General features: G+C 42.9%; 3 protein-coding genes across 13 annotated transcripts in view; 1 reads left to right on the forward strand and 2 right to left on the reverse strand.

Annotated features, from left to right (window-relative positions):
* The window catches only part of RINT1 (RAD50 interactor 1), a 14,835-nt gene extending 11,983 nt beyond the window's left edge, over positions 1 to 2,852 (reverse strand). Inside the window, exons 1-5 of one of the 2 annotated variants that reach the window (XM_073652232.1) lie at positions 2,698 to 2,852; positions 1,879 to 2,128; positions 1,538 to 1,779; positions 698 to 871; positions 433 to 585 (exon numbers count right to left, since the gene is read on the reverse strand). In XM_073652232.1, the coding sequence (XP_073508333.1) occupies positions 433 to 585; positions 698 to 871; positions 1,538 to 1,779; positions 1,879 to 2,100 (791 nt within the window). In that variant the 5' untranslated portion in view covers positions 2,101 to 2,128; positions 2,698 to 2,852. Of the gene's footprint in view, positions 1 to 432; positions 586 to 697; positions 872 to 1,537; positions 1,780 to 1,878; positions 2,129 to 2,686 lie in introns of both variants that reach the window. The other variant, XM_073652231.1, reaches the window with a different exon arrangement.
* Positions 2,853 to 16,291: 13,439 nt separating this feature from the next.
* On the reverse strand, positions 16,292 to 49,931 carry PUS7 (pseudouridine synthase 7). 3 transcript variants are annotated; one of them, XM_073652246.1, is made up of 17 exons: positions 49,727 to 49,931; positions 46,259 to 46,640; positions 41,101 to 41,185; positions 40,924 to 41,025; positions 39,425 to 39,569; positions 32,909 to 32,926; positions 32,519 to 32,630; positions 30,200 to 30,277; positions 28,517 to 28,645; positions 28,233 to 28,358; positions 24,852 to 24,913; positions 22,829 to 22,989; positions 21,452 to 21,578; positions 20,214 to 20,315; positions 18,306 to 18,435; positions 17,272 to 17,363; positions 16,292 to 16,934 (listed from the first exon to the last, which is right to left on the reverse strand). In XM_073652246.1, the coding sequence occupies exons 1-17, from the start codon at positions 49,821 to 49,823 to the stop codon at positions 16,798 to 16,800; spliced, it is 2,085 nt and encodes a 694-aa protein (XP_073508347.1). In that variant the 5' UTR covers positions 49,824 to 49,931; the 3' UTR covers positions 16,292 to 16,797. The 3 variants fall into 3 exon arrangements, with proteins under 3 accessions (XP_073508347.1, XP_073508346.1, XP_073508348.1); XM_073652245.1 differs by having other exon boundaries at positions 46,259 to 46,643; XM_073652247.1 differs by lacking the exon at positions 32,909 to 32,926 and having other exon boundaries at positions 16,293 to 16,934; positions 46,259 to 46,643; positions 49,727 to 49,930.
* On the forward strand, positions 49,923 to 222,374 carry SRPK2 (SRSF protein kinase 2). Of its 8 annotated transcripts, XM_073652236.1 has the most exons (18): positions 49,923 to 50,143; positions 50,248 to 50,308; positions 170,809 to 170,954; positions 180,913 to 181,021; positions 184,335 to 184,422; positions 184,910 to 184,997; positions 189,543 to 189,649; positions 192,603 to 192,768; positions 197,277 to 197,302; positions 197,950 to 197,967; positions 202,839 to 203,067; positions 204,004 to 204,507; positions 209,045 to 209,145; positions 209,230 to 209,337; positions 212,320 to 212,389; positions 214,983 to 215,075; positions 215,440 to 215,532; positions 221,440 to 222,374. In XM_073652236.1, exons 1-18 carry the CDS (start codon positions 50,053 to 50,055, stop codon positions 221,622 to 221,624), a joined length of 2,283 nt encoding a protein of 760 aa, XP_073508337.1. In that variant the 5' UTR covers positions 49,923 to 50,052; the 3' UTR covers positions 221,625 to 222,374. The 8 variants fall into 8 exon arrangements, with proteins under 8 accessions (XP_073508337.1, XP_073508339.1, XP_073508340.1 ...); XM_073652238.1 differs by lacking the exon at positions 215,440 to 215,532 and having other exon boundaries at positions 49,924 to 50,143; XM_073652239.1 differs by lacking the exon at positions 214,983 to 215,075 and having other exon boundaries at positions 49,924 to 50,143.
* Positions 222,375 to 288,358: the final 65,984 nt, after the last annotated feature.

The following is a 288,358-nucleotide window of genomic DNA, read 5'->3' on the forward strand; positions in this document are numbered from 1 at the left end:
TGCTTGACCACCACTCCATTGAAGCGGCTCCTCAGTGCAGTCATAGAGTGAGGAGTAATAAGCGACTAAGGACCCCCGTTCTAGTGATTGCCAGTGGGGCCCCTAGTATTCAGAAATTTATCACTCCTCATGCAGAAAGGTGATAAATGTCAATTATGGGGAAACCTCACTCTAAGGCCACATTCACACATTGAGTATTTTGGTCAGTATTTCACATCAGTATCTGTAAGCCAAAACCAGGAGAGGAACAGTCAGAGGAAAAGTAGAATAGAAACACGTCACCACTTCTGTATTTATCACCCACTCCTGGTTCTGGCTTAAAAATACTGATCAGATACTGAACATGTGCACGTGGCCTTGGTGAGCAACACTTTATTCTAAACCTATAAATTATAGTAACTCGGTATCTACATCACGTTCCATAAAGGATACGAAATCTGAAGCTTTAGGAGTTGAGTGAAGAGCATTTCCAAACTAGCGTAGATGTCTGTTACACTCCCAGACGTTGATGAAGAGACCGGTGTCGATGGCTGATGAGGACCAATAAAAGGCCAGCGTAACTGACTTAACACTTCTTCAAAGTCGCTGTGCCAAAAGGAAAACTGAACTATTAATTTAGTGAATTTACAATACTGATAACTGTATGATATATAATAAAACACCTGGACTACTGGGGTAAGTGGCCTCACACTTTTACCTGGTTAACTTGTCTTTCAGTATTTTGTGCCAGAACTGGACTGTAGATGTAATAAATTTCAGTAGATGAATGCAGGATGAATCCTGGAGCTTAATGGCCTGTTCCGTCATGGACACCAAGGTACTGGCAGCTTCTGCCACATTGTTAGTCATTAGATGTTGCTGAATGTTGTCACTGAAAAAAAATAAAGTTTGTGTTCAAAACATTTACAAGTTGTCTGATACTTAACTTCTCATTATTGGTAGCAGGGTGGTGAAAAACTACTCGCATGCAGTACTCGGGACTGTGCCCCCTGGCCGTCTCCTAGCTATGTCTTTCTGCGGGGACAGCACATGACAGCTGACTGGTTGTAGCTTTCACAGAAATTCGGAAGAAGCAGCAAGCGGGGTACACAGTGCGGAGTATGTAAGAGCCAGAGGTGAACATAGTTTTTTTTTTTCTTTTTCAATTTTTATTCTTTATCCATCCCCCCGGTGACTTGAAATAAGGTGTTGGAAAGTTATGGACATCCCCTTTAAGTCAGAAGTAAAAACATATTAAAATAATCAAAGAAAAGCAGATCCTAAAGCTTAGTGGGACTTCACTGTACTGGTTCCATTGCATTAACACCCAGTACTGCAGTCCAAGGCCACGGCCCCACTATCAGTATTCGGTCAGTATTTTTTCTCAGGAGTGGGAGCCAAAACCAGGAGTGGGTGATAAATGTAGAATAGGTGACTTGTTTCTATTATACCTTTTCTCTGATTGTTCCTCATCTGGTTTTGGCTCCCACTCCTGAGAATAAATACTGACCAAATACTGATAGAGGGGTCGTGGCCGTAGTCATAGCCTCTGGTTTACCTCAATTCTTCAATTTGTGAAATCCACTTTAAGTAAGATAGGTGACGCTCAACTTCATTGATCTGGTCCGTTAGCGCTCCTAAATCATCCATCCATGGGGCAGCATCTTCCAGATGTTTAGTGATCGATTCCCTAACAGTGCCTTCTCTTTTCACCAGAGCTGCGAGGGCGGACTGTGTACTTTCAGCATTATTTAGGGCAGCCTGAATTCGTTTTGGAGCCTCAGATGAGACGGTGAGAACCTGAGGAGGAAACATTTTTACTTGTAAAAATAAAGGAAAGAATACAAACATGCAGATACAACTCCCATCTTGTTCACTACAACAAACCCCTTGCCATACCTGCTCCTCCAGATGCTTCTTCTCTTCTGCTATTGTATCAATAAGACTGGAAACTTTCCACAAGGACTTGAAATCATTTCCAACCTCTTTCTCCACAAACTCACAGACATAAAATGGTAGATCAGATGTGTTTGGATCAGGAGTTACTGGGACCTCAGTTGGTTTCTCCAGGTCACGGTGGTCGGATTTGCTTAATGCTTCATCAGTTTCATAAGACGCCATCTTTGATTCTTGTCGATCCTGGAAACATCTAAAAAAGAAACATCCTAAAATGTCTGCACTCTAGCAAAATAAGTTTACTTAAAGGTAAAATATACAATACTTTAAGAAACATTTTCAATGGCTCCTGAGTGCTACAAAGATTTTTTTAGAAAATGGTCTCCTTTTAGAGGGCAATATCACGTGATGTCTCCAGACAATCAGCATCCGCTGATTAGGTGCAGCCAAGACATTTGATCCAAGGCAGAAGAATCAGCTGGGGGACACTGAAAAAGTTTTTTCCCATAATTGTGAACAACCCCTTTAAAATAAAAGTAAAAATCCAAATATTGTCAGCTCTCAATGGAAAGAGGCAACAGTACTGGAAGCTAAAGCAAAGGGCTGCAGAGCTGAGAGGGTGCAGGGAAGGGGCAGTACATTATATAGTAAGGTAACCAAGGACAGAGAGGGAAAGGAGCAGTGGCCGGTCCTGATGGGGAACACTATGGGAGACGCCAATAGCCCCGGCCGGTCCTAAGCCCCTACACATTACTGCAGCATATGGCACCAGAGAAACGCACAGGACCCAGCTCCCGGCCATTAGTAGTACCTGTGTCTGACCTGCGGGGGGCACTCTGCGGCAGCCCTATGGGCCCGCCACCCGGCCGAGCAGTCACAGTGCAGGTGCCGGATCACCGGCTGCAGGGCACTGATGACAACTCACAGACTGACACATTGCCAGCCGCGCGCAGCACACGTCACTTCCGGTTTTTTTTTTTTTTTTTTTTGAATAAACTTTATACAGTACGCCAAGTGCGGGGCAGATTACTGGTTGTGCTGGCGACGATTATCGCCCGATCTGTGATCGGCTGGTTCATCTGGAGAGTGGCGGAGATGTACTGGCCGCTCTGTCATATGGACTCGGCACATTCTCCGCCTCAATAGACAGGATAAACGTGCAATGATGTCCCTACATGTCTGCTGCTCTACTAAAAGAGGGTGTCTGGCCTCTGATCGGCTGCAGCGTCAGGAGATTGCTGGGCACAGTGCTTAGAGCCAGTCCAGGGGGGGAAGGATGCTTATTTTTTAGTTATATTGGGGTGGTGTCAGAATGAGATGTCCAGTCGGTGACATCCCCTTTATACAATCACAGTTGGTTTATATTGCTGTAGTATTATGGTCCTGTGTAGTGAAGCTCATCCCTCCCAGATCGGGGCCAGCGCAGGCTCCAGGTTTTCGTGGGCCCAGGACGAAAGAGTCTCAGTGGGCCCTTTTATCACATACCACGATTCATGATGCACAGATACCGCAGAGAAATATACACAGTACAGACCAAAAGTTTGGACACACCTTCTCATTTAAAGATTTTTCTGTATTTTCATAACTTTGAAAATTGTACATTCACACTGAAGGCATCAAAACTATGAATTAACACATGTGGAATTATATACTTAACAGTGTGAAAGTGTGAAACAACTGAAAATATGTCTTATATTCTAGGTTCTTCAAAGTAGCCACCTTTTGCTTTGATGACTGCTTTGCACACTCTTGGCATTCTCTTGATGAGCTTCAAGAGGTAGTCACCGGAAATGGTTTTCACTTCACAGGTGTGCTCTGTCAGGTTTAATAAGTGGGATTTCTTGCCTTATAAATGGGGTTGGGACCATCAGTTGTGTTTTTATTGTGCAGAAGTCTGGTGGATACACAGCTGACAGTCCTACTGAATAGACTGTTAGAATTTGTATTATGGCAAGAAAAAAGCAGCTAAGTAAAGAAAAACGAGTGTCCATCATCACTTTAAGAAATGAAGGTCAGTCAGTGCGAAAAATTGGGCAAACTTTGAAAGTGTCCCCAAGTGCAGTTGCAAAAACCATGAAGCGCTACAAAGAAACTGGCTCACATGAGGACCGCCCCAGGAAAGGAAGACCAAGAGTCACCTCTCCTTCTGAGGATAAGTTTATCCGAGTCACCAGCCTCAGAAATCGCAGGTTAACAGCAGCTCAGATTAGAGACCAGGTCATTGCCACATAGAGTTCTAGCAGCAGACACATCTCTTCAACAACTGTTAAGAGGAGACTTTGTGCAGCAGGCCTTCATGGTAAAATAGCTGCTAGGAAACCACTGCTAAGGACAGGCAACAAGCAGAAGAGACTTGATTGGGCTAAAGAACACAAGGAATGGACATTAGACCAGTGGAAATCTGCTTTGGTCTGATGAGTCCAAATTTGAGATCTTTGGTTCCAACCACCGTGTCTTTGTGCGACGCAGAAAAAGTGAACGGATGGACTCTACATTCCTGGTTCCCACCGTGAAGCATGGAGGAGGAGGTGTGATGGTGTGGGGGTGCTTTGCTGGTGACTCTGTTGGGGATTTATTCAAAATTGAAGGCATACTGAACCAGCATGGCTACCACAGCATCTTGCAGCGGCATGCTATTCAATCCGGTTTGCGTTTAGTTGGACCATCATTTATTTTTCAACAGGGCAATGACCCCAAACACACCTCCAGGCTGTGTAAGGGCTATTTGACCAAGAATGAGAGTGATGGGGTGCTACGCCAGATGACCTGGCCTCCACAGTCACCAGACCTGAACCCATTCGAGATGGTTTGGGGTGAGCTGGACCGCAGAGTGAAGGCAAAAGGGCCAACAAATGATAAGCATCTCTGGGAACTCCTTCAAGATTGTTGGAAGACCATTTCCGGTGACTACCTCTTGAAGCTCATCAAGAGAATGCCAAGAGTGTGCAAAGCAGTCATCAAAGCAAAAGGTGGCTACTTTGAAGAACCTAGAATATAAGACATATTTTCAGTTGTTTCACACTTTTTTGTTAAGTTTATAATTCCACATGTGTTAATTCATAGTTTTGATGCCTTCAGTGTGAATGTACAATTTTCATAGTCATGAAAATACAGAAAAATCTTTAAATGAGGAGGTGTGTCCAAACTTTTGGTCTGTACTGTATATATATATATATATATATATATATATATATAGTACAATGCCAGAGATTTCACTTCTTACATTACATGACCGATATCTATTGTAAATTCTACAATAGCTCAGAAACTGGCGAATCCTCACAGCGCACAGTGCAGACTGGACAGTATAGTCCTCCATACAGTGTTATGGCACCAAATAGTCCTCCATACAGTATTATGGGCACCATATTGTCCTCCATACAGTATAATGCACTCCCCATAGTCCTCCATACAGTATTATGGGCCCCACATTGTCCTCCATACAGTATTATGGGCCCTACATAGTGCTCCATATGGTATAATGGGCCCCTCATAGTGCTCCATACAGTATTCTGGGCACCAAATAGTCCTCCATACAGTATTATAGGCCCCATATAATGCTCCATACAGAATAATGGACCCCATATAATGCTCCATACAGAATAATGGACCCCATATAATGCTCCATGCAGAATACTGGCCCCCATATAACGCTCCATACAGAATACTGGCCTCCATGTAATGCTCCATACAGGATACTGGCCCCCATATAATGCTCCATACAGAATATTGGCCCCATTGTAATGCTCTATACCAGGGGTCTCAAACTCGGCTGGGTATATGGGCCACATACGGAAACATTTTTAATTTGGGGGGCTGCATTCTTTGCAGGACAAAGTGACATTTTTAGTGATACCATTTTTTTTCTATACACCTTTTGAACATTTTTGCTGTTTTATTTTTCATAGCTTGGGTTGTTATGGATGTGGCGATAATAAAACATGCACTTTTTTTGTTTACTTTAGTTTAGATATAAAGCAGCATTTTTAGTGGCAAAATATTTTTTCATGCTTTATTTTGAAGTTTTTCTGCCAAAATCTTGTAGTAATGTCCCCCATCTTTGTCCACATCTTGTCGTAATATTCCATACTGGGCCACATATTGTCGTAATGTTACATACCGGTCCCCATATTGTAGATATGTCCTCATCTTGTAGTAATGCCCCATCCTGGTCCCCATCTTGTTGTAATGTCCCCATCTTCTAGGAATGTCCCCATCCTGGTCCCCCTCTTGTAGTAATGTCCCCAGCTTGGTCCCCATGTTTTAAGACTGTCCCCAGCCTGGTCCCCATGTTTTGGACTGTCCCCAGCCTGGTCCCCATGTTTTAGGACTGTGCCCAGCCTGGTCCCCATGTTTTAGGACTGTCCCCAGTCTGGTCCCCATCTTGGAGGACTGTCCCTTGTGCCGTTCTACACATACAAGAGAAAAAAAAAGATTCTTCTCACCTGTCCTCCGTTGCCTCGGCGTCCTTTCTGCTCCTGTGGCCCGCAGGCACCATAGCCCCCGATCGCGGCCCGGTCCAGGAGCTGCCGGCAGCTGCGCTTTAGTTCACTGTATTGCCGCGCAGAGACTGGCTCTCTGCACAGCAATACCAGTGGCAGCCGCCGGCCTATCAGAGGCCAGCAGCTGACATCTGCGCGTGTCAGTGACGTCATACGCTGCTGCGCTGGGACGCAGATGTCAGCTGCTGGCCTCTGATAGGCCGGCTTCTGCCACGGGTATTGCTGTGCAGAGAGCCGGTCTCTGTGCGGCAATACACTGAACTGAAGCGCAGCTGTCGGCAGCTCCTGGACCGGGCCGTGATCGGGGTCTATGGTGCCTGCGGGCCGCATGAAGCAGCCTGAAGGACCCCTGCTCTATACATAATACTGGCCCCTATATAATGCCCCATGCAGAATACTGGCCCCCATATAATGCCCCATGCAGGCTATGCCTCCATATAATGCCCTAAGCAGATGCCCCCATATAATGCCTCCTGCTGGGCCCCCCATATAATGCCCCATGCAGGTGCCCCGATATATAATGCCTCATGCTGGGCCCCTATTTAATGCCCCATGCAGATGCCCCCATATAATGCCTCCTGCTGGGCCCCCATATAATGCCCATGCAGATGCCCCCATATAATGCTCCATGCAGGATATCACCCCCCCATGCCTCCATACATGAAAAAAAAAATCAAATACTCACGTCACTTCTCCTCACCTGCTGCCGCTGCTCCGGACTCCTCAGCTGCGTCGCCGGCGTCTTCCTGCTCTGTGCTGTGACTGCTCAGTATAGGGCGCGGTGGAAAGACGTCACCGCACACTCTGACCTGAGATGTCACAGTGCAGCAGCCGCGGAAGAGACAGGACCTGCAGCGGAGGCACGGGGAGAGGTAAGTATTGTGCCGGCTGCCGGGGCCCTGAGTAAGCGCGGGGCAGGGGGGGGGGCGCTGGCACCGCTCTCCTCCGCTCACGGGTCCCATAGCGCTGCGGGGTGCCCAACGGCGAGTTGGCCCCCCCGCCTGCTCAGTGCCTCTGCACTTGCTCGGGTGCTGACGCCGAGCCTGATCGGGGCCAACCCATAACTGGGAGTCCACTCTATTCATTTAGCACTATAAGGGCTCGTTCACACGAGTGTACAACATGGCCGATGTTTTATCGGTGAGCCCTAGCAATCATCTTATAGTATGGGGCAGTGCAGATCGGTTATTCTTTTCCCATAACAATTCAGCATGAGAAAACAATCTGAGCATCATGCTGCAAATGCATCCGAGTATTGGACCATGCGCACCCATACAAGTCTATGGTGCGTGTGAAACATCGGACTGGACTCGGATGTAATCCGAGCGCAGTCCGACATCTGTGGATAAAGACAATGGAGAAATTCTGTTCTCCCTCTTCGCCAAACCTATGATATGATTCTTTCATACGAGAGAATCAGATCACAGTGATATGACACTGACAGAGTTTGAGCCGAGTGTCATTTACAGAATCGATCCGATTCTCTCGTACGAGGGTCCAGCATATTGTGTGGAGGGTTGTGGGGTCCTCATACTATGTGGGAGGGGTCATCATACTGTGTGTGTGGGAACTGTGGGGTAATATACTTTGCAAGGGGGTACTGTGGGGTCATCATACTTTGCTTGTGGAGTGTACTAGAGGAATTCACTGTAATGGTATCCCAGTGTTTGGGGGGCACTTTCATTGGCATCAAAATGTATGTGGGCAGTGAAAGTAGTATCTCAGAGAGTGGAAACACTAAGGGGCTTAAATAAGAGCAAAGTTACATTGCAAGGTCTACAAAGTTGTGAGATATGCTCTTCTGTGATATTTTTTTTGTTGGGGGGGGGAGGCAATAAGGACTTCTGCTATGTGGCCCCATGATTGCTATTCATGCCCCTGGATGGTAGTACAATTCTGTATTAAAATTGCCAGGCTGCTCAGCTTATTTGTTGCATTTTCCAAGTGATATGATATAGTATATATTGTAGGAAGTGCGGCATTGATGACATAGGATTAAACTCCAATCAGACGGAACAAGAGGTTTTGGGCATTTTCCTGAAGCGTCATCTGCTTCAAAAACTCAGCGGGTACACCAACATCTGAAAGGCATCATATTCATATACTATTAAGAAAACTTCTTCCAGCTTTGCTCACATGACCTTTATGGGTGATATTCTCTTTTTGGTGTGAAAGGGAAACTTGAACATGTTAAAACATGGAAAACCTTCAGAAGACATTGAGCTAGTTCTATTAGAAGTCAGATGGGTCCCTATGAAAACACTTCTCTTTGGAGGCATATTGACATTGTCCCTGATTCATCAAAGTAGCATTCAAATAAAGGCGTTTTTATGCCAATCTCAGACTGCTCTGCCAACATAGGTTATGGCCACCTGTCAAATTCATGAAAAGTGGAGGCGTTTCTAACTGACCGGAGTAATATTTCTGGCGCAATTGCATGGAGATGCACACCACTGATAAGATGCCCTGAATTAACTAAGTAGCGTCCATTGCTCTTTGAATTCGGCATATCTGGCGTACAAAACGTAAGTCTAAATGGATAGGGGCCATTGTGTTTTTATATAGCTAACCTGGTTTTTCTACTTTAAGGCTACGTTCCCACTATGAGCTTTTGGTACATTTTTGATGTTGCAGAATTTCTGCACCATTATTTAAATTGGGTTACTTTTATTTTTATATTGCGTTTTTGTGTGTTTTTAACGTGTTTTTATCACGTTTTTGATGCTGCGGTTGTTGTCTCCTGTTGGTTTGTCACGTTTTAAATAAAGCTGCTTTGTTTTTCATACTTCCTGGTATTTGGTTTTGACAAAACTTTATTGACATACTTATGTGCGGATAACATGCAGTGTTGGTACGTTTCCGCTGTGGAAACAAGCTAAAAATGCATGAGCGTTTTCTACCTGCGGATTTTCCGCACCTAATGCAAGTCTATGGGGAAATTCCGCACAGAAAACTCAGCGTACCCACAAGAGAAATTGACATGCTGCGAATTTGAAACCCGCACCACAGGTGAGTTTACATAGTTAAAAGGAAGCACAGTGGGCAAGAGATTTCTATAAATCCCATCCACTTTTCTGGAACTATGAGACTAAAAGCTCACCCTGGGAACGTAGCCCAAAGAGAATCTTTTATCCTCTAGTGGCCAGGGGCGCTGACATTCGCACTGCTTCTACTTGAACTAGGAATTAGTGCGCTAGTCAGTTGCATAACAAATAGCCTCTGGTAACTGAGGGAGCTGACATGCGCACTAGATTTACCTGGGATGAACGTATGCAATGATTCTAATCCCCTTGGCTCCTAACAAACATGGCACGTCATCGCTCAGCAGGTACATAGGCTGGCACGCTGACATCAGGATGTCCCCGGGAACGTGAATTTTTGCTCCGATGGCCTGCTCCGAAAATTGAAAGGGGAAACACAATCAGGCTGCAGTAATGTATGTGTATCGGTAACTATGGGGTACATACCTCTGTGCAATATTAAGGTGATTGCTGATAGGTTCCTGTGAGGAGCTGCCCATTTGCTTAAGACTTTTCCAGCACGGAGCACCGATTTTAGTCAATCTTATTGTGGTGTTTTATTAGTCATTTCTTGCTGTGTTTTATTAATGTTCTGCTTGCTCGTCAGTATGTGCACTAATTTCACTTGTAAAGTGTCCAGCATTCCAGTAATCTCACTAGTATCTCAGGAGCCTCTAACCATTGTTCAAACAGCAACTAGGCCCAATGTTTGAGTGTTGAAAATAGATCCGGCGGAGCAGTCACCACAGGGAGTCTCACATGCAGACCCAGGTGATGGGTTCGACCTGGGAAAAATACCTCACTAATGCACACTTAGCTTTGGAGGGGGTGGGGGACGGGTGACAGCAGTTCTGCCCATTCAGGGGCCTGAGCCCAGTGAAGGAGAAACGAAGCCACATGTTTAGTGGGGAGTTGGTGGAATGATGTCGAAGGGGTAGGATCTAATCTGAGGACCTAATCTGAGGACCTAGACCATGGATGGATCGATGGCATATGGAGTTTTGGAGATCAGTACCGACTGGGATGGATGAACGTGCTACAGTTGTGGGATATGTTGTTGGGATTTAAACTTTCTGAAAGGACTGTTGCTAGTGGATACCTTTGCTTCCATCGTTTTATCGGACGTCTGAAGGATCGTGGACTGTGCCTACAGACTATACTGGTTGGAGATACGAAATCTGTGGGCCAACCAAAAGTTGGGGGAGAGCGAGTATCGCTTGGCACAAAGGAGTCGAACTACTGCCCCGGGGAGGGGATCTTGAGAACTGAGACCATTGCATTTTGGACATTTACCTGGAATTGCTGTATTACCATGGATGTAAGGAATAAAATATTGTTGCATTGTTAACCTGCCTAGGTGATTATTAAAACTCACAAATCTGAGATTTTCACAGTGCCAATGTGAGAGTTTGAACGTTATCCAACGTCTCATATGCTTTTTTTTCATTTATCAATTGCATTACCCCACTTAAGGGCTGTATATGGGATGTTCTCATGGTCTGCTATTTCTGCTTGCAGATGATTTTTAGAACTTATAGGGATTGTTTTTTCTCACAATTGCCTCTTGATTTGTACTAATATTTGAGGGAACGTGAGGTTCATCTAAAGTGAGACTACGTAAAGCGGGGGGACCAAATTTGCATTGCCTTATGGAGGGTGCCAACCTCTGCGGCTAGGCAGATATCTATCTACCTAGGGGCTTTGTAGGAACATCCTCATACATATAATCCTCTCCCGCTAGCTTTTGTTGCCTACCGTTTTATCCCCTTCTGGTGAGTATATACGATTATGTAGTTACACCAAGTTAAAAATACTGTATCTGTGATGCGTCATATTTATTGATCTATCTTTTTTTCTTTTTCGTTTTGTTATTGGACTTTTTAATGGAATAATAAATGTGATTTTAGGGGAGTCTTTTGTGCTAGCTAGAGTCACCCCCAAAATTCCAATTAAACCATTTATACATTCATATAGGGGACTTACTCATACTTGTGGTGTAGATTTTACTTATTGCGCTTTACATTAAAAAAAAAGTATGTAAGGGAGGGGACCTCCATGCACCTTTATGCCTCTCAATTACAATGCTCTGCACCTCCCTTTAGGTTGATTGACAATGCTCGCTTTGAAGTGCTGCCTAAATCGAATCCTCAACCCTGCACACACTCATTGTAAGAGCCTGTGAGCACTCAGTGTCAGTGTGTGCAGTTGCTTTCTCATCCCCCTCTCCTGTCTGCAGCAGCCATTCACTGTAAGAAGGATCACATAGTAGCGGGCGGCTGATGCGGGCAGGAGAGGAAGATTAGCTCGTGACTGACACTGTGTTTGCACTTGCTATGCTCTTGCCGTTTTAGTATGTGGGTTGAGGCGGAGGATTCAATATAGGCAATGCTACAAAGAAAAACGCTGTCAATCAACATAAGTACGTGGAGGATTGTAACCGAGTGAGCAAAACAGTTCACCAAGCTCTTGGCTACACCAAGTGTGTCCCTAATTTACATATCTACAAGACAATTTTTTTATATAAAAAGCAATTAATAAAATCTACAATACAAATATGATTTTTGGGGGCTGAGTCGCATACATGAATGTATAAACGGTTTAATATTGAGTTTTGGGGGCCACAGTCTCCCTTTAAATATAATACATGCATCTACTGTTTGTTAAATTACTAAAGACATTAATGGAGAGCTGGGGACATGTGCAATCCTTTCTCCACTGCTTTTATACCTCAATGGCAAACCTGACATGTGTCCTAGCATTGTATTGCTAATTTAAAGCCAAACTTTTTGCCAGTGATGACATATAATGCGTTTCAAAACCATTGTTGCACCATTCTGTTACAGAATAATACCCAAACACATTTATATTCACTCGATTTATTAATAAAATGACTTTATAAGATATCTAGAAACATAAAAGCATACATCAACAAAACAGTTTTCAGATTGCTTTACAACATTTTTTAAACTTAAACAGTATGTGTTCTTATTTTCTCTTGGAAAAAATAAGTTCTTATAAGATTATAAAACATAAAAGTCCAATGTTTCAACATAAAAAAACATTTTATACAATAAGGAAACAAAGAAAAAAAAACATTTCATAGGGATTGATGTATTCCAAGTCAGCAGTTTTACTTTGTTGGCCTTTCACATATTCTGGAGACCCACTCTCCAAAATCTTTTCCCGTTTTACTGGTGCAAGATATAAACGTCTTTTTCACCACAACGAGGTAAGCGTAAGTTGACCTCATGAATATTATGTGTAAAGAAGCCTAGGTAGAGGAGAGTCGTGCTTAGAAAAGGAAGGATTTTTAGAAAAGTTTCTTAAGAAAACATAAAACCCTGGATTAGTTAATGGGATAAGACAGAAAAAATAACAATTTCAGGAGATATGCAGAAACTGTTTTGTACACTATTAAAGAAGTTGTCCACTACTTTATATGAACCCCCTAATGTATCCCCCCGGGGCCAAGAAGTGTTTTTGTAAATACCTTGTGGTGCCTTTTCTGCCTCTGAGCGGCGCCATCGCTGGCCGCTCAGAGGAATCACGTGACCCGTCACTTATGTCACGTCAAGAGAGGCGTGACATCAGTGACGCGCTCTCCGCGGTGGATGCACCACGCGTTTTCCCAGTGAATTAGGAGAGGGAGAACGCGCGGTGGATGTCGGGTGTGACGTGCTGGGTAACCCTGCCCATAGCACAGCGTCCACCGTGGAACGCAGAAGTGAGTACCCCTTCTGCAGCCGGAACTTGACGTGACATCAGCGGATGTCAGAGCCGGCTGCAGCTGGGGGGTCACGTGATGCCTGTGAGCGGCGAGTGATAGTGCCGCTCACAGGCAGAAAAGGCACAACAAGGTATTTAGAGAAACACTTATGGGCCCTGGGGGAATACATTGGGGGATCATATAAAGTAGTAGTGGACAACCCGTTTAAAAGGAATCTGTCAGAAGGATTAATTCTCCAAAGCAGTCTACATGGGCAAGTAGATCATAGAATGTTGTATAAAATGATACCTTGATAACTGCCATCCAATGTCTTATTGCAAAGAAATCCATGTTTTTCTTAGAACACATATGTCTGAATGAGGCCGATCAGTTTTTTTTCACAGATAGAACACATACCCATTATAATCTATGGGGTTATTCACAAGTTCATGTTTTTTCTCGGTCCGGGTGTCCGTGCAAAACTCAAGAAGACATGTATGTTTTTTCTGGACAAAAAAAAGTGCCAATACAGGTCTATGAAAAACACGTACAGCACACGGGTGGCATCAGTGTGGTGTCCGCAGGCTGTGTGTAATTAACACTGCAAAGGATAGGAGAAACTTGAATTGATCCGTCCGTGAAAAACACTGATGACACACTGATCACATGGTACCATTTATTCACAAATGTATTCAAAACACAGAAGTGTGAATGAGGCCTTAATATATAAAGGAGTTTTCAAGCTGTCTAGGCTGGACATAGATCTCACTTGAGAATCTGCCTCCAGAGCTTATGGTAAATGAAAGGGAACGTTGCCAGTGTGATATGTAATGGCTGCTCTCCTGATTTCACTGCAGAGCTGTGTGTGACTAAAACTTACATTACAGCAGAGCTGAGCATTGTCTCAGTACAAACACATCTGCAGTAAGATGCTGTCTTTGGGATGGAAGTGGAGTAAGTATTAGTTGTAATCAGGCACAGCTGTACTGGTTTTCTGGGAGATCTGTGTCTCGCCTTGAGATATTAATTGCTCATTTACATATTAAGAAAAGCGTGGATTTCCCTGGAATAAGACATCGCATCAAAGATATTAATTTTCTAAGACATGCACGACCATGTAGACGGCTCAGGAGGGTTGATTTTACTGACAGGGATTTCCTTTAAGCTTATGACCTTAATTGCATACTCTTACAAAGGTTTACTAAGCATTATCAGCACAACATTTTCCCAGGCACTCCATAGAAACAGACTAACTGTTGCTTGTGTTAGGTTATACAACCCCTGGCAAAAATTATGGAATCACCGGGCTCGGAGGATGTTCATTCAGTTGTTTAATGTTGTTGAAAAAAAGCAGATCACAGACATGGCACAAAACTAAAGTAATTTCAAATGGCAACTTTATGGCTTTAAGAAACACAAGAAATCAAGATAAAAAATGTTGTACTCAGGAAGGGTAACTTTTTTCAGACCAAGCAGAGGGAAAAAATTATGGAATAACTAAATTCTGAGGAAAAAATTATGGAATCACACTATAAATTTTCATTTCCAAAACTAACACCTGCATCAAATTAGATCTGCTCGTTAGTCTGCATCTAAAAAGGAGTGATCACACATTGGAGAGCTGTTGCATCAAGTGGACTGACATGAATCATGGCTCCAACATGAGAGATGTCAATTGAAACAAAGGAGAGGATTATCAAACTCTTAAAAGAAGGTAAATCATCACGCAATGTTGAAAAGATGTTGGTTGTTCACAGTCAGCTGTGTCTAAAATCTGGACCAAATACAAACAACATGGGAAGGTTGTTAAAGTCAAACATACTGGTAGACCAAGGAAAACATCAAAGCATCAAGACTAGTGTTGAGCGAGTATGTTCTATTAACCCTTTCGCCGAGTATGCTTGGGCCGAGCTCTGAGTATTTATTTACAGCTGCTTGGTGATATGTTTGAATCACTCCCGTGTGCAGGATTTGCGACTGTTTGACAGTTTTACTACATGTGAGGAATGTCTATTTCTTACACATTCCTCCCATGTAATAAAGCTGTCAAACAGTTGCAAATCATGCACACGGGAGCGATTTAACCTCATCACCGAGCAGCTATAAATACTCGGTGCTCAGCCCGAGCATACTCGGACGGAAGATACTCGCTCAACCCTAAACAAGAATAGAAACTTAAAGTAATATGTATCCAAAACAGGAAATGCACAACAAAACTAATGAGGAACGAATGGGAGGAAACTGGAGTCAATGTCTGTGACCGAACTGTAAGAAACCGCCTAAAATAAATGGGATTTACATACAGAAAAGCTAAACATAAGCCATCATTAACACCTAAACAGAAAAAAACAAGGTTACAATGGGCTAAGGAAAAGCAATCGTGGACTGTGGATGACTGGATGAAAGTCATATTCAGTGATGAATCGCGAATCTGGATTGGGCAAGGTGATGATGCTGGAACTTTTTGTTTGGTGCCGTTCCAATGAGATTTATAAAGATGAATGCATGAAGAGAACATGCAAATTTCCACAGTCATTGATGATATGGGGCTGCATGTCAGGTAAAGGCACTGGGGAGATGGCTGTCATTACATCTTCAATAAATGCCCAAGTTTATATTGATATTTTGGACAGTTTTCTTATCCCATCAATTGAAAGGATGTTTGGGGATGATGACATCATTTTTCAAGATGATAATGCATCCTGCCATAGAGCAAAAACTGTGAAAACATTCCTTGAAAGAAGACACAATGTCAATGTCACGGCCTGCTAATAGTCCGGATCTCAATCCAATTGAAAATCTTTGGTGGAAGTTGAAGAAAATGGTCCATGACAAGGCTCCAACCTGCAAAGCTGATCTGACAACATCAATCAGAGAAAGTTGGAGCCAAATTGATGAAGAGTACTGTTTGTCCATGCCTCAGAGACTGCAAGCTGTTATTAAAGCCAGAGGTGGTGCAACAAAATACTAGTGATGTATTGGAGTGTTCTTTTGTGTGTTTGTTTTTCATGATTCCATAATTTTTTCCTCAGAATTGAGTGATTCCATAATTTTTTCCCTCTGCTTGGTCTGAAAAAAATTACCCTTACTGAGTACCACATTTTTAATCTTTATTTCTTTTACTGTTTCTTAAAGCCCTAAAGTTGCCATTTGAAGGGACTTTAGTTTTGTGCCATGTCTGTGATCTGCTTTTTTTCAACAATATTAAATAACTGAATGAACATCCTCCGAGTCCGGTGATTCCATAATTTTTGCCAGGGGTTGTACTATTACGAGGACGTGTTGTTAAAATCCCACTGATAAAATATAATATGCTATGCGGGAAATCTATGCAAAAGTTAACTTACTTTGCTATCTCAACACATTATTCAGCACTTTACTCCGAAATAGCATTGAGGGGTACTGTAATGGCAGGTGAAGTCTGTTACTAACCAATCTGGCTTTATCCACTCAGTGGACATGTCGAATTCAGTGATGACAAATCTCATTTCATCATTTACTTGATTGTTTTCACTGCACTTCAAAAGATTATGTTCTGCTTTGGCACTCATCACAGACACCGCAACACAAATTACTTTTCAAACAACTGAACAAAATGAGGATTTGCACTTTTTTTTTTTTTTAAATTACTTGTTTAACCAATGTCTTATTCAATCATGATAGAAAAAAAGCACAGAAACGTTACAGAACATGCTCAGCGCAACCACACAGTATTCAGCTGGGTCTGGTTCTTGATACTAGTGTCCATCTTAAGCACTTCTCTGATAGCCATTGTTGCATACGTAGATGGAGGCAGGGAGAACTCCATCTTCAATGCTCTGTATTTTCCTTCTATCAGAAAAAGCAAAGAGCTAGTCAATACACATATATACTATATATAATAACACATATACATACACGCTGCATCATCACACTGCGATTAATGAATACATGAACGCCAATATTGCTTGGGAAACTCTGTCTTCACTGAATACAGATTTTACCCCAGAATTTACCAGCAAGTGATATTACAGATTTGGGCAACAGTGGCAACATCAAATTTCCATTTTTTTTCCATTCAAGCAGTTGAACAGCGCATAGGGACTGATGTAGTGTGCCGACATCTATGCTTCTCTGTAACGTCTACCAAGTCTCTGAACAACGTCCCTCACAATCAAAATGGGCATACCTGTGTTGAAGACTGGCAATGGTTTTCCTTCCATCTTCTCTATATCAGTTCCAACTAGAGGAATCTTAGTATCATCATATACAATTACTTCCCTGACCGAATAAAATAAAAATAAATAACCATAATATATTGTAAGTAAACACAAGAACATAGAAGCTAATTCTAGAAATAGCACAAATTATATAAAATAGAATCCAAAATATCGTACATATGCTGTGTTTATTCTCTTCCTTGAGAAATCAGTGTTTTTCAAATCGGCAGTATGGCAATTCTTTCAGCATTTTTTGCAGCGTTTTTTTCAGCCATTCAAATGAATGCCTAAATAATGCAACTAAAATACGCAGAAAAAATGAAGCTAGAAACTAAAAAGAATGAAAAAAGCATGTAATGTAAGCAGCATTTTTCCTTCCAACACCGACGCTTTTCATGCAGGAAGAAAAAAATGCCGCAAATACACCCTGTGTGAACATACCGTAATAGTTTGCAAATTTCTGTGCGCGCAAATCCACACAGAAAATCTACAGCATTTCCATCTCGTGTGAACGTGCACAAAGTCACAATTTAGCTAACCTGAAATTCAGGACATTGAGGTTTGTGCTGCAGCGTTGTTTAACTCACAGGGCATTGCCTCACACAGAATGAATACTGTGTGTAGAAGTCTTAGGGTGCTTTCGCATAGTGTTCTGGCACCCGTCTACTACGACTGAGTGTCCGCCTCCAGTAGGCATACACGCACGAACATTATGCATGGCAAACCACACATTCGCTCTGCCGGCACCTTTATAGTCTATGGCCCCGTCGGCTCATATGTCCGAATCCCGTTTTGTGGGGGGGTTCAGACGCAAGCCCCGACAGGGACATCGAACAGGTGCCGGAACGCAATGTGAAAGCACCCTTAAGATGAGTGTTCTAGTTACAGAATGTATCCAATGAATGATCCTATTTACTAATGAAAATGATATTAGAAGGTAAATAACTTTACATAACTCTGGGAAAACGAGTGGAAAGAAATAAAACAGATAAGCACTACGTACCAGCTAACGTCTTGGGGTCGTATTAATATTTTTCTATATGCTCCAGCTAAGGAGTAATCTTTTACTCGGTGTCTCATGTTTTTTATATCCAGTTTGTCAGCAGCAAGAATTTCTTCATATGCTGTGGCAACTTTAGAAAATAACAAAAAAAAGGAAAAATAAAAATGCTCTGTTAATATTACTAGGCTAGAAAGAAAAAAGGACTATATTCAATTTTTAAAAGGACTTTAACTTAATGGACTTCTATCTAAGTGAAACATGAGGTTTACTCTTTTTACCCACTGCAGAATAGGAGATGAAGCTTATATGAGCTGCAAATGAGAATAGTGGCCAATATTATCTAGATTACGGCAGTCTTCTTAACTATGACTCTTTGTCTGCAGAAGATAACCCAAAATTGGTGCAACACTGAAGTTATGAGCCATCATATTTGTATCACTATGTCAATATGCCATTTTCAATCAGTGCTGACAGTGTAAGTTTCGAGTTATAGATGCACAATTTGAAAAAGGTGACCAGCCAACATAGTAAGCAATGAAAATCTGTTAGTAGGACCTAAGCAGTCTATATGGGCACGCAGGTCATAGAAAGTTGAATAAAGTGATTACTTGATATCTGCAATCCGAGGTCTTATTCCAGAGAAATCCACATTATCCTAATATGTAACTGAGCTGTTAAAATCTATGGGCTGGACAGATATCCCTAAGAATCTGCCTGCATAGCTTATTTTACATGTAAGGGGGAAATACCATGGTTAGGCATGTAATGACTGACACAAATCTACAGCAGCACAGAGGGAATATGAATGATCAGATTCATAAAAAATTGAAGTTTACTAAATACATTAATATATACATAAAATGCAGAAAAATAATGTCACATGGACACAAGAGAATAGTGGATGACAGAGTCTGAACCAGACTCAAAAGCACAGTACAGGAACTATTAGCCCTAAAGAATTAATTATGCCAGTAATGGATATCATGCAGCTTAAAGGGTATCTGTCACCCCCTGGGAGATATCAGACCTCTACTATGGGCATACAGTTTATTGAAAATTAAATCTATACATACTTATATGGCCCATAGTAGAGGTTTGATAGCAGCGAAATCTGTTTTTATAAACTCTGTTTTCCACAGGCTTGGTGTCTGGGGGACGCCAAGAAATCCCCGCCTATCTGTTTATTAATCCCCGCCTATGTGCTTAGTTACCATATTCCTCCCTCCACTGCATGTCACAGGGCTCTGTAATGTGCACTGTGCTCCCTGACTTCCCGAGTATGCGCAAAGCGCTGCTCACATAGAGAGCGCTTTGCTTCCTCCCAGACCCGTCTCTCTGTGCACTGCCCCGCAGGGTTCTATTGCGCAGGCGCCGGGAAGTGACAGTGACTCCCCAGCGCCTGCGCAATAGAACCCTGTGGCGCAGCGCACAGGCAGACGGGGCCGGGATGACGCAAAGCACGCTCTGTGTGATATTTATTTTTCTACATTTTATGTATATATTATTTCATGTATTTATTAAACTTCATTTTTTTTATGAATCTGATCAGTCATACTCCCTCTCTGCCGCTGTAGGTTTGGGTTCTAGCTAGGAGGGGATCACCCTTTACCACTGAGGAATTTTTTGGGCTGTGATGTAATGACGGACAGTCTGCGCTCTCGATTTACGGCTCACACTGGTAATGCGCCCTTTCATTTAAGATAAGCTCCGGAGATAGATTCTTGAGGAAATCTATGTTCACCCCATAGATCTTAACAGTTTATTTACATAGTAAGAAAAACATTGATTTCTCTGGAATAAGACGTCAGATAGCAGATATTAATGTATTATTTTATTCAATTTCCTATGGCTTAGGAGCGGCTGGGGATGTGTCACCATAATGGACAAACCCACTTATTTCTTACTCACGTTTGTGCTTCGGATATATGACATCAAAACCTGGCAGTGGCATCACTACATCATGAATGGTGTAACTGTGAATATTACTTTCATCAATTACAATTGCAGTCGCTGTAAGTGCAAAAATAGAAATTGAATAAATTATAACCATATTAGAAGAAAATCAATACATTTTGATTTTAGTAGTAGACATTAACAAACAGCATAGGACAGTAACAAATTAACAATGGCAAAGTGTAATGATCATTTCAGGTCTGTTTTTAGCTTATGTGTTCACAACAGTTTTGTTATTTCTACGCAAGAGAAAGTGGCCGACTCCTTTAATCGTTAGTGCAACTTTCGTTACAATATACCCAGCACTTCTGTCCATACAATGACTGCTGGTGAAGGAGCATGTGACCAGTAGTAAAACACATCACAGGGAAAAGCTGCTTTTCTATTGGAGGAGAATGATGCACTGGTCTGGTCGCATGCTCCTCCACCAGCAGCCATTGTATGGACAGAAGTGCTGGTCCAGTGTGAGGAAAGCTGCACTAATAAGAGAAAGTGGCACTTTCACACAACATTTTTTTCGTCTGAGAAAAAAAAAACACAACAACTCAGACCAATGTTAGCCTATGTGCTAGTGCAGAAGCGCTACTTTTCAAATGGACCTAGAATCTGTATGGTTAAAAAAAAAAACTAAAAACATAGCATACTTTAGTCTGGTTTTATTTTTGGACCAAACTGGTGAACATAAATAGCAGGCAGCTCCTGCACCCATCCGCTATGCAGATGGGCACAGAGAAATCTGGCAGTCTGATAAATTCTGCGACCATGTGAACTGAGCCTTTGGCAGAAGTTATTTACTTCTATACTGTATACGGATGCCTATACAGTTGCAGCCTGCTGCCATTCATTTCTATGGTAAAGACTATACATCTGGATAGTGTTTTTTTATTTGTGACAGAACAGAAAAGGGCAGTCTGCTATGTTTCGCTGTTCTGTCAAAAATAAAAAAACGGAACCAAGTAGTATTTTGTGAAATGAAAAAACAATATAAGTCAATGACAACAGGATCCGTCAGTACAGGCCTCCAGTCACACCCCAGTTGCTGGAAAAAAAACAAAACCCAAAACATATGCTTGAACTTTATGGCAAAAACGTGATATGAAAATAGCCATGTTGTGTGTGTACACAATTCAAATATAAATCTCTACATACACTTACAAGATGACATATCTAAAAAGAAAAACATTTTGTAATACCTCCTTTCAGCACAAGGTCCCCAGGAGCAATTTTAAGTCCATACGCCTCAATTCTCTTGCTTACCATATTGTTCCATACATAACTCTGATAGCTGTGTACATACATTAGCCGGTTGTTCCTAGGAATCTAATGGAAAATGGTAACAGATTTATTGTTCATTTCAAGTTTTAACAGCAAATGTCACAATTTAAAGCAACCACATCAACTGTAGGTTCTCTCCAAACTTTGGTCTCTCGGTAAGTTAATACACTTTTTTCCTGACCCCGCATTTTAAGTTGTGAAAAAGGTGATCCTCACAAAAGAATACTGCCCAACGTATGCAAAGAATATTCTTGTCACAACATATACAACAGGCATTAATGGGAACCTGTCAGGTCCGATAACACTGTTAACTTGCAGATATAGGGATAATCTGTAGATAAGTACCATTTTGCCCGGCACACCTGCATGTCTTAAAGAGGTTGTCCACTACTTTTACACTGATGGCCTATCCTTATGATAGGTCATCAATGTCTGATCGGTCGGGGTCTCACACCCGGCACCCCCGTTATTCAAATCAATAGGAGGCGGATGTGTAGTACCCTCCGGCAGCCACTACAAGTAGATGGCCAGCTCCACAAGTAAGTACTTCCGGACGGCGGCTGCAGCAGACACCAATAACAGCAGATCGGCGGGGGTGCAGAGTATCAGACCCCGGCCGATCACACATTGATGACCTATCCGAAGAATAGGTCATCAATGTAAAACTAGTGAACAACCTCTTTAAAACCAGCAGCTCCTGGGAGAAAAAGTTCATTTTCTCCCAGGAACCACACTATCAGTACAGTGGAGGGGCACCTTCATAACACTATTAACCTGCAGATTAACCAGGGCTGTGGAGTCGGTAAGCAAACCCTCCGACTCCTCAAATCTCCCTGACTTCCAACTCCATGACTCCACAGCCCTGGTACATAAAGTGCAGAATATATTCATCTCATCTAAAAGCAGAGATCCTTAGATCAGGAATAGATCAGCCATTTATAGGACACTTCATAACTTTCCCAAATTCTTCTGAAAACTTTTACAGCACATACTGCACCCAATTTATTATATATTTTAGGAGTCAGAGTCGGTCCATTTTATACCGACTCCACCAAAATGGACAAAGACTTCAACTCCAAAGCCCTAAGATTAACCCTACATCTGCAGTTGAATAACGTGATCAGACCCAACAGGTTCCCTTTACAGCACTTCAGTTACAACATGTATGGCAGGTAAAACCAAACATAAATTTATAATGACTTAACATCCAGAACCAATTATATGTTGTATAAAACACCTTCCAAGAACATGTAAATAGTTTATGTAACAATTAGTGTATATTCAAAAATACTCACTATGCCAAATGCTGTTACAATGTTTTTCATGCCATATTTAGAAAGCCCACGAAGCAGCTGACCTTCTACACAACGCTTAACAGGCAGTTTTTGCAGTGCAGCATCTGGGTCCTTTGTCTTTGCCCACTCTTCTCTGCACTGAACCAGATATCCCTTCTCAGCTATAAAAATAGAGCTCATAATGAGGAGAACTGTGATTTTCACACAGTTACAAGACATAAATGTAAAGCATTTAAAAAAAGTTGTGGAAGATAATACCCTGTAATAAAAATCCTTGCAAAAGAATAACCTGGCAAACAAAGCCCTGCAGAAGAATAACCTGGGAAAAAACTAATTTAAGACAGGGATGGGGATCATCTGTGATGACCAGCATGGAGATAGTCAACAGACCGCCGGCTGTCATAGCAACCCATCGTCACCCCAGGGTCGCATAGAATGAAGCACCCCCATGCCAGTGTGCTGTTAAAGGGAATCTGTCAGCTATTAAATCTGAAGACAGCATGAGGTAGAGGTTAAAACACAGATTTCAGGGATGCCGCTCATCAAGCTCTGTGCTTTTGTTTGCTTACAATGATTGTTTTAGCACCAGGAGATGATCATTGCTGTGACTAGATGGTCATGTGAGCCTTGGTCTCACACGCCCCCTCCTGTGATAGGCAGCTCACTGTCTATTGACTTTGTACATGGAGAGTCGGTGTGGGTGGGGTTAGCTTTCTCAGCTCTGCTTCATACTAAATCTAAAAGCTCTGATTGTATCAGAACTGCTGCACCCAGTAATCTAAGTGATACATCACTAGATTCAGCTTCTCTTTACCTACATCATGCTGCTCTCAGATGAGGTAGCAAAAACGTGCTGACAGATTCCCCTTAATGCCGCAGTCAAGAGTTTGACAGCGGTATTTAACAGTAATAGGCAGCGCTCCGCTCTGAGGCGGGTTCACCCCGTGAACTCACTTCATATAACCAATACTGGCTTTTGCCGTGCATGTATGGCGGAAGTCAGTAAAGGGTTAACCCAATCTGTAAATGTTATAAAGAGGTAAAAAAACTTGAAACACCAGAATTGCCATTTGTTGTTTGCCACAACACCGCTAAAACATGCAATAACAATCGATAAAATCTGGGACATCCCGAGACTCCTTTTGCTTCATTTGCTGCCCTGAAACGAAGCATCATCAGTGACACTCATTTCAGGAGATGGTCCCTGAGGGGTCTCCCTTGTGTAGTGTCTCAGATCTTAGATTTAGCATGAAGCAGAGCTGATAAAGCCAACTCCGCCCACACCAGGCTTTCTGTGTACAAAGTCCATAGACAGTGAGCTGCTTAGTTGCCAAGTCTGGCAATGTTAATCTGTTCGTGATAAATCCTTCACAGTTAGTAAACAACAGCACACACTTTGACAAGTGACACATCCCTGAATTCTGTGTTTCAGCCTCTATCTACTGCTGTCTTCGGATTACATAACAAAAACCTGCTGACAGATTCCCTTTAAGAGTTTAAAAAAAACAAAGGTCTAATTTACCTATACAGTTTTGTTTTATTGTAAATTGTATCAAAATGCAGCAAATTCTAGGCATGGTGTTTTTCATCACGGACTTCTCTATAGAACTTTAAAAACACATGTACATGTCACTAAACATTTACAGTATTTTATGGCTTTTTCAAATTGGGAGGGGGGACAAAAACAAAAAACTGTACCCACCCATCCCTTTTACTTCCATGGCTCCCTTCCCTCTTGCTATGGCAGTCTCTGTACAACCCAGCCTTCTGCTACATGGGGGCACATGAGATGTCATCACAGAAGAGAAGAATATACAGAGACTGGCAGAGGACCAAGTAAGGGAGCAATGGAAGCCCCAGGGGAGGCAAGTGTTGAATGGGGGTGGGAAGGAGGGGGGGGGGGAGAATTCTACATTACTTTTTGTGCCTCCCACTGGATGTTATGGTATCTGTCCAAGTTTTAGGATTGAAGACATTTGTCACAGTATGCTTATGATTTTTTTTTTCAGAATGGTCTATATACCTCCAGGCCTTGGTTTCAGGATCAGATCTATCATTTCATTCCAGTTACTCTGAAGAATAGCTCTTAAAAATAAAAAAAAATAAAAAAAAATCAACACAGCAATTTATTTTAAAAAAATATATAATATAATATATAATATAATATATATTATATACAGTACAGACCAAAAGTTTGGACACACCTTCTCATTTAAAGATTTTTCTGTATTTTCATGACTATGAAAATTGTACATTCAGACTGAAGGCATCAAAACTATGAATTACCACATGTGGCATTATATACTTAACAAAAAAGTGTGAAACAACTGAAAATATGTCTTATATTCTAGGTTCTTCAAAGTAGCCACCTTTTGCTTTGATGACTGCTTTGCACACTCTTGGCATTCTCTTGATCAGCTTCAAGAGGTAGTCACCGGAAATGGTTTTCCAACAATCTTGAAGGAGTTCTCAGAGATGCTTAGCACTTGTTGGCCCTTTTGCCTTCACTCTGCGGTCCAGCTCACCCCAAACCATCTCGATTGGGTTCAGGTCTGGTGACTGTGGAGGCCAGGTCATCTGGTGTAGCACCCCATCACTCTCCTTCTTGGTCAAATAGCCCTTACACAGCCTGGAGGTGTGTTTGGGGTCATTGTCCTGTTGAAAAATAAATGATGGTCCAACTAAACGCAAACCAGATGGAATAGCATGCCGCTGCAAGATGCTGTGGTAGCCATGCTGGTTCAGTATGCCTTCAATTTTGAATAAATCCCCAACAGTGTCACCAGCAAAGCACCCCCACACCATCACACCTCCTCCTCCCTGCTTCACGGTGGGAACCAGGAATGTAGAATCCATCCGTTCACCTTTTCTGCGTCGCACAAAGACACGGTGGTTGGAACCAAAGATCTCAAATTTGGACTCATCAGACCAAAGCACAGATTTCCACTGGTCTAATGTCCATTCTTTGTGTTCTTTAGCCCAAACAAGTCTCTTCTGCTTGTTGCCTGTCCTTAGCAGTGGTTTCCTAGCAGCTATTTTACCATGAAGGCCTGTTGCACAGTCTCCTCTTAACAGCTGTTGTAGATATGTGTCTGCTGCTAGAACTCTTTGTGGCATTGACCTGGTCTCTAATCTGAGCTGCTGTTAACCTGCGATTTCTGGGGCTGGTGACTCGGATAAACTTATCCTCAGAAGCAGAGGTGACTCTTGGTCTTCCTTTCCTGGGGCGGTCCTCATGTGAGCCAGTTTCTCTGTAGCGCTTGATGGTTTTTGTAACTGCACTTGGGGACACTTTCAAAGTTTGCCCAATTTTTCGCACTGACTGACCTTCATTTCTTAATGTAATGATGGCCACTCGTTTTTCTTTACTTAGCTGCTTTTTTCTTGCCATAATACAAATTCTAACAGTCTATTCAGTAGGACTATCAGCTGTGTATCCACCAGACTTCTGCACAACACAACTGATGGTCCCAACCCCATTTATAAGGCAAGAAATCCCACTTATTAAACCTGACAGGGCACACCTGTGAAGTGAAAACCATTTCAGGTGACTACCTCTTGAAGCTCATCAAGAGAATGCCAAGAGTGTGCAAAGCAGTCATCAAAGCAAAAGGTGGCTACTTTGAAGAACCTAGAATATAAGACATATTTTCAGTTGTTTCACACTTATTTTTGTTAAGTATCTAATTCCACATGTGTTAATTCATAGTTTTGATGCCTTCAGTGTGAATGTACAATTTTCATAGTCCTGAAAATACAGAAAAATCTTTAAATGAGAAGGTGTGTCCAAACTTTTGGTCTGTACTGTATATATAAAATACACTGCTCAAAAAAATAAAGGGAACACAAACAACAGAATATAACTCCAAGTAAATCAAACTTCTGTGAAATCAAACTGTCCACTTAGGAAGCAACACTGATTGACAATCAATTTCACATGCTGTTGTGCAAATGGAATAGACAATAGATGGAAATTATTGGCAATTATCAAGACACCCTCAATAAAGGAGTGGTTCTGCAAGTGGGGACCACAGACCACATCTCAGTACCAATGCTTTCTGGCTGATGTTTTGGTCACTTTTGAATGTTGGTTGTGCTTTCACACTCATGGTAGCATGAGACGGACTCTACAACCCACAGAAGTTGCTCAGGTAATGCAGCTCATCCAGGATGGCACATCAGTGCGAGCTGTGGCAAGAAGGTTTGTGTCCAGAGGCTGGAGGCGCTACCAGGAGACAGGCCAGTACACCAGGAGACGTGGAGGGGGCCGTAGGAGGGCAACAACCCAGCAGCAGGACCGCTACCTCCGCCTTTGTGCAAGGAGGAACAGGAGGAGCACTGCCAGAGCCCTGCAAAATGACCTCCAGCAGGCCACAAATGTGCATGTGTCTGCACAAACGGTTAGAAACCGACTCCATGAGGGTGGTATGAGTGCCCAACGTCCACAGATGGGGGTTGTGCTCACAGCCCAACACCGTGCAGGAAGCTTGGCATTTGCCACAGAACACCAGGATTGGCAAAGTCGCCACTGGCGCCCTGTGCTCTTCACAGATGAAAGCAGGTTCACACTGAGCACATGTGACAGAGTCTGGAGACGATGTGGAGAGCGATCTGCTGCCTGCAACATCCTTCAGCATGACCGGTTTGGCAGTGGGTCAGTAATGGTGTGGGGTGGCATTCCTTTGGAGGGCCGCACAGCCCTCCATGTGCTCGCCAGAGGTAGCCTGACTGCCATTAGGTACCAAGATAAGATCCTCAGACCCCTTGTGAGACCATATGCTGGCGCGGTTGGCCCTTTGTTCCTCCTAATGCAGGACAATGCCAGACCTCATGTGGCTGGAGTGTGTCAGCAGTTCCTGCAAGATGAAGGCATTGAAGCTATGGACTTGCCCGCCCGTTCCCCAGACCTGAATCTGATTGAGCACATCTGGGACATCATGTCTCGCTCCATCCACCAACGTCACGTTGCACCACAGACTGTCCAGGAGTCGGCAGATGCTTTAGTCCAGGTCTAGGAGGAGATCCCACAAGAGACCATCTGCAACCTCATCAGGAGCATGCCCAGGCGTTGTAGGGAGGTCATACAGGCACGTGGAGGCCACACACAATACTGAGCCTCATTTTGACTTGTTTTAAGGACATTACATCAAAGTTGGATCAGCCTGTAGTGTGTTTTTCCACTTTAATTTTGGGGGTGACTCCAAATCCAGGCCTCCATTGGTTAATAAATTTGATTTTGCATTGATGATTTTTGTGTGATTTTGTTGTCAGCACATTCAACTTTGTACAGAACAAAGTATTCAATGAGAATATTTCATTCATTCAGATCTAGGAGGTGTTATTTGAGTGTTCCCTTTATTTTTTTGAGCAGTGCATATATAATATATAAAATCTGACAACATACCTTCCCACCTGGTAGGTAGGAACAGCAGTCGTTCCAAATCTTTGCATGCCATAGTAATTTATGAATCCAATATCCCTGAGAGAGGTCATGGCTTGCTCGACTTGTTCATCTGTTCCGGTAATATTTCTGCCAAAAGACGTTCAATACGCATACATTTTACTTGTGTTTTAAATAGCAGATCCTTCCTCTTTTGCTAGGTTATATCTCCTTTTGTTAAGATGAGCAGAAAAGTATAACTATTTTATTTCTCTAGGTCTTTTGAAAGAGGTTATGAAATGTTTTACCTTAAAACAACTGTGAAATTATTTCCTTGGAGTTCACCCAATTTCAAAGGATTCTTCTGGTATGTAAAGTTTCCTAATTTGAAGTTCATTAAACACTTGTTTAAATGTGCGAGTCTTTGTGCGGTTATTCTGTAAGAGAAACAAATATTGCATGCACAATTCATTATCCTAACTGGTTAAAAAGGTCATTAGAAAAATAGTAATTAAAAAACAATTTTTCATAACTACAATATTTAATAAAAACAATCAGGTTTGTAGTGTTTTCTTTTGCCATTTCTTTTTAAAATATTCCAATAAGTAGGATTTTTACTTTCAAAAAGGAGTATTCAGATCACAAGTTGGAGGGGTTTCGATTGCACTTCGGTCCCCGGTTTGAATAGAGCATCAGTGCATATGCTCAACTGCTACTCCATTTATTCTCTATGGCAGTGGTGGGCAATTTATTTTTCCAAGGGGCTATATAATGTGGAGGACAGAACCAAATCGGCCAAAGTTAATTCCGCTTATTATTTTATATTAATTTATCACCTAATGTTGCACAAATATAAGTCTGTTATGATAGGGCTTATTGTGACATATATTCTTACCTGTAGTGGCTAATCAAAACCGTATAATTTACTGCTTTTTATAAAGTTTACAAAAAGCAGCTAATTATACTGCTACAGTGAATCAGCCTTAAAGGGAACCTGTCAACACAGAATGACTGTTCAAACGAAGTCCTGCTGCTCACCTTCTCATTTGCTTGTTTTCTCTCAATTTCCACCTCCCCTCTTATTTGATTGACAGCTCTGGCTTTATAGAGCCAGAGAAGGGAGGAGATGGAAGGAAACCAAGCAGGTGGGAAGGTGTATATAAATGATTGGCCCCGCCATGAAGCACGAAGCGCCTGTACTAGGTTTGAGCTGTCATTCTGTGCCGACAGGGTCCCATTAAGTATATTTAAGAATTAGAGATGTACCTTGATCAACAGCTCCCCCACACACAATATCATGTCCCCACAGTCCCTTACACGCAGTATGATACCCCCATACAAAGTATGATGATCCCACAGCCCCTCACAAAGTATGATGGACCCAGTCTCCCCTACCATCCCCCCACACATATCTTATGATATCCTCAAAGCCCTTCATGCAATATTATGACCCCCATATTAAAAAAAAAAAAACTCCTTAACTCACCTCGTTCCCTCTGATGCACTGCTCCACTCTGTAAACTCTGTGTACTGGATCTGGTGACGTTATTGCATCCTCTGGGCAGAGGCTCAATCACACAGGCTAAATGATTGAACAGGGAGCTGGCGGCTCCCTGTTCCATCACTGTATACACTGGTATCTGCATCCTGAGGACTCGTGGTATGAGATTGTCACAGTATCCAGCCCTTTGGACAGATTGGTTTTTCCTAAGGACCAGATGGGCCTGCGGGCCACACTTTGCCCACGTCTGCTCTATGGGAATGTCAGCAATAGCCGAGTATAGCATAATGCAAAGCAGCTTATTAAAGCATTAACAATATCATAAAAATTGTAAAAAATAATAATTTGGTGATATGAACACATTACACACGTGTGAAAACTAATGTGACTATTGCATTATAAAAAAAACTATTATTTAGAATTATGTAAATAATAAAATCAAACAAATTTTTGCAAAAAATTCTAGTTAGCCGATATAGAAATGACTTACTTGAGAACTGCAATTGCTTGAACAGTAATAGCCCTTTTGTCCTTGGTCCCCATGTAAGAAAATATGTTGGGTTTAACCCTGTCTCAAAATAAAACGTGACAAACAAATATTCAATCTTACTCTTTAGGTACATTCCATGTTGCAATAAATATGATCAAAACGTTTGCATATGAATTGGAAACTACCCTGTTGATGTTTCAGTCGATTGCAGAAAAGTATGACATTAAACATTCATTAACATCAAAAGTTATCAAGGTCAGCTCTATTGAAACCTTAATTGGGAATAGATTAGTAATTCTAATCATGCAAATGTGTCTCACTAGTCAGCATGCAAAGCTTTTAGAAAATAAAATACACTGGGAAGGGGTAAAAGGGAAGGCTGCCCCCTCGTCACCCCTCCTTTTTGCCCTGGCAATTGAACCATTGGCATGTAGGTTGAGGATTTCTGGTGAGATTACTGGCTTTAAATGTGGACCTATTGAAGAGCGTATCTCTTTTTATGTGGACGATATAATTTGGTTTTTGGGCGATATAAAATTTGCTCTTGAACCGGTTATAAATTTTGTTAGAAGTCTTTGGCAAATGGTCTAGCCTCCTAATAAATTTGGATACATCTGTCCTATTACCTCTGGACCCATTACCATCATCCCTCAATGTTGGGTTGATCCAATTACAAATTGTTACTAAATTTAAATACTTAGAGATCATGGTGAGTGCTATGGCACACAAATTCATAGATCTTAACTTGGTCCCACTTATGGGTAAATTTCGGAGTAAAATAGATACATGGATTACCCCTGTTGGTTATTGGCAGGGGTAATCCAATTAAAATAGTTCTCATGCCACAGTAATTATACTGTATGTATTGCATAAATCCCCAGTGTGGATTCACATGAGATACTTTAATAAAATACAGGCTCTTTTTAAGGAACTTCTATGGAAAAAAACCCGCTGAGAATCAAATTAGAGACACTTCGCTGGGATTAAGATATGGGAAGGTTGGCAATTCCAGACCCATGGATACATTACATTGCTGCTCAATTGCAACATATTCGCAAATTCACTCCAATCTGGACTAACCCCTTCTTACCTGAATTCTTTAAAATTAAAACACTTCACCCATTGGTGAAAAAAAAAGGGATCAGCAGACTTGAGCAGTTGTTTCAGAATAATGTCTTTAAAAGCTTTGAACAATTTCAATAAGAGTTTGGTCTATCCCATAAACTTTTCTATCAATACCTGTAATTAAGGAATGCCTTTAACTCTCGAAAATAGCAATAGTTTGTGAACACTCAGTCATTGACACTATCGCCTCCTCGGACTCCACTATGGGGCCAATTTCACATATCTATAAACAACTATTTTTTGTCTCTGGGAGATATTTCTTTGGAAAAATGGAGAGAGATCCTTGAACTAATCCCAAAATTAACTCCTTGTGAATCTCAAAGATCATCACAAATATATCTTGTCCACAGGGTGTATAGAACCCCAAGCTTCCTTTTCGAAATAGGTATTTGCCCAAATGCAAATTGACCTAGGTGTGGTAGCAAGAATGGTCACTTAATGCACATGAGGTGGGAATGCGTTTCCATAAAAGTCTTTTGGGCGAGACTATTAGATCTTGTGGAGAGAGTATTTGGGGTGAGACTGGAACCAGAGCCCAGAAGATGTAAACTGGATCTTTTGGGGGAAAATATATATACGTAGACCCTCCAATAGCTTTGGGCATCTTGAGGATTCTTTTCAGGCACTTAATTGCTGGCATATTATTGGCTAGATCCAAACCCTCCAACCTTACCAGAATTGAAGAATAAAATGAATAATAATATATTTATGGAAAGGGGAGTGGAGTGTATCAGAAGAGAAACGCTATAAGTAAATAAGAGTCAATGTGGGGACCCTGGTTAGATACTCCTGGCCTGCCTTCCAATATACTAATAAGAGATGGTGCGATCCTTTCTAGTCTCTGTCCTCTTACACTTAGGCCTTGAGAAAAAGGAGAAAGGAAGGAATAATCAAAATTAGAATCCTATGACAGAACAGTTAATGGGAATCAGCTCCTGGTTAGATGGATGGGCATGGTCTCTACTCAACAGCTAGTTAATACCAATTCCTGCTGCTTTATTGTTCTTGATTAATTGACTTCTATATATACAAATAATATGATTGCCTTAAACTAATCTGTAATTACTTTATGTCAATATCTTATTTTATTGTTTGGAAAAGAAAACCGAAAACGGTATGTAAAAGTGTATTTGTTTAATAAAAAATGATCTGATTCAGAAAATAAACTACACCAATCCTGAAAAAAGTACAGACCTTAGAAATTTGGAAAGCACATTAATGGCATCCATCGTGTCCTTGTTTTCTTTATACAGCACAAAATGGCAAAAGCTCCCCCTGGATTTTGGCCAAGAATGTTTACGTGGATCTTAAAATAGAGGGAAAAAAATAATGCAAGATAGTAAATAATCGTTATGTCAGAAACGTATATTGACCTTTAGTGAACAAATACCCAATGTACTGTAACGAAGACTTGGAAAAAAAAATATCAAATATAAAACAAAAGGACCTAATAAGTACACAAAACAATATACAGAACTTGTACAATTTGTTGACAAAGAAAAGGCATTGCTTTTAGATCACCAGTTAATGTGGGTTGGCATTTCCAGTTTTTATTCAGGGGCATGAAATGCCAGGTTTGCTTACCTGAAGGTGTTCTGACCTCTGTCCAAGTGTATAGCATTAAGAGCACAAGAAAGTAATGTTTAAATTCTACTTCTATTAAATGTTTTTTTTGGGGGGTGGACATGCAAAGAGAACTATGGTTGCATGGTCATTCCACTTTTTGGGGTACAATGGCATCCAGCAAATGCGTGGCAGGTCGCAATGGTCTTAGAAGCAGGAACAGGCTGTGAGAAAATGAACCCTTTCTAAAAGTATCTGGAATGTTGTTCTGAAGGCATCCTGTGCTTACAGTTATAAGATAACGCAATCATCTGTATTTTACCAAAACATATCTTTGCCTTATGAGATTAGAAATAAAGAAGCTGTTGTTTTCAGACTAGGACAAACATATTGATCTATTAAACCACATTTAAAAAGGGGTTGTTCAGTGAAAAAAGTTCATAGGATAGGTGATAACTTAATGATCAGTGGGCTTCCCACTGCCGGGACAGTCTCTGTTCGGCAGAACGAGTTTTTTTTTAAATCCCCGACGGGAAACTCCTATCCCAATTAAAATATGATGCGGCAGGTTGGACACCCAACCACCACTCCTTTCTTTTTCTATGGTACTGCTAGACAAAGCATAGAGAATTAATTTAGCACAGGTCAAGCATGTCGCTCCATTTTAATGGGGATAAAAGTTCCCCATTTTGCGAATTGGTGTGGGTGCCACCGATCATACTCCTACTGGTCAACAAGTTATCACCTATCCCTCGGATAGGTGATGACCTGTTTTCACTGGATAACCCCTTTAAGACAAGCAAAGTATCGCTTCTAGCAATTAAAAAAAGATGCATGCTGCATTCACAGCAGAGAATCCAAAATGATGTGACGTGAGCTGACAAGATGAATGCAAACAGTGCACCTTGCACAATGCAAATCTCCTAGTGAAGTTTCAACAGCTATATATTTTAGTGATGGTGCCATGCAGATAATAAAAAGGGGTTATTTTTCTAAGTGTTTAAAAGTTTTAACTGGGTGACAGAAAAAAAAATCTAAACTAAAAAGGACAAAACATCCTGGATGAGCAAAGGAAATTTTACCAAGCCTTAGAAGCTTAACTCCCAGAAGCTCATCTTTCACACTGAAATTTTAGGATACATAACCAATTACATAGAGTTGTTCCTTTATTATGTGACCTACACTAAAATGATCTAGATAGTAAAAGAGGTTGTCAGTACAAAATCTATGAAATAGAAGACATGCATATCACAAATGCAAGACTTCATTTCCCAAAGAATGATGGCAAATATATTTCTCAATGGAAGACACTGATGGAATTTAGAAAAAAAATGCACCACTACTTGTTGGCATGCAAAACACTTCATGCTTAAGGCGTGCAGTCATGTCATACAATCCTATGGTCTTGCTGATTGCAAATTCGGGTAATACGCAATAGCAGAACATTGAAAAGGCTGTACTGCCAAAGGAGCTCAAAAATGTCACAAAATAACACTTTATCACCAAATACATACAACAAATTCTTACTAAAATGCAGAAGCCTGTACATTGTAATAAAAACGAGGGAAATACAAAAACAGGTTTAAATGTACCAAGCACAGAGATGTAAAAGTGCTATTTTAGGTTTACAGGCCATGGGGGCCATGTGCCATAACAAAAGGGTGTGAACAAGTATTTTTTTTCTCCCTACTGCTCTAAAGCATCTAAAAATGAAAGAAAATGAACACATTTTTTAAACAGTCTTGACTATAAAATATCATACCATGCATGTAGAGTTCCTACGCTGATCTTTGTGTCTCCATTAAAAAGAGTGATATACATAGTTGTGGAAAAAAGATTACATACACAGGCTCATTCACCAGTGGTTGATTTTTCTCCTCATACTCAAAAAAATGGGCCGAGTTTCATCAATGTCTAATTTTCTATCAGAGTTTGGTCAGAGCTTCATCAGCTGTTCATGGATGAAAAAACAAAAAAAACAACAAAAACGATCGACAAAAACAAACAGACTTGCATTGGCGTGTTTGATTCACTCGGATCTAGATCGGACAAGTCTCCTTGTTTTTGTGCGGACCACTTGGTCCAAGGAAAAAAACTCGGACATGTGAATTACCCCATAGACTTATCATGGTTATGAGTGTTATCCGTGAAAAACCGGATAGCACTCGTACAAAAAAACAAAAAAAACAACTGACTTGTAAAGGAGCTTCCCCGTACAAGTGTGAGTGCTTTTTGACAGTTAGGGTGATCAATGAGTGGAGCAGGCTGCCACGAGAGGTGGTCAGTTCTCTTTTAATGGAAGTCTTCAAACAGAGGATGGACAGACATCTGTCTGAGATGGTTTAGAGACTCCTGTATTGAGCAGGGGGTTGGACACGATGACCCTGGAGGTCCCTTCCAACTCTAACATTCTTTGATCACATGGGCACAGGAACAGAACCAACATGATCACCATTAACAGAAAAGTACAGCAAGGTGTGCAAATCTCAGGCCCTTACTGCGTCATTACATCAAAGTACAGGTATGGATTAAAAGAGAGCTTGTCAGCTTTGAAATCTAAACAGTAAGGTGTACAGATACTCTCTAGCCAATGCTACAGCTTTACATTTTATGGATTACACTGTAGTGAGAATCTGAGCCCTGAATCTTTCTTACTGGATTTCTTTACACCCGGCATCCACCACGCGCTCTGCCTCTCCCCATTCATTGGGAAAGCGTGCGGTGGATGCCGGGTGTGACGCGGGGGGTAACCTCGCCTACAACCCAGCAGCCACCGCGGGGACCCCAGCACTGAGTCACGCCTCACCTGTCGTGACGTCGGCACTGGGGTCACGTGATGCCTGTGAGCGGCCACCGATAATGCCTGTGTGAGTGGCACTATCAGCAACACAAGGCATTTACAAAAAGTCTTAGGGACCTGGGGGAGGGGAGGGGGAATACATGGGGCGTAAGCTAAAGTACCGCACAACCCCTTTAATTTAGCTTTATAGCTGAAGAGATTTTAGGCCTTTGATCCCTCTATAACAATTTATAAACAGTAAAGCGGTAACCCCAAGCAATATGTAGAGAACTTGTACAACCCACTAGGTTTGTTTCACAAAGTAAAATATCTTGACATGATCTCCTAGTGTTAACATATTTTTACACGTAGCACGTCAGATGCAATTTAAAAGGGTGGTTCATTACTGGACAAATCATTCTGAATACCCTCAAGGTGCATTAAACAAACTCTACTATATTTACCACTATACTTTTTATGTCAAGTGACTGGTATGTGAAATGGCGCCGAGATTGGAGGGATGGCGCTGGTTCGGGAGATAAGTATAGCTTTTTCTTTAATGTACGAGGTACCTTGGATCTATTTAATAGGCTTATCCAGTTGTGGACAACCCCTTTAAGCAATTGTTATTTATGACCCACAAAGAAAATCTCCCATATATTCATGGGGATTCCACCAGTCAAAAGGAACAGAACAATATTAGTCCTTGGCAATGTCCGAATCAATAAAGGCACTATGATACTCAAAAAAGAAAAGGTGCTACAGGTCATTCACCAACATTACTGAATATTACAGTCACACTAGGTTTAGTTAACCGATTCTACAGCTGAGCTAAGTATGAGGTAATATTAACATTTCCTAATGCTATTTTTGAGAGCATTTCTCTCCTCTCATCATGGGATCTGCAGTTATTGTTATGCTACATTCACAATACGTTTAGATTGATGCCTTATATTTTGTGCCAATTTCCATCTTTATAGGAGCATTCCAGTAGTTATTTTTATTTTTTATTTCTCCCTTTGGTAGAAATGATGTGTTTTATGTGCAACGAGTGCAGCAACATACTCACTGTGCAGATCACCGGCTTCTACCGTTTTCAGACGTACTCCGGTCCGCTCCTGCAGTAAGCACGTGACTGCATTTGTGACAGGCTGAATCACACAGTGTGCTGTGTGGAGCAGAGGTCACATTTTTAATTTTCTCAATGTAAGTAGCCTTGTTCTGAGTTTCACAGACTTGCAATGAGAAAATGGAAAAAAGTGACCTCCGCGCCATACAGCAGAACACTGTGTGGTTCAGCAGGTGACAAATGTGGTAGCATGACACCAGAGCAGACCGGAGCGCCACTGAAAACGGTAGACAATGGCGACCACTGAGTATGTTACTACACACATCATTGCTACCAAAAATAGAAAAAAAAAAAAATCACTGGAGTGGCCCTTTAATAGGCAAACTGACGCACAAGTTAACTGATCTACCAAGCACAGTATTAAAAGGGTTGTCCACTACTCTGAGAACCCATTCTCAATCAGCATGTTGCACCAGTAAAATAACACTTCTAATTATCACCGGTACTGACGCCATTCCAACGGGGGTCGGCACTCGCACTCCCAGGGCCCGCGTGAGATTGTTATCTCACACAAGCCCTGAGACCCAGTCAGTGGTGGCTTCACTCTCCCTGCCTTTGGACAAATCAGACGTCAAGAAGAAATCAGAGCTGCAGCTGGTTGCTCACTTCCTCTTGATGTCAGATATGTCAGATGGAAGGGAAACTGAAGCCACCACTGATTGGACACATGGCTCAAGTGACAATCTCACGTGAACCCTGGGAAGAGCAAGTGCCAACATTGCAGGAAAGGCGCCGGCACTGGTGGTAAGTATAAGTGTTGTTATTTTACTAGTGCAAACATACTAATTGAGAAGGGGTTGTCATAGAAGTGGACAGGCCCTTTAAATGCTTTGCTCCACATTGTAAAATAAAATAAACACCGAGCTTCATTTGAGCAAGTGTGAGCGCCACCATCCATTAGAAGATGCTAACTATTGCGCAACATGAGTGCTGCAGCTAATGTCATGCGAGCACCAGGAGACCTGTTGCACCCATCACTAGAAAGGCAACAGTACGGGAGGTAATTTTTTTTATTTTACATGGGAGAATACAGTTTTTAAGAAGGAAGTTGGCTGAGTAGTGAACAGCCCCTTTAATGTTGCCCAATATAATCTTATTTGCAATTCCAAAACTAACACAGAACCTGTCACCTGCTCAAAAAAATTAAGTTAAAGGGAATGTCCAGGCTCTTTTCCTATTCTGTGGGTGTATCTAGGCTGCAGAATGCTGACAGTTTGTAATATACTCCCTTGTCAGTATTCTGCACCTTTGCAGAGATACCACACTTAGGCAATCTTTTTGACCAAGTGATGATGTCGTTAGTCCGAACTGTCAATGAAGCAGTAGCTCACTTCCATCTAAAATACAGAAAGTAGGTAGGCTGGGGAGCATTGTGCTCCTGCAGAAGATAATGACAACATCCCATTAAAAGCTTACACAATGTAACACAAGTTAATATTTAATAGTACAATAAGTCTACTTTCACAGCAAAACCATACACTCCCAACTTATTCCACGACTGAGAACAATCTTTCATAACTAGCTGACTTCATGAGGAAATGTTCCCTGCCTATTTTCTCGCAGGTCCCCAGATAAACTAATGGCATAAGAAGTAAGAATATGGTCATAGAGACCAAAACAGATGACATTTTATGTTTCACCAATAGGGTTATGTAGAAGGGCACTAAGCATTCTCATAATCTGCTCAGAACAAATCCATCTCATCATGGTCGCCATGATGAAGAGACAAAGGTTTCCGTAATGTTTTGGGCACCAATGATTTAGCACTTATTCTGTGGATAAATGTTTTTGGTGGGAAAACCTTTACGCATATACAAACACACTAAAACGCTAGTAACTATTTGTAGATGAGACAGAGGGTGTAAGAATATATGCCGCTAACATGACTGCATAAATGTAGAGCTTGTCCAAATGACAGGTATATTTAAATGGTTACTGTCATTTTAACAAACTGTGCATAAGTAAATAGAACAAGAAAATATAAGAAACCATATAAGAAATATGAACCTTTCTCCACTTCTAAGTCATTCCACCCACCACATGCCTACTGAGCTCACCATCCACTCCAAACAACAGTTCAAATCTGCCTTGATCAAACCAAGACAGACTGCTGGCACAGTGTGAGGTGTCAGATATAGGGGAGACTTAGTAAGGTGCAAAGAGAGGCACTGACACAAGAAGAAAAACAGATCTATGTTGCAGCTTCTCTACCAAGTAATCCATCTTATCCCCAAACTGGATTCACAGTTACACTGCTCAGTACTACTCAATCATGTCATCTATGCTGCTGCTTCTGAACATGTGCTACATAGAGATAGGAGAGCAGAAATCCCTCATGCAGCATATGAGAGACACTATTGTAGCTAGTCTCCACACATTGGATTGAGTATACAGAGGGGAAAACTGCTGAAAAAATCCAGTATACAATTGCCAAAAATAGAGATATTCATCATGTATACACACGGCTTATTCTGAAAAGTTACCTAAAATAGCACGTATGCTTTAAAGATTCCACAATCCAGCACTAGCTAACCGCATGACATTTCACACACACCAACAAATTCATAGTTGTACATTCACTGAGTGAACAGAAGGGGGAAGGTCTCACAAACATACTGAACAACCTTACTTGATAAAGCTTTTTTGCCAGCTGCATGGTAGGCTATGATATATTTCTTTCCATCTCGATCCTCAGTTTTTGTCTCCAATCCTGGAAATAAGCCTTTTACAGCTTGATGAATGATTGTCCTCTTCTCTTTGCTATCATCTACAACCTATAAATAAAGTTTTGCACAAAGATTAGTGAAACTGGAACAAAACTACCAAAAGAAATGTAAAATTTAGCTAAAGCTACACTACATGGTAATGGATACATAGGGAAAGCATTGAATCATATGTGCCATTGAACAACTCTGCAACACTAAGATGCACAAAAATGTCCAAAAGAGAAAGTTGTGACGTGGCATGGGTGTCCTAGCTAAGCCCAACATTCCAAATTAGCAAATTGAAATCAAAGAACAATGGTAGCCTTAGAGGCAGTCTGACATCTGCCAGAGGATACCGGGATGACTCACAAGCCAACCCAACCAAGCTGTGAGAGACAGATAAAGCTGCACAGCTCTGACTACATCAAATTGTGTAAGAACCTCTTTGGGAATTGAGAGGTGAAGTATCTAAGCAAAGGAGAGCAATCTCCTCATTAAGGTGAAATGCAGAACACACGATTTAAGAGAAAGGAGGGAGCCGAATGCATGACCACTCTGTTCTGGCAAAGGAGAGAGACAAGTCTGCTAATCAAACCCCTGTCTGCCGCCGAATGACACTAAGCTTAACTGAATAGCTGAGTGTCGGCTGCCCAGGTTTAGCTTGGGGTAGGAGTCAGCTTTTCTTTTTTTTTTTATATTCTTAATGAAGCAACCGAGAAAGTTTATTGTTTACTTAGTTAATACGGTTGAAAAATGAGAAGTCTCCATCAAGCTCAACCGAGGTATGGGAAAAAACAAAGGGAAGAGGCACATCCCATGCACAATCACAATGCAAGATCCAGTATGACCCAGAAGAGTTAAGGCCCCGTCACACTTAGCGACGCTGCAACGATCCCGACAACGATACGACCTGACCTGCGTAATGATATGCTCATGCTTCAGGGAGGCCTGTGGGGGGCGCTCTATCAGGTGCTCTGCTTACATATTCAGCTATATGCTCTTATGATAGCTCACTAATCGTTCACTGACCCGCCTCCTATTTTACATAATGCATCTAGTAGTGTGGGGCTATGTAAAATAGGAGGCAGGTCAGTGAAGGCACAGTGAGCTCTCATAAGAGCACACAGATGAATATGTAAGCAGAGCAACAGATAAAACGCCCCTCACAGACCGCCCCGAAGCACGAGCATATCATTATCTCCAAACTCAAAGTAAAGATTATAAAAAGAACCACATTACAGATTTCACCAACCAAGGTATCATATTAATCAGTGTAATGTCACCCACCTGACAGTGTATGTGGTTTACTGAGCACAATCCTGCTGACAGGTGCGCTTTAACCTTATCAATAAAAGGTCCAAATAACAAGGCCCGTGTCAGTGAGAAGAACCTCCCTGACAAAGCATACAAAAATACACATTACCTCTATCGCTACATTGGATTCCTTATTTTTAAACAGCTGAAGGTCTTCTAAACGTTTCTTTTCATCCTCTGATAAAACTGAATAAATATCTTCTGAAGGATCCTATGGAGACAGAAAATTAGCTTACTAAGCAAGACTTAAAACGTACTAAGCAACTATAAAAAGATTGAGATTTACCTCATTATCTGCCGGAACTGATAAATCATTCAAGTGAATGATCTTTCCATCTTTTCCTATTTCATGAACGACAAAATCAGAATATCTACAACAGAAAAAAATAATATGTAGCTATTGGGATAAAGAGGGGAAAAAAAACATTCAATATTGTACCTCTACCAACACCTCCAGAATCTGTAAATGGAAAGATTAATTCTATTTATCTAATATAGATTTCCTATATATCACATATATTTCCTCAGTTTTTTCTAGGTAACTGGTGAAATGGACAACTTTGCTCTAGAAACATATTTTGAGTTGTAGAGAATGTTTTCCTTCTCCTTTTTTGAGCAAAAAAAGTCCAATGCTGTCATGTAGCAGATCAAATACTGCATATGATGTGCAGGGCAAATAGTCACCATCCTTGAGCACGGAGCCTCACAATCACTTTTTGTCGTTATCTGATTAGTCATTTTTCTAATTCCCCTTCAATGATGAGATAGAAGTTAGCCAAACACAAGGTTGTACAAGAGTGTCTTGATTGTCCCCTTCCATTGGCTTTGAAAAAGAACGTGGGACAGCTTTCAAAAAGCGTTGCCTTTTCCATTGCTTCTCTGTTCACACATTTGGAATGGAATTGTAATCATTAATTACAAATAAAATTGGATTTTTTTACCAGAAGCCTGAACACCCAACCTGCAGTTTTCGTATATACACGCGTACAGTGAGTACGAGGTGCCGTGCAAACTGGAACTCATCTACCACCGTGAGCTGGCTTTTCTTTTTAGTACTTTGCTCGCTTCAAAAGATGGAGGGTGCATGTTGGATTTCTACTTGCCATTTCTCCTACAAAGGGTAAGGCTAGGGCTACACTGTAACGTGTTATGGAACACTGAAATCACAGTAATTCATAACAACAATGAATGTACAAGTTGCACAAATATTTTTGTTGCGCAACTTTTCAAACAACTGCTGCCACGCGACATGTGCATGTAGCCGCAGCCTTAACAAATGTCAGGGGTCCGGCAGAAGCTTATATCCCTCTCTCCACAAAGAGCAGGGGCCGCATGTACAATGGGCAGTTTACGAGGAATAGCAGTCAGTCAAACAAATGCAAATAGCCAGATTTTATGGCTGGGAGGTCTGACCTCATGATCCAAAGCTCTGCAATTCATTCACCTAACAAATTTATTTTATCTCTCAAAACCCAATTAACAGGCAATTTGCATCACTGGAGCTAGGATATAAAGGGATTGTGCAAAAACAAGACGTGTCCATTAAACTTTAATTTATGGAGGAACTTTTCCTCTAAAAATTTGATTTGGTTTGACGGCCTGTGGATCTGCAGCAGCGGAAAACCTACGTCTTAAAAACTGTTGTGTTAACACAACCATACCAGGATAGCATAACCTTTTAAAAATATGTTTTTTTATACCAGATAAAACCAAATTGCGCTTCTTTCGCTCCCCAGCTCTTGTACAATTATGTACATTTCATAAAACTAGCTCGGACTATGAATTATGGATAAAGCATATATTTTAGCAGCATGGTTTGGAGAATTGTTCATCCAGCAGCTATCTCTCCGACTTCTCCATACACAGGAGCATTCATTATCCTGCGCGCTCCTGTGTTCTCTACCAGAGAGACGCTACCAGACTCCTCTGGTAGCGGCGTCTTATCTCGCAGAGAATAAAAAGGATCAAAAGTTCAAAATCAGATATACTAGATCCTTATGTGCTCCAACATTATCTGTTGAGGAAATAGTCAGAAGGCCGCCATACACATTAGATTGTTAACTGAGCCCGCAAACACCGTTAGCCTAATGTGTATGGGGGCCTGACAGATTCCCTTAACAGGAAATGTTTATCAGGTTTTTGCTATGGAATCTGAGAGAAGGATGATGTAGGGAAAGAGGATGATTCCAGCAATGTGTCAGTTACTGGGTGCTTGATGAAGTTTTGATAGAATCCCTGTTTGCTCTGATGTAGATGTACAGTACAGACCAAAAGTTTGGACACACCTTCTCTTTTAAAGATTTTTCTGTATTTTCATGACTAAGAAAATTGTACATTCACACTGAAGGCATCAAAACTATGAATTAACACATGTGGAATTATATACTTAACAAAAAAGTGTGAAACAACTGAAAATATGTCTTATATTCTAGGTTCTTCAAAGTAGCCACCTTTTGCTTTGATGACTGCTTTGCACACTCTTGGCATTCTCTTGATGAGCTTCAAGAGGTAGTCACCGGAAACGGTTTTCACTTCACAGGTGTGCCCTGTCAGGTTTAATAAGTGGGATTTCTTGCCTTATAAATGGGGTTGGGACCATCAGTTGTGTTGTGCAGAAGTCAGGTGGATACACAGCTGATAGTCCTACTGAATAGACTGTTAGAATTTGTATTATGGCAAGAAAAAAGCAGCTAAGTAAAGAAAAACGAGTGGCCATCATTACTTTAAGAAATGAAGGTCAGTCAGTTTGAAAAATTGGGAAAACTTTGAAAGTGTCCCCAAGTGCAGTTGCAAAAACCATCAAGCGCTACAAAGAAACTGGCTCACATGAGGACCGCCCCAGGAAAGGAAGACCAAGAGTCACCTCTGCTTCAGAGGATAAGTTTATCCGAGTCACCAGCCTTAGAAATCGCGGGTTAACAGCAGCTCAGATTAGAGACCAGGTCAATGCCACACAGAGTTCTAGCAGCAGGCACATGAAATCAGAGAATTATCAAGAGATTTTAGAGCAAAATGTCCTACTCAGTGTAAGAAAACTTGGTTTGAGTTGAAGATCATGGGTCCTCCAGCAAGACAATGACCCAAAGCACACATCCAAAAGTACACAGAAATGATTGCAAAATCTGCCATTGGGATAAAGAACCCTGCAAACATTCAAGAGCTTGAACAAACTGCAAAGGAGGAGTAAAAGAAAATTCCAGTTGAGAAGTGCAAGAAGCTTATAGGTGGCTACAGGAAACGTTTTGAGACTGTCAGCAATGCCAAAGGGTGTGCAACCAAGTATTAATTAGGGGTGCCTTTATTGCTGCACATGCTGTTTATTCTGCTTCTTCTTAATACACTTATTAATGAACTTGAAGAGGGCATATAGAGTAGAATTTAAATATTGATGACACTAAGCTCTGAAAAGTGATCAACACAGGGGATGATAATGTAATATTACAGAGGAATTTGGGGGAGCTTGAGCTGAGAAATGGGAAATGAGTTTTAATGTAGATCAATATAAATTCATGCATTTGGACTGCGGAAACAAAATGTACAATTATGTACTAAATTGTAAAACACTAGGTAAAACAGTCAATGAAAAAGACTTGGGTGTATGGGTGAACAGCAAACTCAACTTTTGTGACACGTGCCAGGCTGGGCAGCCGCGGCCAAGGTAAATAAAATCATGGGATGCATTTAAAAAACAAAACACAGATGCTCATGACAAGAACATAGTTTTGCCTCTCTACAATTCACTAATGTGGCCAAATTTAGAATACTGTGCAGAGTTTGGGTTGCTAGTTTATAAGGACATAGCCCAACTATAGTGGGTGCAGAAACAAGGGGCTGAGGCTATTAAGGGAAGGGGTGGACTAAAACAGGTCATCAAACTTGTGGTTATTCCGTTTTTACAAATGAAGGCTTAGGGGTGATCTTATTCCAATTTACACATTTATGAGTTTACAGTACAGTGATCTTTCTATTGCTTTTTTTTAAAACACATACACCTGTAACAATGACAAGGAGTCATCCTCTACATCTAAAAGGAAAGAAGGTTTAATCATCATAGATGCAGATTCTTCACTATAAGAGCAGTGAGATTTTAGAATGCTCTGCCACAATATGTTGTAGTGGTCATTTTATTAAACAAGTTCAAGGAGGGGCTTGATGGCTTTCTCGAGGAATCTAATATTTATTACAGGTTATTGGCACTAGATTCGGTGATGGGCATTGATCCAGGGAACCAGTCCGATCGACATATATAGAGTTCGGAAAGAATTTATCCCTAATATGGAGCAATTAGCATCTGCCTTATGGGATTTTTGACGTCCTTTTGATCAGCATGTTAGGTCATAGGTTGAGCTTGATGGATGTGTCTTTTTTCAACCTAAGAAACTTTAAAAAAACTCTAAGGCTATGTGCCCACGATGCAGAAATGCTCCGGATTTTTCCTGAGCGTTTCTGCATCTCCCTGGCAGAAAAAACGCATGCGGATTGTACATGCGTTTTCCTGCCAGGAATTTCCGCATGCGGGTTGTCAAGCGCTTTCCAAGCGATTTTAGCATCACTTGGAAAGTGCTTGACAACTTGGTCACACTATATAAATCCATGCAACCGGCATGGATTTTATATAGTGTGACCAAGTTAGTAAAAAAAAAAGAATAAAAAATGTTAAAAAAAAAAAAACAAAAAAATATAATCACCTTCCGATGGCCCCCGGTCTCCTTATCTGATGCGTCCGGTCTCCCCGATATCTCGCGGTTGTGTAAAAGGACCTTCCATTACATCATTTAGTCGCGTGACCGTCACATGACTAAATGACGTCATGGCAGGTCATTTTAGACTATCGCGAGCTGTCAGGGAGACCGGACGCATCGTACAGGAGACTGGGGGCCATCAGAAGGTGAGTATAATGTATATTTTTTATTTTAATTCTTTTTTTTTTTTTTTTTACAGATACTATGGTACCCGGGTCTGGAGGAAAGTCTCCTCTTCTCCAGACCCGGTTACCATCCGCACATTGAATCTCTTAATATCCGCATGTGCACATGTAGTCATGCGGATATTAAGCGATTCAATGCAAGTCAATGGCGGCGAAAATGCCGCGATTATGCAAAATAATTGTTAGTGCTGTGGATTTTTCCACAATGATAATCCGCAGCGAAAATTTCCGCAGCATGTACACAGCACATGCAGATTATCATTGGGGAACATTGCAGACCTTCTACCAAGAGTTTATTTAAGTGTTTTTGCAGCAGAATTGCAGCTGCGGAAACGCTTAAAAAGCGCATAGTGGGCACACAGCCTAATGGTGCGCTAAAGACACAACAAAAACCATTTGGCATGAATAAGAGTAAAGAATGAGTGTAATGCTCACTGGAAGGGCAAATGGTAATTTACACTTCTATCCCAAATGCAACTTGTACATACTTCTTGCTTAAGTAAAGCAATGGCATTACCTTTCCTTCAAGATTCCAGAGAAACCTTCATGAGAGCTCACAAATTTGGTGATCCCAACATCAAGTTCAGTCAACCCATGTTTCATCATATCAGCAAAGCTCTCAGTGTCACCATCATCAGGCTCCCCCTCCAAGAGTTCCTCTTCTTCGCTTTCACCATTCTCTTCAGCAACAGGTTCTGTTAGTATGGCTTTTTTGGTTTGAACAACAGTTTCCTGAAGTCCTGTGACGGATTCATCAGTAAAATCATTTTCTGAAAGCTTTTGCCTCTTGGCTTCATCGATGGCAAGTTCTTCAGATGTAAGGTGGCGTTTTAGTGAAATGGTTGTCATTTCAACAGCCTCCATAGCTTGGAAGGCACTGTGGAACTTCTTAAATAAACCTGCTGGATAAAACAAAGAAATCTTTTTACAGAATAATAAATCTTTAAAAAAAATATTAAAGAGCCCAATTCATTATTGCAACTTTTCTTGTCTAGAATTTTGTTTAATGATTTTCGTTTGTGCCTTCTTCTTTTAATTTGAGCCGTTTTAAAGGCTGTTATATGAGTTTTCCTGATGTTTTTTAACGCCTTCACGACATATTGCGCCTGTTGTGTCTTTCCCTTGATGCGGGCTCCAGCGCGGCGCCTGCATCTTTCCTGGCACATGACAGCTGATCTGATCAGCTGTCATGTGCCCCTAAAAGCCGCGGGTGTAATCGCGATCCACCTACGGTTGTTAACATGTTAAACGCCACTGTCAAACTCTGACGGCGGAATTTAACATGGCCCATCGCTGATGGGTTGGCATGACAGCCTGGGGTCTGCAGCATATCATAGCCGATCTGCTAAGAGCGCCGCCCTCCTTGAAGCCCTGCTTTGTATAACACAGGTGATCAGAAGATCGCAGCTTTTATTCTCCCATGCAGACTATTGAAGCAAGTGAAAAGTAGAAAAAAAAAAGTTTAAAAAAATATTTAAAAAATGCAAAAAAATATAAAAGTTCAAAACATCCCCTTTCGCCCCTTTCAAAATAAAATAAATAAATTTTAAAAAATACACATATTTGGTATCGCCGACTTCAGAATCGCCCGATCAATATATAAAAAAAATTAATCCGATCAGTAAAGAACGTAATGAGAAAAAAAAAAAATCAAAAACGCCAGAATTAAGGTTTTTTTGGTTGCCGCAACATTGAAATAAAATGAAATAACAGGCCATCAAACATTGTATCTACTCCAAAATGGTATTAATAAAAACGTCAGAATGGCGCGCAAAAAATTAGCCCTCACCCAGCCTCAGATCACGAAAACTGGAAACGCTATGAGTCTTGGAAAATGGCGCCATTTTTTATTTTTTTTTTAACAAACTTTGGAATTTTTTTTCACCACTTGAATAAAAAAGAACCTATACATGTTTGTTATCTGCGAATTCGTAATGACCTGGAGAATCATAATGGCAGGTCAGTTTTAGCATTTAGTGAACATGGAAAAAAAAAATATTGTGTAAATTCCCACAAAAAACAAGCCCTCACATGGTTATATTGACCGAAAAATAAAAAAAAGTTATGGCTCTGGGAAGAAGGGGAGTAAAAAACGACAGCGGAAAAACGTAAAATGGTCGCAGCGTTCATGTTAGCAATTATGGGTTAGTGGTTTACAAATGTTTTCTGCCGCCAATTCATCATTGCGACTTTTCATGAAGTCTCAACATTTTTGTGCAAATGTACTTCCCTTTTTTATCTTTTTAAGTACCGGTATGTAATTTTTTATATTTTAAATCAAGAAGACACCACCAAAACCTTCTTCCCCACCAGGACAAACAAGGAAAATCTATTACTACAGAATACCAGTGATTGTCTGCTGTCTCTGACATCATGTTCTCCTTCTATCTGTAACTGAATCTTGAAAATTGTACTTCTTGTGCTTCGTCCCTCTACATTTCCATTTCTGTATGTGGTACTACAGCTGTCTTGGGGTTATATTTGACCAAAATATTTGCTTTACCTCCTGCATCTTTTGCAAGCTCTTGTCACTTGCACCTCAAAAACATTACCAGAATCATCACCATTATGTGATCCATCTGGGTTCTATCATGTGTCAGGTTTTAGAACAGAGAATAAAGGTTCAGCATGAGGTGGTTTTCCTTCTGTTATAATTAAAAAAAAAGGAGACCTAACAGAACCCAGACGGACTGCATAATAATCAACAGGACATTCTCTGGACCCAGCGATCATATGATCACTGGGTGTAGGGAGGAAGCCAAATCTACTGGGTCCTAGGAGACCCTGACAGCTCTATTATGCTGCCAGGAGACTGAATTTCCTCTGTAACTGAGGCTAATATACCAGCCCCATTTACAGGGGAGACCAGATAAAAAAAAAAAAAGTATATAGCGTAAATGTTGAAATGCCTTAACGAAGGACTTTTATAACCTATTTCAAAGGGCACAAGGTGTGAATAAAATAAATGAAAAATAAAAACCAAGGCCAATCCAAATCACTGTTACTAGACCAGCCCCAGTGGAAAAAAGTGTCCAATATATTAAAATAGTTGTTACGGAAAGGAGAACACAATCTAAAACCTATTTTTGTGATCCTTTGTGGTCATAAAAAAATGAGAGAAAGACAACTATTTCCTCCCCCCCACCCGATGACACACACACACACACACACACACACATATATGTACACACACACTTTTTTTTTATTTATTAAGAATGAAAATAACAAATATTAGGCCCCGTGTGTAACAGAAAAAAAATATATAAATAAATATTTTATTAGCCGAATGAGAAATAAACAGTACAGCTCTCTATACTGCATGTACGAAAATCAACCAAAAATGTGTCTGGTCAGTAACAGGGGTAAATAGCCCAATTCTAAACTGGTCTGAAGGGGTTGGCGGGGTAATGTAAAACTTTGACCAGGTGAATGATACGGAAAAATAGACTCAGCCTCACTCGCCTACTAGCACCCACCTGAGTGCAGCGGAGGCTGCTTTGTGATCTGCGCAGGGACAGACAGTAGCGGTCACTGTACAAGCAGTCGTGGGAAAACTGCAGCTTGTGATTGGCTGCGGAGATCAGGTGACACAGTTGTGTGACATCCCATGACGTGCTGTTCAAAGTCACCTGTCCTCTGCAGCCAATCACAGACCGCAGCGGTCCGGCAGCCGGTGGAACGGTGACATCACCACTTGCTGGCTCCTCATCCAGGTGCCTGTAATGGAGTGTGGCTGAGGTTATTATTTTTCCTAACTATCCCATCTCTTGGGTCAAGTGTTGTTTTGCCCAGACAACCCCTTTAATGCCTCAGACAACCCCTTTAATGCCTTATGCATAAGCTGCTCAGCCCTCCCATAGGAGCATACACAAGCCTTGGGAACAGGCACTAGTAGTCTTTCCCAGTTTACACAGCAGGAACCAGACGACAGTCCGCCATTGGCAGTACACCACAGCAGGCCGACGGCCGTCTACACAACACTGACCTGTTACCGGCCCTCTATGTGGCCCCGCCGCCCGGTGCTGGAAACGGATGTGTCTGCAGAGACTACAATAACGGAAGCGGACGGCACCAGCGAGCATCAGTCCCCTCACTACACTTGGAGCGCTGCCTTCTCACCCGCCGCCGCCACCACCTGACCTCCAGTCCTCCCAGCCACAAACAAGCGCAGAGCGAGGCAAGAGCGCCCCCTGCACGCTCGGCGCAGTCGTACAGAGGAGGCAGCGTTGCCTAGGAGAGGAGTCAGAGGAGGGAGCGGGTGACGCAGTGTGTAGAAAGCAGCGCGTTGTACGGCGCGATCTTACACGGCCCATGGAAGCGGAGGGTTGCGCCTGCGTGTACAGAGCCCCGGCCGGCACCGGCAGCGCCGCGCTCAGCAAGGAGGAGATGAGCTCGGGGAAGGGTAAGACGCTGCGCACACTTACTGCCCTACTTATTCCCCGGCGCCATTGTCTGCGCGACCGGCTCTGTCCTCCTACTAACGTGTCTTCCCTGCTTCTTCCCCAGTGCTGGCCATGCAGGCCCGGAAGAGGAGGCCGAAGGGAAAGAAGGAGAAGGCTCGGAAAAAGTGAGTAGCTGTCAGCAGAGGCTGGTGCTGAGGGATGGGCAGTGACTGGGAGCTGCTCCACAAGGCACCAGTGCAGACTGCTCATCCGGTACCGGGCTCTTCATGCTGTGTGGGATGGAGGAGCTCTGTAGCCTCATTGTTTACTCCTGACATGTAGTGTAGTGCTGTTGCCTCCATGGTGCTCCTTCTGTACAGGCGGTGGGTACGTGGTGCTGCTCCTGTACAGGCGGTGGGTACGTGGTGCTGCTCCTTCTGTACAGGCGGTGGGTACGTGGTGCTGCTCCTTCTGTACAGGCGGTGGGTACGTGGTGCTGCTCCTTCTGTACAGGCGGTGGGTACGTGGTGCTGCTCCTTCTGTACAGGCGGTGGGTACGTGGTGCTGCTCCTTCTGTACAGGCGGTGGGTACGTGGTGCTGCTCCTTCTGTACAGGCGGTGGGTACGTGGTGCTGCTCCTTCTGTACAGGCGGTGGGTACGTGGTGCTGCTCCTTCTGTACAGGCGGTGGGTACGTGGTGCTGCGCCTTCTGTACAGGCGGTGGGTACGTGGTGCTGCGCCTTCTGTACAGGCGGTGGGTACGTGGTGCTGCGCCTTCTGTACAGGCGGTGGGTACGTGGTGCTGCGCCTTCTGTACAGGCGGTGGGTACGTGGTGCTGCGCCTTCTGTACAGGCGGTGGGTACGTGGTGCTGCGCCTTCTGTACAGGCGGTGGGTACGTGGTGCTGCGCCTTCGGTACAGGCGGTGGGTACGTGGTGCTGCGCCTTCGGTACAGGCGGTGGGTACGTGGTGCTGCGCCTTCGGTACAGGCGGTGGGTACGTGGTGCTGCGCCTTCGGTACAGGCGGTGGGTACGTGGTGCTGCGCCTTCGGTACAGGCGGTGGGTACGTGGTGCTGCGCCTTCGGTACAGGCGGTGGGTACGTGGTGCTGCGCCTTTGGTACAGGCGCTGGGTACGAGGTACTGCATGCTTTACTGCTGCTTCTCTACAGGCGGTGGGTATGGGCGTTGTATGAGTTATTACAACTTCTCTAAAGGCGGGGGATATGTTCATTGGGTATGTTACCTACCGCCTGTATAGAAGGAGCAGTATGTGCATTGTATGTGTTACTGCTGCTTTTCTACAAGCGGGGGATATGTGCAGTGTGTGTGTTATTGCTCCTTAGCCTGGTCTAATGAGTCTTGTTTTTATTTACATTGTGTGGTTAGATGTCTGTGTGACACTTACCTGAGAAAGAGATGCGCTATGGGAAGAAGCCAAGCCAGCAGACGCAGTGTGTTGCCCTGGGCAATTTTCTGCTTGTAATCCTTGGTCTTGGAATTTATGTATTATAATTTAGTTTTCAAACTATCTCCTACCAAAACATTGTTTGAGACCAAGTACACCCCTTAAAGGGGTTTCTCAAGTTCCTAAAGGGAATCTGTCACGGTATCTGACCTATCTAAACTATTAATAAGGGCATACAGATTAAAGAATGCTGAGGAGTGTGATACCTTTATGCCTCATATCAGATGTCTTGTGGATAAATCATCTTTTATCACTTTATATAAATGACCTCTTCCGGGCTCTAGGGAGGATGCTGCCTGGAAGATAACTCTGCTTCCAGAGCTTGTATTACATGAAGGGGAGTTACCAGTGTGATGTGTAATGGGTTACCAGTGTGATGTGTAATGGGTTACCAGTGTGATGTGTAATGGGTTACCAGTGTGATGTGTAATGGGTTACCAGTGTGATGTGTAATGGGTTACCAGTGTGATGTGTAATGGGTTACCAGTGTGATGTGTAATGGGTTACCAGTGTGATGTGTAATGGGTTACCAGTGTGAGGTGTAATGGGTTACCAGTGTGAGGTGTAATGGGTTACCAGTGTGACGTGTAATGGGTTACCAGTGTGACGTGTAATGGGTTACCAGTGTGACGTGTAATGGGTTACCAGTGTGACGTGTAATGGGTTACCAGTGTGACGTGTAATGGGTTACCAGTGTGACGTGTAATGGGTTACCAGTGTGACGTGTAATGGGTTACCTGTGTGACGTGTAATGGGTTACCTGTGTGATGTGTAATGGGTTACCTGTGTGATGTGTAATGGGTTACCAGTGTGACGTGTAATGGGTTACCAGTGTGACGTGTAATGGGTTACCAGTGTGACGTGTAATGGGTTACCAGTGTGACGTGTAATGGGTTACCAGTGTGACGTGTAATGGGTTACCAGTGTGACGTGTAATGGGTTACCTGTGTGACGTGTAATGGGTTACCTGTGTGACGTGTAATGGGTTACCTGTGTGACGTGTAATGGGTTACCTGTGTGACGTGTAATGGGTTACCTGTGTGACGTGTAATGGGTTACCTGTGTGACGTGTAATGGGTTACCAGTGTGACGTGTAATGGGTTACCAGTGTGACGTGTAATGGGTTACCAGTGTGACGTGTAATGGGTTACCAGTGTGACGTGTAATGGGTTACCAGTGTGACGTGTAATGGGTTACCAGTGTGACGTGTAATGGGTTACCAGTGTGACGTGTAATGGGTTACCTGTGTGACGTGTAATGGGTTACCAGTGTGATGTGTAATGGGTTACCAGTGTGATGGCCGCTCTCTGCTCTCCTGATCTCACTGCAGAGCTGTGTGTGATTATACCTGACACATCTGCAGCTTTCTCTCAGCTTCCATCTCATGGGCAGACAGGGTTACAATATTGTTACAACATGCAGAGCGGAGAGAAACAAAAACTGATTTTGCAGAAGACAAATTTCATTTCTCCTGTTCTGTTAGTTCCTTGTCTCACACTAGTAACTCCCTCTTCATGTAAAATAATATCTGGAGGCAGAGTCATCTTCCAGGCAGCATTCCCCCATAACCTGGAAGAGGTCATTTACATAAAGTGATAAAAGATGATTTATCCACAACAAGTAACAAATAAAAGACATACAGGCATCACTCTCCTCAGCAGTCTAAAACCTGTATGCCCATATTAGTAGCATAAACATGTGGTGACAGATTCCCTTTTAAATGTATAAAGTTGTAAAGTGCTTGTAAAACTACTTTACAGCTTATTAAAGAAGAATTCCCATCAATGTTATTATCTTGTTAGTATACTGCAATCATCATATTATATGGCACTGTGTACTTACAATTGCTCATTTTGCCTTTCTACCCAACTAATTCTTCTTTTTTCTCTGCTCTATGTAGAAACAGGAAGTCTCTTGTCCCTGCATTTATCATCCCCCTCTTCAACTCCTGACCCAGCTGCTCCCTCCTCCCCCCTGCCAGGGACTTTTGCAGTGACTCACTAGTCATGTAGGGAAAATTGACCTCCTGTTTCTACATAGAGCTTGGAGGGATTCAGCTAGTCTGTTTTTAATCACATTATGTTATAGACCTAATGGAAAAGAGAAAAATTATCTGGGTAGAAAGGCAAAATTAGCAATTGTAAGTACACAGTGCTATATAATATGATGATTGCAATGATTGATATTCCCTTCACTGGACATGTCTTCTCAGTCTGGGCTGAGGACATGATGTAAGCCGTGCCAGAAGTGTCAATGACGCCAAGAGGAGTATGACTGCACTTACTGAGGTCAGACTAGTCTCTGTGAGTAAATGTCTCATCAGACTAGTCGTAAGTTAATTTTCACACAGCACCCAGCTCTAAATAACTTAATTTTGCACAGATATATGCATTTGTATAAAACAATAAAGACAAGATTTCAATGGTGTAATGGGGCCAGTTTAAATGCATTTGGGGAGCCGACTTGTTCCCATTTCTGGTAACAGTATTTCCTGATGGCAGTGACCTGGTGCAGTAGTACAATTCCCACACTGCAAAAAAATGGAATGGCTTGGTGGATATGATGAAGAGTTCAAGGTGCTGACCTGGCCCCTAGATTCCCTGGATGTCTATCTATTCCAGCAATTATGGGATATGCTGGTAACGGCCAAAACTGACAGGTTACTGGATGTAAAGAATCCGATGCTTTTCATGCAGGATGCCACAGGCCTTGAGGAGTCCATGTCTTTATGGATCAGCTGTTTAGGCAGCACAAGAGAATATTACATGGTGTTTGGCAGAACGGTGTATATTAAATTGATGTAATCAATTTGCATTACCAACACATTTATTTAATTTTGTTTTATCTTTTTTTAATAACCCCTTTAAGTTTTTGTAGAAAAGGATGTGCAGGTATATATGGTCATAATATTTATAGTATGCTCTTCCTAGGGTTCAGAGGTTCGTGGCTGATGTGGTTTTATCCAATAAGAACAGGAGCTCTTTTTATGCTATGGGGCTGGTCACGTGGCCATTTTTTATTTTTTTTTGAAGGGGGGGGATCAAAGGTTTACAGAAAAAGAAAGCTGAGATCAGCACAGATCAAACTCGTACATTCAGAGTACGGGTCCACAAGCACTCATAGCACATGGATGCCGTCCTTGTTACATCTTTGTTCTGTATATTTGGTTAGGAAACGCTTTGATTTTGTTTTTCCACATGAGAAAACTGATTTACGGTAAAAATGAATGAAAACTGGATCCAGCACCTGAAAAGCAGTCTGGTCGTCTGAATGGGTCTTTACAATTCTGCTTATTTGTTTTCCAACATATTCATGTCACGTTATATATTTTTTGCTACTCATTTACTATTGATTCTACTTCGTTAGTAGAAGTTTGTGTAAGCCTTTGTTCACATTTGCTTTATTTCTGTTCTAAGAGCAAGATTCAGAAAAACGCTATCTGAGCCAGACAGTGGTTGTCAGTGCCTGCCTTCTGGCTTGCTGTGCTACTTTATTCCGTATAATTAACCATATCTGTGCCGAATACAGTGGTGGTGCGGAGGCAAATCGCTAAAATGTGCTGTGCTGTCATATGCATTTATAATAATTATCATTATCTGGGTCTGAAGGAAAGTTCACTGGAACACACCCTCTGCTGTAAATGTTACAGTCAGCCCATGTTGTAGTGCAAACACTGAGGTCGGACTGTGTACCACAGCCTTTGTAGCAAAGGGTTTGTTCTCTTGGGATTGACTTTAAATTAATTATTTTTATTTGCAAGTCTGAACAGTCACTATTAAATGAGTTGAAGTGCTAGACCAGCATGGAAGGAGTTGGGGTGTTTTACCTTTACTGTTTTGTCCAGCTCATGGACTCTTTCTAAAAAAAAAAACAGGATTCTGCAACAGTAATGGAACAACTTGTCCTATCGTAGTCTCTGATCCTTTGTAACCTTTTATCCTTTAGAATAGATTTTAACACATGAATGTCACAAAAAAGCTGCTGTATAATGTGACAATGTAAAGTACGCTATACGCCAATACAATGCACTGTATACTCCCTTTTATATTCCTGGATATTTTTTTTTAAGAATTCATCCATGTATAAAAGACAAGTTCACATGTGCCAAATTCTGGCTGTTTTATTCCTGTGGATGAAGTTTGCAAAAAAAAAAAAAAAAATCTACGTGTTTGCTGTATAAAAAACTTTGATGTATAGGATCATGTTTTAGTTGCAGAATTTTCTGCAACGTATGAAAAACCAATGTATGAAATCTGCCGTGCACTGCAGGTGCAGGCGTCTGGATAACATTTTAACAAATCTCATCCACATGTTGCAAAATTATTTTTTTTTTGCACAGAAATTGACCCACTTCGGAGCATGTCAATTTCGTTTGTGGATTTTCACTGCGGATTTCAGCCTTTTTAATATTGAAGGGGTGAATTCTTCTTTGAATTTGCAATAAAAATCCATGTGACGTGCGATGGAAAAATGTGTCGCTTGTGGACCCTGTCTAATAATGAGGTTTGTAACTGCTATATTTTATTACTACAGACAGTATTAAGAATCTCTATGGAAAGCATTGAGAATACAGATTATTGCTATATAAACCTTTTAGGGTTTCTACTTTGTTTTGATTTTTTTCAAGAGGATTTTGCTTGGAAAAGTGCTGAAAAAAATGCCAGGAAGAATGAACGTCTGCACATCTATGTCAAAACAACTTGCTGTACATATGTCCTTTTTATAATTATTTTAACCGCTTCAGGCTTTGAAAGCGGTGAAGCAGCTAAAAGAAGTGTCTGGTCCATTCTTCAAGCGGCTTCTGATTGGAGATGCTCACTACTTTTATTTAAACAATTAAAAAAAAAGGTGCCGATAAGACGATCAGAGAGGCGCTAAAGAAGACTCTTGTGGAAGATAGCGGGTACAACCAGTGTCTAAAAGACATAGTGTGCATGTACCCTCAGGGGCTGATTTATTATTGGTTTTGTGCCTTTTTTTGTCTAGTTCTGTGTATTTTTTTTTGTCTGTTTTTCATTTGTGCCATATTCATCTTTTGATTTGCTATTTTTTTGTGTTCCTGTGTTCTTTTCTTATGTTTGCCACTGGCAGGGTTTAGGTTTTCCAGATATTACCAGATTCATCAGTTGTGACTTGTTGAAAAAATTTTGCGCAAATGTACTCCCACCTACCCACCTCCTCCCCCCAAGGTGTTGATTTTTTTTTTTGTACGTCGGAATTTTTTGCCTGTCGCAAAAAATAAAGTTAAAGACAAAAATTAAAAATGATTTTTTTACTTTTTGCAAAATTGATGAACTACATGCGCCATTTTGAAGAATGAAGCAAAAAAAAAAAAAAAAAGTCAAATAACCACAAGATAAAAAAGAAAACTGACTTAAAAAACACATTCTAATTCGGGCTTTTAGAGCTTGACTGATTTTCATCCTCCTGCTTTGAATGACAAACCACATCCTCTAAGACCTGTTTATTCTCACTTAAAGGGAATCTGTCAGCAGGGTTTTGCTACCTCAGCTGAGAGCAGCATGATGTAGGCAAAGAGACCCTGAATCCAACAATGTATCACTTAGATTACTGGGGGCAGCAGTTCAGACACAGAGTTTTCAGATTTAGCATGAATCAGAACTGAAAAAGCTAAAAACACACACACACACACACACACACACACACACACACACACACACACACACACACACACACACACACACACACACACACACACACACACACACACACAGTCTATAGACAGTGAGCTGCTTATCACAGAAGTGGGCGGAGTCGGACTTGCAAGGATGAGACCAGCTAGCCACGGCAATGTTAATCACAAGGTGATTAAACCTTCAGTGTAAGTAAACATCACACAGCCGGACATGTGACATATCGTTGAGTTCAGTGTCTTAACCCCTACTTCATGCTCTCCTCAGTTTACATAGCAAAAACCTGCTGACAAATTTCCTTTAAGATCCCAAAAGAGACTCCATGTTTATTGCTTGTCATTAGTGGGCTACCACTTTCATGTAATGTCTATTACTAAATTGAGAGCGGTTTCAGCTTCTGTTCAGTCGAGATGGGGTGGTCTTAGGATTTTTTGTTTTTGGTCTCTTCATGCTACTTTACAGGAGATTCCTTGATTTTATGTGGTGGTGATCTGTATACAGGGAGGATGAGTCTTTTGAGTTTTGTTTTGCTGTTTTTGTTTATCTTCAGTTTTGTTTGGAACAGAAATAAGGAAGTCACTTGATTAATCATTGAGGTAATCACTTGAATTAAGTATTTTAGATGACTTGACTCCTTCTGGGTAAAACAAACCCTTTTGCGTGTGTGAAGTTTATGGCACAGAAGACGTTGATACTTAACAAAGCAGAGCGTTTGTGTACACAGATAAGTGAGCAGGTGTATATGCCGCCTGTTACACAAGGTTTTCCTCCTTGCTCTGCAGTGTTGTTGGAGTCTTACAGTATGTCCTGGCAAATCTTACAGCCGCTGTGTTGGCTGCCGCATAGAGTAATGTATATATAAGACCTGCCATATGTTTTATGTGACAGGACATATGTTTCAGTTTGTTATGACCAATTCATAGGCTGCGCTCCACCTGTCATTTACCTTGATGACTGGAAGTCTTTGTGCAGTACAATTTCACTTCTTTCTAGACCATCCTGTTTTATTTAATGGGCAAGTATATAAACTTGTTTTATTATTTAAAGGCTGATCCTTTAATTATGAGTAGAATGATCAAGGTGTGACTAAGTTGTCATCATCCACCAATAAAGGTTATATTTTATACTGTGACCTACTTAACTGTTTCCTAGGGTAAGATCCGGCAAAATATGTTTGTAGCCTCACTTTTTAAAAGGATATTCCACCACTTTGATATTGGTGACCTTTAAGATAGGTAATGAATATCAGATCAGCACACCCACCAATCAGCTGCTACCCCTCCTCAGCAGAGGCGGCCCTGTCAACCTATGTAGTGGCAGCTGCCATGTACTGCAGCACAGCTCCGATTGTATAGGAGCTGACCTGCACTGCTGTCAGTGGTCACTAAACAGTGTATGGCACTGTAGTGTTCACTCCGTTTACATACAGCCAATTTCTGTGCTGCAAACAGCTAATTATTGGAGGTGTCTGGTGTTGGACCCCCATTGATCTTGAGCCTATTAAAGAAATTGAAAGCCCCTTAAAATAACTTCTTTTTTTTTTATGCCCTCTTTTGTGGAGGAGTTAAAAGGTTGTATATTGATTTTTGTTTTCTATAGAAAACTTTAAATATGCCCTCATACAAAGCATTTTGTTTGTGCTCTTTTTGGGTTCAGTGATGTAGCTTATTTACCAGGGTGCAGCATGCTATGGAATTTGTCACCAGGTTTTTGCTGCCTAGTCTTGAGTACCACATAATATAGAGGCAAAGATCCTGATTCCAGCTTTGTGTCACTTACTGGGCTGCTTGCTGTAGTTTTGATAAAATCCTTGTTTTGTCAGCAGGAGATCATCACTAGAAGACTATTAAACCTCCTTCCAACCAGTTTTCCATATTCATGGGCGCTATATAATCCTGCACCCACCACTGATTGGCAGCTTTCTGCCTATGCACAGTGTACACAGAAATCTGACAATCAATGATGTGGGCGGGGTTATGCAGAGCTCAGCATTCAGAGAACTGGTAGATCTGCAGCAGATAAAACAGGGATTTTATCAAATCTGCAGCAAACGGTCCAGTAAGTGATGCAAAATTGGTGACAGATTTCCTTTAAGACATAAGTAAAAGAATGGCATTTAAATGCTTGTACATAAAGGCACAATTTAGACAAAACCTTTAAAAATGTACGTTAAAAAAACACATAAGAAAAACATTGAACTGCAGTCATTTTTAACAGTATAAAACACTAAAAGAAGTGTTACAAATGGAAAGTTAGGTTCCCAATTTCCTGTATTTAAAAGCAAAACTAACAAGGTTGTTCTTGCAAGCGAGCAATGTCTCTTCCATATACTGCTCACTTCAGACAGCTGCCTATATGGCTCTCCAACAGTGGCTCAGTCTAAGATGAGAAGTCCTCTACATGAAAACAGATTACAGTAAGGATATATTCACATGCGGAAAAGCTGTTGCATAATTTCTGTGGCTGTCCTATTCATCTCTATGGAAATTGCTGAAATCTATGGACCTGATGGTGGAAAATTTTTTTTAGATTAAATATAACCTATTTTCTGCCATGTGTGATGACCACTATGTGTTTGAGGGCACGTGGCTGCCTTCAATGACTGCATTGTATACTGAATACATATTGTCCAGCCTGAGGAGAGCGGATACCCTGGTATAGTGCTTCCATGCTCACCTGTGATTCTACTGAATTGAGTTTAGATCACCAGCATATACGGTAATTCTTAAGTAAACCGTGACTAGTTGGATCACCAGTATATCCTCTCTAGAGTGGCTGGGGATTTAACAGGTAAGTAATGTTTGTATTTTAATTTTTTAACATTTCCCACAGTTTTTCATCATCTGTCCATCTAGTGAGGTCAGAAAGTACAGAAAGTGGTGAGATATTAGAACGAAGCTAACTTGAATCAGTAAGGCGAGTATTACGACTTTCATTATTTTATATCATTCAGAAAAAAATTGAGCCCTTTAACTACTTTTGTCTGTTTTCTCTAATTTTTTGAGTGACTAGAAAAGGCGCACAGTTTTCCGTACATTTTTGCATAAGCCGTTTTGTAATTGTACATCAGGGGCTTCAAAATAAGGACAGTGACTGTATTTTTCCTTTTGTTTTATGTCTAATGGAAGAGCTCTATAGAAGAAGAGAAAGTTACAGCATTGGTGATAGGCTGTGTTCATGTAGCTTTCTTCTGGCACAGGGCACAATACACAGTAGCCTGTCTGAGATGGAGAAGGGTACACTGTGTAATTTACTGCCGGTGGAGGCGAAACACAATGGAGGAGAGAACAAAGGGGATATCCAGCAGAAGGAAAATACTTTCCATTGTGTTTAAAATGTCATATAAAAGCACTTTTATCTTTCTTAAATGTGTTCCAATGTCCTATTTCAGGGCCACTCTTCTTCATGGCAGCTTCACCTCTCCTTTGGGCCCAATACAGGAGAGAGCTTCTTGTGTTGGCAAAATATCCGTGCTATGTATGAAGGGGCATAGCTCATTTCTGGAGCTAAGCCAGCGTCCTCCCCTGTGTCAGAATAATCTGTACTAGTGAAGGAAGCTGGCTGGCTCATTTCAAAAGCTAAATCAGCCAGCCCCCTTTATACTTTTTGTTGGCCATGTACCAGGGAGTTCTCTACTTTGTCTAATCCAATGTGGAAGTAGCTCTGTCTGGATCAGCGCTGAGTCTGACAGAAATTTAGTGGTATTTTTACAATAGGGTATATTAGGAAGTCCCTTTAAAACACTACATTAGAACACAATGAAACATACTTTTGTTCTGCTGGATAACCCCTTTTAATCATCATTTGCAGCACTACATTTTTCTTAGTCAAGGGGGTCAAATTTATGAAAATGTTCTATATGAGCACATTCACATGAATACATTTTCCTTTCCCTTTTTGCCATGGGGTTGGTTTTGATTTTTCCACCACACTTGGGTGAGGTTTGCTAAATTCTCATGTACCCTTCTGCTTCTGCGAATTCAGATTGAAAATCCCTTCTACGACTAGCACATGTGAACATACCCACATGCTCATTAGTTCACATAATGTTTTATTCCTAGTCTGTTCATAATTACCATAGAATTATAGTTATACCTAGTTGTTGTTTTTTTTTGGGGGGGGTTCTTAAAGTGAATCTGTCAGCTGGGTTTTGTTATGTAATCTGAGAGCAGCATAATATAGGGCAAGAGAGCCGGATGTGTATCACTTACTAGACTGCTTGGTTACTGTTTTTATAGCATCCCTGTTTTATCTTTTGTAGATGTAGCAGTGGTCAAAATGCTATGCGGTTTCCCCCACACCCCTGATTGACAGCTTCCTGTGTACATTGTCAGCAATTTGCAAATTAGTGGTGGGGGCGAGGTTACACAGATTAGCTGGACTGTCTACACATAAGACCTAGTCAGGAAGTGATAATCGCCTGCTGATAAAACACTGATTGTATTGAAGCTACAACACACAGCCTGATTCCAGGTATTTGTCACTTATTAGGCTATCTTGTTCTATAGTTTGCTGCTCTCAGATTAAATGGCAGACACCTGCTGACAGATTCCCTTTACATTTATTTTTCTTCACTTTATTAAAAAAAAAAGGTGCAAATGATAAAAATGTAACAGTTTACTGGGCAAGCTGTCACATTGCAGATGCTCTATTTTTCTAACACTAAGGCTGTGTGCCCACTATGCGTTTTTTAAGCATTTCCACAGCGGCAATTCCGCCACAGAAACGCTTAAAAAACGCTTGGTAGAAGGCCTGCCATGTTCCTAAATGATAATCCGCATGTGCTGTGCACATTCTGTGGAAATTTCCGCTGCGGATTATCATTGTGGAAAAATCCGCAGCACTACCAATTATTTTGCATAATCGCGGTGTTTTTGCCGCCATTGACTTGCGTTGAATCGCTTAATATCCGCATGACATGTGTCCGATTATCCACCACACCTGGATCCTTCAGACGGAAACTGAAAACCCATCTCTTCAAACGAGCTTACAGCCTGCCATGACCTTGCTTGCTGCCACCTCAACCACACCGGAGCTACTGCAACCCCCCAATCTACTGTCTCCCTCCCCGTCCTGTAGAATGTAAGCCCGCAAGGGCAGGGTCCTCTTCCCTCGGTACCAGTCTATCATTGTTAGTTTGTTTACTGTAAGTGATATCTGTATTTGGTATGTAACCCCTTATGTACAGCGCCATGGAATCAATGGCACTATATAAATTATTAATAATAATAATGTGCACATGCGGATATTAAGCAATTCAATGTGCGGATGGTACCCAGGTCTGGAGAAGAGGAGACTCTCCTCCGGACCCGGGTATCATAGTATCTGTAAAAAAAAAAAAAAAAAAAGAATTAAAAAAAACAAAACATTATACTTGCCTTCTGATGGCCCCCGGTCTCCTTAGTGATGCGTCCTGGCTCCCCGGCGGCTCGCGATGGTCTAAAAGGACCTGCCATGACTTCATTTAGTCATGTGACAGGTCACGCGACCGCTGACGTCGGCTGTTGCGTGACCTGTCACATGACTAAATGACGTCATGGAAGGTCTTTTTAGACCATCGCGAGCCGCCGGGGAGACCGGAGAAGGAGACCAGGGGGCATCAGAAGGAGAAGGTAAGTATAATGTGTTTTTTGTTTTTTTTTACCATTTTTATTTTTTTTAACTAACTTGGTCACACTATATAAAATCCATGCCGGTTGCATGGATTTATATAGTGTGACCAAGTTGTCAAGTACTTTCCAAGTGATTCTAAAATCAACCTGCATGTGAAGAACGCTTCACATCTGCTTGTACCTGGCAGGAAAACGCATGTACAATCCGCATGTACAATCCGCATGCGTTTTTTCTGCCAGGGAGATGCAGAAACGCTCAGGAAAAATCCGGAGCATTTCAGCATTGTGGGCACATGGCCTTAAAGAGCTATATTCTGGCTGCTGCAGTCAACTGCTCTCCTTTTTGTCTGCACTAGAGGGTTTTTCAGTCTGTGTTTGCCCATAAAATGCCACAAAATTACCCAGAATCTCTTTATTTATGCAGTGAGAAACCACATTTGCACACATTCACATTCTTTTAATTAGTATCTGTTTGCTTTATCACATTTCTGGCAAGTGAAAGCTGAATACATCAGACTGTAGCTACCAGACAGTTAAATGATCTTCAGCATAGAACATAATTCATTATGAATATAAATGGGAACAATGAGGTTAGCCATTTTCTTCTTTGCTCCCTCCTGGATGGAGCTAAACGGAGAACTACTTTCTTCTTTTTTTTCTCTTCTATATCCTTGTATGTCCTCACGGTCACAGTTACATTTGTTTGATGTGCTCAGCCCAGAATCTGTGTTGGGTCATTTAAAAAAAACAAAAAAAAAAAGCAAAACAAGTCTCATACCATCCCTAAAGTAACCCAACCATGCCTTCAGATCATTGGCTATTTTTGTACAACTTTTCCTTTTCCTCCATAATTGTATCTCTCTGATCTGCGTAAAGTGAACAGTCCTTTACTGCTGCCCTTGTGACTACTGAAAATTTGCCACAACCACGTGCTCTTCCCCATGCCCTACTAACATTAGGTAGTCCTCCACCTGTGCAATGATCTGCTAGTGGCAGAACTGACGGGCATTAAATTTCATTGTTATATTAATAAATCTATTTCTTATCCGCGCCTATCATCGTGTGTAAAGGAAGTATCTGTTAGGGTAGGGGTGCACAGCTTGCGGCCCTCATCTGTTTGGTTGTAGACATGCCTGACCATGTCAAGTGGCTGCTCCTATATTTTCTACATTAAAATGTAAAGGAGTGTCAGCACCATAAGGACTATATACCACTGTTAATGGTACACTATGTGGCCATATCTGTGACCAAAGTCTTCATCTAGGTAATGAGTAGATGAAGTCAAGAAGTGGCCATACATGAGTGCTGCTATATTATTTGTAGCTTATAGTAGGGAAGCACCCGACTACAATGGAGAAAGCTGAATCCATGGTCTCATTTATGGCCGGTGTGGGAGAGAAAATGACCTCTAACCTCCTGATAGTAGGGAATCCTAAAATGAAATCTGCAGCTATATTTTTGTTGAGATGTTGTATTGGGGCCCATGGAGTCGGCTCAATCTGACAATGTGGCCTACGGACCAAAAAGGGTTGAGCGTCCCTGCTTTATAGCTTCTATGAACATAAATGTTCATGCTTTTAGTTGTTGAGGTTTGGTTGGCAGGTCCTTCTGCATTTGCTCTGTTGCATCTATCACACATCTGAGCGGCATAGTTGGGCCGGGCTTTAGTCTGGTTTGCATTAAGATCCTGTGAGACACGCTTCTTTTTTAAAGATCATAGAAATAAACACTAAATAAAAGACCTGCATGTCTGGCATTGTTTGGCGGATTTAAAAGAAAAAAAAAAGTACACGAAATAAGAGCAAAAAGTGTCCACTTCTCACCTGATGACAGGTCTTCATTAAGCACACAGAAGGGTTCTGTTCTACCAAACAGCTTGTTGGTTACCCAGGCACTGACAAATATGGCACCAGCACTTCCCACTCTCCAATGCACTATGGCGTCATTCAGAATGAGAAAAGTGGACGGATTTTCTTGACTGTTTTGCATGTTTTCATCAGTGTTTGGTCAGTGTGTCTGTTTTTACCACTAGTACTTCATTGGTGATTTTCTCATGAGTTTAAAAAGATAAATAAAAATTTCAGAGCGTCTCCTGCTCTTTACAATGTTAAAAACGGACGGGATACCTATGGCATTGATTCCGACAGCTGTCCATGATTTCCATAGAACAATAGAGTTGTATGAGCAGATTGTGTTCCGTGACTTGGATCAATTACGGACCTACGCTGTAATGGGTATGTGTTCTATACGTGAAAGACAGATACAACACGTACTTGATAAACAGATATCTGAATGAGGCCTAAATCACATTTTTGCCTAGATTTTATACATTTATTTATCATCAAGAACATTTACCTTTCCTAAAGTGAGAGGCCTGCAAGTTTTGCGACCTGCTGGATGAGTTCTCTCTGTTAGCTTGGAGTCATTTTCATTGTTCGGCCCACTCCCGGAAAGTATAATTATTTTGTAGTTAGGTATCGTCCCAGGTTTAAAACTCTTTCTTTTCTGACTCGTATAGTTTAATGTAATGACATGATAAACGCATGATGACAGCTCTATGCTTTTTTCTTCAATGTGAGATCAAGGCATATACCCAACATGGGAACCATTTCCCATAATTATGGGACAAGCCATAAATGTATGATAGATGTGCGCCCTTCTTTTTGGACCTGCACCTATGTAGAGCACAGAAGCCCCCTGATCTACTCGGTGACACTGCAGTTGGTTGCTACAAAAAGGGGATAATTAATACATATCTAAAGTTATAAACCTCTTTAAAGTGAATCTGTCAGTAGGATCAACCCTCCTCTAAGCCATCTATGTGGGTATGTAAGTCATAGAAAGTTGGACAAAATTATGCCCTGATATCTTTGATCCAAAGTTTTATTCTTGAAAAATCAACATTTTTCTTAATATGTAAATTAGCTGTTAAGATTCATGGGCCTGACATGGATCTGACTGAGAATCTGTCTCCACCAGAGCTTATTTTAAAGGGAACCTGTCATGTCAAAAAACACTATTAACCTGCAGATATGGGGTTAATATGCAGGTAATGGCGTTCTAAAGCCATATATCTGCCGCCCTGAAAGCCCAGTTACTGGGAAGAAATTAACTTTATTACTCCCATCAGCCTCCGGCTTTCAGTCATTGAGGCATGGCTTCAATGATGGACAGTGGGTTCTACACTGATACACTACTGAGATGAATCTGGCCCATAGTCCTTAACAGCTCATTTTCATATTAAGAAAAATGTGGATTTCTTTTGAATAAGATATCATATCACAGATGTCAATGTATCATTTTATTCAACTTTCTATTACCTGTATGCCCATGTAGGCTGTGCCATGTTTGGAGACTGGGTGGCTGACTGGCTCATTTCAATGAATAAGATGTAATCCAAAAGTGGAATATGTCAGCACTGTTCATCCAACAACTTGAAGGGAGTCTGTCAGCAGGTTTTTGCTATGTAATCTGAGAACAGCATGACGTAGCAGCTGACAAACAGATTTAAGCGATGTGTCACTTATTAGGCTGTGTGCTGTTTTTTTTTTTTTTTGCTTTTTTTTTTTAAACTTACAATGAAGGTTTTATCACTAGGAGATTATCATTGCCCTGACCACAGTGCATGCGAGCACTGGTCTGACAACGCTCCCTTTTCTGGTAAGCAGCTCATTGTCAATAGAGTAGACAATGTACACAGACCGCCTGGTGTGGGGGGTCAGCTTTCTGAGCTCTGCTTCATGCTGCATCTAAGAGCTCTGAATGTGTCACAACTGCTGCACCCAGTAATCTAAGTAACATCTCTGGAATCAAGGTCTCTTTTTCCTACATCATGGTGCTTTCAGATGAGGTAGCAAAAGCCTGGTGACAGATTCCCTTTAACCTTGCCACCAGAGGTTAAAAAAAAAATCATAATAATTATCTTCAATGGTGCTCAACAATAATAGATCAGATTTAGAGATCACTTCAAAAAAAGAATTCAGTTGCATCCGTCTCATTTCAATAAGTAAGCTCTCCCCTTTCTATGTCACAGCTGATGCATAAACCGAGAAGGGGGCTGGCACTTTTGGAAATTAAAGTATATTAGCAAGCTGAGTCCATCACTGGGTTCATGTGAAAGAGCTGGCATTTCCAGAAAAACCAGCATGTCCTTTGGAGCTTGAATTTGTTCTTAAGCCTATTTATTGTGTCTTTGATTACCTGGACAGGTGCAAGCATAGTCTGGTTGTTAATCCTTTGTTATTGTAGCTGTTATGATTTCTGTCATTTAGGCCTCATTCAGATCTTTGATTTACAATGTGCTGAATCAGATTATCGTCAGTGTTTGCTATGCGTATCAGTTATTACCTTCAGGGATTCATCAGTTTTTTTGCAACAAAAAACTAATGGTAGTTTCTCAATCTTCTCCTAGCAAACAAACATGAAAAAACAGCACTAGGATGCCATCAGTGTGCTGCCTGCGTTTTTCACAGACCCATAGACTTGAATGTGCAATTTTGAACCAATACTCAGAGATCAAAATTGGATATCCCTTTGGTTTTTTTTGGGTCATTTTTTTCTTTCTTTTGTGGATGCTACGATGCAAAAAACCCCAGACATTTTAGAATGACCCAATAAACTATATAGTGTGGTAAAGCGACTTGCTCGGCTCTCCAGAGGCAGACACAAGACACACAGTTCAGGTAAGCTTCATGCGGGTTTATTGTGTGGCATAAACTCCAACAGTGTCCCATAAAAATAAACAGTCCCTCTCGGGGTTAACGGGAAAACAAAAGATAACGTATAACAGAGTCCTTTAGCCAGCGAGGCCCTGCCTGCTGCAGGTAGCACAGTGAAGTCTCAGCAACACCAGTCCTCCGGTGTTGCTCTCTGGCTTCAGCCCAACACAGCCTGGAGACTTCCCTCTCCAGACCACACACTACAGCCAGGAAACAAAAATAACTGAGCATTTAAACCTTGCTCTGCCACGCCCTGTGGGGAGGTAGGGGGAATGGCTTCCCACCCTCTTTGCCATTCCCATAAAACAACACCCTTTAAGAGAGTTAACCCCCAGCATATAACATGCTGGCAGAAATTTAGTAGGTTTTAGTTCACACAGGAGAGCAACCAGAGTGACACATACCTCCCCTTGTATATCACACCAGTGACTCTGTCACAATAGATACATGGTCAATCCATGAAAAATACAGAATACGAAAAATGAAAACCTGATGAATAAGCATTAATACGAGTGTCTCTGTAAAATTACTTTTATATATAATGTACTTCCTTCCAGGCAGTTCAGCCACCTTATTCTTCTCTTCAGATTCCATCTTGATTCCCAGATTTCACCCTGAATTGTATTCCCCTATGCTCTGGTATTAATCCCATGATTCCTCGGCAAAGGCAAAACTTCACATAAGCAACTAGTCTGTACCTTCTCTGCGTGCTGAGATGACGATATGATTGTCATTCCCCCTGTATGCTCCTATATAATCTAAGAGAATATAAGTATATAGTCAGAAGACTGAACTATAATCTCCTTCATGTCACAGGCACTGTCTAGTCATCATCAGTAACTGTCATTGCGAAGCACTTCAGTGGTACAGTCCATGCAGTTTTATCATACATGAAGTTCTGTTAATAGAGGATTCTTCAGCATGAATCAAAGCCTGGTTGCACAATTGCAACCAGTTATATTCCCTTCTGTAACACTCTAACGTTTCAGAGAAAATATAGTTTGAAGATCTGAGCAGGGACCATAGCCAGAGATAAGACTAGTCCGGAAGAGGAAGAGGCCTGCTAAAATCCAGCTAGGTTGGCTCTGGACTTGTATTGCCTTCTGCTACGGTCCAGAGACTGTTTCAGAGAAAACATACCTGGCTGCAATTTTGCAACCAGGCTCTGATTGATTCATGTTACTTGTGGTTTGGGCCCTTATGCTAATAGCATGTCAGCACTGACTAAGGGGCTGCCCTGCCCGTTTTTTTTTTTTGTTTTTTTTTAATTACTGCCATAGTTCTAAAATAAGTCAGTCTAGTTGTTTTCTCCCTCAGCTTTCCAGCGCTGACCCTCTTGGGGAACATGATGGTGGCATTGCTGGCAATCAGTGGCCGCAGCAGTCACATGCCACACTACTGTCGTAACTGCACAGCGGTGGCAGTCATGATGCCAGTTATACGGCAATCAGTTGCCGTAGCGGTCACATGCCATACTACTTGTGTAACGGCACAGCAGTGGCAGTCATGATGCCAGTAATATGGCAATCAGTGGCCGTAGCAGTCACATGCCATACTACTGTTGTAACTGCACAGCGGTGGCAGTCATGATGCCACTAATACGGCAATCAGAGGCCGTAGCAGTCACATGCCATACCACTGTTGTAACTGCACAGCGGTGGCAGTCATGATGCCACTAATACGGCAATCAGAGGCCGTAGCAGTCACATGCCATACTACTGTTGTAACTGCACAGCGGTGGGAGTCAATATGCCAGTAAGCGGCCACCAGTAGCAGTGATGTACCGTTGGCATGTAAAGAGAGAGTGGGAGTGCTGCAGGAGACTCAACACTAGATCGCTGGGTAAAGAATAGGTGAGTACAATGTATTTTATTATTTTAAAACAATGACAGCTGTCTTTAAAAAGCCTGATAAGCTGGATAATCCCATTTTAATTTTTAAAACAATATTTAAGATTTAAAATGGTTTAGGAGGAAGTTTGATCTGGATAGAAAAAAGCACCTTCGGTCATATAGTATAAAATTGAGACTGCTGATGACTCTTTTATTCCTGAGTCTTCCACTTACTATTTAACAAGCTGTAATAATGGTCTTCTCTAATTTAGAAGACATACTTAATTTCCCCAGTAGGTGGCAGCATCACTTTTCCACAAATGTCCATAAGCACAGTAGAGCCCTAGAGGGGGCATGCGGCTGACGCACCATACATTTTAAGGGCTTTGTGGAGGATGGGACATATAGCTGCACTCTATATAAAGGGGTCAGCAGCTGTGCTGTGTATGAGAGATAATGGCTGCCGCTAATAATTATTATATACCGCCAACATATTCATAGCATATCAGAGGCTACATGTACTCACAAAATTAGACATTACATAGTGGTAAAATAATGAATGAAATGGTGGTAAACTAATCCGTGAAATGGAAATTGGTGCTATACTCTATGAAAGTCTGTACATGTGGCTTTTCTGTCTATATAGGCTATAAAAAGCATAGGTCTGTAATAGTGGACAGTGTGGATGGCATTGTATTGGGAGATGCCTGTTTATCTATTTGTGGGACATGCTGTGGCTTCTTTTTCAATCTGTAGCTGGTTCTCTTGTTGGTGTAGGGGGAGGTGGGACAAAAGGACCTCCTGTAACAGATTTCACAGTCTATGTCCGGACTCCTGTGTCCAGACTGACCGCAGTGGAAAAGAAAAGAAACCAGAAGCAACTAGAATGACAATGAGAAAAATGTATGACTGTCACCTAAAGACAGACGAGCATATTATACGGACATGTGTTGTCCGAGTAAAAATCATTGTAATGCAATGTTTCTGTTCTGATTACTTTTTTCTATTCACATGGACAATTTCCATGTGAGAATAAAAATCTCAGCATGCACAAGTCTCTTCTGTATCTTGGATGAGATTCGCCCATTTAAGTCTGTGGGTGCGCAAAAAGCAACAGGTCCCATAGGGATCATCCATATTGTATGTGATTTTCATGGATACATTGCACTTATCTGTGTTGACCTAGTAACTGAATATGATTGTACATTTTAAAATGTTGATGTCACGTGGATGTAAAGTTGTGGGCACATAGATGGCACACGGATGACAATATGGATGAAAATCAGACGATTTTTCATACTCTTGTCTAACCCTGACCTAAGGGAGAGTGACATCTGCAAATGAGCGGACATTGAATATTGAAGATTTTGCAGCCCCTACATCATACATGTCAAACTCTGGCCCGTCTGCCAAATCTGGACCACAGGGTGGTTTTATTTGGCCCACGACTCCAGAACCACCACCCCTACGTAGGGCCATCTGTATGGGGGACTATGTGGGGCCCATATTTCTGTATGGAGGACTATGTGGGGCCCATATTTCTGTATGGAGGACTATGTGGGGCCCATATTTCTGTATGGAGGACTATGTGGGGCCCATATTTCTGTATGGAGGACTATGTGGGGCCCATATTTCTGTATGGAGGACTATGTGGGGCCCATATTTCTGTATGGAGGACTATGTGGGGCCCATATTTCTGTATGGAGGACTATGTGGGGCCCATATTTCTGTATGGAGGACTATGTGGGGCCCATATTTCTGTATGGAGGACTATGTGGGGCCCATATTTCTGTATGGAGGACTATGTGGGGCCCATATTTCTGTATGGAGGACTATGTGGGGCCCATATTTCTGTGTGGAGGACTATGTGGGGCCCATATTTCTGTGTGGAGGACTATGTGGGGCCCATATTTCTGTGTGGAGGACTATGTGGGGCCCATATTTCTGTGTGGAGGACTATGTGGGGCCCATATTTCTGTGTGGAGGACTATGTGGGGCCCATATTTCTGTGTGGAGGACTATGTGGGGCCCATATTTCTGTGTGGAGGACTATGTGGGGCCCATATTTCTGTGTGGAGGACTATGTGGGGCCCATATTTCTGTGTGGAGGACTATGTGGGGCCCATATTTCTGTGTGGAGGACTATGTGGGGCCCATATTTCTGTGTGGAGGACTATGTGGGGCCCATATTTCTGTGTGGAGGACTATGTGGGGCCCATATTTCTGTGTGGAGGACTATGTGGGGCCCATATTTCTGTGTGGAGGACTATGTGGGGCCCATATTTCTGTGTGGAGGACTATGTGGGGCCCATATTTCTGTGTGGAGGACTATGTGGGGCCCATATTTCTGTGTGGAGGACTATGTGGGGCCCATATTTCTGTGTGGAGGACTATGTGGGGCCCATATTTCTGTGTGGAGGACTATGTGGGGCCCATATTTCTGTGTGGAGGACTATGTGGGGCCCATATTTCTGTGTGGAGGACTATGTGGGGCCCATATTTCTGTGTGGCGGACTATGTGGGGCCCATATTTCTGTGTGGAGGACTATGTGGGGCCCATATTTCTGTGTGGAGGACTATGTGGGGCCCATATTTCTGTGTGGAGGACTATGTGGGGCCCATATTTCTGTGTGGAGGACTATGTGGGGCCCATATTTCTGTGTGGAGGACTATGTGGGGCCCATATTTCTGTGTGGAGGACTATGTGGGGCCCATATTTCTGTGTGGAGGACTATGTGGGGCCCATATTTCTGTGTGGAGGACTATGTGGGGCCCATATTTCTGTGTGGAGGACTATGTGGGGCCCATATTTCTGTGTGGAGGACTATGTGGGGCCCATATTTCTGTGTGGAGGACTATGTGGGGCCCATATTTCTGTGTGGAGGACTATGTGGGGCCCATATTTCTGTGTGGAGGACTATGTGGGGCCCATATTTCTGTGTGGAGGACTATGTGGGGCCCATATTTCTGTGTGGAGGACTATGTGGGGCCCATATTTCTGTGTGGAGGACTATGTGGGGCCCATATTTCTGTGTGGAGGACTATGTGGGGCCCATATTTCTGTGTGGAGGACTATGTGGGGCCCATATTTCTGTGTGGAGGACTATGTGGGGCCCATATTTCTGTGTGGAGGACTATGTGGGGCCCATATTTCTGTGTGGAGGACTATGTGGGGCCCATATTTCTGTGTGGAGGACTATGTGGGGCCCATATTTCTGTGTGGAGGACTATGTGGGGCCCATATTTCTGTGTGGAGGACTATGTGGGGCCCATATTTCTGTGTGGAGGACTATGTGGGGCCCATATTTCTGTGTGGAGGACTATGTGGGGCCCATATTTCTGTGTGGAGGACTATGTGGGGCCCATATTTCTGTGTGGAGGACTATGTGGGGCCCATATTTCTGTGTGGAGGACTATGTGGGGCCCATATTTCTGTGTGGAGGACTATGTGGGGCCCATATTTCTGTGTGGAGGACTATGTGGGGCCCATATTTCTGTGTGGAGGACTATGTGGGGCCCATATTTCTGTGTGGAGGACTATGTGGGGCCCATATTTCTGTGTGGAGGACTATGTGGGGCCCATATTTCTGTGTGGAGGACTATGCGGGGCCCATATTTCTGTGTGGAGGACTATGCGGGGCCCATATTTCTGTGTGGAGGACTATGCGGGGCCCATATTTCTGTGTGGAGGACTATGCGGGGCCCATATTTCTGTGTGGAGGACTATGCGGGGCCCATATTTCTGTGTGGAGGACTATGCGGGGCCCATATTTCTGTGTGGAGGACTATGCGGGGCCCATATTTCTGTGTGGAGGACTATGCGGGGCCCATATTTCTGTGTGGAGGACTATGCGGGGCCCATATCTCTGTGTGGAGGACTATGCGGGGCCCATATCTCTGTGTGGAGGACTATGCGGGGCCCATATCTCTGTGTGGAGGACTATGCGGGGCCCATATCTCTGTGTGGAGGACTTTGCGGGGCCCATATCTCTGTGTGGAGGACTATGTGATCTCAATGCATAGAGCACGTACCCATTATAGTCTGTGGGGCTGGTCACTTGTTTTTGCGGACCGTGTGTCCGTGCAGAAAGTATAGAGACATGTCTGTTTTTTTTTTACTGGCATCATGGATGATGTGTACCAATACAAATCTAGGGGTCCACAAAAATCACAGCACGCGGATGGTGTCTGTGTGTGGTCCGTGATTAATCTTGTAATGGGCAGGAGAAGCTTTGTTTATTTATCCATATGTGAAATCAATGGTAAAAATTGACACTCTGATCCAAAACACTGATGATACTCGTTCCATTTTTTTGCATACAGGAACAAACATGGATGTCTGAATAAGGCCTAATGTACACTAACCTGTAGATAATATATAAGAACACTGCAAGGCGATTTCTTTTTGACCGTGGTGTCGCTTTAACGTTTTGAAGTGTTCCTCTTAGCAAAATATAGACTTGTTACAATTGCCTCTGCCATCTGCTCAAATTATGCTCTAGAATAAATGGGTTGAATTTGCCATGTGATCCCATTATCTAAATAGAACAAAAAAAGTTTTATCTGTAATCTCCAGCATTTGTTTTCTTTGCCCATCACACACACTTCTTGCTGACAGGGAGAATCCAGTGGGGTGATCATGCTCTATTCACAACATGTATGTGTTGAGCATTTTGATATTCTCTTGGTGCCATTGCTGGATGCAGCTGCTGCTGGACTATAATGCTGGTTTTTCTGCAAAGTCCTGTCAGCATTTCTGTCTAGACACTCCATCATGGTCGAGGAACTACAGAAGTGCATCCAGCACTCTGGACATAGTCATATTTTATTTGATTTAATTGATATTTGAAGAGGATATGTACTAAAAAAAATCAAGCTTGTTCTTTTATATAGTCTAAATGACTTCTAATGTGAAGTTTAGTGACTGTGGCTTATGGAAGAATGGAATTGAAGAGATTAGTGTAGTATTTCTGAGAGTTAAAGCAGGTCACACTTGGGGTGTTGCATTCGGATGACTGCTTTTATCTTACCGCTATAGCAATGAGAGCTGGAATCTGATAACACCTTTTTAAAGGGGTTGTCCAGGACTAACAGATTGAGGTCCAGTACCAGACATCCCAACCAATCAGCTTTTACTTGCACTGGTGGTGCCCAGATGTAAACAATATAAGGAGCCGGGACATTGAAGCTCTGTTCTTGGGGGCTACGCATTATTTCCTATTTAAAGGGGTGGTCCGAAGGCAAATTAATTTTGCCACTAACGCCCTATATATTTACGGTAATTAAGTAATCTAAGCTATTTTCTAATATACTTGCTTTAAAAATTCCCTACCATTCCCTAACTACACTGTCTAACAGCTAGTGTATTTTTTCTATTTTCAGTCTGATGACGATTCGTTTGAGTATCACCACCAGTGCATGCTTTTTTTGTCTATATAATGCAGAATAAGAAATAACTTGCGTTTTTCATCGTTCCTTGTGTATAACTGTAGTTGATGTTCCATGTCAGGCCTGTCTGCCATATTGATTTTTGTTATTTTTCTTTGATATAGTTCCCTTAATAATGACTGATATTACCCATGATGCTCCTGGCGTTGTAAATAGGTGAAGTCTCATCACATTGCTGCCATTAGATAGGAGCAAGAGCAATGTAATAGACCAAATATCTAGAACAGCAGAGTCTGTATATCCTATGTAATTCGGCGTCATCCTGTCTCCTGTAGGTACTTTAGCCACTCTCTTACATAAAATGGAAGTAATGGGGTAGAGATTTATATGTTTATACAGATGCATCTCACTAAATTAGAATATCATCAAAAAGTACATTTATTTCAGTTCTTCAATATAAAAAGTGAAACTCATATATTATATAGAGTCATTACAACCAGAGTGATCTATTTCAAGTGTGTATTCCTGTTAATGTTGATGATTATGGCTTACAGCCAATGAAAACACAAAAGTCATTATCTCAGTAAATTAGAATACTTTAGAACAGCAGCTTGAAAAATGTTTTTAAAATCCGACATGTCGGCCTACTGAAATGTATGTTCTGTAAATGGTCTCAATACTTGGTCGGGGCTCCTTTTACATCAATTACTGTATCAATGTGGCGTGGCATGGAGGCGATTAGCCTGTGGCACTGCTGAGGTGTTATGGAAGCCCAGGTTGCTTTGATAGCAGCCTTCAGCTCGTCTGCATTGTTGGGTCTGGTGTCTCATCTTCCTCTTGACAATACCCCATAGATTCTCTATGGGGTTAAGGTCAGGCGAGTTTGCTGGCCAATCAAGCACAATGATACTGTTGTTTTTAAACCAGGTATTGGTACTTTTGGCAGTGTGGACAGGTGCCAAGTCCTGCTGGAGAATGAAATTTCCATCTCCAAAAAGCTTGTCGGCAGAGGGAAGCATGAAGTGCTCTAAAATTTCCTGGTAGACGGCTGCGCTGACTTTTGTCTTGATAAAACACAGTGGACCTATACCAGCAGATGACATGGCTCCCCCAACCATCACTGATTGTGGAAACTTCACACTAGACCTCAAGCAGCTTGGATTGTGGCCTCTCCACTCTTCCTCCAGACTCTGGGACCTTGATTTCCAAATGAAAATTGGAACTCTGGGACCTTGTGGAGTGTGTCAATGACTGCCTTCTGGACATCTGTCAAGTCAGCAGTCTTCCCCATGATTGTGGAGCTTAGTGAAACAGATTAATGGACCTTTTTAAATGCTTATGAAACCTTTGCAGGTGTTTTTTGTTAATTATTTTAATTTACTGAGATAATGACTTTTGTGTTTTCACTGTAAGCCAAAATCATCAACAATAATAGAAATAAATACTTGAAATAGATCACTCTGTTTGTAATGACTCTATATAATATATGAGTTTCACTTTTTATATTGAAGAACTGAAATAAATTTAACTTTTCATGATATTCTAATTTAGTGAGATGCACCTGTATATTGTTGCCCACATCAGCCGATCACATCACTGGACTGGTTGTTAGACTGCAGATCACATGACCTAGTTGCCCATAATAATGAGGGTGTGAAAACATATGGATGCAACTGAGCTAGGATGAGACATATTGCACAGCCAAAATATTGCTGGTGAGTTACCCTTCTATGTGACTGAGAATGCTGCAGTAAGGGTATGTGCACACATTGAGTAAAGTTTCTGCACCATTTCTGCGTCTCTTGGCAGGGAAAAGGTGCGTTTTTGACTGATTTGAATGAAGTCACTAGAGAAAAACGCACAGAGAATTGACATAATGCAGAATATGTTCTGCATCAAATCTGCGAGTCAAAAATAAGCAACGTGTGCATGACCCTTCAGGATTCTCATTCACTTTACTGGTATCAGGATTGCTTCCGGTTTTGCTAGCATGGCAAAAAACGCACCAAATCTGCAATGTGTGCACACAGCCTTAGGCTTAGTGCCCACGATGCAGATTTGAAGCAGAAATTTCCTGAGCATTTCTGCATCTCCTTGGCAGAAAAAATGCATGTGGATTTTGCATGCCTTTTTTCATCGTTTTTTTTTTCAAGCGGTTTTTTCAAGCGGTTTTCCAAACGATTTTGAGCATCACTTGGAAAGTGCTTGACAAGTTGGTCACACAATATAAATCCATGCAACCGGCATGGATTAATATTGTGTGACCAACTTATGAGGAGAGTTCTGCTTCAAATCGTGCATCTAGTGTAAATAAAAAGAATTAAAAGGTAAAAGAAAAAAAAACCTTATACTCATGTCTCCAGCTGCCCCCGGTCTCCTCCCGGCGGGGATCCTCTCTCCTCGGTGGCCCGCGGTATACTGGCAGGACATGCAGTGACGTCATTTAGTCAGCTGATGGTCATGCGACCATCAGCTGACCGCTGACGTCAGCGGTCGCGTGACCATCAGCTGACTAAATGACGTCACCGCAGGTCCTGCCAGTATACCGCGGGCCACCGAGGAGAGAGGATCACCGCCGGGAGGAGACCGGGGGCCGCCGGAGAGGTGAGTATGAATATTTTTTTTTTATTTTTTACTTTATAATTCTTTTTTAACTTGCAGGTACGATGGCACCCGGGACAGAGGAGTCTCCTCTTCTCCCAACTCAGGTACCATCCGCGCATTGAACCGCATAACATCCGCATGTATACATGTATATGCTGATAGATTTTCTTTAAAGAGGAACTGTTCTTATCAGAGAAATCTTCTTCTTTCTCCACCACGACTGATCGATTATTTTCCAAATTCTCAATTCCCAGGTAAAATCTTTATTCGCTGAAGACCGATTTATACTTTTACTGAGATTGGCGATGGCAGTTGGAGCTGATAAGATTCTCTGAAGGAGCAAGAGGCAGAGCCCTTCTCCTCCTCCATGTACATAGAATGTCACCAGTAGCATCTGTCATCTCCAATCCTAGTGATATAAAAATCTGTCTTCACTGAATATAGATTTTTCCTGGAAATTAAGAATTTTGAGACTGATCAACCAGTCCTGGCGGAGAAAGAAGCAATGGGTACTCTTTAATTTCCCCTAAAACTGAAATTAAACCATTTACACATTCATGTAGGGGTCTTGGCCCGTATAAAAATCATACTTGCAGTACAGATTTTACTTATTTTGTTGTAAGTAAAAACAGTTTTATTGCATAAGTAAATTAGAGGACTTTGGTTTTACCCTTGGCATGGTCAACTTCTCGGTGCACCATTCCTATCCCGCAGTTACCATCCCCTGCCCCTCCTTTTATGATGATTGACAGTACTCCAAAGAGCACTGTCTGTATTGAATCCTTAGCTCTGCACACACTGACATTGCAGGAGCTGAGCGCACAATGTCAGAACACGCTCTCGTTTCCCTTTCCTCTCAGCCACCCGCTGCTGTGCGACCCTATGTGCTGCTAGCGGTCACTGCAGACAGGACTAGGGGATCAGAGGGCGCCCGCACATAGACATTTTGGGAGCTCTGTGCTCCTGCGATGTTAGTGTGTTCAGGGCTGAGGATTCAATACAGGCAGTTCTTATTGAAATGCTGTCAATCGTCACAAGAGAAGGGGTGGAGAATGTTAACTGAGGGGCTGGAAAGGTTTCACCAAATACTTCACCATGCTAATGGTGTACCTGTTAGAACCTTGCTCTTAGGTATTTTCCTTTGCTGGTCACATGACCTTGTTGGCCTATTTAATCCTGCTCCGCCCTTCTGGCTTTGCTGGACTTCATTGTTTAACTACTTTCTAGCTAGCCTGTGCTCTGTATCTAACTCTGTTAGTTTGCTTGGTCTACGGACCTCTATGTTCTATATATTTTGTTTGTTCGTCTGTCTGCTACTATTTCTGTTAGGAGGTGTCCCATTTTCCTCCCAGTCCTTAGTACTTGTAGGGATTCCTTCCCCACATCTATAGGTCTCCGTACAGACTAGCTTAGGACTTTAGCAGGTCTGATCGCAGGATCAGGTCCCCTGTTACATCGTAGGGATTAAGCTGAGTTCTATCGTAGGGACAGATCTCCTCTCTTTCCTTAGCTCTGGTAGCAGAACACAACAGTAAGTCCAGCCCAGCAAATGCTCTAAGGAAAGATTTTTTCTGTTCCATCATGGTGTCGGTTCTGGATTTGGCTAAACACCTGCAGGGACTCTCTTTGGAGGTGACTGAGCTCCGTCAACACGTGAGTAACTGTCCTGGAGCACATTTCTTGGAGCCTAAGGTACGTTTGCCGGATTTATTTTTTGGTGAACACTGAGAATTTTTTTCATTTAAAAATGCTTGTTTATTGTATTTTCGTTTGAGACCCAAGTCCTCTGGGGATGATTCCCAGCGCATAGGGTTTATAATGTCACTTTTGCGCAAAGAGCCTCAGGAGTGGGCCTTTTCTTTGCAACCTAGTGATACATGCTTCAGTTCAGTGGATAGTTTTTTTTCTGCCTTGGGACTATTATATGATGATCCTGACCGTGTCGCATCAGCTGAGACTGAGTTGAGACGTTTGAAACAGGGATCAGGTAATGTGGAAAAATATTGTACTCATTTCCGTCGATGGTCTACTCAAACAGGGTGGAACGATTCTGCTCTGAAAAGTCTATTTCTTGCTGGGCTCAGTGAAAGGGTTAAAGACCTGCTAATTGCTTATCCTACACCTGAAGATTTGCAACAGGCTATGCAATTAGCTATACGGGTGGATAGGAGACTGCGTGCAAGGGTTAATGAGAGCAAATCCTCTGCTATGTCAGTTTCTGGTTATGAGAATGTGTGTACTAACAGTGGTGAATCGATGGAGATTGGAGCGATGGCACCTCGCTCTCAAGAAAAAGATCGCAGATTTTCTGAAGGCTTGTGTTTCTATTGCGGAAAATCTGGTCATTTAATTAAAGACTGTGAGCTTCGTATCAAGAAAGAAAAAAAAATGGTCAGTCATGCCCGTATTGCCTGTTTAAATTCCAAGGGTGTATTTTTAGCTGCTTCCACGATTGCTCAGGAAAAATTAATGGAATTTCGGGTGTTTGTTGATTGTGGGTCTACTCTGAATGTTATTGATGGGGGATTCTTGGAAAGACTCAATTTAAAACCCGAACCTTTATCATCCCCCATTGCTGTGGTTTCTGTGGATGGTTCCCCTTTGAAGAATATTACTCTCAAGGTCTGTGAATTTCCTCTCACTATTAATGGTGTTCACCATGAGAAATTGGATTTGGTAGTGTTGAATAACTTGCCTTCTCCAGTAATATTGGGATTGCCCTGGTTAAAATTTCACAATCCTGTACTGGATTGGTCTACCAGTGAAATTAAATCCTGGAGCCATAAATGTTATGACAAGTGTTGTAACGGGCGTATTGCAGCTTTGGATAGGGGAGAATTGCCTGTTCCTATTCAGGATTTTTGGAGAATTTTTTCTGAGAAGGAATCGCAGGTTTTGCCTCCCCATAGAGACTATGATTGTTCTATTGAATTTGTCCCTGGAGCGACTCTTCCTAAAAGTCGTTTATTTAACCTTACTATTCCTGAGAGAAAGGCTTTGGAGGAATACATACAGACAAGCTTGGCCGCCGGTCACATTAGGCCCTCTAAGTCTCCTGTGGCGGTTGGATTTTTTTTTGTAAAAAAAAAAAAAGGACGGCGGTTTACGTCCTTGTCTGGATTTTCGTGAGATTAACAAAATTACTGTACGCAATCCTTACCCACTGCCATTGATTCCTGATCTGTTTAACCAGTTAATGGGGGCCAAGTGGTTCTCTAAAATCGACCTTAAGGGGGCATACAATCTGTTGCGCATGAAGGAGGGTGACGAATGGAAGACTGCTTTTAACACTCCTGTGGGTCATTTTGAGAATCTGGTTATGCGTTTTGGTCTTACTAATGCTCCTGCATTTTTTCAGAATCTTATTAATGACATCCTTAGACCTTTGATCGGCAAAAATGTGGTTGTGTATTTGGATGACATTTTGATTTATTCGCCGGATCTGGAGTCTCATTGGCGGAGCGTACGTGAGGTATTACAGTTATTGATGGACAATTCGCTTTTTGCTAAACTGGAGAAATGTGAGTTCGCTGTACAGAGAATTAGTTTTTTGGGCTACATTATCTCCAGCGAAGGTTTTGAGATGGACCCGGTTAAAGTTCAAGCTGTACAGGAATGGCCTAGGCCTATTGGTTTGAAATCGATACAGAGGTTTTTGGGTTTCGCCAATTATTACAGAAAATTCATAAAAAAATTTTCTAGTATTGTCAAACCTCTGACCGATCTCACCAGGAAAGGTGCTGATGCGGTTCAGTGGTCTTCTGAGGCCATTGAAGCTTTTGTGTATCTCAAGGAGAGGTTCACCTCTGCTCCCATCCTTATGCAGCCTGATGTGACTAAGCCGTTTTTGGTTGAGGTTGATGCTTCCTCTGTGGGGGTTGGCGCAGTATTGTCTCAGGATAACGGGGATGGATTACATCCCTGTGCCTTTTTTTCAAAAAAATTTTCGGAGACTGAACTGAATTACGATATTGGTAATCGGGAATTATTGGCTATTAAACTCGCATTTGAACACTGGCGCCACTTCTTGGAAGGTGCGGAATTTCCCGTTCAGGTTCTTACGGATCATAAAAATCTGATATATCTTGATGCTGCCAAGCGCCTGAATGCCCATCAGGCTAGGTGGGCACTGTTTTTCTCGCGGTTTAATTTCTCCGTTACTTACATCCCTGGTACTAAGAATGTTAAGGCGGATGCCTTGTCTCGCAGTTTTTCTCCCATAGTCGGTGCTGAGAAAAAGGAGAACATTTTACAAGAAGGTGTTGTGATAGCTGCTTTGGACTCCGTTTTGGAAGATGAGATTCTTAAAGCACAGGAGAATGCCCCATCTAACACTCCTCATGGGAGGTTGTTTGTGCCTGGGACCTTTAGGAGAGATTTGTTTGTTGAGTGTCACGAATCTCGGTTGGCAGGTCATCCCGGAATCTCTGAGACCAAGAGACTGGTGGGTCGCAGTTTTTGGTGGCCTGGATGGCAGAAGGAAGTCATTAAGTGGGTGCGCCAATGTACTATATGTGCTAGATCTAAGTCCTCACATACTCCTGCTGCGGGGTTGCTTTGTCCTTTGGAGGTTCCCAGTGCTCCTTGGACACATTTGGCTATGGACTTTATAACTGACCTTCCCCCCTCTGAGGGTTTTACTGTCATCTGGGTGGTCATGGACCGTTTTAGCAAGATGTGTCACTTGGTTCCCTTCGTCAAACTGCCCTGCGCTAAAACTCTCGCTAAGGCCTTTGTCAAGGAAATTGTCAGACTTCATGGCGTTCCTACTGACATTGTTTCTGATAGAGGTCCTCAGTTCGTGGCTCGTTTTTGGCGTGCCTTTTGTGACAGGTTGGGAGTTCATTTGTCGTTCTCGTCAGGATATCATCCTGAATCTAATGGCCAAACAGAAAGGAAAAACCAGGATGTTGAGCAGTTCTTGCGTTGTTTTGTGGCAGACAATCAAGAGGGGTGGTCTGAGTTTCTGCCACTTGCTGAATTTGCTCTGAACAATCATACATCTTCTTCTGCTGGTTGTTCGCCTTTTTTTTGTTGTTCTGGGAGACATCCGTCGTTTGGGTCGTTCTCCAAGTTGGGATCTGCCGTGCCTGAGGAGGAGAATTTTTCCGGTGATTTGGAGAGAGTTTGGACGGATGTGCGTGGTAATCTTCAGGAGGCCAACAGAAAATCTAAAGACTACTTTGATAGGAAACGACAGGAGGTTATGTTCGCTGTTGGTGACATGGTTTGGTTGTCCTCTAGGAATCTGCGGTTGAGGATTCCTTCTAAGAAATTGGGTCCCAAGTTTGTAGGGCCCTTTAAGGTGCTTCAGGTTGTCAACCAATCTGCTGTTAGGTTGGAGGTTCCTACCTCCTGGAGAATTAATCCGGTATTTCATGTCTCTCTGTTGAAAAAAGCTGTTGTATCGGATTGTGACGCCTCTGCCTCTGTTCCCCCGGTGGTGGAGGACGGGGAATATGAAATTTCTCGCATCCTTAACTCTAGACGGTATAGAGGTAGTTTGCAGTATCTTGTGGCCTGGAAAGGTTTCGGACCCGAGGATAACTCTTGGGTGAGGTCGGATGATGTTTCCGCGTCCAGACTTATCAGAGCGTTTCACAGGAGATTTCCTGATAAGCCTGGTCCTAGGGGATCCGGAGGATCCTCTTAGAAGGGGGGGTACTGTTAGAACCTTGCTCTTAGGTTTTTTCCTTTGCTGGTCACATGACCTTGTTGGCCTATTTAATCCTGCTTCGCCCTTCTGGCTTTGCTGGACTTCATTGTTTAACTACTTTCTAGCTAGCCTGTGCTCTGTATCTAACTCTGTTAGTTTGCTTGGTCTACGGACCTCTATGTTCTATATATTTTGTTTGTTCGTCTGTCTGCTACTATTTCTGTTAGGAGGTGTCCCATTTTCCTCCCAGTCCTTAGTACTTGTAGGGATTCCTTCCCCACATGTATAGGTCTCCGTACAGACTAGCTTAGGACTTTAGCAGGTCTGATCGCAGGATCAGGTCCCCTGTTACATCGTAGGGATTAAGCTGAGTTCTATCGTAGGGACAGCTCTCCTCTCTTTCCTTAGCTCTGGTAGCAGAACACAACAGTACCGAAGACCGATTCACATATATTCACTTTTTTGCATAAAACAAAAGTAAAATCTGTGCCACAACTATGATTTTTATAGGAGATTAGTCCCCTATATGTGTGTATAAATTGTTTCATTTCTGTTTTGGGGGTGACAGACTCCCTTTAAACAAATAGATTGTACTTTTAGCATGTGTCTAGGTGGCATACTTAATCGCACGTCATGTTGTAAGAAAATATAGATAGGATTCCAGAAGCAGTCTAGGCAACTCCAAAGTGCATATATCTGAAGATTTTCCAACAATCTATTTACTTGGTTTGTATACAGCTTTATGGCCCATTTACATGGTCCGATCAGTGAACCACTGTTCATAAGAAAGCTTGCTCCTGATCATCAACTCATGTAAACCTGCTGCCGATCAGTCGATGAATGAGGAAAATTCTCATCTGTTGGCTGATTAGAAAAGTTATCCCGCCATGAAAATCTCTGTTGTTGCCAGCACATCATTCTGTGTATACATGGATGGCGATGCTGACATTATGCCTGCTGTATGGGGACAGAATGAGGACAGTTTTTATAAGCCCGTGTGATTGTATTGGCTTGTATGTAATCAATTGATGCTCATTTATGTGCGGAAATCTGTCCTTGTAAAAACTGCTTGAATCAAGAGGGAGAAACTTGAAATAATTAGTTATCTGGTGCCCATCACCATTCTTTCTTCTTTGTGGCACTTGCATGGTCCAAAGCTGTAATGCAAAGGCGGGTTGTTCCAAAAAAATACAAAGTATGCAGTATGAACATACCTGACTCAAGTGCCGCAATCTCTTAACACAACTGATCGACTGGGTGCTGAGCATCTTACCTCCATAAATTAAATATTGATGGCCAAACCTTGGTAACCATTTACATGTAAAAAATTACCAATGGCATCCAGAAAGCAGAAAGATTAGTGAGCATGAGGTTTGAGTAACATTTATTGCAAATATTATTTACAAATATATAATACACAAATACGTAATGTGTATAAAATGGCAAAGGATTTGTTTATCTGCTAACTATCTGCCTTTACTTTCAGTTTTTTCCTACATTAATGCTCCTTACAAAATGTTCTTCTATACCACTGACTTTGCAGTAGAATATATATACAGAGAAGATTGTTTAGTTATGTGAACACACATTAAGGTTAAGTGCACACTGTGCGTTTTTGAAGTGTTTTCGCAGTGTTTTTTCCTCGCGGAAATGCATCAAAAATGCTATGTAATCTGTCTGCCAGTTAATGCAATCACAATACTTATGTGCTGTGCATATGATGCAGAATTTTCCGCTTAGGATTGTCATTACGTTGAAATACGCAGCATGTCCATTCTATGTAGCGTTTCTGCAGCGTTTCCCGTCCATTGACTTTAATTGAACTTCAGGGATAAATATATTTGCGGATTTGCTGCTTTTGTTTGCTGCGTATTTGACTAGTCAATGGGTCAAATATGCTGCAAAAACGCACATAGTATGGTACCCGGGTCAGCTGGGCAAGATTACTTCTTCCATCATCCGACCGCCGCTCCGGCTGATAACAGCGAGAGCGGCACGGCTGAAGGGAGCAGTAGTCTGCTCAGCTGAGCCGGCGTGTGCGCCGCGAGTGTAAAAAAATAAATAAATAAATAAATTTTAAAAAAACACCTATACTTACCTGTCCGGCGTCACCCGGTGTCCTGATCCCTTGGCGGCTGGCGGTACACTGACGGGAGCACGCTCGCTCCTGGCAGTGTACATCGCTGCGGTGCCGACTGAGGTCAATCAAGTTCACAACTGGAGATCAGCTGATGAGCTTGGGACCTCACTTTATGACATCGGTGCTGCGTGGGAACATTCGTGAGAATGTTCCCACGTAGCACTGATCACCGACGCTGATCAACTGATCTTCACCCAAGTGACCTCACTCCTGCAGCAGAGCAATGCACACTGACAGGTGTGATTACACTCCTGTCAGTGTACAGTGCTGTCTTCTACAGCAGTCACATCAGTGATTGATGTGGCTGCTGTAGAAGTGACCCGAATTGTCGAGGGATAATCTGAATTATGTCGTGACGGTGGACAGGAGAGGGATATGGTTGTTTTTTATTTTATTTTTTTTTTTTTACAAAAGATCAAGGGATTCGGTGACTGGGTGCGTAATAAAAAAAAATTATTAAAATCGTGTGTAATTTTATTTCAATGAAATACTTTATTCTGGCGGTGTCTTTTATTGAAAAAGCGTTGAAAACTTAACTACGGGGTTAGTAATCGGGGCGTCTTATAGATGCCCTCCATTACTAACTTGGGCTTCATGTCAGCCGCCAATACAAGGCTGACGTGAACCCCATCCCCATTACCTCACCGCTACACGGCAGTGGGAAGAGTGGAGGCTAAGCACTAGATTTGGTGCATCTTATGGATGCACCATTTCTGGGACAGCTGAGGAGTAATATTATTAGCCTCGGAGGGGGGCTAGTATCCATGGCCCCTTCCCTGGCTATTAATATCAGCCCGCAGCTGTCTGTTTAGCCTTTTCTGGTTAGATTGTATAGGGGGACCCTACGTCAATTTTTTTCTGGGGTCCCCCTGTAATCTAGCCAGTAAAGGCTAAGCTAACCGCTGTAGGCTGATATTCATAGCCAGAGAACATTTTTGGCTAATGGCCCCTTTCCCGGCTACTAATATCAGCTCCCAGCGGTCGGCTTTCCCTCTGCTGGTTATGAAAATGACGTGGGAGCCCACATCATTTAAAAAAAAAAAAAAAATTTAGGCTATGTGCCCACGATCCAAACGTAGCAGCGCTTTGGATGCAGCATATTTTTGATGCGTCCAAAAAGCTGCGTACTATTGAACGCAGGTAAATCCACATGTGTTTACTGAACCGTGGGGATTTATCACATTCAATACTTTCTAGTGGTCAAATTTCTGTTGTAGAGACTAACGACTCCGCAAGAGTGTCCGCGGGTGATCCGCATCCTCAGTTGCACGCATAGTGGACATGGGATTTCTAGAAATCCCATCCATTATGCTCTAACATCTGGACGCTGCGGGTTTGACGCTGCATAAATGCACAGCTTCAAACCTGCAGCGGCTCCTGATCGTGGCCACGTACCCAAATTCACCCGCAACATTTTAATTTTGTGTAGCGTGGAAGCCAGTCTCCGCTGCAGATTTCGACCGATTGAAGTGTCATTATACAGTATGTGGTGGATCCGCAAGTGTTGACAACAAAAGTGCGGCATTAGAACAGCGTTTTGGACGTAGTAAAAATATGCTGCATCTAAAGCGCTGCTGAGTTCTGATCGTGGGGACGTAGCGGCTAACGAAACAGCTGTGAGCTGTTATTAAAACCAGGGAAAATATTTGCCTAATGGCACCTTCCTAGGCTAAAAATAGCAGCTCTCAGCTGCCCCATAAATTACATGAATGGAAATGCTAAGGAAGATTGGTTTTATGTGATTAGCTGACACCTAGCCCTTTTTTGTGGTGATGACAAGGTGTTAATCAGACCCTTTCATTACTACACCTAATTAAAGTAAAGTAAAGAGTTAAATAAACACACAGACACAGAGTAAACACTTTATTTGAAATACAACAGACACATTCTTTAATCATTTAAATTAACCAATATACTCACCCCAGGCCTGAAGGTAATCCAAGGTTTAAAGCAATGTCCCACATTTATTTTTTCAAATAACTTTATTTAGCTCCAAAAAGCATTCATTGATGTACAAAAACGGTTTAAAAACCGCATTAACGACCGCATCAAAAACGTGGCAAAATCACGGCATAACCCTAGTTTTTTTTTTATTCTGCAGCTTTTTCCTGTCAAGAGATGCAGAAACGCTGCAGAAATTTCTGCAATCAAATCCTGAACGTGCGCGCGCAGCCTAATGACATACATTTTTTAACAGTGCTTTCCTCTTTCTTCTGTTTTTGACACAGATTATGTATGAAGGCACCACTTCAGCATTTATTTTTGTATTTCAGCGTTGAAGTGCTGCTGCTAATATAAGTTCCCTGGCCCCAGTATTATACTCACCAGTCGCCGTCTTCATTTTCTCGGCGTTGCTTCGGTCCCGCGCCGCTATCTTATGACCGTAACTTCTGACTGATAGGAAATCGGAGGGTGAGGTCACGCGGCTCCACTATCTGTATTTGATCAGTATTCGGTCAGTATTTTTTCTCAGGAGTGGGAGCCAAAACCAAGTGAGGAACAATCAGAGAAAAGGTATAATACAAACAAGTCACCAATTCTGCATTTATCACCCACTCCTGGTTTTGGCTCCCTCTCCTGAGAAAAAATATGACCAAATACTGATAGTGGGGCCGTGGCCTTACGGTTACAAGATCTCGATGCAAGTATATGAGAACCTCTTTCTGACTCTCATAGACTTATCTTGAGTTGTGATTTCTGGACCGCACCAACAAACCCTGGAGCGATCCGACTGGTCACAAACTGCTGGAGTGGTGCTGATAAAAGGTGAAGATGGCTGCTGGTAAGTATGAGAGTAGGTGCAGGGAACTTAGATTAGTAGCACCACTCCTGCAATAAAAAAAAAATGCTGAAGTGGTGCTTGAAGTCAGATTGAGGAGCAGTTGAAATCTTTTCCAAGCTTCTCCACCAGGGGGAGTTTACAGCATAAAAGTATTCATTCATAATGCTATGAAGCTTTCTAAATGGGCTGCGTTGTTAGTTCACCGTGTATACTACTTTTTGGTTATATACTAGTGGTTGGTAATTAAATAATGACGCACAGAATGAGCAGCATATTTTCTGGTGCTTTTACCAGCTTTTTCAATAAACATTTCTATATCTCTCCTTAATAGTACACAAGGCGAACATGTACCTTCCTGCCTATTACACAATAAAAATCTCCTTTTAGCAAAAACATTGCGCAATGAATAAGCATTACCTCTGAGACCGCAGAGTATTACCATACAGTTTATTATGCCTACGGTTCTCAATTAAGAACCATTACCGCCTTCCTATACATATTTCTGGATGGAAGTGAAAAAATGATGGTGGATATTGAAATACATTTGTATTGGCAAGCCCTTATTGAAGACTATTTTAAAGGGAGTTTGTCAAGCTCAGCAATATTTACATGGCTTTCCTTACTTATGTAGAGGGAGAGACCTGTCAATCAAGTGACGTTGAGCATGTAGCGGCGGGCAGTATTACACTTTCCCTGCCATGACAGGTCCATCCCGGGCAGCAAGAATCAGCACATTTTTCATATTTGAGTATATTTTTATGTTAAACACTTTGGTGTTTGAGAGGAAAGATGCAGCTAAGGACCTTAGGAATAGACTAGACTAGTTGGGTGGCACTCCTGATTTACTTTCCCAATGCCGGTCCAGGTGATTGTCAGGTTTCTCGCTGTACTTTCTTTAAAGCACCGGAGCATTTCACAGAAAAATGTACCTGGCAGCCAGCTGCCCGTGGTCCCTTTAAGAAATCACCAGTTGAAAAAATGCTAAAATATCCACTTTGTACAACTGCTACTGCCAATAACTAATGTGTTCAAGATGTTATAGGGAACCAGTCAGCAGGATTTATACCCCAAAACCACCAACAACGTGCTATGGAGGACAGTGAGAGGTTCACAATCTTCTGGCAGATTCTGAATAACAAATAACTTCATATGAGATCAGAGTATTGAAACAGTCAGGACTACCTGGCTCTATCCTGGCTAGATTAGCAGTGCTTAGTGTAGAGAATAGCAGGCATTTCTGATGAGCCGTTGTGTGTACCATTAGGCCGTGTTCACACATCTGTGAAACACATACTGTGCTCTGATTGGAATATCCGACCTGACCTCTGGGTCTCTTCACCTGTGCTAACTGCCTCATAGATCAGGAGACCCCACTTTCAGGTATTCTGATCTGAGCACAGTCTGTATTTTATGGATATGTGAAAAGGGCCTTCGTGTGATTGTGTATCTATGACTAATGAATACACAATGTTCCCTTATGATAACTGTATAAAATATGTTCAAGTACATTGTTTTATTGCCACCATGGGCAGTGTGCTTCAGCCCAGTGTTTGAAAAGCTTCTATGCACGTCCTTGAGGAAGAGAGCTGCACTGAGCAATATAGTCCACATTGCAAAGCTACAGATAACTCTGCTATTAAATGAGTTATCCAGGACTTTTATATCAATATATAATTGGTGAGGGTGAAACAACCAGCAGCTAGTGGTCACTGCAGGTACTGACGATTCACCCCTTATTCGAATCAATAGGGAGCGGATGTGCTTTACTCGGCTTCGGCCACTATGCTGATGAGCTGTTCCCGATGCCGGTGGCCGTCGGATTTGCTGAGTTGTGCATAGCATAGCACAGCTTCGTCAATCGAATAGTGGACGCTGCCGGGAGGATACATTGGGGTGGGGAGGGGGGGTAATATAAAGTAGTGTACAAGCCCTTTAAGAAGTGTGACATGGCATCCACAATCTGTTGCAGCCAAATTGCAATCCGAAATGCTAATGGGGCTCCTTTCTTTCTGGACCCTCAGTGTGCTCATTCATTAGTTTCCTATCCCTTACGGGGTATTACTGTGTTCAGAAGAAATAATGAGTTGTGGGGTTGATTTTCACCTATTACTTTATGAAAATGGAAAATTTGGGTTGAAATAAACATTTTGATTGGGGGGTGGGGGAAACATTTAATTTCACTTTGTGGCAATTAATTTGCAGCAACTGAATGGTTAATAAGTTTCCTGAAAGCTGTTTTGAATACAGATGCAGTTTTTTAAAATGCTATTACTTTGGGTGTTTTCTAATATATGGGTCACTCAAAATCACTTCAAAAGTGAATCGGTAGCCAAACAACAGGTTTTGTAAGTTGAAAAATGCCAAAGAAAAATGATGCCAATGTAAGCTAGACAGGTGGTAAGAATTAAAACAGTTAATAAATAATATTAAAGGACTATGCCTATTTCGGCCTTAAAGGGATTCTGTCACCAGGTTTTTGCTATTTCATCTGTGAGCAGAATTATGTAGGGGTAGAAACACCGATTCCAGCGATGCCTCACTTACTGGGCTGTTTGCTGCAGTTTTAATAAAATCTCAGTTTTATTTGCTGCAGATCTAACAGTTCTCTGAATGCTGAGCTCTGTATAACATCACCCACACTACTGATTGGCCGCATTCTGTGTTCACAAAGCTCATAAACATGAAGGATTACATGGAAGCAGGTTTATTGGTCCTTTAGTGGATAACCTCCTGCTGATAAAATGGTGATCTTATCAAATCTACAGTAAGCAGCCCAGTAAGTGACACATTGCTGGAATCTGGGTCCTTGACTCTAGATTATGCTACTCTCAGATTAAGTGGCAAAAACCTGGTGACAAATTCCCTTTAAAGGTTTTCTTGAGCCCCGGGCGACAGTCTCAGTGCGCCCCTTTAACACACACCACGATTCATGAAGCATAGATATGGCAGATAAATATAAGTATAGCACAATGCCAAAGATTTCACTTACTTCTTGCATTACATGAATGATATCTATTGTAAATTCTACAATAGCTCAGAAGCCCGCCAATCTAAGCAGCGCACAGTGCGTACCCTGGGGGATTCAAAAGTTTTCATTTTAGACAGTATAGTCCTCCATACAGTATTATGGGCACCACATAGTCCTCCTTATATTATTATGGATACCACATAGTCCCCCAAACAGTATTATGGGCACCACATAGTCCTCCATAGAATTTCACAGAATAATGAGCCCCATATATTGCTCCATACAGAATGAGCCCCGTATATTGGTCCATACAGAATGTGCCCTGTATATTGCTTCATACAGAATAATGACCCCCTATATTGCTCCATACAAAATGGGCCCCATATATTGCTCCATACATAAAAAAAAAATGAAATACTCTCCTCGCTGGCCGCTGCTCTGGACTCCTCAGCATCTTCCGGCTCTCTGAACTGTGACTGCTCAGGACAGAGGGCGCGCTGTAGTGACGTCATCGCGCCCTCTGCCCTGAGATGCCAGAGTCAGAAGACGCGGAGGAACAGGAGAGGTAAGTATTGCAAGTGTCGGGGTTTACTTGTGGGCGCTGTCACCGGGCTCCCCCGATACACGGGCCCCAGCGTGCCGGTATCCCCGGCGCAGAGTAGACCTCCTCCGCTTGCTCAAGGCCCCGGCACTTGCTCGGGTGCGCTGAGTGGTGACGCCGGGCCTAGTGTGTGTGTGTGTGTGTGTGTGTGTGTGTGTGTGTGAGAGTGACAGTCTCATGGATTGTAAGCTTGCGAGCAGGGCCCTCACTCTCCTTGGTATCTGTAGAATTATGTGTTGCTCTATAATGTCTTTATTGTCTGTTCAAGTCCCCTCTGTAATGTAAAGTGCTGCGGAATATGTTGTCGTTATAGAAATAAAAATTATTTTCATACCTGGAGAAAACCCACGTAAACATGGGGAGATAATGCAAACACCATGCAGAAGTTTTTTGGTCAGATTTAGGCTAGCACTACAAAGCGACTTGTCGTGTGACACATTGCAACATTGAATGTGCTAATTTCCTATGCTGTCACTTTGCAACCTGCGACACAGTCACATATAGTGGGTACGGAAAGTATTCAGACCCCTTTAAATTTTTCACTCTGTTTCTTTGCAGCCATTTGGTAAATTCTAAAAAGTTCATTTTTTTTCTCATTAAAGTACACTCTGCACCCCATCTTGACTGAAAAAACAGAAATGTAGAAATTTTTGCAAACTTATTAAAAAAGAAAAACTGAAATATCACATGGTCATAAGTATTCAGACCCTTTACTCAGACACTCATATTTAAGTCACATGCTGTCCATTTCCTTGTGATCCTCTTTGAGATGGTTCTACTCCTTCATTGGAGTCCAGCTGTGTTTAATTAAACTGATAGGACTTGATTTGGCAAGGCACACACCTGTCTATATAAGACCTCACAGCTCACAGTGCATGTCAGACCAAATAAGAATTATGAGCTCAAAGGAACTGCCCAAGGAGCTCAGAGACATACAGTGGTGGCCAAAAGTATTGGCACCCCTGCAATTCTGTCAGATAATACTCAGTTTCTTCCTGAAAATGATTGCAATCACAAATTCTTTGGTAATATTCTCTTCATTTAAGGAAAAAACACAAAAGAGAATGAAGCAAAAATCAAATCATTGATCATTTCACACAAAACTCCAAAAATGGGCCAGACAAAAGTATTGGCACCCTCAGCCTAATACTTGGTTGCACAACCTTTAGCCAACATAACTGCGAACAACAGCTTCCGGTAACCATCAATGAGTTTCTTACAATGCTCTGCTGGAATTGTAGACCATTCTTCTTTGGCAAACTGCTCCAGGTCCCTGATATTTGAAGGGTGCCTTCTCCAAACTGCCATTTTGAGATCTCTCCACAGGTGTTCTATGGGATTCAGGTCAGGACTCATTGCTGGCCACCTTAGAAGTCTCCAGTGCTTACTCTCAAACCATTTTATAGTGCTTTTGGAAGTGCGTTTTGGGTCATTGTCCTGCTGGAAGACCCATGACCTCTGAGGGAGACCCAGCTTTCTCACACTGGGCCCTACATTATGCTGCAAAATTTGTTGGTAGTCTTCAGACTTCATAATGCCATGCACACGGTCAAGCAGTCCAGTGCCAGAGGCAGCAAAGCAACCCCAAAACATCAGGGAACCTCCGCCATGTTTGACTGTAGGGACCGTGTTCTTTTCTTTGAATGCCTCTTTTTTTTTTCCTGTACACTCTGTTGATGCTTTTTGCCAAAAAGCTCTACTTTTCTCTCATCTGACCAGAGAACATTCTTCCAAAACATTTTAGGCTTTCTCAGGTAAGTTTTGGCAAACTCCAGCCTGGCTTTTTTATGTCTCGGGGTAAGAAGTGGGGTCTTCCTGGGTATCCTACCATACAGTCCCTTTTCATTCAGACGCCGACGGATAGTACGGGTTGACACTGTTGTACCCTTGGACTGCAGGGCAGCTTGAACTTGTTTGGATGTTAGTCGAGGTTCTTTATCCACCATCCGCACAATCTTGCGTTGAAATCTCTCGTCAATTTTTCTTTTCCGTCCACATCTAGGGAGGTTAGCCACAGTGCCATGGGCTTTAAACTTCTGGATGACACTGCGCACGGAAGACACAGGAACATTCAGGTCTTTGGAGATGGACTTGTAGCCTTGAAATTGCTCATGCTTCCTCACAATTTGTTTTCTCAAGTCCTCAGACAGTTCTTTGGTCTTCTTTTCTCCATGCTCAATGTGGTACACACAAGGACACAAGACAGAGGTTGAGTCAACTTTAATCCATGTTAACTGGCTGCTAGTGTGATTTAGTTATTGCCAACACCTGTTAGGTGCCACAGGTAAGTTACAGGTGCTGTTAATTACATGAATTAGAGAAGCATCACATGATTTTTCAAACAGAGCCAATACTTTTGTCCACCCCCTTTTTTAGGTTTGGTGTGGAATTGTATCCAATTTGGCTTTAGAACAATTCTTTTTGTGTTTTTTCATTGAAGACAAATTAAATGAAGATAATAATACCAAAGAATTTGTGATTGCAATCATTTTCAGGAAGAAACTGAGTATTATCTGACAGAATTGCAGGGGTGCCAATACTTTTGGCCACCACTGTAACTGTGGCAAGGCACAGAACTGGTCAAGGTTAAAAAAGAATTTCAGCATTACTCAAGGTTCCTAAGAGCACGGTGGCCTCCATAATCCTTGAATGGAATACATTTGGGACCATCAGAAGTCTTCCTAGACCTGGCCATCCAGCCAAACTGAGCAATCGTGGGAGAAGAGCCTTGATGAGAGAGGTAAAGAAGAACCCCAAAATCACTGTGGCTGAGCTCCAGAGATGCAGTAGGGAGATCACTGCAGCCCTCCACCAGTCGGCCTTTATGGCAGAGTGGCCCAACGGAAGCCTCTCCTCAGTGCAAGACATATGAAAGCCTGCATAGAGTTTTCTCAAAACACATTAAGAACTCCCAGACTATGAGAAATAAGATTCTCTGGTCTGATGAGACAAAGATAGAACTTTTTTGTGATAATTCTAAGCGGTATGTGTGGAGAAAACCAGGCGCTGCTCATCATCTGCCCAATACAATCCCAACAGTGAAACATGGTGGTGGCAGCATCATGCTATGGGGATGTTTTTCAGCTGCAGGGACAGGACGACTGGTTGTACTTGGCCGCATTCATGTTTCCTTCAATTGCAGAGATATCCTGGATGAAAACCTCTTCCAGAGTGCTCTGGACCTCAGACTTGGCCGAAGGTTCACCTTCCAACAAGACAATGACCCTAATCACACAGCTAAAATAACAAAGGAGTGGCTTCAGAACAACTGTGTTCATTCTTGACTGGCCCAGCCAGAGCCCTGACCTAAACCCAATTGAGCATCTCTGGAGAAACCTGAAAATGGATGTCCATCAACGTTCACCATCCAACCTGACGGAACTGGAGAGGATCTGCAAGGAAGAATGGCAGAAGATCCCCAAATCCAGGTGTGAAAAACTTGTTGCATCATTCCCAAGAAGACTCATGGCTGTACTAGCTCAAAAAGGTGCTTCTACTCAATACTGAGCAAAGGGTCTGAATTATGACCATGTGATATTTCAGTTTTTCTTTTTTTTAATAAATTTGCAAAAATTTCTACGTTTCTGTTTTTTTTTTCAGTCAAGATGGGGTGAAGAGTGTACTTTAATAAGAAAAAAAAATGAACTTTTTAGAATTTACCAAATGGCTGCAATGAAACAAAGAGTGAAAAATTTAAAGGGGTCTGAACACTTTCTGTACCCACTGTATGTTTCCAAATGTGTTGCATTTTCTGTCGCTGGTCCCAAGTCTTGCCATAGACTTCAGTGCAATTCGCATTGTCTGCACTGTGGCTGTTTTATTTGCAACTAAATTAAAGCTTCTCAATAGTTGTGCCACAGCAAGTCGCATACAAGTTGCGCAAATGGTCACGGCACTTGTCAGAGTACAGCGGTCATGCTCCACATGTAGTCTTTAAGCTCTAGCCTTAAATTCCGTACCCCAATGGGCAAGGCAATAGTGTTAACCCCTGAGCCACTGTGAGTTAATATGAAATGACTAGTTGTGTCATCGGCGTTTGTGGTTTATTGAAAAAAAGATGTGCTGTAATTCTTGCCCCTAGGTTATATGTGGTTTTTATTACCCCACCCTGCGAAGAATGCAGGATTAATCGTGTAGCAGCATTTACTTGGGTGAGGCTGAAAGAACTTGCAAATATGTTAATATTGCCTATATTTTGTTATCCCTTTATCTACGTTAGAAGATGTAAATTTAAAGGGAATCTGTCACCCCCTGGGCGATATCAGACCTCTACTATGAGCATACAGGTGATAGAAAAGTAAATCTATACTTACCTGTATGGCTCATAGCAGAGGTCTGATTGCAGAGAAATCTGGTTTTATAAAGTCTGTTTTCCTGAGGCTTGGCTTCCGGGGGACGCCAAGCAAAACCCTCCTATCTGCTTACTATTTCCTTAAATCGCCGCCTCTGCTAAATTACCATATTTACCCCTGCACATTTACCCATAAATTACCCCTGCACGTCACAGGGCCTTGTGACAGGCCCTGTGACGTGCCCTGCTCCACCTCTCCTCCCGCGCATGCGCAAAGCGCCACTCCCATGGAGCGCGCTTTGTTTCACTCCAAACACGTTTGGCTGCGTACTGCCAGTGGAGCGGAAGTCTCAGTGACTCACCGTCGCATGTGCAATACAAGGCTGCGGTGCTATACGCAGCCAAATGGGGCCGGAGGGAAACCAAGCGCGCTGCATGCGCGGAAGGGGAGGCATAGCAGGGCACGTCACAGGGCCCTGCAGGGGACGGGGGAATATGGTAATTTAGCACAGAGGCACCAATTTAGGGAAATAGTAAGCAGATAGGAGGGGTTTGCTTTGCGTCCCCCGGACGCCAAGCCTCTGGAAAACAGACTTTTTAAAACCAGATTTCTGCAATCAGACCTCTGCTATGAGCCATACAGGTATGTATAGATTTACTTTTCTATCACCTATATGCCCATAGTAGTGGTCTGATATCGCCCAGGGGGTGACAGATTCCATTTAACGCTGTGTGCCCACGATGCTTTTTTTAAGCGTTTCCGCAGCAGCAATAACGCTGCAGAAACGCTTAAAAAACGCTTGGTAGAAGGCCTGCCATGTTGCCCAATGATAATCCGCATGTGCTGTGCACATGCTGCAGAAATTTCCGCTGCGGATTATCATTGCAGAAAAAAACGCAGCACTACCAATTATTTTGCGGAAGTGCTGCGTTTTCGCCGCCATTGACTTGCATTGGAATTATGGATTACGCTTCACTGCATCTGCGGATGGTACCCGGGTCTGGAGAAGAGGAGACTCTCCTCCAGACCTGGGTACCATAGAACCTGTAAAAAGTAAAAAAAAAAAAAAAAAAAAGAATAAAATAAAAAATAAACATTATTCTTACCTTCTGATGGCCCCCGATGTCTTTGTCTTCGCTTGCCGGCAGCTCGCGGTGGACTGAAGGACCTGCGCTGACGTCATTTAGTCATGTGACGGGTCACGCGAACGCTGACGTCGACAGGTCCTTCAGTGTACCACGAGTTGCCGGCAAACCAGGACAGATGGAATGAAGACTCCAGGGGCCATCAGAAGGTAAGTATATATTTATTTTTTACCATTCTTTTACGATCACACTATATAAATCCATGCCGGTTGCATGGATTTATATAGTGTGAAGTTGTCAAGCACTTTCCAAGTGATGCTAAAATCGCTTGGAAAGCGCTTGTCAATCCGCATGCGGAAATGCATGTGAAGAACGCTTCACATCCGCATGTCCCTGGCAGGAAAAACGCATGTACAATCCGCATGTACAATCCGCATGCGTTTTTTCTGCCAGGGAGATGCAGAAACGCTCAGGAAAAAATCCTGAGCATTTCTGCATCGTGGGCACATAGCCTTAGTGTTGATGAATCCGATGCCCTTGAAATTAAATTGTAATTGAACCTCTTTACAAACTTCACAGATAAAAAAAAAAACATTTTTGTCTCATACAGAATCAGACCAAATAATGATGCGCTATTTAGGCAGCTCCTATTATGCCATATGTGTTGTGTCAAAGCCTCCCTGATCTAGCATGTAGACTTGATCGTAAACTGATTTAATCCCAAAAATAATGGATACTATTTAATCATGTAACATTTAATGGGCACACATGAGGAGAACAGAGAGCTATACAATCATTCTGATGCGCCGCCCTTCTTTCAGCTAAGGATTCAATTTCAAACATACAGTCTTCTAATCAAGTGATAGGTAACATCTTCTTAGCAACCACCATTGTGTATAACATTACTCCGGTCTTCAGCTCCGAGCTTTACTGCCACTGAACTGGGAAACATGAGCACACCATATTCATAAAAAGAAAAGTGTGGGGGCAGAGATATTCTACCATCAGATCTTATTGTATCATTTATTTATTTCCAGTTTAAAGGAAGAGCTATTTCTTGGTTTATACTGTTTTTTTTTATCATATTATTTGGTATTAAGGAGATATTAGGGTTTCTAAAACTGATGGTTTAGATCCTGATTAGATCCGTGGGGGTCTGACTCTCAAAACACCCACTGATTAGCTGTTTGAAGGGGCCACAATGGTGACATTAAATAGACAAAATCATGAAGCGTATACGCATGTCTAGGTGTGAAGAGGTACATGGGAATAGACCCCCCCCCCCCCCCCCCCAAAAAAAAAAAACCACTGAATTTGACTGTATGCTCCGTTGCTATCATCCCGTGATGTCGAGAAGTCTGGCCCAATCCAGCCCTTGTTCATTTTTCTAGAAGTAAGCCTGTCAGCATTTTCAGTTGACAGGCGGATGCGCCTATCAGTTATAACATCCCCGGCGGCACTAAAAACCCGCTCTGACAAAACGCTAGGGGCAGGGGGCAGGCCAAGACCTCCAAAGAGTAGAGAGCCAGTTCTTGCCATGTGTCCAGCTTGGATACCCAATAGTTATAAGGCACGGAGGACGCTGGTATGGTCGGCAATATACTCCTTCAGCATCTTCCAAAACATTTCCCTCCTTGTCAGAGTACCCCACACATCAGGGCCAGGGTGCCGGGAGGGTCTGAGAAAACTGTCACAGACCTTTGACAGTGTTTCCCTGCCTCTGCTGCATCGTATTTGTGTCCCCCTCGCCTGTACTCCTTGGTTGTCCTACAAACTGTGACCTCTGCTGCCAGCTTTTTCAGATGAGAATTTTTTAAATAATTCTTCAAGGGCCTTCTGGTACCTTGTAGCGTGACCAACCAGTAATTAGTGTTGGCCAAAATACGTACAATGCGCGAGGGTCACAGGAAAGGCAGTCGAACATAAAGTCAGCCATGTGTGCCAGACTGCCAACATCCAAGACTTCCTTGTCTTGACCAAGAGGATGACTGTCCATGTTCTCCTGATCCTCCTCCTGGTCCTCCTCCTCGTTCTCTCTCTCCTCAGGCCATCCACGCTGAACAGACGGTATGAATGTTGTGTGAGTAGTACCGTCTGTAGCGCAGGAAACCAGCTCTTGTTCATCCTCCTCTTCCTCCTCATTATCACCCAATCTGCGTTGAGATGAGATGATGTTGGGCTGTGTAGCATCGCCCTGTATAGTTACTTGCTCCATCTCATTGTGCTCTGCCTGCAATGCCTCCTCTTTAATTGTGAGCAGCGAACGTTTCAGTAGACAGAGAAGCGGGATGGTGACGCTAATTATAGCATCATCGCCGCTTACCATCTTGGTGGAGTCCTCAAAGTTTTGGAGGACAGCACAGATGTCAGACATGCATGCCCACTCATCAGCTCTTATGTGCACAGGCTGACCTGAATACCGACGGGCGTGTTGAAGCTAGTACTCAACAACTGCCCTCTGCTGCTCACAAATCCTTCAAAACATATGCAATCTTGAGTTCCAACGTGACATTGCACACCAATCGGTGAGCTGGAAGCTGCAAACGCTGCTGAATCATGGCGAGGGCGACGGAAGCTGTAGCTGACTTTCTGAAATGGGCACACACGCGGCGTACTTTCACAAGGAGCCCAGGCAGATCTGGGTAGGTTTTGAAAAATCGCTGAACCACTAGGTCAGTCATGGTAAGTGTGTGAGGTTACCAAGCCTCAGAGCCACCACCAGGTTCTGGCCATTGTCACACACGACCATGCCTGGTCTTCAGTGGTGACAGCCGCTGCCTGCTCTTTCAGCTTTCAACAACTCTGCAGCGGTGTGAGGTTTGTCACCTAAGCATATTGGCACTTAGCTGAGGCTTTGCTGCAGTGCTTTCTTTTTCTGACTGATGTGGTCATTTTGGAGATGGAGGCTGAAGAGGAGGAGGACGAGGTGCAGGAGCTGTAGAATGTGGGGGCAACCCTGATTGACCCAGGACCCGCAGTCCTTGGCGTCTGGAGGACGTGTTCAGTCCCACGGTCCAACTGGGTCTCAGCTTCCACAATATTAACCCAGTGTGCCGTCGGTGAGATGTAACGTCCCTGGCCACAAGCACTTGTCCACGTGTCTGTGGTTTGGTGGACCTTCCCAGTAACTGCGTTGGTGAGGGCACGGGTAATGTTCTGGGACATGTGCTTGTGTAAGGCGGGGACTGCACACCGAGAGAAATAGTGGCGGCTGGGTCCCGAGGGACGGCCGCCAACATGAGGTTGCAGAAAGCTTCCGTCTCCATGAGCCTAAAAGGCAACATTTCCAGTGCAAGCAGTTGAGAAATGAGGCAGTTTAGTATTGTGGACTGTGGGTGGTTGGCTGCGTGTTTGCGCTTGTGTTCAAAGGACTGGGGTAGGGACAACTGAACGCTGCGCTGAGACAAGGACTTGGTTGCATGTGTGCAACGACAGGTGCAGGGTGGGAGGCATCTTTACCTGCGCCATGGACAGTGGATTGGCGTGCACGCTTAGCAGCGTAACAGGCAGTGGTGTCACCCGCAGACATTGTTTCTGGACCCTGGCGTTCGGCCCAACTATTTGGGTGCTTTGCGGTCAATTGTCTGAGCATGCTGGTGGTGGTCAGGCTAGTAGTTTTGCTGCCCCTCCTAATTCTGGCATGGCAGATGTTGCAAATGGCCTTTTTGGGGTTAACTGGACGGTCTTTAAAAAAGAGCCAGACTGTGGAAGACCTAACAGTTGGACTGGCAACTTCCCTCGTGTTGGTGTTCTGGGGAACAGTTGCCCACCTTGTGTCTGTGGCCACCCCATTGCTTGTTCATGCCTGTTGTGGTGCTACGCCTCTTTCCCCCTCTGTGCTGCTGTCCTTGCTATGCATGTCACCTTGACAGGTTGGGTCAGTGACTTCATTGTCCACCACCTCGTCTTCCATGTACGCACCCTGGGCCTCCACCTGACTTGCTGGCAATTGTGTCTCATCATCATCATCCACCTCTTTTCGGCAGTAATTGCACTTTCCCACCGTCGCCTTCGTGTGAGCGTGGCTGCAAGTTGAGATCGCTACATGCGATCTCAATTTGTCCCGCTTGAAGCGGACCGAGCGAGAGGCCAGAATCGATAAATGGAAATGTGAACAGCTTTTTGGAGTGTCCAAGTGTGGGATCAGTTGTCTCCGGGCACTTGGCATGGTGGGAGGAAGGAGGAGGATCAAGGTGAGGAATATGTGGTCCAGACTCACGGCTACTGAGACTGGACCGTGTGGAAGACAGGGTGGTGGTGGTGGTGGCGGCAAACTGACTGGCAGCATTATCTGCTATCTAACCAACAACCTTTTCACACTGCTCTGGCTTCAAGAGTGATGTTCCGCGGCCCCCTAGAAAGTGGGACAGGAAGCTGGGCGACATGATGTGAGTGCTTGTTGTGCTCCCTGAGCAGGCACATTTTCAGCTTGCCCACGGCCTCGTCCTCTGTGTGCACTATCACGTCCACTTCTCCGTCCCTTGCCACGCGCCTTGTCCATTTTAAATGAAGTAGAATATTAGTCACGTTCCCAAAAATGTTAGGATTATTACCGCAGTAATATAGGATCATGTCTGATGACCACGGTTTTAGGCGGTGGCCTAATAGATATGGTATTAGTCAGCGACCACGTGTGAATAGGTTTAAACACACAACTGGTAGACTTTAAATAGAGTAGAATATTTGTCACTGTTCCAAAAAATGTCAGGATTATTACCAGAGCTGTGGAGTCTGAGACGGTGTCCATTTTGGTGGAGTCGGTATAAAATGGACCGACTCCAACTCCTAAAATATTTAATAAATTGGGTACAGTAGTTCAATGGAGTTTGTGGGGAATATTTTTTTTCATAACAATTTGGGAAAGTTATGAAATGTCCTATAAATGTCTGTCCTATTCCTGATATAATGGTCTAGACTTTTAGCTGAGATGATTCTGTGCTACAGTAAATTTATCACTTAAACATGAGCCATGTATGAGGGAGTCGTGGAGTCGGAGTCGGTGACCTGGAAATTGAGGAGTCGGAGGTTTTGGCTTACCGACTCCACAGTCCTGATTATTACCATAGTAATATAGGATCACATCTGATGATGGACAAGTTTCTCTGCTTCCACAATACAGTAATGCTATTAAAATCAACCAAATCTGGCTGTATGCTGGTAACAAGCAAATGGAGCAATAAAAATGGTGTATTATATTGCTTTTCACCAAAATAATCAGGATTAAGAGCAAAAAGATTATTAGCCCTGATATCTAGGGCTATTGATATTGAGTAACAGCAGCAGAAAGAACATGCAATGAACCCTATTCTGTTGTATACACTCTCCACAAACTCTGCCTGCCTAACTCCTGCTCTCAGCAGGATTGATATGCATCAGAATTAGTCCTTGGAAGGACTGTTAGTATAGATTTGTATTGCTGTGGAATACCTGACTAAAACAACCACCAAATCTCTCCCTCTCTCATTAACACTTCTTCCTACTCTGCCTGTTTCCGCAGTAGACTGTGACGATCATAGGTTCCCGGGTCTTATATAGACCCGATGACGCTATGCGGCCAGCCAATCACTGTAATGCCACAACCAACATGGCTGCGCATTAGAGTGAGTGGCTGGCAATCCCCCGCATGTTAATTTACGGTCTAAACCGCGCCAAACATGCGGGGCAAGGACTCGAGCTCCTGCCCGAGCATTTCAAAATTACCGTACTCACCGAGCACAGAGCATCTCGAGCACTGAGATGCTCGGGCGAGTACCGAATAGTGGCAAGCATGTTCGCTCATCACAGTTATCATCTTTTCAGTTAGCCATTAAAAGGCATCAACCACCGAGGACTCTCACATCAAAATATTTTTGTATCTACTGGCTAACACGGTACAAAGATACATTTTTTTTTTTTTTCCTGTACACTCCCTGACAGAAGTTATGTCGCTTATCCATGTTATGTAAATAAAAGCTTATAACCTGACGTTAAATTCATCCATTGGTTTTATAAATTACTCTTTTGAAAGCTGAAAAACCCTCCCAAATTTGGTTTAGGTTAAGAAAATAAATTGGCATCAATGCTGAAATATTGTTCATTTAATGAACACAGAATGGTCAGATTTTGGCAAGACAAAAGTTTTGTCGCCCACAGAAAGTAATGTGATATTCAAACAAATAATTATCTTAAAATACAAATATATGTTGCATAAAATTGATGAATGAAGTTGTGGTGCTATTAGAGTCGTATTTAATATTTTGGGTGACTTCCATGAGCTTGAAGGACTGTATCCATGCGGTTCCACAATGATTCATACAATTTATTAATGAAGTCATCAGGAAAAGCAAAGAATGCAGTCTTACATGCCTCCCAGAGTTCATCTAGATTCTTCGGTTTTGTTTTCCAAGCTTCCTCTTTCATCCTACCCCAAACATGCTCAATGATGTTCATGTCTGGTGACTGGGCTGGCCAGTCCTTGAGCACCTTCATCTTTTTTGCCTGGAAGAACTTTGTTGTAGAGATGGATGTATGAGATGGGGCACCATCCTGCTGCAGAATTTGACCCCTTTTATGATTTGGAATGTAAGAGGTAGCTAATACTTCTTGATATCTTAGGCTATTGATATTGCCTTTCACCTTGCAAATGTTTCGCACACTACCATACTGAATGTAACCCAGACCATGATCTTTCCACCACCAAATTTAACTGTTTTCTGGGTGTATTTTGGAACCATACAGGCTCCAGTAGGTCTCCTGCAGTATTTGCGGCGGCTGTGGTGTAATTCTACTGAAGATTCAACAGAGAAATCCACCTTCTGCCACTTTTCCAGCGTCCATCTGTTTAGCAGGCTGTGGGACTTTGCAAATGCCACACGTTTTTTTTATTTGCCTTTTGTTTAGTGCTGACTTCTGGGCACTGATTCGACCATGGAGGCCATTTCGAGACAGAATCCTACAAACTGTTCTAGTTGACACAGGGACTTGAGGTGACCAGGCCTGTTGGAGCTCTGCTGCAGTGGAAGAGGGGCTTGCTTTGGATTTTCTAACCAACAAACGTTCCTCCTGAGCAGTTGTCTAGCGGGGTCTGCCGGACCTGGGCTTGTCAAACACATCTCCAGTCTCTTCAAATCTTTTTTTAATTCTTTGTACTCGACGCTGAGACACATTAAAGGTAACAGCCACCTCTGCAGTGGATCTGGTCTTCAGCCTCTTGATAATTAAGGCTTTGGTCGCAGGGTGGATTTTTGGCATGTTGTCAGAGCTCAAGTTGCAGTTCAAGTGAAGGTCTGGGGTGCTGGATTTCTTTTTATACACACCCACTAATTAACCGATCATTTACTGAGCACTGGTGAGGATGTAAACTAGGATTGGGTGCATTATATCACCAGGCGACAAAACTTTTGTCTTGCCAAAATCTGACCATTCTGTGTTCATTAAATGATCAATATTTCAGCATTGATGCCAATTTATTTTCTTTACCTAAACCAAATTTGGGAGGGTTTCAGCTTTCAAAAGAGTAATTTATAAAACCAATGGATGAATTTAACGCCCGGTTATAAACTTTTATTTACATAACATGGATAAGCGACATAACTTCTGTCAGGGACTGTATGTAAGTGATAATTAATGCTAGATAGTTAATGATAGTTTAAGGACTAAGAATATTTAATGTATAGTTTTACTAGATAAAACTATTTCTTGTGTTTTGGGCAGATGGTGTGATACTACCCTGAGGGACTTTAGTCGCACCCTTTACGGTTTGGCTACATTTATGTGATTGGCTGCTTAGATTGCCTGTAGGATACTTCAACTGTTCTGATGCAGATAAAACAAATGTATGATTATATTAGCTTATCTTCATATGGAGACATTCTCATGGAAGATACAATGTAACAGGTGCAACCATGTGAACACCTGGCCGAAAGATAATTTTTATACGAATTTCATTGAGTAAAATCCATTGCAAAGCTTGCTCTGTATTTCAAACATTCAAAATGTGCTCTTAAAGGGGTGGGCCACTTTATATTTTCACAAATGTGTAGGACTCTGGGTTTTGTAGCATTTGCTAATGAATAAGTATTACCGGTTCTCCACCTCCAAATTCTGCACAAAGAAATGAAGTTTTTCAGTTGGAGGAAGCTTATGGACAGGTCTTGTCTAGTGTTGAGCGATACCTTCCGATATCAGGAAATATCGTATCGGATTGGATCGGGCCGATACCCAAAAAGTATCGGATATCGCCGATTCCGATACCGGAAACCAATGCAAGTCAATGGGACACAAATATCGGAATGAAAATAAACCCTTTCTTTCCTTGTAGGTTAATTCTACATGAAGTAAAACAACTAAGAATAATGTAGAATGACATGAAAAGCCGGCAATTCATCAGCGGCATACACCGGTACCCGACAATTTACAACAGAAAGAATAGAGCATCACACATAGATTAGATAGATAGAAACATGTCAGTCACATATATATGAAGTACAGTGACAGTGTTGCTTACTGTACTTGTCATTTAGTGTAAAGGATTTATTAAAAAAAATATTAGTGTTTTCGTGCACCGTCTCTTTAAAAAAGCCGGCCGGCAATTCAGCAGCGGTACCCGACAATTTATAACAGAAAGAATAGAGCTTCACACATAGATTAGATAGATAGAAACATGTCAGTCACATATATATGAAGTACAGTGACAGTGTTGCTTACTGTACTTGTCATTTAGTGTAAAGGATTTATTTAAAAAAATAATAGTGTTTTCATGCACCGTCTCTTTAAGAAAGCCGGCCGGCAATTCAGCATCTGTACCCGACAATTTAGAACAGAAAGAATAGAGAATCACACATAGATTAGATAGATAGAAACATGTCAGTCACATATATATGAAGTACAGTGACAGTGTTGATTACTGTACTTGTCATTTAGTGTTAAAATAAAGGATTTATTTAAAAAAAAATTGGCGTGGGGTTCCCCTTAATTTTAGGCTCTAGCGGAGGTTAAGCAGACAGCTGGGGCAAATGTTTGAAGCCTGGGAAGGGGGTAATACCCACGGAGCTTCCCAGGCTACTAATATCAGCCCCCAGCTGAATACCTAGCCTTTACTAGCTATTAAAATGGGGGAACCCCCCCAAAAAAATAACGTGGGGTCCCCCCTAATTTAATAGCTAGCACAGGCTAGGCAGACAGCTGGGGGCTGATATTAATAGCCCAGGAAGGGTGCCATGAATATTGGCCCCCTCCCAGGCTAGAAACACCAGCCGTCAGCCGCCCCAGAAATGGCGCATCCATAGGATGCGCCAATTCTGGCACTTAGCCTCGCTCTTCCACGCTGCCCTGGTGCGGTGGCAGGGGGTAATAGGGTTGGGGTTGATGTCAGCTTATAATGCCAGCTGACATCAAGCCCAGGTTAGTAATGGAGAGGCGTCTATAAGACACCCCCATTACTAACCCCATAGTCAAAGTTAAAAGAAAACACAAACACCCAGAGTAAAGTCCTTTAATTGAAATAAAGACACAATTCTTTATTGTTCTAAATTAAACCATACTTACCATCACGCCCATTCCAGCTGAAGCCAACGATCTCCTGCAATAAAAGAAAAATAATAAAGCAACCTCATCCTTACCTTTCGATGGTTCCCAGGACAGCTCCAGCTCTGCTACATCGAGATGACAGGATGGACCGCAGCAGAAAGCTGCCATCCAGCCTGTCATCCCGCAGACACTGAGAAGGCAGGCATGCTTGCGCTCCTCAGTGTCTCTCTGTGACGTCATCCAGATGAGCCGAGTTCATGTCCAATGAACTCAGCTCACCTCATGCACGTCACTGACAGCGTGGGAAAGTTCTCCTGCACTCAGCGCTTCAGCGTGAGAATTCTCCCACGCTGTCAGTGACATACATGAGGTGAGGTCATGTCCAATGAACTCAGCTCACCTCATGCACGTCACTGACAGTGTGGGAAAATTCTCACGCTGAAGTGCTGAGTGCAGGAGAATTTTCCCACGCTGTCAGTGACGTACATGAGGTGAGCTGAGTTCATTGGACATGACCTCGGCTCATCTTTATGCCGTCACAGCCAGACATTGAGGAGCACAAGCATGCCTGTGCTTCTCAGTGTCTGCGGGATGACAGGATGGATGGCAGCGTTCTGCTGCGGTCCAGCCTGTCATCTCGATGTAGCAGAGCTGAAGCTGTCGTGGGAGCCATGGAAAGGTAAGGATGAGGTTGCTTTATTATTTTACTTTTATTGCAGGAGATCGTTGGCTTCAGCTGGAATGGGCGTGATGGTAAGTATGGTTTAATTTAGAACAATAAAGAATTGTGTGTTTATTTCAATTAAAGGACTTTTTTCTGGGTGTTGTGTTTTTTTAAATACTTTACTAGAAATTCATGGTGGTCATGTCTAATATTGGCGTGACCCCATGAATTTTGGGCTTAGGGCCAGCTGATAATACCAAGCTGGCCTTAACCCCTTTATTACCCAGTGAGCCACCGCACCAGGGCCCTGGATGAGTTGGGTACAGCGCCAGAAGATGGCGCTTCAATGAACGCGCCATTTTCTGGGGCGGCTGCGGACTGCAATTTGCAGCGGGGGTGGCCCAGAAAGCTTGGGTCTCCCTGCGCTGCGGATTCCAGCCCCCAGCTGCATAGTTGTATCTGGCTGGACACAAAAATAGGGCGAAGCCCCAAGCATTTTTTTTTTTAATTATTTCATGAAATTCATGGAATAATTAAGAAAAAAAGGGCTTCCCTATATTGTTGTGTCCAACCAGGTACAAATAGGCAGCTGGTGGTTGGGGGCAGCCCATTCCTGCCTGCTGTACCTGGCTGGACACAAATATAGTGCGAAGCCCCACGTCAATTTTTTTTAAAATAAATCCTTTATTTTAACACTAAATGACATTTGAGGAGTTAATAAAGATGCAGTCCCTAAATTATTATTTATTTTTTAATTAATTTTTCCCAAAACTTTTGACGTGGGCTTCGCCATATTTTTGTATGCCAGCCAGGTACAGCATCCAGCTTCTATGAACGCGCCATTTTCCGGGGTGGCTGCGGACTGCAATTTTCAGCGGGGGGGGGGGGGGGAGAAAGCTTGGGCCTCCCTGCGCTGCAGATTCCATCCCCCAGCTGCCTAGTTGTACCTGGCTGGACACAAAAATAGGGAGAAGCTTCACGTATTTTTTTTTTTTAATTATTTCATGAAATAATTAAGAAAAAAAGGGCTTCCCTATATTGTTGTGTCCAACCAGGTACAAATAGGCAGCTGGTGGTTGGGGGCAGCCCGTTCCTGCCTGCTGTACCTGGCTGGACACAAATATAGTGCGAAGCCCCACGTCAATTTTTTTTTAATTATTTCATGAAATTCATGGAATAATTAAGAAAAAAAGGGCTTCCCTATATTGTTGTGTCCGGCCAGGTACAAATAGGCAGCTGGTGGTTGGGGGCAGCCCGTTCCTGCCTGCTGTACCTGACTGGACACAAATATAGGGCGAAGCCCCACATAATTTTTTTTTAATTATTTCATGAATTTCCTGAAATAATTAAAAAAAAATTGACGTGGGGCTTCACACTATATTTGTGTCCAGCCAGGTACAGCAGGCAGGAACGGGCTGCCCCCAACCACCAGCTGCCTATTTGTACCTGGCCAGACACAACAATATAGGGAAGCCCTTTTTTTCTTAATTATTCCATGAATTTCATGAAATAATTAAAAAAAAAAAAACGTGGGGCTTCTCCCTATTTTTGTGTCCAGCCAGGTACAACTAGGCAGCTGGGGGATGGAATCTGCAGCGCAGGGAGGCCCAAGCTTTCTGCCCCCTGCTGAAAATTGCAGTCCGCGGCCGCCCCGGAAAATGGCGCGTTCATAGAAGCTGGATGCTGTACCTGGCTGGCATACAAAAATATGGCGAAGCCCACGTCAAAAGTTTTGGGAAAAATTTATTAAAAAATAAATAATAATTTAGGGACTGCATCTTTATTAAGTCCTCAAATGTCATTTAGTGTTAAAATAAAGGATTTATTTTAAAAAAAAATGGCGTGGGATCCCCCATAATTTTAGTCTCTAGCGGAGGTTAAGCAGACGGCTGGGGCAGATGTTTGAAGCCTGGGAAGGGGGTAAAACCCACGGAGCTTCCCAGGCTACTAATATCAGCCCCCAGCTGAATACCTAGCCTTTACTAGCTATTAAAATGGGGGACCCCCCCAAAAAAAATGACGTGGGGTCCCCCCTATTTTAATAGCTAGCAAAGGCTAGGCAGACAGCTGGGGGCTGATATTAATAGCTCAGGAAGGGTGCCATGAATATTGGCCCCCTCCCAGGCTAGAAACACCAGCCGTCAGCCGCCCCAGAAATGGCGCATCCATAGGATGCGCCAATTCTGGCACTTAGCCTCGCTCTTCCACGCTGCCCTGGTGCGGTGGCAGGGGGTAATAGTGGTGGGGTTCATGTCAGCGCCAGCTGCCATGAAGCCCAGGTTAGTAATGATGGGTGTCTATAAGACACCCCCATTACTAACCTACAAAGTGTTAAAAAGAAAAAACACACTACACCCAGAAAAAAATAATTTATTTGAAATAAAACACCATTTTATTTAATTCTTAGTTTACTAAAAAAAAATAGTTACCTGTCCACGTTCCTGCGCTGATCTCCCATGCACAGCTGTCACATCTGGAGATGGTGACAGCTGTGCATGGCTGCTGTAAGCTCACGCTGCCGGGAACACGTCCGCTGACTGAAGTTACCGGAGTGCATTCAGGCAGCGCAGCTCCGGAGACCTCCTTTACGGCAGTGCTGTACCGTGGGAATTTCTCACGATACAGCAGTGCCGTAAAGCAGCTAACCGGAGCAGCGCTGCCTTAACTCTGGTGAACCCTTACGGCCCCGTCATTCTAGCGGCGGCAGCGGTTCAGAGCGGTCACATTCTATGTGGCTGCTCTGAACTGGAGATCTTCGTGGGACACTCGTGGACTGCTACGGAGGGGTAAGGATAAGGTTGTGGTTTATTATTTTATATTTTATTACAGGAGATCGATGGCTTCGGGGAATTAGGTGTCTAGGTGAGTATAGGTGTAGTTTTTTATTTTTTACTTTATTTTAGGTGACGATCGGCGGGGACAGGTAATGTATAAACTAATTTCTTTTAGGTAACCACTGGCCACCAATGACATGTATCTAACATTTATTGGGGACACAGTAGGGCAATTTATATAGCAGGATCAGGCTGATGGGAACTACTGCTCCCATCGAGCTGATCCTGCTGGCACGAGTGGACGGGGGACAGACATAGGCCGATGGGAGTAGTAGTGTCACATCGGCCTATGTCTGCCTGCACGCACAGACACCCCGCACACACACCCCGCACACACACACACCCCGCACACACACACACCCCGCACACACACACCCCGCACACACTAATCATGACGGGTCTGGGAGGTGAGGCTGACCTGTGCGGCCGTGGGAAAGTTCATGTGAGTTCATGCAGTCAAGCATGAACTCACATGAACCCTCTGAGGGCACCGCGGCTACTTCAAATGAACAGCTGATCGGCATCACCTGATACCTCAGCTGTTCATTTGAAATAACCGGCGGGAAAGCGCAGCACAGAACGGGAAAGCCGGCGGTGAAGTCTTTTCACTGCCGGCTTCCCCGCCCGGGTCCTTCGCTCCTTGGTGCTGCGCTCCCCGCCCGGTCCTAATTTACGATTGGGATTGGAGGTGGCGAGGGGAGCGGAGGATCGGGGTGGGAGGCTGCGGGGAAGCAGTATGGGGCTGTGTGATTGTTTAAAAGCCGGCGGCTTTTTACCGCCCGCCGGCTTTTAAACAATCAGGAGAATTCTCCCACGCTGGGATGGCATTCTGATGACAAGCTGGATCGCAGCTGAGCGCTGCCATCCAGCTTGTCATCCTTCACAGACACTGCAGAGCGCAGGCATTATGGGAACTTCCGATTCCGGTATTCGATATTATAAAAGTATCGGAATTAAGTATCGGAATTCCGATACAGTGAATATCGGCCGATACCCGATATTTCAGTATCGGAATGCTCAACACTAGTCTTGTCATATCTTGAGAACAGGTAAACTGTACAGTCTGTGAGAACGTCTACAATAACAAGGAGAACCTGTAATATTATCCTGTTAAAACAACATGTTTACAAAATCATGTACCCAACACATTTGTTAAAATAAAAAATGTGGACAATCCCTTTTGGGCTAGTAACCTAAAAATCGCAATGTCTCATTGTGACATCACATTAAATGACTGTTAAAGAGAATCTGTCAGTAGGATTACCACTCCTAAGCTGTCTATATGGGCACGTAGATCATAGGAAGCTGAATAAAGTGATACCTTGATATAATAATCCAAAGTCTTATTCCAGAGAAATCCACATTTTCTTAGTTCTTTTCAGCTCATTTATACACTATGGGCCAGACACAAATCTGCAGGAGAATCTTCCTCCACTGTTCATATGACTAACTATTATAGAACAGTAGAACTGAACTTTGTCTCATAACAAACACATTAGCAGCTGCAGTTCTCACAGCTCTGCTGTATTGCAGCAATATTGCCCCCCTGTCTGCCTATGAGATTGAAGCTGAGAGGAACCTGCAGATGTGTCAGGTATAATCACATACAGCTCTGCAGTGAGATCAGGAGAGCAAACAGCGACCATTACACATCATGCTTGTGACGCGCCCCCTGGGCCTGTGCTGTGCAGGGGATACCCGGAGCCGGATCGCTGGGGGTTGTAGTCCTCCGTGGCTGTGACCCGGTCCGTGCCCAGGGCGGTCAAACCAGTGGCAGTCTGAGTGTGATAACAAATGTCCGACTACGCCACCCGTGGATTGCGGTCAGTGGGGACCGCCGCTGCGCTGCAGACCGCTGAGGCTGATGTTGTATGCGCAGCCAAGTATGGGATAACTCCCCACGGGAGAAGTATTGCCTCAGGGCAGCTAGTGTGGATGATGGGAGTGATGGTGTGAGCGTCCCAATACTGATGGTGCTGGTGCGGCGATGAAACACAGAGACGTGTGGTGCAGTTCAGGGTCTTTACTGATGGAATAACGCAGACCCTCCCGGGAGTACTGGTTAGCAGTAGGGGCCTGGTCAGTCTGTAAGCAAGTAGGATCTCCCCTGGCCAGGTGGAGTTGTAGGCCTCCCCGACTATCTGCACTCTTTCCTGGCTACCTTGCTCTATGCGGGTAGAAGTAGCCCACGTCCCTGAGTATACCGTGTGGTGCTCACCCGTATGGCCGGTGACTTGGGGCCTTCCGTTAGCCTCCGCTTCACGATGGCGGTGCTGGTCCCTGGCTTGTGACCGTGCCTCCGGGCTTCTAAGGCCAGAGGACATGGAATCCCCTGCCGGTTGGATTCTGCTGCTGGACCTGGATGTCCCCACAGCCTCGGACTCCGTGTCCGGGTTTAGTGTCTTCAGCCAAGGCGAGCTTTCTAGCTTCCAGCCTCTGGCACTCGCTCCTGCTCCTACAGAGCTCCTAGTTCTTGCTTTCCCTCTGTCTGCTGTCCTCCAGACCTGACTCGGATCCTGTGTGATTCGGATAAGATTTTATGTTGCATAACGCTGTGTGTCCTGAGCCTCAGTGCGTCCAGACTGGACTGGATTTTCAGTATCGTCTCAAACTATGAAGTGGACAACTAATTCTCTGTGTTTGGACATGGCCTCAAGGGTAGTTACACACACACATTCCTTCAACTCCATTATGCCATCTTTTCAATCTCATATTCATATTTTACCTTGGAAACCTGTTACTTTTCTTTCTCCCGTTTGATATTATCACATTTTCATCATTCATGTTTGTGCTTGTCTTGCTTGTGTTCTTGTTAACTAGTGACTCACTGAAATGACTGCTTACGTCATGTGCCCACGGATGTTTCCTTCAAATGAGGTATTTTATTCTATTGCTTAGGAGATGGATGATCTCTTACTATCTTCTTTATTGTTTAAAGTGTCATCTGGTTGCACTTACAATGATAGAAAAATTCATTTTGTTCAGGACCTTGCTCTTTAGTTAAGGTGCATTTACACTCCATGATTATTGGGAACAAGCGTTCCTAGAAACGCTCATTTCTGACTATTGAGCAGTTTGAACAGGCTGCCGATCACCCGACAAATGAGCTAAATGCTATATAATCTTTTGTTTGTTTAAAGAAGCACTCCCATCTTTATTTTTTTAATTAAAGAGAACTGTCATGTTGTATCTACTATCTACACTGCCCCCATTTCTTTGTTAGTGATGCATTGTGCATCACTAACAAGCTTTTTTTCATTAAAATTGGTGGTAGTATAATAATTTTATAACATTTTAATACTTATATCCTACCTGCTCGTTCAGTCATAGGGTTGTGAGTCTGCTATTCAGTCATGGGCAGCACCACATTCAATCACTGCTGGCGCCGCCCATGTATTTGAATATTGCTCCCGGAAAGCGTTATTATTGTTGTGCATTTCTACATGTCCAGTGCTGGTCCGCGCGTGCGCAGTGAGGCTGTGTAGTTCGCAGCTTCACTGCGCATGTGCTATAGCCCTCTGTTCCCTGTGCATGCGCAGTGAAGCTGGTAACTACACAGCCTCACTGCGCACGCGCGGACCAGCTGCCAGACATGTAGAAATGCGCATTCACCACAATAATAGCGTTTGCCGGGAGCAATATTCAAATATGTGGGCAGCGCCAGCAGTGGCTGAATAGCAGAATCACACCCCTATGACTGAAAACGAGCAGGTAGGATCTAAGTACATAAAAGGTTATAAAATCATTATAATACCACCAATTTTAATGAAAAAAGCATGTTAGTGATGCACATTGCATTATTAACAAAGCAATGGGGGCAGTGTAGATAGGAGCTAGGACATGACAGGTTCCCTTTAAATGTGTGTATATGCATGTAATGTAGTGTCAGGCTATGTGCCCACGATGCAGAAATGCTCTGGATTTTTCCTGAGCGTTTCTGCATCTCCCTGGCAGAAAAAACACATGCGGATTGTACAAGCGTTTTTCCTGCCAGGGACATGCGGATGTGAAGCGTTCTTCACTTGCATTTCCACATGCGGATTGACAAGCGCTTTCCAAGCGATTTTAGCATCACTTGGAAAGTGCTTATCAACTTGGTCACACTATATAAATCCATGCAACCGGCATGGATTTATATAGTGTGACTCCAAAGAATGGTTAAAAAAAAAAAAAAAAATCTATACTTACCTTCCAATGGCCCCCGCAGTCTTGCTTCGCTCCGTTTTGGCTGCCGGCAGATCTCGGTACACTGAAGGACCTGCCGTCACATGACTATGACGTCAGCGCCGGTCCTTCAGTCCATATCGCAGGGAGGACATGCGCAGCGGGTGCCGTCAGAAGGTAAATATAATATTTTTTATTTTATTCTTTTTTTCACAGGTTCTATGGTACCCGGGTCCGGAGGAGAGTCTCCTGTCCTCCACACCCGGGTACTATCCGCACATTGGAACCCATGCATTACGCATCTACAGATGCAGTGATGCGGAATCCATGCGTTCCAATGCAAGTCAATGGCGGCGAAAACGCAGCGCTTCCGCAAAATAATTGGTAGTGCTGCTTTTTTTTCCACAATGATAATCCGCAGCGGAAATTTCCGCAGCATGTGCATAGCACATGCGGATTATCGTTGCCGAACATGGCAGGCCTTCTACCATGCGTTTTTTAAGCTTTTCTGCAGCGCTTTTGCCGCTGCTCTCTCCGGTATCCAGTGCCGTTCTGCTCCACTTCTCAGTGATGTCACCGCAATTCCGACTGCTCTGTGCATGAGCCGGAAGTCTCTTTTACAATGTAAGCCTATGGCCTCGTTCTGATGCTCCATAGATTTACATTGTAAAGGCCACTTACCAGTCACGCAGAGCGCAGTGTGACACAGAGAGTCTGTAGAGCTGTGACGTCATGGAGAAGCAGAGCAGAACAACGCTGGACACCGGAGAGAGCAGTGGAAGGTGAGTATATTAATACACTCATGCTGCATTGCATGACCATATACACACATTTTATTAAAAAACCTATAGGTGGGTGTTAAGGGGACGGTTGCAAACAACTTTATTATAATGGTACGCAACCGACCGCGGGGTCCGCGATGCAGCCTGGTGGACTGCGGCCGAACACCTTCCGGGTGAGAAGGTAAAACAACCAACCTAAATAACAATCCCCTCCGTGTTACAGCACACCGGAGTGGGAATTTAGGAATTCGCACTATCTCCGTTAACTGCACGAGAGATGTGTGATAAATAATGTATCTGTAGTCCTGTTGCAGCACAGGGACTACACAGTTGGCGCTAGGATGCGTGTGTGACTCACGCCGGCGTATAAGTGCTCTCAGCCGGCGTGCTACCGGACTGAGGAGAATCTCTCCACGTGGCTTATAGGCGGTACCGGAAATACGGCGGCTGCAGACTGCTCGGGGTGTATGGCGATCCCTTAGTCGGAGCTAGACTGTCAGACGAAGCTACCTGCCTATTTCCACTAAAGCACCAGTGGAGCTCAAATGACCAAGCGTCCACACAACACCTTCACTGCTCAATGATCAGAGCGCGCCGCCATGTTTGTGGGCGGGCTTTTTAAAGATTAAGCCCTGCCCACCGTCGCACTATTGGTGACGTCACCCGCGACCAATCAGGCGGTGCCAGGTCACCGGATCAGCTGACTCCCAAACCACCGATCACGGTCCGCCATGTCATGGGCATGCTCAGTGCAGAGAATCCTGGACTTAGGCTGTAGCAGCCCTGTTTCCCTCCGCAACCTACGCTTCATGTTGCTAGGAATAAAGACCCGGGAAACAACTCGTCCATCTCGTGCACCAGCTAGGCGTTGGAACTGACGAAAATGCTGAGCAGTATCAGCCCTGGTTGGACCAGAATGGGAGACCACAGAATTCCCTGATGGCTCTGAACCCATTTCAAATCCAGCAAACGCCCGACGCCTAACAGGTGGGATTGCTTTTTTAAAAGATCAAAGTTCTCTGCAGCACATCGTCCTGTTTAAAGGGAATCTGTCAGCAGGTTTTTGCTCTATAATCTGAGGACAGCATGAGGTAGGGGTTAAAATACAGATTTCAACAATGTGTCACATGTTAGGCTGTGTGATTTTGTTTACTTGTACTGAAGGATTTATCACCTGGGGATTATCATTTTCCAGACTACAGTAGCATGTGCATGCTAGTCCCACTCCGCCTGCTCCTGTAATAAGAAGCTCACTGTCTATAGACAATGTACATAGAAAGCCTACTGTGGGCTGGGTTAGCTGTGGTGTGGGTGGGATTCGCTTTCTCACCTCTGCTGCATTGCTAAATCTAAGAACTTTGTGTCAAAACCGCTGCACCCAGTAAACTACCGTAAATGATACATCGTTTGATTCAGGGTCTTGTTGCCTACATCATGCTGCTTAGATGAGGTAGCAAAACCTGCTGACAGATTCCTTTTTAAACAGGACCTGTGCTGCAGAAAGCAATGGCAGCCTATGTGCACAAAACATTTTATTGCTAATCGTTCTGTTCGCATATTAATTGGTCTGGTCTGGCTATCTAAAAAAATACAGATCCGCTGTCAAATAGCTGAACGGTGGTCATTCAGTGCCACAAGTTGGGTGGTGTAAACCCACCCTAATCTTTTAAAGAGAGCAGCATGGGCAGACCCTGATTCCAGCAATGTATCACTTACTGGGCTGCTTGCTGTAGTTTTGATGATAACATTACTGCTTTATTTGCTGTGGATCTACCAGTTCTCTGAATGCTGACCTCTGGATAACCCCGCCCACACCACTAATTGACATATTTTTGTGTACACTGAGCATAGGCAGAAAGCAGCCAATCAGTGTTGGGGGTGCGGTTATTCTGAGTTCATGAATATGGAGGACTACTTGACAGCAGGTTTACTAGTCCTCTAGTGATAAAATCACTTTTATCAGCAGGAGATTATCAAAACAACAGTTAACAGCACAGTAAGTGACACATCGCTGGAATCGGGGACGCTGTATCTACAATATGCTGCTCTCAGATTAAGAGCAACATCCTTTTGACAATTTTCTTTTAATGGCAAAGGAATCTTTTGTTTTTTTCCTCCCCTTCTTCCAAGAACAATATCTTTTTTTTTTTTTCATCATCATGGACGTATGAGGACTTTACACCTTTCATTGTGTAGGTAAGAATAACCTGAAAGAATGATTGTCCAGGTTTAGTGTGATTACGGCAATGCCAAGCTTGCATCGTCTTTTTTTTTTCCCCTATTTTAAAGGGGTTTTCCCACAAACAAAGTTCATTTTAATTAATAGATAATGGAATAAAAATAATTGGATGTATAAAAAAAAAAAATATATATATATAAATACATATAATATATATTATGTGTGTACATAATATACAGTATATATAAACAAATATTTTTGCTTTGTCGCCATTTTTCGAGACCCATAACATCTTTATTTTTCAGTTGATGTAGCGATGTGTAGGGCTTGTTTTTCTTTTTAGTTTTGTGAGCCAAAGATTCTATTGACACCATTTTGGTGGAAATATGTTTTTTTTTTTAACTTTTTATTGCAATTCTGGGGTTTCAATATTTTTTTTTCTTCATGGTGTTTATCATACGGGCTAATTTTTATATTTTGATCAGACTTTATAGATGGATGCGGCAATCACAAATGTGCTATTTTTTTTTATTTTAATGGGAGGGGAAAAGGAAAGTGATTTTGAATTTTTATGTTTTACATACATTTTTAGGACTATATACTGTAATACCATAGTATATAGTACAAGAAAATCAAGGTCTTGTATGGCGCTCAGTCTGTAGCTGAGCTTCACACCAGTACCATGATCTCCCATGGGGGCCTTTAGCCGACCCCCAACTGCCACAGTAACCCTTCAGTACCCTGTGATTGCATTGCGGGGGGCCAGGTGGGAACCACTACATACACGCACAGGCAACTGCGCTATTGACATGCAGCTCAGCTTCGGCCATGGGTATTCGATAGAGATGCCGAATATGTAACACAGCCAGCATCTACCGCATGTGGAGGTAGCTAATGAACCTCCTTCACACTTGTGCACCCCTGCCCAAGTTGATTTTTTGTCTCCTAATGTGGGGTTAAATCTGCTTTCATGGGAAAGAGCCTCATATTCTTCTGGGCTGCCATTTACACGGATATGTAATGTATCTTAAATTTGGCTCTCCTGGTTATAAATCCGTTTATAATAAGAATTCATGACATAACAATGGTAACTCCTAACTTTCAGCAGCAGAAGGGAAGGAAGGGAGACACAGATTCTCTACTTCGTGGGTAGGCGGAGCCCCATAGGATAGTCACCTCAGATTGGAAAATGACGACCGGCCCCTCCAGTATATAGGCTCCTCCTACTCCTATGTTCATCAGTCTTTTTATCTGAGGTCTCAGAGGATAGTCGCTGCTTCGGCAGCTCCTCAGAAGAGTTGTTATTTTATATCCAGCGAGTCCTGGACCCCCCGTGGTCTAGAGGTCTCTGGGGGTCTCGGCGCTGCTGAGACCCCTGACCCTCCCCTGGCAGCTCTGTGTACCCCTTGAGGAGGTTCCCACTTATGCCTGCCGGCCCCGGGGGATACAGGGTGCTCCCTGGCGGAGGCGCACACCACACATCAGAGAGGGTCCCTGCGTGCTCCGCCATAGGGGGGAGCAAAGGGCCATGGCGCCACACATCCCTGAGGATCCCTGTGGCGTTCAGCCGAGTAAGTGCTCTTTGGTCTAAAGAGTATCTTTGACGGCTACGGCAAGTGTACTGCCTGTGTGTTGTCTATTTCAGACGCTGCCTTGACTGGGGAGCAGAGACGGAGGCCAGTAATTTTTATTTTTATTTTTTATTTGCGCATGCTTTTTCGTTTTTGCTTCCTGCCTTCATTGAGGCAGGAAGCTCCCTGTATTGGCGCGCGTTTTCTTGCTATTATTGACTTGCTTCCTGCCTTTGTAGAGGTAGGAAGTTTTCTGCCCTCATTTTTTGTTTGAATAAGTCGGGGGCGTGGCCTAGCGGGGGCGTGGCTTAGCGTCTCCTGGCTTCCTGCCGTCATTACTTAGGCAGGAAGCGCTTGGTTGAGCGTGCGCTGGCGGTCCCTGCTTCTCCCTCCGGCGTCCAGCGGCGCCTCCTGCTCTCTGCTCCCCGTCCGTCCACACACTTAGGAGGAGCGGTCGCCGCAGTACCGGTGAGTCCCCTCTGCCTCTGGCAGGGGTTCTTTGTCAATGCTGTCTCTCCAGGCTACCTATTAGGAGTCCTCAGGAGCACTGCCGCTTTCTCTCCTAAAGCTATTTACTTCACTGACCTTTTAGGCTGTGTAGTATTATAGTTGCTGTGATGTTAACCCCTTCTGAAAAAGTGGAACTTTAGGGGAAACACATGGTGTTTAAGGGAGTTTCCCCCTATTGATTTTTTGCTCGGCATTTCTGGGGTAGCTCTTTTCTAAGGGTGAGCTTTAACCCTTCAGAGCCTGTCGCATATATATAAAAAAAAAATAAAAATAAAAATAAATAAATAAAATTATAAAAAAAAAAAAAAGTGAGTTTTGAAAACAGGCTGTGCAGCTTTCACACTTTTTTGCCATCCTTGTTGTACATCCTGGCATCTGGTGTGGGTGGCATGTCGGATCAGGGGCCTGGGAGTGCGGATCGGTCTCCTGATCCGTTTCAGGTTCAGTCGCACGCCTCTGATACACTCAGGCCTTCTACTACATCAAGTTCAACGCTCAGTGATGTTAAGGTGGAGGCGCTCACTCGCTCCATTGATAGTCTCTCTAGTCTCCTGGGACAGTGGGTGTCAGCTAGATCACACCCAATGCCACGAGGTAAAAAGCACCGCAAGACTATGGTGGCGTTGTCTCCCTCGCAGAGCGCATCAGAGGCTTCGGATTCACCAACAGATTCGATTGATTAAATTTCTGAGTCCGAAGAGGAGGATCAACAGGATCGCTCTGTTTCTCTTTCTGGTCGCGTAGATGGGCTTATTAAGGACATGCGGGAAGTATTAGAGCTGTCTGAAGAGCCGACTAGACCGTCTAGGTCGGGCCGTCTGTACCAGAAGACGCGCCGTGTTCGTTCTACATTACCTGCGCATGAGGAACTTAACGAAGCGGTGGAGAAGGAGCGTCGGTGTCCGGATAAACGCTTCCGAGGAACGCGTTTTTTGATGCCCTATATCCCTGTGCCAAGGAGATGGTTACTAATTGGGTTCCCTCTCCTGAGGTGGATATATCTCGGTCTCAGCTGACCAAGTCTTCCCTGCTTCCTGTTAAAGGGAGAGCCAATCTTCAGGATCCTTTGGACAGAAGATCGGAGTCAGCGGCGAAATCCATCTATGAAGCCGCGGGTCATGGTTTCCGAGCGGCCTTGGGGGCCATGTGGGCCGGTGAGGCTTCTCTGCGGTGGTTGGATCAGCTGCGTGCGGCGTGGCAGGATGGGACTTCGCGTTCAGAAGTGGAAAAGGTTTTTCAGCGAATGGAAGAAGCTATGTGTTATGGCAGAGATGCAGTACTGGACACTGCTTCAATTCTGTCCAGGGCTCAGGCTTCGGCAGTCACGATTAGAAGAGCTCTGTGGCTTAAACAGTGGACCGGGGATGCAGTATCCAAACAGGGATTGCTTAGTCTGGCATATAAGGGCGGTCAGCTCTTTGGTTCAGATCTTTCGGAACTAATTGCCAAAGCTAAAGCTAAGGATGTTACTCTGCCTGGGAAAAAGGCAGTGGCATCCACAGCCGGCAGGACAGGGCCCAGCAGAGGTCTTCGGTCCTTTCGGGCCAGGGGACGATTCAGTCAGCCTTCTTGGAGATTGGGTCGTCCCTCATCCTCCGGCAGATCCGCCCAGAAATATTTTACTCCTTGGAAGCAACGGTCCCGTCAGGACAGATGGGAGGTTGATAAAAAGTCCGCTAAGGCTGACTGATGCCAGGGATCCCCCCGAGGGCTCTCGGGTGGGAGGTCGTCTGCTACAATTCGGGTCGATCTGGGCATCCCACATAGCAGACGCCTGGGTGACACGAGTTATGTCGGCAGGCTATTTCATAGAGTTTCATTCGCTGCCTCCAGACAGGTTTCGTCTGACGGGCATTCCGTCCGTGCCAAGACTGGCTGCCGCACTGTTTCAGGAGGTCGACTCTCTCCTACAGCAGGGTGTGGTGGTTCAGGTTCCTCCGGAAGACCAGGGAAAGGGTTTTTATTCCAACCTTTTTGTGGTCCCCAAAAAGGAGGACAAGTTTCTTCCGGTGCTCAGGGATTTGAATATTTACGTCCGGACAGGGAAGTTCCGCATGGAGTCTCTCCGATCGGTGATAGCGACCCTGTCGCAGTATGATTTCTTGGTGTCCATAGACATTCGCGACGCCTATTTGCATATCCCTATCGGCAGGGCTCACCAGCGTTTCTTGCGTTTCGCTATAGGTCAAACCCATTACCAGTTTGTGGCCCTGCCTTTCGGGTTGGCCTCAGCTCCCAGGGTTTTTACAAAAATTCTGGCTCCTCTCATGGCGCTTCTTCGAAGACAGGGGGTTTACGATCCTCCCCTACCTGGACGACCTGTTCATAGTGTCACCCACAGCGGAGGAGGCAATAGCGGCTCGCGATCTCTCCCTTCAGTACCTGATGGACTTCGGGTGGCTGATCAATTGGAAGAAATCGTCATTGGAGCCAGCACAGTCCATTCTTTTCCTGGGGATGCAGTTCGATACTGTTCGGGCAGTTGTGTCCCTGCCTCCTGGCAAACAGACGAACCTTCGTCTTCTGGTCCAGGCTATGAGGTCGGCGCTGTCAATGTCCCTTCGGGAATGCATGCGCCTTCTGGGTCAAATGGTGGCAACTATGGAAGCAGTACCATTTGCACAATTTCATTCCCGGGATCTCCAGAGCCTTATTCTGACCCATTGGGATCGATCGCTAACTTCTCTGGATCGCTCGGTCATTATCTCCCGCAGGGTGCGAGAATCTCTTGGATGGTGGTTACATCCGGAGACTCTATCCGTGGGGAAATCCTTCCTTCCTCCGAGATGGTCGGTGGTGACAACCGATGCCAGCCGGACAGGCTGGGGGGGAGTTTGGAACAACCTCTGGATTCAGGGAGTCTGGTCGCCAAAGGAGTCGTCTCTCCCGATCAACATTTTGGAGTTGAGAGCAATATTTCTCTGCCTCCAACATTGGGCGGTCTTATTGAGCGGTCTACCGGTCCGGATCCAGTCGGACAACGCTACGGCTGTTGCGTACATCAACCACCAAGGCGGGACGAGGAGTTCCAGTCTCATGTCGGAGGTCTCTCGGATCCTGGTCTGGGCCGAGTCCAAAGTTCCAGCAATCTCTGCAATTCACATTCCAGGGGTGTTGAATATCTCGGCGGACTTCCTCAGTCGCGAGCAAGTGGACCCTGGGGAATGGAGTCTCCATCCAGAAGTGTTTTCTCTGCTGTGTTCCCGTTGGGGGACTCCTCAGGTGGACTTGATGGCATCCAGGCTGAACGCCAGGGTTCCGACGTTCATGTCCAGGTACAGGGACCCGGAGGCGGTGGCGGTGGATGCTCTAGTGGCCCCGTGGGGTCAGTTCAAGCTGATCTATGCGTTTCCGCCGATATCCTTACTACCTCTGGTGATCCGACGGATCAAACTCGAAAGGGTATCAATAATTCTGATAGCACCAGACTGGCCGCGGAGGACATGGTATTTTACGCTGGTGTCTCTTCAGGCGGCACCTCCGTTTCCGCTGCCCCTTCGCCCGGACTTGCTCACTCAGGGGCCCATTCGTCATCCGGACCTGAGGTCCCTTCATTTGACGGCGTGGCTCTTGAGATCGAGATCTTGACCCGTCGCGGTTTTTCGCGCAAGGTCATTGCTACCTTGCGGGCGGCCCGGAGTCCAGCTACGTCCAGGATTTATCACAGAACTTGGGAGTCTTTCTATTCATGGTGTTCTGGATCCTCAAGAAACCCGAGGGTTTTTTCCATCCCCAACTTCTTGGCCTTTCTGCAATCTAGTCTGGCCAGGGGTTTGGCAGTTAGTACGGTGCAGGGACAGGTATCTGCTCTTTCCGCACTTTTTAGGAAGGCTATTGCCTCTCGCAGGGATGTGCGCTCTTTTTTTCGCGGAGTCGCACGTCAGTTTCCGCCACGGAGGGCAGTTGTGGCTCCATGGCGGCTTAATCTAGTCCTGGAAGCCCTTCAGCATAGGCCTTTTGAGCCTATGGATTCTGCTAAACTTTCACTACTTTCTTGGAAGGTGGCCTTCTTGGTGGCAGTCACCTCTTTGAGAAGGGTATCGGATTTGGCAGCACTTTCTTGCTCACCTCCTTTTCTGGAATTTTTTACAGATCGCGTGGTGCTTCGTACTCGGGAAGATTTTTTGCCTAAGGTAGTGTCACAATTCCACATTAATCAGGACATTGTGTTGCCTTCTCTTTGTCCAGGACCTAAGAATCCAAGGGAGCGGGCCTTGCACTCGTTGGACTTAGTGCGGGCATTGAAGTTCTATCTTACGATCACCCAATGTTTTCGGAAGTCGGACTCTCTTTTTATAATTCCGGCAGGTCGTCGGCGTGGTCAACGTGCTTCCAAAGACACGATAGCTCGGTGGATCCGTTCAGCTATCCTGGAAGCGTACCGGCTCAAGGGCGAGCCTTGTCCGGTTAAAGTTAAAGCTCATTCCATGAGAGCCATTGGCTCATCGTGGGCTTTTCGTCAGGGGGCCTCAGCAGCGCAGCTCTGCCGGGCGGCCACCTGGCGCTCCGTTCACACCTTTACTAAGTTTTATAAGGTGGACGTAAGTGCTTCAGCCGATGCGGCCCTGGGACGCAGGGTCCTGCAGGCGGCGGTAATTTAAGTTATCCCTTTACTTAGTTTTCCGTTATTTTAGCGCGGTTTGCGCTCTTGCCTAAGTTTTGGGGTATGGAAGCTTCTGCCTCTATTTCCCACCCTTAAGTAGGTACTGCTTTAGGACGTCCCATGAAGTAGAGAATCTGTGTCTCCCTTCCTTCCCTTCTGCTGCTGAAAGCCGGATTTTGGTAAGAACTTACCTGTAAAATCCTTTTCAGCGAAGGAAGGAAGGGAGACACAGCACCCTCCCAGGGCAGAAGTGTGTTGTTGTGTTTCTAGATGCAGCGCGTCTCCTTCCTGATGTCGATCTTCTGGACTGGATTTAGCTCTCTACGGCTCTCCTTCCAGTTTCGCCAGCTCTACACAGTTGTCAGGTCCAATGGGGTATGCCTAAGACTGTGTGTTTCTATTACATAACCTGTTTTCTCTCATTTCTGAAATTTCAGAAGGGGATATGTTGTTCTGCTGGTTGGTCTGCTCTTCCTTAGCTTGTGTACGGACTGATGAACATGGGAGTAGGAGGAGCCTATATACTGGAGGGGCCGGTCGTCTTTTTCCAATCTGAGGTGACTATCCTATGGGGCTCCGCCTACCCACGAAGTAGAGAATCTGTGTCTCCCTTCCTTCCTTCGCTGAAAAGGATTTTACAGGTAAGTTCTTACCAAAATCCGGCTTTTATCATCTTTAACCCCTTAATAACATCTGACGTACTAATACGCGTCTGTGCCCTGGGACTTAAGAGCCAGACCCGTATTAGTACGTCATCGCGATCGCGCCCGCACACAGGCTGTGCGGGCGCGATCGCCGCCGGGTGTCAGCTGATTGTCACAGCTGACACCCGGTACTATGTGCAGGGAGCGGTCACGCACCGCTCCCAGCACATTAACCCCCGCGATGCTGCGATCGAAGTCGATCGCGGCATTGCGGGGGCAAGGGGAGGTGATCGGCGATACTCACCTCCTCTTCCGGCTTCCAGCGCAGTCTGCAAAGGCTTCCCGGGTGTTGCCATGACGACCCGATGTCGTCATGACAACATCCGGGTCACCAGAGAGTAGGAAGATTGCTTGGACATGCGCAGTGCATCTCCAAGCAATCTTCACACTGTGCACTTCTGACAGCCTTCATGGCATAGGGATGGTGCTCCATTCCTGTGCCATGCAGGCGATCAGAAAAAAAAAAGTGAAAGTCCCAGAGTGGGAAAAAGTAATAAAGTGTATAAACTGTGTGAAAGTGGAAAAAAAAAAAAAAAAAAAATGTGCAAAAATATTATAAAAAAATAAAAAAAATAATACACCAAAAATAAAAATATAATGTACCCATCAATAAATATTATTATAAAAAAAATAAAAAAAAAACAATAAAAGTACACATATTTGGTATCGCCGCGTCCGGAACAACCTGACCTATAAAACTGTCCCTCTAGTTAACCCCTTCAGTGAACACGGTAAAAAAAAAAAAAAAAAAACCAAGCAAAAAACAATGCTTTATCACCATACCGCCAAACAAAAAGTGGAATAACACGCGATCAAAAAGACGCATATAAATAAAAATGATACCGCTGAAAACGTCATCTCGTCCCGCAAAAAACAAGCCGCCATATAGCTCCATCAGCCGAAAAATAAAAAAGTTATAGCTCTCAGAATAAAGCGATACTAAAAAATATTTTTTTCTATAAAATAGCTTTTATTGTGTATAAGCGCCAAAACATAGAAAAATGATACAAATGTGGTACCGCTGTAAACGTACTGACCCGAAGAGTAAAGCTGCCTCATCAATTTTACCACACGCGGAACAGATTAAAAAAAAAAAAAAAAAACAATTCCTGAATTGTTGGTTTTTGTTTATTCTGCCTCCCAAAAATCGGAATAGAAAGCGATCAAAAAATGTCACGTGCCTGAAAATGGCACCAATAACAACGTCAAGTCATCCCGCAACAAAACGAGCCGTCACATGACTGTCTGCCAAAATCTGGAAAAATTATAGCTCTCAAAATATGGCGATGCAAAAACTAGATTTTACAAAAAATGCGTCTTTTAGTGTGTGACAGCTGTCAGTCATAAAAACCCCATATGATTCTGGCATTGCTGTAATCACACCGACCCGAAGAATAAAGTCGTCTAATCACTTATACCGCACAAGGAACGGCGTCAAAAATAAACTCTTGAGTTAGGATTGGGCTAGGGTTGTGCTGGGGCTAGGGTTGTGCTGGGGCTAGGGTTGTGCTAGGGTTAGGGCTGGGGTTGGGATTTTTTTCAAAAGTAAGAAAAAAAGATGACGATATGGCGACTAGTGTTGAGAGCAAGTGCTCGCTACTTGAGTTTGCATCGGGTGCTCTGGTATGCATTTAGTATCGTGGGTATTTGAGTGACATGCTCGAGTCTCTGCCCCATATGCTTCGCGGCCAAAAAACTTTACGGGGATTGCCTGCCATGCACGAGCGATCCCCGCATGTTTTTTTTTGGGTGTCTAATAACCGTGAAACATGCGGAGCAGGGACTCGAGCATGTCACTCGAGCACACGCTGTACATGGTGCATACCTGAGTACCCGATGCAAACTCAAGTAGCGAGCACTTGCGCTCAAGAATAATGAAAACTTATTCAATATGATGACCTAATGTAAACAAATAATGTGCCGAACCTCTGGGTTCAAAATGTTCACTATACACCTTAATAAAATCTTTGAGGGGTATAGTTTCCAAAATGGGGACACTTGTGGGGGAGCTCCACTGTTTAGGCACATCACGGGCTCTCCAAACGCGACATGGTGTCCGCTAACAAATTGAATGGAAAATCGGCTCAAATTGTTAGCGGACGCCATGTTGCGTTTGGAGAGCCCCTGTGTGTCCAAACATTGGAGCTCCCCCACAAGTGACCCCATTTTGGAAACTAGACCCCCCAAGGCACCTATCTAGATGCATAGTGAGCACTTAGAACCCCCAGGTGCTTCACAAATTGATTCGTAAAAATGAAAAAGTGAAAATAAAACACTTTTTCATTTTTATGAATCAATTTGTGAAGCACCTGGGGTTCCAAGTGCTCACTATGAATCTAGATAGGTGCCTTGGGGGGTCTAGTTTCCAAAATGGGGTCACTTGTGGGGGAGCTCCAATGTTTGGGCACACAGGGACTCTCTAAATGCAACATGGTATCCGCTAACAAATTGAATGGAAAATCGGCTCAAATTGTTAGCGGACACCACATTGCGTTTGGAGAGCCCCTCTGTGCCCAAACTTTGGAGCTCCCCCACAAGTGACCCCATTTTGGAAACTAGACCCCCCCCAAGGCACCTTTCTAGATGCATAGTGAGCACTTGGAACCCCCAGGTGCTTCACAAATTGATTCGTAAAAATGAAAAAGTGAAAAAAAAAACACTTTTTCATTTTTATGAATCAATTTGTGAAGCACCTGGGGTTCCAAGTGCTCACTATGAATCTAGATAGGTGCCTTGGGGGGTCTAGTTTCCAAAATGGGGTCACTTGTGGGGGAGCTCCAATGTTTGGGCACACAGGGACTCTCTAAATGCAACATGGTATCCGCTAACAAATTGAATGGAAAATCGGCTCAAATTGTTAGCGGACACCACATTGCGTTTGGAGAGCCCCTCTGTGCCCAAACTTTGGAGCTCCCCCACAAGTGACCCCATTTTGGAAACTAGACCCCCCAAGGCACCTTTCTAGATGCATAGTGAGCACTTGGAACCCCCAGGTGCTTCACAAATTGATTCGTAAAAATGAAAAAGTGAAAAAAAAAACACTTTTTCATTTTTATGAATCAATTTGTGAAGCACCTGGGGTTCCAAGTGCTCACTATGAATCTAGATAGGTGCCTTGGGGGGTCTAGTTTCCAAAATGGGGTCACTTGTGGGGGAGCTCCAATGTTTGGGCACACAGGGACTCTCCAAATGCAACATGATATCCGCTAACAAATTGTCGGCTCAAATTGTTAGCGGATATCATGTTGCATTTGGAGAGTCCCTGTGTGCCCAAACATTGGAGCTCCTCCACAAGTGACCCCATTTTGGAAACTAGACCCCCCAAGGCACCTATCTAGATGCATAGTGAGCACTTGGAACCCCTAGGTGCTTCACAAATTGATTCGTAAAAATGAAAAAGTGTTTTTTTTTTCACTTTTTCATTATTACGAATCAATTTGTGAAGCACCTGGGGGTTCCAAGTGCTCACTATGCATCTAGAAAGGTGCCTTGGGGGGTCTAGTTTCCAAAATGGGGTCACTTGTGGGGGAGCTCCAAAGTTTGGGCACAGAGAAGCTCTCCAAACGCAATGTGGTGTCCGCTAACAATTTGAGCCGATTTTCCATTCAATTTGTTAGCGGATACCATGTTGCATTTAGAGAGTCCCTGTGTGCCCAAACATTGGAGCTCTCCCACAAGTGACCCCATTTTGGAAACTAGACCCCCCAAGGCACCTATCTAGATGCATAGTGAGCAGTTGGAACCCCCAGGTGCTTCACAAATTGATTCATAAAAATGAAAAAGTGTTTTTTTTTTTCACTTTTTCATTGTTACGAATCAATTTGTGAAGCACCTGGGGGTTCCAAGTGCTCACTATGCATCTAGATAGGTGCCTTGGGGGGTCTAGTTTCCAAAATGGGGTCACTTGTGGGGGAGCTCCAATGTTTGGGCACACAGCAGCTCTCCAAACGCAACATGGTGTCGCTAACAATTTGAGCCAATTTTGCGTTAAATTTGTTAGCGGACACCATGTTGCATTTAGAGAGCCGCTGTGTGCCCAAATATTGGAGCTCCCCCACAAGTGACCCCATTTTGGAAACTAGACCACCCAAGGCACCTATCTAGATGCATAGTGAGCACTTGGAACCCTCAGGTGCTTCACAAATTGATTCATACAAATGAAAAAGTGTTTTTTTTTTCACTTTTTCATTGTTACGAATCAATTTGTGAAGCACCTGGGGGTTCCAAGTGCTCACTATGCATCTAGATAGGTGCCTTGGGGGGTCTAGTTTCCAAAATGGGGTCACTTGTGGGGGAGCTCCAATGTTTGGGCACACAGGGACTCTCTAAATGCAACATGGTGTCCTCTAACAAATTTAACGGAAAATCGGCTCAAATTGTTAGCGACACCATGTTGCGTTTGGAGAGCCGCTGTGTGCCCAAACATTGGAGCTCCCCCACAAGTGACCCCATTTTGGAAACTAGACCCCCCAAGGCACCTATCTAGATGCATTGTGAGCACTTGGAACACTCAGGTGCTTCACAAATTGATTCATAAAAATGAAAAAGTGTTTTTTTTTTTCATTGTTACGAATCAATTTGTGAAGCACCTGGGGGTTCCAAGTGCTCACTATGCATCTAGAAAGGTGCCTTGGGGGGTCTAGTTTCCAAAATGGGGTCACTTGTGGGGGAGCTCCAAAGTTTGGGCACACATGGGCTCTCCAAACACAACATGGCGTCCGCTAATTATTCAAGCAAATTTTACAATCAAAAAGTCAAATAGCGCTCCTTCCCTTCCGAGCCCTGCCGTGCGCCCAAACAGTATTTTTTCCCCAAATATTGGGTATCTGCGTGCCCAGGGGAAATTGCACAACAAATTTTGGGGTCCATTTTTTCTTGTTACCCCTGTGAAAATAAAAAAAATTGGGTCTAAATTAACATTTTTGTGAAAAAAGTTAAATGTTCATTTTTTTCTTCCACATTCAAAAAATTCCTGTGAAGCACCTGAAGGGTTAATAAAGTTCTTGAATGTGGTTTTGAGCACCTTGAGGGGTGCAGTTTTTAGAATGGTGTCACTTTTGGGTATTTTCTGTCATAAAGACCTCTCAAAGTGCCTTCAAATGTGATGTGGTCCCTAAAAAAATGGTTTTGTAAATTTTGTTGGAAAAATGAGAAATCGCTGGTCAACTTTTAACCCTTATAGCTCCCTAACAAAAAAAAATTTTGGTTCCAAAATTGTGCTGATGTAAAGTAGACATGTGGGAAATGTTATTTATTAACTCTTTTGTGTGACATATCGCTCTGATTTCAGGGCTTAAAAATTCAAATTTTGAAAATTGCAAAATTTTCAAAATTTTCGCCAAATTTCCGTTTTTTTCACAAATAAACGCAAGTGATATCGAAGAAATTTTTCCACAATCATGAAGTACAATATGTCACGAAAAAACAATCTCAGAATCAGGGGGATCCGTTGAAGCGTTCGAGAGTAATTACCTCATAAAGTGACAGTGGTCAGAATTGTAAAAATTGGCCCGGTCATTAACGTGCAAACCACCCGCGGGGCTTAAGGGGTTAAAGCATCATTCCAGCTGTTTTGTTGTTGTTTTTTTACCACTGGAGTGGTGTCACTAATGTGAGTTCCCTGCTCCTAGTAATATACTTACCAAACCAGCCGCCATCATCTTCTGTTTTTGGCACCGCTCCGGTCATCTTCTGCAGCTTCTAACTTGCCAGATCGCTCCAGTTTTTTCTAGAACAAGGCTCTCAGACTAATTTGAGAGCTTGTGACAGATACCTGTGACTTCCAGTCAATCACAAGTTGCCGTCACAAGATGGCGGATCTGTACTGGAACGGCGCTGGGAGCAGCTGAAGACTGCGGCTCACAAGTATATTACTTGGGGCAGGGAACTTACATTAGTGGCATCACTCCAGCACTGAAATGAAAAAAAAAAGTGCTGAAGTGGTGCTTTAAAAACAGCAGGTTTAATTTTTACCACTTTCTGTTTCGATCAGTATACTTCTCCCATAGGAAATTTAAATAATGCTCGGAAATCCATAGCTCAGAGTATTCTGAAGTCTATTGGTACTCATCCAGTAATACCATGTTTTGATGTATCATGTATTGATTTCTATCATGTATTGATGATGTGAGGTCTTCCATATGCATAAAGTCGTTCACCTTTGCAAGCCACATTTTCCAACTTGGGAGAATGCATTCTCCAGCGGCCATCACCTAGAAGTGCAGTAAGGAGGATCGCTTGAAGGTGGAGATGGGAATCCCACAGTGGTAGAGAAGGAACGGTGCCAGGCCCAACTTTTTAGTCATGACTTTTGACAGTTGACCAGAAAGGCTTTAGGATCTTTCAGGATCAAAAAATGTGGAGGAAGGAGCCCTCAGGTTCACAAGCTCTCCAAGAAGTTAGAGCATGTAGATCAGGGGTCCTCAAACTACGGCCCACGGGCCACATGCGGCCCGCGGAGGATTTTTATCTGGCCCGCCGGGCTGTGGGCGGAGGAGAGCGGTGCCAGCGCCCGCCCTTCTCCCTCCTGCTTGCTCAGGGCCCCGGCAGCCGGATACTTACCTCTCCCCGTGCCTCTGCAGATCCGCTGTCTTCCTGCTGTGCGCTCCCTGTGACGTCTCAGGTCTGAGGGTGCGATGACGTCTTTCCACCGCGCCCTCCCCTGAGCCGTCACAGGCAGCGCAGAGCGGGAAGACGCCGGCGACGCTGGAGTCTGGACCCGAGCAGCGGCAGCAGGTCAGAAGTGAGGTGAGTATTTTGATTTTTTTTTTTAATGTATGGAGGGATGGGACATAATATGGGGGGGGTGACATCCTGCATGGGGCATTATATGGGGGAGTGACATGCTGCATGGGGCATTATAAAGAGAGGGGGTGATATCCTGCATGGTGCATTATAACGACAGGGGAGTGATATCCTGCATGGGGCATTATATGGGGGGGTGACATGCTGCATGGGGCATTATATGGGGGTGACATCCAGCATGGGGCATTATATGGGGGGGTGACATCCTGAATGGGGCATTATAAAGACAGGGGAGTGATATCCTGCATGGGGCATTATATCGGGGGGTGACATCCAGCATGGGGCATTATATTGACAGGGGAGTGATATCCTGCATGGGGCATTATATGGGGGGGTGACATGCTGCATGGGGAATTATATGGGGGTGACATCCAGCATGGGGCATTATATGGGGGGGTGACATCCTGCATGGGGCATTATATGGGGGGGTGACATCCTGCATAGGGCATTATAAAAACAGGGGAGTGATATCTTGCATGGGGCATTATATGGTGGGAGAAAGGGACATCCTGCATGGGGCATTATAAGGGGGGAACAGCCTGCATGGAGCATTATAAGGAGGGAACAGCCTGCATAGGGCATTATAAGGGGGAAACAGCCTACCTATTGAGGACCTATGCTGCCTATTGGGGACATTTACCTGCCCATTGAGGACCTATGCTGCCTATTGGGTACAATACGTTCCTGTATTGTTTTTTTTACTTCAAAATAAGATATGTGCAGTGTGCATAGGAATTTGTTCATAGTTTTGTTGTTTTTTTTAATTATATTCCGGCCCTCCAATGGTCTGAGGGACAGTGAACTGGCCCCCTGTTTAAAAAGTTTGAGGACCCCTGATGTAGATGATTATGCACTCTGTACCAAATTTATACCCCACTTCCTGAAAGCATGATCTATTTGATGATTGGAGTAATCATAAAATCTGCTGTCTTTTTTTTGTAGTAAGAGAACTTCCCAGGTCTGCTTTCCATTGCAGTAGGAAGTTAGGATGGGGTTGTTCCGGTGGGGTGGTAAACATGTAATAGGCCATCAAGTGATTATGGTGCAGGGAATGTTTTTCTAAGGAAAGTGTTACAAATTGTGTTTTAACATGCAAAAAGTTAGATTTTGGTGCTCTTGAAGCAAAGAATTGTCTAAAGACCCTTTTAATAGTGGTTGACCAGCATCCGTAAGCGACTATATGCTACTTAGAAGCCATCCCACACTTGTGTTGCACACAGAATAATTAGTAATAGATCCTTCTGTGCGCATAGGCTGTGATTGTTCTTGGCAACACATGTCCTATTTACACAGAAGAATGTACAGTACTGTCGACAACGAGGATTTTTTTTAAACAAGTCAAAAGTTTATTTCACCCCAGAAGCGAGCACTTTGTTCATTCATCAGGTGATCAGCAGCTCATTACACTGCACAATTATCCGGAAATGAACCTTCCGAGCAGTTTATTTTCTATAACCTTTTTGAATTGTAGCACCATTACTGGAAAAAAAAATTAAATGTGAATCTAATAATGTATTATATAATAGTACTCTCCATCAATTTTGCTACATCTTTTTGTTCGGCAAGATGGGTTATATACACTCCTCAACATTGAAATTTTGAAACCAAGCAAGAAAAGTCTTGGAATTATGGAATTCAAAGAATCGATGGATGTGTTAATGATATGTAAATGATGGAAAAGTAGAAAAAAAATTTGAAACGCCTCGATTTATTCAGGCTCTAGTATCAGCGGCATGCTCAGAAATACATGGAGTTATACACCTTGGCATGCTATCAGTGAGGTTATTAATGTCTGAGGAATGTCTTGCTATGCTGAAGGCACTCGGGCACGCATATCAAGATCCGCTGCTGGCAGCTCCTTTTGCAATTGTGAATCATTGATGTCTCAGATGTACTAAAGGGGAGGCAAGTTTGGCTGCTCACAGTTGTGTTGAAGAATGGCTCCTGGGACACTTGAATGGCCATACCATTAATTCCATGACCAAATCAATGTAAGGGTTTTGACGGATAGCACTCGTACCGATGTTATTCTATGGGGCTGTGTACATGTCTGTCTTTTTTCGCGTGACCTGAGGAAAAAAAATCAGAGCATGTATGATTTGCATCCAAGGATTGAATGGCACTCGCCCATTCATGATTTTCACAGACTGAATATAATAGAAAAGGTGAAGAAGCTTTTTTTTTTTTTTTTTCTTCTCTCCATCGAGAAAATCTGATCCCACTCTGATCAGAGTCTAATTAGCACAATCGGGCTGTTTTTCTCAGATGCAAAGAAAATGGTCGTCTGCATCTGACCAAAGTGAAGAGTGAGACAACGGTAAAACTCTGATGAAGATCGCAATGCTCGGACTGGCCGTCAGCTCTCCTGACCCAAGTGTGACGGCATGTATTTCTATGCAGTCATCACACTATGTTTAGGAGAGCCAATGGCAAGTCCGGCATTGCGTTGCAATCTTCGTCCTAGTTATGCAGCCGTCTTACTTTTCTCTAACACTGAGTTGTTAGTCCCACAGCGTCTCTAAAGCACATCTTGGACATCATTGATCAGCAATTGGAAACTGAGCTGCCAGCAGTGGATCTTGATTTGCGTGCCCAAGTGTTTTTAGCGTGGTAGAGCTGTACTCAGACAACCATGAATAACCTCATTGATAGCATGGAAAGGCGAATAAGGCCATGGTCACACAAGTGTATACAAAAACCTGTCCCAGTCTCATCCAGAAAGAGAAAAGTGGGCCAATTTTTTTCTCACATGACATTTATGTGCAGTCCCTGTTTTTACTCATTATTATTATTATTGCAATGTATCTGTAAAAATCAGTTGCCATACTGATGGTCTGCATGGCACCTGTTTTGTTTTTTTTTGTCTTGCACCCATCCGATTTCGGAGTCAAATTACAGCATGTTGTGATATTTTTTTTACTCATGCCAAATACAGCTGAGGAAAAATAAGAAAATCTGCACTACCTCATTGAATATCATTAGTCCGAGTGCAATTCCTTCTTTTTTTATATTTATTACATATTATAACATGTCTATCAATCCTGTGATTTCTATAATTTCATAACTTTTCCTTCGGAGTGTATACAGACGAAACCACACCAGCGATCTTTACCTAAACACCTGAGCTTGAAGCAAGGTGAGTACATTACCTCTTATCTCAGCTCATTCCTGCTGCAAAGCAGCTCTGCCCTTTTGGGCGCCTTCTCTTTTTCTGTGGGGTTTTTCGTAGTGTTGTATATAATCAGTATATTATGTGCCATGATATATTTACCTATTGGGGAGGTAAAGCTTTTTCTGTTAAAGTATTTTGTACCCTCCTTAAATGTTCCCTTTCATTCTTTAGAGCATTGTTCGGCATATAAACAAGACCTTTTATAATTAGATATTTAATCTGTTCTCTTTTAGCATGAGTGCTATGTAGGTTGCCTTTCAAGAAGCTCAGGCATGTAGGTGTGTATGTAGGTAGCAGGTTTATGATTCACTACTAAGTCATCACAGCAGTGTGCTGTTCCTGCTTTTCTTAACCAATACATGCAAGCTCCAGCAAATGTCTCTGATGTTGGCAGGTTTATGCTGTTGAAGAATATGAGCAATGACTTGGTAAGAAAAGTATAAGATTTGTATGCTTAGAAAAATGATCTACTGCAGAGTCAGACAACCTTTGGGGGTGTAGTCAGATGGTACAGCTTAGGCGCCGTTAAAACCAGGGCTGTGGAGTCGGTATAAAATGGACCGACTCCAACTCCTAAAATATATAATAAATTGGGTACAGTAATTCAATGCAGTTTGTGGGGAATATTTTTTCATAAGAATTTGGGAAAGTTATGAAATGTCCTATAAATGTCTGTCCTATTCCTGATCTAAGGGTCTAGACTTTTAGCTGAGATGAATCTGTGCTACAGTAAATTTATCACTTACACATGAGCCATGTATGAGGGAGTCGGAGTCATGGAAATTGAGGAGTTGGAGTCAGAGGTTTGGCTTACTGACTCCACAGCCCTGGTTAAAACCGGGTCAAAAATTTCATCCAAAAAATGCATGTGATATTGTTGCTGTTTTATTTATTTTTTCGTGATTTTCAGTTTTTATATTTTATTTGCACATATTGCAAATGACATCTTATCAATAAAATATGCCATCACTTGCAGATTGGTTGGGATCTAACCAAAGGTTGGGCACAATGAAGCAGTGCTAATACATTGCCTCGATGGCCATGCTGCATGGTAAAAGGAAGGCGCTGTAGTACAGAGCGCGCCATGACTCCTTTATACAAGCGATCGGAGGTGGTTTCTATGGTTCCGTTCTGACCAATCATATCATGTATATTACATTTTTTTATTATGCCATATTATATTTTTATCTGCTGAATCCTTTTCTTATTTTCGTAAAACCTTCACCTCTTCTATTTCGCATTTGGGATGCATCGCGGAAATAGAAAAATTCTCCATATGTAAATCCCACTTTAATTGCTTTTTATCGTGTGCACGGCATGGGCTTTGAATATCTTTTCCTTCTGTCTGCTGTGAATTAGTCACTGTCATTGGCCTGAAGCTAATGTATCTCACAATGTGAAGGATGTGCTTTACTGCAGGCTGCACAATAAAATGGAAGTGTTGCTTTTTCTTTATGGAAACCTTGAGCACTTTGGGGACGAAAATTAAAATGACAGTGCACTGTTTTTACCCGCCTCCTGTCCCTGGCAATCCTGTGCCCCTGCGATTGGGCATTTTTCTCTGTCCACTGGTATATAGCATGTACGCTGTGCTGATGATGGGTGTTGTTGCTCCTTGGCTCTGAGCATTGTATGTTTGTGTGAGGGGTGGCCACCGGAAATGTAAGATGCACGATGATCGTGGAGACATCCTACATATAAAAGCTTCCTTAGATAAACCAGCCCATGGAGGAGTCGGCTTGGCTTAACCTCCATCAAGGATATTCTGTTTCTGGAATATATTGTATTATCCCATTGGATTGATTCCTACATTTTCCTAAGAGCATTTTGTATGACCGTGGGAAAAAGGAGCTGGCGAGGGAGAGATGACATCTACCCTGCTCACATCTCCAGCCATTCAGTTATCACAGAGCTGCTGCTGCTTATTGCAGCCCTTTCATTCTGTGCTTAGGAACACCCCTGTGCTGGAAAGGAATGGTACTTCCTGCTTTCATAAACAGTCATGTGTATAGTTCAGCCAGGCCTGATGCCTCTGGAGCTTTCTTTTTCTGAAGAGCACCAGTGAATTTGCCGTTTTTTTTCTTTTTTTTTTTTTTTCTTTTTTTTTTTTTGTGGTGTGAAGGTGCCATCAGTTCAGTGGCCTTCTCCGTCCCCCCAGACAGGATTACACTCCGGCTTCTCATTACACGGATCCCTGTGCTTCCTTTGGCAAGTCAAGACACAGCAGACAATCGTGGTGGGGATTATTTTCTGATTTTTCCAGAAACCAAGGAGAAGATTGAGCTGCTGATGTCAGTTAACTCCGAGAAGTCGTCCTCTTCAGAAAGGTACACGTCCAGCTAAGGCCTGGGAAATTTACGTTGTACGGAGGGCTGGAGACTGGCACCTATTTGGCATTGAATGGATGAATTGGCATTGATTTTGTTTTGAGCTGACTGCTAGTGTCGGGCAGTGTAGAATTGGGATTGTACGAAAATAGATATTGGGATTTGTGTGATGATTGGTATTCATTGTGTGATCGTCGACTGTCTTGGCCGCACGTCTCTTGCTGTACCCTCTGTCTGTCTCAGATGCTGAACTACATGAAATGCAGGCGGCATGCAGGGAGTGCCCATTACAAATTGCATTGAAATGCTGAGATGGATAGGTTGCTCACATACATCAGCATGGATGCTGTTTGACAAGTCTGTGAGTGTTTACCACATACACCGCAAGCATTTCCTTACCTCCGCACGTACGTGATAAATATTTCCCTCCTGAGACATTCGGCAGGCTCATCCGATGAATCTCAAAAATATTTCATGTTCTAGATCATCTCATTACTTATACTCTTATATCATGGAAACTACTATACAATAGTATTTGACCCAAAAAGTATCATTGAAAACTGAGGCTCTGACATCTTGGGCAAAACAGCAGGTGACTTGAATGATAAATGAGATACTGAAGGTTCGCTGGTTAATTATATAATGGAACATTTAATCATTTTTCTGTTATTTTACAAGGTTGTCTAATTCTAAAATAATATTCCTTTGGAGCATAAATATTATTTTTATTCTGCTTTGTTTCCCACCCTCCCACCCATTTTTTTTCTTCTTTCTGAATGCAACCGGTAATCTAAACAATGGATGTTTTCGATTGTGGTTGCCATAGCTACGTCCAGATACATGTACGTTTTATTTTTCCTGTATTCTATACCGGATACTAAAATAGAAATTCATTGCGTCACTACCTAATTGATGATTTGTGAAGTTTACAAAGCATTCAGGTTTTATGTTTAAAAATCTGAATATTTGATTTACACTGTAGGTGTATGCATTGTTTACAGTGCTGGGTGCATTCATAGACCTGGAAATGATGGACATCCGAATAACAAAAAAAAGTTAAGGTTTGTTTTTTGTTTGTTTGTTTTATTGTTTTTCAAAGGACAAATAATGTTTTCAAATTTGTCAGAGTTTCAGCAGTTTAATCTACAGCTTAACATTAGCAATAAAGTAAAAGTGAATTTAGCAAATGTCACCCACCTACTGTAAGGTAAAAAAAACAAATCTGCATGGAAATTGACGTGTTGTGGATTTTAAATCGGCAGCATGTTAATTCATTTTGCAGTTTTTCACCACACATTTCACCCTTTGGAAATGCATAAGGTGAAATCTGTTACAAATGCACAACAAAATCCATGTGCAAAATCAATTTTTGCCATGGATTCACAAAATCAGGCCTTAAAAATGTGTAAACATACCCTTAATAATTAAAAGTACCCCTTTAAAGGGAGTCTCAGTAGAATCAACCCCCTAGGCCATCTACATTGGCCTGAAGGTCATAGAAAGTTGAATAATAATATTTTTTTATTTCTATAGCGCCAACGTATTCCGCAGCACTTTACATTACATGCCAAAAGGAGTGAGGGCCCTGCTCGGAAGCGTACAATCTATGAGGAAATAGGGGAGACACGAATGGTGAATGGTAAAAAGTGCTTGTATTGTGTGGTCCAGCCATCAATATAAATAGGGTATGCACATAACGCTGCATGAACTGGTCACCGGACAGTATGTGTACAAGTAAAGACATAGAGGGCTATTAAAGGGAACCTGTCACGTCCTAGCTGCCCTCTAGACTGCCCCCATAGCGTTGTTAGTGATGCAATATGCGTCACTAACTAGCTGTTTTCATGAAAATTGGTGCAGCTATAATGATTTTATAACGTTTAATATACTTAGATCCTACCTGCCTTTTCAGTCATAGGGGCGTGCTTGTCATATTGTCATGGGCGGGCGCAGCATTCACTCACTGCTGGCGCCGCCCACGTATTTGAATCCTGCTCCCGGCAAGCGCTGATATTGTGGGGCGCAGGCGCACTTGTATATGTCTGGCCGCCTGCGCAGTGAGGCTGTGTGATTTCGAGCTTCATTGCGCATGCGCGGGGAATATAGTGCGTCATTGCGCATGCTATAGTGTAGCTGAAAATTTGTAGTGATGGGCCATGTTGCGGTTTCAAAGTTCTGCAGAAAACTAGAATAAGAGTAAAGAGTTAAAAAGGAAAATTATTAAAAATGCAGAAACACAGCAACACAATTATAAAAACATTTCAGCTACACTATATGTCTTCATACCTTGTTGCTATTTATTCTAGCTGATGTTTCTATGCATTATGTGTGGTGTTTATCTCTTTAATAGCAAGCTCCGCTTGCACAATCCGACACTCCTGATTGTGCACCAGAGGGTTGTGTGGTGCGCATGCGTCCCGCGGCGATCATCCCTGCCGCGCTCCCGCCTGTCTTTATGCTACTCTGCGCTCTCACCGTGCGCGGTCAGGTGGCTTGACGGCTGGGGGACGCGCCTGGGGTTTTGGTCGGGGCGGCACGCATGCGCCACTTAACACACACCCCCGTGATCACGTGGTGCCGGTAACGCACTTGCATGTTTCCGGCCGCTTCCCGGCACACATAACACTCGGCACATATGGGCCTTATCTACTATATGCCATACTTCCTGCCCTTGATAAAGCGGACAGCCGTACCGCAAAACGCGCGTCGGGCGTTTTGTTACCCCACCGCCGTCTCTCTATCCCTGGTAAGCAATCTGTTTAACAGCTCCACATACATCAGGAGGCTTTCATGTTCATGCAGCTCAGCGCTCACTATCCACACCTGCTCAGTTTGGGGTCCCCCCCCTCTGTTTGCATTGTGCTCTTTTGCCAAATTTTGGGCCACTGTGCTCTGATGCATTGATCATCAGTGTCTATGGATTAGCTACTCACGTACTTGTGAGACACCTCTGGCTATTTGGGCTTAGTGCAATAATGGGATTTTGGGAACACTGTATCTCTGATATGGTGTTTTTATGTGTGTATCGTTTAGAGACTGTATGCTTACACTACTTGCCCCTGTTAACAGTCCTGTTATAGGGCTATATACACTTGTATGTATTTGGTCTTGCTTCCACCTTCTATACTGTCTCTTTTTACTCTTTTTCAGAATAGAAATTTAATAAAATTATTTTGTATGTATATACCAGTTTATCTGTCTTATTCTCCTAGTGATCCTCTGTTGATGTTAAGCAGCTGAATCGCCGGCTGGAGTAGTCGGTGACCACTCTGACCCGTGCTGGGTAGAACAGGCAAGTAGTTTCCTCTATTAGCAACTACCTGCCTGTTTAGTTTTTAGGCTTAGTGCCCACGATGCAGAAATTTTCCTGAGCATTTCTGCATCTCCTTGGCAGAAAAACGCATGCGGTTTTTACATGCGTTTTTGACACGTATTTGATGCGTATTTGCATGCATATTTGCCATACGTTTTTCCAATGCATTGTATAGGCAAATACGCATGCAGAAACGCACAAGAATTAGTCATGTCCGTATTTTTTCTGCGAGTAAAATCTGTGCAGAAAAAATCCTGACCATGTGCACAGAACTTGCAGAATGTCATAGGAAGTCATGGGATAAAGTATGCAATGCGTTTTGGAGCGTTTACGCGCTGCAAATACGCACCAAAAACGCATCATGGGCACACAGCCTTAAGCTCATGGTAAAAAAAAATATATATATAGTTCTGAACAACCCCTTTAAGATCTCTGGGCAGCGCATAGATCTCCCTGAAAATCTGCCTCCAAAACTTGTTGTAAATGAAAACAAGTGACCTGTAATTGACAGTCTGCTTTCCTGACCTTACTGCAGAGCTGTGTGTAATTATAACGAACACAGTACAGCAGAGTTGAACTCTTTCTCAATTCAAATACATCTGCAACTGTAGCTCTCCTGTCACAGTGCTGTAGACCTGTGACTGATTACAGATAAGGGCCTGTCAAATGTCAGTGATTTTTCTCGTATCCAAAAATCGGTCCGCGTTTAATTATTGTTTTTAATCTGCGTTTTAGCAGAGTTTGGTTAGAACGTTAGTTTTGGTCAGAGTTTCATCAGTTTATCTCAGATGAAAAAAAACTGAGTTTCCCAAGCTTCTCATGAAAAGAAAAAAGTCTGTGAAAAAGGGACAGCTCACAGATGACATTCAAGTGCTGTCCGATTTTTTTTTTTTTTTCACAGACTCATAGTCTTAGTTTGGCGAGTTTGATTCAAGACTCCGATCAAACTTGAATATGTCTGTGATTTTATGCGAACCAGTCAGTCGTCAAAAATACATGGAATTGTAAACAGCCCCAGGTACGAGTTCTATTCATGAAAAACATGAATATTGCTCGTCTGAGAAAAAGTGAATTTCAAATGGGTCCTAACACTTCTTCAGCTTCCATCTCACAGGTAGCCAGTGTGGGGAGCACAGCTGAGAAGAGAGAGTTGAGCTACAACTGCAAATGTGTGTGTAATGTTCAGTTCTGCTGTACTGTTATTTTTGCTCCTACACAGCTGCACAGTAAATTCGGAAGAGCAGACTGTCAATATGTATCTCACACTGGTAATACTCCCTTACATTTAACCCCTTTACGACCTTCGACGTATAGGTACATCCAAGGTAGTCTCACTGCATTTGATGGGGGCTCTGGCGCTGAGCCCGCATCTTTCCCTGCACATGACAGCTGATCTGATCAGCTGTTATGTGCCTCTAACAGCCACGGGTGAATCCACCATCCAGCCGTAGCTGTTAACATGTTAAATGCCGCTGTCAATCTCTGACATCAGCATTTAACTCTCGCGATCTGGAAGCGCGTCATAAGACACGCCCATTGGCGCCCTTGTCACGTGATCGTGGGGCGCCAGTGGGTTGTCATGACACCCAGGGGTCTGCAGAAGACTCCTGTGCCTGTCATTGTGAATCTGAAGCCCTGCTATGTGTAGCACAAGCGATCAGACAATCGCAGCTTCAAGTCTCCTTAGGGGACTTTTGAAACAAGTAAAAGGTCAAATTAAATATATATATATATATGTTCAAATCACCCCCCTTTTTGCCCCATTCCAAAAAATACACATATTTGGTATCACTGCATTCAGAAATTTCCGATCTATCAAAATAAAAAGTTATAAAGTAAATGAATCCTATTGGTAAATGGTGTATCGAGAAAAAGAATCAAATCTCCAGAATTAAGTTTTCTTGGTCGCCTCAAAAAAATGAAATAACAGGCAATCAAAGCATCATATCTACCCCAAAATGGTATCAATAATGGTATCAATAAAAACGTCAGCTTGTCTCACAAAAAATAAGCCCTCACCCATCATGAAAAATTGAGACGCTACGGGTCTCGGAAAATGGTGACATTTTTCTTTTCTTTTTTCTTTCAAACTTTTTGGATTTTTTTTTCACCACTTAAATAAAAAAGAACCTATACATGTTTGGTATCTGCATACTCATACTGACCTGGAGAATCATAATGGCAGGTCAGTTTTAGCAATTAGCGAACATGGTAAATCAAAAAAACAGTTATGGAAGTTCACTTTTTTTTGCATTTTTCACCACACTTGGAATTTTTATTCCTGGTTTCCAGTACACTATATGGTAAAATCAATGGTGTCATTCAAAAGTAAAACTCGTTCCGCAAAAAATAAGCCCTCATGCTGCTATATTGATGGAAAAATAAAAAAAGTTATGACTCTGAGAGGAAGGGAGAGCAAAAAAACTGAAAATCGCAAGGTGGTGAAGAGGTTAAAATTAGCTCTGGTGGCAGATTCTCATTGAGATCTTAGGTGAGAGAGTCGGGCCCAATGATCTTAACAGCTCCTTTTACATATACATATAAGAAAAAACATGGATCTCTCTGGAATAAGACATCTGATTGCAAATACCAAGGTGTCATTTTATACAACTTCCTATGACCTGCATGCCCATATACAGTAGATGGCTTAGGAGGGTTGTTCTTACTGACAGTTTCCCTTTAATCTGCCAGATAGATTTATTTCAATCAGAAATATGACAGGTGACCATATGAATCCTATTCAAAGTGCAGTGGAGATTTTTTATTTATTTATTTTGTACTATCTTGATTTGATTAGTTTGCTTCTATTTGTTACTTTATTTTTTTATTTTTTTTTTTAATGTAAGGAAGTGTTAATAGTATACATGTGCCCATTGCCCTCTCTGAATATGTAATTAAGAGTGTCCAAACCCCAGCTACCATGGCAACAGAAAAATATGTCGGTGGCATCTTTTCATCATCCCTGTAGGCATTCTGTAGCCGTGGGCTACCCATTCTAATCAATTAATGGAACCAGTCAGTCACTGAAAGCAACCCGCTCTTGTCTGTCGCAGCAATAGTGGTCACAGAACACTCCTTCATGGCAAAGAGAGAACACAGCGGCTGTCGAAATATTTCTTAAAATATGTATACCCGAAAGCTACCGGTAAATACTTCTTACGTCTAGCTTCCTACCAACAGCGGGTGCAGAGGAGTGTGGTGGTTGTAAGAAGCTAGAGTGATTGGTGTGACCGCACTGTTGGTGCATTAAAAGTATTGGGTCACTGTGAGGGCATAGTAATGGTTAGGTACAGTAACTACTATGAGACTGCCCTACAATCTCCACGGTCGAATTGAGAGGTGCAGTTTAATCTTAAGAGCCACAATAACTGCCACTTAAAGACAATACTGTTGCCATACTATGGGGCACTGTAACAGTGTGGGCACTGTAAATGCTATAACTCTGGAGTCACTGTCAGGGTCCTTTACTAGTGTCATCACTATATACGTGAGATATAAGAGATGAACACCATATATTTAAATCAGGGCTGTGGAGTCGGTAAGCCAACCGTCAAACTCCGACTCAATTTCCATAACACCGACTCCACAACTCCGACTCCCTCATACATGGCTCATGTTTAAGTGATAAATTTACTGTAGCACAGATTCATCTCAGCTAAAAGTCTAGACCCTTAGATCAGGAATAGGACAGACATTTATAGGACATTTCATAACTTTCCCAAATTCTTAAGAAAAAAATATTCCCCATAAACTGCATTGAACTACTGTACCCAATTTATTATATATTTTAGGAGTTGGAGTCTGTCCATTTTATACCGACTCCACCGAAATGGACACTGACTCCAACTCCACAGCCCTGATTTAAATTGCATATTTTTGTGAAAAAAGGAAACGAAACCTGTAAGTTTGTATATGTGAGAATGTATTCAGGTCATAGCAGCCTGCTCATCTATCTCTTTGGTTTTCCTACCAACCTATTACCACTAATGTGTCTTGCTGGAAGTACCAACGAGCAAACCATTTTCCTGCCATTTTTTTTTTAATTTTTTTTTAAGAGTCGTTAAGTGATTTGTTATGTCATAAATATATATTATAAATATATTATAGATTTTCTCACAACTCTGCTGAAAAATTACTGTGGGCATTCTTACCATGTTAGTATGCAGAGGCATTCTGCCCCACATTCTGATCTTTATATGGCTCCACACCATAATAAAAATGCAGTTTTAGAGCATGAGAAAATATTCCAAAAACTACTTATAGGCGAAAACCCCAAACACATTTTCAAACCTTTCAAACAGCTTTTCATGTTCACATCATGGCAAACCATGGAAAATGGGGCATCCGACAGCTGTCAAAAAATACCACTAACCCTAATAAATGTACAGTGTTAGGAAAAGTCCTATTTACTTACTTGTAGGTCTTAGTGCACATTGATTTCAAGTAATATTTTTAACCTGAAAGCTAGAAAAAGCTCCTGATATATACTTTAGAGATATTAATTGAGCTCCATACCCATTGGGGCCACGTGTTGGCATAATGTTATTTTAATGTATACGAAAGTACAGCTTAAAGTCGGTGATAAACTGTTTTGGTTGCCAATAGCAACCAATGACAGTGACATTTTAAAATTTTAAGAAGTCTATAAAAGAAAAGTTTTTATTTCAGACAGTTTTATAAATCATCACTGTTCTACAGAGACATGTAAAAGTTTCCTCACCCCTGGTCAAAATTACTGTTATTGTGAACAGTTAAGCAAATTGAAGATGAAATGATCTCTAAAAGGCCTAAAGTTAAAGATGACACATTTCCTTTGTATTTTAGGCAAAAACAATATATATTGTAATTTTTTCCATTTTAAAAATTACAAAAAGGAAAGTTGAACTTTTCTGCTACTTAGATTTCAGTGCACAGGGGCCGTACTGTGCATGGAGTCTTCTCCTCCCGGGCTGTGACTCCCCGGCCCCTCTGCTGCCTCCAGTCTGTGAATGACCGGCCTCCTCTGTATGAAATCTCAGCAGTGACTTGTCATTCACAGACCGGAGGGGGCCTGGGAATCACAGACAGGGGCGAGAAGACCCTGTGCACAGTCCGGCCCCTGTGCACCAAAATCTAATTAGCAGAAAACTTCAAAAGGTGATTAAAGAACCACAAAGTGGATTTCTTCACCAAAGGTATCCATGTAATCAATAATTACAGTCATGTCTTTACAAAATCTTGCTGACAGGTTTGCTTTAAAAGTGCAGAATACAACTCATATAATAGTTAGAAATACTGGTATTCCACATATACACATGTCAACATATCCTGAAAAATGAAACAACTGTTACACTTAAACCACTGAGCACAAATGAGCAGAACTATATATCTGCACTCTGGTCCACAGGTGTGGAGGGGGCTCTAGATCTGATCCTGCTCCCCAGACGGTAGATGCTGGCCGCCTACGGGTACGTTCCAACATTCAGGATTTGCTGCGGTTTTGATGCAGCAGAATGTCCGCACCTATTATGCAAATTAGCGGACACACATTTTACAGTTTTTACACAGGCGGATTTTCCTAATTTAAGCAAGTCTATGGGGAAAATCTGCATGTGGACCCGCAAGTCTATGGGGAAAATCTGCATGTGGACCCGCAAGAGAAATTGACATGCTGCAGATCTGAAAGACGCGCCGCATGTCCGTTTCCGGAAGTGATCCGCAGGTGCCCAGAGACACACAGTAGACATGGGATTTCTAGAAATCCCATCCACTATGCTGTAACATTTGGTCGCTGCGTTTTTGACGTTGCATAAATACACAGCATCCAAACCACTTCAAATCCTGAGCATGGGAACGTACCCTTACATAGCCAACTATGACTAACAGCTGCCAGTGATCTTATCCACTTAGATGCTGCCGTCAATCTTAGAGAGTGGCATTTAAATGCAGTGGTCACAGGTGCACTTATCGACTCTTATTGGCCCACTGTGATGTAATACGAAGGGGTACTATGGCAGCCCGGGCTTGCTGGAGGCTCCCGCTTACCATCTTGGTACTCCTGTAAAGCCGAGTGAAAAGGTAAGCTTTGTAGTAGACTGTGATTAACCTTACATTCTACAATACTGTTTTATTGCAGTATATAGAACAAACACCTGATGAAAAGATCATACTTTCATGTTTCCTGAGGGATATAGAAATGAAAGTGTAAACAGTTTTTAAAAAAAAAAAAATAGAGAAAAACCTAAAAATTCAAACCAACCCCTTTTCCCTGTTAAAAATAATGAAATAAATAAAATAAACCTGGGTATTGCGGCATCTGTAAAAGTCTGGTCTATCATAATATAGAATTAATCACGTGAGGGGAGAAAAATTTCTCATTCTGGTTTGTTGTTCCACACACCTTCCTAAAAAAAAAAAAAAAAATTGATCTAAACATCATCTTATACCCCAGATTGGTGTCAATAAAATCATCAGCTCTGCAGCTAAACAAATAAGTTGTAATTTAGCTTCCTCAACAGACAAAAAACAAAGTTACAAGTCTCTGAAAATGGTGACACAAACCAAAATTATTGAATTATTTTTCCTCAAACTAAATTTTTTTTGTTTAGTACTGAAATTAAAAAAAAAAATGCAAATTTGATATTGATATAATCCTACTGACCAGGAGAATCATATTGCCAGGCCTGGTAATTTTTTTTTTTTTTTTTTTTAAGCACATTATATGGTAAAATTAATTTATCATTCAAAGCTACAACTTGTACTACAAGAAAACAAGCTCTCATTTGGCTATGTCGATAGTAAAATACAAATGTTATATCTCTTGAAAGAAAAGGAAGAAAAAAAAACGAAAGCAGAAAATCACCCTGGAGTGAAGTGCTGTTAAACCTGAACAGTAAAACTGTTTGTTTGTAACATACTAAGATGGTTGTAACATAGATTTGTAGATTATAGTACAGTCCATTCCTGAATAACATGCTGGTAATGTGTACCATATGTAACTTTTGTTAACATTCTTAACATTTTGGCCCTGATTCATTGACTGGTGTTGTACAAGTCTGTCTTAATGATGGGACGTGGTGGCGTAAGGGGCCTGATTCATTAAGAGGCACGAACCATTTACTGCATTTGGCTCATTTTAAAAGTGGCATGCGCCTTCCCTGAACTCTTAATCCAGTCAGTGACTGGAGTAAGACTTCTGGCGTAAGGTAAACCGCAACTGAACATTCTCCTCCAACTGTGGTGAAGCTGGCCGGGACTGGTGTCGCAAAAATTTTGCTCAACTTTGCATTGCACAAAAGTTTAGTGACTTTCCAAAGTGTTTTATTCCAGTTGGCATAAACCCTTTGTCTCTTGAAATTGGTCAAAATCTCAACTCTGATGTAATTCCTAAATATCCAAGTGCATTTATCAACATTAAAAACCTTGTCAAATGGCAAAGGTGGTAGCTTTCTGGGATTCCTTTGTTCTTACTAAACACTCTGAAAAGCTGAAGATCACAAATTAGAAGATCTCTCAGAATCAAATTGATTTCTTCAATGAAAATTGTACTTTTATTCATTCATATACAGTGCTCAAAAAATGTCATTTTGCTTTCAATGACTTATACGGTCATTAACCAATTTAGGGATAAATTCCAAAGTACCCCAAGAAATCAAAGAAAAATTGTTACGTTAAAAGCAGATCAATTTGAGTAAATTTCAGCACAACAATTCATAATGTCAATCAGTAATTTGTATGGCCCCTCAAATGCACCCAGGCAACAATGCATGGACGTGCTCCTGATAAAAGCGTGGATGATGTTCAGGGGAATCTCCTCCCCGTCCTGGGTCAGTGAGCTCATTAACAGTCTGTGGTGCCATTTGGTGCACTGATACATAATGTCCCAAAGGTTCTCAACTGGATTCAGGTCTGTTGAACATGAGGCCCAGTCAATGGCATTATTGCTTTCGTCCCACTGCACAAAGCAAAGGTCTGACAATGGCTTGTGCAAACCTCCAAGTACCAAGCATCACCAGACCATCACTGACCTGTCACCAAACCTGTCATATCGGGTAATGTTGAAGGCAGCTAAAGTTTTACCAAGCCGTCTGCAGACTTTTGACATCTGTCACATGTGCTCAGTGTGAACTTGCTCTCATCTGTGAAGAGAATAGATAATTTCACACACGTAGCTCATCAGAGGTCATTTTGTAGGATTCTGGCTGTGCTCCTCCTGGTCTTCCCTGCACAGAAGAGTAGATACAAGTCCTGCTGCGGGTTTAATGGCCTTCTACAGTGCCGTCTGGCTTACTTCGTGTAACTCTCCTGGTATCTGCTTCATTCTCTTGAGGCAGAGCTGAGAAACATAGCAGACCTTCTAGCTACGACACGTATGGATGTGCCATCCTGGAGGAGATGGACTACCTGTGTAACACGAGTGGGCAGCAAGTACTTTCTCACTACCAGTAGTGACAAGAATGCTGGCAAAACTAGAGAGGTACCAGTCAGTGGCCAACATCTGCAGAACCATTCTTATTTTGTAGATTGCCTTGCTTCTTCCTCTCCAGTACTCCAGTAGTCCCTTTCATTTGCACCAGAGCAGATGAACATGATAAACAATCGCTTATTCTTCCTAAATATACGGCTCGATATCCCTGAACTTTAAGGGTTCTTCTTGATGGTGCAGCCTAAACTCCTTTCACTGCTATGACCTATTGCTGCCTGACTTTATTTCACAATCGAGCTGCCATTGGACCAACACAGGTAGGTGGAGTTTCAACTGCTCTGCCACCTCTCCTGACTGTACCCTTATTGGGGTTATACTCTGACACATGTGTCCCTTTAATTCTTTTGAGTAGTGTGTTTAGCATTTTTACCACTTATTTGACGGCTTTGTCCCGTATTAGAAAATAAATTGGTAAAAGTGATCAAATAAAATTTTAAAAAAAAAGTACCAACTATCACCTCTTTAATGCCCCGTTATTTCAGAGCCAATGCGTTGGTGTTCCCTGCCAGTCTGTTTACTTACCTGCAGCAATGACATGCAGTCCATGTGTGTGGCCTCCAGAGCCGCCAGTCACTGGCCTCAACAGTGATGCTTTGCTGAAGTACAGGTGTCCTCATCACTGCAGAAAAGTAGACCCTCAGGAGTTCTGGTGCTGGAGCAGAGAGGATTGGACAGGTGAGTACTGTGTGTTGTGTTTTTTTTTTTTTCCCTTCTTCATTTTGTGTATCTACACATGTAACACCTTTTCCTGCTCTTATTCCTAATTATTTAAAATACCAGAAACTCCTTTGACCCCCCCAATGCAAAATGAGAGTATGAGATGGAGTTCCAGGAGTTCCATGTGTACTGTATTGTGATCAATGACCACAGGACAGCCGGCGACCTGCTGCAATCAGGATAACTCCAGTTATGACTGATCCCAATCAGTGCATCTAAAGGCTGATTTAGAAGTCTGTGAGTTTTGGTCTGAGACCGGACCGCAGTGCACAAACTGGCCGCAGGTCTCCTGAGCGTGACTGTTTCATATGTTTATATGAGGCAGTCACTCTCGGGCTGGATTGCCTCGGCCAGTCCGTGCATTAGCAGTCTGGGCTCGGACTGATTGGCATGGACCTCTGAGCCCTAAGGCTACGTTCCCTTGTTGAATTTTTGGTGAGTTTTTTTTTTTTTTCTGCATATTTTTTAAAAAAACACAACCTATTTTACTTAAAGAAGTTGTCCACTACTTTTTACGCTGATGCCCATCTTCACCCCAAAACACAAATAACAATGTTTTGTTTTTAAGGAAGCAGGGGGCCTAATGAGGGTCTCCAGGTCTGCTATTTTTGTACACCTGTTGTCCTAACTGGACATCCTTGAGCTTTAAGGGCTTGTTCAGACAAGCGTATTATATGTGCTTTGTGCGGTCTGTGTGCTTCAATGCAAATGGCTGATTTTCTTCATGGACCAATGTTGTGCATGGGAAAAAAAAATCACGATATGGACTATTCTGGTCTAATTTACGGACCAGACTTGTGCATGTAAATAACAATAAATTCTACAAAACCTTAACTGAGCAATTATATAAATTGATAGGAACTAAACAATACATATAACCAATAATCCCATAAAAAATGTAATACATGTTAAATAAAAAGTAACAACTTTATTGATGATATAATATAAAAAATTACATGGAGGCCCCAATGTAGAAAACAAAAAAAACTCCTTAAAACATAAAATCGGTGGGGGAGGTAGGGCTATGACAGGTATATAAAACATAGTAAGGTATTAATATTATCAATGTCAAATGTATTGGTAATATATAGTATATTTGTGTCAAATAAAGCAATTGTATATATCAATACATTATGCACCTGAATATAATATAAAGTACGATGTAATTCATTAACCATAGATGCCTAATAACAAATACAAACCAATTAACCATAAACAGTGACAATCTATTGTGAATACATGAACCATACATCTGGCCAACAAAAATTTATAATTAGATCTAGCTATAGTAAACATCTAAAACCAGAAAATGACAACATGGTTGAAAGCATTACCTGCAGACATTAATGCTGGTATATGTATCCCGCAGGTGTAACACCTCACCCCTTTGAAATAGGACAAATAGCAGGCAGCTCCTGCACTCGTCTGCTCACTGAGCCAGTCACATTCCCCATTTGCAGATATGACTGGCTTAAAGGGAACCTGTCACCAGGTTTGCCGCATATGAGATACGGCCACCACCTTTCCGCCCTCATATACAGCATTCTAATATGAAGTGTAAATGCCACCGATCCGGCCTGCAACAAAAGAAAAACAACTTTTATTATACTCACCTGGGGGGCGGTCCGGTCCGCGTGGTGTCACTGGTCTTGGTCCAGCGCCTCCCTTTTTCTTTCGACGCCATCCTCCTTCAGTGCTTCGTGTGAATGACGCATGCGAAGTCATCCACATGGTGTCCCCGGCATCACGCTCCTGCACAGGCGTACTTCTTTGCCCTGACCAGCGCCGAGGAAAGTACTGCAGGGCAGAGCATGCACATTGTATTACTTTCCTCTGCCCTGGTCAGGGCAGAGAAGTATGCCGGCGCAGGAGCACGATGCCGGGGAGACTGTATGGATGACGTAGCATGCGTCATCCACACGAAGCACTGAAGGAGGACGACTTGGAAAGAAGGAGGGAGGCGCCCCTCGGACCGGACCACCCCCCAGGTGACTATAATAAAAGGTGTTTTTCTTTTGTTGCAGGTCGGATTGGGAGCATATATGACGCGCCCCCTGGGGTACTCGGTAGCCCGGCCGGTCTTGTATTGGGGTAGTCACGTTGGCAGTGACCCGGTCCGTGGCCCCGGGCGGTCAAATAATTAAAGATAAAGAGGAATAAAGTTTTTGGGGATAATGTTCGTGACGCCACCCGTGGTATGCGGCTATATGGGGCCGCCGCTGCTGAAAGATCCACTGGAGTTGATGGTGACGCAGCACAGTTGGTTCAGCTCTCCATGGGCAGAGCTTAGCTCCAGGGCAGTACATGGTGATTTTATGTTGTCGGTGCAGAGCTGGTGATGGTGCAGCAATTATTCAAGGACACAGTGGGGTGCAGTCTTCAGGTATTACAGTTGTTCCGTTCTCCAGGTTACAGTTACCGCCCTCGTCGTCCTGTGTCCTCCGGGGTAGTGATGCAGCAAACTCTCAGGTATCTCAGGAACACTTGGACGAGACCCCGTTCTATGTACCTTTCCAGGTCATCTCACTGCGCTGGCTCTCTCCCTCCTGCCCTGTGCCTCACACCCAGTGTCCCAAGCCAGTGGCCGCGGGCCTTGTCGGGCGACGTCCTCTTTGTCCCCTGGGTCCTCTATGGCCACCTTTTCGGTGATTAGGTGTGGAGTGTGGCTGCAGCACCTGAAATACTGCAGCCTCCGGTTTTCTAGCTGAGACCTAAAGTACTCCACTAGGCTGGGCCGGTCCCCTCTGCGGCCTGATCCCTCCACGTCAGCTTGAATTCGGGCGCACGGGTGGCATCCTGCACTCGCCGTGCCCCTGGGATCCTTTCTGTCTCTCTGGAGCCTTTCTCACTCCTCCCGTCTTCTTTCCTATCTTTCCTTCTCCTGGGCCTCCCTGATTGGGCCCGACTCCTCTCTCCTTCCTTCCTTACTCTCCTGAGCAGAACTTACCTCCTGCTCCAAAAACACGAAAAAGGAGACTGGCCTCTTCTAGAACCTTCTACCTTCCTTATATACCCTTCTGTCTGTGATCCACTGAACTTCTTCCTCCACCCACCTCCTCTACCTAGTTCCACCCTCCAGCTAGGGACCAGGGACTGTGCTCTCCCTTAGAAGCAATCTTGCCCTCACCTCTGGGTGAGATGCAGTACCTCTATGGCAACTGGACCCGCATGGGCGCCACATATACACAGCATGTTAGAATGATGTATATGAGCCCTGAATGGTGGTGGCAAACCTGGTGACAGGCCATCTGAAACTGGACATGGACTGACAGGCTTAATGCTGCAAGTATTGCAGTTTTATATTTGCAATTAGGATTATACATGTTCTATATTGTGACTAAAAAATAAGTAAAATAGCTGAAGATACATATAAAACTATAACATAAATCTTGCCAAAAAAAAACACAAAATCCTAATAAAGCTATATGGAGGGAAAAAAGTAATGGTAGGTGAGCTCAGTTCAGTAGTAGGGAAGGTGCACAGAGCGCCTCATTAGCATATTAGAGTAAAGAATGATTTCTGGCAAAAGCAGCAATGGAAATAGACATGAAAGGTGCAATTTTTTTACCCTCTATTACAGCTAAATTTCCTACAAGATGATATGCTTGGTTTAAAAAGTCGTTTTGTGAAAACAGATCCCGTTAAGGTCCTTGTGGAAAATAAATGCTTGGTCGTTGAAGGGAATCAGTCACCAGGTGTTTGTGGGATTGATTTTATGATTTTTTTTTTCTTCTTAATATCGAGAGTAGCAATTTAGACACCGAGACCCTGATTCCAGTGATGTGTCATTTAAAGGGAATCCAGCAGCCAGTTTTTGCTGTGTAATCTGAAGACTGGAGGAGATTAGAGGCTGAGACACAGAGTGCAACACTGTGTCATTTATTACCCTGTGTGGTGGTGTTTACTTGTAGTGTAGGTTTTATCACCTTGTAATTAGCATTGCCTGACAACATTAGTCCCCCCCCCTCCATGATGAGCACCTCATTGTTAATAGACATTATATATAGAGAGCCTGGTGTGGGCGTGGTCAGCTTTCTCAGCTCTGCTGCATTGCTAAATCTAAAAACTCTCACTGCTTCCCCCAGTAATCTAAGTGAGACATTGTTGGATTCAGGGTCTCTTTGCCTACATCATGCTGATCTCAGATGAGGTAGCAAAACCCTGCTGACAGAATCTATTTAATGGGTCGCTTACTGTAGTTTTGCTAAAATTATGAGCAGGAAATTATCACTAGAGGACTAATAAACCTGCTGCTATGTAGTCCTCCATATTCATGAGCACTTAATAAACCCACACACACCACTGATTGGCAGCATTCTATCTATGCACAATGTACATATAAAGCTGCCAATCAGTGGTGTGTGTGGGGTTATACAGAGTTTTGCATTCAGGGAACTGCTAGATCTGCAGCAGATAAAACACATAGCTGGAATCATGTTCCTGAAGGAAGGAACGCAGCGCCGAAACGCGCGTCAGGGATACACACACGGAGTGTGTCCTGTTCTCTTCTCTCCCCGTTATAGAGGTAAAAATGATCTTTGACTTACATTTTTATGGATACATTGTAGGGAGAGGACATGTGACTATTTGCCCATGGTGATCATGCTGCTCTTCTTTTGATCAAACATCGCTCATATGCACACCTGATTTATATAGCGCAGCATCTTGTCCACTTTACTTTAGTTTCAAACCACGGACACTCTCCATGTTTTAGTCACACTCAGTTTCATGTTTTGCTTGCTTTTTAAGCTACTGTGTATCGATTTTTTTGTTGTTATATGTGTTTGTATATGTATCTATTGTCTCCCCAAACTTTCTGTTGTCTAATATTCAATAAAGTTTTTTCTATTTTTCTAATCATTGGGCTATTATCGTTTAGTGCTTTGCACGCCTTCTCTTTCTGACAGATAGGGTAGCAAAAACTTGGTGACCGATTCCCTTTAAGGCTGCGTGCCCACTATGCGTTTTTTAAGCGTTTCCGCAGCGGCAATTCCGCCGCAGAAACGCTTAAAAAACGCTTGGTAGAAAGTCTGCCATGGTCCCCAATGATAATCCGCATGTGCTGTGCACATGCTGCGGAAATTTCCGCTGCAGATTATCATTGCGGAAAAATCCGCAGCACTACCAATTATTTTGCATAATCGCGGTGTTTTCGCCGCCATTGACTTGCATTGAATCACTTAATATCCGCATGACTACATGTGCACATGCGGATATTAAGCAATTCAATGTGCTTATGGTACCCGGGTCTGGAGAAGAGGAGATTCTCATCCAGACTCCGGTACCATAGTACCTGTAAAAAAGAAAAAAAAATTCTGATGGCCCCCGGTCTCCTTAGTGATGCGTCCTGGCTCTCCGGCAGCTCGCGATGGTCTAAAAGGACCTGCCATGACTTCATTTAGTCATGTGACGGTCACGCGACCGCTGACGTCGGCGGTCGCGTGACCTGTCACATGACTAAATGACGTCATGGAAGGTCCTTTTACACAACCGCGAGACACCAGGGAGACCGGACGCATCGGATAAGGAGACCGGGGGCCATCGGAAAGTGAGTATAATGTTTTGGGGTTTTTTTTTTTTACCATTTTTCTTCTTTTTTTTTTAACTAACTTGGTCACACTATATAAAATACATGCCGGTTGCATGGACTTATATAGTGTGACCAAGTTGTCAAGCCCTTTCCAAGTGATGCTAAGATAGCTTGGAAAGCGCTTGACAACCCGCATTTCAATATCGCATGTGCAAAATGCATGACAAATGCTTGTCCCTGGCTGAAAAAACGCATGTACACAATCCGCATGTACAATAATCCGCATGCGTTTCTTCTGCCAGGGAGATGCAGAAACGCTCAGGAAAAATCCGGAGCATTTCTGCATTGTGGGCACAAAGCCTAAAGCTCAGAGTCCTGGACGTCAAGCGGTTAATGCTATGTGGGGGCGTCAGGAACCTGATTTTGTACTTATGCAATAAAGCTCATTTTTTCTCACAATTAAATTGTTGTTGTGCTATAAGCTTAGGGTTGCGAAAACAGGAAACAAAAGAAGTGTTTTAAAGGATGTTGTGGTGCACCGTTGTACAAAAGTTCTGTTTGTCACACTGCTTAAAGGGAACCTATCATCAGCTTTGACAATCGCTATAAATGCCTATATTTAGGAGCCTGAGAAACATGTTAGGAGATTTCCTTATTTAGCAACAGGAATGATGAATACTTTTTTAGAAAAACACGTTTTAACAATTCCTGCACAATGTGCATTACTCTCCAGTATCTGTTGAGTGTTTCTTCAGCAGCAGGTATCCTGTGATCTCAGGGAAACCCCTCACCTACGCTTGATTAAAGTCTCTGAAGCCTCCTGTGTCATTCACCGTTCCCGGCAAAGAGATGTCAGTCAAGCCTAGACTTCTGGTTTGATGACGTTACGGTTGACAGTCACCTTACTGGTGAGGCCCTTGATTGGCTTCCAGGTCAGGAGGCTGGTAGTTGGGACCTAACTTGACATTTTCTGAATAACCCTTTATCTCCAATACATGGTATAGTGAAAAACATTCTATCTGCTTGGTGTCCGACATCCGGGACCCCCATTGATCCTAAGATCGGGGTCTTGGAACTCCAAAAAAAGCCCTCTGCAGCCTTGTCTTGAATGATGCAGAAGTGCGAATGCCCAGTCTCAGCTCCACTCATTGTCAGTGGGACTGCTGGAAATGGCGAAGTACAGTGCTCAGCTTTCTCCATCAGTCTCACAGACAATAAGTGGAGCAGAGGTTGAGCCTGCACATGAAAAAAATACACCTATTGGTCGTATGGTTCAGATCAATTCGTGCCAGCCTGCCATATTACAGGGACTTCCATTGCAGACCTCAAGAATACTAGAGGTCCGCACATGATGTTCATCCATTTACATGGCCATATTTGCAGTGTGTGCGCCCCATGGCTTTTTCTTTTTTGCCTGTTTTTTGGTAAGGTTTTTATCAAAATATAAAGTAAGAAAACAGATGACAAATATAGTCACACAAGCAAGCCTTTTCTTGTACATTTTAGTCCTGACAGAATATGAAGACACATTTCCTTCATAACCGTGCCAGCCAGTGACCTCATAATCGTGACGGCTAAAATGCTTAACCCTGCACCACTCGCTCCACTTCCAGCATTGTTATTTTGTGCTGCTAAGCTCCCTCTTCCTGTGCCAGAGGCTCTCACTGCTCACCAGTTCTGGTGTGTGAGAAGAAGAACATTAGTCTTCTGATAACATCTGCATTGTTCTCTGTATATATACAAGAGCACTCTGCCAGGTCATTATCTGGAGAAAATCGCTGCACTGTGTTCTGCTACTCTCTGCTCGGCCACTATTTCTGGTACAGGGAGCCTGTCGGGAGGATTTTAGACCTCAAACTTATGGCATGTATGTACAAATCCTTACCTTGAGTCCTCATCTGAGTGGCGTAGAATGAGCTGTAGTGAAGAAGATGTGAAGGCAGGTCACTGAAGCAAGAGTGACCTGTCAGTCATACACAGGAGGGAGGGACGGAAGGAGAGCTGCAAATGCTGTGTCCCATCCTTAAGCACTTGCTGGATTTCTTAGAAACTACAAAATGTATTTCTGTTATCAGAGTATGGATTTAATCAGTGTAAATGCGCATGTACATACTGTCACAGGGTTACTGCGACAGAGAGGTTCCAGAGAACTGCAGTGTTCTGGGCATAGTTCACACACATTGGGCCGAAGCACCTCTCCAGTTTATTAACTTACTGCTTTTTGCCAACCGTGCGGGAGTTAATCTGGATTGCTGGGTTTTCCTGAGATTCTGGTCTCTCAGCTGATTTGGGTTAACTACTCTTCCCTTCTATATAGACTCAGCTCTGACTTCCTGGAGCGTTGTGTGTAGGAGCTTGGAGATTTACTTAGCTTTCATGGTTGCTGTTTTGCTGCGTGTTTACCTGCATTCTCTCCTTTTTGGTTTCCCCTCCTTAACTCCCTTGTGTTTACTCCGTGGCTGAGTGAGCTTTCGTGTGACTGCTATTTCTGTTTACCCTGTCTGTATTTCCCTGTCTTGTCACAGTATCATTATTTTGTATTGTCTTCCTCCCTGGGAGGAGAGGGGGTCACTGTCAGTTCCTGCGCAGGAGTTGAGGAGATGCTGGCGGCTCAGGCCTCCTCACCATCAGAGGTACCCTTGAGATGAGGGAAAGTCAAGGTCCCCCTAGTGTGGCAGGGACAGGTGCGGGTCCCAACACTCAGCCATCTCCCAGTTTCGCCGTTTACGGCTTGACACATACATTCTACTGGTTTAAGGTGAAAAAAATAACCCCTCATGACATACTCCCTTTAAATTATACTATCAACCAGCTTTCTGTAACCTGTGGATTTTCTGTTATTTTGCAACTACAAGTTCCAGCATACAAGTACTTCACAATCTGCTAAAACTATGTCTCACAATTGGAGAGCCACAACATGCGGTGGTGCAGCATGTAGAAGGTACTGTATACTCACTCACTCATATTCTTTTTCCAAGTATGCTGTCAGTGTTTAACATTACAGTGTATAGGAGAAGTTTTGTAATTTTATTTTTTTTATCCATACCGGGAAAACACTGATGGTAAAACCGGACACATGGATGACACACTCATGGAAAACTGACACCTGTACCGGTTTTTATTTACTTGTTTTATACGGACGAGTGAAGGGGGGCCTACATAGCAGTCCTCTTGCTGTATTATTGGTGGAATTTCCTCTTTGCCATTCAGTAAGCCGTCACATATTAGGCAATAAGAGGATGCCAAATTCCTTTTCATTGCTGTCCCTCAGCAAGTGCAGACTCAGCGTTGTCAGAAAACCCATACTACAGCCCTAAATGCTGCTTCTGATGATTAAAAAAACATATCATCTGTTTAATAAATATTAAGCTGCTTAACACGTAATCTGGTAGTCTCTTTTTCCTATTTTAAAGGGAACTTAAATCAAGTGAGAGGCATTGTTGGTCCATTTTAGTCTGTTTAATATGAAATACTTTTTTCCAAAATGACAAAAGTTTTATAGGAGTTATTGGCTGACTGAAAAAATTGTATTTTCAATCTTTCAGGTGACCCTTTAATTTACAAATAAATGACTGAGAGAAGAGTATAACAACTATTAAAGCATCTGTTCAGTCAGTAGACCAAAAATATGCCAGTACCTGCAAGGGAAGCTTAACCCCTCTTTCTAACAACTTAGATGCCATAGTTGTTATTGACTGAAGCATCTAATATGTAAAACTGTCAGGTAATGGGTGCACACGTCTGAGAACTCTGATCCCCACTTGTACAGCTTCGGTACCGCTGTAATTTCAGTGACTTATCTGTATGGCAAACTAAAAAAAAAGAATCCAGCGCTCTTGTGTCATGTTTTCTTTATTCAAATTTTGTGTGACTTATTGTCTTTGTTCACTTTCCAGTGTATATTTGAAAAAGGTTGCAACCAAAATGTCACATTACTGTATGTACATGTGTATTGGACCACAGAATTAAAGCGTTTTTCTTATCATATACAGAGTACCAGATTCTTTCTTTAGTTTATTCTGACTGATTGGGATCCTATCCAAGCACCTTCATCTTCCAGGAGTGCCATATTTTACTACTTTGATTACCTGTATGGCATTCTGTGGATAATACACCGTACATGTATGTAATTTTGTGATAAAGGGATATTCCCAGCTCCAACATCATATCCCAATATGTTGTAGGTGTAATAATATTAATAAATAACTCCAATTAGAAATGTTGTATAGTTCTCTTGATGAGCAATTTTGCTTACACCATGTGCAGGGCATTGCAGTAGCTTGGATATCCAAGTCGATGATTACGACCACCAGCAGGTAACTAACTAACCATCACCGTGAGTGGTCGTAACCATGGATACCTAAGCTAGTGCAATGCCGTGCGCATGGGGTAAACGACATAGAGAATCAGAAGATCTATACTACATTTCTAATTGGAGGTATTTACTAATATTATTATTACTACACCTACTAAATATTGGGATAGGCTCTTGGAGATGTGAGCCCTTAAAAGGAGTATTCCCAATAAGCTACCACAGTATAAATGAAGTTAATGTTACTGCTATATGGGCAGTAGAGTTGATGACTTCAATAAGTTCCTAGATCTGGAGTCAGTTTGCTGTCGTAAAAAGGTGTTGCCCCTCTGCCCCATTGAAGATGAATGGAGGTAAGCTGCAGTACCACACATAACCTATGGTCAGAGGTGCCACTGTTTCTGAAAGAGAGCAGCCATGTTTTCCTGATCCTTGACATCCATTTTAGGTGTGCCAATGTAATAGATCGTAAATCCAGGTATTAGATTAAATACTTGCGTTAATAATTGTTAATTTTTTTACAAGTCTGAATTCTTACTTTCCTCTCCCTGTCGTTCCTAAAATTTCATTTTGGTATTATTGACTTATTATTGATGTGCAGTTGTGACACCGGAATCCTGCGCCTACGCTTTGCATTCTCGCGATTATACTTGCCTTTTCCGCCCTGCTATGAGCATTGGCTTCATTATTCTTCTGCGAGTCACTGCTATTTTACCAGAGAAATTTGCTTCTTGCTCTGCCAGGACAGATCATTCATTCTCAAAAATCTTAATTCTTGGGTAAAATCTGTATTCAGTGAAGACAGACTTTCCCATTACTGAGATAGGAGATGGCAGCTGCTATTGATGAGATTCTGTATGGAGGAGATGGGGAGGAGGAAGGAGGAGCTCTGCCTCTAGCTCCTCACTCCCCTCTACATAGTTTCTTCTCCCTAATGAAAAACTTACAAGTTTTTATATGCTAGTGTGAACTTATCCTAAGGCTATGTGCCCACGATGCAGAAATGAAGCAGAAAATTTCTGCATCTCCCTGGCAGAAAAAAACGCATGCAGATTGTGCATGCGTTTTTCCTGCAGAATACATGCGGATTCACATGCGGATTCACATGCAGATTCACATGCGTTAACGCATGTGTTTCCGCATGCGGGCTGACAAGCACTTTCCAGGCGATAGCATCACTTGGAAAGTGCTTGACAACTAGGTCACACTGTATAAATCCATGCAAACAGCATGGATTTATACAGTGTGACCGTAAAAATAAAAAAATAAAGCTATACTTGCCCCCGATCCCCCGCCGCGTGAGCTGTCGCGCTCCTTCCTGGCTTGCCGACATCTCGCGAGACAGGCTGCGACGTTATCTCAGGTCCTAGAAGGAGAAGCGCTGCAGGGGCCGCCGGACAGGTGAATATAAACTTTATTTATTATTTTATTCTTTTTATCACAGGTACAATGGTACCCAGGTCTGGATGAGAGTCTTCTCTCCTCCAGAACTGGGTACCATCCGCACATTGAAACGCATATTATCCGCTTGTACAAATGTACAGACACGGATTGTATGCGCCTCAATGCAAGTCAATGGCGGTGCTTCCGCAAAATTAATGAACATGCTGCGGATTTATGAGCGCTGCAGAAACGCTGCGGAAAAATCCGCAGTATGTGCATTGACATTGCGGAATGCTATTGGGGACCATGGGGTGCGGATTACCATGCGTTTTTTATGCGTTTCTGCTGCGGAAATTCCGCAGCGGAAACGCATGAAAAACGCATCGTGTGCACGCAGACTAAGGGTGAGGAAGCCACTGATTAGGGTAGGGTTAATAGTTTTCTCCACACTCCTGAACTGGGAGCAGCCCTACACCAAGTCAATCTGAAGGGACCAAGTGGACACATTTTGAAATGGGTGTAAAAGGGGGGTTGTCTATCCACAGGGAGCTTTTCAGCAAGCACTGCAGCATGCCGAATCCTAACTGTGTAATACTGTGTATACATTGTTAGAATTTGACTATGCTTGTCTGGTCATGCAGTTGACCACAACTATTCGAGTTGCATTCTTGCAATCACGAGCAGACTAGTCTTTCATCTTCTTGTCTCAATAGAACATTGAGAGAAACGGATTAGAAGCTAGTTCTGACATGACGGCATGTATGCAAATGCTATATTGAGAGAAGCGAATGAGAGGCTAATGTGAATGTAACCGCAAGTATGCAAATGTTCTATTGAGAGAAGCGGATGGGAAGCTAGTTGGCACGTAAATGCAAATCACAAACTTGTGGTTATGTACAACCGCTTGTAATACCGTGGATACGTAACAACCGCTTAACCCGGCAAGCAGTGCCAGGTCCTGACGTGTGTTACACAGTTCCGATTTTCTCTCATCTTGGAAAATCGGTCAGATTTTGGCCATCGCACTGTGATCAGAGTTTAATTATAGGGTGGTCACAGTGTGATCTGATTTTCTCAACTGTTTAGAAGATGGTGAAAAAAAAAATGTGTCTATCTTCTCCATTCTGTCAGTCCGTGAAAGTTCTTTTTGACGGACCCATTGATTTGCATGGCTGTGTGTGACCTGATTTACGGATGCAAATCGGGCATGCTGCAGTTTTATTTATTTTTTTTTGCTGCTCTGACATACTCGATCTGAGGAAAAAATTGGACATGTCCACATCCCCATAGAATAACATTGGTCAGAAGATCATTTCACTTGATAGTATTTTTCTCGTTCTTCGAGTAATTGGCAGCTGTTTTCACTGCAAGATCATCGTGACTTTGATTAACTTGTAGTGTTAATGCAGCCTTAGCTTTTAAGTGTATCTTAGGTTAACCTGTTTAGTCTACGTCAGAAGGGACGTGACATCCATTTGACATATCAAAACCTACAGGTAGGTGGCAAGTTACGTTTGGATCCTTTCTCCTTCTGACATAGGTCATAAATAGACCCTATTTTGTGTATATTATGTTTATCAGTTGGAAAACAAATACAGATTAATTAAATAAAGCTAAAAATGTATACTCTTCTCCTAACAGAAAAAAATCAACTAGTGCCAGTTTCTAGGTCATTGCTTACAATGCACATTTTTTGCCTTTGATTTCCTTAGTACATGCTCTGAAGAATGTCAGCAGTGCAAGTATTGTGACTGTTAAGACATGTCTGTATGTGTAGAACCTCTCCAATGAGACCTGAGCGTTGTGATCACAGCGGCTTCCGGATGAGCTGCCTAATATGGCTTATTCCATCCTGCTTCTCATTGCCCATAGGGACAGCTGACGCACTGAGCTTCCGAAGCAGTCCTTGTGATTTCCTTGTCCTTAGATATGTACAGACATCATATAAGATATAACCTTTACTGCCCCCGATGAAGACACATACTATTGTGAGCTTTCATTAATTTTGAAACGTCTGTTCATAATCATGTAGTTGTTGTGTTTATGGCAGGTCTGCCTTGTATTCTTGTCTGTAGCTATATGATAGTATATCCTTTCTACTGTGCTTTTATGTTTCCGGCCATTGCTCATTATACTGATACTATCTTATTTTAAAAATGTATAGATAAAAAAAGCGACTCTCTTCCATGTGGGAAGCCCTGCAGACTGATCACCCTAGAATCCTTTTCCACAATTTATTTGTTCTAGTTCAGGTCCTATTCTTTTTCAGCCAGAGGATTCAAGCCGTGACATACACTTGATCTGTGTGATTGGCTCAGCCTGTTGTCATAGCTACTAAACTGTGGATGTCATTGAAGCTTTATGTGTTCACTTCATCCTTGCATGCTCTGTCCGATTTATTTAGATGGTTTTGTTAGTAGGTGTACACAGTTGCATTATGGAATTTTTCTAGTCCTTTTACAGTATATATCAAGTTATTGTCAGAGAATATCTAACATAAAAATTCTGTTTTGATTGTAAACCATTTAGTTTACTATTATTTACTATATTGTACTTCTTAAAACGGTTAAAGGGATATTTCCCTGTCAGCCATTTATTGCTGAGAGGGGAATAAGTGTCTGTGTTTAGTCGAGAGCTGCTCATTGCCGTGCTATTTCCATTGGCTTCTTTGGGAGTTTGAAAATGGCAGAGCTCAGCCTTGCTTGACTGTTTTCGTAGTGACAATTGCTTGCGATTGGCACATAGAGAATACTCCTTCAAATATTTCTTGATCAGAATTTCACCTTTGTTCAGTCCTTTCATGATATATATTTGAAGGTTATTCTTAAGTTGACTCTTGAGCCGCTCACAACTCTGCAGTCTCATTTCTACCTAGGTTTTGTCAGGGCGGGCACTTCTCTTGAGTGACAGACCTGCTGAGCAGCAGAGCTGTAGTATTAGTAGAACTATAAAGCTCAGCATAAGTTCAGTGGTTTGTTCTGAGTCTACACTGATATCACTGTATTTGCATCTAGAGATCACAGTGCATTTGAACAAGCACACAGCTCCGGATAGTGTTAGCCATGATGTTGGATGTCATGGATTGTGATTCTATGAAGTTGATGAAAGCAGCTTGGTCAGAAGCTGAGAGGAAGGTGAGCAGCTACCTTCTATATAGGAATCAATGGACAGGAGAGAGGTGGCAGGTATGTTAAAAGTTAACTCCTCTCATGGTGTGTAACTACTGTGCACTCCAGGGTCTGAGCAGACACTTAAAGCCAAGCTCCATGGAAACCAACTGTACACTATGTATGATAAAAGCTCTCTTTGCAGAATTACAAACTGGATAAGCCAGTCAATTGCAAAGTTGCTTATTTTCATGCTAACTAAAGCAAGTTAATATCTTTAGAATACCCAGTTTAAAGTTGATGTATCACTAGTTATTGATGCATATTCTTTTTTTAATATTTAGTTTTATATTCAGATCCTAGACTTTTTTTTATTATTTTCATTCTTGCTCATTAACTTTTATTTAAAATAGTGTTCTATGTATGATCTTTGATCTGTGCAGAGACGATTGTACACAGAGGGAAACGAGATGAGCTGTGGCCATCACCTATTTTAATAGTTTGATGTGGTGTTCTAAGTATATTGGCGTTAACTTTCAACAGTCATCTCATTATCGTTACAGACAGACAGGGGGTATCTGTGCAGAACAGTTAGTGTAGTAATAGACTAGCATTTATTTGCTAAATTTTCTAACAATACTCTAATGTCATGGTGATGCAATTATAGTATAAATGAGAAGCAAGGGAATTTAAATGATAATACTATATAATTTTGCATATATTTATGCGCTGCTCTTGCAGTCCATGTTCACATGGCAAATCCAGTATGGTCTTTTTAGAACTCTGTGGCAGAAATCCAAAACTGTAACATGTCCAGCTTATCTGTACATGGATTAACCCCAGTGTAATTCAATGAGCTAATTCACAGCGGTTCATCGTGAAATCCATGGCAATACTATACATGCTCTGGATTTTAAAATCCACTCTGTGTTTATTATTTTGCATGGATATTTCCTTGAGAATATGAATAGACAGGGGTGGGCAGTTAATTTTCCTAATGGTCCACATGAGAGACTGTGACTGTTGTGGAGGGCCCAACCAATAGGCTGAAATTAATTATGTTCAATATTTATATTAACATATTAATTATATTTATTTTATATTAATATTGTTTCACTTAATATTGAGTAGAATTAAAGTGGTACCCCAATATGTACTAGCAGGGCTGTGGAGTCGATAAGCCAAACCTCCGACTCCTCAATTTCCATGACACCAACTCCGACTCCAACTCCCTCATACATGGCTCATGTTTAAGTGATAAATTTACTGTAGCACAGATTCATCTCAGCTAAAAGTCTAGACCATTATATCAGGAATAGGACAGACATTTATAGGACATTTCATAACTTTCCCAAATTCTTATGAAAAAATATTCCCCACAAACTGCATTGAACTATTGTACCCAATTTATTATGTAATTTAGGAATCGGAGTTGGTCCATTTTATACCGACTCCACCAAAATGGGTTCTGACTCCACAGCCCTGTGTACTAGGTATAATAATATTAGCAAATACCTCCAAGTAGAAATGTATAATTCTTCTGATTCGCTATGTCACTTACCCCATATGCAAGGCATTGCAGTAGCTTATGTATCCATGGTTACGACCACTAACTAACACTATGAGTGGTCGTAACCATGGATGCCTAATCTACTGCAATGCCCTGCACATGGGGTAAGTGACATAGCAAATCAGAAGAACTATAATACATTCCTAATTGTAGATATTTGATATTATTATTATTACACCTGTTACATATTGGGCCCCACATAGCCTCCTGTATACAGCGTGAGCCCCCACATAGCCTCCATATATACAGCATGAGCCCCCACATAGCCTCCATATATACAGCATGAGCCCCCACCTAGCCTGCTATGTACATACAAACATCCCATTCACATGAAAAAAAAGGAAAACACATACTTCCTGCTCCCGTTCCCCGGCGCTCTGCACCTGACTCTCCTCAGTGCACAGCTGACACAATGAAATGACGTCATCGTATCAGCTGTCTCATGCTGATTAGTAGAAGTAGGAGCCGGCAGCCCTGTCCTCCACCAATGTATTCACCGCTGTCTGTATCCAGAAGATGTGGATAGCGGTAACACCAGGCGGTGGATTGACGGCCTGCAGGGGAGGGCATGGTGCTGCCCGTGGTCCACTGTTTCAGCCCTTCAGCTGTCTGACCGTGGGCTCGACTGAGACAACCAGAGGGTCGGACTTTGCCCAGGTCTGGAATAGAGTATAAAATACCCATTATTTACATGCATTGCTGGCTTAGTTACATTTAGGCGTGCTTAAAGGGGTAGTCCGGCTTCACTAACTTCTTTCCTGCTAATGCGGAAGTGAGTGGAGCTAGGCAATCCTTTTAAATTCTGCCAGCAATGTCAGCATGTACACATGGCCTAAGACTAAAGTAAGCAAATTTGACTAAAACTTTCTCAGTTATGGTAACTCAAGAGGAGTTGTCAGCTTGCCTGTCTTTGTGTACCACATGAAATAATGCTGGATTATTTTTCCGCAGAACTTTGTGCTGCTGTTCCTCTGGGTGTTGCCATTCATCTTGACAATGGGATGTGTCCCTACACATTAAACATCTATGTTACTGATTGGATGGTGTCAGTGTGTGTAGGGACAAACCCTCTCGGAAGGGGAATTCGCAACTCCGGATGTAAATCCAGATAGCTCTGTTCATTTTATGGAGACTATATCAACTAAAACCATCAAAATCTCTTTATAACTGAAAAAAAAACGTTGCCAATTTAATCAGCTCGTATAGATGTTGTTTCTTATAATTATATGGTTTACGGATTCTTGGTGTTTTGTGTACTGTATAGCCTTTGTATTTGGAGAGCGAACGTCAGATTCTATTTTGTTCGTCTAACTTCAGGTACAATAAAATCAGATAATTCTGCATGACTGTCCTGTACAGGCCATAAAATATTTAACCATGCAGTTTGATTTTTTTCCATCCTTTCCTTTATTTTTAGCTACTGGCTCTGATAGCATGTAACAATAAATCAGGGAAATGTTGTAGCTTTGAATTTTACCTTCCTTTTCTTGCATAACAGAACAATACTCCATAGGCTGCTAACCATCCAGAAAAAAGGCCTCTATGGGGTCTACTTTATTTCTGTGCAGAATAATTTCTGTAAACTCTGTAATGTGTTAATTCCATAAACTCGGGCTTATACACATGGCTGTCAGGAATACACATGTGCTTTTTCATTCACATATACGAAATTATATTGTTATGATGCCCCGATGGCTTATCATCTGACCTACATAAAAGCAGACCTCACTCCCGCTTTATCCTCTATAGGATGATTAACCCTTTCACTGTTAGGCTATGTATACACTCTCAGTATTTTGCTGTAAATGAATAGAGTATATTATTCCGGATTCGTATGCTCTGAACCAAAAAAAAATGAAAGTGATGCAGATTTTTAATCTTGCTGCTTGTTCATTATTGTCGCATATTCGCTCCATTGTATAATAAAGGAATCTGTGTGCTGATCCACTGACACATTCACGGCACAGATCTAAATTTCAGCCATGGATTTGCCTAAGGCAAATTTGACCCATGTGCACGTAGCCTTGCTGGAAATGTACCTCCATGCCCGAGCATCTTATCATAGTCAAAGTAATTCCATAAAATGGCAAATACTAGGAGAATGGTTTATAATCATGTTTTGGTGCTTTTAATGGGACTGTTGAAATTTTGGGAATTTATACAAATCTATGATAAATGCACACAGTTTGTAATTGGCAGCCACCATTCCCCACTTAAGTATTCCTTCCTAATCATGTATCAGCAAAAACTTGTATTAGTCATTGTCATAAAGTATTATCCTTTTTGCTTGGCCAAGCAATCCGGGGGGGGTATTTTCGCATTGCCTGTTACTAGCAGCAGCGTCCTTATTTATTGCGTTTGTAGCACCTTTGGGACCCCCTTCTAGGAACTACGTGCGTGTTACGTACATACATAGATACATACATACATGTACATGAATACGCTCCTTGAAGGTTTCGTTGCTGCGGGAAAGGAATGGTGTTGCTATAACAACAGCCACGGAAGCAGAGGTATTAGAAGCAATCGGCTCCGTCTCAGCCTGAAATAGCTGACAGCATAAAGCAATAGATTGCGCTAAGATCCTTTCAAAATTTGTAAATAAAAAAATATATATATTTTTAGGAATATATAGACAATAAAATCATTTTGCAAATAGGAATGTACATGAGTGCCTATCCTTTTGGCAAACTTGTAATAGTTCTCTTCTCTAACTTTAACACTTTTAGCAATATTTTAGTCAGATTTCCTCTTCGTTTTTACATAAGTTGGCATCCGCAGAGAAGGTGCGGTATATAGGTGGTCACTGCTAGAATTTTAGAGCCTTGTGAATAGTAAACCTTCCCAACTATCCAGCATTATATGCCAGTGTACGGTCTTTGGTGGCCATTGGTAGTGAAGTGATTAGCGGGAATACTCCTGGGGGGTCTATGTTATCAAACTGGTTAGAGGTAAGATTTCTTAGTAAGCCAGAACTGTAGAAAAAAAAAAAGACATGGACCACAGATCCAAAAATTATACGTTGCTCTAATACCTCTAGGCAAAATTTACAAAACTGAACATGAAGTTTAACATTCTATTCAGATTGTATGAAGCTCACTGCCGCAAAGATTTCTTAAGCCCCCGTCTCACATAGCGAGATCGCTGCTGAGTCACGGTTTTGGTGACGCAACAGCGACCTCACCAGCGATGTCGCTATGTGTGACACTTTGCAGCGATCAGGCCCCTGCTGTGAGGTCGCTGATCGCTGCAAAGTGTCCTGGACCATTTTTTGGTCGTTGCCCTCCCGCTGGTCAGCACACATCGCTGTGTGTGAACAGCGGGAGCAGCGATCAGGCTGGTAACCATGATAAACATTGGGTTACTAGGGGCACACGCGCACCTAGTAACCCGTTGTTTGTCATGGTTCCGAGCCTGCTACAGTGAGCGGTAACCTCCCACTCACTGTAGCAGAGTGGTAACCATGATAAACAACGGGTTACTAGGTGCGCGTGTGCCCCTAGTAACCCGATATTTACCATGGTTACCAGCCTGCTTCAGCAGGCTCGTAACCAGGAGCAGGACATCGTGGAAAGATTCTTTCCACGATGTCGCTGCTCCCCTGATCGTTGGTGAGCCTGCCTGTTTGACAGCTCACCAGCGACCACATAGCGACGCAGCAACGATCCCTGACAGGTCGTATCGTTGTCGGGATCGTTGCAGCGTCGCTAAGTGTGACGGGGCCTTTAGTAAAGTAAATTGTGCCTAGTGGTGTACTCACTTCAGTCCACAGCTAGCCCGTAGCTGAAAGGGCAGGAATCCAGCCTCAGGAAACCTCAATGCACCCAATATATGCAAGAAGATTGTCCTATTGACATGCAGGACCAGCATATGTCAACATATCTGCAATATAGGTTTCTGATATTTTTTATTTTTTACAATAAGAGTCATTGGACTTTTTGTACAGTGACGTAGGCTACTGCCGGCTGTCAGGCGATAATCCTTTTATATACTACTGAGTGAAGAACAATACGAGATGTGAGCTCTTTCCTCCCTGCTTCTTTGCCTTCTGCTTTCAGGACCTAAACAGATTTGCCCATATCTGTACAGGTCTTGCACAGCTCTGCACACATTTGTGCCTTTAGAGGATTCTCTACAGTTCGGTCACGCGTGCTGCCGCCTCCAGTCCTGGTAACGCAGCCGTGTGACGCAGCAGCCAGTCTAATTTGCAGCAAATCATTGTCCTATTCCGTCAACGGTTTTATCTTGGAGAGTTTTTACAGGACAAGTAGCCTGCTATATGGGCGAACATTTGGGGACATGGTCACAATGGTGCAAATGAGGCTCAGGCCCAGATTCCTAAAGTCTGGCATTTTGTATTCTAGCCTTGATGAAGAGTCCTCTTTCAGCTGATGTATACCACAGATTGGAGTAGGTTTCTGTCCTAATTTACAAAACTTGTGGTCGGGGACAGGTGTAAAAAATAAATGAATAAAAAAACAAAACTAAAAGCCATGTGAAAACTGGAGAAAGGTGGAGATAAATTCACGCTGCCAAAGGTATAAGATGCAGTAGGAGACCGTAGAGATGTAATTGAGGTCTTTATCAACGCGTTTTGAAGCACACCTACTTCTTCCTCAGGACAAACTTCATTAAACTAATATCCTGAGGAAGAAGCAGATGTGCTTCAGAACGCGTTGATAAAGACCTCAATTACATCTCTACGGTCTCCTACTGAATTTTATACCTTTTGGCAGCGCGGATTTCCCTCCACCTTTCTCCAGTTTTCACATGGTATACCGCTTTGTGTATCTGCAGCAGCCAAGTTTTTTCAAGCTAACATCGGGGTTGTGACTTCCACAACCTTTGCAGGTGAGCAATTTCTCTGCCTCTGTTTCTCATTTTAGCCCAGATAAAACCTTATTGCGCTCATTATCTTTCCAGTTTTTATTATAATCAAAAAACTAAAAGTGGCTCATATTTTTGTGCAACTCATAGTTTTGTCGAAATGATTAATGCCATAATTGTTGCGAGAACTATTTGATGAATCAGGACATAATTATGAAAATACCTATTTATTTTTGGAAATCAAGGTTATTACCCTTAACTTGAAAAATGAAACCCCAACTTATTTTTATTTTATTTTCTTTTTTCCTCTTTGTACTTTGGACGAGTTGGCAGTGGAGGCAGCTCTGCTTTTATTTTGGACTACATTTGATCCATTTATATACTAAAGTCAATGAATGTATTACAAGTATAGCCCCACAAATGTGGATCTATTTTGAATTTTGATGTTAACTTTATATCGGCATATAAAAATACTATCAGTTTCCAACCTGAGCCCCATTATATTTCTATACAGTGCATGTCAGTAGCAAAATGCTGCAGGTAGGACAGTAATGAGAATAATTGGATCGTTGGAGTGTGAGACAGACTTGTATACATACTGGCATAGGAACAAGTTCAGCAATTCTTTGAAGAAAGTCACCATTTTTTCTGTTTCTTAAATTTTGATAATTTCAGGCTTTAATAAATGTAACTATTAATATAGCTGCTTCATGTTATCATTTCTGATTTATTAGTATATGGCCAACTTTACATTGTGAGTGATCCTTCCTTTTATGTATTGTTTTTAGACTTAGTTTGGTTAAGAAGGAATCATTTAAAGAAAAACGTTCTACTTCTTCTTTTAGGCCGGAGGCTCAACAGAAAGTTCCATCAGCTCCTCCACCTCCCCCACCACCACCTCCACTACCTGAGCCGGCACCACCTGAGCCAGAGGAAGAGATTTTGGGCTCCGACGATGAAGAACAAGAAGACCCCTCTGATTACTGTAAAGGTGAGAGCTCTACAAGTTAGGCCATAGACATCCTTTTCACATACACGTTTTTCAAGGAACGTGTATTTATTGTCGTCTATTTGACTGTTCACTTGTCCATGTTTTTTCTGAACTGAATGTCTGCAAAAAAAAAATATAAAAAATGGAGGCTTGTCAGTTTCTGACAGTCTTCAGATTGTATCTTAGTTACATCCTAGTGCTGTCCGTTTTTCATGTTTGATAGGAGAAGCTTGAGAAACCTTCATCATTTTTTATTTTTTCTTGCATATGAGATAATCTGATGAAACGCTGAAAGTAAAAACTGATACTCTGATCAAGCACTAAGGAAATTAATCCTTTCACCACCTCTGACGTACTTGTATGTCAAAAGTGGTATCCCTCCCTTTGATGCCATAACACTAATTAATCTACTTTAAGGAATCTTACTGACCCTATGCATATTTTAGGATGTTATTCAACCCTGACCTTTATTATGAAAGGGACATAGGCCAGGGAACCATTAAGAATGTATACTATTATAGACATAACCCTTTTTCCCCCTTTACCCTCCCTATTAATCTATGTATAGCACAAGCGATCGGACGATCACCGCTTCAAGTTTCCTAAGGGGACCATTAAATCGAGACAAAAGTAAAAAAAAAAATATATATGTTTTTAAAATATGAACCAAATAAAAAAAACATAAGTTCAAATCTCCCCTTTTGCCCTACTAAAAATAAAACCATTAGAAAAAATATATTTGGTATCGCTGCATTCAGAAATGTCAGATCTATCAAAATATAAACTAAGAAAGAAAAAAACAAACTTCTGAAGATTGTATCTACCCTAAAATGTTATCAATAAAAACGTCAGCTCAGTTCACAAAAAATAAGCCCTCGCACATCCCCAGATCCCGAAGCATGAGAACGTCACTGGTCTTGGAAAATGGTGACAAAAGCAAGTTTAGTTTTTTTTTACAAATTGGCAAAAAAAATTTACCTCTTAAAAAAAAAAAAAAAAAAAAAAGACTATACATGTTTGGTACCTGCGTGCTCGTACTGACCTAGGGAATCATATTGCCAGGTCAGTTTTACCATATAGGGAACATGGTAAATAAAAAACCCAAAGAACTATTGTGGAATTGCACTTGGAATTTTTTTCCCTATTCCAGTACACTAGATGATAAAATCAATAGTGTCATTCAAAAGTATTACTCACCCTGCAAAACATAAGCCCTTCTACGGCTACATGGCCAGAAAAATAAAAAAGTTATGGCTCTTGGAAGAAGGGGAGAAAAAAAAAACGGAAAATCGCCAGATAGTGAAGGGGTTAAATCACTGATGAAAGTCAATGAGGTTTTTCATGTATGAGAAAAAATGGATCTGAATGAGGCCTTTAACTATATATTGGGCCCTTGGCAAATAAAGACCATTTAAGTTGCAGTGAAAGGAAAAACTACATACAGTATTAGTCCTGACATTACCTTAACAAAAAAAATGCTTTAAAGGCAACTTGTTTCCAGAAAAGATGCTATTAACCTCCAGATATGGGGTTAATTTGCAGGTTAATAGCGTTACTAATCTGCCCGGCGCCTGCACTTTGCTGAACGCTGCAGGGAGAAAATGAACTTTATTACCCTCGCAATGCTCCGGTTTCAGTCACGGGGGTGGTGCCAGCGCAAGTTCAGTCACTGCTGTACGTATACAGAGCGGCGGCTGTATCCGCACCCCTGGCCCTGACTGACAGCCGGCCCCAATGCTGACCGAGCAAGTGTCAGTCCGGGGGCATGGTTACAGCCATCACTCTATATACTCAGAGGGGTGACTGAACCTATGCCAGCGCCCTTCCCCTATAACTAAAACCAGGACTCTGCAGGGGGAAATAATGTTCATTTTCTTCCTTGCAGCATTCGGCTAAGTGTGGGTGCCGGGCAGGTTAGTAACGCTATTAACCTACAGATTAACCTGATCTGTAGGTTAATAGCATTTTTTTCTGGTGAAAGGTTACCTTTAATTAAATAGCTTTTTGAAGTAGGGCTTATATTTCAAACCTACTCCAAAAAGGCTGAACATTCCTGCTAGGGCTCATTTTCGGGGAAACACTGTATTTGGCTAAATTTAGTAATGGAAGTATTATGCTGATAAAATTACTGAATCAAGGAACTACATTTCAGTAGCGTTTAGCACGATGTATTACTGATCGTTCTGTGAGACTAAGAAATGCAGTCAGCCTGTCTACCCAGGCTATTAAACGACCGCCCGTCAGTAGACGGTCAGCTGTGCTTTACGGGATTTATTTCTGGATTTTGTCAGGATTTAGGTGCAGATCTCGCAATGTGTGAACCCTCTATGCATTTTGCCCTAATCGTAATTTTTTTGTGTAAGACCCTTGGTGAATTGGAGAGTTCCAAGTTAACATGCAAAGGGACTCTTTTTCCATTTCTGCTAGAGTTACTTTCTACCCCTTTTATCATTAATTGGGCAAAACAGACTTCATTGGTGGATGCATACTTAAATTGGCTACATGTACTATTATAGATTTGTGATATTACCAGGATTAGTTGTGATGAGAGTTTTTCTTGCTGCTTTTGGTTTCGTTGATGTATACACTTCACTATTTATTTGCCGTTGGCTACATGTTTGCAAGGTTTATTGACTGGATACGCCATTCCAAGAGTTTGTAATCAAGCAATTTAATTTTATTTTACTCACTTATATAGCGCCATTAATTTCCGCAGCTCTTTACAGACATCATTATCACTGTCCCCATTGGGGCTCACAATAGATTCCCTATCAGTATGTCTTTGGAAATTAGGAGGATACTAGAGCACCCAGCAGAAACCCACACAATCATGGAGAGAGCATACAAACTCCTTGTCGATGTTGTCCTTGGTGGGGTTTGAACCCAGGACCCTCAGCACCAAATTAATGGTGCATCAGCTACCTGGTGCCTGGGATTTGTTCACCCAAGCAATAGATAAACAAGATTAAGTAATTGAATTCTGCAGAATACGATGGTAATGGTTAATCCTGGGAGGAAGTATTCATATCACTGTTATGGCGCATTCACATGTCCTTGTTATACGCTCCATGTACAGACTGCTATGCCAACCTCTGGTCTCTTGACCCAAATGGACAGCCTTCTAGGCATATAGGAGGCTGTTAGTTTTAGGCCAGGAGACTTCTGGTTAGTCCGGGCATTGCGATCTGTACACTTAGGGGCGACGTGTACTGCGTTTGTTGGCCAGTGCAATTGCTTAAGGCTTCATTCAGATGTCCATTTTTTTCGCATATGAGAAAAACGGACTTATTGTATTGATCAGGGTTTGATCAGAATGTGGTCCGAGTGTCCTCAGTTTTTCTTGTACATGGAGAAAGAAAAAAGTTTCTCCATCTTCTCCTTTCTGACAGTCTGTCCGTTTTTTTTTTATTTCACTGACCTATAGACTGCCAATTTTCATCCAACACTCTGATCAAAATCTGACATGTCTACCCGATTATCTGTGGACCACTTGGTCCATGAAAAACCTCAGATATGTGAATGGCCCCATTGACTGTCACAGGTACAAGTGCTATCCTTGAAAACCTCGGATAGCACTCATAAGCGAAAAATGGATGTCTGAATGCTCCCTAAGGTTCTTATTAATTTATGTACCACATCACTGTCCTGTAGTTACAGCCCTGGCTTTTATTGTCAGTGGTGCTGTAAGTATATTGATCATCCTTTTGAAATTACCTTAGTGGAAAAGAACATAGCAGTCTGCTGGACTAACTAAAATGAGTATGTGATTTATAGTAGACATGTAAAATCTGGTCCTTTCTTTTCCTATTGCGAATGTAACAAGTGAGTTAGAGCAATAACTCAGCAGGTAGTACCAGATACAAGGTTGCACAGAGAATTAATGTGCAATGTCTCATTCTAGACCTTGTGTAATGTCTTGTCTTTTTGTGTCTTAATAATAATGTATTTATATATTGAGAATTATTTTCTTTTTGTGCTACTCGATGGGGTTTAAATTTTAAGATCTTCAAAGTAATACAGCTGAATCTTTAACATCACTAAAGGATAGAAACCGCTATGCCCATCAAAATCTGATTCTACGCTTGCCAGTGTAAATGGGTCAAGCTTTCCATTGAAGTTTAAGTGGTCGCCAATGACACTATGCCTTCCTTGTTAGTGTTTTCTGGACCTAAGGTGTACTCGCTGTAAATATTGCTTAACATTTTGGGAAAGGGTTTTTTTTAGTTGTTTTTTTAATAGATTTAAATTTTTGGAAGAATTAATTTGTGTTATTGAGGTAGTGCACTTTGATGATTTTTCTATATAATTACTTAATAGGAAGTAAAAACAGTAGACTGTGGTGATCAGGTTTCTTTGTTTTCTGAGAAAGTGTCCTGGGTTACTGGAAGGGAATAGTTTTCTGTGTCTTGCCTTCCATCTGTAGTGTATTGTACCTGTCAGTGTTATGTGACTAGTAACTTTAGAAGCTGAACTGAAACTAATGCAACATCATTGTTTTAATGAGAACACATACCTATTTCCTTGTTAAAGGGGTTAACCCACAAACAAAGTACAGATCTTGGAATAACCAATTGTAGGACTTCTTATTATCTTAAAAAAAAATGTTTCTGTACTGAGATAATCTTATAATTGTGCCTCTGCTATGTACTGTGTAATGGCTGTATCTGACCGTACAGAGCTGCTCCAGTTCATGGAAGGAGGGAAGCATAAGTTAGTTTTTAGAAGGGATCGCTCACATCTGCATATATAGAAACGCTCAGATTCTCAGCCAGAAAAGTTGCCGGGTGTCATGCGTATGTCACTCCGTATGTCATGCAATGCGAGTGTGCGATTTTATTTATTTTTTCTCATCTTACATCTGTATGACATGCATATGCAATCCTATGCAGTGTGTTTTTAACATCTTTAACATCCTATAATGCTCTATTTAACTTAAAGCTAGTTTACAAACCTAATAAAACAATCTTATATAAAGATATAGATAGATGATAGATGAATAGATAGATATCCTGCTGATAATATAACTTCACAAGCCCCCTACATATTATAAACTTTCACCCTTTAGTGCATTTCATGTGGAGTTTATTCTACAGCTTTTTAGGCTTGTTTAACAAAATAAATACATTTTAAAAAATTGGGGAGACCCTACGTCATTTTTTTTTTATAACTGTAATTTTTATTAAAATTTTTCACATATTTTAGCAAACATAGAACACAGAAAAGTCATTCACATTTTCATATCAGAGAAAACCCTTAGGCCTCCAACAGGCCGGCCCATTAGAGATCACTTTAAAGCTTTCAAATTCAAATATCTGATATGACATCCATTTTAAATAACAGTCCATAAAACACAGAGAAAGAGAAAAAAACAAAACACAGACAACACAGAGAGAAGGAAGGCAAAGGAAGAATGATATAGACAAAAGATCAAGAAGCAGTTGATCATCCACTACGCTGTGCCCAGTACGTCATTTTTTTAATCAGCAAAGGTAAAGCAGACAGCTTTGAGGTGATGTTATTAAGCAGGGAAGTCCATGGATATTGGGCCCTTGCCTGCCTAAAAATACCAGCCCGTAGCCGTCCTAGAAGTGGCACATCACATGAGATGGCCTTCACTCTTCCCAATTGTCTTGGTGCGTGGGCAATCGGGGTAATGGGGTTTGGTGTTGATGTCAGCTGTGATTTGTCAAAAATCACAGCTGGCATCAAGCCCTGGTGTTAGTAATGGAGAGGTGTCTATTGTATGTGAGGGACACATCTGACCTGCTTACAAAACTTGGGGTGATTACTGTGGACAGTAGTATACTAGCTTCCATCGATGTGGAGGCTTTGTATAGTAGTATACCTCATAGTTCTGCCATTCTGAAAATGAGAGCAGTGGAATATGTGCCAATTTATTCCTGGGCTGGTGGGAGGAAATGGTAATTTTTGGAGAAGAGGACAGGTGGCGGCATTCACACAGCAACCTCTGGGCCAGATACATTGTTGATATTGACTTTTTCAACTTTGTAAGTGGTTTAAACAGCAATAATCTAGGCCTTAGATTTACCTCTGAATTTAATAGTAGAGAACTTCCATTTCTGGATTTGACCATTAAAAAAGACAGGGACGTCCTCATTTGTTTTGTTGTGCATTTCCTGTTTTGGAGACACATTGCTTTAAGTTTCTGGTCTTGACGCTTTGTTGTCTTCCTTGGTCTACGCCTTTAACAACCTTCCCATGTTGTTTGTATTTGGTCCAGATTTTAGACACAGCTGACTGTGAACAACCAGCATCTTTTGCAACATTGTGTGATGATTTACCTTCATTTAAGAGTTTGATAATCCTCTCCTTTGTTTCAATTGACATCTGTCGTGTTGGAACCATGATTCATGTCAGTGGACTTGGTACAACAGCTCTCCAAGGTGTGATCACTCCTTTTTAGATGCAGACTAACGAGCAGATCTAATTTGATGCAGGTGTTAGTTTTGGAAATTAAAATTTACAGGGTGATTCCATAATTTTTTCCTCAGAATTGAGTGATTCCATAATTTTTTCCCTCTGCTTGGTCTGAAAAAAAATTACCCTTACTGAGTACCACATTTTTAATCTTGATTTCTTTTACTGTTTCTTAAAGCCATAAAGTTGCCATTTGAAATTACTTTAGTTTTGTGCCATGTCTGTGATCTGCTTTTTTTCAACAACATTAAACAACTGAATGAACATCCTCCGAGCCTGGTGATTCCATAATTTTTTCCAGGAGTTGTATAGGGCCCATGATCACCCACCCACAGGTTTTTAATCTTTGTCTGTTTTTGTTGTGGCACACAATGGTTTTAATGCATATCTAATAAATATTCATTTTTAAGGGTTCTATATGATATTCTTATTCTTGATGACCCTCACATACAAATTTTTACTGACTGCTTATACCGAGGTGTCTATCATTACTAACCCAGTAATCAAAAATAAAAACACACACAAAGAAATCCTTTATTTGAATAAACAGTCCCCGCTGCCATTGACTTGCATTGGACCGCATGATATCCGCATCACTGCATCTGCAGATGCGGATACCATGCGTTTCAATGTGCGGATGGTACCCGAGTTTGGAGAAGAGGAGACTCTCCTCCGGACCCGGGTACCATAGTACCTGTAAAAAAAAGAATAAAATAAAAAATATACATTATACTTACCTTCTGATGGTCCCCGGTGTCCTTAGCGATGCGTCCTGGCTTGCCGGCAGCTCGCGATGGTCTAAAAAGGATCTGTCATGACGTCATTTAGTCATGTGACGGGTCACGCGACCACTGACGTCGGCGGTTGCTTGACTCGTCACACGACTAAATAACGTCATGGCAGGTCCTTTTAGTCCACCACGAGCTGCCAGCAAGCCAAGACACATCGGATAAGGACATTGGGGGCCATCAGAAGATAAGTATAATATTTATTTTTTACCATTCTTTTACGGTCACACTATATAAAATCCATGCTGGTTGCATGGATTTATATAGTGTGACCAAGTTGCAAAGCACTTTCCAAGTGATGCTAAAATCGCTTGGAAAGCGCTTGACAACCCACATGCGGAAATGCAAGTGAAGAACGCTTCACATCGCATGTCCCTGGCCGGAAAAACGCATGTACAATCCGGAGCAGTTCTGCATCATGGCACATAGGCTTGGCTGCACCTAGTAAAGATAAATGCCATCAATGGTGACCTTGTAAACTAGGGGCTTGCACCTCTGATGGAGTATGGGCAACCCCCCTAATTTAGTAGTAGTGGTGTGTAATAGGCTGTTAGCTGGGCACTGGGCTATACATGTGTGTGACTTGTGCCCTATTGCAAGCTTCATCTGTGTGCAATTCTAATACTAGGCTATCACCCCCTCCATGGATTGGTAGGCTGAGAGTGGTTGTTTCATCAGTATTTTGCACCTGTATTACTTCCTTTAATTAACGGGTGGGTCTGCTGTATTCTGTTGGTATATTTTCCTTTGTGACCTTGACTGATAAATATTGCATTTTTGTGATGTCTTTAATTTAATTATTTTGGGAATCTTTAAAGTTCCTTTTATTTCTTTGGCTGTACTTCTAAACATGTGCTAAACAGAGAAAGAAGCCGGAATCCCTCCTTTTTTTGTTTGTTGTCTATGGCAGATATCCTAGCAGCTTGTTTCCACTAGAGAACGAGCAGAGGGTAGAACTGGTGAACATGCAAGGTACAAGTCGTATAATGGCCAGAAATAGCGTTATTCCTCTTGAACACAAGCGCGACTGCGTATTTGAAAAGATAACTGAAATGACAAGTACTCTGTTAATCTGATATTGTGAGCTAGTACAGACTCCACGTGGCCAATTATATATACTATATTAGCAAATATACCACATTACTCCATTACAAATATTTCAATAGACAAAATAAAAAACAGATTAAAGAAAGACTGCTGCTTTATTGACGCTAATTTAGTTTATGCAGATTACCTAATCTAAAGGGAATTTATCCTGGTAACAAGTTTACTTTCAGGACAAAATAAATCCACAAACGTGATAGAGGAATAGGAGTAGAAGACTCATGGGTATTTTTTCAACTAAAAGATACAAAAGATTGATCTGAAGCTCCAGATTTCCATAGAATGAAAAAAACAATGAAGACCTCCATCTAATGGTCATTTCACAATTGTCTGCGATAGATTTGATACACTGCACTCACACATCTGATGGTGCTTACTTAGGGTTCCAACCCATAGTACAATGTAAGGGTAAGAACTTGGCACATCAATATACATGCTGAGTGAAGTGCTTTAACTTTAAGGCCATGTGCCCACGATGCAGAAATGCTCAGGATTTTTTCCTGAGCGTTTCTGCATCTCCCTGGCAGAAAAAAACGCATGCGGATTGTACATGCGGATTATACATGCGTTTTCCTGCCAGGGACATGCGGATGTGAAGCGTTCTTCACATGCATTTCCACATGCGGGTTGACAAGCGCTTTCCAAGCGATTTTAGCATCACTTGGAAAGTGGTTGTCAACTTGGTCACACTATATAAATCCATGCAAACAGCATGTATTTATACAGTGTGACCCGAGAGAATGTAAAAAAATAAATATATACTTACCTTCCGATGGCCCCCGCAGTCTTGCTTCACCGTCCCGGCTGCCGGCAGTGGTACACTGAAGGACCTGCCGACATCAGTGTCGCGTGACCCGCCACATGACTATGACGTCAGCGCAGGTCCTTCAGTCCATCACGAAATGCTGGCAAGCAAGGAGGGGCGCATCGGGGGCCGCCAGAAGGTACGTATATATTTATTTTTTATTTTATTCTTCTTTTTTTTCTTTTTTTTTTTTTTTTTCTATGGTACCCAGGTCCGGAGGAGAGTCTCCTCTCCTCTAGACCCGGGTACCATCCGCACATTAGAACGCATGGAATTAACATCTATATATACAGTGATGCGGAATCCATGCGATCTAATGCAAGTCAATGGCGGCGAAAACGCAGCAGTTCCGCAAAATAATTGGTAGTGCTGCGTTTTTTTCCGCAATGATAATCCGCAGCGGAAATTTCCGCAGCATGTGCACAGCACATGCGGATTATCATTGGGGAACATGGCAGACCTTCTACCATGCGTTTTTTAAGCGTTTCTGCAGCGTTTTTGCCGTTGCGGAAACGCTTAAAAAAACGCATCGTGAGCACACAGCCTTACCAAACTTTGAAAGTTAGTGCAAGGTGTGGTGACGACAAGTAATGGTGGCAGCATCATGTTCTTGTCAGTTAGGTAGGTGTTTCTAGTGACCTCCTACTGAGAGAGAGAGAGGCAACACTGTTGGATGGCTCCTTAATTTCTATGTAAACCCTAAAATTTCCATCCTTAAAATATTTATACAATTCAAATTTGTAGAAGATCATGTGCCCATGTTTTATGTAATTCTACGAGATTTGTGTATGAAATGTGTTACATTATTACCTCTCACCTACAGGTGGCTACCATCCAGTGAAAATAGGAGATCTGTTTAATGGGCGTTACCACGTTATTCGGAAGCTAGGATGGGGTCATTTCTCTACGGTGTGGCTCTGTTGGGACATGCAGTAAGATTTTTTTCCTTTTTTAATTGTATGACCATCAATTTTATGGTAGGTCTCCCTAAAATAGAATTATCTCTCTTTTACATATATTCAATCGTATGATCTCTCATACATATTTTAATTTGTAAGATACTTAAAGAAGCACTCCCATCAAAGTTTTTACCCTCTTAATATATTGCAGTCGCTTTATTAAATAGCACTGTGTACCTACAATTGCTATTTTTGCCCTTCTACACAGTAAATTATTCTCTTCTCTCTGCTCTATGTAGAAACAAAGTCTCTTTTGCCTGCATAAATCATTCACCTCTTCAACTTCTGACCCAGCTGCTCCGCTCCTTCCCTTTCTCATGCCAGGGACTTTACTCATGACTCCTACAGGGAAAAGAGACTTCCTATTTCTACATAGACGGATTCAGCTCGTCAGTTTTTAATCACGTGATGTGATAGACATAGCGGAAAACAGAAAAATTAACTTGGTAGAAAAGGCAAAATGAGCAATTGTAAGTACGCAGTGCTATATAATATGATGATTGCAATATATTAAAGAGCATAAAAACTTTGATGGGAGGAGGAGTGCTTCTTTAATTATAAAAACCCGAATCTGCAGTAGGCTTCTAAAAAAGGTGAATGTTTTTGCATTTGTTTCTTAAAAACATTGCTACTTCGCTAATGCATATTTCAACAATACTTAAACCATGATCCACACCCCTTCCTCCTAAACTGATATGATGTTGTTGCTGTCTGAAAAATAATATCATCCCCACCACTATTTATTGAATCAGTTGCTCCATTACTAAAAAAATCACTGTTTAAATTTTAGATAAAATGAGCTGTAAGTTTTCTGGAAGTGTCAAAGCACTTCTTGAGTCTCTGGCTCTATTCCCCACCCATTCCCACCTTTCTCAACGTGACTGGTAGCTTGCTGACTGTGAAGTCAAAGCCAGTGGGCTATCAGTCAAGCAAAGGCAGATGGGGCATGATGAGGAATAGAGCCAAGGAGGCAGAAAGTTGGAAAGTGCTTTGACACTTCCAGTGCACTTAATCTCTGTTTTAAGTAATATTCAAATAAAGTTTATCAGTATAAAGGTATGGATGATATTATGTTTCAGAGAGCAACATTAACATACAGTTTGGATGATGCATCTTGCTGATAGATTCCCTTTTAAAGAGGCTTTTCCGACTAAATCATAATTATCCCTTTCCCTCATTACAAACTAAATTGAATGCCTCCTCCAATTCATTATTCCATACATTTTGTATTCTATACGTGGGCATCCCACGTCTAGAACTATGAAGCAATATCGGATTACCAATGCGGTGGATTGTTGCTTTGTTTTTTTGTTCACATTCACTTGCACAGTGCTCTGCTGCTTCATTATACTGCTACCTCCTTATTAGTGTGCTTCTGGAAATGTACTGCATTCAGTATCTTTTAGGCTATGTGCCCACGTTGCATTTATGAAGCAGAAAATTTCTGCTGCATAAATGCAAGTCCTCTCCCGGAAAAACGCATGCGGAATTCTGCACGCGTTTATCGCGCATTTTTCGCGCGTTTATCACGCGTTTTCCACATGCGGAATTGCCTTGCGTTTTTTATGCATTGGACAAAGGCAATTCCGCTTGCGGAAATGCAAAATTAAATGACATGCTGCGGATTTTTGAACGCGGCATAAACGCTGCGGAAAAATCCGCAGCATGTGCATAGAACTTGCGGAATCCCATTGGGGACCATGGGGTGCGGATATACATGCGTTTTTCAAGCGTTTACGCTGCGGAAATTCCGCAGCATATACGCTTGAAAAATGCTACGTGGGCACACAGCCTTATAGTTTAATATAAGGCAAAAAAAAATAGGAAGCTGTTGCAGCATCATTTGTTTTTGTTCTTTGCCCTGATGATTTAAAGGAGAACTGCATCCAAATGTGTACATTTTAGTTAGAATTTTCATCTTAATAACAATTCTTAGACGCTCAGAGGTAAGGATTTACTTTCCTTTAAAATTACAGCAATTCTGAAGGCAAGATAATAGTGATTGGGAATGGCATTACAATGTCTTAAGATCTTTTGCTCATCTCTAGATATCTTTCACTAAGTGTTTCACGTTGACCTGGACACAGGATGTATTAGTGGCTGCAGAGCGGAATTTTTTTTCTTTGAATGTTAATATCTCCACAAAGGAGATAGGCAAAATTTAAAGTATTTGGCTCCTAATGAATTAAATCTAATTAAGCCCAAGTGGGTGTTGATCAGATAACTCATACAGGAATAAGAAGTGCAGTGAAACACATTTGGAATCACCTAACGTTAACTCCTTAGGAGCTAATACTTCGATTGCGAATATCTTTGCAACAGATGGGCGAAATTAAAAACAAACAAAAAACGTTTTATTTCACTTCGCAGCCACTATTACATATTGTGTCTAGTTCAACATGAAAAATTTGGTGAAAGGTAATAACTAGCTGTGTATATCTATAGAAGTCATCATGACTAATCCGGTACCTGTTATCGACTCTTAAGGGTATGTTCACACTAGACATTTTTTTAATGCAAATTTTCAGCTGTGTTTTACAGTACCAGCAAAGTCTGAGATTTCAGAAATCTCATGCACACACCTTGGTTTGTGCGTCATTAGTATTTTGTGCTTCACATATTTTTTTTTGCACAATAGAGCATGTCATTTCTTTCCCATTTTTTTTCTGTGTTTTTTTCCTTTTGAAAGTAATGTGGTGAAAAAACCCTGAAAATAAAAAACGCCTAGTTTGAACATAGCCATCAGGTTTTGCTGCGTTTTTAATGAAAAAAGCAAGTACAGCAGTGTGTGAAACTCATTTATTTTTGTGATTTTCCCAAGTTTACCATCTTGTCTTGGTCACCTGAGATGGCAGTTTGGATTAGTACAGTTTAATTAACTTACTACTTAACAAACATTGGCTGACCATGTATTGTTTAATCTCACACCTTGGGTCAGCCAATATTTACTTTGTACTCATCACTAATTTAATTAAACTGTACTAATCCAAACAGTGGCTGACAAAGGTGTGAAATTGAAGAATGCCTGAGCAACTCAATGGCAGAACAAAGTGTGGAAGTCAGTAAATCCACTGCCATTGGTGACCTTTGTTCATGCTTCTGTAGTGGAACTTTAGGATCCTGAAAAACGCACCAAAACCTGCGTTCCTGCCAAGAGACCAGGTTTTACTGCAGAACAAAATGCTAAAAAAACACTTAGTGTGAACATACCCTTATATTGTGTTATGCAAAAAAATCCCCAGTTATTGTACGAATCAGCAAACATGTAAAATAATTTATCTCCTAGGGGGAAGAGATTTGTTGCAATGAAAGTAGTAAAAAGTGCTCAACACTATACGGAGACTGCTTTGGATGAAATAAAGCTGCTCAGATGTGTAAGTAGAAGCATATTTTTGCCCCCTTGATTTCATTCTTACAAACTGTTTTTCCTTTTTGCTAAGTAGTTGCAGTTTGATTTTTTTTCCTGATATGGGAGTTTGATTTTTAACTCTTTCCTAATAGAATGCTTCAAGTTGAGTAGAAAATGTATTAATATTGGAAAGTACTATTAAATAGTGTTGAATATGACCATTAACGTTGGCACAATGAAAGATTTGATTAATAAAATAAGCACTTCAGTGGTAGCTATTGTACCCCTTTGAATCCTTTTATTGACTTTTTTCCATTACCCGCAATCAGCTATTGTTACTTTGGAACCAGACGAAGAATGTTTGTTTTCCCCGAAGCAACATTCCAGGGACAAGGGAAAGGGAGCATTACAAAACACCTATTGAAATCAATGGCATCAGTATAATGTACTGGCGACAGCAGTCTTTCCAGAATCTTTATCTTGTTCAAGTAAGAATCTCTTTTTCCGTGCAGGTGCGTGAAAGTGACCCTGGAGATCCAAATAAAGACATGGTGGTGCAGTTAATTGATGACTTCAAAATTTCTGGAATGAATGGTATACGTATCCTTTACAGAACAAAAAATATGGGCTGCTAGTGAAATAATCCCAAGTGAGAAAATATCCACGCTTCTGATTAAGTGAATTATTTATTTTTCCCTATCTGGAATATATGTATGTGACTTTGCATTTCAGTACTTACGACGTCAGTGATTTTTCTACTGTGCTAAAAACGGTCCGTGTTTCATCAGTGATTCTTATCAGAGTTTGGTCAGTGTCAGTTTTTTACTTTCAAAGTTTAGTCATTATTTTCATTAGTTTTTCTCAGATGTAAAAAAAAAACTAAGGCTATGTACGCACGGTCAGGATTTGAAGGAGAAATTTCCTGAGCGTTTCTGCATCCCCTTGGCAGGAAAAACGCTGCTGAAAAAACGCGCGCTTTTTGACGCATTTTTTGATGCGTTTTTGTACATCAATTAATGCTTTTTGGAGCTAAATAAAGTTATTTGGTGGGACATTGCTTAAACCCTTGGATTACCGTCAGAACTGGGGTGAGTATATTGGTTAATTTAAATGATTAAATAATGCTTCTGTTGTATTTCAAATAAAGTGTTTGCTCTGTGTCTGTGTGTTTATTTAACTCTTTACTTTACTTTAATTAGGTTTGGTGAATAAAGGGTCTAATTGACACCTTGTCATCCCCAAACAAAAGAGCTAGGTGTCAGCTAATCCCATTTGCCCAATCTCATTAGCATTCCCATTCATGTAATTTATGCGGCAGCTGAGCTGCTATTTTTAGCCTAGGAAGGTGCCATTTGCAAACATGGTCCCTGGCCATTATTAATAGCTCACAGCTGTTTCGTTAGCCACTACGTCCCCCCGATCAGCACTCAGCAGCGCTTTGGACGCAGCGTATTTTTGCTGCGTCCAAAACGCAATGTTCTAATGCCACACTTTTGTTGTTGGTACATGTGAATTCTCCGCATATAATGACTCTTCAATCAGTCAAAATATGCAGCAGAGATTAGCGTGTCCTGTACAGAAATTGACATTCTGCGGGTGAGTTTGGGTACGTTGCGACGATCAGGAGCTGCTGCAGGTTTGAAGCTGCTTGTTTATACAGCATCAAACTTGCACTGTCCTGATGTTAGAGCATAGTGGATGGGATCTCTGGAAATCCCATGTCCACTATGTGTGCATCAGAGGCTGTGAATCACCCGTGGACACTGACATGCTGCGGTCCTGAAAGACGCGCCGCATGTCAAATTCTCTTTCGGAGTCGCTAGTCTCTGTAACAGAAATTTGACCACTAGAATGTATTGAATGCGGTAAATACGCATGGTTCAGTGAACACGTGAATTTACCTGCTTTCAATAGAATGCAATGTTTTGGACGCAGCAAAAAATATGCGTCCAAAGCGCTGCTACGTCCGGATCTTGGGCATAGAGCCTAAAATTGAAAAAAAAAAAAAAAAAGGCGTCATTTTTCTAACCAGCAGAGGGAAAGCCTACCGCTAGGGGTTGATATTAGTAGCCGGGGAAGGGACCATTAGCCAAAAATGTTTCCTGGCTATTAATATCACCCCACAGCTGTTTGTTTAGCCTTTACTGGCTAGATTATAGGGGGACCCCAGAAAAAAATTGACGTGGGTTCCCCCTATAAAATCGAACCAGAAAAGGTTAAACCCCTCAGCAGTCCCAGAAATGGCGCATCCACATGATGCGCCAAATCTGGCGCTTAGCCTCCGCTCTTCCCACTGCACTGGTGGCGAATGGGGTTGGGGTTCACGTGAGCCTTGTATTTGCGGCTAACGTGAAGCTCAGGTTAGTAATGGAGGGCGTCTATAAGACGCCCCCATTACTAACTGCGTAGTAAAGTTTTCAATAAAAGACACGGCCAGAATAAAGTATTTTAATGAAATAAAAAACACACTGTTTTATTTTTTTTTTTTTATTGTACTCTGTCCGTGAAGCCCTCAATCTTCTGAAAAAAAAACAAGCAACCATATCCCTCACTTGTCCATCATCATGACGCAGTCCACTATTACGCTGTCCCTCGGCGATCCGTGTTACTTCTACAGCAGGGACATCAGCAATCACTGATGTCACTGTTGTAGAAGACAGCAATGTACACTGACGGGGGTGTGAAAATCATTCCTGTCAGTGTACATTTCTGCTGCAGGAGTGAGGTAACTGGGGTTCATCAGCTGAAGATCAGCTGATCAGCCCTGGTGAGATCACCACCATGGGAACATTCTTCAGAATGTTTCCACGGTGAGGTCACATGATTGCTCACGTGACCGCAGGTCCTGGCAGCACAGTACACTGCTGGGAGCGAGCGCACTCCCCGCAGTGTACCGCCGGGAGGAGAACATCGCCGGGGACCAGGGGGACATCGTGGGGGCGCCGGACAGGTAAGTATAGTGTTTTTTTGTTTTAGTTTTTTTTACTATCGTGGGCACGCCGGCTTGGCAGAGCAGACTACTGCTCCCCCCAGCTGACCAGCTCTCGCTCTTATCAGCGGGAGCGGTGGTCGGATGACAGGAGTAGTAGTCCTCCTCTTCCGACCCGGGTACCACCCGCGCCGCGTTTCCGCCGTAAATTTGAAACTATTGGTTTTAATTGAAACGCAGCAAATCCGCAGGTATAAATATTATACCTGCGGTTCAATTCAAGTCAATGGGTGCGAATTCACGGCGGAAACGCCCGAACAATGGACATGCTGCATTTTTTTTCCGCAATGTTGATCCTGAGCGGAAATTTCCGCATCATGTGCAAAGCACATCAGGATTACCATTGCTATAGCTGGCAAACCTATTAACAAGCATTTTCATGGCCTTTCCGCGGTGGAAAAACCGCTGCGGAAACACAGTAAAAACGCTTCGTGTGAACATAGCCTAATGGAGGTTTCTCAATCTTCTCTTATAAAACTTTCTGTGGAAAAAAAAAAAAATTAGACCGCACTCTGATGCCATCCATCTGCTGTCAGTTTTTCATTGACTCATAGACTTGCATTGGCAACTTTCAGCTGAGACTTAGATAAAAATTGTACATGTCTCCATGATTTTGTGCAGATCAATCGGTCCTAAAAAATACAATGACTTGGGAACAGCACTATAGACTATAATAGGTATGAGTCTATCCCTTAAAAAAATAATTGTGAGGCAAAAAATGGAAAAAAAAAAGTTGTGCTTGGCGCTGTCAGGATGAAAACATGGCTGAGAAGGTGTCGAAAAACAACAAACCTCTATTAAAAGACAGCAAGGCATTTCAAAATCAATGTGATTTCTTCCTATTCGTCTTATTTTTTTGTCTTGCAATTGTTTTAATAAGGCTATAGCCCCACTATCAGTATTTGGTCAGTATTTTCCCTCAGTATTTGTAAGCCAAAACCAGGAGTGGGTGATAAATACAGAAGCGGTGACACTTTTCTATTATACATTTTCTCTGATTGTTCCTCACCTGTTTTTGGCTAACAAATACTGATGAAAAATACTGACCAAATACTGATAGTGTGGCCGTAGCCTAAGCTTCTCTGTCTGATTTAACGGGAGCTGCAACAGTCTATACGAGAAATACCACTTCACTACTACCCTCATCAGTGTTGTACATTCATAAGAAACTAGGGGACATAAAGCCCATACAAGGTACAATGGATCACATAGGCCTGTTAGTTCTAAAAATACAATCTTTTTTTGAATTATTAAAAACAGGTTTTAGTGCGAATATATTATCCAAAAAAGTGCATAGGATAAACAGGTGGGCAACAACACAAAAAAAGTAGTGTGGGGCCTCCTGTCATTTATATGCGGTGGATTCACTTGTACCTAGCCCCACACTACTAGATGCATTATGTAAAATAGGAGGCAGGTCAGTGAATGCACAGTGAGCTGTCATATGAACATATTGATGCATATGTAAGCAGAGCACGAGCATATCATTATCTCCAAGCTGAAAGTAAAGATTACACAAGAACCACAGGACAGATTATATCAACCAAGGTACCATATTAATCAGTGTAATGTCACCCACCTGACAGTGTATGTGGTTTACTGAGCACAATCCTGCTGACAGGAGCGCTTTAATTACATAGTCTCTCTGCATTTTTTAATGAACTTTTGGAGCATATGCTGAGCTGAAACTCTTCAAATCCTCCTCACAAATTCAAACTCCTCTAAATCTTGGAGGTTCCACTCAATTTCTGCTCCAAACACTAAAAAAACAAACTAAGTATGCACAAGCCTCATAGAGCATTTATCCAGCTAGATAAAGGCTTCATGGAGGAAATAAAACAACTTAGAATTGAGTGTCCATATCCACTGGATGAAATTTTAAAAAGTATAATTCACACGTTGCGGAGAATCCCGTAGCAGAAATTGACAGTGTGCAGTGGATTTTGAGCAGTGAAAGTTACCATTTGCAATGTAAAGAGTGAAATGTGCAGTAAATTCTTTTTTTTTTTTCTTTTTTTATACTGTGCATTCACACTGTGCACCCAAATTTTAACTTTGAGACCAATATATTGCAGAATTATGCAGACAAAATACTTGTTTAAATTGTGGTCATGCTTTTGTGAATACCATCATTTTTTACCTTAATATGATACCAGATGTCTGTATGGTGTTTGAAGTTTTGGGTCATCACTTATTAAAGTGGATCATCAAGTCAAACTATCAGGGTCTTCCCATTCGCTGTGTGAAAAGTATTATTTGTCAGGTAATGTATACGTTGTACGCTACTTCGCTTGACTCTTAAAGCACCACTCCAGCGTTTTTTTATTCCACCACTGGAGTGGTGCTTCTAATCTAAGGTCCCTACCCCTACTCTTATGCTAACATGTCGCCGTCTTAACCTTTTATCGCTGTCGCTTCTGTCGGTCTCCAACAGTTTGTGACCTGCCGGATCACTCCAGCGTTTTATGGAGTGAGCCAGAGGTCACTCTTCAATGCAAGTCTGTGATAGCCTTGTTCTGGCCTCGTTATGGCTCCCATAGACTTGCATTGAGAGCTTGTGACATAACTTTTCTTTTCCGGCCAGTCAGAAGTTGCTGTTACAAGATGGCGCCTCGGAACCGGAGCAACGCCAAAAAAAGGTGAAGACGCCGGAGGGTGAGAATAAGTCCAGGCAAAGTGATCTTGGGATTAGAAGCACCACTCCATCGCTGAATCAAAAAACACTGGAGTGGTGCTTTAAGCAATATTTGTCAGAACTGTTCTTGCTTAAAAAATAACCCAATTTCTCTGATTTTACATTTTTCAATTTTTCTCTATGCTTATACATAAAGACATTTGTGTTGAAGTCATGTAAAGTACTAATACATATACAGTGTGCTCATCTCATGTTTTACAGCAAGTTTTTACAAATAAGAAGATAATGTAGTGCTTGAGAAACTAGGGTCCCGATTCGTCAGTGACTTTTCGCCTTTTTTTTTGTCTATTGTGTATTTTCTTTTGGTTGCATCCAATTCATTAAGGCCCCGTCACACTTAGCGACGCTGCAACGTTCCCGACAGCGATACGACCTGTCAGGGATCGTTGCTGCGTCGCTATGTGGTCGCTGGTGAGCTGTCAAACAGGCAGGCTCACCAACGATCAGGGGAGCAGCAACATCGTGGAAAGAATCTTTCCACGATGTCCTGCTCCTGGTTACCAGCCTGCTGAAGCAGGAGCAGGCTGGTAACCATGATAAACATCGGGTTACTAGGGGCACACGCGCACCTAGTAACCCATTGTTTATCATGGTTACCACTCTGCTACGATGAGCGGGAGGTTACCGCTCACTTTAGCAGGCTGGTAACCATGGTAAACATCGGGTTACTAGTGGCACACACGCACCTAGTAACCCGTTGTTTATCATGGTTACGAGCCTGCTAAAGTGAGCGGTAACCTCCCGCTCACTATAGCAGAGTGGTAACCATGATAAACAACGTGTTACTAGGTGCGCGTGTGCCCCTGGTAACCCGATGTTTACCATGGTTACCAGCCTGATCGCTGCTCCCGCTGGTCACACACAGCGATGTGTGCTGACCAGCGGGAGGGCAACGACCAAAAAATGGTCCAGGACACTTTGCAGCGATCAGCGACCTCACAGCAGGGGCCTGATCATTGCAAAGTGTCACACATAGCGACATTGCTGGTGAGGTCGCTGTTGCGTCACCAAAACCGTGAAACAGCAGCTATCTCGCTAGCGATCTCGCTATGTGAGACGGGGGCTTTACTCTATTTTCAACTTTTTTTTTAAAGTCCATTGTATATGCACTCTCCTGGGTTTTTTTTCCTTACCGCTTTGTGAGCAGAGTCTTGCAATTCCGGATGTTTTAGCCTGATTCATTTAAATTGCAACTTTTTGAAAAGTCCCCAAATTTAGACAACTTCACTCCAGTCCCCCCTTGTATACTTTTCAGTGCGCCACTTTTTTGGCCCATTTTTTACATAATTTTGTGAAACGTATGAATTTTGTCACCAAGACTGAAAAAAGCCCATTTTTTATTTTTTGCCAAATTCATGAATCGCGTGCCATTTTGAAGAATTTGGTGCCAAAAACAGTAACTAATACCACAAGACAAAAAAGGAAAGTGACCTAAGGAAAAGCACGAATGATGAGTCAGGGCCTATGACTATATTTACATAGATTTATTTCAAGGTATCAGCTCTGCAAATTGGTTTGAATATAAATAAGTCAAAGTTTTTAAATAGCTTAGGTGACAACGAAATCAGAGGATTCACTTGAGACACCATGGGCTGTAGTAGGGCTTTCTTTTGTCTCTGATATAATATGCACTGAAAGGCCACGGCCCCACTATCAGTATTTGGTCAGTATTTTTTCTCCGGAGCAGGAGCCAAAACCAGGAGTGGGTGATAAATGCAGAATTGGTGACTTGTTTCTATTATACCTTTTCTCTGATTGTTCCTCACCTGGTTTTGGTTCCTTCTCCTGAGAAAAAATACTGACCATGTGGGGCCCTGACCTAAGGGAGTTTATGGCTATGCACACAGTGTGTACCTAGCCTAAGTTAATATAAAAGTGCAGGCTACTGTGAAATCCTATATCATCATTCAACTCCTATCTTTTCAACTCAAAAGCAAGCAGGGACTCTACCAACTAAAGCATCTCTGCTTGTCCTTTAGCTCAAAAGATATCACCTGAAAGATTCGATATAGGACTTCACAATCTTGTTACTGATTGTAAGATGGACTCTACAGGATATATAGAGAAGCAATGTGAACCTTTACGTGTCACCTCTGTGTATTTGATATGCTATGGTGGAGGCTCATGGAGAGAGCCTATTGGAAGCTCACTTCTATATAGAGGAAGAATTTCTGAAGACAGTGTAGTCTACTGTACACGTTATTTGACTTGTGCTATACAGCGAGCAAAGATGCACAAGACTGTAAGAAAACTAATGAAAATTCAAGAGTCTTGTGAAAATGATTTTCCAATATGACATGTATTATTTCACACAATGAAAAAAGTTACAAGGGATTTTACAGCTATGTAATGTCTCCCTCCGTCTGTGTGATCGTTGCATCCTACTATTACCATAACAAATATTACTAGACTTGAGCTTCAAAATAGATATTTACTTGTGCCGAATCCATTTATGTTCAAGAAAGCTTATTTTATCTAAATATAGAATCTTTCCAAATAAACCTGTGCTTGTATTTTGTAGGTCCTTCAGGGCTTGGACTATCTGCATAGCAAATGTAAAATCATCCATACTGATATAAAACCGGAAAACATCTTGATGTGCGTTGATGATGCTTATGTCCGTAGAATGGCAGCAGAAGCCACAGAATGGCAGAAAGCTGGTGCACCGCCTCCATCTGGTTCAGCAGGTAAGGACATGGGTGTATGTATGGAGTACAGTAGTAGAAATGCATCAAACCTGACCGGGTATGTCCTCAAACGAATTAGGTCTGTCCTTATGGTCCCTAACTTGCTTTTCTAACCATGTTTTCTCTGAAATGCTATAGCGTTTTAGGGTAAAACATCCTTGACTGCAATTGTGGTTCAGGTACCATGAATCTAATGGCAGGTTCCCTTTAGGTCTGTTGATCAGTCTGGATTCACATATCAGTGTTTGTTTACATTGCGAGGACGAGCCTCAATGAAAGGATCGGTTACAGGTCTCCTGACCACAACCCGAAAGCCTCTTGTATGCCTATGAGGCTGTTAAGTTCGGGTGAGGAAACCCGCGACTGGTGTCTGCATTCCAGTCCTTACTCAGGCAGAATTCATACATCCATGTTTGTGCAGGCCGAGTCTGATGGAAATATCATACTAAGGCTACGTTCATCCCTGTGAGTAGGATGTATACATCAAAAACGTATGTAAGCGTGTGCCATACTATTTTGAGTTTCAATGTATACGTCCATCTAACGTAGAATCATAGAATCATAGAATGGTAGAGTTGGAAGGGACCTCCTGGGTCATCTGGTCCAACCCCCTGCTCAAAGCAGGATTCACTAGATCATCTCAGACAGATGTCTGTCCAGCCTCTGTTTGAAGACGTCCATTGAAGGGGAACTCACCACCTCTCGTGGCAGCCTGTTCCACTCATTAATCACCCTAACTGTCAAAAAGTTTTTTCTAATATCTAATCTGTGTCTCCTCCCATTTAGTTTCATCCCATTGCTTCTAGTCTTTCCTTGTGCAAATGAGAATAAAGATGATCCTTCTACAATGTGACAGCCCTTGACATATTTGTAGACAGCTATTAAGTCTCCTCTCAGTCTTCTTTTTTGCAAGCTAAACATTCCCAAATCCTGCAACCGTTCCTCATAGGACATGGTTTGCAGACCAGTCACCATTCTGGTCGCTCTTCTCTGAACTTGCTCCAGTTTGTCAATGTCTTTTTTAAAATGTGGTGCCCAAAACTGTACACAGTATTCCAGATGAGGTCTGACCAAAGAGGAGTAAAGACCGATAATGACTTCACGTGATCTAGACTGTATGCTTCTGTTAATACATCCCAGAATTGTATTTGCCTTTTTTGCTGCTGCATCACACTGTTGACTCATGTTCAGTCTATGATCTATTAGTATACCTAAGTCTTTTTCACATGTACTGTTGCTTAGCTCTATTCCTCCCATTCTGTATATGCTTTTTTCATTTTTATTGCCCAGATGTAGTACTTTGCATTTTTCCCTGTTAAAAACCATTCTGTTGGTTGCTGCCCACTGCTCCAGTTTATTTAGGTCTTTTTGAATCCTCTCTCTCTCTTCTCTAGTATTAGCTATCCCTCCTAGCTTTGTGTCATCAGCAAATTTAATCAGTTTACCCTCAATTCCTTCATCTAAATCATTGATAAAGATGTTGAACAATACAGGTCCCAGGACGGAGCCCTGTGGTACCCCACTTGAGACATTCATCCAGCTGGATGTGAAGCCATTTACAACCACCCTTTGAGTCCGATCACTAAGCCAGTTATGAATCCACCTAACAGTTGCCTGGTCCATTGCATACTTGGTCATTTTTTCAATAAGGATGGTGTGAGATACTTTGTCAAATGCTTTGCTGAAGTCAAGATATACTATATCTACAGCATTTCCCTGATCCACCCAGTCAGTGATTCTGTCATAGAAGGAAATTAAGTTAGTCTGACATGACTTGTTAGTTACAAACCCATGCTGACTCTGGTTAATCACTTCATTCTTATCCATGTACTTACATACATGTTGTTTAATAATTCAAAGATCTTTCTTGGTATAGAAGTCAGACTCACCGGCCTATAGTTCCCTGGGTCCACCTTCTTCCCCTTTTTGAAGATAGGAACAACATTTGCTCTTCTCCAGTCTTCTGGGACTTCTCCTGTTCTCCAAGAATTTTCAAAGATTATGGAGAGTGGTTCTAAAATTTCTTCTACGATCTCCTTCAGTACTCTGGGGTGTAATTCATCTGGACCTGGTGACTTGAACTCATTTATGTTAGCTAAATATTCCCTCACAATCTTTCTGTTTACAGATAACTTGGATTCCTCTATTCCTTTAAAAGGACAGTGAAGATCAGTTGATGTTACATTTTCTTTCTGAGAGAAAACAGATGCAAAATAGGAATTAAAAAGTTCGGCCTTCTCAACATCCTCTCTTACCATTTCTCCATTTTCATCCTGTAAAAATCCTATAGCATCTTTGACTTTTCTTTTACTTTTGACATACCCCCCAAAATCCTTTTTTATTGCTTTTGACATCTCTTGCAAGCCTTAATTCATTGTCAGCTTTAGCTAACCTGATACGTGCCCTGCAGGATCTGCAGACTGCATTATAATCTTCTTTAGATATGCCTCCCTCTTTCCATTTAATAAACATTTCTTTCTTTCTTTTTAGCATGTGTTTAAGTTCTGTGTTCATCCATCCTGGTTTCCTTAAATGCTTCCCATTCTTCCTACTTTTCGGGATTGTTAACGATTGTGCTTTGAGAATCTCATTTTTAAAAATTTCCCATCCTTCCTGGACATTTTTGTCCTTAAGGACATCCAGCCATTGGATGCCTCCTATTCTCTTTCTGAGTCTCTTAAAATCTGCCTTTCTAAAATCTAACCTTGAAGTTTGAGTCTTCACATGTCTTCCTCCTCTAGTTATCCAAAATTCTATAATAGCATGATCGCTGCCTCCTAGGGTCCCAGCCACCTTTACCTCCTCAACCATTTCCTCCCTGTTTATAAGGATTAGATCCAAAGTAGCAGATCCCCTTGTTTTCTCCCCTACCTTTTGGAAGATAAAGTTGTCAGCAAGAGAGGATAAGAATTTGCTTGACCTGTTAGTTTTACTTGAGAGAGATTCCCAACAAATGTCTGGATAGTTGAAATCTCCCATGACCACTACGTCATATTGTTTGGAGAACTTGGTCATTTGATACATAGAGTTCATCCATATCTTCAGCTTGCCCAGGTGGCCTGTAGTAAATGCCTACAATGGTGTCCTTTCCGTTGTTCTCTCCTTGTATTCTTACCCAAACAGTTTCCACAGAACTCCCAGTCTCTGAAGCTTCCATCTCTGTGCAGATATACGCTTTTCTAACATACAATACAACACCTCCTCCTCGTTTATCAAGTCTGTTTCTTGCAAATAAGTTGTATCCTTTTAGCCTTTTATTCCAATCATGTGTATCGTCCCACCAAGTTTCAGTGATTCCAATGACATCATATTCCTTTTCCTGCATTAGTAGTTCCAATTCTCCTTGTTTGTTGCCCATGCTTTGTGCATTTGTATAAAAACATTTTAGTTTGTGATTGGTTTCTCTTCCTCCCATATTTTTATTATTTAAATTGTTTTGTCTTTGTTCTTCCTTTCCACTTCCAGTAGCAGAGATCTCAATAGTATTTGTCAGCTGTATGGCTTTTTCTGGCCTTTTGCTTCCCTTCCCACGTGTGTGTGTGTGTGTGTGTGTGTGTGTGTGTGTGTGTGTGTGTGTGTGTGTGTGTGTGTGTGTGTGTGTGTATATATATATATATATATATATATATATATATATATATATATATATATATATATATATATATATATATGTGTGTGTGTGTTCTGTCACGGTGGATCAATCTTGCAGCTCTGGTTCCTGGGTTCAAATCCCGCCTGGGACAACATCTACAAGGAGTTTGTATGTTCTTCCCGTGTTTCCCTGGGTCTCCACCTGGCCCTCCGATTTCTTTATAAAGAAACGGCACAACAAGTAATTTTCTTCATAATTTATCAAAAATATTTCATCCAGTATATATACAAATAATTTCATAGCCATATATTCACCACTGTGAACAATACATCCGGGCTGTGATACCGGTCTAAGCGAGCTTCCGAGCTGCAGACAGATACTCAGTGTGGGTTGTTCATGCGCACAAGAGCGCTTCCATGAAATGAGCAGGAGGGCAGAGACACTGACCAACGATGAGTGAAACACACCTGCGATGACATTTTCTGGAAACCTGAGGCTTGAGAAAGGGGGAGGTCCCCCGAAAATGTCGCCGCTGGTGTATTTCCCTCATTGTTGGTGAGGGTCTCTGCCCTGATGTTCATTTCATGGAAGCACTCATGTGCGCATGAACAAACCATTGTGCCATTTCTTTATATGGACTATAGTCAGTTGGTGTGAGCAACTGCTGTGCGGCCATGATAAAGTGTGGGACATTTATATTATTAAGCCAGTTTTTTATTTTTTGGAGTACTCAATATCTTCCCACACTCCAAAGACATACTGATAGGAAACCTAGATTGTGAGCCCCAATGGGGACAGTGATGATGATGTCTCTATTGTGCTGTGTGAATTTATGGCGCTACATAAATTAGTAAAATAAATACTTAGTATGTTAGGTTGTGAGGGTTATTAATATTTTTATTCTTTTTCCTTTTAGTCAGCACAGCTCCGCAACAAAAACCAGTAAGTACTTGGAAATACAATTTTTATAAATGAATGTATGTGTAGTATTATGCATCGCTATATATTCTGATTGTGTCCTTGGCCTACATTTTATTTCTTTAACTGTATAAGTTCTTAAAGGCGTTGTACACTACTCGGACAACCCCTTCTTAATCAACATGTTTCCACCAGTAATATACACTTATACTTACCATCTGTACTGTTATAGCGTTGTCGGCACTCTCTTTTCTGGGGCACACGTCACATTGTTATGTCACGCTAGCCTGGTGCCCAATCAGCGCTGGCTTCACTCTCCCCACCTTTGGACGAATCAGACATCAAGAGGAAGTCAGAGGTGTGACTGTCCTGGCCTCTCATTTCCTCTTGTTTGATTCATCTGAAGACGGAGAGAGTGAAGCCAGCGCTGATTGGCTGCAGGGCTTGCGTGACATAACAGTGTGATGCAAGCCCAGGAGAGCGAGTACCGGCACCGCTGGAGGGGAGTGTAAGTGGTGTTTTACTGGTGCAAACATGCTGACCGAGAAGGGGTTGTCTAACTAGTGGACAACCCCTTTAAAGGTAATCTTCTCCTGTGTTTAACATTTAATATAGGTCAACAAATTGTAATATGCTTTTTTTACTGTTGTTTTTTTTTTTTTTTTTTTTAGGTTTCATGTATTTACCAGGTAATTTGAACCTTACAGGGTGCTGCTATTGGTTTTTATTGCGAGGAATTATTTTTGGTTATCTGCCATATTATTATATTTAATGGAGAAAATAGTAACTAAAATCATCTTGCAATATGTCATAGGCACACTGTCTCCTAGTCTGCCATGACCTGTGATCAGTGATCTCATTACTTTCTTTGGCAGTGCTTAGATATTTATGTAGTTGGAAATCTGACACCAATTTAATTGAACTGACTTCTGCTTAGACTGCTGTGTCAAATATTAATTATTTGTTTTATTTACAGTGATCTTGCCATTTTTTCTTTGTGTGGTAGTCATTTTTGCAGAATCATAATACCAAAGTGGTGACTTTATTTATTTTTTAATTACTTTGAGTAAAACATTGTTTTTGCTATTCATCAATACTGAAAAAATGACAACTTTGAGATCCTGAGATTCACTTAAATTTGCCAACCATTATGGCTGTACTTAACATTGTCATTTTTGTAAAAAATTCTGACCTGGTAAGATATGGTCATATTTCATCTATAACAGAAATCTATTTCCTACATTCTAGATATTCTCGATTTATTGGGGAAAATGCATGACTTTGCAAGCTGTACTCTTTAAACACTTAGGGACTAAACAATAGAGAGATAGAGATCCAGTGGAATAATACAGACAGTCCTTTTGGTTAAATGTAAATTGGAACTTGTTTGTAGTCTTCCCTTATATATTGCTTTCGCATGACAAAATAGTGCAAGCATGTCTGAAAAGAAAAATTCTGATTAGATACAGTGATATGCTTTTTATATTTGTCAAGTAGTTGTAGGCAAAATTAGTGTGGGGTTTCTTTTTTTATTGCTTTTTATTGTGATCACATTAGGACTACTTAAATACATTTACAATTTTGTTCCCCTTTATGCAACAATTATTTTTATATATATTGGACACAAGTTTTTCAGGAGTTTTTTTTCAATGGAGGTGGGGTTAGTACCTGCGATTTGGACTGGCAGTAGCTTTTTTTTCATCATTTACTTATTTATTCATGTATTCATTTATTTCACACATTGTGCCCCTCATAAGATCAGAAAAGACTTAAGGGGCATTTCAACATTTCTCTTTTTTCTCCTTTTTAAAATGTGTATATATAAACGCATACACATACACACGCACACACACTCTGTATGTATGAGAGAGAGAGAGAGAAATGTATGTATGTGTCTATCTACTGGCTAACACGGTACAAAAATATATATTTTCCCTGTATGTATGTGTGTATATATAATATAATATACGCATGTGTGTGCTTATCTAGATATCTATATTATAGTATTAGTCTGATTTTCTCCTGGCTTGTCTGTTAACCACAATTGGGGTTTGAGCAGACTGCCATAGATTCTCTCATCTGAGAGAATCGGAACAATTATGACATTTTGATCAGAGTGTCAGCGTGTGGTGTGATCAGATTCTCTCTAATGAGAGGATCAGAGGACACTGAGGAGAAGATGGAGAACAAAATTTCTCCATCTTCTTCATTGTATCAATTTGCGGAAACCAGACTGCACTCAGATGTCATCCGAGTGCAGTCTCATGATTTCCACTCACTCATTAACTTGCATGACTGGGTGCAATCTGAATATCGGATCAAACTCTGACTTGGTGCAATTTTTTTCCTCGGACACACTCAGACTCAGGTCTGTGGAAAAATCGGACACGTGCACAGCCCCATAGACTAACATACAAGTGCTTCTCACTACATTAGAATATCATCAAAAAGTTAATTTATTTCAGTTCTTCAATATAAAAAGTGAAACTCCTATATTATATAAAGTCATTACAAACAGAGTGATCTATTTCAAGTGTTTATTTCTGTTAATGTTGATGATTATGGCTTACAGCCAATGAAAACACAAAAGTCTTTATCTCAATAAATTAGAAAAATTAACAAAAAACACCTGCAAAGGCTTCCGATGCGTTTGAAAAGGTCCCTTAGTCAGTTTCAGTAGGCTCCACAATCATGAGGAAGACTTCTGACTTGACTGATGTCCAGAAGGCAGTCATTGACACATTCCACAAGGAGGGTAAGCCACAAAAGGTCATTGCTAAAGATGCTGGCTGTTCAGAGTGCTGTATCCAAGCATATTAATAAAAAGTTGAATGGAAGGAAAAAGTGTCGTAGAAAAAGGTGCACAAGCAACCGGGATAACCGCAGCCTTTAAAGGATGAAGTAAAGGTCATTCAAAAATTTGGGAGAGATTCATAAGGAGTGGACTGCTGCTGGAGTCATTTCTTCAAGAGCCACCACACACAGACATATCCAGGACATGGGCTACAAGTGTCACATTCCTTGTGTCAAGCCCAGGGGTGGATTAAGAGTAGCAAGGGCCCCGGGCAGTTTAGAAGGCGCGGGCCCCCCATACACACACACACACACACACACACACACACACACACACACACACACACACACACACACACACAGAAACCTGATGTAGCACGTGACATGTCACATGATCCCCTGTGATGGATCATGTGATAGTTCATGTGAAATTAATTTTGCACAATATTAATATATTAAAATCATTTTTTTTTACATTAATTGTATGACTTATTATTGAGCACAATTAAGTATGCTGACATCCCCTATATACAGTATGAGACTCTACACACAATATGAGCTGCCACATAATCTTCCTATACACAGCAGGAGGCCGCACGTAGCCATCTATACACAGCGGGAGGCCGCACGTAACCATCTATACACAGCGGGAGGCCGCACGTAACCATCTATACACAGCGGGAGGCCGCACGTAACCATCTATACACAGCGGGAGGCCGCACGTAACCATCTATACACAGCGGGAGGCCGCACGTAACCATCTATACACAGCGGGAGGCCGCACGTAACCATCTATACACAGTGGGAGGCCGCACGTAACCATCTATGCACAGCGGGAGGCCGCATGCCACCATCTAGACACAGTGGGAGGCCGAACGGCGCCATCTAGACACAGTGGGAGGCCGAACGGCGCCATCTATACACAGCGGGAGGCCGAACGGTGCCATCTATACACAGTGGGAGGAGGCCGCACTGCGCCCCCCAGATACAGCGGGAAGAGGCCGACATGGCGCCCTCCAGATACAGCAGGAGGAGGCATCACGCAGTCACACACACACAAACATATACAGACATATACATACACGCATAAACACATTTGAAACACAAAAATACATATAAACCATCCCCCGGCTCGGCTCCAGATGTCGTCCAGCTCCTCTCTGGTGCAGCAGTGCAGGGAGGACACTGTGTGAAGTCACACTAGCAGACCCTTCCGCGCACAGGGCCGTGTCTCCTAGCTGTGATTCGGCTTTGCCAGCACAAGCACACAGGGAAGTTAACAGGTGCAGTGCTGGCCCGGCTGAAGAAGAAGAAGAAGCAGCGGCCCTGCGCCACTGCTGGGGGAGTTGTCCTGGGGCCCCCCGGCCTCTGCCTGCCAGGGTCTGCTGCATTGGAGCCGCACATATTATAATGAGGGCAATCTGGCCAAGGGCCCCCGGGCTGTAGCCCAGATTGCCCTCATTATTGCCACTCATGACCAATAGACAACGCCAGAAGTGTCTAACCTGTGCCAAGGAGAAAGAGACCTGGTTTGTTGCTCAGTGGTCCAAGGTGGTGTTTTCAGATGAAAGTAAATTTTTCATTTCATTTGGAAATCAAGGTCCCAGAGTCTGGAGGAAGAGTGGAGAGGCACACAATCCAAGCTGCTTGAGGTCTAGTGTGAAGTTTCCACAATCAGTGATGGTTTGGGGAGCCATGTCATCTGCTGGTGTAGGTCCACTGTGTTTTATCAAGAACAAAGTCAGCGCAGCTGTCTACCAGGAAATTTTAGAGCACTTCATGCTTCCCTCTGCCGGCAAGCTTTTTGGAGATGGAAATTTCATTCTCCAGCAGGACTTTGCACCTGTCCACACTGCCAAAAGTACCAATAACTGGTTTAAAACCAACAGTATCACTGTGCTTGATTGGCAGCAAATTCGCCTGACCTTAACCCCATAGAGAATCTATGGGGTATTGTCAAGAGGAAGATGAGAGACACCAGACCCAACAATGTAGATGAGCTGAAGGCTGCTATCAAAGCAACCTGGGCTTCCATAACACCTCAGCAGTGCCACAGGCTGATCGCCTCCATGCCACGCCGTATTGATGCAGTAATTGCCCCGACCAAGTATTGAGTGCATTTACTGAACATACATTTCAGTAGGCCGACATGTCGGATTTTAAAATCATTTTTCAAGCTGTTGTTATAAATTATTCTAATTTACTGAGATAATGACTTTTGTGTTTTCATTGGCTGTAAGCCATAATCATCAACATTAACAGAAATAAACACTTGAAATAGATCACTCTGTTTGTAATGGCTCTATGTAATATGAGTTTCACTTTTTGTATTGATGAACTGAAATAAATTAACTTTTTAATGATATTCTAATTTAGTGAGACACACTTGTATGTCAGGGTGCAATATGATGTTTTGTCGGATCGCACTCAGACCAGTAATACGGTCGTCTGCGTGTGCCCTTATAGAGTAATATCAGCCTTTTGTTTGCATACTAGATCTGATCAGAGCCTGTTAGGACCCAGCAGCTCCTGCTTTCTGCCTACACCCAGTGATGATGTCTGAAGGAGATGGTGTTGTAGGCGCTTCCTATACTGCATACACTGCGCTTGTTTAGTTCTGTGTATACAGCGATCGAGAAGGTAGTGATGATGATAAACTTTTCCTGTGAAAAGTCCAGAGTACAATACTTGGTAGCTTATTTTACTTTACATTTTGTTGGTAAAGCCTATAACCAAGATATACCGTACTTTGTTTTTCATTTAATAGGTTGGTAAGATTTCCAAAAATAAAAAGAAAAAACTAAAAAAAAAGCAAAAACGTCAAGCAGAACTACTTGAAAAACGTCTCCAAGAAATTGAAGAACTGGAGAGGGAGGCTGAAAAGAAAAAGTCTGAAGAAAATGAAAATGAGCAGGATGTTGATAGCCAGCCAGAAGCCAAGATGAAGACTGTCTGTCTGGAGGATGCTGCTGAGGAGGAGCTGGCCAATGAATATGGTGTGTATGATGCGCACAGCTTCTTTTTCACAACTCATTAAAAAAAACAAACCTATAAATCAAAATTGGGAACGTGAAATAATTAGCAACAAAAAATTATCATCAAGTTGGGAAAAGGAAAGAAACCTTTTACACTAAGAAATCAAATCTTCACTGATCTTCAGAACAGTCTTTATAAGTTGTTCAGGCAGAGTTTCTCTTCTGTTGTATACATGTGTCGGATATTGCAGCTCCGCTCCATTAATGTGAACAGGACTGAGCTGCATCTGGATTCTAATGAAGTAATTAAATATGCAAATTGCCTCTTCAGAGAGGAAGAAGACATGAACTCTAGTGCCACCTATTGGAAGTAGTAATCCTAGAAGCTAAAGGGTCGATATTGACTTTTAGGATTGCTACATCCAATAGGTGACACTAGAGTTCATGTCTTCTTCCTCTCTGAAGAGGCAATTTGAATTTTTAATTCTCCAGAGGAGCATGCATGGCGTATAAGTCTCCTCGCTCTGACATGCCAGACTTGGCTTGTCCTTACCCCTTAAGAATTAAGAAATTGGAACAGAAGTACCAGGTAGAGTCACATGTATGGACAAAGCACTGTACCTAGATGAACAAACAGTTGTTTATCATATGTGCTACATTTTTGTGAAATATATGGATGGAAATCCCCAGTGGTAGATCCGCATCAAGCTATGAATGTTCCAGCCTATGATATGACAGGACAGAAAATCTGCAATCATTCCAGTACTTGTGATCGTCCTTTTAGGGTCCAATTATGGCCCAGACTAAGTGTGCAGGGAAAGACACCTCAGTTTTATCTGTTTTGGCTCAATCAGTTCAACAGATCTATCAAATTGACATGGCTTTCATTATATATTAACTTGATGGTGCTTATACAATCGACGCTAAGGAATCTTTTGATTGCTTTTATTTTTACAGTTTTAGCAGGTAATGTTTCTTCAGAAGGGGAAGATCATGATGAGAAAGAAGATACCGAAAAGGAAATTGTTGAAAAAGATGATGACGACGATGTGGATCCGGAACTTAACACAGATCCAACATGGATAGAATCACCAAAAACAAATGGCCATTTGGAAAATGGACCATTCTCGCTGGAACAGCCATTAGATGATGAAGATGACGAAGAGGAAGACTGCCCTAATCCAGATGACTTTAACTTAGATGAGTCAAATGCTGAAAGCGATTATACATACAGTAGCTCTTATGAACAGTTTAACAGTGAATTGCCAAATGGACAACATAAGAATACGGAGTTACAGTTCTCCGACTTTTCGGCAGCGATGTTTTCCGATCCCTTAGAGTCCGTAGAATCTGGCTTGGCAGCTTCTGAGGATTCCACTGTTATAGAGAGGGATGGAAGTAGTCCTTGCCAAGACAGAAGTAGGACGGTTTCAGCATCAAGTACTGGAGATATGCCAAAAAGTAAGTTTCTACTCCTGTGTGCTTGCTGCATCACAACTATCCATGTAGTTCATTGTATTATCTTATTTAATTTTGATTGTTCTTTTATAACTCACATTTATTGTCTCTGATCAGATATACTAATAGACTTAAAAGGGTTGTCCATTACTAGGCAGCTTCTGTTTAGTCACTTCCCTTTGTCCCCACATAAAATTGTCTCATGACCACTGCAGACAATCAGCGGCCGCTGATCGGGTGTAGCCTTTACTGTTCCGTCTTAGTCAATGTCCACTCTGATGGAATACTGAAGGGGCTGCAGATCAGTGGCGGCAAATTGGCTGCAACGGTCACGTGACACAGTAGTATCAGAACTGCTCACTACCACCTGTATTTCACTGAAAACTAACAGCTTACTTGAGATTGTATAAAGCACTACCCCCAGGTGCTATTATATGGTTTTGCTCTGCTTTATATATTTCACAGCCATGATAGTTCCCCCTCTTTTGATAAACACACATATTGCCAGTGTTCTGAAATTAAAAAATCAAAAGCTTCTGCTTTCACTGTACCAAGGTTGAATTAACTATCCAGGATTACAAAAACATGGGTGCTTTCATTCAGAAACAACCCCACCCTCGATGGGTTGTGTTTTGCATTGCAATTCATCCCTATTGAAGAAAATGAATTTGAGTTCAGTACCACGCACAATCTATGGTCAAGATCGGTGCGGTTTCTGAAATAAAGCAGCCATGTTTTTTTAATCCTGGACAACCCTATTTAGATTCCTGCTGCGTAGAACTGTCTAGAACAATGTCTGTGCCAGCCAGCCCCTTCTCCATCCGGGTGGAAGTAGTTCCTGCGCGTTATACAGTCACACATACCTATTGTTGACCATGAATGTTACATTATAGCAGCTAGAAGCCTATACATTTATGGGATATTTTCATAACAGTGCGTCAACCAGAGTAGGGGTGAACGGAAATTTGGAAATGAGTTCATGGCATCTAACTAAATTGGGTGTCTTATCCTATTCATATTTCCATTCTACAAATATTAAGCCTTATCATGACTCGTATTTCATAAGGTTTAATGTGTGGAGTTTTACTGTAGAAGCAGACAGTTTGTTGACCAGATGTTGATGTCCTACCCTGACTAAAAGTAGCCCATGCTATGAGCCCCCCTCAGTAGGTTGTGCATGCAAGTCAATGACACTGAATGTACCCAAAGATATGCGAGTATTGCATTGCTCTTGCAATCTTAGTGCCTTAGAGTTTATGGGTTATTCCCACTATGTCAGTATTTTTTACAAAGCACAGTAACTTAATTGATTATTCGTAATATACACTACATCCCAACGTAAACTTTCTTTACTGTACATTTGTGTCTTTTTTCTTATTTTTCTTCTTCTTAACTTCTGTGTATCCAGCTTCACAGATCTCAATGGACAGTCCTGTTCTTATCTGCTAAAACATTTCCCAACAGCATATTGCTTCTTCTCAGTGCTTCAGGCCCCTCCGTTTACTTTCAACATGTACAATTTTCATTTCTGTTGATGATGTGACCCACTATTTGACCAAGATTCATTATTATTTACAAATTCCAAATTTTTGTGGAGGTTCATGGGAGTCTTCGGAGCATGATCATGCTTGCATGCATAGCAGAGCCGAGTATAGCATAGCTAAGCTGTGCTACAAAACTGCTGTCGGGGCAGTTAGGGTGCTATGAACTGGTTTGGGGGATATTTTATTAGGCAAGATCATAGATGCATCGATTTTTCATGAATTAGATATGGCCATCTGGTATCAATGGGATCTTCAGTATAGCATAACTGAGCTGTGCTACCACCCGGCTCTCAGGTGTTTTATCAGACAGGGTCATTCGGTGCATCTGAGCATATTCGACCAACCGCATTCGAACTATTGGAGGACGGTCCAGTGGCAATGGAGGATAAAGTGATCCATCTGGCGTCATCATTTTAGATTGATGGCTGAAAATTAGTGTAGATTTAAAAATAGGCTGTATTGTCACGTAAAATTAATTTTGTATGTACAGAAATCTGCGACCGCCGTACTGAGAGCACAGTTATCGGGCTGAAATTAAGTTTATATATACACTGAGCAGTGGCTGTAAGCACACTTGGGCACATTGACTGACAGCCGTGTCTCCAGCGTATCCGTACAGTCCTGGCTGTCAGTCCAAGTGCCTGGGTATGCTTACATCTTCTGCTCACTGTTTAATGAGCGGTGACTGAAGCCATGCTGCCACTTCTCTGACTGAAAGCTGGAGTCTGGCGGGAGGAATAAAGTTCATTGCCTCCGGGTAGCAGCCGGGCACCCTTAGAATGCTATTAAATTGCAGATTAACAGCATTTGGGGACATGACCGGTTACCTTTAAGAAAAATAGCACTCTTTATATATGTACTACACATAATGCACTTTAAGAAAAAAAAACAAAGTTTGTATTGGAAAATTGCACATTTCACTGTAATCTATTTGAAGCAAAAGAAAAGCCTTTATTTTAGTTCATTTATTCAGTGACTTTGATTTTGTCTTGATCCATAAATTATACTGGTGAAACGCCCCGTCTATGGAAATAAATGCTAACAAACTATAAACTATTAGCTGCCAGTTCAGTTTATTCCTGTGATTCAGTTAATGAGGTTGGTTAGTTCTGTTTCCTTGGAAGGGGCTTCATGAAGGTAGTTGTTCTTTTATCAGCTCGCTGGTCCTCTAATAACCATGTAAAAGCAGCCTCTGGATTCTACACCCAAGTAATCCTGTTTATATTGGTGCATAGTAAGGGCTTATTCACAGGTCAGTTTTTCACATTCATGTATGACAATTCTTTACTTTCTGTATTCTATTTGTCTTTTCATATGTCATTTTATTTTTCCGACAAATAATAGGCATAACAAAACGGGACAAATCCTGCTTTGGTCTGACTTATGGACCAAACTGTCCCCATTCAGTGAACTAGTCAACGAAAAAATGGATAGCACAAGGATGCCATTAAAGCTGGATCTGTCAGCTGTCCATTTAACTAGTTGGTAGTTGTCTTGCGGTAAGGGGGTTTGCATGCAAAAATAAATTGACATGAATGGTAAAAATGGACACATAGGCCTAGAATGGATAAAAATTGATCTGGTTTGTTAATTTAAATCTGATGTGTGAATTCTGCCTAAGGTTATGTGCACATCACCTCTTTTTCAGGCACATTTTGCATAGAACATGCTTGAAAAAGCGCCACAAATCCACCACAACAAATGAACATAAGGTACAGCAATGTAAAAATGACATTACTGTTCGTATGTTCAATTTTCTATTCTTTTAAAGCACCACTTTGGCATGTCTTTTTTTTTATTTCAATTTCACTGCTCGACAGATATCACTAATCTCTATTCCATGCCCTTAGTAAAATACTTACCAGCCTCTGTCTTCTGCTCCTCCCGGTGTCGCTCCAGTCCAACTCTCCCATCTTGTGATCGCAGCTCCTAGCTGGCCGGACGTCAGAGCGATCGGTCACAAGCTCTTAGTGTAAGTCTATGGGAGCCTCTTTCTCACTCTCATAGATTTACATTGAGAAGTGACTTTCCATCCGACTAACAAACACTGGAGTAATCTGACAGGTCACATCTAGCAGAAGACATAAATGAAATAAAAACCCCTTCAGAGTGGTGCTTTAACCGCTTCAAAGTTCGAAAACTGGGAATTGGTTGAAAAAAGTAGCATGTTCGTTCTCCTGGTAACTTTTGATTAGAAACCACTTGCTATAGTTTAAACCAAAGAAAAAATGACATCAGCAGCAGAGCCTCCATTAATCCGACAACAAAACTGCCAACAAAGCCTCTTCAGGGAAAAGTCCTCCATCTTTTTGCAGAAGATTTGCCTAGGAAACCCTCGAACCGCCGATATCTTAGTCGTATGCGCACACTGACCTTTTAAAGGCATTCTAAGACCATGAGTTTTTCAAGTAGAAACCACTTCACAAAACGCTCCATCTTTGGGAAGTTTTTGGAGATTTTCTTTTCTTGAAGCGGTTTTGAAAAGTTTTCTAAAAATGTTTCTCTAAAAGCATTTTTGCAGCTTTTTTGATTGGCTAGTGTCTACTTTGGAGAGTTTTCCTTCAGGATCCACTTCAAAGAAGTGACATGCACTTTCATTTTCCCATTAGGTGTTTTTCAAAACCTGTTTAGGAAAAAAAATGAAGAAAACTGAGTTGGAGGAATATTTCAAGATTTTGGAGAGGATATGCTCCCAAAAATTCCAGAAAAAAATGGTGAATATAGCCTAAGGTTGGGAAGCCTAGATACATAGTGCAAAATAGGTAGTATTAGGTTCTCATCATTATCAGTTTCATATAATAAAAGGTAGGGCAGTTTTTCATATTGGCAATGGAGCCAAAACTGCAACTTAAGGAGGACTATTCACTAGTTTGAGCATGTTAGACTGGACTTATGGCCATTAAGCAGGGATAGTCCATAGTATTTGGAAAATAACCCTGAAGGTCTTTCTGATTTCTTTAGTATGCATTTAATTTTGAATTACTTCTATGTTTCAGATAAAATGCGAGCCGCAGATCTACTGGTGAACCCACTGGATCCTAGAAACGCTGACAACATTAGGGTTAAAATAGCAGATCTTGGAAATGCTTGTTGGGTGGTATGTACAGCAACCGATGTTACCTGTAGATATTCTACAATCTCATGTATTGCCTATCTGTAAAGGGATGTTTTCTTTGTCCAGCACAAGCACTTCACTGAAGACATACAGACCAGACAGTATCGCTCCATAGAAGTTCTTATAGGAGCTGGGTATAGCACTCCTGCTGATATCTGGAGTACAGCATGTATGGTAAGAGTCTATCACCTTATATTGTATTCTTTAAATATTAGTAGATTCCGCTAACAAATCAGTGTGCATAGTCACAACCTGACATTATCATGCCCAATCCTTTGTTATACTTACTTGATAACATTTTGTCAGAACTCGGAGCAGAAATTCAGCAATATCAGGCCTCATTCAGACGTCCATTTCTCACTTACATTTTCATGGATAGAACACGTACCCATTATAGTCTATGGTGGTGTTCACATGTCCGTGTTTTTTCGCGAACCATAACATGTTTGATTTTTGATCCGAGTCACCTATAAAAAAAAAATCGCCTATTCAAGTCTACAGGTCAGCAAAGATCACAGGTGGCACACAGTATGCCATCCATGTGCAATCTGTGTGCTGTCCTTTTTACTAAAGTAATAGAAGCTTTGCAATTTCTTTTTTGTATTTACCATCACTGCTGAGACAATAATGGTAAAAACTGACACTGACCAAACACATATGAAAATCTGTGTCTGAATGAGCTCTAAACCTTGTTCAGAGATTTCATAGTGACAGATGTGCACACAATTACACATCGCTTCAATCTACAGAGAAAAATGCCACAGAGGATAAAGGACCGGTGAGCCATCATCTATGGTATATGGCAAACATAACTCGGTTTGGATTTCTTAAACTTCTTTAAAAGAATAAAAGAAATGAGTTCTGGTTGCTTTGGAAACAGAAAAAAAAGCCTCAAAATCATTTTACTGTAGGACTGGTCTGGTAAACCATGCAGTAGCATCCTTTGCAGTTCTATTCCCCTTGGATCTGGGCCTCCTACCATGAGAGCTGCATGCATTTTCTTCTGTGATGAAAGAGTAAGGCTCTCTTCACACATCATGGTTTTTTCAGCAGTTTTTGATGCTTTTTTTATGCAAATTTTCCTCTGCCTTTTGCAGTACCATCAAAGTCTATGAGATTCCAGAATTCTTAGTACGCACATCATGTTTGGTTTTTTTTTTGCTCAGGATTTTGTGCCTTGCATGTTTTTTTTTTTAAATAGAGCATGTCACTTATTTCAGCATTTTTTCAGTGTTTATTCACCCATAGGAAGTAATGGGTGGTGGAAAAACCGCTGAAAAAATGCGCCAAACACGCATCAAAATTTGTTTCATTTTTTTTTATGCCAAAATAGAATGGGGTTCTTTTTTTCCCAGAACTTTATGTACATGCATAAAGAGACAGAAGGACAGTGAAAAATCTGCAGCAAACCTCCCTTGAGAGATCAGATTTTGCTGCAGATTTGTGATGCAAAAAAAAAAAACATGATGTGTGAACATAGCCTTAAGGTATACTTAGGTAAAGCAGCAGAGTAACACAAGACTGAAGCGTGGTCTGCCCAGTGGACAATCAGCAGTACTGCAGCCAGACTTTTGACAGACAATTGTTTCTTTTCTAACTACTTAGAAGCAGATTTAAAATAGAGGTAAAAGTGGAAAAAATTTAATACCTTAATGATTGCCAATACAGATTTTGACGGTGGTCATTAAACCCTTAGGACAATACTTAACGTCCTGGAAGGGCTCTGCATGTTTGGAGGCAGCTCAGGAGCTGAGCTCCCTCCACACTTGGCTGAGGCTGGCTATATTACATAGCTGACTTCTGACAGCTGCTAAACCGTTCGATGCTGCGGTCAGTATACGACAGGAGTATTTAAATAGAACACATATTAATGCTTGAGTATATTGACTCCCATCAGCCCCCTGAGATGCAATCTTGGGAGACCTCTGACTGAGCACAATAAATTTTTCTCCAGCGTCACACCTTTGTGTGCACTCAGTCAGTGAGGAGTAGATTTATTTCTTCTCATGTCACAGTCCTGCTCCGGCAGCTCACTGTGGTATGTTTGTAGACAATACTGCCTTTTTTTATATCAAGTCATTTTTATTAAGATTTTGAAGTTAATTATAACATTAACCACAATAAACATAACATTACTTACACTAAAAAGTACATAGAAAGGAGTTTCATATTTATTCTCCAGGGAACTGTTGGTCCAGTTTTTCCGAGCACCATAAGCAGCATATTATTCAGTACCTGGGGGGTCTTACTATATTTTAGATGGCAGATTCTAAAGTTAAACGCTTCAGTCATATAGAAAGGCAAATATAACCTATGAGACGTACCCAGTACCAAAGTTCGTAAAATGAACTGTATTGGGACTTTATTATGTCACCTTTGGAGACAATATATAATGCTCTTTATTATTTGGTTCAAACCCCTCCCTCCCCCCATCCTAATATATTGTACCAGTAGACCAACAGGTATGAATCCTTACTTCTATTACCACTTTAAAATAAAACATTAGCTCCTCCTTCTACCCTAGAGCACTAAGAAACAAGCACAGCCCTAGACCACCGATATTAAAGGGGTTGTCCACTACTTTCACATTGATGCCCTATCCATAGGATAGGGCATCAATGTATGATTGTCCCGCACCCCCGCCGATCAGCTGTTATCGGTGCCGGCGTCCAGAAGTCCTTACCTGCGGTGCTTGGCCGTCAAGTTGTAGTGGCCGGCGCAGGGTACTGCATATCCGCCTCCCATTCAATTGCGGGACCCCGGCCGATCATACATTGATGCCCTATTCGCAGGATAGGGCATCAATGTAAAAGTAGTGAACAACTCATTTAATGACCTTTACACCTCCACATTTTTTACATCACCAGGGTAGTTTTAATTAGCATTAAATATTTTTTTCCTATTTCCTGTTGTTTAATAAACCTGGGTGTCTTTTAGTACCAAAAATATGGCAAATAATTTCTGTTTTCTGCTCCTGGTAACCAGACACCTGACCCTCTTTTGTTCTCCTTTCTACCCATCTTCATACATCCCATCATTGTGTAGGCTGTTTTAGCATGGTGTGTACATGTTGCTTCACAATTATTTAAGTTTTTTTTGTTCTTAAATTTGACTGTTATTGTTATAACATGACTTTTTGGTTGTTTCTTTATGTAGGCATTTGAACTAGCAACTGGAGACTATTTATTTGAACCACATTCTGGGGAGGACTACTCTAGAGATGAAGGTGCGTACTGAACTCCTTTGCGGAACCTCTTATATAGATCTCTTTTCCTTGGTGATGGACACAATTCTTCATTCAGAAATACAATACTTACTAACATATGCTGCACATCATGAAAATACGATAACCTCTATCCTCTCCTCTAAATACAACATATATACTTTAATACAAACTAAACATATATTCGCTGACAGGTAATTAAAAGAAACACTATAAAGTTCATCAAATTATAGTTTTAATTAATTCCCCAAAAACCTTACTAAATTCTACAAAAGCAGCAACGCAAGAGTCCAAATTGACAGGCCTTGATGAGACGCAGTGATTTTATCACGCTATTCAGGTCCAATTGCTCATCAAAACATGAATATATAGGAATTGAGCTTGGAAAACCTTATTAACATTTAGCAGAAGAAATCTGGCCAGACAATGGGCATGATGCATATGTCCCCAGCATTGCTATTACATTACAAAATTGCTGCGGACTTTACCTCTGCACTGCTTGTAACACATTGCAAAATCTGCAGCAGAAAACCTCCACTACATTTGAACTGATACAAAAAGGGCCATTGACTCGTAGCAGAAAGGGTTATAGTTTAATTTTTTTAATTATTTCCTCCCTATATAAATTCATGAAAAGTCGAATACTGAATAATATAACATTATTGGTGGTGTTGAGCATAAGTGCTCACTACTCGAGATTGCATCAGGTGCTCAGATATGGACAGAGTATTGCAGGTGCCGAGTGATATGCTCGAAGCCCCGCATGTTTTGTGACTGTTAGACAGTCAAAAAAACATGCTGGGATTGCCTGCCATACATGGGCAATCCGCGCATGTATTTTGGCTGTCTAACAGCTGCAAAACATGCTGGGCTGGGACTCGCATCCGCGATACTCTGTGCATACCCAAGCACCCGATGCAATCTCGAGTAGCGAGCACTTGTGCTCATCACTAGTGATCATCGTTAATCGTACATACACACAAATCTCCACCACTGTAGATGTCACTTGTCCGACATTTACATTAAAAATGCCGCCATGGTTGAAATGTTGGCATATGTGCTAGTATTGTACTGATGCACCTTTCAATATGACTGGGCCAGCATTTTATTAATTACATAGTCTATTAAATAATGAAGCAAGAATTCACAGGACATGTGGTGTTCTCAGACCCAGTGAAAGAAGGAAGAGAAGCCACATGTTATGCATGTTTCCATGTGATTGTTGAAATGACTTTATTTCTTCTCATAATCAAGAGTGAAGTGGATGGAAATTGTTCAGGAAGCTCATGTTATTTCATAGTGTCACTCAGACGACATTAAATCCTGGTGTAAGACATGCATCGGTTTGAAAAGTTTTGCTTGAATTGCAGTAGTATGTAGTAAAAGGAAAAAAGTATTATTATTTAATAATTATTTAATCTTTAACGTAGTTAAATTTTAGGTGTGATTTGCCCTTCTTTAATTGCAAGTAAGCGCACTCTGTTGTTTTAGGGTTCACTCTGTCAATCTGCATAAAGCAACTTACTTGTTTAAAGAGGTTGTTCAGGGTTTGTTTGTTTTTCTTACTATGGGCCTAAAAAGTAACAGGTGGGTAGTTACTAACTACCTGCCTGTTGTATGTGGCACGGCTCACAGTGGTCGCCAACCACTCCTGTTAGCGATTCAGCTGTTCCATGAGGACAGTGCAGCTCTTCTTCTTCCGGGCTGCTCTGTTGACGACATGCTGAATGACGCTGGCTTCCCGCAGTTAGGCAGCGGGTAGCCGGCTGTCAGTCCGCATGAGATCTGCGCAGTGTGGAAGAGAAGCTGCTGCTCTGTTGACGGGACGTCAGCGGGAGCCACTGAATCGGCGGCAGGAGCGCTCTGTGAACACCACTCTGTGCTGGCCGAAATCTGCACTGGGCACAACAAGTAGATGGGTAGCAACTACTTATACAATTTTTATCAATTTGGATAAACACTGCCAATGCAGGTTGACAGAAGATATCTTTGCCCAAGTCTCTGAGCAGCTCTTCACTAGTTTTTGGTGATTAAAAGCTAGATCCATTTCAGTAACATTCGAAATAGAAATGGCAAAGTGGAGTAATGATTGGATATATATTCTAATAAAGCACTAGGTGGATCCATATCATACAATTCTTTGTGGTGAGGCAGTGGGTAGAGATGTGAAAAGACCAACACTGACCATTAGATATGTAACATAGGCAAATCACGCCTATAGAAAGTTCAGCTCATTGTACTAATTAATTTTCTTCATGCTTTTTGTAACCAGGGTATTAAGGCTGAGGGTTACAGGACATAGTAAAGGACTAATTTTTCCTAACTGGCATAGCAAGGCTTTTCTATTTTCTGTCTGTGAACCTATTCATTCCCATGCTTTATTGCTTGGTTGATTTATTCTAAAACATGAACACTAGTCATATATACTACTAATGGTGTCGCTGATCTGCATGGGTTTGCCATATAATTGGTTTTAAGGGTTTTTTTTCTTTTGTAATTAATTCTCCTCCCTTTTATTTTTCTTATTTCAATTTTCATTCTGTTTTTTTGTTTTTTTTTTCTCACTCCTTCACTCCTGTTTTTCTCTTCTTCATAGACCACATAGCACACATCATTGAGCTTCTAGGCAATATCCCAAGACACTTTGCTCTGTCTGGAAAATATTCTCGGGAATTCTTCAATCGCAGAGGTAGTACCTCTTCCCTACAGAAGGCACTGTGATACAGACAGAATGTAATCCTTGCAGCTGTTCTCATTGACATGTACCAGATTTGTAAGTTAGATTACTCTGGTTTATTCTGTCTAGTAACCTGCAATGACAGACTTTCACATCAACAATTTAGTTGTCATGAAGTTGAATTCATTAATGTACTTGGTGACTAAGTGCCTTAGCAGCAAATCACGAGAAGGCTCCTCTAGTGCTACAGCAACATTATATCCAGATTCCACTAAATATATGACAGCATGCGGATTGATTCTGTCTGTGCCGGGCCTGAAATGTATGAAATGTACTGATAAGTTTCTGTTTTGCTGGCAATGTTTTTCAAATACAGATCACATAGCATTGATCACTGAACTGCTGGGAAAAGTCCCTCGAAAATTTGGTATGTTGGGGAAATATTCCAAGGATTTTTTCACCAAAAAAGGTAACTGTGTTTTTACACCACAGAGCAGTGTGTAATAGAATCTATCATGAATCAACTGGTAATCGACATATTGTCCACTTTGACTTGAAATTCCCTCAGCATTAAATCCTAGAACAATAAATTACTGTGAGATTGTACACATGACTTTGACCTTTTAATTAAAATGTGTTATCTTTGAATAAAATGTATTGTGCATCAGCATTAACATTCTCCCTTAAATGGTAGGGTATAACTTTCTTGATCAATGGCGATCTGACTGTTGGGACCCCAAGAACGGGGTCTGTTTCTTGTGCTCCTGTTCAGAATGAACTCCTCAGAGGTGCACATTGCCAACCTCCACTGTATTCAGCCTGGGTTCATTAAAACCCCTTTCTCAGGGTCAGGGGGAGTCCCAGCAGTCGGACCCTAGTGACGAGGAAGTTATTCTCAAGATAGGGGATAAAGTTTCACCTTGGTACAAACTATAAACCCCTGGTACAGAACATTGGCATTTTACTATAATTTCCTCCACTGGTATTGAAATATTAGATACAGAGAGTGCATCTTTAACAGATTCAGATACTAGAATTATCTAAAGAGAATCTGTTACTGTCCATTTTCTTAGTTAATTGCAATTTCTTTTGTACATACTTAGTGGACAACACAATTTTGGATGTAAGTTTGAGACTTACGGTAGGTTCACATCTCCTTTTGCATTTTAGGAACAGAAAAACCAAAGTAACATCACTGCTAGTTCTGCAACATGAAAAACACTATTGGTGCTCAGTAGACCCCCTTGACTTTAATAGAGTCTGCCAGGTTTCCATCATGTATGCTCCAGCACCCATATAAACCTAGCATAAGGTTTACCCTAGTACTTTTAAATATAATTTATCACCAAGACCTTCTGTTAAAATCTCTAGTAAGGTGCCTAGCTATAGTTAAACCTCCTTTTTTCTAAAATGAAACTACTTTTGAATGATATAGAAATGAAGTCAATATTGAAATTTGTATCTCAAAGGTATACTGTGACTATTGTGTGTTGTAGAATTGTACAGTCGTGACCAAAAGTTTTGACACGAACACAAATGTGGGTTTTCGCAAAGTTTGCTGAGTTTTAAGATCTTTTAGTCAGATGTTTCTATGGTTACGGAAGTCTAAGCATTTTTTAAAGTTTGTAAACTTTTTTTTTTTAACCATGTTTATCCAACTAAAGACTCAGATATTTACAGTATTGACCCTTATTTTTCCAGACTTCTGCAATTCGCCCTGGCATGCTGGATATCAGCTTCTGGGCCAAATTCTGACTGATAACAAGCCATTCTTGCCTAATCAGTGCTTGGAGTTTATTACAATTACTGTGTTTTTGATTGTCCATCTGCTGTTTGAGGATTGACCACAGGTTCTTAATAGAATTGAAATCTGGGAATTCTTTTGGCTATGGACTCAAAATTTCAATGTTTTCATCATAGTCATTTATCACTTTTGCCTTGTGAAATGATGCTCCATTATACTACAAAAAGCATTGTTCATTATTGTTCAAATTGCTCCTGAATCGTTGAGAGAAGTTGCTCTTGGACCATTCTTTATTCACAGTGATCTTAGAAAATAACATAGTTTTTTAAGGTTGAAGGAAGACTAAGTCCATCTAGTTTAACCCATAGCCTAACGTATTGATCCAGAGGAAGGCAAAAAAAAAACCCATGTGGCAAACACTAAGCTCCACATTGGGGGGAAAAAAATTCCTTCCTGACTACATACGACAATCAGACTAGTTCCCTGGATCAACGCTCTATCAAGGAATCTAGTACACTGCTCAAAAAAATAAAGGGAACACTCAAATAACACATCCTAGATCTGAATGAATGAAATATTCTCATTGAATACCTTGTTCTGTACAAAGTTGAATGTGCTGACAACAAAATCACATAAAAATCATCAATGGAAATCAAATTTATTAACCAATGGAGGCCTGGATTTGGAGTCACCCCCAAAATTAAAGTGGAAAAACACACTACAGGCTGATCCAACTTTGATTTAATGTCCTTAAAACAAGTCAAAATGAGGCTCATTATTGTGTGTGGCCTCTACGTGCCTGTATGACCTCCCTACAACGCCTGGGCATGCTCCTGATGAGGTTGCGGATGGTCTCTTGTGGGATCTTCTCCCAGACCTGGACTAAAGCATCCGCCAACTCCTGGACAGTCTGTGGTGCAACGTGACATTTGTGGATGGAGCGAGACATGATGTCCCAGATGTGCTCAATCGGATTCAGGTCTGGGGAACGGGTGGGCCAGTCCATAGCTTCAATGCCTTCATCTTGCAGGAACTGCTGACACACTCCAGCCACATGAGATCTGGCATTGTCCTGCATTAGGAGGAACCCAGGGCCAACCGCACCAGCATATGGTCTCACAAGGGGTCTGAGGATCTCATCTCGGTACCTAATGGCAGTCAGGCTACCTCTGGCGAGCACATGGAGGGCTGTGCGGCCCTCCAAAGAAATGCCACCCCACACCATTACTGACCCACTGCCAAACCGGTCATGCTGAAGGATGTTGCAGGCAGCAGATCGCTCTCCACGGCGTCTCCAGACTCTGTCACTTCTGTCACATGTGCTCAGTGTGAACCTGCTTTCATCTGTGAAGAGCACAGGGCACCAGTGGCGACTTTGCCAATCCTGGTGTTCTGTGGCAAATGCCAAGCGTCCTGCACGGTGTTGGGCTGTGAGCACAACCCCCATCTGTGGACGTCGGGCCCTCATGGAGTCGGTTTCTAACCGTTTTTGCAGACACATGCACATTTGTGGCCTGCTGGAGGTAATTTTGCAGGGCTCTGGCAGTGCTCCTCCTGTTCCTCCTTGCACAAAGGAGAAGGTAGCGGTCCTGCTGCTGGGTTGTTGCACTCCTATGGCTCCCTCCACATCCCGTCCAGAGCATGGACACTACGCTGACAGACACAGCTACTTTTCTTGCCACAGCTCGCACTGACGTGCCATACTGGATGAACTGCACTACCTGAGCAACATCTGTGGGTTGTACTGTAGACACCGCCTCATGCTACTGTACCTCTAGAGGTGAGAGCAGTGGGAAAATGAAAAAGTTACCAAAACAACAGTCAAAAAGGTTGAGAACAGAGAAATGGTCTGTGGTCACCACCTGCAGAACCACTCCTGTATAGGGGGTATCTTGCTAATTGCCTATCATTTCTACCAGTTGTCTGTTCCATTTGCACAACATCAGGAGAAATTGATTCACAATCAGTGTTGCTTCATAACTGGACAGGTAGATTTCACAGAAGTGTTATTGACTTGGAGTTACATTGTGTTATTTGAGTGTTCCCTTTATTTTTTTGAGCAGTGTATATATATAACCTGTAATATTATACTTTTCAAGAAAGGCATCCATGCCCTTCTTAAATGTTAGTAGTGAATCACTCATTACAACATTATGCGGCAGAGAGTTCCATAGTCTCACTGCTCTTACAGTAAAGAATCCGCGTCTGTGATTATGATTAAACCTTCTTTCCGCCAGACGTAGAAGATGCCCCCTTGTCCCCGTCTCAGGCCTCAGAGTAAAAAGATCAGTAGAAAGGTCTTTGTACTGTCCCCTCCCCTCATATATTTGTACACCCCTACATACATACATAAGATCACCCCTAAGCCTTCGTTTTTCCAAACTAAATAACCCCAAGTGTAATAACCTGTCTTGGTATTGCAGACCCCCCAGTCCTCTAATAACCTTGGTCGCTCTTCTCTGCACCCGCTCTAGTTCAGCTATGTCTTTCTTATACACCGGAGACCAGAACTGTACACAGTATTCTAAGTGTGGTCGCACTAGTGACTTGTATAGAGGTAAAATTATGTTCTCCTCATGAGCATCTATGCCTCTTTTAATGCATCCCATTATTTTATTTGCCTTTGCAGCAGCTGCCTGACACTGGCCACCAAACGTGAGCTTGTCGTCCGCCAATACACCCAGGTCTTTTTCAGTGACCTTTTTGCCCAGTGTTTTACAATTAAGCATATAATTATACATTTTATTTCCTCTGCCCAAGTGCATTATCTTACATTTATCCCCATTAAAGCTCATTTACCATTTTTCAGCCCAAGCTTCTAGTTTATAGCAAAAATTATTTTTAGCCCCAAATACATCCATTTAAGTAAAAAAAAAGTCTTGGAGGGATGAACAACCCCTTTAAAGGCCAGGTCTCCTCATCAAGGATTCCTAATGAACACACCTTAGGGCAGAGTGGTACAGGGGATTGTATGATCTTGATGAGGATAGCTATGATCTGTTTCCAAAAGTCTGCAATAGGAGGGCAATCCCACAGATCAGATGATTTTTTCAACTATAAAAACAGAAGCTGCAAACTTTGTGATGTCCAAAATTTGTTAGTCTCAAAACTTTTGTGCATGACTGTTTAGCTTTCTCTAAGATGCCATACAGTAAACAAGGCATGTTGTACTGTGACCCTGCAAGGTTATGGCCTATATTTCTTTACTGTATCATATAACCCGGTGAGGCTATGTCACAAATTGACTTGCAATATGTATATATTTTTTTTGATCTAGTCTAGTTTTGTTTTTGTAGAATTAATAGCTTCTGTGTGGTCAAATTGAAACAGCAAAAGTTGGGCATACACCTTACATACTGTAGAAATAAAAGAATAGCTGAACAAATTATCTATTGGTGAATGAAATAAGATTCTTTGTAGACTAGCAACTATTTGTCAAAAATTTGACCTAAATGTTCGACCCCGATTAAAATGAAAATAAAAAAAGCTTATACTCGCCTCCCGTGCTGGCGCCGTTCCTGCGGTGTCGGCACCCGCTCTTTCCGGGGCTCCCTTACTGTTGTTGTGACACGTGAGCCTGGCACCCAATCAGCGCTGGCGTCACTGTCCCCACCTTCTGTCTAATTGAACATAAAGAGGCAGTCTGGGCTGCAGCTGATGTCTGACTTTCTGTTCATGTTCAATTCGACAGAAGGCAGGGACAGTGACACCAGCGCTGATTGGGCGCCGGGCTCACGTGTCACAACAACAGCACGGGAGCCCCGGGAAGAGCGAGTGCCGGCACCGCAGGAACAACACCGGCATGGGAGGTGAGTATAAGATTTTTTATTTTATCGGGGCAAAGCGTTGGGGTATGAGAAGGAGTTGTCCAAGTAGTGGACAACTTCTTTAAACACGGCCAGCTTGCGTGATTGTTTCAGTTACAATGTTAATTTTGACTAACTTTCGAGTGTTGCATATGGTCACTTTTGCTGTGTATAAACAGACTGACATAAACCAAATCTGGCCATACTCATTTCAGCCAAACCTGTATGTGTTCTTTATGGGGATAGGGAAGTAAGCCACTAGTAGACACCTATGGTGGAAGCTTATCTTCAGGAAAAACAATAGGATCAGGTGTATAAATTGAAAATGCCTAATTTTTTTCTATGAAGTTGTGAGGCCATCATACTTTGTAGTAGTAGATGGTTATCAAGTGGTGCTGAAAACTGCAGCATTGGCTAATATTGATGAATTGGGTCCCAAATATTAAATCAGATCGGTGTGAAAACTTGAGGCTTGCTGGAGTCAGACACCTCTTAATGAATCAGGATCATCTGTAAAGTGGCGTGTGCCATTGTGTGCGCCTCACCCCAAATCTAACTCCAGTTTTGGGACTGGAGTAAGATTTGTGGCATAGCAAATGCTGCTTCTCGTCATGAATTTGACCAGCAGGGGTTGCCAATCCCCGTCACATAATGAAGGGGTGGTGGGAATGTATAACCTGTGGATGTATTGAAATGACTTAGTGAAAATATGAATGGATTATGTGTACTTGAATGCTTCCTTAACGGTTTTGCTCTTATGTATTGTAAGCTGAGATCATGCGTCATCTGTATTAAATTACTAAAAAGTATGTTTTCAACCATTTAGGAGAGCTTCGACACATCACAAAACTAAAACCCTGGAGTCTCTTTGACGTTCTAGTGGAAAAGTACGGGTGGCCTCATGAAGATGCTGCGCAGTTTACAGATTTCCTTACTCCTATGTTGGAAATGGTCCCAGAGAAACGCGCATCTGCTGGCGAGTGCCTGAGACATCCCTGGTTAAGCTCTTAGAGAATATTTTGGTCTTCAGAGGTGCTCTGCTCATTTGGATCTAACCGCTGACTTTCACAGTATCTATAAAAGGATTATTAGTGATCTGGCATTAGCCACAGACTTTCTTTTTGAAGTACTGTACCTTGTTTCTGTTTTGTTTTCCTTTGCTTGGTGTGCGCTGTGGTCATTGGAAAAATTAGCCTCTATGTCTTCAGCTGTAAGCTTTACTGACCCACTTTTTCTGGGGATGGTGACTAGGGAGAAAAAAAAAAAAAACTAAGGAAAAAAAATGAAATCTGGTCTTGTTTTTCATGTTAAGTGGCATTCAGATGTCCAATTTTTGAACAAGGAGTACATTTTTTTCCATGTGTCTACCAGAATTTGTAACTATTTATGAAGTTTTAGCAGATGTTGGGTAAATCCAAGCTTTTGAAAAGAAAAACAGGCCTAATACAAGGGCCCTGTAAACTTTTTACCTTAGCCGAGGGATTATCATAATTGTACTATAGTGTATGTACATTCACTTTGTAAATGTTTATTTTCATTAACACCCTTGCATTGCTATAGAGGGCTGCGTTATGTTATCTGCCCATCCTAGCAATGAAAGGTTACTTACAGGTAAGGGGATTACAGTTCCAAAGCAGATGAATCTCCTCAACATACTTTTAGCTTTCTGCATGTAATGAAAATCTGTTTTTCTAGAAGAAGTGTGAACATCTCCAGAGTTTTGGTAAATGAAGCTGCTCCACTTTTTTTTTTTTTTTTTTTTTAAAGAATTACCCCAAGTGGCACATTAGGGGAAGTTGATTTCTTTGTAGTTAAATCAATGTATGCACATTATAACACATGTTTTGTAGGCTTTAAAATTGCTGCAGCAACATTTCATGAGGCCAAGCCCATCCATGTATACTTACAGCTACCTCCTTTTTTTGCAAAATACATTAGTCTGCACACTCTCAACAGACCATTTGCATTGTATGACCCATGAACTTGCCCCCATCTGCTTCTATGGCACAGAGCACAGGAGTATATAGAGAAGATCCACTTCTATGAAATGATACTCCTCAAGCCAGAGTGCTGCTGTTTTACCCCTTTGTCTTTAGGGATAGACAGTAAATCCTTTTCCAGATTTTTGTGGAAAAAAAAATTGTGTATTGCAGGTCTTTTTGTTGAGGAGACGTGTGCAAATTAAGAATGCTACTTCAACAGTATGTTAAATTAAGCGGTGTTCAAGCTAATGGAAATTTAAGAACTTTCACAGGTAGCAAGGTATTTAAAATGAAATTTTGTGCAACAGTTTGGGTTTCGATTCTAGATAAGAAACAGATTCTCTTCTTTTCTTTTTTTTTTTTTTTTTTTGTGGCAAACCTCTAAAATAGTTTGTATTAATAGTTCATATTAATGTTGTACTTTAGCTATGGAAATTGCCACTGGGGTTATGATGTGTATGATGTCCAAGTTATAACCTTTATTATATTTTTGCATATATGCAAAATAACTTAAAGATTTTAAAACCAACTTTATGCTTTGTTACGTTGTACAGTGGGCTTAGTAGCTATCATTTGGTGTAATATTCTGAACATTAACTAGCCCATTTCACAATTGCTTAGTTGTACATATAATTCAGCATTATTTTTTTAAAAGAAATGCACTGGTTACTTGTATTTTGGATAAATGAACTACTAGCAATTTTCCCTTTCAATATTCCGATTGTTCAATTGTTCCCTTTACAATACAGAGTAGAAATGTTATAGGTGATGCAGATTTTAGAATGTAAGCAGAGATCTGTTTAACCTTTTTTAGAAGTCTGTGGATTGAATGTAAATTTATTTCTGGTTTTACAAATTATGGTGCCACTTTTTCTTTTCTCAACTTATCCATCGCGGTTTAATCACAAGCCTTTGCAATAATTAGATGTGAAAATACCCCGTGTTGTAACAGTAACCAATTGTGAATTAAGGTGCTTGCAGTTGTCCAATAAAATGTTTGGGTTTTTTTTCATACGGTGTGGTCGTTTAACCTTTTTACAGGTGTAAACTGTGTCCAAAAGCATTTAGCGTCCACACAAACATGCAAAAGGACGTTTGTTTTATAACTGGTTACTAGGCTTTCCATAACCACATAAGTGTGTGCGTGAGCGAGCCTGTATGTGAATACATACATTACTATGCAAAAGGTTTAGGCAGGTGTAGAAAAAAATGCTGCATAGTAAGAATGCTTTCATAAATAGACATGTTAATACTTTGCATCTTAATTGATTAAAATAAAGTGAATGAACAAAAAGCATTCTAAACCAAATCAATATTTGGTGCAACCACCCTTTGCCTTGAAAACCGCATCAATCCTTCTAGGTTAAAACAGTATTTGTAAGCTAAAACCAGTAGTGGGTGAAAAATACGTAAGTTGTGCACATGTTTCTACTATGGTTTTCCTCTGATTGTTCCACTCCTGATTTTTGCTTACCAATACTGATGTAAAATACTAACCAAATACTGTACATGTGAACATGGCCTAAGGGATTGGGTATGATGATGGTAATGTGTATGAGTGATCAATTAAACCAAACAAATGATAATTATCAGTATTTTCAAATGTAGGTTGAAACACATTCATTAACTGAAACAAACAGCTATGTAGTAGGCTTAAAACTGAGTGAGGAACAGCCAAACTCTGGTACAAAGGTGAGGTTGTAGAAGACTGTTTTATCTCACAGGTCATGCACCTAGACAAACTGAGTACACCAAGACACAAGGTAGTTATACTGCGTGGTCTTTCCCACTTGAAGATTTCAAAGCACACTGGAGTTCAAGATGTGCTATTCAAGTTGTTTTGAAAACGCACCACGAAATGGGTAACGTTGAGAACCTTAAACGCAATGGTCGGACAAGGAAACTTAGTGCAGCAAATGAGACGACCCATGCTTCCATTCAAAAGAAGATGTCCACCAGTGCCATCAGCTGAGTACTTGCATCAACTAGTGGGACCCAGATACACCCATCTATTGTTCGCAAAAGTCTGGCCAGAAGTGGTCTTCTTGGAATTGTGGCCAGAAGCAATACCTTTTGGAAACAAAGCCAAACGACGCAATTGTGCGCAAAAACATATGAACTGGGGTTCATAAAAATGGCAGCAGGTGACTGAGGAGTTAAAATTTGAAACGCAACCTAAATCACACAAAAAGTTGGGAAGCTGTGTAAAATGTAAAGAAAACAAGAATACAATGATTTGAAAATCTCTTCTAGCCATATTTTATTGGAAAAAAAAATTCTATTGGAAAGCCATGCTGATGTGATGGATGTAAGTTGTGATTTAGAATTGTCTTGCTGAAATATGCAAGGCTTTCCCTGATATGGACGTCTGGATGGGAGCATATGTTCTAAAACATCTACATAATGCTCAGCATTGATAGCGCCTTTCAAGATGTGTAAGCTGCCCATGTCATAGGCACTATGGAACACCCTACCATCAGAGATGTAGACTTTTGAACTGTGTGTTGATAATAAGCTGGATGCTAACTCTCCTTTTGAGTCCACATGACACCTGCATCTGTAGTTAACTCAAACAATGTTCACATATTTTGATTCCTCTCATTTGTTTCAGTCCCAATTAAATGAGCTTTTGCCTATAGAAGACGGCAGCGTTTCTGGATTGTGTTAATATATAGCTTATTGTTTGCATGATAGAGCTTCAGCTTGCATTTGAAGATAGCACAGTGAAATTTGTTCACACACGATTTGTGGAATTATTCCTGAGCCCATACAATGATTTGTACGACCGAGTAATGTTTTTTTTTTAATAATGCACAGCCACCTAAGGGCCAGTAGATCCTAAGCATCCAGTGTAGACAGTCTGCCTTGTCCCCTGTTCTGATTTCTCCAGAATCTCTAAATACCCTCCATTTACAGTGCATAAAATAATCAAAAGTTTCAAAGTCTTTGCAATTTTATGTTAAAGAACACTTTTCTGAAATTTTGTCAATTTTTCGAGATGTTGAAAGATAGGTGAACATCTGATCATTTTTGCTTCTGAGAGACTGACTGCTTCTCGAAAATGCTCTTTTAATACAGAGGTATGTGACATTGTTGAAATTGGCCCTCCTGCTGTTTTTCATTACTACCATTAAGTTCTCCAGCATTTTGTTAACCTTTTCCCAATTTTTTTTTAGATTTGTTGCTGCCAACTATTTCTAACTGAGGTGTTTTTTTTTCTTTGTATGTTAACCCCTTCACCTCCCAGTATGTTTTCACCTTCTTGACCAGGCTAACTTTTTCAATTCTGACCAGTGTCACTTTATGAAGTTATAACTTTGGAACTCTTCAACATATCTCAGTGATTCAGAGAATGTTTTTTCATGACATGTTGTACTTCATGGTAGTTGGAAATTTTGTTCGATATGATTTGTGTGTGTTTATGGAAATATCAAAAATGTAATACAGTATGAACATTTAGTGGTTTTCAAACTTTGAATTTTATGCTCTTAAACCAGAAAGTTATTCCACACAAAATAGTTAACATTTGCCACATGGCTACTTCACAACATAATTTTTGAAGCATCATTTTTTTTGGGTTTCAAAGTTAGAAGGGTTAAAATTTTATCAGCAATTTCTCATTTTTCCAATAAAATTTACGAAACCAATTTTTTTTTTTTAAGGATCACATCCCATTTGAAGTGACTTCGAGGGGCTTATGTGACAGAAAATACCCAAAAGTGACACAATTTTAAAAAACACACCCTCAAAGTGCTCAAAACCACATTCAAGAAGCTTATTAACCCTTTAGGGGTTTCACCGGAATTAAAGCAATGTGTAAGGAAAAAATGAAAATTTTACTTTTTCCCACAAAAATATTGCTTTAGCCCTAAACTTTGCATTTTCAAAAGGTTAACAGGAGAAAATGGATCGTACAATTTGTTGTTCTCCTGAATACATTGATACACAGTGGAAACTACTGTTTGGGCGCAGGGCTCGGACGGGAGGGAGCTACATTAACATTTTGGAGCTCAAACTGCCGGGAACCATGTCGCATTTGCAGGCCCCTCATGTGCCTAAACAGTGGAAACACCCCACAAGTGACCCCATATTGGAAACTAAACCCCTCAAGGAATTTATCTAGAGGTGTAGTGAGCACCTTGAACACACAGGTGCTTCTCAGAATTTTATAACGTTGAGCCGTAAAAATGAAAAAATACATTTGTCCCTTAAAAATGATGCTTCATTTTCACAATGGTAACAGGAGAAAATAGACCATACAATTTGTTTTGCTAATTCTCCGGAGTACAGCAATACCCCATATGTGGTGGAAAACTACTGTTTGGGCGCACAGCAGTGCTTGAAAGAGAAGGTGCACCATTTGACTTTTGGAGCGCAAAATTAGCTGGAGTAGATGGCGGACGCCATGTCAAGTTTGCAGAGCCACTGACATGCCAAAACGGCAGAAAGCCCCCTCACAAATGACCCCACTTTGGAAACTACAACTCTTGATGAATTCATCTAGGGATGTAGTGAGCATTTTTAACCCTCAGCCGATTCACAGAATTGTATTACATTGGGCTTAGTCAATGGAAAATTACAATTTTTTTTCCACTAAAATGTTGCTTTGGCCCTAAGTTTTAAATTTTTTAAAATCAGAACTGTTTTATTTATTTATAAACATATAGGAAGTACCAGATCACATGAGTACAAAAGCAAAAAACACATTAGCAAACAGCATATGAAAAAAGCATTTACTTCAGATATTGGATATACAGGTGCATCTCACTAAATTAGAATATCAAAAAGTTAATTTATTTCAGTTCTTCAATGCAAAAAGTGAAACTCATATATAGAGTCATTACTAACAGAGTGATCTATTTCAAGTGTTTATTTCTGCTAATGTTGATGATTATGGCTTACAGCCAATGAAAACATAAGTCATCTCAGTAAATTAAAATAATTAACAAAAAACTCCTGCAAAGGCTTCATAAGCATTTAAAAAGGTCCTTTTAGTCTGTTTCAGTAGGCTCCACAATCATGAGGAAGACTGCTGACTTGACAGATGTCCAGAAGGCAGTCATTGACACACTCCATGGGATCCCCGATTTCCAATTTTCATTTGGAAATAAAGGTCCCAGAGTCTGGATGAAGAGTGGAGAGGCACACCATCCATGCTGTTTGAGGTCTAGTGTGAAGTTTCAACAATCAGTGATGGTTTGGGGAGCTATGTCATCTGCTGGTGTAGGTCCACTGTGTTTTATCAAGACAAAAGTCAGCACAGGAAATTTTAGAGCACTTCATGCTTCTCTCTGCCAACAAGCTTTTTGGAGATGGAAATTTCATTCTCCAGTGGGACTTGGCGCCTGTCCACACTGCCAAAAGTACCAATTCCTGGTTTAAAAACAAAAGTATCACTGTGCTTGATTGGCCAGCAAACTCGCCTGACCTTAACCCCATAGAGAATCTATGCGGTATTGTCAAGAGGAAGGTGAGCGACACCAGACCCAACAATGCCGACGAGCTGAAGGCTCCTATCAAAGCAATCTGGGCTTCCACAATACCTCAGCAGTGCCATAGGCTGATGGCCTCCATGCCACGCTGCATTGATGCAGCAATTGATGCAAAAGCAGCCCCGACCAAGCATTGAGTGCATTTACTGAACATACATTTCAGTAGGCCAACATTTTGGATCTTAAAATCATTTTTCAAGCTGGTGTTATAAAGTATTCTAATTTACTGAGATAATAACTTGTGTTTTCATTGGCTGTAAGTCATAATCATCAACATTAACAGAAATATAAACACTTGAAATAGATCACTGTTTGTAATGACTATATAATATGAGTTTCACTTTTTGTATTGAAGAACTGAAATAAATTAACTTTTTGATGATATTGTAATTTAGTGAGCTGCACCTGTAAATGAGGACAACCCCTTTTACCCAACCTGTTTATTCCCACCCCAACAACCCCCCATCCTTGTCTGGAATGCAAACCGATATAAGTACATATAAATAAAGACCAATTTTTCAGTGCTTAAGTATAGAGAAGTTGTCCCTCCAGCAGTACAAGAATAAACAGAATAAAGGACACATCCCTAGCGAGTATACCACTGTTGGGCATCTAATCCAGTCTCCCCTCTGCTTCCCTTATTTGGCTGTGGCTCCCCTCTTAATGTAAACCCTTTTCTCCATTAGGATAGTAGTATTTAAGCTCTTGACCACTTCCTCTATAGGTGGAGTATTGGACAGCCAGTGTTTAGCAATATTTAGATTTTAAGAAGTCAGCACTCTGTGGTGCACGTGGAGGAGTAACAGCATGCATAAAATGACGAATCCCAGTACTCACATGTTGAATAAAAGTCCTCTTTAATGGAGGTCCATATAGGCTGAAACCTTTTGTATGTGGACCTCCATTAAAGAGAACCTTTTATCTACACGTGACTGCAGTGTTTAGCAATAGACTTTCTTGTATGCTAAAGAATTTTTTCTATATCCTGTTGTAATGGGGCAGAGGCTCCAATATCTCCCACACACCCTAAAACACAAGATTTGGCATTTGAGGGCATTGAATATTATATACCTCACTGACCAGCCTACTCACGCTGTCCCATAATTCCCCAAACCATAGGATACCCTAAAATATGATTTGTACATTAATGAATCAAGCCTCTAGTTGCTTTAGCTTGTACAACATAGTCCCTTAAAATTATAGACTGTTCGTCTTTGTCAGTGGGCAAACTTACAAAAACAGCAAGGGATCAAATAATTATTTCCTTCACTGTAGGAGTATATTTAGAATAGGCCTCCATGCTCCACAGATTTTTGCAGGTCCACCATACCTTATGTACAAGAGCAAGGGTCAGGGCATTATTGGATTTGGCTTTGAGTATATTTGGCTTACCCCCAGATATTTAAGTACCACAGCCCCTGCGTCCATAGTCTTCTCCAATGCCCATGCCCTGAAATTTTGGAACAGAGAGGCCAGAAAATACCCATGCATTAGGAAGGGCTAAACCGCCCTAATCCCTGGACAACTGTATCTTTCCAGTTTTATTCTAGGGACACCCTTTTTCCAGACCAGGTCCCTGAAGATATTATTCATTTTTTAAAACCAGTACTTTGGGACGCAAACGGGAGAATTATGTAGAGCAGTACAGAAGGCATGAGGCACATTTTAATTAGGTTTGTTCTTCCAAGGGCAAAAAGAGGTAGTTTTCTACATGCTCAGACTTTATTTCGTGACTTAACTATCAGAGGATTCAGATTTAAAGGGATGTAGTCATTACTCTCGCTTGTAACATAAATACCAGGATTACTAAAGATTAATTTGGTCGAAGATGTACATGGTTATCCCGAGGCAGCAGAGCCCATTTCAACCTATTAATATTTAGGCCAGAAAAGACCCCAAATTTGGAAATGTTATCTATTATTATTGGGAGAGAGAGATTCAAATTATCAACAAATAACAAATCATCCGCATACAGGGGTACCTGTTTCTCTTTGCCACCATATTTAAAGCCCCTAATACCCGGACCTTGCCTTGTTCCCCTAAAGAGATCAAAACGCTCCAACATATCCCTGTTAACTCCTATTCTAGCTATCGGGGTCTTGTAAAGTAGCCTTACCCGTTTGATAAATTTAGGCCCAAATCCCGTTTTCCTTAGCACTGCCCACATATATTTCCACTCCACACTTTCAAAAGCCTTTATGGCTTCTAAGAAAAGGACAGCTTTATTATCTGGATCAGGCTGTATTGCCTGCAAATTTAAAAATAAATTGGCAAATGCATCATCAACCATTTCCAAATAGTGGGGTATACGTTACTCAAATATTTTTTAAAATCTCTACTGGGAGACTGTCATACCCAGGAGTTTTATCGTTTGGCATTTCCCCTACCACTCGTTGGATCTCCTCTAGAGAAATCGCCAATTCTAAAAGATATTTATCGTCTTCGCTCAAAGTGGGAAGTTTAATCGTAGTTCGGTAATCCATCTTCTAGTTCTTAGTTTTTATACAAATTTTTACTTGATACTATGTAGTGTCTGTAGAATTGCAGGAGTTTGGATGTTAATCCTCTCCTCTCTATCTTTTAACCGATGTATAAAAGCATTCCCTCTCTGAGCTTGGGCCATTTTGGCTAGTAAGCAGACAGTAGTCTGTCCCTACTCATAAAACTGTTATAAAAACAATATTTTGTCAGCTTGCTCTATTTGAAATAATCTCTGTTGCTTTTAGCCTCTTTCCAAAGCATTCTATTCTCTTGATTATTATCCTGGGGAAACAATGATTTGGATTATCAAACTTTACTTTCCAATTCAACACTAATTCCATGAATTATATTTTACCAGTTTAAACTCTCTGATCAGTACTCCCCTTAAGAAGGCTTTCATAGCATCCCAAACTACATTATTAGGGACCGAACCAGAATTGATAAATAAAAAATACCCAAATTTCTCCCTGATGGTAGTGCAATAATTTTAAGCCAAAATTAATTGTTTCCAGCCCATTAAATACCAATATTTTAGCGGGGCCATCTGCACTTGTAACCAGAGGGAAGAATGATCCGAAAGAGATCTAGGAAGATATTCAATTTTAGAAATTAATGGAGTCATTTGAGTGTTACATAAAGCTAGATCAAATCTAGATAGAGATTGATAGGTCAATGAGGCACAAGACCTCTGAGTTTGGGAACTTCTCCCTCCAAATGTCAAACCGTCCCACCTCTCTGATAAGGTGACCAAAAGGGGATAAAGCATTACCTCCCCTCGGAAACCTATCACTACCAAGGTTACAAATATTATTAAAATCCCCCAGAATCACAAAAGGTATATCCGGCCATACCGCCAGTTTCTCAAGTCTTTTTCACAGGGATATTTGCGTATGGAGGAGGTATATAGGCTACGACAATGATACATTCAAAATGCAGGATTTTAAGTCAGACCCCAACAACTCTACCTTCAGGATTTTTGAAGGAGTCAATATGCGTAAATGTGATACTTTAATGTACAATTAGACTAACCCCTCTTGAGTAATTAGAGTGATAGGAATGTAAGGTAAACCCCACCCTAGACCTATGTATCTGATTAATAGTGTCATTTGTTAGATGGATCTCCTGTAGCCCTATTGCTGCATGGAATCTTTTTATATAGTCAAGGATTGCAAATCTTTTTGAATTGTTGCTCAACCTGCGAATATTCCCAGAAATAAAATCAATCTTAGTACCCATCTTTAAGAACGCCCATGAAGTAAAATGACCTTGTGAGTTAGCTGTTCTTCTGGCTCTTAAAAGTATCCAAATTTTTGTGCAGAAGCATCCCCCCCCCCCGACTCCATTCTCCCCAACTGTGACCAATAGAACCCCTCCTAGTTTTTGGTGTAAACCTGACCTCCCTAATAAGGGTTGGGGCTCAAGCAAACCTTTAACTAATAGGTGCATGCATGTGCACAGGAAGACTATAAGCAATATACCATACCATTAGTGTGTGTGTGGAGGGCCTGCCGCACTAATGTAGAAATTAAAGTAAGTAACACAAAAGGTTTGGACAATAAATACCATTCACAATAGTACTGATGCCACATAGTAATTAAATGAAGCCTCAATCTTGCAGCGGAGAGACCTGCTGGAGTTAATAACAGGTGCTAAAAAAAAAAGACTTTCAACGTCCGCATGCATTAGGGCTGTCTCTGGCTCTTTCAGCCCCTCCAGCAGAATTTGTTACTAGTGACTGTCCAGCCATCTGATTGCATCTTTTGAGGACTCAAAGAATGTAGTAGTGCTAAGGATGACCACCCTGAGCTTGGTTGGATAGGTCATTACAAGTCCAGCGCCCTCATCCTCCTCTTTATATCCAGAAACTGGAACCTTTTGCGCTTTCCATTGAGAAGTCTTGGAAAAAGGAGATTATCTGTCCCTCTAGCTTAACGTCCTGCTTCTCTCTTGCTTTCCTTAGTATGATGTCTCGGTCCTTTGTAGTGCAGGATTTTGATCAGAATAGGCCTTGTTGGTATGCCCACTGGGCCTGGTCTTGTGGGGACCCTGTGAGCTCTGTCCACAGTAAACACAGGAGTGAGGGTATTTTTACTAAAAGGTATCCAGTAACCATTTTTCTAAAACAACATCCGAGTCATTCCCCTCAGCCTTTTCAGAACCCCCACCAGCCTAACATTATTGCGTCTGACGATTTTCCAGGTCGTCAGCCTTAGCAATCAGTGCTGCAACTGCTTGCGTGCGACTCTATATCTCTGCGGACTGGCAGAAGAGTCTTTCTACTCACTCAGCGAGATCGCTGCTGAGTCACAAGTTTTGTGACGCAACAGCGACCTCAGTAGCGATCTCGCTACGTTTGACACTTAGCAGCGACCAGGCCCCTGCTGTGAGATCGCTGGTCGTGTCGGAATGGCCTGGACCTTTTCTTGATCGTTGAGGTCCCGCTGGGTAGCATGCATCGGTGTGTTTGACACCTTACGACCTCGTTGGCGACTCAAACACAGAAACACATAGGCGTGCATCGTTATACAGATCGTTACGGGTCGCCGCATCGTTGCTGCATCGTTGGGAAGATCTGACTGTTTGACATCTCACCAGTGACCACATAGCGACGCAGCAACGATCCCTGTCAGGTCGTATCGTTGTCGGGATCGCTGTAGCGTCGCTTAGTGTGACGGGGCCTTAACTCTGCTTTCCACTGCTGTGGTGCGTTCTGCCCCTTTCTGCACATCATGACATATAGAAATAAATTCTGTTGTATATGGCCAACTTTGTCCCATCAATCTATTGAGAGTAAACTTTCATTTATTACCTGCATTGAGGACATCTTGCAGGGAAGGGGGACTCCGTCTCCTCCTCCGGATATAATGCCATAAATCTGGACTATTCACCAGGTGTTTCCTTCATCCCCTGTGTGGCAGACACTGACTTCTTGAGCGAGGTACTAAAGAATGGAGGCCTGTGGGCACACTGCACCAGCCACATCTCCTGTCACATCTCTCTGCCTCCATCTGCCGGCAGTTCAGGCGCCATCTCTAATCTCACCTCCCTGCTGCTTCTTGGAGCGCGTCATGACACCGCCACGGCCCGGAAATCAGCTCCCCGACGTTTGGGTACTTTAAGGAAGAGGGTGAGTCAAGCACTGGTCTGTTCCTCTGTCTCTAAATAGCTCGATCCGGATGAGTGCTTCGAGAGCTCAGGGAAGGCATGTATCGCTGCATACACCACTCGGCTACGCCCCCAAGTTTTCAATTTTTGAAAGGGATAATAGGAGAAAATGGACCATACAATTTGTTACACAATTTGTCCTGCATACGCCAAAATCCCATATGTGGTCGAAAACTACTTTAGAGACACAGATCAAAGCTCAGAAGGTAAGCAGGGCCATATTAGAGTTTTGATTCTGCTGGAATGGTTTGAGGGTCCCATGTCACATTGGCAGAGCCCCTGAGGTACCAGAATAACAGAATCCCCCTCATAAGTGACTCCATTTTATATACTACACCTTTCAATTAATTCATTAAAGGTGCAGTGATCATATTGATACCACCGGTGAGTCACAGAATTTTATGAAAATTGGTAAAAATTGCATCAAAATTTGTCACACAATTTCTGTTGAATGTGGCAATACCCCATATGTGGCTGTACAGTACTGCTTAGTCATACGGTGAAACTCGGGAGGAAAGGAGCACTAGTTGACTCTTTAACAATAAATTATCATAGAATAGTTTGCAGATTCCATATACAAAGCCCCTAAGTGCCAGAAGAGCATAATCCCCCATCAAGTGACTCCATTTTTGAATTTTTACCCCTCTGGGAATTTATCTACAGGTGACTAAAATGTGACAGGTGACAAAATAGTGACTATGACTCCATGGGTGTTTTCCAGAAACGAGCAGCAGCGGATGTTGCTGAGTGAAAATTGCAAATCTGCCATTGTCGTGCCCATACATTGTGCCCAGCTTGTGCTTCTGGAGGCATAGACCCCATAAATTAAGCGGGCTCTCATCACTACAGAAATGCTAAACATGTGAACATTAGATGAGGTTTAGGCACACTGTGCAACTTAGAAGGGAGGGGGGATTTGGGAGCACAGAATTAGCTGGATTTCTTTTGGTGGGTGAGGAGCCATAGCGCTTTTCCTGAGCCTTTGTATTACCAGTAACATGGAAGCCTCCCATATTTCCATTGACAGATGACTGACTTGAGTGGGGACTTGCTTTTTTTTATGGATTGAGTTGAAGTTTTTATTGGGAACATTTTACATAACATTTTGGATCACATTTATCCTGCGCGCTATGCTGAGCACTTACATTGGGGTTAACATCTAAATCTCCTGGGTAAGTTTTCTCCTTATGGAGAGTGACATGTCAGGTCTGGCACGCCAGTATGAGGAGGCTTAAACGCCTTGCATGCTCCTCTGGGAAATTATATATGCAAATTTTCTCTTAAGATAAAAAGAGGACTTGAACTCTAGTGCCACCTATTAAAAGTAGCAATTCTACAAGTCAGTATCAACCCTTTAACGAGACTTGTAATATGACTTGGGATAAAAGCCAAAACAGATTCTCAATTTGCAGACACGGTGTTTTTGAGGTATTGCGCCTCGTCAGGGTAAAGTATGAGTATCTGATTTGGCTGGTTGAGAGGCTAAGACTGGGATCTAAGAGGTAAGTTTTCTCCTTATGGAGAGTGACATGCCAGGTCTTGCATGCCAGTATAAGGAGGCTTAAATGCCTTGCATGCTTCACTAGAGTTTATGTCCTCTTCCTCTCTGAAGAGACAATTTGCATATTTAATTTCCCAGAGGAGCATGCCTGGCATTTAAGCCTTATGCTGGCATGCCAGACTTGGCATGTCACTTTCCATAAGGAGAAAACTTAGTCCTCTTCCACTCTGAAGAGACAATTTGCACATCTAAATCTCCAAATGACGTGAGTCAGAGGAAACCCCTGAGGGATCCATTCACTGTAATGAGGCAGCAGAGTTACTCTGGACTCCCGCCTGGCCTCTGTTTAGCAGTGTCCTTTTCAGAGGTGCACAAAACTGTGGCTGATCACACTTAAAAAGACAGACGCCACCGAATCATTGGCCAGACTGCATCCACAGTGTTTCCATCTCCTTCATTATAGGGAATCTTCCTTTGGGGGTTCCGTCTGAATCTTCTATTTCAGAGATTTACACGGAAGAACTGATATAAGCGCTCAGTGTAGAGCGCAGGACAAATGTGACCGATCCTTACTGCGATCTGTGGGAGGCAGAATGAACAAGTCAACAGCATATCAAGAATTGATTCTATTTATTTATTACGCCATTCACAGTGTGATATAAGTGATTAGACTACTTTATTCTTCGGGTTGGTGCAATTACAGCGATACCAGATTTATATTGTTCTGTTTTTATGTTTGGCTACAATCGCACACTTAAAAAAAGCTGCTTTTTTTTTTGCAAAAAAAAAAAAAGTTTTGGCATCGCCATATTTTGAGAGCTATAATTTTTCTATATTTCTGCTGACCGAGTCATGCGGAACGAGTTTTTACGGAACGAGTTAACATGTTTTATAGGTACTATTTTCATGCACATAACATTTTTTGATCGCTTTCTATTTCAATTTTTGCAAGGAAGAATGAACAAAAATCAGCAATTTAGGAATTTTTTTTTGTTTTGTTTTGTTATGCCATTTTATTCCACTATTTGTTTGGCAGCATGATGAAAAAGCATAGATTTTCCCATATTTATTTATTTTTCAACTATTCACTGAAGAGGTTAACTAGTGTGACAGTTTTATAGGTCAGGTCGTTCCGCAGCAATACCAAATATGTGTACTTTTTTTTGTTTATTCTTGTTTTTACAAAAATATACTTATTTATTGGTATTTTTTTTTTTTTATTTAGCTTGGGATTTATTTATTTTTCTAAATATTTTTACAATTTTTTTTTAAACTTTGCAATGCATTATACCTGTCAGTGTTACACTGACAGAAGCCTCTAAGGCTCCTGGCATGGTCTAAACAGGCTACCGTAGCTGGCAGACTCGAAGGTTGCAATGGAGTCGCGGGAGTACCAATCGCGTGGGAGAGTGAGGCCCCTCCCTCTCCTAGTTTCCCAAATGCTGCGATCGATATTTATCATGGCATTTAGGGGGTTAAACAGCCGTAGGCGATGCTGGCACAGTTCCTGGCTGTGACAGCCAGGGCTTGACTATCGCGTATAGGTACATCAAAGTTTGTGAAGGGGTTAAATAGAAAACATATCGGAAACTAAAAGTTAGACATTTGTACATATTCTGTTGTGAATAAAATATGGCTAAGAATTTTTTTTCCTATACATTTTACATAGCGATCCAACTTATTTAGAGCCGAGATTGTATTTGGATGTAAAAAAAAGGCAATTTGAAGTGCTGGAGAGCAGTACAATACTGAGTGTCTACAGGCAACAGTGAAGCATGATGGAGGTTACTTGCAAGTTTGTGGCTGCATTTCTGCAAATGGAGATGAGGATTTGGTCAGGATTAATGGTTTTCTCAATAATGAGAAATACAGGCTGGTAATTATCCATCATGCAATACCATCAAAAGGCGTCTGGCTCCAAATTTATTCTGCAGCATGTTAACAACCCCAAACATACAGCTGAAGAACTATATTCAACGTAAAGTACAACTAGGAGTCCTGGAGGTGATGATGTGACCCCCATAGAGCTCTGATCTCAACATCAAATCTGGCTGGGATTTCATAAAGAGACAGAAGGATTTTCGCAAGCTTATATCCACAGTAGATCTGTGCTTATTTTTGCAAGATGTTTGGAACAACCTCCCTGCCGAGTTACTTCAATACCAGTGTATCTAGAATTTATGATGTTTTGAAAGCAATGGGTGGTTACACCAAATGTTATGATTTCTCAATTGTTCTGGCCTATGGGTTTACATTTTTCTTTTGAATGGTCTCAGAACCATATGATTTCCACTCCACCTCCTCTGGGATCTGATCAATGAAGTGGCTAGAGCCCAGGATCTTGCAGAGCGGTTTCAGCATCAGGAAACCACTCAGGCCCATACCCCCTTGATGATTTCTGAACCTAAGGTTAACCTGCCTAATAGATTTTCAGGTGACTAAAACTTTTTTTTCCCTTTAGAGAAAGCGGTTGCCTGTATTTTAGGCTCTGCCCATTGGTCTGGTTCTGAGATCCAGCATGTGGTACTTATTTCCCTGCTGCAGGGTGACCACATGCCTGAGCTTTTTCTCTACTACCTGACGTTTCAGAAGTCTGCACAGTCTATTTGTTTTTTTGAGGGGCCTTAGGGCTCATAAATGACAAATCTGACTGATTTTAATTTAGCTGAAAGTAAACTAACAGCCCTCTGCGAGGGGCGACGTATTACTGAAGCGTACTGTACTGAATTTTGGATCTAGGACACTGACTCACAGTTGAATGCAGGGCTGTGAAGTCGGTTAGCCAAACTCTGAATGCTCAATTTCCCCCACTATGACTCCAACTCCACGGCACTGCCTCACTACTGAGCATGTACATAAAGTCCAGCACAGATTCATCTCAGCTAAAAGCCTAGATCCTTGGATCAGGAACAGAAGAGACATTTATAGGACATTTCATAACTTTCCCAAATTTTTCTAAAAAAAAAAAAATTACAGCATATACTGCATTGAATTACTGTACCCAACTTATATATTTTAGGAGTCTGAGTGGGTCCATTTTATATTTACTCCTGTGGAGGTTTCACCAATTTAAGATACACTAGGTAACTGCTCTCCTCCAAATTAAAGATGTCCGAGTGCATGCAAAGAAGCTAATTAACCAGATTTGCTAATCTGATTGAAAAACTTCACTCAGAGATTGAACCACGCAAAATGGCATACTTTATTACGTAGACATGGGGTTATATAGTATTCTACTTCTAGGTGGGATTAGTAAAATTCATTGCTTTTTCTGATAACTCGGCGCACTGCAATTTGCTCATCCATGTATCTCTTGGTCTGAGCAACTCCTTAGGAATTCCAATGGGAGGGGTGAGTTTGTCTCTCAGTGCCATCTTTGCCAACTAGACATTGAATCTCTCGGTTATCAGCCATGCACATGCATACATCATTCCCAGGAAATCAGTTAGTTGTTCATGTCTACAAATAAGAACAGAAGCTGTTAGTTATATATTCATTAACTATTAACATAATCCATGTGCATATACACATTTGCATACATACATGCACATAGATTATTCCATCATCTCTTTATTAATTCACACTGATTAGGTAATCTATTAAAATAAACTAATTGATTTTCTATAATATATATATTTTACCTTGACAGACCCCCCTAAAATCAATCATTTGCTTTTAATATCCATATGCTAAAAATCAGAGGGGGAGAAGGAATTGACCCTATGTTAAGGCTATTCTGGAACCCTACGATGTGACAGGCGCCCCGTCCCTTTTAGATGGACCCACCGACGATCATAAATCTAACTCATACGAAGACCTACAGGAAAGGGATGGAGACCCTAAAAGATCTAGTGACTGGGTAATCGAGGGCCACCCCTAACACAGAAATATGGATATTAACTTTACAAACTCATTTACTTCCGGTAATCTCTCTGGTACAACACCTTTGTTCTAAGGGGAACTGTTTGTTCATAAATTTTGAGAGCCTTAGTAACTTTCCCTGTGGAGTTGGTATTGTCTGGGATATAAGTACAACAATGCTCACCTATCATTTTGCATACCCCTCCTTTTTCTGCAAGTAACATATCCAGAGCTATTCTGTTTTGGAAGGCAATGGTAGATGTGGGTGCTAGTTGGTCAGTTATCCCTTGTAAGGCATCTTTGGTGTAACTGACAAATCTTTGTTGGTTATAATATATGTAATTTATCCAATCTACGTTCTTATTAATGGTTATTATGGACTCAAATCCCACCTTCACTTGGTTTCGGGCCTTGAATTCATCTGGCACCCCCCTAAGCACTCCGAGAACATCAATATATATATATATATATGGGTCAAAACTGTCTTGGGGGTTAACTTCTCTCTTGGCCCTGTATGTACCAGAAAACTGGAATATCATTCTCTTTAGTAATAATTGTTTGGAATGCACGTGTTACCATAACAAAGGCTTCCCCCATAGCTACAGTCATCAGGAAAAGGAACATCAGGGTTGTGGGTCTGAGTCCGCCTTCTTGCAATGGGATGCGTGGACCCATGATGTTCGGCCTTCGACCTTCACAGCCGTAGGTGATGTAAGCAACACTTGGTAGGGCTCTTCAAATCTGGCATCCAGTGTGCCTCGTACATGATTCTTTATCCAGACAAAATCTCCAGGCTGGATGCTGTGAGTACCTGGTTCAAGATCTGAGTCTGGAATAGAAGAGTACACTGTAGCATGTTAGTTTTAACTCTTTAGCAAGTCCGACAACAAAATTCACAAGCTTATCATTCCCTGAACTAAGCTGCTGTGGGTAATATCGACCCATTCTAGTTGGCCTCCCAAACAAGATCTCATATGGTGTGAGCCCTGTGGGTTGTCTCGGGGTATTTTGGACTGAGTATAGGGTAGTAGGCAGCACCTCCGGCCATGGAAGTGACAATTCTTTACTGGCTTTAAGAATTTTGTTTTTCAAAGTGCCATTCATTCTTTCAACTTTACCGCTACTTTGAGGATGATAAGGAATATGCAGGCCTAAATCCGCCCCAATCATCTCCCAGATTGATTTGGTAACTTCTGCAGTGAAGGCGGGTCCTTGATCACTTTCAATCACTTCTGTAATCCCAAATCTGCAGATAAGTTCTGCCAGAAGCCTTTTCACTGTAGCGGACATGTTGGCTACTGGGAATGCTTCTGTCCAGCCGGAAAACATATCCACCACCAGAACATATTCATATCTTCCACTCTTGGGTAATTGCATATAATCAATTTGGATTCTCTAGAAAGGATACTATGACTTTGCCAGTTTCTTCTTTGGCACATGTTTTGTTCTTCCGTGATTACAAGTGTTACAAATCTCACAGATCCTAGTATAGTTTGTAGCAAGAGCTGAGATCTCGGGTGCAATATAGAGTTTATTGATAGCTGAAATCATCTGATTCTTCCCTCTATGTACCTTTCCATGAGCCCACTGAACCACTGCAGAATACAGTGCTCTTGGCAAACATATTCTTCTTCCCACTCTCCAGATTCAATCATTACAAAAGGTTCCTCCCCGTCCGCTCCATCCTTGTTTTTCTTCTTCTGGTACCGCATTCTGCCGGTCCACTAACGTCCTGTGTGCCAGATTCTCTTCCAGTCTTTGCTCCTCTTCATCTTCCTCTTCTTCTTCCAACCCCAAATTTCTCATTCCCGTTTCTTCCTCATCCCCTCGTTGTCTCTGACTTCTGGTGAGCACAAACACCTCCGTACCCCCCGACACCTCTGCTTCCTCTGGGAATATTGGTTCCATAGCTGCTGCTTTTGCTGTAATGTCAGCCAGATGATTCCCCTTGGCTTCCTCCGAATTCAGTTTCCCATGAGCCTTAATTTTGATCACAGCCACTTGCCTAGGTAACTTCAGAGCTTCTAGCAGACTTCTCACTGCCGCTGCATTCCGGATTGGAGCTCCACTGGCTGTCTTGTAGCCCCTCAGGGCCCATATCAGGCCAAAGTTGTGGGCAATCCCGAATCCGTACCTCGAGTCCGTGTAGGTATCGGCCACTCGAATCTCTGCGAACTTGCAGGCTTCCGTCAGAGCATACAGTTCGGCCTCTTGAGCTGACATGTAAGATGGCAGTGGTCCAGCAGAAACAACAGTTGGTGGGGACACCACCGCATATCCTGTATGGTAAGTTCCATATTCATCTGCGTATCTGGATCCGTCAGTATACAGTATCAGATCCGCTTCAGGCAGTGGCTGTTCAGAGACGGTAGGTAGGTGAGAGGTTTCTGCCTTCATGACCTCAAGGCAATCATGGTCACTCGAATCAGGGTATTCATGGTCTTCTGAGGACCCCCCTAAGTCTTCAGAGCAGTCCCCCCTTGACAGAGGAAGCAGAGTGGAGGGGTTCAAGACAGTACATCGCCGAAGAGCTATATTTTCTGGTAAAAGGAGCTCACATTGGATTCTGACACGACGTTGCATAGATAGATGGTTGTGCTGGGTTTGTGCAAGGATAGCTTTCAAATAATGAGGGGCCAGTATAGTTGTAGGATGGCCAAGTACAACATCTGCTGTTCTGTGGAGGATTTCTGTAGCTGCTAGCACTGCTTTGAGACATGTTGGAGATGTTTGCGCCACTGGATCCAATTTACTGGAATAATATCAGATGGGTCTCATGTGGCCTCCATGTTTTTGTGCCAGAACTCTGAGGCATGGCCACATGCTTCAGAGACAAATAGAAAGAATGGAAATTCATAGTTGGGAATCCCCAGTGCAGGGGCTGAAATGATGAGTTCTTTCAACTGGTCTATTGCATCTTAAGCTTCTTGGTCAAAATGCAGGTCAAGCTCAGAAGAATGGACCCGATCATATAGAGGTTGCATGAGAGCTGACGCATAAGGGATCCACTGCCTGCAGTATGTGACCATTCCCAGGAAAGCTTGGAGTTGTTTGACAGTTCTCGGGTACGGGATGTCACAGATGGCAGTTTTCCGCGCTTCAGTGAGATGCTTGGTACCTTGTGATATGCAATGACCCAAAAACACAACTTTGGTACAACACCATTGTAGCTTTCGCAGAGTAACTTTGCATCCGATGGTGGCCAGAAATTGGAGCAAAGAATAGCTGAATCTGTGGCAAGTTTGGTCATCGGGACAACAGAGGAGTAGATCATCGACATATTGTATCAATGTGACTTCAGGGTTCTCACTCTTCCAGGGTTGAAGACAGGTAGTTAAGGCCAGTGTGAAGTGATGAGGAGAGTTCTGAGCTCCTTGAGACATAACGGTCCAGGTGTACTGTACTCCTCTGTATGTAAAAGCAAAAAGATACTGACAGTCTGGATGCAGAGGCACACTGAAGAAGGCGTTTGCCAAGTCGATTACTGTAAAATGCGTTGACTCAGGGGGAATTTCACTGAGTAATGTATGTGGACTTGGCACCACTGGGGTCTCCAGGATTGTAACTGCATTCACAGCTCTCAGATCTTGCACCATCCTAAATTTATCGGGTTCTCCTCTTGCAGTTTTCTTCTTCACTGGAAACTATGGAGTATTAGCAGGAGAAACACAGGGAATTAATGCTCCTTTCTTGAATAATTCTTGGATCTAGGCATCTAATGACGCTTCTTGGGTTGTTTTCAGTGGGTACTGTGGGAGTCTTGGAATCCGTGCACCTTCTTTTAAGAAAACTTGGACTGGCGGGACATGCAGCCGGCCTAGATCATCAGGACCTTGAGACCAGAGTTCAGGTGGTATGCAGTCGAGATAATGCTGTGGTATGGTGGTTGTTGCAAATTGGATGACACACGATAGGAGGGCATGTACCTTTGTTTGTTCCTCTAATGATAACGGAGTAGAGACATCTAGATGCATTCCATTCTCATCATATGATATCTGAGCATTTAACTTCTGGAGTAGATCTGCTCCCAGCAAATTAAGCGGGCAGGTGTCTGAAACGAGCAATCTGGCCAGCAGCTTCTGTTCTTTCCCAATAGGCAATGGAAATGTTAGTCGGGATGAATGTGGTTTTCCATCCACTCCCACACATGAAAGGAAATCATCAGAATTAAGCGATTCATAGGGTGAATCTCTTGAGCAGGCGCTGGAGCTGGCCTTGGTACAGCATTCAATTATTTCTCTATAGCTTTAGCAATAAGGAGTACCTTCTGCGAGGACATGTCCACGTATTCTGGCCTGGAGTCTGTAAGGTTCGCTGAGATTTCCTCTCGGAGTCCCTTAACAAATGAAGTGACTAGCAGATTCTGTTGGATCCTCTGACCTTCATCGAACCCTTGATCGTTGAACAGAGTATGGATTCTGGTGTAAAAAATTTTTACATTCTCCCCTTATTCTTGAGTACAGTCCGATACACTGGTAGATGAGTCTGTGAACCGCTCCTTGGCCCATTGCTGAAGTTGTTGACAAAAAGCTCCTCCTGATTGGTAAGTCTCCTTGTCTGTCACTTGGCTGTCATTCAGAGCTACTTGAATTATTGGCCAAAAGGCATCTCCTGCTTTAATGCTAGTGATTTCATGAAGATCTTTCCAAGTGGCTGAATAAGTTTGTTGAATTTGTCTGATTCTTCTGTAGAACGCCATAGGGTTTCTGTCTGGGTCAGGTAGTTGACTAATCACTTGAGTCACTTGCGAGGGTGTGAATGCCACATATCTATTATGGTAATCTGGCACTGGAGATTCTGACTGAGAAGATGTTGAGGGAGATACCGGCAACACAGCAACAGGAGGTGGGCTTGTTTGTCCAGGAAATAGTTAATTTGGGTTATCTTCTGAGGTCATCTGGCGGCTGAGTGGGTCTGATCTAGCTGTGGCACTTTCCACAGCTCGGGTGAAAATTTGAGATTTATGATAGTCATTGCTGATTAGTCTTATCTCCTCCAACGTAGTTAGTCCTCTATAGTCCCATATACAGTGCTGGCCAAAAGTATTGGCACCCCTGCAAGTCTGTCAGATAATACTCAATCACAAATTCTTTGGTATTATTATCTTCATTTAATTTGCTTGCAAGGAAAAAACACAAAAGAGAATGAAGCAAAAATCAAATCATTGATCATTTCACACAAAACTCCAAAAAAGGGCCGGACAAAAGTATTGGCACCCTCAGCCTAATACTTGGTTGCACAACCTTTAGCCAAAATAACTGCGAACAACCGCTTCCGGTAACCATCAATGAGTTTCTTACAATGCTCTGCTGGAATTGTAGACCTTTCTTCTTTGGCAAACTGCTCCAGGTCCCTGATATTTGAAGGGTGCCTTCTCCAAACTGCCATTTTGAGATCTCTCCACAGGTGTTCTATGGGATTTAGGTCTGGACTCATTGCTGGCCACCTTAGAAGTCTCCAGTGCTTTCTCTCAAACCATTTTATAGTGCTTTTGGAAGTGTGTTTTGGGTCATTATCCTGCTGGACGACCCATGACCTCTGAGGGAGACCCAGCTTTCTCACACTGGGCCCTACATTATGCTGCAAAATTTGTTGGTAGTCTTCAGACTTCATAATGCCATGCACACGGTCAAGCAGTCCAGTGCCAGAGGCAGCAAGCAACCCCAAAACATCAGGGAACCTCCGCCATGTTTGACTGTAGGGACCATGTTTTTTGCTTGAATGCCTCTTTTTTTTTTCCTGTACAATCTATGTTGATGCTTTTTCCCAAAAAGTTCTACTTTTGTCTCATCTGACCAGAGAACATTCTTCCAAAACGTTTTAGGCTTTCTCAGGTAAGTTTTGGCAAACTCCAGCCTGGCTTTTTTATGTCTCGGGGTAAGAAGTGGGGTATCCTACCATACAGTCCCTTTTCATTCAGACGCCGACGGATAGTATGGGTTGACACTGTTGTACCCTCGGACTGCAGGGCAGCTTGAACTTGTTTGGATGTTAGTCGAGGTTCTTTATCCACCATCCGCACAATCTTGCGTTGAAATCTCTCGTCAATTTTTCTTTTCGGTCCACATCTAGGGAGGTTAGCCACAGTGCCATGGGCTTTAAACTTCTTGATGACACAGCGCACGGAGGACACAGGAACATTCAGGTCTTTGGAGATGGACTTGTAGCCTTGAAATTGCTCATGCTTCCTCACAATTTGGTTTCTCAAGTCCTCAGACAGTTCTTTGGTCTTCTTTCTTTTCTCCATGCTCAATGTGGTACACACAAGGACACAGGACAGAGGTTGAGTCAACTTTAATCCATGTTAACTGGCTGCTAGTGTGATTTAGTTATTGCCAACACCTGTTAGGTGCCACAGGTAAGTTACAGGTGCTGTTAATTACACGAATTAGAGAAGCATCACATGATTTTTCAAAGGGTGCCAATACTTTTGTCCACCCCCTTTCTTAGGTTTGGTGTGGAATTATATCCAATTTTGCTTTAGGACAATTCTTTTTATGTTTTTCTCATTGAAGACAAATTAAATGAAGAGAATAATACCAAAGAATTTGTGATTGCAATCATTTTCAGGAAGAAACTGAGTATTACCTGACAGAATTGCAGGGGTGCCAATACTTTTGGCCAGCACTGTAGCTTGGACTATTGCTTGGGCACAGGCCTGCATAGGAAATCCATACATTCCAGAACTTATAGCAGGAAGAGCAATAGAAGTAAGGTTCCTTGTTCCAGCATAGTCTTTTGGGACATAGTACGCACCATCCAGAGTGACGGCCAGAGTAAATGTTGCGGTTGATGTTACGGGTGTAGTGTGTATTGTGGCCTGTATTCCGGGTGCCACCGGAAGGAAGCACACTACAGGAAGGGTGCGTGCCACTGGGAAGGAGCACACCCAATGACATCTGGTCAGAGGCCGGAGGTGATGCATTGGGTGTAGTAACATGGCCGGTGCAGGATGAGGATGGGGCACTAGGAGAGGCTTGGGTAGTAGCGAGGGGTGGGCCTCCTGGATGGGGCGCGTGACATGCAACACAATAATCGTCTGACAATGGATTCTGCTGGCCACAATTAGGACACACCCAACCATTCATTGCGCCGTCATTATAGGGCGGTGGCGGAGGCATGGTGGGGAGGGGAGGAACAGTGGGAGGTCAGGGACGTGGTGCCCCCGCATGCAAGACAAGTATCTCTATTATCAGGATTCTGCTGACTGCAATTTGTACAGGTCCATCCCCCTCGTCCGCCATTATCGGGTGGTGGCTGGAGACCAGTATCTTTGTAATACACATAACATGGCGTCTTTCCCTTATTGTCTGTATTTTCTTCCTCCACCCACCCTTCTTTTGACAAATTCTCTGCTGTTCTATACGAAGCCAAAGCTGTTTGTAACAACCCTTCATCTTCTAGCTTGCCCTTTTTCTTCTTCAGAATTTCTTGCCATTCTAGCAGCTGTAACCGGCCCTTATCGGGTAGCTCGCATATTTTAGTTAACTGTAAGTTTCTGCACATACTTTTTCCCTTCTTTCGATAAACTCAGCGCAACCTTTTTCCACACGTACGCACTTTGCAACAATCCATTATCTTCCAGTTTTCCCGTTTTCACAAATTGCTGCATTCAACATCTCGTACTGTAATCTACAACCCCCCCCCCCCCCCTCCCCGGGTACAACTCACACAATGACATTACTTTTTTGGTTTTCTCTACGTATTTCCTTCCTTCTCTTTTAGCAACTCTCTCTTTCGGGTCCTGTCGCTCCTGATCGAGCGACGCCTGCAACACAAACAATGTTTTTCCGTGATTTTGGCTCCAGGTGTTCCGTCCCCTTAGATTTATGATCAGGCCAGGCAGCTGATACACAAGTAGAATTGTAACAAGTCCCTACACTCCCTACCAAGCACTGAATTGATTCTTTTACGACTTAATGAAGCACTGAACAGCCCGCACACCCGCGTCATAGTGACGTCTTAATATACGGCTTAATGATGCAGTCTGCTCCCCGCGTGTTCCACGTCTTAATAGAGGATTGGTTAACCCCGCGTGCCCGTTTCCTAAAAATGTCTTAATACACGATTTATCAGTAACTTCACTTCCCGCGTGTCCCACGACTTAATACACGACTTAATAGAGGATTGGTTGGCCCCACGTGCCCGCGTCCTAATGACGTCTTAATACACGACTTATCAGCTACAACGTCACTCCCCGCATGCCCGTGTTATAAAAAAAGAAATTTTCCAAAATTCTCAAGTGTATACTTGTACGCTCCTGCGTACAAGGATCGTTCTAATGGGACGGAACACCTCAGAAACCACAGAGCAGCAGTTAGCCAGGAGCGACTACAAATCAGAGTTCTTGGAATCACACAGCGGGGACCCGCCCAGTCGCCCAGGGCTGTCTCTAAGGGCCAATCTAGACACCACAAACTCACCAGAGACCGCTCAAAATACGAGTAAGCACTACGGATTCATTAAATCTGCAGACTTACCGTATTCAGTGATGAGAGTTGATCAGGCTCTCGCTTTGAGTAGTCTTGGCTCGCCCATAGGTGGTCCGGTGATGGGCACCCCAAGACCTAGAGTCCCCTCGAGTGTAATCCGAGTCATGGCACCATTTGTGGAGGTTTCACCAATTTAACATACACTAGGTAACTGCTCTCCTCCAAATTAAAGATGTCCGAGTGCATGCAAAGAAGCTAATTAACCAGATTTGCTAATCTGGTTGAAAAACTTCGCTCAGAGATTGAACCACGCAAAATGGCATACTTTATTACGTAGACATGGGGTTATATAGTATTCTACTTCTAGGTGGGATTAGTAAAATTCATTGCTTTTTCTGATAACTCGGCACACTGCAATTTGTTCATCCATGTATCTCTTGGTCTTAGTAACGCCTTAGGAATTCCAATGGGAGGGGTGAGTTAGTCTCTCAGCGCCATCTTTGCCAACTCGACATGAATCTCTGTTATCAACCATGCAAATGCATACGTCATTCCCAGTAAATCATTTAGTTGTTCATGTCTACAAATAAGAACAGAAGCTGTTAGTTATATATTCATTAACTATTAACATAATCCATGTGCATATACACGTGCATATTCCATCATCTCTTTATTTATTCACACTGATTAGGTAATCTATTAAAAGAAACTAAATGATTTTCTATAATATATATATTTTACCTTGACACTCCGACTCCACTAAAATGGACACAGACTCCAACTCCACAGCCGTGGTTGAATGACCAGGCCTTTCGCCATCAATTTTGTACTGAATTTCCTGACCAAGTCAAGGACATGTCAGTTCAGTTTTCATCTTTTGACTTCGTTGACTACATGGTATCAATGGCAATCTGTCTCAATAGATGGTTGCGTGAACGCAGACAGTTACGCACTGCTGACTCTGCACTTCCACATAAGACTTGTGTACCTATTACCCTTACTGAGGAGCCCATGCAGATTGGGATGACTAACTTCCATCAATAACAAGGCGCCAAGCGACAAAAACAAAATCTTGATAGCAACTTTGAAGTGTCAGGAGGTCATGTGCATGCCTGGTCAAGAAAACTGCCTCCAGAAAGATGCCATTATTGCTCCCTGCTCCAGGAAAATTTGGCTTTAATTGATTGCGGTTCTGCAGTAAATATTGTTGATGCCAAAGTGGCAAAAAACATAAGAGGAAATGTCTTGGTGTAACAAAGCACCAGTATTCATATAAATGAACAAACAGTCTGAATACTAAAAAATACCAAGCTTTATTAAATATAGAAAAAACAAAGAAAAGCGCTCCATGTGTGTACCGATCAACCAAGTGAGGTAGAACAATGTGAGTGGTACTCACCTAAATAGGTTATGCTCACCATGCACAACACTGGGATGAAAGCGCAAGGTCCCCCAGATTGCTGCTGCACCAACAAGCAGGCTCCCACTGCTGAACACACAGAGCTGTACGAATGCAGGTAAAGGAAATAAAACCTTTTATTCCACTATGCATTTTAAGGACAGTCCATCACCTGATTAAGAGGACAGACTGTCCTTGAAATGCATAGTGGAAAAAAGGTTTTTATCTTACCCGGACCTGGCTCGTCTCCTCCTTGTAGTGCCTAGTAGATGTCTCATTCCTTTTTTTTTTCTTTCCTTCCTGCAAGCTTTATTAAATGACACGAGTGAACAAAAACACGTTAAAAACAATTAAAAAGCAAAAACTAGAAATTGTGGGTTTTTTTGCAAAAAACACTATCTACAGTAAAATATAGATGTGAAAATATAATTTATCCCCTTCCAGAATGTACAAATATGCATATGGGTAATATATCCAAAAATAATGACAAAACACACTGCTCAAAAAAATAAAGGGAACACTCAAATAACACATTCTAGATCTGAAAGAATGAAATATTCTCATTTAATACTTTGTTCTGTACAAAGTTGAATGTGCTGACAACAAAATCACACAAAAATCATCAACGGAAATCAAATTTATTAACCAATGAAGGCCTGGATTTGGAGTCCAAAATTTAAGTGGAAAAACACACTACAGGCTGATCCAACTTTGATGTAATGTCCTTAAAACAAGTCAAAATGAGGCTCAGTATTGTGTATGGCCTCCACGTGCCTGTATGACCTCCCTACAATGCCTGGGCATGCTCCTGATGAGGTTGTGGGTGGTCTCCTGTGGGATCTCCTCCCAGACCTGAACTAAAGCATCCGCCAACTCCTGGACAGTCTGTGGTACAACGTGACGTTGGTGGATGGAGCGAGACATGATGTCCCAGATGTGCTCAATCGGATTCAGGTCTGGGGAACGGGCGGGTCAGTCCATAGCTTCAATGCCTTCATCTTGCAGGAACTGCTGACACACTCCAGCCACATGAGATCTGGCATTGTCCTGCATTAAGAGCAACCCAGGGCCAACCGCACCAGCATATGGTCTCACAAGGGGTCTGAGGATCTCATCTCGGTACCTAATGTCAGTCAGGCCACCTCTGGCGAGCACATGGAGGGCTGTGTGGCCCTCCAAAGAAATGCCACCGCACACCATTACTGATCCACTGCCAAACTGGTAATGCTGAAGGATGTTGCAGGCAGCAGATCGCTCTCCACGGCGTCTCCAGACTGTTTCATGTCTGTCACATGTGCTCAGTGTGAACCTGCTTTCATCTGTGAAGAGCACAGGGCGCCAATGGCGACTTTGCCAATCCTGGTGTTCTGTGGCAAATGCAAAGCATCCTGCACGGTGTTGGGCTGTGAGCACAACCCCCATCTGTGGACGTTGGGCACTCATACCACCCTCATGGAGTCGGTTTCTAACCGTTTGTGCAGACACATGCACATTTGTGGCCTGCTGGAGGTCATTTTGCAGGGCTCTGGCAGTGCTCCTCCTCTTCCTCCTTGCACAAAGGCGGAGGTAGCGGTCCTGCTGCTGGGTTGTTGCCCTCCTACGGCCCCCTCCATGTCTCCTGGTGTACTGGCCTGTCTCCTGCTAGCGCCTCCAACCTCTGGACACTACGCTGACAGACACAGCAATCCTTCTTGCTACAGCTCGCATTGATGTGCCATCCTGGATGAGCTGCACTACCTGAGCAACTTCTGGGGGTTCTAGAGTCCGTCTCATGCTACCACGAGTGTGAAAGCATAACCAACATTCAAAAGTGAACAAAACATCAGCCAGAAACCATTGGTACTGAGATGTGGTCTGTGGTCCCCACCTGCAGAACCACTCTTTTATTGAGTGTGTCTTGATAATTGCCAATAATTTCCATCTATTGTCTATTCCATTTGCACAACAGTTTGTGAAATTGATTGTCAATCAGTGTTGCTTCCTAAGTGGACAGTTTGATTTCACAGAAGTTTGATTTACTTGGTGTTCCCTTTATTTTTTTTTAGCAGTGTATATTACATATACACACACACACATACATACTGCCTTCCCCCAATCCATGTATATATGCTGTCCCCCCCCCATTCCATGTATATATGCTTTTCCCTCCCCCCATTCCATGTATATATGCCGCCCCCCCCCCAATTCATGTATATATGCTGTTTCCCCCTTTTCCATGTATATATATGCTGCCCCCCCCCCATCCTGATGGCATCGCTGTTCATCGCATATAAAAAAAAAAAAAAAAAAACCCCATAAAGGCTCCTACTCACCTTCCTTCCTCTCCCGCGCTGCGTACTCTCTTGTAGCCGGCAGATGACTCCAGCGTCCTAGCGACGGGGGCACATGACATTACTGCCATGCGCCCAGTCGTGTGTACGCTGATGTTAGCTGCTGGCCTCTGATTGGCCAGCAGCGTGTATTGTGGTGCACGGGCTTGGCAACTTGTGCGCTGCAATACACTTCAGCTAGATGTGCGTTCTCTGACACACATCTAGCTGAAGTGGGGACTGGCGTCGACAGCCTCAGAGTCCTCACCCACCGGGCCAGTCCAGGAGCGCTAGTGCTGCGGCGATGGCGCGCGTGCCCCCTCTGGCACACGTGCCATAGGTTTGCCAGCACTGCTCTAAAATATATTAATGCCCCGTGTATGTATCCTAGAAAACAGAGCCCCCGTTTTTCCCCCTAGAAAGTAATAATGCCCTCTGTGGCCCCGTTGAGTCACACTAAGCTAAGTGCCCCTATAACAATAAGTGCCCATTTAACATTTAATAATGTACAAGGAGGATACTCAGGACATCTCCCCTCTACACAGTATGATGCCCCTACACTATTACTGACCCCTTAGTTTCCCCAACACTGTATGATGACATCCACACTGTGCAAAGGCCCCACATTAGCTCCAGCATTGTATGATTCCCCCTTCAGTGTATGATGGCCCTTAAAGTAGTCCCCACACTTTATGATGGCCACCTCAGTAGCCTCCACTCTGTATCATGGCCCTTTAGTAGCCCCCACACTGTAATGGTCCCCTTAGTAGCCCCTACACTCTCATAGCCCCCTTAGTAGCCCCCACACTGTCACGGCCCCTTTAGCAGCCCCCCACACTGTGTCATGGCCCCCTTAGTAGCCCCCCACACTGTGTCATGGCCCCCTTAGTAGCCCCCACATTGTAATGGTCCCCTTAGTAGCCCCTACACTCTCATAGCCCCCTTAGTAGCCCCCACACTGTCATGGCCCCCTTAGTAGCCCCCCCACACACTGTGTCATGGCCCCCTTAGTAGCCCCCCACACTGTGTCATGGCCCCCTTAGTATCCCCCCACACTGTGTCATGGCCCCCTTAGTAGCCCCCCACACTGTGTCATGGCCCCCTTAGTATCCCCCCACGCTGTCATGGCCCCCTTAGTAGCCCCCCACACTGTGTCATGGCCCCCTTAGTAGCCCCCCACACTGTGTCATGGCCCCCTTAGTATCCCCCCACGCTGTCATGGCCCCCTTAGTAGTCCCCCACACTGTGTCATGGCCCCCTTAGTGGCCCCCCCAGTGTGTCATGGCCCCCTTAGTAGCCCCCACATTGTAATGGTCCCCTTAGTAGCCCCTACACTCTCATAGCCCCCTTAGTAGCCCCCACACTGTCATGGCCCCCTTAGTAGCCCTCCCACACAGTGTCATGGCCCCCTTAGTAGCTCCCCACACTGTGTCATGGCCCCCTTAGTAGCCCCCCACACTGTCATGGCCCCCTTAGTAGCCCCCCACAGTGTCATGGCCCCCTTAGTAGCCCCCCACAGTGTCATGGCCCCCTTAGTAGCCCCCACATTGTAATGGTCCCCTTAGTAGCCCCTACACTCTCATAGCCCCCTTAGTAGCCCCCCACACTGTCATGGCCCCCTTAGTAGCCCCCCACAGTGTCATGGCCCCCTTAGTAGCCCCCAACAGTGTCATGGCCCCCTTAGTAGCCCCCCACAGTGTCATGGCCCCCTTAGTAGCCCCCCACAGTGTCATGGCCCCCTTAGTGTCTCGCCCACACTGTCATGGCCCCCTTAGTAGCCCCCCAGTGTCATGGCCCCCTTAGTAGCCCCCCAGTGTCATGGCCCCCTTAGTAGCCCGCCCACACTGTCATGGCCCCCTTAGTAGCCCCCAACAGTGTCATGGCCCCCTTAGTAGCCCCCAACAGTGTCATGGCCCCCTTAGTAGCCCCCCACAGTGTCATGGCCCCCTTAGTAGCCCCCCACAGTGTCATGGCCCCCTTAGTAGCCCGCCCACACTGTCATGGCCCCCTTAGTAGCCCGCCCACACTGTCATGGCCCCCTTAGTAGCCCCCCACAGTGTCATGGCCCCCTTAGTAGCCCCCCCACATTGTCATGGCCCCCTTAGTAGCCCCCCCACACTGTCATGGCCCCCTTAGTAGCCCCCCACACTGTGTCATGGCCCCCTTAGTAGCCCCCCACACTGTGTCATGGCCCCCTTAGTAACCCCCACACTGTGTCATAGCCCTCTTAGTAGCTCCCACACTGTCATGGCCTTTTAAGTAGCCCCCACATTCTGTCACGGCCCTCTTAGTAGCTCCTATACGGTGTCATGGCCCCCTTACTAGACCCCACACTGTCACTGCTCCCTTAGTAGCCAATTTTAGAAATAACTCACTAGGGCTATGAGGATCCTAGTCAATGTAGCCAAATTCAGCAGGGATCTGATATAACTAATGTCAGAGAGATATTAAGAAGAAATTAACAATTTCTCCAAAACCCCTCTTCACCCCTCCCTTATCCACCATTTGTCACAAGAGAAGAGCTGACAATCTAAAGAGCGATTTCTCTGCAAATTATCACCCACAGCAGAAGTAGCTTAGACCACTGCTGGCACAAGAGAGATGCTACCAACCTAATTAAAATGCGAGAGTATTTTCCCCTGGCAGACTCACGGGATAATTAGACACAGGCTTGCGACAATTTACATGTAGCTAAGGAAGCTCTATTCCCAGGACGTCAAAGGGAATTTAATAGAGGTTCCCAGGACGTCCGGCACCAATACGAAGTATGGAATAGCTCAAGTTCCATAATTCCGATAATAATGGGATCGGGTCAACTAGGGAACAATATGAATATTTTCCTGTCGCTGTAAGCCCCACGGGGGAGCTGTAGTGCAAAAGTACCAGAATAACGGATTGCAGCTATGCCATGTGTGGTCTCTAAAGAAAGGTAAAATCATATCGGAAAATTTTTTTATCACTTTCGGGCCTCTATGATCAACCAATGATAAGTTATCACAAAAAAAGATATCTTACTAAAAATGTGCAGGCTTGAGCCCAGCCCCTGTGATGTCAGCACAGGGGGTGTATGGGCAGGTCTCCCCTTCAGCATAAAATAATCTGCTGAGGTTGGAGTAGTATTCATTGCGGGAGTATATATTTATTATATGCAACGGATCCTGTTCACTGAACGGTCATAGGAGAGCTCCCCTCCAGCTATATTTAGTGGTCACTGCGAACTTATAGTAAGTCTCTTCTTTAATCCTGTTTTATTTGTGTAACTGCATATGTATTGTATTGTCCCCTTTTGTAAAATCTTGTATATTTTTCCTAAACACTGCCTTCCTTTTGGATTAAATGTAAAATTTAATAGTTTTGTTTCTTTTGTCCTGTAAGCGTTCCCTCCCCGAAGCCATATATGCTACCAGAACGCAGGCGTCCGACCAGGCCAGTATTATATTTCAAACTCGGTCGGTGGTGGCAGCGAATAATACTTGGGCTATCGTGAAGCTGACAGTGACCGTACGGGGCGTATACAGATATTTCACTGGTCGCTTGCCGATACCTATTGTAACGGGTCTGGGAGGCGGAACCTCTGAGCTACTATACAAGGGGGCGGTCCTTGTAAGGAAGCGGGTGGCTCCCAGGGAAGACGGGCAGGTAGTCACGGCAAGTGACAGGGACAGTCTCTGGGTAGAAGGGCAGGTAGTCATGGCAAGTGACAGGGCAAGTCTCTGGGTAGAAGGGCAGGTAGTCACGGCAAGTGACAGGGACAGTCTCTGGGTAGAAGGACGGGTACTCACGGCAAGTGACAGGGACAGTCTCTGGGTAGAAGGACAGCAGGCAGGTGACTGGTGAGCACTCCCAGGTGAGCGGGCGAGAGTCTCTGGACAGGCAGGTGGTCACGGCAAGTGACGGCAGAGTCTCCAGGTAGGCTAGCAGGCAGGTAGCAGGTGAGCGCTCCCAGGTGAGCAGGCAAGAGTCTCTGGACAGGCAGGTGGTCACAGCAAGTGACAGCAGAGCCTCCAGGTAGGCTAGCAGGAAGGTAGCAGGTGAGCGCTCCCAGGTGAGCGGGCAGGCTGGTCCATAGACAGACTGACAGGTGTCGGAAGGCAAACCGTCGGACCGCAGGCTTGCAAGCAGGTAAACGGATATCTGGCAGGTATCAAGCAGGAATCTGGCAGGTGACTGGCAGGTAACAGGCAGGAATCTGGCAGGTGACTGGCAGGTAACTGGAAACGGGACCTGAGGGCTGAAGCAGAGTGAAGGCTTTGCAACAACATTGCTCGGGCACCTCCATTTTGGAGGAGGTGCCTTATATATGGTGAAGTCCTCCGGCCATTGGCCGGGGACTCCTTAGGACGGCGCGCGCGGCCCCTTTAAGAGAGGGGGAGCGCGCGCGCGCACCCTAAGCACCGTGGCCGGGAAGCAGCGCGCGCTGCCAGCAGAGCGGGAGGAAGACGCCGGGCACGGAGCGGAGAGGTGAGGGGAACAGCGTCCCTGCCTAGCAGGAGGCAGGGACGCCGACGCTACAGTACCCCCCCCCTTTAGGCCCCCCCTTTTTTAGGCCAGACAGAAATTTATCAAGGATGAGAGGGGCATGGATGTTCTCCCGGGGCTCCCACGTTCTCTCCTCAGGACCAAACCCCTTCCAATCTACCAGAAAAAAGGTTTTTCCTCTTACCCTTTTGGTGGCCAGAATGTTCTCTACCTCAACCTCGTTCTCAGCGGAAACCGGAGCAGGAGGCGTACCTGTAGACTTGGAAAAAGAGTTAAGTACCACGGGTTTGAGGAGAGATACATGGAAGGAGTTAGGGATCCGTAAGTTGGCCGGGAGTTTTAATTTATAGGCCACCGGGTTGATCTGTTTGATAACTTCCAGTGGACCGATGAACCGAGGCCCTAACTTGTAGGAAGGAATCTTGAGCCGGACATATTTGGACGAGAGCCAGACTTTATCTCCAGGACGGAATTGTGGAGGATCCAGGCGTTTCTTGTCAGCGTGTTTTTTCATCCGCTCGGACGACTGAAGGAGTGCGGATCGGGTACTCTCCCAAATGGAGGAGAATTCGCTAACGAGAGATTCCGCAGCCGGATTGTCCACCGAGGTGGAGGCGGGAAATGGGATCCGAGGATGCTGACCGAAGACTACAAAAAACGGGGATTTGGAGGAAGATTCGCTCTCGTGATTATTGTAAGAGAACTCGGCCCATGGTAGGAGATCCACCCAGTCCGAATGGTGGGCATTAACGAAGTGCCGGAGGTAACTGGTCAGGTTCTGATTGATCCGCTCCACTTGACCATTGGACTGTGGATGGTAAGCAGAGGAGAAGTCCAGAGTGACGTCAAGCAACTTACATGTGGCTCTCCAGAAGCGTGAGGTGAACTGAACCCCACGATCTGACACGATGTGGAGGGGCAGGCCATGGAGACGGAAGATGTGGCGGATAAAGTCTTTAGCCAGTTCGGGTGCAGACGGGAGACCCGGCAGGGGAATGAAGTGCGCCATCTTGGAGAAGCGATCAGCGACCACCCAAATGACCGTACAACCGGCAGAGACAGGAAGATCCGTTATAAAGTCCATAGCAATATGCTGCCACGGGGCAGCAGGTACTGGAAGAGGAAGAAGGCGACCGGCTGGCAGGTGTCTCGGAACTTTGTTGCGGGCGCAGGACACACAGGCAGAAACAAAGTCTATTACATCCTTGTGCAGGGTAGGCCACCAGTAATGCCGGGTAATGAGCTGGAGAGTGTTTTTCTGACCGGCATGGCCAGCTAGCTTAGACAAGTGACCCCAGTATAGGACCTTCTTCCGATCAGGTACTGTTACGAACGTCTTACCGGGAGGGAGACGATTTAGATTCACGGGAGCCACTTGCATTACTCTGGCGGGATCAATGATGTGCTTAGGTTCCTCCTCTAGATCAGATACCAGGAAGGATCAGGACAAGGCGTCAGCATTGATGTTTTTGTCTGCCGGGCGAAAATGAAGAACAAAATGAAAGCGGGCAAAAAACAAGGACCACCGGGCTTGGCGCGGGTTAAGTCTCTGGGCGCTCTGAAGGTAAGCCAAGTTCTTGTGGTCCGTGTAAATTATTACCGGGTGAAGAGCCCCCTCGAGCAGGTAACGCCACTCCTCCAGTGCCAGCTTAATGGCTAACAATTCTCGGTCTCCAATAGAATAGTTGCGCTCAGAAGAGGAGAAGAGTTTGGAGAAAAAAACGCAGGTTACCATTCTTCCGGAAGATGACTTTTGGGTAAGTTCCGCCCCGGCCCTGGAGGAGGAAGCGTCAACTTCTAGGAAGAATTGTTTGTGGCCGTCCGGACGATGCAGCACCGGGGCGGAGGAGAAGGCCTGTTTTAAGGAAAGAAAGGCCTCCTCAGCTTCGGGCGACCATTCTCTGTGATTAGTACCCTTACGAGTGAGCGCAGAGATAGGGGCAGTCCGGGAAGAGAAGTGCGGTATGAAGAGGCGGTAATAGTTGGCGAAGCCCAGGAACCGCTGAATAGCCTTCAACCCCTCTGGTCGGGGCCACTTCTGGATGGCAGACAGTTTCTCAGGATCCATTTGTAGGCCGGTCTGAGAGATTATGTAGCCCAGAAATGGAAGAGAGGTCTGCTCAAAGATGCACTTCTCATATTTAGCGTAGAGGTGGTTCTGCCTGAGCCTGAGCAGGACCTGACGAACATCCCTCCGGTGAGTAGGAAGGTCCGGAGAGAAGACCAAGATGTCGTCCAGGTACACCACCACGCAGGAGTAGAGAAGGTCACGGAAGATGTCATTGACCAACTCTTGAAAGACGGCAGGAGCGTTACAGAGACCGAAGGGCATTACAAGGTACTCATAGTGGCCGTCCCGGGTGTTGAATGCCGTCTTCCACTCATCCCCCTGACGGGTACGGACCAGGTTATACGCCCCACGGAGATCCAGTTTGGTGAAGATTCTAGCCCCCCTCAGGCGGTCAAATAATTCAGGAATGAGCGGGAGGGGGTATTTATTCTTCACTGTAATCTGGTTAAGGCCTCTATAATCTATACATGGACGGAGTGAGCCGTCCTTCTTTTTGACGAAGAAGAAGCCTGCTCCCGCCGGGGAGGTAGATTTCCGGATAAATCCCCGGGCCAGATTCTCCTCAATATATTCTGACATGGACCGGGTCTCCGCTGCGGACAAAGGGTAGATACGCCCACGGGGAGGAGTAGAGCTGGGAATCAGGTCGATTGGACAATCGTATGGTCTATGAGGGGGTAATGTCTCTGCTTCTTTTTTTATTGAAGACATCCACATAAGACCAATAGGGAACCGGTAGACCGGGTAGATTGACTGGGGTAGGAGAAGGACGAGCAGGATGAACGGGAACTAGACAAGTCCTATGGCAGTCCTATCCCCAGCGAAGGACTTCTCCGGTCTGCCAGTCAAGCACGGGTGCATGTTTCTGGAGCCAAGGTAGGCCTAACAAGAGTGCGTGAGAGAGTCCAGGCAGAACATGAAAGGAGATGCTCTCAGAATGCAGCATTCCCACCTGCAGAGTTATGGATTCGGTGATGAGTTGGATGGGATGTGGTAAGAGGGCCCCATCCACGGCGGCGACAGATAAGGGTACAGCTAGAGGTTTGGTGGGAATGCGGTATTTCTCTACCAGAGACTGAGAAATGAGATTTCCAGCAGCTCCTGAGTCAAGTTGAGCCAGTTCGAAATAGCGGTTCTCTCCGCAGGTGATAGAGACTGACAGCATCAGAGATGGAGAGGGTTTACTTTTGTCTGACCTCTCTGAGCGATCCTAGACACAGGCGTTTCCCGACCTCTCTGGGCAGGAACGGATCCGGTGCTCCTTACTGCCACAGTAGAAGCAGCTCCCCTCGGCACGGCGTAAGTCTTGACGGGTTTTGACCATCTTGGTCTGGTCGACCTGCATAGGCTCAGGTGAGTGTGCCTGGGGAGTGACGGGTTTCTGGAAGGTGGGGGCTAGACGTGGAAACCTCCTCTCACGGGTGACCTCTTTGGCGCGCTCCTGGAATCGGATGTCAATCCGGGTGGCAAGTGTTATTAAGTCGTCGAGAGTGGTAGGAATGTCCCGACCGGCGAGTTCATCTTTAATACGGCCGGACAGACCCTCCCAGAAGACAGACACCAGAGCGTCGTTATCCCAGGCCAGCTCCGAAGCAAGGGTACGGAACCGTATGGCATATTGGCCCACGGTGAGATCTCCTTGACGGAGGCGTAGCAGAGACGATGCGGATGAGGTCTTCCCTCCGGGTTCGTCGAAGACTTTCCGGAAAGCCGAAAGAAAGGCTGGCAGGTCGGACACCAGGGGATCTCCTCTCTCCCACAGAGGATTTAGCCAAGCCAGAGCCTCCCCCGTGAGGTGGGACATGATAAAGGCTACTTTGGACCGGTCGGAGATAAACTGGTGGGACAAGAGTTCAAAGTGCAGAGTGCACTGGTTTATGAAGCCCCGAGCTTGAGCGGAGTCACCTCCGAAACGAGGAGGTGCAGAAAACCGGGGTCCGGGACAGGATACCATGGTATTGGTGGGCAGCGGCGCTGCCGGGTTGCGAGTCATGACACTAGCGGTGGTTGCTGGTGGGGCAGACAGTGTCCAGGCGAGAGTTGACACTCCGCAGGTGACTCAGGATGGACTCCTGTTGGGACCTCTGACGGGACAGTTCATGACATAGGTCCGAGAGCGAGGGAGCTTGGGTGCCGCCGGATTCCATGGCCCGAGCAAACTGTAACGGGTCTGGGAGGCGGAACCTCTGAGCTACTATACAAGGGGGCGGTCCTTGTAAGGAAGCGGGTGGCTCCCAGGGAAGATGGGTAGGTAGTCACGGCAAGTGACAGGGACAGTCTCTGGGTAGAAGGGCAGGTAGTCATGGCAAGTGACAGGGACAGTCTCTGGGTAGAAGGGCAGGTAGTCATGGCAAGTGACAGGGACAGTCTCTGGGTAGAAGGACGGGTACTCACGGCAAGTGACAGGGACAGTCTCTGGGTAGAAGGACAGCAGGCAGGTGACTGGTGAGCGCTCCCAGGTGAGCGGGCGAGAGTCTCTGGACAGGCAGGTGGTCACGGCAAGTGACGGCAGAGCCTCCAGGTAGGCTAGCAGGCAGGTAGCAGGTGAGCGCTCCCAGGTGAGCAGGCAAGAGTCTCTGGACAGGCAGGTGGTCACGGCAAGTGACGGCAGAGCCTCCAGGTAGGCTAGCAGGAAGGTAGCAGGTGAGCGCTCCCAGGTGAGCAGGCAAGAGTCTCTGGACAGGCAGGTGGTCACGTCAAGTGACGGCGGAGCCTCCAAGTAGGCTAGCAGGCAGGTAGCAGGTGAGCGCTCCCAGGTGAGCGGGCAGGCTGGTCCATAGACAGACTGACAGGTGTCAGAAGGCAGACCGTCGGACCGCAGGCTTGCAAGCAGGTAAACGGATATCTGGCAGGTATCAAGCAGGAATCTGGCAGGTGACTGGCAGGTAACAGGCAGGAATCTGGCAGGTGACTGGCAGGTAACTGGAAACGGGACCTGAGGGCTGAAGCAGAGTGAAGGCTTTGCAACAACATTGCTCGGGCACCTCCATTTTGGAGGAGGTGCCTTATATATGGTGAAGTCCTCCGGCCATTGGCCGGGGACTCCTTAGGAAGGCGCGCGCGGCCCCTTTAAGAGAGGGGGAGCGCGCGCCCTAAGCACCGTGGCCGGGAAGCAGCGCGCGCTGCCAGCAGAGCGGGAGGAAGACGCCGGGCACGGAGCGGAGAGGTGAGGGGAACAGCGTCCCTGCCTAGCAGGAGGCAGGGACGCCGACGCTACACCTATGTAGTGAGTAGTCGGGATCGTGTGCTCACGAATCCCTGACGCACAGCGGGGAGGTAAGGCCAGACAGGAACCCTAATAGCCCTATTGTGCCCAAACTATGTCTCCCGTCTTGACAAGACACTACCCAAATGTGATCTATCCCACTAGTAGTGTCCCTACACGTTTTATCCACCTGTGATTGGGGACTTCTCAGGGTATATGGGTGTATATGTGGACAATAGACAATGGAAATCAGGGTCACAGTTTAAGGACACCCTGATTATAGATTCAAAGTGACAATTAAGGGTTAATTGCTCAGCAAATGCTGTCAGCAATCAGGTCCAGTAAGTGTATGGCCACTATATGCAGTTAATAGGAAAGACGATGATCCAGCTCCACAGACTCCAATAGTAAAAACAAATGTCTTATTTAGAATTTTTAAAAAAAGTATCCAAATGGCAATAATGTAACTCCAGCTAGTAGAAAAACAATACTGAAAGGGAAACACAGGGGCACCAAGGAGGGGTGTACTACCAGACTCGTTTCGAGCGAAGACCGCTCTTAAACTTGGTATGAATAAGACTTATTCATAAGATTTATTTTTTTTTAAATTCTAAATAAAAGACATTAGTTTTTACTATTGGAGTCTGTGGAGCTGGATCATCGTCTTTCCTATTACCAGTCTACTGAGCGCAAGCAGCACCGCTGATCATGGATCCCGGAGACACCCAGCTGGTTCATGGAGGTGAGCTGTTTTTTTTTTCCTTTTCTCTTTCCACTATGTGCAGTGCCCATTCTTATATGTTAATGATATAATAACCCCTCCCATTGGCATCTGACATCATACTTAGATCTCAGTGTGATAGGTCAGGAAATCACATGGACGCCTTGTGAGTTGTCATGCCAGCAGCTCATAAGACCACCTTATTGTGTCTCATTCTGGTGATGGCTATTACGTCATTCATCTGGATCCCCCCAATAACACCCCTACTGTGTCTAAATTTAAAGAATAATCATGAGTCTGCGCTACAGTCCAGGAATCCTGAGACCGACTTCATAATGTGCATGTCCGGAGGGATATGTCCGTGACTGCGCTCCCCCATTGGTCCCTGGTTACCCATGATGACAATACACACACTGGTATCGGGGTTCCCCTTGCGCATGTCTGGAACTAGGTCTCAAACGCTTGACCAGAGCCGCTCTTGTTCTGGTCTATGGTTGCCCTGGTGATTGAATTATATCAACAAATGCCTGGGTTTCACTCTGTGCCTCTCCGGAACCGCGATTCATCATTGGTCACAGATCAGGTGATCGTGTGACGCGTAGAACCGGACATTTACTGATTACTTGTAACCATGGAGACAAGTATCTTTTAGTGATATAAGCGCCTGCATTGGATTTACATTTCACTTTTTGGTCACAGGTAATCAAAACATGTGCAGCATATAAAGGACGCTTATCCAATAACTTTTATTGAACTTGTATGGGTTTGTAAAGTTTATATTAAACCCATACATACACTGATCACTCACCACTTGGTAAATTTTGTTATCTCTGAAATCCTGTAGGTCTCTTAGAAATTGTTGGTATTGAAATTTTTCTATAGTATTCTGTAATAAAGTCTCTTCAGATTGAAAATGTTTCACCCTGGAACTTTTTCGTGATCTCTATTTGTTCCTTCAATTTAATGTTTAAAGACCCAATGGTAACTTTCTCCTCCACCAACAATCTCATGAATTTCAAGTTGCCTGCTTTTCCCACTTGATCATTAAGTGTGGGGTCCTACTCTGTGTGGCAAGCATAAGACTGCTAAAATTGAAAGTCCCATAAAGGGACTGAGTAAAAAAAATATTTAAAATAAGAAAATCACAAAATAAATAAAAAATATAGTACCTATAAAAAAGTATTTTTATGTAAAAAAAAAAAAAAAAGTACACATATTTGGTATCGCCACATCAGGAACGACCAAACTGATAAAAAGGTCAAACTAGAAAGCAGCAAAAAAGGTCATGTGCTCAAAAATGGTACCAATAAAAACATCAACTCGTCCTGCAGCAAAACAAGCCCTCAAATAGATCTGATGGCAGAAATCTGGAAAAATATAGCTCTCAAAATATGGAGGTTAATTTTTTCAAAAAAAAGCATCCAAAAAACGTCCAACAGCAGCCGAACATAAAAAAACCAATATAAATCTGGTATCACTGAAATCGCTCAGACACGAAGAATAAAGTCGTCTAATCACTTATATCACACAAGGAACAGTGTAAAATATAAACCAATTATTGTCATCATACTATTGATTTGTTCATTCTGCTTCCCAAAGATCGCAGTAAGGCTAGGCTCACATTTATCCTGCACTCTACGCTGAGTGCTTACACCGTGATTTTCTGTGTAAATTTCTGAAACACATGATTCATACGGAACCCCTGGCGGCAGATGCTCTATAATGAGGGAGATGGAGACACTGTGGACGCATTCTGGCCTGTGATCCGGTGGTGTCCGTCTTTTTAGATGTGCATAAAAGCACGGTCTGCCACAATTTTGTGCACTTCTGAAAAGGACCCCGCTAAACAGAGGCCAGTTGGAGTCCAGAGTAACTCTGCAGCCTCATTATAGTGAATGGATCTCTCAGGGTTTTCATCTGAATCACGTCATTCGGAGATTTAAATGGAAACCTTGATGTAAGTGCTCAGCTTAGAGCGCAGGATAAATGTAATCCCAAATATTATGTAAAATGTTCCCAATAAAAGCTTCAATTCAATCCATAAAAAAGCTAGTCTCCACTCAGGTCCATCATCTGTCAATGGAAACATAGGGCGCTGCTATGTTACTGGTAATACAAAGGCTCTGGAAAAGCGCTATGGCTCCCCACCCCCCAAAAGAAATTCAGGGAATTCTGCACTCTCAAATACAAATGGCCTTCTCCCTACTGAGCCCCAGAGTGTGCCTAAACCACATTTCTGTAGTGATGAGAACCCACCTAATTTATGGATGCATGTCTCCAGAAGCATGAGCTGGGCATAATGTACTGGGCACTACAATAGCAGATTTGCAATATTCACTCAGCAACATCCACTGCTGCTTGTTTCTGGAAAACACAGATGGAATAAAATCATCACTACACCTGTAGGTAAATTCGCAAAGGGGTATAATATCCAAAATGGGGTTACTTGAGGGTGTTCTACTCTTCTAGCACTTAGGAGTTCTGTATAAGGAGTCAGCAAATTATTATAGGAAAATCTGCATTCCTGGAGAAAAATAGGGCTCTGTCCCTTCCAAGTCTCACTGTATGGCTAAGCAGTACTGTACAGCCATATATGGGTTATTTTCATGCTCAGCAGAAAGTGTGTGACTGGGGCTATAACAAAATTGTTGTGGTAAAAATGTAATTAGTTTTTCTTACTTACTTTCTTATGGTATAAAATTTTGTGACACACCCGTGGTGTCAATATGATCACTGCACCCTTAGATGAATTCATTGAGAGGTGTAGTTTGTAAAATGATTTCACTTATGGGGAGGAAGGAGGAAGGAGTTCTGCTTTCTGGCACCTCAGGGGCTCTCCCAGGAAGTCATGGCACCCGCAAACCATAACAGTAAAATCTGTGCCATAATATGGTGCTCCTTCCATTCTGAGCTTTGAACTGTGCCTCAGGCCTCTTACACCATTCCGGATATTTCCGGTACTGGAAAAAACAGTACCGGAGATATCCATGTCTGTATGTATGAAACGTGTGGCAACCGTGTGCCGCATCAGTATCGCATGTACCGGTGCCTGGGAATCAGCGGTACAGTTAGCCCTGTTTCCAAGCGTTGGGTGCTGAACGTTGTCCCCACCATTGCCCCCTGCCGGCGCTGCGATCAGCGCTAGCAAGGGACAATGTTGAGAGTATTATTCTGTTTCCGCTGTGTCCAAAAGCTGTTAAAATTAGAATAAAATTAAATATTCCTTATAGTCACCTGTCCTTTGTGTCCCTGTCATGATAGGAATGGGGAGAACCCAGCGTATAATGACGGGGAAAAGGGAAGGGAGCCCTAAATATAGGGAAGGGGAGAGTGGAGGCCCCTAAACAGAACTATCAACAAGCCCTAACTCCGCTATTGACCTTAAATAGGTTGTGCACCTATTGCCTAGCAGGATACCTAGCCCTAGCAGACCCTAAGGCTAGGCCCTAGGAAGGGAGTGGGAGGGGTGAGCCCTACATCAGCCCCACTAAAAACTACACTGTGTGCAGAATTAATAGGCAAATGAGTATTTTCATCACATGATACTTTTTATACATGTTGTCCTACTCCAAGCTGCATAGGCTTGAAAGCCAACTCCCAATTAAGTAAATCTGGTGATGTGCATCTCTGTAATGAGGAGGGGTGTTGACTAATGACATCAAAACCCTATATAAGGTGTGCTTGATTATTAGGCAACTTCCTTTCCTTTGGCAAAATGGGTCAGAAGAGAGATTTGACGGGCTCTGAAAAGTCCAAAATTGTGAGATGTCTTGCAGAGGGATGCAGCAGTCTTGAAATTTCCAAACTTTTGAAGCGTGATCACCAAACAATCAAGCGTTTCATGGCAAATAGCCAACAGGGTCGAAAGAAGCTTGTTGGCCAAAAAAGGCGCAAAATAACTGCCCATGAATTGAGGAAAATCGAACGTGAAGATGCCAAGACACCAGTTTTACCATATTTCAGAGCTGCAAAGTTACTGGAGTATCAAAAAGCACAAGGTGTGCGATACTCCGGGACATGGCCAAGGTAAGGAAGGCTAAAAAACGACCACCTTTGAACAAGAAACATAAGATAAAATGTCAAGAATGGGCCAAGAAATATCTTAAGACTGATTTTTCAAAGGTTTTATGGACTGATGAAATGAGAGTGACTCTTGATGGGCCAGATGGATGGGCCAGAGGCTGGATCAGTAAAGGGCAGAGAGCTCCACTCCGACTCAGACGCCAGCAAGGTGGAAGTGGGGTACTGGTATGGGCTGGTATCATCAAAGATGAACTTGTGGGACCTTTTCGGGTTGAGGATGGAGTGAAGCTCAACTCCCAGACCTACTGCCAGTTTCTGGAAGACAACTTCTTCAAGCAGTGGTACAGGAAAAATTCGGTATCGTTCAAGAAAAACATGATTTTCATGCAGGACAATGCTCCATCACATGCATCCAACTACTCCACAGCATGGCTAGCCAGTAAAGGTCTAAAAGAAGAAAAAATAATGACATGGCCCCCTTGTTCACCTGATCTGAACCCCATAGAGAACCTGTGGTCCATCATAAAATGTGAGATCTAGAGGGAGGGAAAACAGTACACCTCTTGGAACAGTGTCTGGGAGGCTGTGGTGGCTGCTCCACGCAATGTTGATGGAAAACAGATCAAGCAACTGACAGAATCTATGGATGGAAGGCTGTTGAGTGTCATCATAAAGAAAGGTGGCTATATTGATCACTATTTTTTGGGGTTTTGGTTTTTGCATGTGAGAAATGTTTATTTCTAAATTTTGTGCACTGATATTGGTTTACCTGGTGAAAATAAACAAGTGAGATGGGATTATATTTGGTTTTTATTAAGTTGCCTAATAATTCGGCACAGTAATAGTTACCTGCACAAACAGATATCCTCCTAAGATAGCCAAATCTAAAAAAAAAACACTCCAACTTCCAAAAATATTAAGCTTGGATATTTATGAGTCTTTTGGGTTGATTGAGAACATAGTTGTTGATCAATAATAAAAATAATCCTCTAAAATACAACTTGCCTAATAATTCTGCACACAGGTAAAGAACACACAGGGGAACCAAACAGGGGAATACAATTAGCTGCAAGATGACACAGGAAAGAGCACAGCAACAATCCACGAAGAAACTCCAAGGTAATTCTAGTCAACTACTAGAATACCAGGCCTGAATGGGTATAACATGCTATCACCAGCAAACTCTGAGGATCTGAGTGTATTTGAAGAAACAGAAAGCAAGTACTGATTAACAGAGGAAAGGTGAGGATAACACAGGGTCCTAAAGCGAAAAGTATAATCCCCAAGCAAGGGTCCTAAAGAGAGAAGTATAGTAAAAGAATAAGGGAGATGTTTGTAAGGCCAAATGCAGCGTCCTTCTACAGCCGGACAGTATGACTGTCTGTCAACCCCGACACACCCGTGACAGTCCCCCGCTGTAACCCATCTGACTGCTCACGCCAAGGAGCGGGGAGAATGACTCGCTGCAGCAAGCGGGCCCCTGTCCTCCGCTGAGCTCATGAGTGGTGTCCTGTCACGCAGTGAGCTCAGCACAGAGCAGGGGCGCACTCGCTCTAGCTAGTCATTCTCTCTGGCTCCTTGGCGTGAGCGGTCAGATGGATTACAGCAGGGGACACTTAGGACAGGTAAGTATAAGGATTGATTTTTTTTTTTCATTTTATTCATATTTTTACAGCTTTTGGACACAGCGGGAGAAGAATAAAATTCTCACCATTGTCCCTTGCTAGTGCCAATTGCAGCGCCAGCAGGAGACAATGAGGACAGCGTTCAGCACTCGGCGCTTGGGAACAGCGCTAACTGTACCGCTGATTCCCAGGCGCTGGTACAGGTCACACTGATGACCCATGGATGTCATCCGTGTGTCATCACTGTGCACATGTGCGGGATGTTTTGCGGTTAGTGCTGCGAGAAAAAAACGGACGTCAGCGTGTTTTGCCCACGGACACACGGTTCGTGAAAACACTGACATGTGCACAGACCTATTCATTTGAATGGGTCTACGTGTCAGTGTCTACAGTATTTATGGAAACAAACACCACACGTACTCAAAACACGGACGTCTGAAACGCGCCTCAAAAGTAGTTCCTGATTATATGTAGGGTATTGGCACACTCAGGAAAAAATGGACCTCAGTTTGTTGTGCAATTTCTCCTATTAGCTCTTAAAAAAATTAAAAATTTGGGGCTAAAACAACATTTTAGAGGTAAAAATGTAACTATTCTTTCTTTCTTCACTGCCCAATGGTATACATTTCTATGAGGCACATGAGGTGTCAACATGCTCACTGCACCCCCAAATCAAATCAATGAGAGGTGTAGTTTGTAAAATGACATCACTTATGGGGGGTTTCTGCTGTTCTGGCACCCCACGGGCTCTGCCAATGTGACATGGCATCCGCAAACCATTCCAGCAAAATCTGAACTCCAATATGACGCTTCTTCCCTTCTGAGCATTGCATTGTGCCTCAAAGGTAGTTTTCGACCACATATGGTGCATAAGTCTACTCAAGACAAATTGCACAACAAATTGTATGGTCCATTTTGCTCTTGTTACCCTTGTGAAAATGAAAAATGTGGGGCAAAACCAACATTTTTTGGGGAAAAATATTTTTTTTAATTTTCACAGTTCAACGTTATAAACTTCTGTGAAGCACCTGGTGGTTCATGATGCTCACCACACATCTAGATAAATTACTTGAGGGGTCTAGTTTCCAAAATGGTGTAACTTGTGGGGGATTTCCCCTGTTTAGGCACATCAAGGGTTCTCCAAACGCGACATAGCGTCCACTAATGATTCCAGCCAATTTTGCGTTTACAAGGTCAAATGGCGCTCCTTCTCTTCTGAGCCTTGACGTGCCCAAACAGTAGTTTTCCAACACATATGGAATATCGGCGTACACAGGAGAAATTGCACAACACATTTTACAGTGCAATTTCTCCTGTTACCCTTTGGAAAAAAAAAAAAATTGAGGCTAAGTTGTGGTGGGTTTCCGTTGTTTAGGGGTTCTCCAGACGCGACATGGCATCCGCTCTCGAGTCCAGCAATTTTTGCGCTCAAAAAGTCAAACGGTGATCTTTTCCCTTCTGTGCGCCCAAACAATAGTTTCCCCACATATTGGGTATCAACATACTAAGTAGAAATGACGCAACAAATTTTAGGGTCAATTTTCTCCTGTTACCTTTGTGAAAATAAAAAATTTGGGACTAAAGTAAAATTTTTGTGAAAAAAAATAAAATGTTTTCTTTTTCCTTCCACATTGCATTAATTCCTGTGAAGCACCTGAAGGGTTAATAAAGTTCTTGAAAGCGGCTTTGAAGACTTTAAAAGGTGCAGTTTTTATAATGGTATCACTTTTGGGTACTTTCAGACATATAGGCCCCTCCCCCCCAAAGTCACTTCAAATGTGATGTGGTCCCTAAAAAAAAAAAAAAGGGTTTGTAAAGTTTGTTGGAAAAATTGGAAATTGCTGATCAACTTTTAACCCTTCTAACTTCCTAACAGAAAAAAATAATAAAAAATGATGCAATGAAGTAGACATGTGGTAAATGTTATTTATTAACCAAATTTGTATGGCATAACTCTATGGTTTAAGGGTATTAAAATTGTAAAATTTTTCGATATTTTCAGACAAGTCAGATCGAACAAATTTTACCACTACAATATGTCACGAAAAAACAAACAGTCTCACTATCAGGGGGATCCATTGAAGGGTTCCAGAGTTATTACCACATAAAGTGACACTGGTCAGAATTTGGCATGGTCATGAAGGTGAAAACTGGCTTTGTGGATGAAGGGGTTAAATTAAGTTTTTTTTTTGTTTTTTTGTTTTCTTCCAAAATAATGTCATGCCAAGAATCAGTATCTGGACCGGTTGACAAGAAACCCGCCATACCATTAATACTCAAATACAAATATGGCAATGATCCACCAGGGGTACAAGGGTCCTAGCCAAATTCAGCAGGGATCTGATATAACTAATAAAATATAACTTTTATTAATTAAGGTTAAAATAAGAGCTATACCCAATTCACATCACAGACACAAACAAAACATTATTAAACAGTGCTAAGGTGAACCAATGCAGAATTAAAATTGGTTCGATCTCACCAGTCTTCCGGCGAGGCTGTCCATAGGCACAGGGGGAAGGGTAAGGCCAGACAGGAACCCTAATCTCCCTGTCGTGCCCAAAGGTATGATGTCAGACAATAATGGGAGGGGTTATTATATCCCTAACATATAAGAACAGGCACTGCACATGGTGGCCATACACTTACTGGACCTGATTGCTGACAGCATTTGCTGAGCAATTAACCCTTAATTGTCCCTTTGAATCTATAATCAGGGTATCCTTAAACTGTGACCCTGATTTCCATTGTCTATTGTATTCCACATATACACCCGTATTCCGTGAGTCCCCCATCACAGGTGGATGAAACGCATAGAGAGGGTTGTGTAGGGACACTACTAGTGGGGTACATCACACTTGGGTACTATCCTTGTCAGGACGGGAGACATACGAGCAGCTCCTCAGTGCTCCTTTTCCCTGCTGGAATCTCACTCTCCTCAGTACATACTGCAGCTGTCAGCCAGACTGGGCGTACTTGTCACCTTGTGGTGAACCTTCTGTATTTGCTCTCATGACATCTTCTCTTTATGGTGGACTTAGATACCGTGTTTTTCGGACTATAAGACGCACTTTTTTCCTCCAAAATTTTGGAGGAAAATGGGGGGTGCGTCTTATAGTCCGAATGTTGGGGGGGGGGGGAATATATCTATAATATAACCGGGGATGTGTCCCTCTGTCAGAAGCCTCGATATACTGAGCATGCTCAGTGTAGCGCCATGACGACAATATGTCCAGGACAAGAGAGAGAGACACATTCGTGAGTACACTCCTATATTATCAGTACATTATACATACCGCGCTCAGCATAAGTGAGTACACCCCCCTGTATTCTCAGTACGTTATACATATAGCGCTCAGCATAAGTGAGTACACCCCCCTGTATTCTCAGTACATTATATATACAGTACTCAGCGTAAGTGAGTACACCCCCCTGTATTCTCAGTACATTATATATACAGCGTTCAGCATAAGTAAGTACACCCCCCTGTATTCTCAGTACGTTATATATACAGCGCTCAGCATAAGTGAGTACACCCCCCTGTATTCTCAGTACGTTATAAATACAGCGCTCAGCATAAGTGAGTACACCCCCCTGTATTCTCAGTACATTATACATACAGCGCTCAGCGTAAGTGAGTACACCCCCTGTATTCTCAGTACATTATATATACAGTACTCAGCGTAAGTGAGTACACCCCCCTGTATTCTCAGTACATTATATATACAGCGCTCAGCATAAGTGAGTACACCCCCTGTATTCTCAGTACATTATATATACAGCGCTCAGCGTAAGTGAGTACACCCCCCTGTATTCTCAGTACATTATACATACAACGTTCAGTGTGAGTACACCCCCCTGTATTCTCAGTACATTATACATACAGCGCTCAGCGTAAGTGAGTACACCCCCTGTATTCTCAGTACATTATATATACAGCGCTCAGCGTAAGTGAGTACACCCCTCTGTATTCTCAGTACGTTATACATACAGCGCTCAGCGTAAGTGAGTACACCCCCTGTATTCTCAGTACATTATATATACAGCGCTCAGCGTAAGTGAGTACACCCCCCTGTATTCTCAGTACATTATACATACAGCGCTCAGCGTAAGTGAGTACACCCCCTGTATTCTCAGTACATTAAATGTACAGCGCTCAGCGTAAGTGAGTACACCCCTCTGTATTCTCAGTACATTATATATACAGCGCTCAGCGTAAGTGAGTACACCCCCGGTATTCTCAGTACATTATATATACAGCGTTCAGCATAAGTAAGTACACCCCCCTGTATTCTCAGTACGTTATATATACAGCGTTCAGCATAAGTGAGTACACCCCCCTGTATTCTCAGTACGTTATAAATACAGCGCTCAGCATAAGTGAGTACACCCCCCTGTATTCTCAGTACATTATACATACAGTGCTCAGCGTAAGTGAGTACACCCCCTGTATTCTCAGTACATTATATATACAGTACTCAGCGTAAGTGAGTACACCCCCCTGTATTCTCAGTACATTATATATACAGCGCTCAGCATAAGTGAGTACACCCCCTGTATTCTCAGTACATTATATATACAGCGCTCAGCGTAAGTGAGTACACCCCCCTGTATTCTCAGTACATTATACATACAACGTTCAGTGTGAGTACACCCCCCTGTATTCTCAGTACATTATATATACAGCGCTCAGCGTAAGTGAGTACACCCCTCTGTATTCTCAGTACGTTATACATACAGCGCTCAGCGTAAGTGAGTACACCCCCTGTATTCTCAGTACATTATATATACAGCGCTCAGCGTAAGTGAGTACACCCCCCTGTATTCTCAGTACATTATACATACAGCGCTCAGCGTAAGTGAGTACACCCCTCTGTATTCTCAGTACGTTATACATACAGCGCTCAGCGTAAGTGAGTACACCCCCTGTATTCTCAGTACATTATATATACAGCGCTCAGCGTAAGTGAGTACACCCCCCTGTATTCTCAGTACATTATACATACAACGTTCAGTGTGAGTACACCCCCCTGTATTCTCAGTACATTATACATACAGCGCTCAGCGTAAGTGAGTACACCCCCTGTATTCTCAGTACATTATATATACAGCGCTCAGCGTAAGTGAGTACACCCCTCTGTATTCTCAGTACGTTATACATACAGCGCTCAGCGTAAGTGAGTACACCACCTGTATTCTCAGTACATTATATATACAGCGCTCAGCGTAAGTGAGTACACCCCCCTGTATTCTCAGTACATTATACATACAGCGCTCAGCGTAAGTGAGTACACCCCTCTGTATTCTCAGTACGTTATACATACAGCGCTCAGCGTAAGTGAGTAAACCCCCTGTATTCTCAGTACATTATATATACAGCGCTCAGCGTAAGTGAGTACACCCCCCTGTATTCTCAGTACATTATACATACAGCGCTCAGCGTAAGTGAGTACACCCCCTGTATTCTCAGTACATTAAATGTACAGCGCTCAGCGTAAGTGAGTACACCCCTCTGTATTCTCAGTACATTATATATACAGCGCTCAGCGTAAGTGAGTACACCCCCCTGTATTCTCAGTACGTTATACATACAACGTTCAGTGTGAGTACACCCCTCTGTATTCTCAGTACATTATACATACAGCGCTCAGCGTAAGTGAGTACACCCCCTGTATTCTCAGTACATTATATGTACAGCGCTCAGCGTAAGTGAGTACACCCCCCAGTATTCTCAGTACGTTATATATACAGCGCTCAGCGTGAGTACACCCCCCCTGTATTCTCAGTACGTTATACATACAACGCTCAGCGTAAGTGAGTACACCCCTCTGTATTCTCAGTACATTATATATACAGCGCTCAGCGTAAGTGAGTACACCCCCCTGTATTCTCAGTACGTTATATAAACAACGCTCAGCGTAAGTGATTACAACCCCCTGTATTCTCAGTATGTTATACATACAGAAATCAGAGTAAGTGAGTACACCCCCCTGTATTCTCAGTATGTTATACATACAGCGCTCAGAGTAAGTGAGTACACCCCCCTGTATTCTCAGTACGTTATACATACAACGCTCAGCGTAAGTGAGTACACCCCTCTGTATTCTCAGTACATTATATATACAGCGCTCAGCGTAAGTGAGTACACCCCCCTGTATTCTCAGTACGTTATATAAACAACGCTCAGCGTAAGTGAGTACACCCCCCTGTATTCTCAGTATGTTATACATACAGAAATCAGAGTAAGTGAGTACACCCCCCTGTATTCTCAGTATGTTATACATACAGCGCTCAGAGTAAGTGAGTACACCCCCCTGTATTCTCAGTACGTTATACATACAACGCTCAGCGTGAATACACCCCCCTGTATTCTCAGTACGTTATACATACAACGCTCAGCGCAAGTGAGTACACCCCCCTGTATTCTCAGTACGTTATACATACAACGCTCAGTGTAAGTGAGTACACCCCCTGTATTCTCAGTACGTTATATATACAGTGCCCAGCGTGAGCGAGTACACCCCCTGTATTCTCAGTACGTTATACATACAACACTCAGCGTGAGTACACCCCTCTGTATTCTCAGTACGTTATATATACAGCACTCAGTGTAAGTGAGTACATCCCCCTTTATTCTCAGTACATTATATATACAGCGCTCAGCGTAAGTGAGTACACCCCCTGTATTCTCAATACATTATATATACAGCGCTCAGCGTAAATGAGTACACCCCCCTGTATTCTCAGTACGTTATACATACAACGTTCAGCGTAAGTGAGTACACCCCTCTGTATTCTCAGTACATTATATATACAGCGCTCAGCGTGAGTGAGTACACCCCCCTGTATTCTCAGTACGTTATACATACAACGCTCAGCGTGATTACACCCCCCCTGTATTCTCAGTACGTTATACATACAACGCTCAGCGTAAGTGAGTACACCCCCCTGTATTCTCAGTACGTTATATATACAGCGCTCAGCGTGAGTACACCCCCCCTGTATTCTCAGTACGTTATACATACAACGCTCAGCGTAAGTGAGTACACCCCTCTGTATTCTCAGTACATTATAAATACAGCGCTCAGCGTAAGTGAGTACACCCCCCTGTATTCTCAGTACGTTATACATACAACGATCAGCGTAAGTGAGTACACCCCCTGTATTCTCAGTACGTTATAGATACAGCGCTCAGCGTGAGTACACCCTCTGTATTCTCAGTACGTTATATATACAGCGCTCAGCGTGAGTACACCCCCCTGTATTCTCAGTGCGTTATACATACAGCGCTCAGCGTGAGTACACCCCTCTGTATTCTCAGTACATTATATATACAGCGCTCAGCGTGAGTGAGTACACCCCCCTGTATTCTCAGTACGTTATACATACAACGCTCAGCGTGATTACACCCCCCCTGTATTCTCAGTACGTTATACATACAACGCTCAGCGTAAGTGAGTACACCCCCCTGTATTCTCAGTACGTTATATATACAGCGCTCAGCGTGAGTACACCCCCCCTGTATTCTCAGTACGTTATACATACAACGCTCAGCGTAAGTGAGTACACCCCTCTGTATTCTCAGTACATTATAAATACAGCGCTCAGCGTAAGTGAGTACACCCCCCTGTATTCTCAGTACGTTATACATACAACGATCAGCCTAAGTGAGTACACCCCCTGTATTCTCAGTACGTTATAGATACAGCGCTCAGCGTGAGTACACCCTCTGTATTCTCAGTACGTTATATATACAGCGCTCAGCGTGAGTACACCCCCCTGTATTCTCAGTGCGTTATACATACAGCGCTTAGCGTGAGTACACCCCTCTGTATTCTCAGTACATTATATATACAGCATTCAGCGTAAGTGAGTACACCCCCCTGTATTCTCACTGTTATATATACAGCGTTCAGCGTGAGTACACCACCCTGTATTCTAAGGACATTATATATACAGCGCTCAGCATAAGTGAGTACACCCTCTGTATTCTCAGCACATTATATATACAGTACTCAGCGAGAGTACACCCCCTGTATTCTCAGTACATTATAAATACAGCGCTCAGCACAAGTGAGTACACCCCCTGAATTCTCAGTACGTTATATACAGTGCTCAGTGTAAGTGAGTACACCCCCTGTATTCTCAGTACATCTTATATGCTGGATGGGAAGGGTGGCGCCTGCGCAGTGAGGCACCGGAGTCAGCACGTGTGCATACCACACTGCGGCGCCATTTTATTGAAGACACTGTATATGCGAATACGCAGACATCTTTAAATAATTAATAAAATTAAAAATGTACCAATAAAAATGCTCGCCACCCGGGCGTAGAGCGGGTTCAATAGCTAATATATATATATATATATATATATATACTGTGTGGGCACACAGTGTACCAGCAGCGCGGCTCCTGCTGCTGCCGGTCGATCACGTGTGCCCGCTGTTAAAGGGCATGAATATTCAACCTCTCTCTACGCCCATGGGTGTGGGGAGGGGTGAATATTCATGCCCTTTAATAAGCGGGCACACGAGGTAGCCCGACAGCAGCAGGAGCCGCGCGGCGGCTACGCTGTGTGCCGGCTATTAAGCAGCATGAAGTCACTGATCCCCGTGCACACAGTCCTGGCGTGGGGAGCAGTGACTTCCAGCAGCTGATCTCTCCTTGTGAGCCGAAAATGGTAGTGACGCCATGCGCGGCTCACATGGAGAGATCAGTGTGGGCAGACAGGACGCAGCGCTGGAGGAGAGAAGAAAGGTGAGTGGGAGTGTTTATTTTTTTTATGTGCAGCATGATGGGGATTAGGGGGACCATGCATGCTAGGATAAGGATGAGGGGGCCATACATACCAGGGTAAGGATGAGGGACCATACATACCAGGATAGGGATGAGGAGGCCATGCATACCAGGACAGGGATGAGGAGTGCCATGCATACCAGGACAGGGATGAGGAGTGCCATGCATATCAGGATAGGGATGAAGGGTGCCATGCATACCAGCATGGGGATTGCTGTGCCATGCACACCAGGATGGGGGTTGCTGTGCCATGCATACCAGGATGGAGATTGCTGTGCCATGCATACCAGGATGGGGATTGCTGTGCCATGCATACCAGGATACGGATGAGGGGTGCCATGCATACTAGGATAGGGATGAGGCGTGCCATGCATACCAGGACAGGGATGAGGCGTGCCATGCATACCAGGACAGGGATGAGGGGTGCCATGCATACCAGGATAAGGATGAGGGGTGCCATGCATACCAGGATGGAGGGATGCTAGGCATACCAGGATAAGGATGGGGACCACGTATAAAAGGAAGGGAGGGGCATATATACCAGGATGGGGGGCATTACCCCTATACCAGTGTCAGCAGAAGACACCCTCCCCCTTGAAAGTGCATCATGAACACATTTTTTGCTTAAATTTATTTTTTTATTTCCCTCCTCTAAAACCCAGGTGCGTCTTATGGTCCGATGCGTCTTATAGTCCAAAAAATATGGTACTAAAACACCTACTTCCTGGAGAGTGTTCTTCACTTGGGTGGAAGATGTGAAGGGTTTTCTTTCTTTACCAAAGGCTTCTGCGATAATCCACCACTGTTGTCTTCCGTGGATGTTCAGGCCTTTTTGAGTTCCCAAGCTCAAAAGCACGCTTTTTTTCCCCCAGTATGTCCTAAACTGTTGATTTGGCCACTCCTCACATTTTTGCTATCTTTCTGATGGATTTCTTCTTTTTTTTCAGCCTAATGATGGTCTGTTTCTCTCCCATTGACCACATGTTGTGGGTTCATAGCAACAGCTTCTAAATGCCACACCTGGAATCAGTACAGTGCTGCTCACCATTATTGGCACCCCTTCATTTTTTTCATAGACTGTACAAGATCTTCAGAAATAAATGGAAATGTACCAAAGTTATATCCTCAGGACTTTTTAATTAGTGGTCCAAAGTAATACAACAATAAAACAATGTTGAATGTTTGCATGGTTCTTTCTCCCAATGGCAGATTTCAGCTCTCCCCAAAGATTTTCAATGGGATTGAGGTCAGGACTCATTTCTGGCCATTTTAAAACAGTCCATTTTTTCTTTTTCAACCATTCCTGTGTACTTTTGGATTTGGGCTTTCGGTCATTGTCTTGCTGGAGGACCCATGATCTTCAACTGAAACCAAGTTTTCTTACACAGGGTAGAACATTTTGCTCTAAAACCCCTTGATAATTCTCTGATTTCATGATTTCTGTGATACGGTCAAGGCCTCCAGTGCCAGACGCAGCAAAGCAACCCTACAGAATTATGAATCCTCCACCATGCTTAACTGTTGGTAAGGTGTTCTTTTCCTTATAAGCTTCATTGCACTGTCCGTAAACAAACTGTTGCTTTGCATTGCCAAAAAGCTGTATTTTTGTTTTATCTGTCCACAGAATATTTTCCCAGAAGGATTGTGGCTTGTCAATGTACTCTTTGGCAAAGATCAGTCATTCCTTTTTATGTATTTTCTTCAGCAATGGTTTCTTCCTTGGCCTTCGCCCATACAGCTCTGCTTGGTTTAGTGTGCGGCGTATGGTACCTGTTGAAACCATTACTCCACACTGTTCCAGGTTGGCTTTCACGTCTTTGGATGTTTGACATGGTGTTTTATTCCCACCATTCACACCAACCTTCGAAGACATCTCTTGTCAATTTTCCTCTTTCCCCCAGGTCCAGGGAGGTTCTTGACGGTCCCATGCTTAGCAAACTTCTTAACATTGCGCATTGTTGAAACTGGGATACCATTGTCTTTGGAGATGGCCTTATACCCTTTGGAAGTCTTGTGTTTCCTAATAATAGAAGTTCTGATGTCCTCAGACAGCTCCTTCGCCTTCACTGTATCATTATGCAGGTATACTGACCCATGTGGTCAAGAAAGCTGCAGAGTTGCCTCATATTAGATACTGACATGCTCTTAACCTTTTCTACTTTGTCCCAGAAATGCTCAATGTAAAAATTAAAATTTGTCACCATGTTCCTGAAACAAATACCTGAATTATGTCCCATAGGATAAATAGCTACTTCAAAGGCATGTAATTCCAAAACATGCATTTACAGGTAAAAGTAGAACCAGGGTCGTGCATATTCTCAATTTGCATAAAATTCTACATGACACCTCCCCTCCCCGTCTGTTGGTCAGATGTATGGGCCCTTGTAATGCTCTAAATCCTATAATGACAAACGTGTCTCCCCACTCCCATCATTGTGTAGTAATGTATCCTTCCTTGTATATACAGTCATGGCCGACAGTGTTGGCACCCTTGAATTTGTTCCAGAAAATCACACCTGAAACTAGGTAAGAAGTTGTTTCAATTTGACTAGGAAGAAGTTGACTCAATCTTTGAATTGTATGTCTGTGTGCCACACTAAGCATGGAGAACAGAAAGAGAAGAGAACTGTCTGAGGACTTGAGAACTAAATTTGTTTTCAAAGGAAATAAACATGTGTATGATAAAATGTGTAATTGCAATAATTTTCTGGGAGAAATACTTCATATTCTGAAACAATTTCAAGGGTGCCAACACTTTCAGCCATGACCATATGTCCCTCATCCTAGGATATACATGTTCCCTGTTCGAGTGCTGTTCTTTACCAGATTAAAAACCCCAAAATGTTTTAATGACTTTCCTCAGCTCCCACAACATGCCATCTTCTGTAGTCAGCAGCTGAAGTCCGTGTGCAAGCGATGAGGTCACTGGCATGCACTGGGAGTAACTTGCACGTTGACGGCAGTTGCCACCCCCCATTTTTCTCCCAATATTTGGGAGAAAAATGGGGGGGTGCGTCTTATGGTCCAAACGTAACCTGCGGTGGTGGTAAAGTGCGATCACAGGACCCTCTAGGAACGCGGTGGTGGTACCGGCGGCGGCGTCAGCAGAGGTGAGGCAGAGCGACTGGGGCCGGCACCTGTGCCTGGCCGGTACTAGGGCTAGGGTCGGGCTGTGAGCAGCGAATCAGTGCGGCCTGCGCAGGTTTCTGGTGCGGGCAACCATATTCCTAGAGCTGTGAACTACAGGAAAATGGCCGCCCAAGCCGGCGCATGCACGAACCGGTAGCTCCGATGGGCATTTTCCTGTAGATCACAGCTTTAGGAAGATGGCCGCACACACCGGAAACCTGGGCAGGCCGCACTGCTTCGCCACCCGACGCCGCTCACAGCCCGACACCGACCCTGGCCTCAGCCCGGTACAGGCCCCAGCTGCACAGGAACCGGCCAGGCTAAGGGCCTCAGCATGTGACCTCTTCTGCTGCAGCCGCCGACTTCCTGAGGGACCCTGCCTCCTGCGACCCTCGTTCCACTGCACCCCAGGAAAGATACCGTACCTATTCAGACTATAAGATGGACCCCCATCTTATAAAAAATTTTTTTTTTCTATTTTCCACCCCAATATTTTGGGGTGCGTCTTATAGCCCGAAAAATACAGTATATACTACTTTAACCCTAATCCAAGATAAATTTGTAATGACGAGACAAAACCAAGATATTGCCAACAGAAAGTGTCTCAATATGAAGACAACTGTACACATTTCAGTGGCTTGAATCTGATTAAATATTTATCAGTCCTTATGCTAGTATTTTGTATTTTGCAAATAAAGTTGAATAGGCAAGAATAAGGTGTCACTAGAGTTCTTGTCCTCTTCCTCTCTGAAGAGACAATTTGCAGATTTCCCAGAGAAGCATTGCGGCTTTAAAAGTCTCCTCTCCTGACGTGCTTAACATGTCACTGTCTGCAAGGAGAAATATTACCCCTAGATATTAAAAGGTGACATGTCACTTGCAATACTACAAAAGGTAATCTTACCACAAATAGATCTTAACTGATGGATGGGGAAGGAAACGCTGTGCTGGCCTTGATGCATGCTCACTGCAGCATGCATTGTGAATGGCAAAACTAGGCTTTTACCAAGCCAGTTCTGCGTCATTACAGGATTGGGCTAATACTTAGTTTCCAGTCACATAAAAAAAAAAATAATTAGGAGACAGCATTCAATTGTGCTGTATTTTCTCAAAGGAGCAAGCACTTTCTGTATTCAGGTGGTTGCTAGGAAACCCTACATCATCATTAATGACCTCACAAAGTGTGGCCTTAGCCATAGCATAACCTCTTTTCTACACGACCCGGGATACAGATAAAATGTATTTCCTGGGATTGGTACCACCATAGTAGAACTAAAAAAAAAACTAACATGGCAATGTTTTAAAAATAAATGAAATGAGAATAAAAGTGTGTACATCAAGCACAGAGTAACTGGCGACTTTTCTTTTAAGACCAGACAACCCCTTTATGACATGATATACTGGTACCTCATATGTTGCATCTCATTCTTTAGTTCGGGAAGATTATTGCTGTGTTATTCTGCTCTACTTACCAATTGGTACCCCCATGAGTTGATTGTAGGGTACCTATGGGTTGCCATGACAGCCGGAAGCTTGCCGATGACCAACATATCCATCATGACTGTACTCCTTTGATCACCAGCCCCTGATTTTGGCTATGCACAACAGTATTGTGGTATTGCTGTATATAGTACAAACGAATAGATGACTGTTCAAATTCCCCTAAAGGGACTACAAACTACAGCTAAAATAAATAATTAGGAAAATGTAGGAGATACCTACTGTATTTTGGGGACTATAAGATGCACCCCAAATTTTGGGGAGGAAAATAGGAATTTTTTTTTTTTTAAATAAAATAGCAGTGTGTCTTATAGTCCGATTTTACGGTAGCTTACAATGGGGAGGTGGCTGGGGAGGAGCAGGATCGCTGCTGCAGGAAGCGGATGGTGGTGGTAGGAGTGGGGCAATGCAGCAGGCCTCGGGCTGGGAGGAGGGGGGGTGTCCCGGCAGTGCGAGGCTGCAGACCCTGGGCTATCAGAAAATGTCGGCGGTAAGCGGAGTCCCACACTTCCCATTGATTTCCCTGAGGTGGGCTTTGGGAAAATGGCCGCCAGAGGCAGCGCATGTGAGATGTGTGATCTTGGAAGCAGAGAACTCATGTGCATATGCCTCCTCCGTTGGCCATTTTTCCGAAGCCCATCGCAGGGGAATCAATGGAAAGTGCGAGGACTCTGCTCACCGCCGACATTTTCTGAACAGCTGGGACACCCCCCTCCTCCCAGCCCAGGGCCAGAAGCATCACGCCACTCCTGCTTCCAGCCTCCTGAAGCATCGACCCTGCCTCCTGTGACCCCACTCCAACACAGCCGGTAAGCTACATTCGTATTGTAAGACGCACACCCATTTTCCTACCAAAGTGGGGTAAAAAAAGTGCATCTTATAATCCAAAAAATAAAGTATGTAAAAAAATAAAAAAAAGTTCAAATCACCCCCATTTTCACACCTGTAAAAGTCAAATTATTATAGTATAAAATAATCATCCGAATTGGTGCACTGCTGTCATAAGAAGAAAAAAAAAACACAACCAAAAATGCCAGCATTGTGTTCTTTGTGGCTGCTGCAACACCAGAAAAACACCAAGGTTACACATCAGTAGCTGTTTTTTCCTGAACCCATGACTGCACACTTTGAGAGAGGCAACAAGGACAGGAAACCGTCTGAAATAAAAGGGCGGTACCTCTCCCTCGCTTCAGTTGATTACAGAACATTGAGAGGACCTCCCAAAAAGGTTAGACACATAACGAACACCTACAATATTATATATATATATATATATATATATATATATATATATATATAAAACAGACTAAAAGTTTGGACACACCTTCTCGTTTAAAGATTTTTCTGTATTTTCATGACTTTGAAAATTGTACATTCACACTGAAGGCATCAAAACTATGAATTAACACATGTGGAATTATATACTTAACAAAAAAGTGTGAAACAACTGAAAATATGTCTTATATTCTAGGTTCTTCAAAGTAGCCACCTTTTGCTTTGATGACTGCTTTGCACACTCTTGGCATTCTCTTGATGAGCTTCAAGAGGTAGTCACCGGAAATGGTTTTTACTTCACAGGTGTGCCCGGTCAGGTTTAATAAGTGGGATTTCTTGCCTTATAAATGGGGTTGGGACCATCAGTTGTGTTGTGCAGAAGTCTGGTGGATACACAGCTGATAGTCCTACTGAATAGACTATTAGAATTTGCATTATGGCAAGAAAAAAGCAGCTAAGTAAAGAAAAACGAGTGGCCATCATTACTTTAAGAAACGAAGGTCAGTCAGTCCGAAAAATTGGGCAAACTTTGAAAGTGTCCCCCAAGTGCAGTTGCAAAAACCATCAAGCGCTACAAAGAAACTGGCTCACATGAGGACCGCCCCAGGAAAGGAAGACCAAGAGTCACCTGTGCTTCTGAGGATAAGTTTATCCGAGTCACCAGCCTCAGAAATCGCAGGTTAACAGCAGCTCAAATTACAGACCAGGTCAATGCCACACAGAGTTCTAGCAGCAGACACATCTCTACAACAACTGTTAAGAGGAGACTTTGTGTAGAATGCCTTCATGGTAAAATAGCTGCTAGGAAACCACTGCTAAGGACAGGCTGTGACGGATCAACCCCGTACTCCAAGATTTTGCCACATGGGGGTTGTCGTAGCGCCTATGGAGCTAATGGGACATAATGTTATAAAGTGGGGTGAATATTGTGGATCGCATATTGTTGGACATTCTGTGATGTGACCGAAGCACTCTTGGCCCCCACCTTCCTGTGCTCACTTAGCAGTGGCAAACAGACAATGTGCTGATTAATGGGTTGTTGCCTAACTGCTGTCTGGGAGCCTACTGTGGGTATTATTTGGTGAGAATAATGGGTGTTAAAAATAGCCTGTGTGATTCTCTATAAAACCTGCTTGTGAGAATAAAAGTTAAGTTCATATTGGAGACACTGTGCGAGTCATATTTTATATATCCCAGTGTAAGAAAAGCCTTTCCATGTCAGGGGCCTGCAGAAGAAGATTGGACATCTGCGGATGGGGTAACTAGCTCCCGTCACACTGGTGGCAGCGGTGGGATGCGGTCCATCTTCTTCAGGAACCAAGGACTGAATGGAAGACATCTACCAGAAGCTAAAGAGGAATACGTTGAAGGACCTTGTGGAAGCTCGAGGGTTAACCGCCAGCAACAAAACAAAAGCGGATTTGCTAGCAGCCATTATGGAGCTCGACAACGCAACAACCTCCAACGGGAACGTGGAAGAGACTGAATTCCAGAGAGAGGTAAAGAGCAGACTGGCACTTTATGCTCCCAACCCGGCAGTACAGATCATAGATAAGGTGATGGCTGATATGCTTACTGATCTGGATAAAAAGATGGAGATGGAGAGGGCAGAGCGGATGGAGCTAGCCAGGATGGAGATGGCAGAGCGGACCAAGATAGAGCTAGCCAAGATGGAGATGGCGGAGAGGGGATACAGCGAGCAGGGGGAGCCCTGGCTTCCTCCCTGGTACCTGCAGGGGTAAGCCACAAAAAGATCCAATACAATGCCTTCCGACAGTTGGGGGAGGCAGAGGAAGACATTGATGGTTTTCTGCAGGACTTTGAGCGGCAGTGTACCCTTCATAAAGTGGAACCGGAGGATTGGGTCCAGATTCTGGCCAGCAAGCTGACAGGCTGGGCAGCGGATGCCTATCGCACTGTGTCGGATAAGGACTGTATGGACTATAAGCGAGTCAAAGAAGTGATCTTGGCCCGGTATGCACTAACACCACAGGCATACCGTCAAAAGTTCCGCAAAACCACAAAGCGGGAAACGGATACCCAAACTGAATGGGCCTGTAAACTATGGCGGTCACTGCTACAGTGGGTACAAGGTAGCAAAGCAGACACGAAGGAGGACGTCCTACAGCTCATCGCGTTAGAACGATTCTTTACTGGGTTAACTCCCGAGACGCAAGAATGGCTTCGGGACCGACGACTCTTGAGGAGGCCGCATGGCTGACCGATGAACATTATGATGCCAGGCGGGCCCAATTGTCAGGGTCCAAAACTGTCTCAAGGGGCCCTCCCATGGGTCTGGAGGCCCCTAAACCACAGAAGCTTGACGGGGGACCCACCAATACCCCGGCCTCCTGGGGTGCGATGCCACATCTGCCATCAGCTGGGTCACCTGCAGAGACACTGCCCCAACCGGACCCAGCGCACCCAGTGGCCAAAACCGGAAACGGCTACCTTCAACCGGGCCGCTGTACACTGCTACCAAGGCGAAGCCGACCCAGCATCGGTGGCTATGGCTAATTATGGGATGGAAGAGATAGAGGGAGTGCTGCATGAAGTGGACCCTGTGCAGGCAGCCCAGGCGGATAATCGACAACATCGACAGTCGGTGTGGATTAATGGGAAACGGCTGCAGGGATTAAGAGATTCCAGAGCTACTCTGACCCTTGTGAAGTCGCATCTCGCCCAAGATAAAAAGACGGGTCGGACAGTGGCGGTCCGTGTAGCAGGGGGAGCCATACATCGACTGCCCACGGCCAAGATTCACCTGAACTGGGAGGTCGGGGATGGCCTTGTCAAGGTCGGCATGATGAAGGATTTGCCTGCAGATGTCCTGCTGGGAAATGACTTGGGGCCCATGTTGTCTTCCTTCTCGGTCGCCCCCCTGGCTGAGACATATCCTGTGACTACCCGGAGACAAGCTCGAGCTGCGGAGGCGGAATCACACTCGGAGGAGGCCCAGGAAAGACACTACAGCCCTTCGCGTATTCCCATAGCCAGACACATTTCATGGGACACCCCAGCAGAATTTAGGAGGGAGGTACTAGAGGATCCCTCATTGCAGGGGTATCGCGGGAAGGCACAGGAGGGGAGAGGGGTACTGGAAGGTGAACAGTTTATATGGCATCAGGGACTCCTCTACAGGGTTACAGAGCAAACTCACTAAGGGACGAGCCCCACTGTAAAAGACAGCTGGTAGTTCCCAAAAAGTATAGGCAGGAGTTGCTGCGAATCTCTCATGACATACCCTTGGCGGGGCACCTCGGAGTCAGCTGCACCAGGCATCGTCTGACACAAAACTTCTTTTGGCCAGGGTAATCCCATGATGTTCGTCAGTACTGCCAGACCTGTGACAGTTGCCAGCGCATTGGGAAGAGGGGAGATCACTGCAAGGCCAAATTACACCCCCTTCCCATTGTTGAGGAGCCATTTAGCTGAGTAGCGGTCGATCTGATAGGGTCATTAGCCAAACCCAGTCCGTCAGGGAAAAGATATATATTGACAGTGATAGATTACGCCACGCGGTATCCAGAGGCGGTTGCCTTACCTAACATACTGGCAGAGACGGTGGCGGTTGCCCTGCTCCAGGTTTTCTCACGGGTTGGATTTCCCTGGGAGATTATCTCGGATCAGGGCACCCAATTTACGGCAGAGGTGACCAGCCAACTGTGGAGACTGTGTGGTGTAAAGTCCATTAGAAGCGCCCCATACCACCCGCAAACCAATGGGTTGTGTGAGCGCTTTAACGGAACGCTAAAACAACTCATTGGGACGTTAACCCGGACCTACAGGGACTGGGAGAAATTCTTGCCGCACCTCCTGTTCGCCTATCGGGAGGTGCCCCAAGAATCTACGGGGTTCTCCCCATTTGAACTGTTATATGGGAGGCGGGTGAGGGGGCCCCTAGACTTAGTGCGAGAACTCTGGGAAGGGGAGGAAACCATAGCAGAAATCCCTATCGTGCCCTCCGTGCTGGAACGGCACCAGCGCGTATGGTACGATCAGAGGGCTAGAGAACGCACCTTCGAGATAGGACAGAAGGTCCTGGTACTAGAACCGGTTAGGCAGAACAAATTCCAGGCCACATGGCAGGGGCCTTACCGGGTAGTGGGGAAAATAGCCGACACCACCTACAATGTCGCCGATTGTGACAGCCCCAGGGTTATCCGCATGTTCCACGTGAATATGCTGAAGCCCTACCGGGAGCGCCCTGAAGAGGTAGCTGCCATCTGCGCACCCAAAGCAGAGGATTTAGCTGAACTCCACTTGCCGGATGTCTTAGGTGAGAGGACTCAGTCGAAAACCTGGGACCAGGTACACTTAGGAGAAAACCTAGGGGCCCGGGAGAGAGCAGGCCGAGACATTGCTGAGGCAGCGGCAGAGGATGTTCTCAGAGAGACCGGGGTTCACCCGACTTGCACAACACAAGGTTGAGACACAAGATCAGACCCCCCTGAGACAACCCCCCTTCCGCATCCCGGAGTCTGTACGAGAAGGGATGCGACAAGAGATACAGGAGATGTTGCGTTTAGGGGTCATTGAGGAGTCAGATAGTCCCTGGGTGTCCCCTGTAGTGTTAGTGCCTAAGAAAGATGGGACTACCCGGTTTCATGTAGACTATCGCAAGCTAAATGAGAAAACTGTGACGGATGCGTATCCCATGCCGCGTGTGGACGAGTTGTTAGACCGGCTGGCTGGGGCAAAGTATTTGACCACCATCGATCTATGCAAAGGCTATTGGCAGATCCCCCTAAGTCCTGATGCTATTCCCAAGTCTGCATTTGTCACCCCGTTTGGCTTATTCCAGTTTCGGGTTATGCCATTTGGGATGAAGAATGCCCCCGCGACCTTCCAGAGGCTGGCTGACCGGCTTCTGGATGGTCTCCAGGACTATGCTTGTGCCTACCTGGATGACATCGCTGTCTACAGCGCGACATATGATGAGCATCTAAATCACCTAGAGACAGTATTGGATAGGATCCATAAAGCCGGAATCACCCTGAACCCCAACAAGTGTCACGTAGGCAAAGCAGAGGTGCAGTATTTAGAACATTGGGTGGGGGGTGGAAAACAACGACCGGAACCTGCCAAGATTGAGGCCGTAGCCAAGTGGCCCACCCCAGGTACTAAAACCCAAGTCATGGCCTTTCTAGGGACAGCGGGGTATTATAGGAAATTTGTCCCTAATTACAGCAGCATTGCCAAGCCCCTCACTGATCTGACACGTAAGAACCTCCCCCGCCAGGTAACTTGGACCCCCGAGTGTGAGGAAGCCTTCCGCCAGCTAAAGGACGCTCTCACAAATACCCCGATATTGGCCGCACCCGATCCAACTAAACGTTTCCTGGTTCACACAGACGCATCTATGTTTGGGTTGGGGGCAGTACTGAGCCAAGTTGGGCCGGACGGCCAAGAACACCCAATAGCTTATCTGAGTCGGAAATTACTGCCTCGAGAAGTCAGCTATGCGGCCGTCGAAAAGGAATGCCTGGCAGTAGTATGAGCTGCCAAGAAGCTCCAACCATATTTGTATGGAAGACAGTTTTCCCTCATAACGGACCATAACCCCCTGGTATGGCTTAATCGGGTCTCCGGGGACAATGCCAGACTACTACGGTTGAGTTTGGCGCTACAAATGTTAGACTTCACCATCCACTATAGACCCGGCAAGCAAAATGGTAACGCCGATGGACTAAGTCGACAAACTAACCTGCTACCAACCTCATAAATCGTGGACCTCCTCCAGCTGATCCGTCGGGAAGCAGACTGGGTAGGCCGATCCTGTCCGGGAAGGGGGAGCATTGTGACGGATCAACCCCGTACTCCAAGATTTTGCCACATGGGGGTTGTCGTAGCGCCTATGCAGCTAATGGGACATAATGTTATAAAGTGGGGTGAATATTGTGGATCGCATATTGTTGGACATTCTGTGATGTGACCGAAGCACTCTTGGCCCCCACCTTCCTGTGCTCACTTAGCAGTGGCAAACAGACAATGTGCTGATTAATGGGTTGTTGCCTAACTGCTGTCTGGGAGCCTACTGTGGGTATTATCTGGTGAGAACAATGGGTGCTAAAAATAGCCTGTGCGATTCTCTATAAAACTTGCTTGTGAGAATAAAAGTTAAGTCCATCTTGGAGACACTGTGCGATAGTCATATTTTATATATCCCAGTGTAAGAAAAGCCTTTCCATGTCAGGGGCCAGCAGAAGAAGATTGGACATCTGCGGATGGGGTAACTAGCTCCCGTCACACAGGCAACAAGCAGAAGAGACTTGTTTGGCTAAAGAACACAAGGAATG

This window comes from Phyllobates terribilis, unplaced genomic scaffold (assembly GCF_046119375.1).
Source record: "Phyllobates terribilis strain yellow unplaced genomic scaffold, ASM4611937v1 Scaffold_11__3_contigs__length_659146591, whole genome shotgun sequence".
Classification (NCBI taxonomy): domain Eukaryota; kingdom Metazoa; phylum Chordata; class Amphibia; order Anura; family Dendrobatidae; genus Phyllobates; species Phyllobates terribilis.

What these genes read in the sequence shown, in the direction of transcription:
- PUS7 (XM_073652245.1), bottom strand. Translation starts at nt 49,823, where the DNA reads ATGCTCGCTGGTGCCGTCCGCTTCCGTTATTGTAGTCTCTGCAGACAC. An exon ending in AATCCAATGTAGCGATAGAG is followed by an intron (nt 39,570 to 40,923) that starts GTAATGTGTATT and finishes CTTTATTTATAG; the next exon opens with GTTGTAGATGATAGCAAAGA. An exon ending in CAAGCAATTGCAGTTCTCAA is followed by an intron (nt 28,646 to 30,199) that starts GTAAGTCATTTC and finishes TTTCTCTTACAG; the next exon opens with AATAACCGCACAAAGACTCG.
- SRPK2 (XM_073652236.1), top strand. Translation starts at nt 50,053, where the DNA reads ATGGAAGCGGAGGGTTGCGCCTGCGTGTACAGAGCCCCGGCCGGCACC. An exon ending in AAGGAGAAGGCTCGGAAAAA is followed by an intron (nt 50,309 to 170,808) that starts GTGAGTAGCTGT and finishes TTCTTCTTTTAG; the next exon opens with GCCGGAGGCTCAACAGAAAG. An exon ending in TGGCTCTGTTGGGACATGCA is followed by an intron (nt 181,022 to 184,334) that starts GTAAGATTTTTT and finishes TTTATCTCCTAG; the next exon opens with GGGGAAGAGATTTGTTGCAA.